Source organism: Actinia tenebrosa, unplaced genomic scaffold (assembly GCF_029948245.1).
Source record: "Actinia tenebrosa isolate PJP-AT-01 unplaced genomic scaffold, QUT_ActTen_1.0 PGA_scaffold6__47_contigs__length_16458017, whole genome shotgun sequence".
Classification (NCBI taxonomy): domain Eukaryota; kingdom Metazoa; phylum Cnidaria; class Anthozoa; order Actiniaria; family Actiniidae; genus Actinia; species Actinia tenebrosa.
In genome coordinates this window covers 7,407,113-7,649,155 of record NW_028292583.1, presented here as the reverse complement: position 1 = coordinate 7,649,155, position 242,043 = coordinate 7,407,113, and the positions used below count along the sequence as shown (strand labels likewise).

At 37.5% G+C, this 242,043-nt stretch overlaps 20 protein-coding genes and 3 long non-coding RNA genes across 32 annotated transcripts; 12 read left to right on the top strand and 11 right to left on the bottom strand.

Moving 5' to 3' along the window:
• Positions 1-980: 980 nt before the first annotated feature.
• Positions 981-14,484, top strand: LOC116296065 (tolloid-like protein 1). 2 transcript variants are annotated; one of them, XM_089039092.1, is made up of 16 exons: positions 981-1,329; positions 3,260-3,388; positions 3,894-4,014; positions 5,045-5,223; positions 5,737-5,806; positions 6,940-7,103; positions 8,257-8,607; positions 9,056-9,168; positions 9,360-9,591; positions 9,817-9,939; positions 10,514-10,680; positions 11,322-11,493; positions 12,231-12,356; positions 12,698-12,837; positions 13,242-13,437; positions 13,631-14,484. In XM_089039092.1, the coding sequence occupies exons 1-16, from the start codon at positions 1,221-1,223 to the stop codon at positions 14,038-14,040; spliced, it is 2,802 nt and encodes a 933-aa protein (XP_088895218.1). In that variant the 5' UTR covers positions 981-1,220; the 3' UTR covers positions 14,041-14,484. The 2 variants fall into 2 exon arrangements, with proteins under 2 accessions (XP_088895218.1, XP_088895217.1); XM_089039091.1 differs by having other exon boundaries at positions 985-1,329; positions 13,233-13,437.
• A 616-nt stretch (positions 14,485-15,100) lies between these two features.
• LOC116296071 (ribosome biogenesis protein NSA2 homolog) lies at positions 15,101-20,095 on the top strand. Its single transcript, XM_031704023.2, has 10 exons — positions 15,101-15,229; positions 15,393-15,460; positions 15,601-15,666; positions 15,756-15,809; positions 17,806-17,956; positions 18,174-18,258; positions 18,577-18,710; positions 19,156-19,257; positions 19,332-19,383; positions 19,975-20,095. The coding sequence occupies exons 1-10, from the start codon at positions 15,227-15,229 to the stop codon at positions 20,040-20,042; spliced, it is 783 nt and encodes a 260-aa protein (XP_031559883.1). The 5' UTR covers positions 15,101-15,226; the 3' UTR covers positions 20,043-20,095.
• LOC116296070 (alpha- and gamma-adaptin-binding protein p34) lies at positions 19,998-24,648 on the bottom strand. Its single transcript, XM_031704022.2, has 9 exons — positions 24,557-24,648; positions 24,196-24,407; positions 23,937-24,051; positions 23,174-23,266; positions 23,004-23,096; positions 22,575-22,721; positions 21,547-21,648; positions 21,046-21,095; positions 19,998-20,771 (listed from the first exon to the last, which is right to left on the bottom strand). Exons 1-9 carry the CDS (start codon positions 24,627-24,629, stop codon positions 20,700-20,702), a joined length of 957 nt encoding a protein of 318 aa, XP_031559882.2. The 5' UTR covers positions 24,630-24,648; the 3' UTR covers positions 19,998-20,699.
• A 1,413-nt stretch (positions 24,649-26,061) lies between these two features.
• On the bottom strand, positions 26,062-26,517 carry LOC148905970 (putative skeletal organic matrix protein 5). The gene is made up of 2 exons (XM_089038946.1): positions 26,452-26,517; positions 26,062-26,385 (listed from the first exon to the last, which is right to left on the bottom strand). The coding sequence occupies exons 1-2, from the start codon at positions 26,515-26,517 to the stop codon at positions 26,062-26,064; spliced, it is 390 nt and encodes a 129-aa protein (XP_088895072.1).
• Positions 26,518-36,762: 10,245 nt separating this feature from the next.
• On the top strand, positions 36,763-41,732 carry LOC116296059 (monocarboxylate transporter 9-like). Its single transcript, XM_031704012.2, has 4 exons — positions 36,763-37,121; positions 39,206-39,792; positions 40,059-40,431; positions 41,466-41,732. The coding sequence occupies exons 1-4, from the start codon at positions 36,881-36,883 to the stop codon at positions 41,663-41,665; spliced, it is 1,401 nt and encodes a 466-aa protein (XP_031559872.2). The 5' UTR covers positions 36,763-36,880; the 3' UTR covers positions 41,666-41,732.
• Positions 41,733-44,543: 2,811 nt separating this feature from the next.
• LOC148905969 (uncharacterized) lies at positions 44,544-45,416 on the bottom strand. The gene has a single exon (XM_089038944.1). The coding sequence runs from the start codon at positions 45,414-45,416 to the stop codon at positions 44,544-44,546; it is 873 nt and encodes a 290-aa protein (XP_088895070.1).
• A 1,365-nt stretch (positions 45,417-46,781) lies between these two features.
• LOC116296073 (uncharacterized) lies at positions 46,782-55,413 on the top strand. Its single transcript, XM_089039242.1, is given in 5 exon segments — positions 46,782-47,040; positions 47,385-47,550; positions 49,620-49,786; positions 50,539-50,648; positions 51,143-55,413. Coding segments are annotated over 5 exon segments (3,243 nt in total). The 5' UTR covers positions 46,782-46,991; the 3' UTR covers positions 53,894-55,413.
• Positions 55,414-56,922: 1,509 nt separating this feature from the next.
• On the top strand, positions 56,923-59,537 carry LOC116296068 (uncharacterized). The gene is made up of 5 exons (XM_031704021.2): positions 56,923-57,033; positions 57,220-57,290; positions 57,634-57,697; positions 58,429-58,755; positions 59,068-59,537. The coding sequence occupies exons 1-5, from the start codon at positions 56,923-56,925 to the stop codon at positions 59,416-59,418; spliced, it is 924 nt and encodes a 307-aa protein (XP_031559881.1). The 3' UTR covers positions 59,419-59,537.
• Positions 59,538-60,058: 521 nt separating this feature from the next.
• LOC116296072 (coronin-7) lies at positions 60,059-84,122 on the top strand. 2 transcript variants are annotated; one of them, XM_031704024.2, is made up of 29 exons: positions 60,059-60,239; positions 60,781-60,880; positions 61,560-61,643; positions 62,205-62,275; positions 62,588-62,662; positions 63,341-63,382; positions 63,966-64,032; positions 64,235-64,311; positions 65,763-65,810; positions 66,019-66,105; positions 66,267-66,349; positions 66,894-66,948; positions 67,423-67,483; positions 68,249-68,394; positions 69,457-69,552; positions 69,927-70,040; positions 70,492-70,797; positions 70,931-71,039; positions 75,988-76,074; positions 76,328-76,470; positions 76,775-76,879; positions 77,818-77,906; positions 79,146-79,284; positions 80,279-80,368; positions 80,518-80,634; positions 80,972-81,107; positions 81,972-82,066; positions 82,949-83,038; positions 83,271-84,122. In XM_031704024.2, the coding sequence occupies exons 1-29, from the start codon at positions 60,180-60,182 to the stop codon at positions 83,277-83,279; spliced, it is 2,781 nt and encodes a 926-aa protein (XP_031559884.2). In that variant the 5' UTR covers positions 60,059-60,179; the 3' UTR covers positions 83,280-84,122. The 2 variants fall into 2 exon arrangements, with proteins under 2 accessions (XP_031559884.2, XP_088895481.1); XM_089039355.1 differs by lacking the exon at positions 60,781-60,880.
• A 1,643-nt stretch (positions 84,123-85,765) lies between these two features.
• Positions 85,766-88,106, bottom strand: LOC116296075 (ubiquitin-fold modifier 1). The gene is made up of 6 exons (XM_031704029.2): positions 87,977-88,106; positions 87,825-87,884; positions 87,661-87,718; positions 87,500-87,539; positions 87,325-87,357; positions 85,766-85,877 (listed from the first exon to the last, which is right to left on the bottom strand). Coding segments are annotated over exons 1-6 (264 nt in total). The 5' UTR covers positions 87,979-88,106; the 3' UTR covers positions 85,766-85,806.
• Positions 88,107-88,800: 694 nt separating this feature from the next.
• Positions 88,801-94,769, top strand: LOC116296067 (adenylate cyclase type 9). Its single transcript, XM_031704020.2, has 2 exons — positions 88,801-92,638; positions 93,931-94,769. The coding sequence occupies exons 1-2, from the start codon at positions 89,120-89,122 to the stop codon at positions 93,988-93,990; spliced, it is 3,579 nt and encodes a 1,192-aa protein (XP_031559880.1). The 5' UTR covers positions 88,801-89,119; the 3' UTR covers positions 93,991-94,769.
• Positions 94,770-105,179: 10,410 nt separating this feature from the next.
• LOC116296060 (histone lysine acetyltransferase CREBBP) lies at positions 105,180-122,430 on the top strand. 2 transcript variants are annotated; one of them, XM_089039360.1, is made up of 28 exons: positions 105,180-105,411; positions 105,541-105,713; positions 105,817-106,595; positions 108,419-108,665; positions 108,992-109,102; positions 109,614-109,700; positions 109,801-109,849; positions 110,221-110,304; positions 110,416-110,539; positions 110,636-110,762; positions 110,927-111,453; positions 111,659-111,863; positions 112,228-112,346; positions 113,121-113,207; positions 113,507-113,590; positions 113,923-113,991; positions 114,217-114,305; positions 114,936-115,016; positions 115,595-115,651; positions 116,053-116,130; positions 116,582-116,649; positions 116,736-116,880; positions 117,385-117,639; positions 117,796-117,961; positions 118,212-118,379; positions 118,649-118,813; positions 118,930-119,199; positions 119,401-122,430. In XM_089039360.1, the coding sequence occupies exons 2-28, from the start codon at positions 105,635-105,637 to the stop codon at positions 121,735-121,737; spliced, it is 6,657 nt and encodes a 2,218-aa protein (XP_088895486.1). In that variant the 5' UTR covers positions 105,180-105,411; positions 105,541-105,634; the 3' UTR covers positions 121,738-122,430. The 2 variants fall into 2 exon arrangements, with proteins under 2 accessions (XP_088895486.1, XP_031559873.2); XM_031704013.2 differs by having other exon boundaries at positions 105,181-105,411; positions 109,611-109,700.
• Positions 116,645-117,897, bottom strand: LOC116296063 (uncharacterized). Its single transcript, XR_004197084.2, has 2 exons — positions 117,760-117,897; positions 116,645-117,209 (listed from the first exon to the last, which is right to left on the bottom strand). It is a non-coding gene; the product is annotated as an uncharacterized LOC116296063 (long non-coding RNA).
• A 1,021-nt stretch (positions 122,431-123,451) lies between the features above and the next one.
• On the bottom strand, positions 123,452-124,304 carry LOC148905968 (uncharacterized). Its single transcript, XR_016121595.1, has 2 exons — positions 124,057-124,304; positions 123,452-123,705 (listed from the first exon to the last, which is right to left on the bottom strand). It is a non-coding gene; the product is annotated as an uncharacterized LOC148905968 (long non-coding RNA).
• Positions 123,690-125,536, top strand: LOC116296062 (uncharacterized). Its single transcript, XR_004197083.1, has 2 exons — positions 123,690-123,895; positions 125,161-125,536. It is a non-coding gene; the product is annotated as an uncharacterized LOC116296062 (long non-coding RNA).
• A 518-nt stretch (positions 125,537-126,054) lies between these two features.
• LOC116296061 (uncharacterized) lies at positions 126,055-130,855 on the bottom strand. 2 transcript variants are annotated; one of them, XM_031704014.1, is made up of 5 exons: positions 130,210-130,855; positions 129,190-129,354; positions 127,898-128,084; positions 127,318-127,459; positions 126,055-127,234 (listed from the first exon to the last, which is right to left on the bottom strand). In XM_031704014.1, exons 1-5 carry the CDS (start codon positions 130,525-130,527, stop codon positions 127,180-127,182), a joined length of 867 nt encoding a protein of 288 aa, XP_031559874.1. In that variant the 5' UTR covers positions 130,528-130,855; the 3' UTR covers positions 126,055-127,179. The 2 variants fall into 2 exon arrangements, with proteins under 2 accessions (XP_031559874.1, XP_031559875.1); XM_031704015.1 differs by having other exon boundaries at positions 127,898-128,081.
• Positions 130,856-131,175: 320 nt separating this feature from the next.
• Positions 131,176-152,869, top strand: LOC116296064 (C-Jun-amino-terminal kinase-interacting protein 4). Its single transcript, XM_031704017.2, has 23 exons — positions 131,176-131,635; positions 137,188-137,308; positions 138,075-138,145; positions 138,831-138,913; positions 139,470-139,675; positions 140,429-140,888; positions 141,189-141,245; positions 141,764-141,859; positions 142,205-142,247; positions 142,817-142,947; positions 143,664-143,723; positions 143,986-144,153; positions 144,266-144,333; positions 145,051-145,196; positions 145,713-146,034; positions 146,433-146,516; positions 147,400-147,583; positions 147,841-147,921; positions 148,012-148,079; positions 148,298-148,446; positions 148,651-148,822; positions 148,936-149,201; positions 149,478-152,869. The coding sequence occupies exons 1-23, from the start codon at positions 131,315-131,317 to the stop codon at positions 149,817-149,819; spliced, it is 3,699 nt and encodes a 1,232-aa protein (XP_031559877.1). The 5' UTR covers positions 131,176-131,314; the 3' UTR covers positions 149,820-152,869.
• Positions 152,870-156,994: 4,125 nt separating this feature from the next.
• Positions 156,995-160,833, top strand: LOC116296074 (uncharacterized). The gene is made up of 4 exons (XM_031704028.2): positions 156,995-157,186; positions 158,372-158,566; positions 159,113-159,229; positions 159,698-160,833. Exons 1-4 carry the CDS (start codon positions 157,135-157,137, stop codon positions 159,799-159,801), a joined length of 468 nt encoding a protein of 155 aa, XP_031559888.1. The 5' UTR covers positions 156,995-157,134; the 3' UTR covers positions 159,802-160,833.
• LOC116288621 (ribose-phosphate pyrophosphokinase 1) lies at positions 160,372-184,893 on the bottom strand. Of its 2 annotated transcripts, none has more exons than XM_089039013.1 (8): positions 184,682-184,893; positions 181,722-181,905; positions 181,192-181,290; positions 180,492-180,616; positions 179,902-179,956; positions 178,893-179,011; positions 178,403-178,562; positions 160,372-160,958 (listed from the first exon to the last, which is right to left on the bottom strand). In XM_089039013.1, exons 1-8 carry the CDS (start codon positions 184,870-184,872, stop codon positions 160,866-160,868), a joined length of 1,026 nt encoding a protein of 341 aa, XP_088895139.1. In that variant the 5' UTR covers positions 184,873-184,893; the 3' UTR covers positions 160,372-160,865. The 2 variants fall into 2 exon arrangements, with proteins under 2 accessions (XP_088895139.1, XP_088895140.1); XM_089039014.1 differs by lacking the exon at positions 184,682-184,893 and adding an exon at positions 182,082-182,256.
• Positions 184,894-186,016: 1,123 nt separating this feature from the next.
• Positions 186,017-205,353, bottom strand: LOC116288619 (uncharacterized). 2 transcript variants are annotated; one of them, XM_031695436.2, is made up of 26 exons: positions 205,014-205,353; positions 203,811-203,926; positions 203,649-203,729; positions 202,977-203,064; positions 201,741-202,016; positions 201,189-201,320; positions 200,488-200,612; positions 199,741-200,267; positions 199,337-199,512; positions 198,814-198,974; positions 197,210-197,383; positions 196,223-196,270; positions 195,313-195,483; positions 194,486-194,601; positions 193,942-194,026; positions 193,277-193,485; positions 192,427-192,641; positions 191,937-191,998; positions 191,288-191,380; positions 190,570-190,725; positions 190,365-190,433; positions 189,657-189,725; positions 189,314-189,365; positions 188,727-188,871; positions 188,224-188,358; positions 186,017-187,627 (listed from the first exon to the last, which is right to left on the bottom strand). In XM_031695436.2, exons 1-26 carry the CDS (start codon positions 205,047-205,049, stop codon positions 187,218-187,220), a joined length of 3,927 nt encoding a protein of 1,308 aa, XP_031551296.2. In that variant the 5' UTR covers positions 205,050-205,353; the 3' UTR covers positions 186,017-187,217. The 2 variants fall into 2 exon arrangements, with proteins under 2 accessions (XP_031551296.2, XP_031551297.2); XM_031695437.2 differs by having other exon boundaries at positions 194,486-194,598.
• A 125-nt stretch (positions 205,354-205,478) lies between these two features.
• Positions 205,479-229,925, bottom strand: LOC116307095 (uncharacterized). 4 transcript variants are annotated; one of them, XM_089039433.1, is made up of 17 exons: positions 228,054-229,925; positions 227,357-227,541; positions 227,180-227,290; positions 226,706-226,796; positions 226,212-226,310; positions 225,184-225,465; positions 224,285-224,758; positions 223,669-223,830; positions 223,100-223,275; positions 220,951-222,616; positions 219,228-220,820; positions 208,025-208,112; positions 207,016-207,463; positions 206,854-206,929; positions 206,499-206,582; positions 205,968-206,057; positions 205,479-205,656 (listed from the first exon to the last, which is right to left on the bottom strand). In XM_089039433.1, the coding sequence occupies exons 1-17, from the start codon at positions 229,356-229,358 to the stop codon at positions 205,588-205,590; spliced, it is 6,999 nt and encodes a 2,332-aa protein (XP_088895559.1). In that variant the 5' UTR covers positions 229,359-229,925; the 3' UTR covers positions 205,479-205,587. The 4 variants fall into 4 exon arrangements, with proteins under 4 accessions (XP_088895559.1, XP_088895561.1, XP_088895560.1 ...); XM_089039435.1 differs by having other exon boundaries at positions 225,190-225,465; XM_089039434.1 differs by having other exon boundaries at positions 225,184-225,462.
• A 777-nt stretch (positions 229,926-230,702) lies between these two features.
• LOC116307094 (glucosamine-6-phosphate deaminase 2) lies at positions 230,703-234,730 on the top strand. The gene is made up of 5 exons (XM_031717240.1): positions 230,703-230,808; positions 231,996-232,150; positions 232,933-233,217; positions 233,557-233,741; positions 234,178-234,730. The coding sequence occupies exons 2-5, from the start codon at positions 232,027-232,029 to the stop codon at positions 234,454-234,456; spliced, it is 873 nt and encodes a 290-aa protein (XP_031573100.1). The 5' UTR covers positions 230,703-230,808; positions 231,996-232,026; the 3' UTR covers positions 234,457-234,730.
• A 584-nt stretch (positions 234,731-235,314) lies between these two features.
• Positions 235,315-239,432, bottom strand: LOC116307093 (uncharacterized). The gene is made up of 6 exons (XM_031717239.2): positions 239,092-239,432; positions 238,111-238,251; positions 237,818-238,018; positions 237,448-237,636; positions 236,549-236,683; positions 235,315-236,092 (listed from the first exon to the last, which is right to left on the bottom strand). Exons 1-6 carry the CDS (start codon positions 239,389-239,391, stop codon positions 235,724-235,726), a joined length of 1,335 nt encoding a protein of 444 aa, XP_031573099.2. The 5' UTR covers positions 239,392-239,432; the 3' UTR covers positions 235,315-235,723.
• Between the last annotated feature and the right edge of the window lie 2,611 nt (positions 239,433-242,043).

Genomic DNA, 242,043 nt, shown 5'->3' with positions numbered 1-242,043 from the left:
TTGTAACATCATCATGATCTTCATCATCACCATCATCATCTACATCAATATTATCATTATCAGTCATCATCTTTTTGTGGTTATTTGGTTCTCATTTTTTCCGGGTCCAAACCGGTACTGTTTTTGGCATTTGCCGTTTATTTTGTATTTACTTTGGATTAGATTTTCTTTTCTTTTCTTTTCTTTTTGAAGGGTTTGGAGGAGAGACTTTTCAATTGACAGACCTGAGTGATGAATTCAGTAACTTTTTCCAGTTTGCCTTATTTGAAAAGATGTTATAATGAATCGAACGGATGAACGTTGCAGAGGTCTTTTTTTTTTTTTTTTTTTTTTGACTTCCGTGCGTTTTGTCTTTAGGTATCCGACAAGCCTGCCGGCCAGCCCTACGAAGGGGAAGACGAAAAACAACCTAACTGCTCACAGGCAGTAATCGCATACACAACGTTCCAAGGTGCATCCGTGAGATGGTATGAAAGAACTGAGTGAGTATGAAATGACAAGAACAGGTCTCCTGTTGCGATCGAATCTCGGATATCCTGAGCTCATTTCCGGTCCATAAGTGTTTTCTCTCCTCCCTGCAAAGCGAATAGACGACAGAATCTGTCATTTTGTTCATCCGATTTATGAATTATTTTCTTCTTGACGAATTTATTTTCGGTGCTGGGTAATTATATGAGTTCTAACGTCACTTCTTGTTGCTCTTTTGCAAGGCTTGAATTTCAATCATTTGTTTCGTTTATGAAAGGACCTGAACTTAGTTAAAGTACTTGGCAAGAGATACTAGAGGTCAAGGGCATAGAATTTCTCTGCATGTCACTTGGCCGAACGCCTTATAGATAACAGACATCAAATGAGTTCATCAACTCATCATTCTTTTGTCAGCCCTTGCAAAATATTCTTCGAGTTTTACTACATTTAAAACCTTTCCTGCAATTTCTAAAGGCATATGCTAATAAGAAATATAAAAAAGGTTATAAAGCTGGAATATTATTTCAAAGGGAGGATTTTCTGTAAACGGAAGCTGAAACCGATTTAGAAGCGTTGTGGCGTGTTGTTTAGGAGTGTTGATGGAAAGCCGTCTTGGAGTCGTGACGTAATAATTTCCCTTGCAATTCTTCCATACGGAACCTTTACACGAAGCGGTCCTCGATCAGCGCTGACTTCGACAAATATCAAACTACTCAACTCTTTGTATATAAATCGATTCTGACTCTAATCGGATGTTTAATAGGAAAGTGACAATGGCTTGGACAGCGATGGTTGTGACTGTGGTATTTCTTGTATGTGTTGTGAACGGCGATAATGAAGATTATGACCCATGCAAAGCAGGTATGTTTATCAAGTTTATTATAGCTCATGTTCTTTCACAGAATGCCATGATATGATTATCATACTTGTATCCTTATTTTCGAGCTCTTTCGTCGATCTTTAAAGATCTTTGACAGTAGAGAAATGTGTGTCCAAGGCGAAGGGAGTTTGACAGCCATGACATCTTGGAATCTCGAAAACAAGAGTTTATAAATCTACGGGAAATCTAAAATGTCAGCGATTCTAGAAGCACCAACAGCATATATATATGCTATAAAGATTCTCACATTCTTCTTGAAATCCCTCATTTATCTCACATCTCTTAAGGGGCTCGACTGAAGAAATTTCTGTACCAAAGATCGTTGATCTACACATGCACACAAAAAAATCCATTTCCGTTCTAGCTCAATTGTTGTCCTCGATATTCAGTTCGTCTCCCTGTTCTTGGTAGCAAAGCCGGACGACGGACTAACTTTACGACCACAACTATTTAATATTTAAGAATAATATATCTAGAGCGCAGTTCGTGGACAAACATTTGAAGGCTGCAACAGCTACTAGAAAGTTCCATGACCTTTTAAGTTCTTGACTGTTTAAAAAAGTTTAAAGCAAAGGTATTATTCTTTAGCTATCGCTAAACACCCATTTTGTTTTTGTTTAGGACCAGATAATATTAGACAAAAGTTGTCACGTCCATTACTTACTGAAGAGTTTTCTATAGTTTCAATATGCAGATTAGAAATTTAATCTGCAGTGTATAATGGCCGACAAAATATTATAAATATTATCTCATCACGCCTACCAGTTTTGCTGTCAAATTTTTCTCACTTCAAACTAATTATATATTGTTAATTGGGGTACTTTGAATGTGAGGAGATCATCGACTATTATTGGTGGTGGGTGCGAATCACTTGTATCAATAGTATGTCTGGACGTCGCACAGAATACCTAGTTATAGTTTTAGTAAAGTTACGTAGATATACACTTATCGTTTACACATCTCGGAAAAAATTCCTAAAATGATTCAATTAAAAATAACCATAATGATTTAATAAACGCAAGCGATATTTTATTCTAGATAACCATTATTATCTGAGATGGTTTATTTGATTTGTATAGAAACAGTTAAGCAAGACACGAACCTGGTGCCTTAATTTGATTAATGGACATTTGAATAAAGGCCTTGACATTATGGTGTCTGGCCAAAGAAAGCTTCTAGAAAACTTCTAGAACTTAGTGTGGAAAACTAATTAGAATAGTCAAGTTACCCAGACAAGGAAAAAAGAAAGAAGCCAGGATTTTAAGGCTAATAGATCCAACAATGATTCATCTTGTCATTAATTGTTTGTTTAATAATGCTGTTGTTCTTTGTTTTTTGTTTTCCGTTTTGTTTTGTTTTGTTGTTGTTTTGTTTCGATTTTTGTTTTCGTTTTGTTTTTGTTTTTTGTTGTTGTTTTGTTGTTGTTTTGTTTTGTTTTGAGGTTGGTTTTTTTTTTGTGTGTTTTGTTTTGAGCGATTTTTTTGTTGTTTTTTCATTGTTTTTTGTTTTTGTTTTGTTTTGTTTTGAGGTTGGTTTTTTTTTTTGTGTTTTGTTTTGAGCGATTTTTTTGTTGTTTTTTCATTGTTTTTTGTTTTTGTTTTTGTTTTGTTTTTGTTTCTGTTTGCTTTTTGTTTTTGTCGTTATTGTTGTTGTTGTTGTTGTTGTTGTTGTTGTTTGGTAAAGAGGGAAAGGAATGGGAGGAACAAGGAAAGGAGGAAAGAAATTAGGAAAATAAGAAAGACGAAAGGAAGAGAAGAAAGATGGAAGGGTGGGAGGAAGGAAGTGTGGGATTGGAGAGAGGAACGGAAGAATGGAAAAATGGGAGAAAGAGAGGAAAGAAATTAACGAAGGAAGGAACAGGAGTAAGAGAAGTATACCTATTTCCTTCATTTTTTCTTGCGATATGGACAGACGGGATTATTCAAGGTGACATAGCAACGAACAGACGACAAATGAGAACAAGACGAGCTGCGACAGCAGACAGGAACAGATTCTGGAAGGATGGAATGATCCCCTATGACATAGAGATCGACTATACAGGTGCGTGAGTGCGTGACACATGCATTGATGCCTGAATATACGATCTATTGTCTTCTACTTTGAGAAGTGCTTTGTCGGTATATAATAATGAAAAATCTACAGTCATTCTTTGCTTATCCAGGTGGTATGGTAGAGTGAAGGCAATTAACCCGTGAAGTAAAAATTATTAGTCAACGTGTAATAGTCAAATAGACACAAAAGAAAACAATGGAATTAGGGTCTACTAAAGTGTAATAGTCTAATATCTATTTACGGGTTTAATGACTTCACTCTAAATGTTGTCTAATATGTTATGTTAGGTCAAGTACATGTTTTCTTTTTTGCACTTATTACATTACCTATTAAGATGGGCATTTTTATTGGTAGTTTTTTTTTTCTTCTTCTTTCATATTCTACATCTGTTGATTTAATATTGATATAACAAACTCTAGCTCGTGGCTAAACAGAAACTGAAACTATTGAGAGAGAATCAAATCTAATTTGATGTGTTGGTTGTCTATTCCAGGGGAACAGAAGGCCACCATTCTACGTGCCATGCGACACTGGGAAAACTTCACGTGTCTGTCATTCATTGAAAAATCCGATCAGGACGATGACTATATATATTTCCACAACGGACGCTGCGGGTACGATAAGACTAACTATTATATATCTATCTTTAGTAGAATTTTAGACTTGAATATTATATAGAGTTTCGCGCGAAGTGATTGGTCGAGGGACCATGCCAGTGATTGTTAGACGATAATCACTGCTCGAGTGGTGATTATGAGGTTTTTCAAAGTTTGCCAGAGCAGAAGTATAAATACTAAAAGGTTTTTTATCCTATATTTCTACTTTTCTCTGATATTTAAGTCAAAATTATAATAAAACAATTATTATTCGCCGAAGGCGAATTGAAGACTAGCAGGCTCGGTAAATATTCACGGATGATCACTCCGCCTTCGGCGAATAATTGTTAAATATGCCAGCCGCCAGGGAGGGATTTATTTACTAAATCATCCAAAGGTTATTATACATGATGCACGTTTACTAGTGTGGTATCAAATCATTTCTTACGTGCCTCCAGTGTAATCGTTAGAAATATTTTGTAATCTTTTATAATCGGATTAAGAGAGCCTTAGGTGGCTTAAACATTTCATTTGCCTAGAGAACGAACACTGTGAAACAGTATTATGGTATTACCGCTATTTAATACTAAATAGTAATACTATCTAGCGCTAAATAAATATCTATAAGAGACGGTGTATTCGCGGCAGGAGGTGTTGAACGGTTTTGCATTGGGGTGTCATGACTGATTTTATTTCTTTCTCACTTCAAGTGACTCTTATTTACAAAATGAAAGTGAGGAGTAGAGATTTTTCCCTGAATAATTTTCAAAATTTTGGAGGGGGTTTCAAAAGTAATAACTTGCTACTTGGGTGATCTTACCAATATTTGATAATAATCTTTATTATTATTAATATATTATCCAATTCTCTCATCCCATTCCAAAAATTAGAACGTGGCCAATGACAAACCAGGTGCGCGCGTATGCAGCGATCCTCAAATCTCGGAGGCATCGTGGAATGATTTTACGGTGCAGTACGCAAAACTGTTCTAGCACAGTCAAACCCTTATAGTTGCCATAGCAGCGGTCATCGTATTCTTTATCTTTAGGTGCTGTTCGTTTGTTGGACGAAAAGGGAATGGGCGCCAAGGGATTTCTATTGGTAAAAATTGCGATAAATTTGGCATCGTGGTGCACGAGATTGGTCATGTGGTAGGGTTTTGGCACGAACACACACGGCCAGACCGACAGGAGTATGTTACGATAATCAATGAGAACATCAAGAAAGGTACCAGAAAATATACCATTTTTTTAGTTCTTAGAAATTTTGCCCTCGGGCTGGTGCTACCAAGAGTGTATACTCTCTCCTTGCTGCACAGTATGACACAGGGTCCCTTTCGAGGGACATTGCACTAATTCCAAGCCCCCTTAAATCCCCATACCCATCCCACGATCAACCCGTCATTATAAGGGCCAGAAACTAGATGGTTACTGCCAGGGTTTTTTACGTCCTCAATGGTTCTTTTACGTCCTTCCAATGCAGGATGAGACAGTTCGAAGAGACGGGAACTTTTAAAAATGGGCATTTCGGCAATTTGTGAATCCCCCACATAGTCGGGACCCAAAACGATTCTAAAAAAGTAACAAATTCCCACCAAATCCCCAGATATCCCGTGGTATCTCACTACCTTTACTATACACTTGATTCTCTTGTAACATGCTGGTTACAGAAATGTAAATGCATATGGTTTTCGAATGAAAATATTACGCACAAATAAAGCTTTATTCGATTAATTCTTAGGCGAAGAACACAACTTTCAAAAGCTTACAAATCGAGATATTGACTCACGGAATGAGGACTACGACTATGGGTATGTACAACAGAACAGCGTATTGAAAAAAAGCCAAAGGTCAAATGCACTCCGCAGATCAATTGTGCAGCTAGCATCAATGAACTACTACTTTATATTTATTGACTTACTTTACTCTTTCAAAGAAATACTGCCATATTTTTTCCCCAGTTTTCGTCCCTTGCCCCTTTAATTTGTTAATAATCTATTGGTTGTAAAGATCTGTCTTAACTTATAGAGCGTTTTCACTCACGTGAGAAGGTATCCATAAACAATAGAAACTTTCTGCACCGTATTTGCATAAAAATAGAGTTCAATTCCCGGAGGATAGAAAATGTATTGTTTTGGTACCCCATAATGGCCGCTGTGACGTCACGTGAAAACGCTCTATAGCTGTCTTACTGCGATGTTGAGATATGGGAATGTTGGGAACGCAGACAACTCAGCTGGTATATGGCCTCTTTCTTCCCTTACGCCAACGGCACCTAAGAAAATACCGTAGGCGAATTTCATTTAAGAATAATACCATTGTATTAACCAAAACAAAGAAATGATACTCTAGTGAATGAACTTTCTGCACCGTATTTGCATAAAAATAGAGTTCAATTCCCGGAGGATAGAAAATGTATTGTTTTGGTACCCCATAATGGCCGCTGTGACGTCACGTGAAAACGCTCTATAGCTGTCTTACTGCGATGTTGAGATATTCTGCGAACTTCGACATTTCAACAGCTCGTTGTTATGTTGTTGCTGTAGCCAGTCAAGAACATAAAAGGTACCAACTCATTACTTTTGATTGATGCCGGCAGCTAAAAAAAACAATTGTGCAACTACGACTACGAAGTTCGCAAAATATCGAAAACAGAATAATAAAATATCTGTTATGGGTCTCGCGTTCCGATTGGTTGGGAAAGCGTGCATTAAGATAGCACACAGCTCGCGAGTGCATTTTCGACTTTGGCATTCGTATCCAAAATAATGCTTACTCTAATTTTTATTTCATTAAAGAAATAAATAAAAACTTTCTTACTGTGCTGTGTGAAGTTATAAAGCACAATGCTTATAGTATATTATATCGTAAGACAGCTTTATGGAACCGGGTCCCTTTGTCGTCCTAATTTTGAACCAACCATCTTTGTGACGTGTTTTCGCAGGTCCATCATGCATTACGGCAAGTATACTTTCTCAACGTCAAAAAACCACGTGACAATACTTCCCAAAAGAAATCCGTTTTCCAGGATGGTACCAATCATTGGTCAACGAGAAAAGCTTAGTAACGGAGACGTACGACAAACTCATAAGATGTATAGATGCCCGGGTAAGGACCAATGATAATTACCAGCTGAGTTTACCTTCACAACAAGTTCAAGGTCAACTAATCAGAATCGATGAATTAACCTCATATTTGGTTAGCATTTTCCATGATTCTGCCAAGAGAACCCATGAAATGTGAATCTTTTAAATTTATTATAAATGCCACTAGTTGGAACTCATGGTGGAATTCTAGCTCATTCAATACGAGAAATATACATCGTACTCAGCCCCTGTTAAGAAAATGCTAACCAAAAATAGTTGACCCATATTCCCCTTTGGGGAACGCAGACAACTCAGCTGGTATATGGCCTCTTTCTTCCCTTACGCCAACGGCACCTAAGAAAATACCGTAGGCGAATTTCATTTAAAGTGTATATGACACGAAAACATTCCATCATTTAAAATGTATAGTTTGTTAGTAATAATAAATATATCGTAACAAAATTTGTTTCAAAAGCTTATTTCTTGAGATATTTGCGAAAGTTAATCCCAATTTGTGACGTCATTTTGTTGACACGTACTCTAGATTCAGTAGTAATGTACTAAATATAAATTGCAATTCATATGAATTAACAACAAAAGACATATTTTAGTCAGCTTCATTTGATAGCTTACGTAGTACTCTTCCAATGTTGGGAAACTGAAAAGTGTACTACTTGAAATTAAGATTCTATATTCAAACATATTTCATGTATTTGCAACAAAATCTGGAGACTTGTAAACAAAATGACGTCACAACTCGTGCTAAAATCTTTTGAATTTCTAGAGAAATACGTTTTTGGAACAAATTTAACCGTGATATTCTTATTAATGCCAATAAACTACACATTCTTAACATTAAAATTTTTTCGTGTCATATACACTTTAAGAATAATACCATTGTGTTAACCAAAACAAAGAAATGATACTCTAGTGAATGACACATTCACAGGTTCTTAACCATAAGGGCACGAAAGATACACAAACGTCACCAACAAACTGTGAGGCAGTCCCCGTGAACCTTGGACAATTGCCGTCGTGTGCAAATAATGATAAACTCAACGTTAACAAAACGTCATTTTTATTGATTAGCTACTCCACTGGAAACTCGCCTTGAACCTGTCGAACCCCGAGTGCTGCATGCATGCGCTAACTGCGTTTGTCTTCCTTTATTCCAGAGTGTGGACGCACGCTGCAAGAACCCAAAGGATCCTTCACATCCCCTGGGTATCCTAAGCCATACTCCCAAAACAAACACTGTGAATGGCGAATCTCGGTTACCCCTGGAGAGAGAATCGTCTTGAATTTCACAAAATTCAACCTGAGAAAAGCCTCTAGTAATCGCGGATGTAAGCACGATTTCCTGGAGATCAGGGACGGCCATGGCCGGAAGTCAAATTTGATTGGTCGATATTGTGGCAAGAAGTTCCCACCAACAATATGGTCAACCGGAAGTAGACTGTGGATTAAATTCAAGTCCGGAAGTTCTGAGATTAAACCCGAATTTGGTTTTGCAGCCAAGTATGAAAGTAAGTACACTTAAGACTTTATTAGACCGCACTCATTAGACCGATGCCGCCAATTACGCAAATCCAGGTAATTAGGCTATTGTTATCGTGGCAGTATAAATATGACCAATCTGACTTTATTCTTCACTTGACTCTGAAGAGGACTTCCGGTCAGGTTGTCGAAACGTCAGTTACATCAAACAGTCCTTCTCAGGACTACATCCACCCGGATGATCATAATACTTCGATTAACATTCATTCACCTGGGTTCAGACCGTTCTATACAATACTTTATATGTTAGTATAGACGTTCTTTGAAAGGGGAATTTTAAAAAACGCCCAATGGCCATTAGACTTCAAGACAAAACATTTCCCCAACAACCCCAGCACGGAGTCTAAAAATAGGTTTACGGGGAATATACTTGGTGTCGGTATTATTTTAAGGTCTTTTAATGACGTCATATTTCAGCACGATGTGGTGGGCCAATCAGAAAAACCCACGGTACCATTCAGTCACCGAATTACCCTAGTTGGTATCCTTCTAAAAAAGAATGTGTTTGGACTATTGAACTCCCATCAAAGGTAACTGGAATTCTTCTTCGTGCATGTATATACAATTTCTCTCGAGTGGTCAAAGACACAGGTAGCCCACATAAACGCTATTTAAAGTGACTTTTTCCTTTTTTTCCTTTTTTTCTTTTTTCCTTTTTTTTTTTTTTTTTTTTTTTTTTCTTTTTTTTGCTAAATTATGCTTTTGTTCTCTTTGATCTCAGAACCTGAACGTTGGTGTTCGGTTTGTAGCATTCGATATTGAAGCCCACGAACAGTGTGATTATGACTATCTGCAGCTTTTCAATGGACCAGACACAAGCTCGCCGTCCCTTGGGAAGTTTTGCGGCAAGACGATCCCTTCAGATATCAAAAGCAACTCCAGCTATCTGACCTTGAAATTCAATTCGGACACGTCAATTAACAAACCAGGATTCTATATAACATTCTTCTCTGGTTAGGATGAGTAGCTAAGTTCCATCCATCCATCCATCCATTCATTCGTTCGTTCGTTCGTTCGTTCGTTCGTTCGTTCGTTCGTTCGTTCGTTCGTTCGTTCGTTCGTTCGTTCGTTCGTTCGTTCGTTCGTTCGTTCGTTCGTTCGTTCGTTCGTACTCTCTCGTTTTCATACTGGTATATTTTACAAAGTTATATTAAGATGTCTATCTTGTTACATTCCAGAACGTAACGAATGTAAGGTTAACAATGGTGGCTGTTCTCAAATCTGTCGTAACACATTAGGACACTACGAGTGTGAATGCTATCCTGGTTTTGAACTTCATTCCAATGGTAAAGACTGTGAAGGTAAGCATTCTAACACCCCACCAACCACACCCCACTGTTAAATGATGGGGAGGAAGGGAAAATAAGCAAAAGGTAGGTAATAAGAGGGAAAGAAGAAGCTGAGAGGAGGGAGACAAAGAAAAGTGGGCTGCATGCGCTGTTATGGTGCTGTCTCTCTCTCTCACACACACACACACGCCGCTGTGTATAGCTCAAGCCAGGGGTCGCGCGTTTGTGTCTCGACCGAACTGCATATATGAGTTGAGTTTGTTTGATGTGCTGTTCTCTTACTTGCCAAAAGGTTTTTTTCTTCGATCCGATTCTCCGGCTTTCCTTCCTTCTTAAAAAAATCAACACGTGAGTTGAGATCGAGCTGCAAGTAAAATGTGAATGTAGTGGTATATTGAGCGCGCAAGCCTCGCGAACGAGCCCCTTACGTGAAGTGATGGTCGTGAAATTGGTATATAGGTTTTTTAAGAGGAGGGAGCCGAAGCGAGAGAAAGGGAGAAAAGGAATGAAGAAACTAATAAAAAGATGGATTAATAGATGATCAAAATGATACTAAATAAGCTTGATATGGTTTTGATGATTTCAGCTGCATGTGGTGGAATCCTGTCGGATCGTAACGGGACGATAATGTCACCCAGTTATCCGGCAAATTACCCAAAGAACAAAGGATGTACATGGCAAATAACAGGACTCAAGGGACAACGTGTCTCGCTGAAATTCAAAGAATTTAAACTGGAAGGGAGCGCAAATGGAGTAAGCCCGAGGACAACGTCGAACTTCACATGAGCCGAACCTAATGACATAAAAGAAGACCGTCTTCTTATCCACTGTTTTCATTGCGTACCGCTCATGTGAAGTTCGACGTTTGGCCTGAGCCTAAGATATCTTAAAATCTATGCCGCGTATGTATTCCACATGGTCAACGGACATGGAAAACCAAGTCCCCCTAGTAAAGACTGTACTTCCTGAAAACCGAATTTGTAGATTTGACACCTGAATATATCAATAGCGTCTGGTGATACCTCCAAGAATCAAACCCCTAGTCAAATCTAGTTTTGTCGTAACTACAGAATAATTTTTGTCCTCATGATTCAGAAGTCTGAAGTTAGTGACCAGCAAAATTATTTGTAAGATGCATGTGTTTTGAGCAGGGGAAAGGGCAGGCATGAACATGCTGAGATTAGTGAAAAATGACCGCACTCAAGGTAGATCCTGCTGTTGGTGACCCCCTTTTTCATCGGCAGTTAATTCGTAAGATGCATGTGTTTTGCGAGGGGGAGGGAGGACAAGAATATGCTGAGATTAGTGAAAATGGTCACTCTCATGGTAGCTAGATCCTGGCCGATACGTCTCCAATTTTAGGGAGATTTCATTTTTGTTGTTGTTGTTAACAGAATTGTAGGTATGACTACGTGGAGATCAGAGATGAAAACAACAAAGTGCTAAAGAAATTATGTGGTTCAAGCATCCCCAAGACAATCACATCACCTTCTAATGTCATGTTTGTGGATTTCCGATCAGACCACACCCAGTCCAGAAAAGGATTCTTAGCTATGTACTATAGTGGTAAGCAATAGGCCATTTCACGGATCCCGTTACTCAACCTCGTCAGCGTGTAATTATTCTTTAGAATTTGACTACAGTCCGCAGTAATGAAAGGAATTTACACATCAGTGAAAAATTGAAACACTTAAAAATTTCACAGGTTGTAGGCAATTTCTAAAGAATATATTACACGCTGACGAGGCTGAGGTTGAGTAATGGGATCCGTGAAATGGTCTATTTAGAGCGTTGATTCCTTTGAGTAAACAGCTGCCGATCCAGGAATCTGATAAATGGGGACTTGTCAGACAAATCTCCCCACTGACTATGCAAAAGGAAAACAGAGGAGGTCTCGGATAAGATCCCAAGAAAATTCTTAAAATATGGTTTCTAGCATTGCTATTTCCTGGAAATATCTTCGTGGGGGAAAAGCAATTCTTCCTAGACTTAAAGGTGGGCCGCAGCCCCGCCCTATGGGGAAAGCATCCAATGGAGGCCTTGCAAACTCACGTGATGGCAGGCATGACAAGAGGCAGGAGAAATTGAATCTGGTCTAGTGTGATTTACACGAGAAAGGATTCGGTTCACTCTGTTGTTATGCCTCCTGTCATGGCCGCCATCACTTGATGGTGCAAAGCCCCTTTTACTACAAAAGTGCGTTTACGACTGTTTGAGAAATCCCATGAAAATAATAGAGATTCGCAAAATAATTTCTAACTCCTAAACCTCGCTCCTGATTCCTGTTGTTTATTTGACGTTAGACGAGGACGAATGTCAAAAACGTAAAGGTGGATGTCAACACATCTGCGTCAATACGATTGGTAGTTACCGCTGTGCATGTAAACCAGGTTTTACTTTACACAGCAACAAACACAGCTGTAAGGAAGGTAGGTCGTATATTTTGTAGTTGTATATAGTTTTCTACTATGAATATTATTTAGCTGGTAAAATTAAATATTACCAGCTCCACGCGCGAATTGAAATTATTCTCTAGGAAGAAATGTAAGAAAGTTGTTCTAAAGTGCAGGGATCAATTCTTGCGGCTATAAGCGCGATAGGTGATTGATTGATGGGGCCCAATGTGCATAAAGTATGAATTTTACCATCCCAGATTCAAAATAAATCAATCCCCCTTGCTTATTCTAACGAGACAATCAGGCCCCGATTGCGTCAACCTAAGTCATAGCTGTTTACCGTGCCGTTCTTACTGTCGTATTGTATTTATTAGCATCAGAGTGCAGCGCCACGTTAACCACCCAGACAGGCTTGATCATGTCACCCAACTACCCAGGTGTGTACCAACACAAGAAAGACTGCACATGGAAGATCGTGGTCAAACCTGGCAGTCACGTGGAACTGAACTTCAGGGTAAGACTCAGGCGTAATCTCATCCCTTGTCATGTTTCTGCCATCCATACAAAGTTTTCTAGCTAGAACTTAACGACTACTGGCGTGATGTTATTGGTTCCGTGCTATCACGTGGTATCTCTACTCCCTGATTGGATAATCAGTTGATTGACTATAAGCTTGTTTTCAGGCAAGGTCGCCGCTCTAAGAATATCTATAAGCAAAATAATAGAACGAGTTGTCAATGAAAACTTTCGTTTGTTTTGGCCAATCACGACAGCTCTTTTTAGCGTGTGCGAAAATGCTGTAGTTTTTTGGCTTGAGGTGCGTTCCACTTCCGTTAACAGAAATCCTGAACTGTAATTAACTTCAAATTATCAGCATGCACTTGAAAACATCTTTGTAATTATTGCCAGTTTTTACAGATTGAAGAAGCCAACGACTGTCGCTATGACTACGTCGAGATCTTTTCAGGGACAGGTGGCCAGGCCGAGAGTATTGGCCGTGTTTGTGGTAACTCGTTACCAAGCCCTGTATTGTCAAAGGCACATAAATTGATGATCAAGTTTCACTCAGACGCTCTGATAGCTAAACGAGGATTCAAGGCGAGATACAACGCTAGTACGTATTCAGTAAATACCTCAGGAATTTTATCTTTAGATATACGAATAAAAATGGAACAGCCGCCAATGTTGGTTGATGTAACGAGAAAAGATATTGAGGAATGCTTTGTTATCATCAACCAACATGGCATCTATGACGTAACATGCATCCCAAGAATATCAAGTCAATGAAACCTTTTTTTCGTTTTCAGTATGTGGTGCTAAATTAAATGCCATCAATACCGCAAGGACATTTTATTCTCATCCCGCGTATGGCGACGACGACTATAGCCCTTCCGTCAAATGCAGATGGACTATCTCCACACGTAACGGCTTCGTCAAGCTCCGCTTCAAGGAATTCGAGGTGGAAAAGGAGAAATACTGCAGCTATGATGGTGTGACGATTCGAGATGGGAGCAACGCCACATCACCTCTTCTTGGGAAAATCTGTGGCAACAGCGCGAAGAATGCCAAACGGGAATTCTTATCCACTAGCAACAAGATGTTTATCGAGTTCGTCTCAGACCTGACCACTCAGAAGAAAGGATTCATCGCTGAATACGTTCGCGTCAAGAGGAAGGGAAGGAACAGGTCTAAAGAATATAAAACAGGAAAAATATAAAGATTGGAATAATTTATAGAAGTAAACATATGCATTTGTCGTATTATGTAGCGCCTGAAAAATCTTGCGTTTTCAGGGCTTTGTTTTCTGCTTCAGTTTTTCTTGGGGAATTTTTGCTTTTTTACTTTCTGTTGATTATATTTGTGGTATTTATTATATCTTTACTTTCTTATGGACAAAAAAAACTGGTAAAAGTTCATTCAAGGTCTTTGAAGTTAAAATAACTGCAAAGGAAAGTCGGGATAAATAAATTTGAAAATAGTGTTTTTTAAGAAGATAGAATAGACATGATACTGAAGCAGTTAAGTGTTATGCCTTGCAGGATGTTTTTTTACGGAAGAAATCGCGCGTTTGTTTTCGTTCGGGGTAATTTTCGCTCTTCATTTTTCAAGGATTTTTAGATCACTTTATGAAACAACTATTGTAATAAAGAAATGGAATCTATTTGGTTTTGATCCTTCTTCACACGAGACTCTCTCTTTCATTTCCCTCCTCTAAATAACTTTCACCACTCCGTTCCTTCCCCCCGGCCACAACCCAACCCCCAACCCCCAACCCCCAACCCCCAACCCCCAACCCCCAACCCTGCAATCTACCCACTTGAGCTAAGGACCACAGCTAACCCAAATTTCGTTTTTAGTGATCAAAAAAACAATAAACGGAAAGAGCACGCGCGCGCAAGTTGATGACGAGCGGGAGTAGGGTAAGGCGAAATTTGAACTGCATCCGGTTGCTAAAGGGGGAGTAAGCGTTGCGTAAATATATTAGAAGTTTCCCTCTCTTATTTATGCTCATTTGAGAATAGTTATATTCGCTAACCCCGAAGCAAACTCGGAAACCCAATTCTAGATACCTCACCCATCATTTTTCGCGCCTTGTCTAAACAGACTCAAGGTCTGAGAAAAAAAACGAAAAAATGTTTTTGGATTAGAAAGTTGAATTCTTTGAAGATGAAGTCGCAAATAATATCAATACGAGAGTCTATTCGAAGATGGGCTTCCTGTGGTTACATGTGATGGTGCAACGAATCAGCTGATTGCAATGCATGGTGGGTAAATCGGTCTTTTTAACATGGCGGACGAAACACGACTGGAACAAGGTTAAAGACTAGACAACAAAACAAGCATTTACAAAACAAGGAAGAGTTATTTAATAGTTACTAACCAAAAGAAATAAAACTGCAATCATGGTTAGTAACTTAGCTTGGTTTTTATTCCAATTACTTTTTTTATTGGCTTACAAATAATGATTATTTGGGAGTGAGTCGTGACCATGTGCTGTCTATAAGTTCAATGCAATTCCAATAGTTAAGCTGAAAATTTTGCTCTATTTTATTTTTATTCATTTAACAGCCACAAAACGAACATATAGAACAATCCAGGAAACGTCATGGATATCGGCTCGATCATTTTGAGCGAAAGTAAGTTAACATTTTGAAGCTGTCCTTTATTTTGTCGACAAAACATTTTTCGTCATTCTTAATTTTCTATTATCGTTTATCCAATGTAATACTAACCCGTTTCTTAAATTTATATAATGAATTTTGACTATTTTTTAAAGGCGAAAAAAGGAAGCTCGTCAACCACACGAACAGGCTGAGCAGGCCAAGAAACTTCACGGTCTAAAGTAAGTAGTATTTTTGTTGTTTCTTTGGCATTAGAATATTTGAAATTGTATTCTTACATAAACTTATTTTAACTTGTTATAATTTTTAGGGCCAAGCTTTACAACAAGAAGAGACATGCTGAGAAAGTTCAGATGAAGAAAACGTATGGCTACAATTGTATCTATAATATTGATGGTTTTCACAGCTGCCATGTTGGATGAATTCAACAAAACATTCGTCATTAGTACCTTTTGCTATATCATCCAACATGGCCGCAGTGTCTTTTGTTATTTCATTCTCTTGGGAACGATTCAAAACCAGCAATTAAAGGTTGCAGGATATTCCCAATGCAGATAAATTCAGAGGAACTATTAGGGGGGTACCCAATGCAGATCAATTCAGAGGCCCTATTAGGGGGTACCCAAGTACTCTGTCTGAATTGAACAACTGCCTATGTTACAATTTCAGAATGTTCTTGTGTCTGTCACAATTTTACCCTAATGTAACATTCGTAATGATTACGAATGTTACACGACACTAGCAAGCACAAAGCTCTTATACCATATAGATTACTTTGTTATTTTATGTGAGGAAACGAAATGCTGATGTTCCATGTGGGATCAGTTCACGGTTAGCACTTGTAGACGCCGTGGGGGCCCACTGTGCATGCGCACACTCGCACATAGTTTTATCTTCGAATTATTCATATTAAAAGAATCAAGGAAAGATGCAAGTTGAAGTAAAATTATACGATTAACACCTGAAATAAAATTTCAATGACTTAGACCTTTTTTTCTAATGTATTTTAAAAAGTAAACAAACACGCTTATTAGGTACAACGTGATTTTTCAGAAGACTCGTAGATCGAGCCGGTTATCGAAAAAAGCTATTTTAATTAGAACTCAAGAAGAGAGTCTGATTTCAAGCTCTGGAGGACTTTATTCTCCATACCGACAGCTCAAAGTCATGGCGGTATTCAGGAATAAAATCTCACAAACTCGATCGAGCGAAGTTTTAATATTACTGATCAACAGTTGTATTTACTAAGTGACTTCTTAAGAAAATAATCAATGTAGATGTACGTAGATCGTAGAAAAATAGTAAAAGACGAAAAAAAGAACAATTCCAATGGAGTTTTGAAGGAAGTTCGGCCAGTTTTGTCATTTAAATAAGCCGTTCTGAATAAAAAGTAGATTGATCGCCACGCATTACAAGATTACAAACAGCCGAAGCAATGCTCAGATTGTATGTTGAAATGTGTGAAGGTCTAACGAGAATTCATTCCAATAAATAATCATTAATTTACCGACTTGGATGAAGACGAAATAAATAGCATTTCTAAATGTATTTCTATAAAATATTTGCTTAGTTCACAGTGTAAATAAATAGTTTCATTTGAAGTAGGAGCCGTGACACCTGAAGGTCAAGATAAACAGTAATGTAAATCAACACGCATAACGCAACGCTTTATGTTGATCGTCCCGATTGTATCATAAACGGTCGATTATCTTGTATATTCAGTTTTGAGCTCGTAGGTCGAATGATTCCTAGAATAAAACACACAGCCCGCCTTTGAAACTGAAAACAGAGAAAGCATTTTCAAATAGATCTTCTTCCAATTGTACTCTATACTTGACTCAGTTGACTCTATCGCGAAGTTGTAGTCGAAGTCGTCTTTCTTATTAATTGAAGTTCAGACAATTTTCAATTCCAAACTCAACAAACTAGCGAAGAACTAGATGCTAAAAGGAAAATAATAAGGACGATTACTCATCTTACTAGATAAATTGAGCATTCAAAATATTAAATCGAGTGAAATATTTGGAATCCGTTTAAGAATGTCAACAAGCATAAAGAGGGCACAGGAAGACCAATCTTCGAAAAGTGCAAAAAGTATCCACGAGTTCGCCAAAGGGCGTTTGATTCCATTTTTCCCCAAAAATATCGGCTCCCCACTAGTTTTTGCCATGTTTCCATTGTATCAGATTTAAATCTCTTATTTTACATGACAAAATACCCTTATCATTTTTGTACAATTTTCACCCAGTATTTCCAAATGTTTATGCCTGTTAATATCAAGTCTAATGTGACTGTCCCTTGAAGTTGTATTAGCATTTTCTGATTACTGTTGTGTTATAACTTCATTTTCTCCTTTTTAGCCTCAAAATGCACCAGGAAAAACGAACCAAAACAAGGAATAATGAGAAAGTACCCGAGGGTGCTGTTCCAGCATATCTACTGGATAGAGAAGGGCAATCAAGAGCTAAAGTGTTGAGTAATATGGTCAAACAGAAGAGAAAAGAAAAAGCTGTAAGTCTTTTTTAGAAAAAGTGTTCATAACTTCTTAATTAAACCAATTAATTTTACTGAAAAACAAGAGCAATTTTAACTTTTTTTATGAGAATCATGACATTTATAATCTGAGGGGAGAGAGGAAATGAATAGAATTAGTCAAAAGACTAATAAAAAAAGGAAATTTATTGTTTATCTTTTCTTAATTTTTTTTTTTTGTTTGTTTTTGAAACAGGGAAAATGGAATGTTCCTCTACCAAAAGTACGAGCTGTTGGTGAAGCTGAAGTTTTCAAGGTTGTTAAAACTGGGAAGACAAGAAGTAAGTACAAGTAGTACCTTACAGTTGTTTTTATTTCACACAGTGCAATGTGTTTTCATTACAAACCATGTATCATTCCCTAGAAAATAAGATTCTTTGTTGTATCCATATTTATGTGTCTTCTCATGCACAACCGTCAAATAAAGAAATGATACAGTACTCTTGGGAATGACACAAGGTCTGTATTAGGAAAACATTAACCAATAGGGTCAATTGTCAGGTAATCTGGAGACATTTCCAGGAGAAAACTCTCAAAGATTCAAATGTGAGAGACCAGTAAGTAACTACAGTACTCTAAAATCTGGTATTGTCTTTCAGAGAAAGGATGGAAGAGAATGGTAACAAAGGCATGTTATGTTGGTGAAGGATTTACCAGAAAACCTCCAAAGTTTGAAAGATTCATTCGACCAATGGGATTGAGATATAACAAAGCACATGTGACTCATCCAGAGGTAATAATAGAGGATAGAATCTTTGAGTTTGCTTCTATTTTCTTTCCTTCTTTACTGTAATAACTCTCCAGGATTAAACATTATCTTGTGTCTAATCATACATGTTGCCAAACACAGGAAATTCAAGATCACTGTCTTTCATAATTTTAATTGTTGGGATTTTTCTTGTAGCTATCAGTGATAGACACTAATGCTAGTCCACTAGTCCACTAGTCTTGGTCTAGTGAAAGTCTTGGTTTGGGTCTAGTGAAAATTAGGATTCACTAGTCCATAATATAGGCTAGTGTTGTTTTTGGATTACCATTTATCTAGGCTAGTAGATTACTCTGCTGGGCTACTAGATTTATTTCTCATAGACTTACATCCCATTGTCTCAATAGTATCTAAGAAAAAAATTAGCGTAGAGCATTCAAATTAATTTATATATATATTTTTTTGTCATTAGCTGAAAGCCACATTTCATTTACCAATCATTGGAGTAAAGAAGAATCCACAGTCTTCACTTTACACTCAACTAGGAGTAATGACTAAAGGAACTGTCATTGAGGTACTGTATGATTAGATTGAACTTTACAGTGATAACTATTATAGTTTCATTAAAATTTGTGCCCCTTTTTCTAGGTAAACGTTAGTGAACTTGGTCTAGTAACACAGGGTGGTAAAGTAGTATGGGGTAAGTACAAACGGATTATAAATCATTTGAATTTTTTATAATTGAGTTCAAATATTAAAGGTTCATTTAAAGTATTGATTGATAGACGTTATTCATCTTGGTGCAATGTTTTCCCGTTACAAAACATGTCATTCCCTAGAGAATAAGAATTTTTTAAACTGTATCCCTATTCATTTTGACAATAAAGCTCTTGCTTGGGGCACACTGTTTTCAGACCATATGTCATTCTCTTGAGGATAAGATTCCTCGTTTGAGTCGTATTCATTCCATTGTGTTCCATCCATGTGTATTGTCATGTGCAACCATTAAGGACTTCCATGGACAAAAAATTCCATCAAATGTTTTTTTAAATTTTGAATGATGAAAGTACATCATACTAGAAGTAAGATGCGCAAATCAAAAATGGGAGTCCCCAACATTGTTTAGCTGTCAAAACACATCTTATAAGCAGACTTATGAACGAGGTTAAGCCTGTGCAAATGAGTCAGCTGTGGCACTTGAAAAACAGTGCTACAGAATACCCAACCCAGACGATTTGCTAATGTATCTCATTTTGTACTCTTTTTAATTGATTATCTTATCTTATTTTAGGTAAATATGCACAAGTTACCAATAATCCAGAAAACGATGGATGTATTAATGCAGTTTTACTTGTCTAGTTATAACTTTTCCAATTCAAATATCTGTAAATAAAACCCGGATTCTCAATTTATATGTGTGTTATTTATTTATAAGGTATTAATGTTTAATGATATCTAATGACATCTATTACATAGGTACTACTATGATACATTTTTTTGGTATCTCCTAAGAGCAAATGCAATAATAGCTGCCATTGACTTTCAGACACAAAAAATAATGTTTAAGAAAATTGGACACCGCCATCAGAAAGAGCAAGCATAAAATGTGTATGTTTGGAAAGTTGTAACGCTGTGAATAGAAATTGTGGTCTTTTTAGATAAGCCGTTATGGCTCTTGGATAAAACAATGAGAAAAGATATGGTTTTAAAAAATTGAATTCCAGTGATTTGGAATCAAAATCACAGAAATTTGTGTGAACAATCAACTGAGGACTGATTAGCCTCATTCTTGTGTTTTCACATTTTTAAATTCTCAAGATGAAGTGGAGGCCATTATTGCATATTTCTGTGTATCATATGGCTTCTCTTTCTTGTACTCACTAAGAAATGTGTAAAATTCCGACTCTTTTCCATGATTATGTCTTAAAGCCTTCCATACAAAACCCTAGTTTAAAATTTCTATTTTTCCTACATATTATTTACAAGTACATCTTGAGATTTACAGTATTACTGTGATTAATCACTATCATCTAATCCAGATATTTCATCTTCTTCTCCTCCCATGGCTTTCCAAAATGCTATTGCAACCTGAAAAAATTCATCAAAATGAATTAAGAACTACAAAATGAATTAATTATAACTCAATTGGGAGTACAAATTGGTGTTTTTGTTTCTTAGTTTGTTGTTATTGTTGTTGTTTTTGTTGTCTTTTCTATTTTTCTCATTTGTCCTGGTGTTTGTTATTTTGTTTTTGATAATCATGGTGTATTTATTCATAATGCACACTACGAGAATTTGTAACCAAAGCAATTATTAGCTTACGATTTTCATGACTTGTTTAAAAATTTTAATCTAATATTACCTGCTCTGCATAAGACTTTCGCTGTTCGTCTGGAAGAGTTGAAGCACGGTCTGAAATAAAAATAAATGCAAATAATTGAATATAGAATCGTATGGTTAAAAGAAAAAATCTCACCCTATAAGCAGATCAGAGTTGATAAAAAAATATGTAATAGTAATTTGTAGGTGGATTGACAGGCCTGTATGTTTGTTCCCACTAGTATTACGCAAACCCTGTACAGCTGTATTTCTGCTTGTTTAACTCGTCCCAAAGTGCTTGAATGTGAGGCTAGCTGGGCAAAAATTTATCATTCCAATCAACATGGTAGACTTACCCCAAGTCAACCTCTCTTGTCTCCTGTAGATTTTTATTCAAGTGAGGTGAGCATTGTTTGAGTGCAGCAAGAGAGCAACAAAGTATAAATACACAGAGGGCAGCTAACTTTCACAATGCCTGCCATGTGAGAAAGGTCAATAGGAATACTTTCTAGAACTCTGAAAGCATAACTCATAAATCACACACCTTTCATGTCTTTAAGCTTTGTAAACAACTCGTCAAATGATTCACCATCTGGATCATCATTGCCTAGTCTCTGAAGAAGATCTGTCTCATCATCAGTTAATCCTGGAAACAAAGGAGGATTTTCTCAATAAACCTCTTTAGCTTGGGGCTAATTAGATCGGCACTGTTAAACTGATAGTCAATTAAATTCAAATCAATAACCGTTGGTAACGCACTATCTAGTAAACACTCCTCTTTTGACTGCTTACTAGAAAGTGCGTTACACACCACAGGCAACCCATAAGAAACAAAACACCAACGGTTATTGATTTGAATTTAATTGGCTATCAGTTTACAGCGCCGATCTGATCGCAGCGCAGATCTGATTACAGCTTTATGTAATAGGAAACCAATCACAACACAGGAAACCCACAAAGAGCAAAGTTACTTTTCTAAAAGAAGCAAAAAAAATATAGCCGGGTTCCCTGTGCTCTAGGGAATGACACATGGTCTGAGATGGGAAAACATTGTGCCTATGCAAGCTAAAGAGGCCTATTTATTGGGTGGAGTTCACAATCAAATTGGGATATATTTCATTTTCTTTTTTTTATGTATTATGCAAGCTATAGAGGTTTTTCACTATCACATGCCCATGTCCATAATACAGCTTGGGCTACCTGTGGTTAGATTGCAGAACAATGAAATCCTTTTGCTCTTGGGAATTGAATTCTTTCTTATGTAAAATTAATGTATTGTTCCTGCCATCTAACATGGCTGCCGTCACGTGATGGTGTAAAACCTCTATTTACCAACAAACAACTTCCTGCCAGCTTACTAGGTGAAATTAACAAATTATTATTGCATGTTGGAATGCATATAAGTGATGATGATGTTTGTTGCATGCAGAAAACAATGATGCAAACATACATATAAAAACTATATTGGGATTCATGCAGCAAACTTGAAATGTATTTAGCAATTCATAACAGTAGCCAGCAGTCTCTACCAATACAGTATATATCTACATGCCATACACTATATATACTTACTTGAGCAGTCCATTAGTTTTCTTGTGCTCTTTTCTTCATCTGTTTTACTGCATGCATGACCATTACCATTGCTACATGTTTTACTGTCTAATGCATTACTTTTTGCATCATCTGTTGATGATCCTGAACTTGAACTCTGATTTTTTCCTGTAGAAGACAACGGTTAAACAGTATATTCAAAAAACGTACCTCATTAAAAAAATAGCTTGAACCCTTAATTTTACCTTTAAGACAATAAATACAACTGGATACTTAAGGAGTGACACATGGCCTAAAATCAGTGGGCTGGAAATTAAAACATTGTGCCCAATTGAATTTGGTCTATTCTCAAGTTTCTTAAACACTCCTTGTAGATAATAGATATAATAAGGTATTAGTTAAGTTGCTAAGTAGTTAACACATCTCTGAATCCTAATTTTTTTTAAAAACCTTTGCTTTCACTTCTCAGTTTAATATTTGGCCATTCTCCACAGTTTAATGCTTGTATCACTCTTGGGAATCCTGTCTGTTCACCAAACTCCCCTTAAAAAAACAAGGAATTGATAAATCAACTTATTGCTTTTAAAATAAATTGTTCAAAAATTCTTGTTATTATTTACCAGCATCTTGCTGGTCTTCCTCATTTGGTTTCAGCTCGACTAACTCAAAGGAGTACTTCAGGCACCATTCTAGGACCTCTTTTTGAGTCAAACCTACAGTAAAACCATACACATGTATGTTAAGATATCAAAATAGTAAAAAAATATTGTGACCACAAAAAAATATAAAGGCATTTTTCTTTGCCATGAAAACAGACGGAAATAGCATGTGCTTTAGGAAAAGGTAACTTCAAATATGGCTGTTGTTGGTAGATGGGAGAAAGAGAACCTGGACTAGATAATAGGGAAGCACAGGTGGCGTAGAGGTGAGAGTTCTAGCCTCTCACCAAGATGACCCAGGTTCCAGTTCCACTGGGCTTGGTGTCATATGTGAGTAGAGTTGCTTGTTGGTTCTCTGCTATATGCTTCAAGGGTTTTCCAGATTCTACGGTTTTCCTCCATAAAAAATCAACTTCTAAATTCCAATTGGAATAATGAAGAAGAGCCACTCTCTGGAATCCACTGTTAATCCCATTCTTTATTATTACTCAGTGTGCCTACCCATCACTTAATTTATAGTATTTACTAAAAGCACTCTTTGATACGATTATAGTATTTATACCACAACATATGAATCTGATAAAGATATCATAACAGCCAAAACATATTATGCCCTCTTCAACCTCTCTAGGCCTATCCTAATAATACAATGACTAATAATAGTAGTTTACAGACGTATAAATATATATATACCATGGTTAAACAGTACCACCCCTCGGCTAACCTTGATCGTTGTTTGCTGCAACATCTTCTTTTCCTGCATTTAACAATAATTGCACTGAAGCATTCTGAGTTTCTATGTAATCCATCCAAGTTGTTGCATCGTTTAGACTTTCCTTCTACAAAAATACATAAAGCATTCAAAAACAATACTTTTGACTGAAAAATATACAGTATAAAGGTCGTCTAAATATATAACGTTCATCTTCAGACCATTATCAAGAAAAATTGCACTAGACATTGAAATTATGACATTTCTTTACCTGTTCTTGATTAAATACTAGAATTATGCTTTCGAAACATAACTCGGAGCTTTGCATGAGTGAGGCTTTGACTGCTGAGAGAGAACTCATTGACTTGCAGTGACAAAGATGAACAACTGTTTTAAAGTACTTGTTACTTATTGTCCAGGGATAACAATCTAAATGTTGTGATAACGAAATGAGATTCGGCAGCCCTTCATTTCCATGGATTTCTGCAGTAAAAAGATATAATTTTTTTTCAACCTAGCTTATGATGTATGTAAAATAAAGGTATATTAGAACTCCAGGTTTAGGATAAGCAGTTTCAAAACTAAACTAATATGCAGCGTCGTTAATCATTGTTATTCTTATTAAATCTTACGTTTTATAGCATCCAAAGACCCTAAATTTGAAGTAAAACTCAGGATCAACACTCGTCCAACTTCGTCCGCCATCTTGAATTGTTTTCTAAAGTGTGGATTTCCGCTGAAACCCTATCCCCGCTGGCTCAAAAAAGAAAAGACACTCGATCTCGTTTGCAGAGCCCTCTAGCTTTCCCGTTCGATATAAAACAGGAGGAATTGTGGTCTAGCTTTGATACAAACGACAAAAAAGAAAAACCGATCGATAAAATCAAGCAAAAAGATGTTCTCAATAACATCTACCTCAAACGACTAAAACTTTGAATAACAAATCCTGTCATGAGGCATTTTTTCCATACGAATGACGTCACGCAACACGTGTTCGAATGAGCAATCCAAAACCTACATCTGGTGGCTCGCATCTCCTGGCCCTACACGCATGTGGTGGACCCTTGACCCGGGGGGGGGGGGGGGGGTACTCGCCTATATTTGCTATACAGGTATGTGCCGCCCTATAGGGTATGGTTTTTCGGCTTTTGGGTCTGGGGTAGGGTATCATTTTTTGACATTTTGTCTGGGATAGGGTATCATTTTAGTCTGGGATAGGGTTAGCGATTTGGTCATTTTTGTCTGGCGAATAGGCTACGCTTTTTGCCGACACAAAAACAATAAAAATGTTAGTAAATATTGATTGCAATCGATTGTAAAACCGTATTTTCCGTCTTTTAGTCTGGGATAGGATGTACAATTCTTAGTTTTAGTCTGGGGTAGGGTATGTAAAATCAAAATTTGAGGTCTGGGATAGGGTCAGGGTTTTGAGGTCCTGGCGGCACACCCCTACCCAAGTTGGGGTGGTAGTACCCCCCCCCCCCCCCCTCCGGGACCCTTGACCATAACTCCGGAACGAAGCATATTATGGTATCGAAACTCGTTAGCATTGATGAGATTTGTGGCGTGAAACATCTGACCACGTGACATGGCGTGACATCACATATCATACACACATACAATTCTCTTTCCCCCCTCCCCCGTCTCTGTAAGAAGAGTCTTGAACCGATTCCTCTAAGCGACACTTTTCCAAGTAAATGATGGTTAACATATTACTGACGAGGAGCGGGTCGTTTCCCTGTGAGAACCTGATGACAACACGTGATCAGCATCATTCATCAGATTTTATTAAGAGTATAAATCGATCACGTGATAGGATTCCTATGGTACTTCATAACGAGGCTTGATTGACCATGGACTTTACATTTCGACAGATCAATATCTGCATGCAATCATTAACCAAGCCGGGTTCTTGTCTACTGAACTAAAATATAACAAATAGCTGGAGACTCCTTATAAAAAGGAAATTCAGCACTTTGCCTGCCGTAACCACAGGAGACGTCCACCTTGTGCCTCTGATGACAGCTGCCCCAGGTTCCAAAACCAAGATATGTTGGGTTATCGTATTGATCATTATAGATAACTCCCAACCTAACCCCAAGCAATACCCTACCACTACCATCACGCCTTGTAACGCTTACACCTTCTTGGGATTTCTAATGTAGAATCCAGGGGATGGTATGAAAGTATCTTTCCATTTGCTAAAACTAAGGAGAGTGTATGGCTCTTTTGGGTACCCTGTGGTTATGACGTCATAAAGTGAGGCAGCGCGCTGTTTTAACTCTAATTTCAACCACTTGATTTCACTGCTTGTCTGCATCTTCATCCCGAGACAGATCTTGGTCAGCGGTGTTGACCAGTACGTTGGTAGTTTAGACTCGTTGTCTTCTAGTCCCAGCCCATTCTCGGTCTTCAATGCTTGCCTGTTTGTCCAATAGGGGGACTTATAGTTAAACGTGTTCTGAAGTATAAATAAACGCGTGTCACGCTGTTGTTGTCATGACTACCTATCCAGTTAATGTCTTACCAGAGATCCATCGATCTTCATGGTCAGCGTCCATCCCCCACCACCGCAGTTGGGTAACTTGTCCATGTGACAATACGTCAAGGTGCTTGAGGTTTGGTTGGTCTTCATATTGTAGAATCCATTCCCTTTTGATCTGATTTAAACCAAGACAATCGATAGGTTCATCTGAATAATGTTCGGCTCCCCCGGCTCACCTTCCTCCTCCCCTGTCCCCTCCCCCTCGCTCCGAAAGCGCCGCTACGATGTATAACTAACCTTCCTTTATCCCACACTTCTTTGCACGACGAAAACTCTTCAACGTCTGAAACATTAAGATTGTAACAAACTATATTTTTCCACATCTTAAATACTTAGTGATTTTTAGACTAGCCGAACATCATTTTTGTTTCGTAAGTCTGTAAGTTACCTTTTTCCTCTGTCGTTTTCTCAAAGCCAACCTGAAAACATCAGTCAGTAAAGAGTGAAGATCAAATGTCCATTAGGACAGAAACAAAATCTCCGGTGAAAAATACCGACAAAGAATTGACTGTACTGTAATTAATTCTCTTAGAAGCGAAAAGAAGACGAAAAGTACGCGGATCGTCATAGAGAAACTCGAGCAATACCTGATTGTGGTCGAATTTGCAAATTAAACAACAAAAATACCTTCATCAGAATGACATTGTCTTGCGATTTCAAAACGCCATTTCTGCCAACACTCTTCATCAACCAACAAACTCCTGACTTGGCGTTAAAACCAATCACCTGACACTGTTTGTTGGTCAGACATTTTTGAGCACAACCTACAGCACTTCTCGCTTTGTGTCTTGCTAGGACTTGATCTTCAGAATCAAGCTGACCAATGGAGGTATTTACAACTGCAGCAAAGGTAAATGACCCCGAGAGATCGTCAGTTGCCATTACATCTTGTGCAGCCACGACGAGAAAAATGTCGGAGACAAGATAAAAAAACATTTTGAAATTCTTTTTCGTCATGCTGACGGACGATTTAAATTAAATAGCTTTTCACACTACATCCAGAGCTATAGTACACTAGTTGACCAGGTCTTAATCATGTCGGAAATTAATTTTTCCGAATTTAATTCCAAGGGCTTTTGCCCGGAATAACCTCGTTCCCAAGCAATATAACTTATCTATATTTCTATATCTTCAGGTCTTAGTCAGTAACATATCATACTGAATCCATCTGCCGGGATATTTGTAACGATTATCAAAACTTGTTATTGCAATCTTTTAAAAACTTTTTAAGTATTAAATTTTCCTCAAGTCTTTATCACTGTATGACAATTAAGCAGAAGTGAATCGTCGGTTATGTAGATTTTAATCATCACAAAACAAACTTTAATAACTGTGTTAAACAGCCTGCCAACCGGATTAAAAAAATACTCGTTGAGGAGAACCACATGAAAACTAATATTATCAACTAGGGGAATGAACAGCTATTGTTTTGAAACTCGTCTGGATATCATCGTTATTCCTTTCGTATCCTTTGGGACACTCATGAATTTTTCGAAGAGTAAAAGAAAATTAATCCTCTGGAGGTTTGTCACGCTGAATATTGGGAAAACATTGTCACACCACGAATATTTAGGTAGAGGCTGTTACCTTCGTGTTTTGTAATGAAAGAGCATGTGTATATAAAATCGGTGTGAGTTCTCTACGTATTGTGAACTAATTGTTAACTACGAAGGGTTGGGCTGCACTACACTATTGTAACTATTCTAAGGTTAGCATAGAAAGCATGGCAGCTTCTTCTGGTGAATCATCCTTTCTACCTGATAAACTTGATATAAGATTATATGCTATATAAATATGAATATATTCAGCTCAGCTATGATAACCAATATTCAAAGTCCATTTGAATTGGTATTTCATGATCTAGGTGATAATAAGGTAATAGAGGAACACGTGTCTCTTCCAATTCACTGACTAGTCAGAAGGGCGTAGCGACCCACCCACCCACCCTCGATGAAGACAGGTTTGATCTCGGAATCAAATCGATCGCGCGTTCGATTCCCCATACCTTAATTACATGTTATGAATATAAACAATACCCAGGGCTGAATATCACACTACTTTGGTCAGTAACACTGAAAAGCTCGACAGTTTCCTTCTTCCCACTGTCACTTCAAGGAACGTGTCCTTCTTACTCTATAACATTGGAACCTCCTTGGATTATGTATTGATCGTATATCACAACGGATCTACTTTTAAAAACCGTCTTACAGAACGAAAAGATTTCGTGGTCAATGGCGGATCCAGGAGAGTTTTAGCCTGCGTTGAATGGCGGAGAAGGAGGCGAAAGACTACAGATTAGAATTTTGGTGACATTAGTATATGTAATAGGACTCCATGCTGTCCAATTAAGAAATAATTGGAAGAGGAAAATTCTGAGGACTGACAAAATTGGATGAGGCCGTAGGCCGAGTCCAATTTGGCAGTAGAGGAATTTTTCGAGTCTAATTATTTTTTGCGGAGAGCATGAAATCCCATTACCTATTAATTATACAGCTGCCTAATTAATCCCATATCAACAAGACCTGTCCAATTAAGAAAATAATTGGATAGTTCCCTATATGGGATTAATGAGAAGCTGTATAATTATATCAAAAATAGACGCTCAATAAACGCACGTGGCTACTGCAAAGTTAGCGAATAGAATAAATGTAAATTTGATGAGAACTAATGACTAGTAAAGATCATTGAGCTACTGGATTAAAGAATACCTTTCTTCTTTATTTGAACAGCTTATCTCTGATTGAAAAAGCAAAGCATGCATCGAAACTTCATCCGGTTGTCCAACCGTTTTAACATTCTATCTTGACCTCTAGCACAACGATGGTTTGGAGATTATTAGTATTGACTGAATTGATGGTTTTCTCGGCGGCCATGTTGGAGGAACTTAACAAAAGAATTGTCAATGATTTCTTTTATTATATCCTTTGATTATGGCCACCGTGTCTTTTGGTTATTTAATTCTCTTGGGAATGGTTGAAAACCATCAATAATATGTACCATATCATGAACCATAATCCTCCGAAGATGCTGGTTTATTCCTTTGTTATACAGGGATTTTAGCTCACCGAAGGGCCGGCTTTATTTATGTCAAAACTAACAGCCGTCTTGAGGAGTAGTATGACATTCCAAGGTTTTGCGAAACCAAATCAGAAAAAGAGGTGAACAATTGATCTATTTAGCAACCTTGCATTTGCAGAAGCATAATAATTATAAATGAGTCAGTGGACCTTTGGCTTTTGCGAGAGGGGAGGGGGTTCACGTGCACCCAAAGCACAACCCCTGCATGGTTACGTCCCTGAATCTCATGAAGACAAGTTGCCTTGTCGCTGCCATACGACGGTTCAGCACTCGATGTTTGGAAGTATGGTCCTAATTTAATAAATTAAGAGTAAAAATCCTCATGTTTTCATAGTAAATTAACCGCAAAAAAGATCAAGCCAGGTGTATTGCAGGGTGGGGGCACACTAAGAACCTTCTTGAGAATCGGTATAATATTCCAAGGATTAGCCTGCAAAGCAGGCGTTCTTGTGGGTTTGGGGAAAAACCGGGGTTTTGAGGGAACTTTTGGAACGAGCGAGTCCCTGTTTTTGCTAGGTCCCATTTTTTTCGGGGGCCCTTGGTCGAAACAGGAACCCCAAAACCCCAATTCTTCCTCTCAAATCCATCAAAAGAACGCCTTCTCTGCAGGCTATCCAAGGATTCGCAGAACTAAAAAAATAAAAAGAAAGATAGAAAAAAGGTGAAGGATGAATGAAAATAAAAGCTAACAATGGGTGAGCGATAGTTAAAATGCTATAATTTGCAGACGTGAAAAAGGATTTAAAAAATCTAACACAACATTTCATTTTTTCAGAAGATTCATGCATATTAATCCTTTAAAATTAGAACTTTGCCAGATGTTTTGTAAAATTCAACTGGTATATAGAATGAATGCATATAATGATAAATCAAATTGCATTTGTGGATGCCTTTCGAATTTTGTTTCGTATGTGCGTCCCTCATTCTTTGTCTATCTCTATCCATTTCTACAACTCGCAACAATTCTAAGTTGGCAGAAATGTATATGTATTTAAGCAATGCTTTGTTCTCGTCAAATACGTACTGAATATTGACCTAATCAACTGTTTTCCTATTTCACACCTCGTGTCATTCCCTTGAGTATCATGTTTTTGTCTAATAGTTACTGACATCAGAATTAAGACACATGTATGAATATGATGGATACCACTCAAATGAAAAATCATTTACGAAATAATAAGTTCGCATTTTTACTTGAATTCAGCAAAAACTAGGGAAAGAGCATAAACCAAAATACCTCGACGATAATTGGATTTCACCGAAAATCGCTAGTTCAAATATTGCCAAATCCATTTACCGATCGAATAACCGGTTTCAAAAAAAGTAAGCTTCCACAAAACCGAGTAAATAATCGACCAAACCAAGAGAGTATAAATAAAACCGCAAAACTCAAATATCCCCCGGCCCTGGGATCGAAGTTCACTGATAACAACCATCTGGAATTAAAATAAATATATTTAGAAAAATAGACTTTGGCCTCTTCAGTTATGGCCGGAATGTAACCTCATGTCCAAGCCGTTTAGATTGTATATTTATTTAACCAAACCGATTGAATCGACAAAACGATACGATGTCAACGAATAAGCGATAACGGTCGGACTAAAGATAACGGTTGATGCGGGACTGCAAGATAAACTATCAAAAGGCAATGTATAAGTGTAAACACGAGACTGAAGCGATATTTTTGCGTGAGGCGTCTGTACTCAGCATCAGTGAAGCTTCAGTAGAAAAGAATCGATTTATAACGTGTTATATTCAGCAATGTGCTGTATATTGTATTTCAGGAAACTCACAAATCCATTGATGTAACTGATATTAATAACAGAGATAATTGATAAAAAATAGTCGTGGTACAACTTCCATTTATTTTATTTTCCTTAAGGGGGTGCATGTGTGTTAGGGGGTGGGGGTGGGGGTGGGGGAGTAATGGTTATCGCTTTTTTCCACACTTTCGGTGTATGTAGGCGCTACATTGTAAAGGAAAAGGGGAGCTACGTAGATTTACAAACAAAAGAAGACATAAACATATACAACAACAACAACAACAACAATAATAACAACAATATTGGACAGTAGTAATGGTAGATTAAGCAGAATGAGACGATATTATAACAAAACAAATAATGCAGAAAGAAAGAATAATAAATAGGATGTCAACAAATAGTACAATAAAATACAAGTTTAATGAAGATCAATCGAATGCTGTTTAAATTTTCGTTTGAGCGAGTAAGTACTCAAATCTTTGACGCGTTTTGTCCTCGATGAATACCATATTTCCTCCGCTTTTAGCAATGAAACGAGTTCTGTGAACCACATTTTTTATTTCATTTTTCGAACAAGAATATGCTGGGGTATGTTTATGCCAAGTAAAAAAAATTCTGACTGCAACTTTATTTCCCACGAACGTCCTTAAGTAGCGTCTTTTTCACTTACTGATAGTGAAAAATGAAGAAAAAGTTATGTGGGAAACTTTAATTGTCGTGTTTATTATTATTTTTACATCGTTTCCTGAAGCATAAAATTTCAACTGACTGATGAAACATACCTCAAAACACCCGCAATATCCCCTCAAAAAAAGGGAAACAAGGATTACGGCGCTGATACGCAGACGGTTATATTTCGCATGCTACACAATGCAACGCCTTTCCACAACTCAGTTCTAGAGTCTAGAACGGCTAATAAAAAACCGTATTTGCGCATGCGTAGAGCCACAAGGGCACCCGCACACCTCTCATATATCATGATATCTAGTCGGGCGATAACCACCATTTAAGGTGGCTGCCTACTTTTGAACGTTCGATTTGTCCCCCCCCCCCCCCCCCCCCCCCCCTTAAAAAACCTCTGAAAAATCTACAAGATTTCATTGAAGAACCATACGCGTTTTGAGCTTCAACGGGGCAAAACCCTCAAATTTTGCACAGGACTCTATTTTTAAATAGCTCATTCGAAAAAACTCCTAAAAATCTAGGTTATATCAATATTTTAGGAAAAGTTTAAATCAGTAACACATGAAAAAATAGATTTTTGTAGGGATTTTTGTTTGACTTTAAGAGATTTTTTAAGAGCACCGAAACTACAAATGACAAATCAATGTATCTCTTTGTCTTTTTGTCGAAATTATCCATGTATTATTGTAGAAGGATTGACTAGCCTTCGTTCGTGCAATCATATAGTCTGCAAATAACTATTATCTTATGAATCTTAATATTTTTTCTAATCAATTCCGGTGGCGCAATTTTTACTCCAAAAGCTCGTGCGTAGGCTCCCATTAAATGCTGATTATCTCGAAAACAAGCTCGGGACACCCTATTTTTCTTTCCAGATTTGGAATCAGCATTAAATTTCAATTCGGAAAATCGAAGTTTTAAGAAAAGCTTAAATCAATTTCCAAAAGTAGGCAGTCACCTTAAGCAATATAATTGGGTTGTTATTAGACCATTTTTTAAAACCTTGTCCCATACTCACTTCTTAGGTCCGGACTCGTACCCAGTCGTCGCTCGAAGGCTTTTTTTCCTTCCCGTAGATACACCGCGAACTCACTAAATCCTTCCCATCAACCACAGCGTGAGAGTAATAAAAGAAGAGAAGCGACTGGGTATGAGTCTGACGTAGGTCCTCACTTAGGGCTACGCCTATTTCACAAAAAGTTGTCGGTCGGAGATCTGAAATCAGTGGGCGATCTTAGACTAAACAGAATTTTTGTACTTTTAATAATACGAAAAATCACATTTCTTACTATACGAAGATCATGCTTCATACTCCAATCTAAAAGGAAACTACGTTGCTCGACCTTAATTGTCGTCATAAATGCGTATCTGAACAACACTGTAACAAAATCTATAAGATTCTGTTTATTTTTGCAGCTCAAAATTTAACTCCCCGGGGGGGGGGGGGTGGGGGTACTGCCCTATATTCGCTATACGGGTACGTGCCGCCAAACAGGGTATGGTTTTCAGCGATTCTACTCTGGAACAGGGTATATAAAATTACGCTCGCTCTTGGACAGGGTATACAAATCACGCTCTCTCCTCTCTGGAACAGGGTATCTATTTTCACAATACAGGAACTGGGTATGGTTTTCAGCGATCTTGCTCTGGAACAGGGTACGAATTTCAGTGATTTTACTCTGGAACAGGGTCAGGGTTCAAGGGGCTCAGCAGCACATCCCTACGGCTAAACGGGCAAGAGTACCCCCCGGGATTTAACCTTGGTTGTTTAAATGTTTTGGTTAGTTTGAAAGAAGTGTGTCAGTCAGAAAATTACCAGTAGGTCTCTATAAAGTTAAAAGAGAATTACAAAATTAATTAAGCTACAAAATTAAGTTAACATACTGTAAGGACAGGGCAGAAAGACGGTTTTTGGCCTTTCGCCATAAGGACAGCTTTACGTATTTAAGCTCAATATTTTGTAAACACGTTCTTTTGGAGCCAAATAGCAAACTTTGGGAGAGGTGATATTTTGATCAGCAGAAAATCTGATGATTTTCTTAAAAACTAGGTCGATTTACTCTTTGAATTCGACAAAATTTCGTCACAAGTTTCGAGCAGCAGTGACACAAATGAAAAGCTTAAAAAACTCAGTTAAATAAAAAAATCGTGAAAGTAGTGGGCTTGTCGTTTTTCTGCCCTGTCTACTGTAAGACTATATGATGCGCGGTACCGACGTCAATGTAAGGGTTCTCTCGCCAGGTTGACTGGAAAGATCTTCCTTTGTCGGAATGGCTGCCAGTAAGAAATCCTTACTCAACCACTGTCCTTACTTAGTTCTGTTCTTTCCAGTCCAGCCTTGCTCACAACTAAGTACAAGATTGAATTCATGCGTAAAAAGAGCTAAATTGCTTGTCATTTTTATATAACAATAGGATATAAACTAAGATTCTATTTCAGTGGCGGATCCAGGGGGGTTCAAAGGGTTCCACGGAACCCCCTTTGAAGGTTTGATCTTTTAGGTAATAGAAATATGTCTTATATAAATTTTGCTTAAAAGTATCCACAAGGATAATGTTGAACACGAAATGATAAATATTTGCTGTTATAATGTTTAATTTACCTTTAAGTTCCGTTACTAGATAGTAAATTAGGTGATTAGAGCCAATTTTTTTGTCAGACATCGACTAAACAAAAGAGAATTATACACAGTTTAAGAAACGGAACCCCCCTTTGAAAAATCCTGGATCCGCCACTGTATTTTTATCACGTATCTGGACCTTGATCAACCTGGAAGTTTAACCTTGATGGTTTGAATGTCATGTTTTAGGTTAATTCGAAAGGGATTATTTGCCAAACGAGATAAGTACGTAGATCTCTAAGTCTAAACAGTCTCGGTTATGACATGTTTGATTTTCCGGCGTAAATTTAACAAAAATATTCTAGCAAATAAATTCTTATTCCTAGTTTAAGTGTTGCATAACACATACCTAGCTTACGAAAACATGACATAAAACAGGAATATTGAACACATTGTTACCCGGGAAGAGTACCTCGGGTCTAGGTACCTATGTAGGTACCCGGCCCCTCCTCCACATAGGATCATTTTAATTGAAATGTTTGATACGGGAACAGGCGGTCCTTGGGATACTGTCTCATGTTCCAACGGAAAATATACACGATGTATCCTAACCTAAGGCCCGAGGGGATAGAGGAAGGCGGGAGGGGCAGGGGAAAAGGAGAGGAGAGGGGAGGGGACGGTAGGAAGGGAGAGAAAACGGCCCTCCCTCCCTTCCTCGATCCCCTCTTCGTTTCCCCCTCCCGTTGAGCCTGAATGTTTCCCTACGTCTCCTGTCTAAATTGGGTGGATTAGATGACAACGGTTTCACTCTTGCTTTAAACAAATCTAAAAAATTCCTAAACTTCTGTTGCATAAAAATATGACACTCTACAGCTGCTTACCAAAACACAACCAGGCATTTTGCATGAGACCATAAAGCCCTTGTCCAGTGTGGCCAGAGTTTTCATCGCATGGAGCTCGATTGGAAGACTGAGAACAAATAGAAATTTATCGATATTCTAGCCTGCGTTGCATCTGGCGATAATCAGGATTGTGTTCCTTCCCAACCCCTCGGCACTATCTCCTCCGAAATCCTCTGCACATCCTTTTTTATTATTTAAGGTGGCTGCCTACTTTTGAATGTTCGATGTACGATGATGTGTGCGCACTCAAACCGTTGAACAAGCTACAAGATTTTATTGAAGAACCATACAGAACCATACGTGTTTTGAGCTTCAACGGGGCAAAACCCTCAAATTTTGCACGGGACTCTATTTCTTAATAGCTCATTCGAAAAAACTCCTAAAAATCTAGGTTATATCAATATTTTAGGAAAAGTTTAAATCAGTAACACATGAAAAAATAGATTTTTGTAGGGATTTTTGTTTGACTTTAAGAGATTTTTTAAGAGCACCGAAACTACAAAATATGACAAATCAATGTATCTCTTTGTCTTTTTGTCGAAATTATCCATGTATTATTGTAGAATGATTGACTAGCCTTCATTCGTGCAATCATAGAGTCTGCAAATAACTATTATCTTATGAATATTAATTTTTTTCTAATCAATTCCGGTGTCGCAATTTTTACTCCAAAAGCTCGTGCGTAGGCTCCCATTAAATGCTGATTATTTTCGAAAACAAGCTCGGGACACCCAATTTACATATTAGAAGGAAAAAAACATATATATATATAGAAAAGGTATAATGGAAAAGAAAGTATATCTACAAAATCAATTAAGCGTTCTTTAGTACTCCATATAAATCTTTTGCCAGTGTTTATCAAATATTGTTGGACACTCAACTGACAGTTTCTGATTTTGCTTAAAAGTTAAATGTGGAGAACCACATAGAAAAAAGTTTACTTTATGGCTTTGAGCCTCGCGCTCTCTCTGGAACAGAGTATCTATTTTCACAATACATGAACAAAGTATGATTTACTGCGATCTTGCTCTGGAACAGGGTCTGAATTTCAGCGATTTTACTCTGGAACAGGGTCAGGGTTCAGTGGGCTCAGCGGCACATCCCTACCCTAAACGGGCAAGAGTACTCCCCGGGGCCTTGAGGCTCTCAAGGTCTCAAGGCCATTTGTGAAATCCATATCGTTTATTTTATCGACAAGTCATTCAAGATGACACCGGGCCGGAGATATCCCGCTGTTCCAAGACGGCTGGATGAGGTCACCGAGTGCTCCCTGGAGTGGCGGCCAGTAGTGGTTCCTTGAGTTGCGGCCAAGCGGCTGTGGGGGAGACTACCATTTAGTTTGTCTGACCTAAACACGAAGATCTTTGATATGGTGATATCTTTTTGTCGATTTAAAATAATCTAAATCAATATCACAGTTTAGTATGGAAAGGAATGTTGATTCTGATCATGAGCAAAAATCGGAAGACAGGATAGATGGCAAAACTACTGTTTACTGTCGTACGAAACTGCTCGATTCTCGAGGCACTCCTGACAGTGTTTGGTCCTTCTTGGTGCTTCTTGCTGGTTTTGTATCAGTTTCAATTGTCAACGGTTGTCTTTACAGCTTTGGTGTTTTGCTACCTGAACTGATGGACGAATTTCAAGAGACTAGAGCCAGAACAGGTATGGTAGCGCGTCAACTGAAACTCGATCGAATTCCTTTCCATGCAGCTTATTGTTTATTACTTCAGCATATTTTTTCAAAGCAAATTTCCTTCAAAAAAAAAAAAAAAAAAAAAAAAATCCCCCGCCCCTCCCCGAACTAAGCCCATCCAAATTAAGTACACTAAGCAAATACAAGCGCTCGGTGATAATTCTCTTAGTGTATAGAACGGTCTGAACCCAGGCGAATGAATGTTTATTGAAGCATATTAACTATGATTGAAGTAACAATCTTTTTAGAGTTTGTCTTTTGGTCGAGCTTGAGGGTAGAGGGTATTATGTCGAGACCGAGGGTATTAAGTCGAGGGTCGGACAGTACTATATTTCGAGGGTACGATTGGGTACGTACAGGCAATTCAAAAAATGTTGTCGTCGACCAACTCAAGCCTACGCGACTGGACCGAAAGGAACTCTGGGTAGTAATCATTGAAGCCGAGTTGACTACATAATTTTATCTGACTAGTTATGCCTGGTTTACAGCACGAACCTTCGTATGCGAGCGGGAAGTGTTGAAGGAGACGTTTTTTTGATGCCTTCATATTTTCGAAATTGTGAACTGAATCATAACTACTTTATTTTTCTTTCCTTAAACCCAAAGACATGCATTTGATGGATCGTTTCTCGCTATTATTATCTTTACTACTAGCGGCAACAATTAATTCAGAATGAATATTTAACCGCTACAGTGATTTTTACCCATATTTCTTTCGGTCCAGTTGCGTAGGCTTGAGCCGGTCGACGACAACGTTTTTTGAATTGAATACGGTTTCAATGTTCGTAACGCTTTCCACTAGACAATTCCAAAGTCTACCGTTCAGAATAAGAATAACGCCCGAGCGAGTTTTGACGATGAAACATGGAAAATACGGAAGTTCCGGGAAGTTTGAGTATTGACAAAATATTTAACACAAGATTGTTCAAGATTGCCTTTAGTATTAAAAGTGAACCGACGAACGCTCGAAGAAGGAGGATTGTAGTTTTGGAGGGGGTGGGTTTAAAATATGATATGATTGAAACCATATACGTGACCTGTCATAACGTGATGACAAGTAACACGGTGCAGGTCAGCGTTTAAGCTACAAAGCTCTCTGCAGTTAGAAATAAATTAACTTTTATTTTACTTTTATCGTTTAAAAGAAAACACTTTTTCTGAATCTTGTGTACAATCGTACCCTCGACATAGTACTGTCCGACCCTCGACTTAGTACCCTCGACACTCGACATTCGACCAAAAGACTGTTTGATGTGACTGACGTTTCGACAACCTGAGCGGAAGTCATCTTCAGAGTGAAGTGAAGAGTATTCTTGGTTTTCACCTACGTCATCATGAATTTCAATAGCGCAAATTCGCATTATAATAAAATAAAAGTTTCATAATCTTGTAAAGCGGTCCAAACTACATATTCTGGCCAAATTTTAAGACTGTAAAGCATTTCGTTTCGGAACTATAGGCGAGTAAACATGACGCAATTGTTGGTTAAAATGTATGGAGCGGCCATCTTGGTGTTCCAACTTGGTACACCATCATGGCGGACGAAACCCCAAAGGCTTAAAATGATGGAATATTTAGTATGTTTGAATATATTTCACTTTAATATACTTTAAATAGATATTTTAAACGTGTCTAAGGGAAAATCCTTCAACTAGAGTAATTCATTTTAATATGTCGCTATTTAGATAGACATGACGGTATTGCGTGACACAAACTCAACCTTCATAACTCGGGAACCAAACATCGAAATGACTCGAGATTTTTTCTTGTGACTTATAACACTGACTTCTAAAACATACTTGAGAAATGCCTTTATACGATCTATAGTTTAGATTTTTATGTTTTGATGACGTCATGTGAAAACGGGCATATTGTGGCAGTATAAATTAGACCAACCTGACTATAGCGCTATGCGACGGATAAATCCTTATCCAGAGGATAAATCAATGCTGTTATCCAATAAATTTATAGCGCTATGATCCATGAACCCTTCGTACAACCGGGCCCAGAGATCACATGTATTACAGCTAATTCATTTCTTTTGATATTTCAGCAACAGTAGGATCAATGGGAACATGTGTTGGATATGCCCTGAGTCCAGTAACTTCACTGTCAAGCGAACGATTTGGCTTTCGCGTCACTTCACTTGTTTTTACCTCATTACTTACTGTAGCACTAGCTGTAAGTTCTATCACACCCAGTCTCGCTCTGCTGTATTTTTCCTATGGTATTGTAGCTGGGACTGGGTATAGTGTTATTCATATCATTTCAGTGGTTGTGGTGATGAAGCACTTTGTCAAATGGAGGTCCTTGTCATCGGGTATCATTCAGTCTTCGTTTGGTGTTGGTATGCTGTTTGTATCTCAGACCACACAGAAACTTATTGATTGGTATGGATGGCGATGGGCTATGGGAGGATGGGCTGTGCTCGCGTTCCTGTTGCTTCTTTGTGGGACTGTCTTCGATGGTCGAGAAAATAGCAATTTAACGAAGAAAAAATGGGATGGAAAGGAAATGTATCGAGTGGAAGTTAACGATGTTCCAACGAAAATATCAGTTCTGAAGAATTGGTCACTTCTTTTGTATTGTTTTTCATTTGCACTCTGTAACATGGTTTTCTATGTTCCAATTGTTTATATGGTAAGTGATAATAACTTAAACTCAATTATTGGATGAGGTTGAACACATTAACTTGACATAATAAATGTATGGTATCTGATTAAAAAACTAGGGACAATACATTTATCATATCGACTTTAATTTACATGGCGTCGTGCACAGAGAATTGGCTGAACGTGAGGAAAACCTTATCTGTGTTTTCTATCCTGTCGCACAATAGATAGATATTATTATCTTTATTATTAATCAGAATATTTTAAACATCTATATTTTTCTTTTCGTTGCAGGTCAAGTTTTCCGAAAAACATTTAAGCATCTCGCGTGACCATTCGGCACAGTTGTACATCTACTTTTCTGTGGTTGTTATATTCAGTCGAAATATTTACTGTACGATTGGAAGTCTAAGCTTCGTCAATCGGTTTTACTTGTACCAGTTTTCTGCTGCGTTCGCTGGACTGTCAGTCTTGCTGCTTCCATTTAGCTCGTCCTATATACACTTGATACTCTTTATGTCATGTTTGGGGCTGCTAGATGGAGGTATATGGGGCTTAGCGCCATTGTTAGTCATCGATGTTGCTGGGATCGAGAACCTGAACTTTTCTTGGGGAGTTTTTAATTCAGTCGTGTCTGTTGCATCCGTTTCGGGGCCTCCTCTGGCAGGTAAAACCTTTCCTCACATATTTATATTATTTTAAAATACTTATATTTTATGTTTAATTTATTGCGTCGGATCCAAGAATATCCCAGTATTCTGTTCAGAAGTACAACATCAAAAATACGAGCGTTATTTCTTACTGCGCATGCTCGTGATTTAGTCGAACATGTGCAGTAAGAAATAAGGGGTCTGGGTACGAAGTTTGTCTACAATTATGGAGCATGCGCAGACGTCCATTACTTAATTGGTTTGGCTAGCAGGACACTAAGGGATGGACTCTTAGATAATTGAGGGGGTGGTTGCAGGAATTTGTTGCACGATATCTTTTGTTGTTGTTGTAACAACCCCTTGGCGTTTGCTCAATATTTCTTTTCTTAAAGGAGATAGGCGAAGTGCTTGCTCGATTTTTTATCGAGAATTTACACAACCCCTCCCCCCAAATTATCTGAGTCCGTCCCTAAGAATTTCATTTTCAGTTTGAAATTGGAATATTAATAGAGACCCTCACCACGACGTTCTTGCTAGCCCCGCACTCAAACTGCTAGCGCGTTGTCTTTCACCGCTGTGAGTCCAACGGGTCGGGTCGCTGGTTTGAGCCCTGATGCGGTCGCCACATGTGAATTGAGTTTGTTTGATGCATCGTTCTCTCCTATGCTATGAGGGTTTTCTCTGGGTTCTCCGGTTTCCTCCCTCCGTAAAAATCGACATGTGAGTTGAGTGTTGCGTGCATAGAATATTGAATGAAGTGGTAGTGTGTGTGAGTGAAAAGTGTCCCCAATTAGTCTGAACGACACTTAAATAAAGATGTTTATCTTTTTTTTTTTCGACGTCGATAAATGTTCGAAGTTGTCGTTGGAAGAGCCGCTATATTGAATTTAATTTATGTTTGAGTACCTCTACGTGTTTAACGGCGTGATTCTACTGAAGGACTCTAATGTTACGCCCTAATGTTACACCCAAATTGAAAGCGTCCAGTTATTTGGAGTTTCCTTCCACAGTTTTGTGCTCCAGGGTTTTAACATTCTTTCTTTTATTAAAGGTTTCATAGCTGACAAGTGTGATTCATACGATCCAGCTTTTTACGCGAGCGGCGTGACGCTCATTGTTGCTTCTTTGTTGATGTTCCTGAGAAAATGGGCTCAGAGACACAATCCGCAAAACTGTAGACAAACATTGGTATCGAGTGAGAAAGACTACGACGAGGTCCTTAAGATATACGAAAGAGAGACGGTGTTGTGATTATGAATCAATGAATCATATTTAGACAAAGAATAATAAGAATATAAAAATAAAAATAGCAAACATATTTCAATGGCCAAGGTGAACTTTAGTGAACTTGACAGGGTAAATGTACAGATAATACAATTGAAATGTAAAGTTCACACGATATCGGGGATTGGCTGGTGCTCTCGGCCAATCACAAGTGACTTTGCGTGACTTGAAATCGTATCAAATCCATGTGTGTTGTTGAAAACGTCATCATAACAATAGACCCTTTCCCAAAATGGCGGCCGAAAATTGAAATGAGTTAATCTTAAAAACCAATACCAGCACTGGAAAGAGCACCTTTACATTAGTAACCTTTTAAAAAATCATTATATCTGGTGTTATATCAGCCGAGAAAACTTTAGATAAACTAAAGTTTTCTCCGCCGAGGATGTTACTGAAAACAAGGAATGGGAATGACCGGGAATGGGGAATTGGGAATGGCAGACTGAGACGAGCGATCAGTGGTATTTTTATTCGTAATCGTATGAAAAATGTTTGATAAAAAGGAGAGTGATAACCCGAGTATTACTTTTAGTATTTAGATTAATGTTCACCTAATTCATGACTGTTCTTGTCGCGACTAGCATTGATTTTCCGTCTGTAAAGTAATAACCTTAAACTCAACAAAAGATTGGAAATAACAGTTTTATTCAGTGTTCATCAACGTTGATAATATTCAATGCACTAAGTAGTTGTATTGAATATCTTAGGCTTGTATCAGTCTCTTTCATATATGACTAAAGAAAAAAACAATTAACATTGTTAACTTTATACACAAGCTAGACTGTTATTATAAGAATCCTTTTTATCGAACATTTTTAGTACGATTACGAACCACTGTCGTGGAATATTTAGCAAATTTTTCATTATAAAAAAAGCTAGATTGCAAGGGCAAACGCCATGACACTTTTTAAGGGTTAATACTGCTGATCGCTCGTCCAAGTCTCCATTCCCCATTCCCCATTCCCTGTCATTCCCCATTCCCTGTCATTCCCATTCCCCATTCCCTGTCATTCCCCATTCCCCATTCCCTGTCATTCCCCATTCCCTGTCATTCCCCATTCCCCATTCCCTGTCATTCCCCATTCCCCATTCCCTGTCATTCCCCATTCCCCATTCCCTGTTTTAGCAACGTCCCTCTAACACCTGACATAATGAATCTTCGTAGGGCTACTAAAATAAAGGTGCTCTTTCCAGTGCTGGTATTGGTTTTTCACTCAGTTTAATTTTAACTCATTCGAATTTGCGGCCGCCATTTTGGCAAAGGGTGTATAATCGTTATTAGAATTAAAGTTCATTAAAAACCTCTTAGAAATTTTTTATTATATAAACGAAAAAACTATGTTGGAGGGATGTAGAGATGTTGGCAATCGACAGTTCGCCATCAGCCTCTTCACTTACTAGTAGCACTCAGGATGTGAGGGATCAACGACTGCTTACAGCAAATGATTATTCAGTACCAAACGTTTTGTTTTACAACAGTTAAATTCTATTAAAAACTCCACACTGCATGAGGAATAGCCTTAACCATTGTTTGGGATTTTCAGAATCTTCTCATCTAGTACTAATGCAGCCTGTGTATAAATTTTGATGCTGGGAAAGTCTATAGGGCAGAAAAAAGTTATGAGCGCCGCTTGAAAAATTCTATCCAAAATGTGAATCATATAAAACATCGCTATGTAGAAACATTACCATTGAATGGATTGCCTGGAAGTTTTAACATGTCTATATCCAAGTATTGCGGATGAGCTTTTTAAAAAATCAGCATCAAATCTTAAAAACCCATCGAACATTTTTTTTTTTACTAATTGTCGTTAGTCGTTGTAAACCTCAAATATAAGAGTTTCACTTTTTCGCCGTTTTCTTTTTAAAAACGGCTTCAAGTTTTTTCTTCAAACTTCCTAGATCAATAGACCAGAGCTTTATCTAGATGGAACTACAGCTCATCCTAGGCCTATCCAAATTTTAGAGGAAACGTTTTTTAAAGTGAGGTGTACCTATAGGTTACTGAGTATACTACAATACAATACAATAACTTTATTTAACGTGGTCAAAAATACACTTAGCTCAATATATAGGATATTTTGCTAATTTGCAGGTAGTGCCACAAAATAAAATATAATAAATCTAGAAAATAAATTAAGTTAAAATTATGATAGAATATGAATAGGATAAAATATATGTACTGTTTGATAAACGAGTAGGAGTGTTTTATCAGGTATAAAAGCACGAGGCGTAGCCGAGTACTTTTATACCTGATAAAACACGATCTACGAGTTTTTTGAACTGCTTAAAACACTCATGAACAATTTATAAGATTTTCAATTGGTTCAACTGGAGCCACCATACACGTCACGAACATGGATTTTTATACTTCGATAGAGATTTGACGTCACGGGCATGCACAACCAGATTCAATAGAAGCCCCCACATGTTGGATATTGCGTGCCAAGGCAAAGACAGGCACGTTAGTCAAAGATCTTTAGGGTTGACTATGACCTTGATGAAGCTCTATGTCTTCATCTAAACTTGGATGCATACTTCATCCCTGATGAAGTCATCCTCATAGTATTCGAGTGGTCTTTATATAAAGATCACATGTGTCTTTATATAAAGACACATGAGTCTTTAAAGACATATGAGTCTTTATATAAAATCACTTGAATACTAATGAAGAGGACTTTATCGGGTATAAAGGTTCATGCACGTGACGTGTATGGTGGCTCCAATTGGACCATAAGCTTATGAATTATTAATGAGTTTTTTAAGTATATATAAATATGCAATATCGTACTAATATAAAATATAAAATGCGATTTATTTACAGTGTCTTATAAAATATTAATAATTATGTCTGTAAGTTATACAAGGTTTCGAGTTCCAATGTTCTTAATTCTTTAAGGAAGCTTTTTATGTTCACTTCTCGTCTCATGCTCTCTGGTAGACTGTTCCATATTTTGGGAGAAATATACCGCCATGATTTAAGGCCCTGCTTTGTAGAATTGATTTTTGGCAGTTTTAGAATGTTCGTTCCTCTTAGATTGTAACTTGTACTTTCGTGTTGCAGCAGTTCCTTTATGGATTCTGGGCTGTTGTCTTTATGAAGGGCCTTGAAGACAGTTAGTATAATCTTCTTGAGTCTTCTCTCGTACAGAGTAGTGGATCCCAGTTTTTTGAGTAGATTAGTATACGAGCTGTTCTTGTCTTGAAAAACGAAACGGATTGCTCGTTCATTTACTTTCTCTAGCTTGTCTGTTGCGTTTTTGCTACAAAATTGCCAAACATCGGAACAGTGATCGAAGTGTGGTGAGATGAACTGTTGGTATATGTCTTTCCTTGTCTGGATAGGTAGTAACTTCTTCATACGCTTTAACACAGCAATCTGTTGAGAAACTTTCCTAGTTATTTTAGCTATTTGCTTGTCATATTTTAGCTTCTCATCAAAAATTACACCAAGGAGGTTTAGCTCTTCTTTAATTGGGATAACTTTATCTTCACAGTAGAATGTTGGCTTTGTTCGAGTATTACCCATGACCATTGCTTGATATTTAGAAGGATTTCGCTTCATTCCGTTTCTTTGGTACCATTCATCAACGCGGATCAAGTCTTCATTAATCATTTCTTGAACGCGGAGTGGATTAGTGTCTGCAGCGAAAAGTTGAGTATCATCTTCGTAGGCGGAGAGATCACAGTTTTTAACTACGTAGGCGAGGTCGTTCATAAAGATATTGAAAAGCAAGGGGCCTAAGATTGAACCTTGAGGGACCCCTGCTTCAATTTGTTGCCAGGTTGAAAATTTATCGCTTAGCTTTACTTTGCTTTACTGTATGAGGAGAAAAAAGCCAAGAACCGAAAATAGCACTGTAGTTTGGTTTTCGGCCGTAATAGGCTACACATTTAAAAAATCTTAGAATAAAATACTGACTGTTAGAATCTAGGACAATCCAAGCACATTGTCCAAAATTCACTCTGAATTAGTTTGGCTATACCTTAACCAATACAAACACATCCCACGTTAAAACCTATAAACAAACATTAAACAAAATCTATGTTTTCTTATGGTTTAGCAGGCAAAAAACTTGTCAGATAATTGAACATCATCCAAAAAACCATATACCGCCAAACCTTGCTAGGTTCTAAGTAGTTTTTCAGAATTTTTTTTGTTTTTCGCATTCTCTTGCTGAAATATTATATTGCCATGCAAGACTGTGCTTATACTGTAACAAAAACAGTTTATTTATTATCGAACATTTTTAAAAAATGGCTAGTAATTCCTAATTAGCTATATCTTAACTTGAAGCTCCATTTACCTAGCAATGTAATTTTACCCCAAAATATTTAATATCAAGTTTCGCTTCTCGTAATAAATCATTTATTTATTTTACACCTATTTTCAAAATTATGCGACCGGCGCTCTCATTAGTCTCCCCCACAGCCGCTTTCAGTGTCAGGAGAGAAAGCGTTGCGTGACGACACTGAAAGCGGCTGTGGGGGAGACTATCGCTCTCCACGATTCGTCTCGTTTTCTGTGTTTTGGTTGCCGTCAATCAAACATGAATTGAAAACGGCTTGCTCTTGCGAAATCCTTGCTTTGTAAATTCTGAAACGAAGCAAACTTGTCTTTCTTTCTGTAATATTCAAACGGTTGAAACCTTAATATCATTTTGGGCTTTTTTTTGAAAGAAAACGAATAATCGTCCGAAGTTTGATTGACGGCAGCCAAAACACAATAAATACCGTTCCTTTCAAGTGCCAACTACACAGGTCGCATAATTTTTAAAATAGGAGGTGTAATATATCACTTTGATTAGGTTTGATTGACGGCAGCGAAAAGCCAAATTTCAGCTGGTTGCAACTCGGAGATACAGAGTTAGTTCGCAGGTTTATGATGTTTTTGCAATAACGTAATATTTCATGGGCTGTAAGTAAACAAGAAATTCTTTCCATTGTCTTGTTCTCTTGGCAACTATTAGTAATGTGTCACAAGTCACAGTAGACGGCTAAACGGTTTTGCTTGGCAGCTGTTTGGCCAATATTAGAATGTGACTGACGGATGGAAATAGCTGTGACAAACGCCAGAAACACGAGCCCTCTGACATGTAGTGCATGTGAGGCTGGGTTTTGAAATACTAGTTGTATATTCACTCATCGAGAGCTGCGCATGCAGAGTTCTACATCCAATGAGCTTCCTTGGACTTTTACTTTCCAACTGTAGATGAACTTTATTGACATAGCTAGAATATATTATAAATTCAAAGTTTGAATATCTTATTAGTATTAAGTATAGAAAGCCAAGATGACTACAGCACAAGCTCTGACCTTCCACGTATCTTTTATTGTCTTTGGTGAGTAATTCATTGTAAAGTTGTTGTGTTTAACATTATAATGTGACTTCGGGAGATTATGTTGGATAAACCTGGGATTCATATTGCAAATTGAAGTCCTAGTTTTTCTTCGATGGCTAAATGTTTGCAAAAAGCCAGTTTGGTTAAAGTGGTTAAACTCCACTATCCTGCTGGCTCAATTAATTTACTTAATTTCATAAGAAGTATTTCACGAAATGTGTCCCCTTTTTTATGTCTAATAAAGTTAACAATATTATGGACTGAAGCACACTATTGATTGTCTTGTGGAATTACTTATCGCGTGTAGCTGCAAACTCATTTTATACATTCTCTATCTTTTACAGTATCAAGTTTCGCCTCTGCTTCCAGAGGTTTAGAAAGAATTTCTGCTGTTGTTGGTCCCTCCAATTCTTCTGGCTTTGGACTTACAAGAATACGAGAACTGTCGGAGCAAGTAACCGAAGCTGGCCATTACGCTTTCGATATAGTCGTCTTGGATGAAAACACGAGGTAAATAAGTTAGATAACGTGAATTTTGACTTATTCCGACCTGCGACAGAGGTCATCCGAGAGAGGAATTTATTCACTACATCATTTCATCTCGCATATAGAAAAAAATACACAAACGTGAAAGCAAAATTTAAACAATTTTCGATGTGACCTAAGGCAGCTGAAGTGAGTAATTTTGAGTTAATATCTGAAATATAGAATTTATTCGAAAACAATATGTTTTAGTGGGTTATTTTGGCAACGTTATTTGTATGAGACGGATGAATAAATACCGCTCACTAAACAATGAGTTTTAGTTGTAGCAACGAACCAATCTGAAGTGTTCTTTCGCACGAAACTGTTATTTTTAAAAGCATTCCTTTTCTGCTTTCAGTTCCTATGTCTAATGCCGTGTTATTTTTAGCAGTTTCACTGTGAAACGTCGAGTGAGAAATAACATTGTTATCGATAATATTGCCCTTGTGTTCTATCATTGAAAGCGAGATGCATGCATTTTAATAGCTTTATTAAACAGCATATCCTGTATTGAGACTTAATAAAGCAGGTGTCATTTATTTTTCTTGACAGTTTTACTTACGTCTGATTTTTGACAGTTTTTACTGAGACCTCTAATGAATCTATGACGTTACCGGAATGCTATGTAGTGGTGGGCAGAAGAATATTGAGAAATCGAATGTTTTTAATTTATTCAACGATTTTTAATATATTCTTCCGATATTTTGTTTATTACTCGTTTTTTCAATGCTGCCTTCAACTTTCATTAATTTTTTTGATAGATGAGCTACGATATTTCATTGTTAGTACTTTAATATTTATCTTTTCTAGTGAGATTTTGGCCAAAAATTATATGATTTATAATCATTTTTCATTGACTCATTATAGCAGTATAGTTCCACATTAATATAGGCATCCCTGACAAGGGACTGTTCGTTTATTATGTCACAGGGGGGCTGGTGTTTTTTGTGGGGGGGTAAATTTTATGAAAATTGTTTTTTTGGGGGGTAGAATTTGATTTTGAAAGTTTATTTAAGGGGGGGGGGGGCATTTTTTAAAATGAGGGGAAAATGTAAATTAGGAAGAACAACAAAGTACGACTGAATAGAAAAGAAATTGAAAACAAAATCGTAAAATCAATATAAAAAAATATATATTCTATGGGTTTGTTTGATCTGGGGCTCCTAAGTTGGATTTGGTGTTCCTGTGTTTGATTTGGGATTCCTGTGGTGCCTAAATCCAATATGGCGGTCAATGTGAATAGTGATGGAATTCAGAATTTCCTCAAACAAGCAGATCTTGAACGTTGAGAGACTGTAAAGAACTTCTAATAAACATTCCCCTTAGAGATTTGTTTCTGACCTCTGATCGTTTTACTTGCCAATTAAGTGATGTTAGCTTCTTTCTTGACTTTTGAATTCGCCATCTTGAAAAAGGGTAACCTGGCGATTCTTCTTTAGGAAGGATACTGGTACTCACGTTTTGCTGTGGGGAGGGGTGGGGGTAAGAATTATGTCTGAGGAGGGAGGGAGGGGGGTAAATTTATAAAGACTTTATTTTTGAGGGGGTAACTTTTTAAAAACAATACTTTCTATGAAAACCACCAGCCCCCCCTGTGACATGATAAACGGACAGTCCCTAACATCATGCAATGGAAATTGCTATGTAACAAATTAACAGCCTGTGCACAAAAACTCCCTAAGGGGCTGGTCATTAATTACAGGGGGGGGGATGAGAATTAGGGGTTGAGAAATGTGGGCGGCGTGAAGCTCACCTTAATGAAATTAGGGGGTGTTGCGAAGTTTTATATTGGAAACTTTCACTATATTTTGCGGCGTCCTGGATTTTTTTTTGTTTCTTAGGGGCTCCCTGAAAAAAAATACTTTTTTGGGGAATTTACCAACCACCGTCCCCCCTCCCGTATTTAATGTTGACCAGTCCCTAACAGGGGAGAGGGTAAGGTATATATACACATGACTCAATAGATATTACCCTGAATTACAGAAGTCTCTTGCTTCTGGGATTTTTAGCTTTGACATTTGCTTTAATGATTTTTATATGTCACTTCATTTTAGTCCAAGTATGCAAGATGATTCTCCACTCAATGGTAGAAGCCGAATTGTTACTGTTCAAGATGAAAATCAGATCATAAAATGGCTATCCAGGAATAAACCAGAGATGATACTTTGTTTTTCACAAGATGTTGGGTTGCCCTATCATATTGTCACAGCCAGGAGAAAAGGTAAATTCAATGAAATAACAATAAGCATACACTTAATTTGAAAACTGTCCTCAGGTTCAAAACTTAGGACAAAGACTGAGCTGAAACGAAAATGGTGTGCATATGTATTAGACCAAATTGTTTACAGTGGCAAATGAATGGCAAAGGCAGAAGCAGTTAAGGGGGTTCAGAGACATGCATCTTTAAAAATGTTCATTTAAAAATGTTGTTTTTGAGACCCTCAGAAGTACAATTTACAGAGTTTTGAGAGGCATTTGTGACATTTTACTGCTGCCTTGATTGCCTCATAATGGCTACAGCCTTGTTATGGGAAGTGCTTCAATGAGATTTAAGTTGTGATGACTGGTGGAATGTTTATGCCAAACTGCTCTTTCAAACCCTTTTTGAATATGCTGTTGGCATTTTATATATGTAGCACAAATGAATAAATCAGAAGATAATTATGCCATTTACCAGAATACTTTTCCATCTCAGTTTCCATATTCCTTGAACCCAACAAGGATTTTAAAGTTGAGTGTAGACTAATGAATCAGATACCAGGAATACAGCATACTCTTGAAATTGCAGATTAAAATAAGTTAGACTAGCATATAATACCACCTCGTGCTGGTGGGGCCACCTCCTCTCCAATCTCTACTGCCCCTGAGACATTCATTTAATGTTGTCCCTGTAATTGACACCATACATGATATCCATTCTCAAAGTATCTCAAGATTAAAACTAATTAAATTTAACACCTACTTTTTCCATAGGAAAGCTTTTTTCAGATGTAAAGATATTATCAGTTTTGGAAGATGTTATGAACTTTCAGCAAAAGGATGAAGGAAGCATGAATAAAATAGCAAATGTCCTTCTGCTCTCTGTAAGTATAAATATTTAATTATTTCGTATTGTATTATATGTTGCATATTAGTGATAGGACCAGGCGCAGATCTAGGAAAGGTTCATTGGGTATGTTCCCACAATCTTCCCATTCATTCCTGTTTAATTTCGTTTTATAAATGTAGTGAAATAAATGTCTATAGATATTGACTTGAAATTTCCAAGGTGAAAAATACACCAAACTAAATATCTTAGTGGTCTGCCTGTCAGAAATAAAATTCAGATATATAGACACTGACAATATGATGTTCTCGCGGGACTCGAACCACTGACCTCTCATTTGCTATAGACGAGATCTCAACCGCTTGGCCACTGAGGCTTTACGATGTAGCATACACTTAACATATAGATCTTTACCGAGTGACAAAAACGCATTTCATAGATATGATGATTATCATCATCAATATTATTATATAGATAATGAATTTTCTTAAATCCTTGGAGAAAGTAATAGTATATCCATATTTGTTTTAGGACCTCATAGTGTTTACCACTGCCAGGGACCAGACGTTCCTCGAAAATGAGCTACATAACCACAAGCTCGACGTTCATAACGGAAGATTACTCAAAAAAGTTCAATCTGCAGTTGTTTTGCAGCATTCGTCCTTAATAAAAGAACTCGTCGTGGCATCAAAACAAATACGTGCTATTGGAGTAGGTACAGACTGGATCAAACATGAACGCATCAGGAGAAATATCCAAATCCAAAATGAACCTGTAAACTCAAATGTCAGCACAACCGTTTCTCCAACAAATGCGACCCAGCCACCAACCTCAAGTGTCAGCACAACCGTTTCTCCAACGACAAATGCGACCCAGCCACCAACCTCAAGTGTCAGCACAACCGTTTCTCCAACGACAAATGCGACCCAGCCACCAACCTCAAGTGTCAGCACAACCGTTTTTCCAGCAAATGCGACCCAGCCACCAACCTCAAATGTTAGTACAACTATTTCTCCAACAAATACGACCCAGCAACCAACCTTGAATGTCAGCACAACCGTTTCTCCAACAAATACGACCCAGCAACCAACCTTGAATGTCAGCACAACCGTTTCTCCAACAAATACGACCCAGCAACCAACTTCAAATGTCAGCACAACCGTTTCTCCAACGACAAATGCGACCCAGCCACCAACCTCAACTGTCAGCACAACCGTTTCTCCAGCAAATACGACCCAGCCACCAACTTCAAATGTCAGCACAACCGTTTCTCCAACAAATACGACCCAGCAACCAACCTTTAATGTCAGCACAACCGTTTCTCCAACAAATACGACCCAGCAACCAACCTTGAATGTCAGCACAACCGTTTCTCCAACAAATACGACCCAGTCACCAACTTCAAATGTCAGCACAACCGTTTCTCCAACAAATACGACCCAGCAACCAACCTTGAATGTCAGTACAACCATTTCTCCAACAAATACGACCCAGCAACCAACCTCAAATGTTAGTACAACCATTTCTCCAACAAATACGACCCAGCAACCAACCTCAAATGTCAGCACAACCGTTTCTCCAACAAATGCGACCCAGCCACCGACCTCAAATGTTAGTACAACAATGTCTCCAACGACAAATGCGACCCAGCTACCAACCTCAAATGTCAGCACAGCCGTTTCTCCAACAAACACGACCCAGCCACCAACCTAAAATGTCAGCACAACCGTTTCTCCAACAAATACGACCCAGCCACCAACCTCAAATGTCAACACAACCGTTTCTCCAACAAACGCGACCCAGCCACAAACCTCAAATGTCAGCACAACCGTTTCTCCAACAAATACGACCCAGCCACCAACCTCAAATATTAGTACAACCGTTTCTCCAACAAATACGACCCAGCCACCGACCTCAAATGTTAGTACAACCGTTTCTCCAACAAACACGACCCAGCCACCAACCTCGAATGTCAGCACAACCGTTTCTCCAACAAATACGACCCAGCCACCAACCTCAAATGTCAGCACAACCGTTTCTCCAACAAACGCGACCCAGCCACCAACCTCAAATATTAGTACAACCATTTCTCCAACAAATACGACCCAGCCACCAACCTCAAATGTCAGCACAACCGTTTCTCCAACAAACGCGACCCAGCCAACAACCTCAAATGTCAGCACAACCGTTTCTCCAACAAATTCGACCCAGCCACCAACCTCAATTGTCAGCACAACCGTTTCTCCAACAAATGCGACCCAGCCACCGACCTCAAATGTCAGTACAACCGTTTCTCCAACAAATGCGACCCAGCCACCAACTACAAATGTCAGCACAACCATTTCTACAAGTGTGACTTCGCCTAGACCAACCACAAGCTCAACAACAGCCTTCCCATTTTCGAAAGATGACGAACGTTACATAATAACGTTGGAAGGAAACTGCAATGAGGTACTTCGTTATAATTCCAGAAAAATTAAATTTAAAAAGAAGTTCAAGAACGTAATCGCAGGTATCATTAATATACCAGTTAGGGACATACATATCGAGGAACTCAAATGTGGCTCTATAAAGGTCACATTTGTCGTGAAGAATGCGACAAACATTAATGCAACTAAAATCCTAGAAAAAGCTGCTTCGGACGGAAAAATTGTAGTGCCTTTTGACGGAAAGAACTACACATCTTCTGGGTTGGTCGTAATTCCTGTACCAACGTCATCACCACCAAAAACCACCCCCACCCCTTCCAAAAAGTTTGCTCTTTACCTTTATATTGCCTTTGGGTCAGTTATGGGACTGGTATTTCTGATTGGCTTAATCGTGTTGATCGTTCGCTGTAGAAGAGACAGAACCAGTGGTACCTTCATTTTGGGTAATGATACGGACGTAGAGCTGAAGCGATTCAGGGGAATTCCTCGAGCGTCGTATTATCGAGTAGAAATGTACGGAGAACCTGTGGAAGTGGACGCAGCTCGCCCTGGAGTATGTGATGATGAATATGATGGGGATATAGTTCCTTACGCACAGACCACCTTTAATTCTAACTCGGCGGGACACTCCTCGTCTAACAACAACCCCAACAAAGACGAGTTCACAATGGGTAACCTACCCGAATGGAATGTACCGAAGCTGAAGACGTCAGACATAGTGGTGAGGTCCTCGGGTGCTGAACAAGACGAAGATGATGAAGAACATGGAGGGAATCACAATGACGAAGCTTTGCACGCCTACGATAACCCAGTAATGACGTTTGGAGATCTGTCGAACAATTCTTCTGAATAGTCAAGAAAATGCAGTAAATATGGTTTGTAATTGTTAATGACGTTTATAGTGAAGATGAAACTTTGAATTACGAGAACTACTTGGTTCGTTATCATTGAGCTCAAGGACTTAATTTTGACTATATAAAACAGTAAGTTGTAGCCGAGTTATTTTAAAGTCCACGTTTTGTTAGTTATCCTCTTTTCTTTATATGTTTGTGCTAATTAACGTTTGGTACATTTATAAAACTCTAAAATCAAATACGAATACGATTGCAAAGTTAGGTTCTTCCAGCTTCTTTGAAGAAGCCGATTGATCCTGTGCTCTATTAGGCTCTTCTTTCCGAGAAAACAAGTCCAGGGATTGTTTTTGTGAGCGAATTTTCGACTTGTTTCCATCAAAGGAATTTGATTTGTGTTTCGCGCCAAAAAATGCCGCCAATGATTTTGACTGATTGAAAAAACCCGTCGGTAAATTTGGCGCGAAGCAGAGATAAAACTGGGTCCTCAGTTCATGTCAGCTGGATAGAGGAATGTTTATAGAACACAGGCTATGTCTTCCAAGTCATTTAATTAGCACAAGTATCGAGAAAACTGGGAAAGGAGATTGGGTGCAGAAAAATTTATCAAGTATTATGCGTCAAAATGCCTTACAGAGAAGATAGATATTACTTTGCATATAAAACTGCTAAATATTTATGATTCTTTGATAGCTGTTTATACTAAAATATATTCAAAGTAAATATATTCCTATTCAAAATTATATTCTATTTCTTATGTTTTAGTTCATAAGTTATTAAGGTGTATAATAATTTCTAAATGTAAGATTTATTGCATTTTGAATTATCACATAAATCCTTCTACCAAACTCCCCGCGTCACTATTGCTTTTTTGGAGAACGATGTGACACCAATAAACAACATCAATAATGCAACAAAATGCAATAAATTGAGGTTTAACATTATATGATATCAAGTATCTAGTGTAAGAGTATGAAACGTCGGACCACAGAGTCAACATGATATCCTACGATAATAATAATTATAATTAATCATATCAAGAGAGCATATTTATTCTCTCTAGATCATATACAGTCAATGTCATTAACGTTGTCCACCGAAAAAAGACATTTACACGTTTACACATTTAGACATTTAGACATTTACACATTTAGACAAAGTGAGCCTGAACTTTAAATGTAAATTTCAACTCGTGAATCGAAAATCCAGAATGCCCCGAACATTTAGTGAGGATTTAAGATGGAGAATGGTATTTCAGCATTTGTTTTATGCCAGAACCTTCGAGAAAATACATGATATTTCTTTTAATCTAAATGTCTAAATGTGTAAATGTCTTTTTTCGGTGACAACAATAATGACATTGACTGTATATGACAAGACGTTTTAAGAGGTATTTGTTAGCATTGTTACAAATGTTGTAATATTTACCAAGGTGCTCTTTATAATATAAAAAAATTGAATTAGAAAGTTTAATATAGATATATATTTGATTATATTTGATGAATAAAATGATTTAAATTTACATGTAACTGCTATACAGCTATGTGGTATTTCTTAAAGTAGCCCCACACACGTACTCAAACTAATAGTCTAATAACGATAATAATAATAATCATCATCATCATCTGAAATTCTTTAGTTCGCGACACAAGTTTCGGTTAAACGAATAGCCAATACGGCGGCCATCTTGAATTACAGTCCTTTGACTAAACGTTGTTGTTGATCGAATCATCCCTACGCGCCTAGACCGAAAAAGATAACGGGTAAATTACCCAGAACTTGCGTCATCCAAACTGCTCACTAGCGTTAAATCTTCGCCGTATGCTCGAGGCATGGTTTTAGCAAATTAAATGGAATTGAAAACAGCGAGCTCAAGACGTGTTAGATAACATATGCGGCAGCTAGTAACTGTCAATTAATTATCCCCATGATCCTGTTCGGTCTAGGCGCGTAGGGATGAAGCCGACATCGGATCAAACGACAACGTTTAGTCAAAGGACTGTATATTGTTTTAGTCAAGACATTATGCGAAGCTGAGTGGGCAACTTTTGCAAAACTTTGTAGACTGCGCAGATGTTTGGGTTTCTATATATAACTTTAAGCTTTTCAATTAGACTGAGCACATCTAAAAAGCTGAATTTGCTGGTAGTTGAAACAATAGCTAAAACCTGTGTATCAGTAACAGACCTAAATGTTTCAGTCTTCATCTAGAGGAGGAACTACCAGTATCCCAAGTGCCCCTGCACGCTTATTATTGTCTTCGTTGGCCTTAACCGGTTTATGATTTTTTGATTTTTTGCTTTATCATTTACTAAAGGCATGTTCGATTAATTTGACAAATAAAAGTAGCCAGTTGTAGGATCTGACTGAACCTGACAGAACGACAGACAGACAGGCAGACACAACTCACTCCGCCATCAGTCCCCCCACTCCAGGCCTGCACAACTCGACCTCAAAAAGAATTTCAATATCTTTAAATCAGTATTCAGTACCTTTAAATCTTCTGAATAATTTATGAATAGATATCGCTTAAAGGTATGAAATACACTCCACTTAAGTACAAATGATTTTTCAATAAAAAATACGACGTTATATCTCCGCTCGCAATACATTCTGGGATACTAGTGGATCCTCATCTGGTGCTCAACAAAATTATTGGACAATAATTTAGTAGTCCGTCAATAGAGACCGGGACTTGTAACCGGAGGGAGGGGGCTCATTAACAGTTACAGGAATTTTCTCTTGTTGGGGCTTAGAGACTGACGAGGGGGGGGGGGGGGGGGGGGGCAGCAATTGTATGATACGCAAGTAAAATCCATCAGTCTTGCTAACAAGCCACAAGTATTATAAACGTTCTTTAAACAATTTCTCGTGTCCAGGTAAGAGTTTTGTTGAGTTTATTGAAGAGAAAAGAGCGTTTCTGTGTCCCCGTTATATTTTAGAGAAAACGGCTTTACCACGCCACAGGATGCCCACTTTCTCTTATTGGAAGTTAGTTCCCAGTCTTTCCCTTTCATTCGACACAAACAATATGGCGGACGAAAGTAGAGTTCCTTCTGGTTCATCGGGATATCAAAGTTCACCTACAGTATGGAAAAGAAAGTATTTAACTCTACAAAAACGATGTGAACAGACAGAACAGGTATCTGTTTTGTCTTAAGCGTCACATATAAACTTAATTTCATTAGTTCCATGGCTTTAACATCATTTATTATATAGTAATGGTCGTATTTTAAATTCTGTTTTTAGACTCATGCAGAGACGGTTCTTGCATGGAATTTTAAGCGAAGGGATTGATAACTCATCGTATATTGTTATTTAACAACAGGAAAGTGAACAAATACTTAATCGGATATACCATGTGAACAAACTACTTCGTAGATATCGACGACAGAGAAGGTAAATTAAAAAATCAAAATAAATACAATAACCTTACCTTTCTTGTTAACTCAAAATATACATTTTGAATTTTCACTATAAAATTATTCAAGATATCAGTAAAACAATAATTTTCTGATTGGACATGTAGAGGAAGCTAAACTTAAAGCAAAATTTTTGAAAGTCTTCGTCTATCAAGTAATGGTTTATCAAAATGTTTTAAAACGTTTAACACGATGATGGTGAAAAAATGGCACTATGTTTAACGGATTCAATTAAAGACGCAGTGCTAGTGCATTTTACATTAAACTACCACTAGATGCCTGTTCATCTTTACACACAATAATTTATAATCAATCTCCAGATGCATTAGAGAAAAACTGGATGAACACAAAGATGACTATCGAAATGCTCAACCTCCATTACAGGTATATTTATAAATACGTCAGGATTTTGTACTGTAGCTCTAATTTATTACATTTATTACATCTACTACTAAAACAAACAGCTAAAGAATAATTGCAGTGTGGTGGTAATATTTTTTACATGCTGTCTTTGTATGTCAATGGGAAGCATGGGTGCTGTGCACTGCAAATGTACTGCCTATCACCAATGCAATAGGCTCAAGTCAATAAATAAGTAAAGTTGCTAGTTGGTACTCTCCTACATTGTATGCTTTGAACAGCGGTTTTTCTCAAGTTTTCTTCCTTCCACTAAAATCAACTCTAACATTTGAATTCAATCTGATCTGGTTTGGGAGATTGAGCAATTATTGCTCCTTGCAGTCATGCTCTGCAAGCAAAATGAATTATACTTACATAACATGGTGGCAGAGTGTACATAGAGTGACCTCTCACCTTTATGACCTTAGCATGTTATATTAATCTTAGAGCCATATATATAATGATGTAAAAAAGAAATTAATTGGCAAATCCTGTATATTCATTAATACCAGGAATATATTTTGTTTGTGGATAATCTTTTGACAAAACATTCTATCAATCATTCTTTAGTGTGGAATAGGAAACTATAATAAATCTCTGCTTTTGCATATATATGATTATAATTGGTTTGTCAAGGATGCCTAAATTAGATCACTTATGACATTTCATCCATTTATCTCAAAATTTTAATATACTGTACTGTCTTCTGTTCAAAGTCTCAGCTAATGGCAGAAATTGTCTCTGAAAGTTCACTAACCTACATGGACTTTGATAATGGTGGACTACCAGTATCACCTGGACAAACAAGTAACACTACAACAACTTCCATTAAAAAGAATAAGAGTCGAAATCCTGCAAAGCAAGAGAAAGAAAAAGACCCAAATGCTCCAAAAAAGCCTGCAAATGCATTCTTCATGTTCTGCCAACAACAGCGTAATGTCATGCAAGACGACCAAAGGGATGCAGCAGCAGCTATGGGTCATCATGAACTTACGAAAACCCTGGCAAAAGAATGGAATAATCTTATTGATAATGATAAAAAAGTAAGTTTGCTATGTTCTTAGTTATATGATGTTTCCTGGTGAACCAATTGTAGTCTAGGGATGATGATGATGATGATGTCTGCGATGATAGTCATGAATAATGGTCTTAATATTAAGTTGGTCGTGACGATGATACTGATCAGATGACAGATGGTGATGATGAAGATGATGATTACAAAAATGTTGATCGTAACATGTTGTATTTGCTTTATATAATATGGGCTTTGATTCCTTCTTGATTTTAATCCCATATTGTTTTTTATTGTATTTAGGAATATTATTTTAATCCAATTTTTTTATATTGGTATTTAGGTATATTATGAGATGTATGAAAAAGAGAAAGAAAGATATGAACGAGAGATGAAAAATTATACCTCCGATAAGGGCAAGTCCAAAAAAGATAAAGACTCCTCGTCATCAAAAAAACAAAAGTCCAAAGCACAAAAAACCAAAGCAACCTTGCCGACAGCTACTGTTACACAACCTTGTCCTGAATCTCGATCTGGTCTTGTGTCTCCAACATTAGATCCACTGACACAGAGTCTTATACCATTTAACCTTCCCCTTATACCGTCACCACCTCTCCTTTCTAATGATAAAGATACATTCCAAGACTTTAGCCAACTATCTTCACCACCCCATGATTCATTCATGCAAACATGATGAAGAATAATTATGAACACTATGATTCTCCATAATCCTGTAAATACTTGTCAATAAAATTCATTTTCAGTGGCCAAGAAAAAAACATCTATTTGTAGCATTGGCCACCACTCTGTTAATATGTTTATACTCTGTATATGTATATATATTTAGTCTAGAACAATAAAAAATGGTTTATTGTTCAAAACATTAGGGGTAAGGTACTTTTAGGAGTACCTTAGCCTGTATAGTGGCACTTCCTCCTCCCCTTCCTCCTCCCCTCCCCCCTCCCTAAGTGCTGCTATGCAGGCTAGGAGTTTTTTGAAAATTTCCATCCAGCATATCCAATACTTTTACCCCAGAGTTCTCCTGGGGGCTAAAACGCCCCACCCTGACCACACTCCTGACGATGCAAGGACAGCTTACTACACCTTTTATTGAGGCAGTTATAGTGACAAAAGGAATTCAAACTGGAAAAAATAACATATTCGTAAGAGTGCGGAAGCATGAAGCAAAGTGTTCTTGGTTGCATTTGAAGGTCTTTATATTATAGCTCGTGGCCCTTCCAAAAGCAGTATCTTCTTTGTGGGTTTCCTGTGTACTTCGAACTCATTTCCGGTGTCCCAGGAATCCTTGCGATGCTAGAGTTCAAGGTTCTTCCGGCAGGAAGGGCAGGAAGCCGAAAAGTGGAGTCAGACACAGGGCGACATCAAGTCAAAAACTAATATAAAACTCCCTTGAATAAATCAACTTAGCTTCGAAGCCGACCAACAAGCTCAAAAATGAATCGGTTCAAGATGTCCAAGTTTCACAACGCTGCACCCAAACCAATCAAGCGAGAGGTAAGCGCATTTGTCGACGAGAACTACTCATTTCGTTCAGTTAGTATGCAGGTCTGCACGTAGACCTAAATAAAACTCCTGCGTAATAAACTTAAACCTTCCAAGAACTTGAGGTTATATAGTTTGTGCCCTTGTACAGAGTATATTTGCACGTGTTCTTGAAGGTATTAGATTCTTTCAATTAGTGTTTACATATATAGTCGTCTTAGGAATACTTAACATGCATAAATAAAAGCAAGTCTTGTGTTTTAATCCACGTGAATCTACTATATCTATGCATGAGTAACGTAATCGCAGCAATTGTTTCTTATTTTTCTCAAGTATTTTCAGTAAAAAATTGCTCTTAATATTCTTAAATTTCTGGCCTGCAATTTCTTACTCCATTTTGTTAAATTTTGAATGCTTTTTTTATGTCCTTGTCAAAGCCCCTCCCTCGAACATCTGTAGAGGTGCCAGTTGTATTTTGCTTTCATTTGCTATCATAAATTAAAATAATTATTTTATCCCTATATACTTTTGTATTTATTTTCTCTCCCAATAGAATTGTTATTTGGACCTCCATATTGGTAATTTGAAAGTGTCTTATGGCAACTTCATCAAAGCAAGCACTTCTCATTTGGCTTTTAATGTTGAACATGGAGGTAAAAGAAAACAAAAATTATATAAATGTAGTTTTACAGCACAAGGCACAAAAGCATGACTGTGTTTAGTGTGTTTGTATGCTTTTGTGTACGAGCTTTGTGCTTTGACCCATAAATGTATGATGATGACGGATGACAAATGAGACGTAGGTGAGTGCTTCTCACACTTCTTGAGTGCTTACAGCACTTTCAAAGTTTATTACCAAATGGAGCATGTAAAAAGCTGTTTTATTATATAGCTACTATTTTTTCTGTATTGAATTAATTTACTCAAAAAGAAATACGGTTGCAGGATCTAGCAGGACTTTGCACAAGCGAACTGTGCTTTTTGTTAATAAAGCACAGTTTTCAACCAATCAGTGCACGCATACTATCCCAACTATATAATTACTGTTGATAATGATGATAGCCCATACATGTTGATGATGATTATGATAATAATGATGAAGGTGACTCATGACTCAAGGGGACTCATTGATGACATTGACCCGACGACAATGACTGATGATCAGTGATTGATAAATATGACGGTAATAATGAGTGATAGTGATAATGATTATGATGATGGACTGTGCTCATATATTGGAGAAAGAAAATCTTTCCAAGCTAAATTTCAATAGTAGTAATTAAGGTTTGTCATTACTGATAATTTTAAATAGTCATTGATTTTGGATTGTAGGAGGAGGAAGTCTTGGAGTGTTGAGTCTTGACCAAATTGGACATAGAGACAACAAACCTCCTCATCTCATGCATTGCCATACAGGTAAATAATGATTAATTGTTTTATGACATGTATATGATATGTCATTATGATACTTGATTTTGAGACTTGATTCTACACTTGTGATCACTACAGTATTTTATATGTAATTTAAGAAACTCATTAATAATTCATGAAGGAAACACAATAGAAATCATGACCATGAAGGAGGTTTTATATTTAAAAAAAAATCTGATATAGATTTGTCTTCATTTGCATAAACTTTAACTGGGATTTTCTCTATCAAACTTGGTTCATTCCGTAAAGAATCCTGTACAATATGAGAACATACATCATGAAGTTTTGAAGCCGTTTAATAAACTCGCAGATTGTTTTTTATCGGGTCTTTTATACCTGATAAAACACTCCTGCTCGTTTATTAATAAGCATTACATTTATACAAAATGAGTGGCCATGTTCAGGATATGATATACCAACTCGCACCATAGGTAACAGTTTTTACATCGTATACAACACAGACACAAATATTGTATATATTATCAAGCATCTACAATCAACAGGTTAGTTATTTTGTGTTTGACAAAAATTTTGCATTTTTTAAAGATTTTGTGACAGACATGGACTTTTCACCATTTGATGAAAAATGCCTTGCTACATGTTCCTATGATTGCACAGTAGGTTGATATTAATATTAGAATTCTAACTAAGCAAGTGAAAAATACTACTCATATTAAAAAGTAAATGGCTTTTGAAATAGTTCTATTTTTATTAGATTTATTGACATTCCAAAATGTTGTAAAATGCGACCTTGAAGTAGACAATTCTACTATTTCCTAAGCGTATTGTTTTGCCCATTTCAGTCCATGTGTCATTCCCTAGAGTATTATATTTTTGTTTTTGTTGCACATGAGAATCTGATGCATGAATTGTGTGCTGCAGATCTATGATTTTAATAATTTATATTTATTAATTATCTATTTATATAGATAAAATTGTGGGAATTACCAGAACATGGTGATGAAGAAAGTCCTTCACCTATTATTGTATTACCCCAACAACCTGTAAGTACAATAGGGTATCCTCAGAAGAGTATGTTGTTTTACAAAGTTTAACATGTTTTCTCAAACCTAGTGGTATGAAACTTATGTGAGTAGCATAGGTGGTGTGTGGAGCTAATAATTTGACCCAGGTTTGACTTCTGGACTCAGTGTTGTATGTCCAAGGGCGTAGTAGGGGGGGGGGGGGGGGCAAGGGGAACATAGCCACCCACTTGGTGTCAACAAAATAGTGACAATTTAGAATTTAGTATGAATCTTGATAAACATTTGATTAAGAAAATGAACACAAAAATTGCTGGACATTTTGATGGTATTCAACATTTAATGATTGTTGAAAATGATGATAGGATGTTTCGAAATGTCCAGAAATTCTGGCATTTATTTCCTTAATCAAATTTAGAATTTACATAGTCAATTTGTTTTCTTAGTTATGCGAAATTAAAAGAACTGCGGGTCTTTTTTGGGGGGATTTGGCATTCGGGGCTCCAAACAAAATGGCGGACTTATAAATTTGGGCTCCACTCCAGAAAATCATGACTACATCCCTGATGTGCATAGGTAGAATTGTTTATTGGTTCTGCTTCTCAATGGTTTCCCCTGGGTTCTCTAGTTTTCTTCTCTCAGTAAAAACCAAGATTAAATTCCAATTTGATCTGTTGCATTTCTTTTGTTTCTTGACAGAATCGTGTTGAGAATGTTCTCTTTCATCCGAGTGCAAGTGATGTAAGTAGCCTATTGGTCTTTGCGTTAGTTAGCACTATGAATTAATCTTGAAGAAAATAAACCATTTAGTTGTTATATCAATGTCATTGAGTGCTCACGATTGACATTACCTTTCTTGTTAAAGTCAATTTGGCTAATACATACTGCACAGCATGTGAGTGGGATTATACAGCAAATTTGTAGCCTTACTGCAGCCCTACTGTATCTTACTGTAGAATGATATAACCGCACACCATTTTTAGTTGATTTACTGTCAGGAAGACAATGGGAAGCCATGTCAATGTTATATTGCATGTTGTACCATGTAGGTGCTGTAAGACATGAACAGTACCATATGAGTCCCACCCATGGAAATATGAAAACTGCTCTATGAGTGGAAATTCTTATTCCACCACCTTTCTCATTGTTTTGCTGTATATAGAAGATCTGCACTAGGCTTAACTATCATTTTGATGATGGCATGGTTATTTTTGGTTATTTTAATAGACCCTTCTTTAAACAACATTATAGGAACACTAAGTAAACATGGACATTTATTGCTGTACAGCTGAGTGCATCAGCTTTCTATCTAATTAATTCATAGGTATTAGCAAGCACTTGTTCAAAGACACTTACTGTGTGGGACCTGGAAAAGGGACAAGAAAAGTACAGTAAGTAGGAAAGGCTTAATTTATAGTCAGGATTTTATAATATGTGTTAGACAGAGAGAAATCTGTCACATTGCAGGTCTGTGAATAAAGAGTAACCCATCCCCTCCCTCATCTAAGAGAATGCCTTCTGTTATGAATTTGCTTCATAAACTAACTGGTACATTTACTATCTAATGAGATGCAAGTAACAATTGTCTTTCAGCAATGAATAACCATGAAGACGTGATTCAGAGTATGTCTTGGAAGGGTGATGGCTCATTGATAGTAACATCTAGCAAGGTATGTCCTCATACTTTACTTAAATAAATTTAAATATAGCTTTAAAAAACTTTCAATTACTTTGGTGTATGCAATATGAAATGTGGAGACCTTTCTATTGGTGGATGCAGTGCCAATTATTGAGAGCTTGCTATTGGTGGATGCAGTGCCAATTGTGAGCTTGCTATTGGTGGATGCAGTGCCAATTGTGAGCTTGCTATTGGTGGATGCAGTGCCAATTGTGAGCTTGCTATTGGTGGATGCAGTGCCAATTGTGAGCTTGCTATTGGTGGATGCAGTGCCAATTATGAGCTTGCTATTGGTGGATGCAGTGCCAACTAAGACCGTCCTATAGGATGGATGGTAATCCAATTGAGATCTTCCTATTGGTAGATGCAGTGTCAGGGACTGTTCATTAAATATTGGGTATTGTTTGGCAACTGCTATCTGGTTGGCTATGTATAAAATTAAAGATTTTGTTTTCCATGGGCTAGCTTTGTGAAAAGTAACTTTATTTTATACAGTACATACTGAGATTTGATTTTCTTATCAAATTTCCCTGTGTGAAAAACAAGTTCACGACTTTTTTAGCCAATCAGAAAAGCGAAACGATTTGTCACACGTGAAAAAAGCGTTTCATCCAATCGCAAACCACTGTCAAAGCGAATCGGGTTTTCCCACCAGAAGAGCTTAATGGGTATGTCAGTGAATTGCAGTACTATCTCAAACGAACAACAGAAAAACATGTCTTTGATTCTGAGTGGAAATACTACAAGTACGTCTATAGAAAAAAGGCCAGTTTACAAAGTGCAGTGGGCACCGAGTGCCCTGAATCTTCATTCATGAAAAGTTCTAGTTTCCCTGCAGCAGGTCCATTCAGTGGAGCAGCTTTTCAATGAGGACAGTTTGACATGACAATAAAAACTTTAAACAAGTCGCCGACTTTCACCGATAACTCATTCAAATCAACAGAGTCAACACATTGCTTCATGACGCATCAAGCGTGTGTTTGAATCGTGGAGACGAAGACAGCCCTCCGCTTTGACAAACTAAGTTTATGAGACTTCATTGACCACTGATTTTGGTTGCTTATTTCGTTATTTTCTTAAGAACAGTTTCATATTTGGTTTAGAATTTAAACGTTTTGCTATTTACTTTGTACCAGATATGTTTTTTGATTTAAATAGTGATATTTTTACATGTAGCAAGCTTTTAGCTTTTCGGAGGAGACATTTTAAAATACAGCAGTTTTGTATTTTTTTAGAGAACCCATTAAAGGTGAATAAATAAAAACAACAAAATCTCAGCATGTATAAAATAAATGAATTACAGCATGGAAAGGGCACGTGTACGGGATTTTCCCACTCGAACGAGTGAGATTTCAGATACTTCACCAACTCCTGCGAAAATCCTGTACGCGTGCGCTTTCTATGAAGTAATCTCTATATATCTAATGGATTTATCGTTTCTAGGACAAAAAGATACGTATATTTGACCCAAGAGCCTCCAAGTGTGCAGGGGTAAGTTAATGATAAGGAAGACAATATTTAAAAAATCTGCTTTAACTGTTTTACTTGGTGCTCTAATGATTTATTTACTACCATATCATATAAAAATACCTATTATTTTACTGATAAAAATGAACATCTTCTTTACTTATGCACTCTGTTTAGTGCAGAAAGGAATGCAAACAAATATGTAATATTCATATTTTCACTTGTACTGTAGGAAGGGAATGGACTTGGTGGTATAAGAGACTCTCGTATTGTATGGTTAGGAAACAGAGACCACATCCTAGGCACTGGATTTACCATGGTAATTGTTTATTGTGTGTCTGATTATCATCATCATTACATCATCCTCATCATAATCATTATAATAATCATCATCATCATCACTGTCCTCCTCCTCCTCCTCCTCATTTCTATTTTTATTTTAGAATTATATTTTTCATTCCAATATTGCTTTTTTTACAGTCAAGAGAACGTCAAATAGCAGTTTGGGATATCCATAATCTGAACACACCATTAGAGAGTGTTGATGTAGATTCTAATACAGGGTAAGTACTGACCATACCTGATCAGGTGATGTATTTCATCAGGGACTGTGTAGAGGGAGGGGTGGGTGGGGGTTAGAGAGTGTTGATGTAGATTCTAATACAGGTAAGTACTGACCATACCTGACCAGGTGATGTACTTCATCAACAGTAGTGCATTATATTTTTAAATCCAAACCTTATTCAATGGTTTCCATGGTCCATGTTCATGCATATTGATATTTCAAATGTTTATATCTCTAAAAAAAGAAGACCACATACAAAAATACTGCAACCATACTACTATACTGTTCACATTATTATGAGTGATGTTGAAAATATAATGTTTTCCTTGATATACACGTCTTTAAACAACACAGCTGATGTCTATGCTTGGGGTTGAAGAAGAGAAACAGTTCAAACATTCATATCAGAAGTATTGTTCCTAACTCAGTGATTTTCTAGCCCTCTTGTTTATTTGGCACTATTGGTCCCTTACCTCTACTCCATTCTAAGAATTCAAAGCTGATTCAATACCCAGGCTGAAGTAATCACATTTCTTTTGCAGAATTCTCATGCCATTTTATGACCCTGATAGTGACATGTTATTGGTGGCTGGCAAGGTAAGAAATCAACAGGGGGGGGGGGGGGGGGGGAGTCAGAGAGCATATATTAGCCAGTTTACCACCCCATTTACATCATATAGTTTACATTTCTAGTTTGCTATATTTGTGTAGCCCTTCCCCTTCATGTTTTAAGTTGCTCTAGCTCTGGGCAAGGGAAGATACAGTTTTTTTAAGATGTAACATTTACATGGTATCTTATTCAATTAAATACCACTAGAAACTCATGGAAAAATGAAGATAAAATTTTTGTTGCTTTTTAAATTGATAGAAGTTTTTAAATTGTGAGCTTTAGTAAACAAAGTGAGAGTTTTCCAGCTATTAAATGTTTTCAATCATAAGTGTTCATATTGTATAGTATAACTTGCTATACCCCAAGTTTTCAACGTACTGTAAGCCACAGTAAATGACAGTCTTTATAAGGAGAATGCCTGGAAGTGAAATCATCATGACTGCATCTTTTTTACCATCAAGGGGGATTCAAGCATATCATTTTATGAAGTCAAAGAGAAGGGTAATCCTTATTTACATCAAGGTAAGGATTATCTTATTGGCAGTGATTGAATGTGAAACACAGCATTTATTTATTATTCATGGATATAAATAACAGTAAATAACTAAATTACATTTGGCTCATAATTAAAGCATTATTAGAATGAAGCACAATAATTTATCTTACATTTTATCATACGCTGAAGCAACTTCTGGGCTGATTAAAGTCAGGGCTTCAACTAACTCGCAGATCAAATTGGAATTTAGCTTGTTAGGTTAAATTGTGAGGGAGGAAAACCAGAGAACCTAGATAAAAAACCTTAAAGTCATGAAAAAGACCTTACAAACTAGATGCTGTGTCAAGTGAGCAAATTTACCTAAGACCCCAGAGATGAGAGGCTAGTGTACTAGTGATAGACCACCCTTCTATCAAGAGAGCATAAATAAGAACGGGAAACTTCTTAATAATGCTCACCCCATGTAAATTACCGGTTGGGCTATTTTTAGAAACCAGATGCAATTTAACTTTCTCCTTACCCTACTTCAATCCTGTACATCATCGACTGACTCGCACGCTTTTTCGGTTTCGCTTTCAGTGATCAAAACAATAAACAGAAAGAGTGGGTCCGTGCGGAATTTATAGATACTTGGGATGTTTTGAAAGTTCTCAAATTCAATTTGCCTTGTTTGTCCAATTTTGTATACTTTCAAAACATCACTTGTATCTATCAATTCTGAATCGTAATAGAGATCATGTGGTTTCCTATACTAATGACACAGATAATGACTACACATATTTTCATTATAGTATCGGGTATAATGACTGAAGGACAGACTAAAGGCATGGCAATGGTACCAAAGGCTGCACTAGATGTGATGTCATGTGAGGTGGCAAGACTGCTTCAAGTCACACAACACAGTATTGTACCAATAAGCTACTTGGTACCAAGAAAGGTTGGTGTGCTTAGTTAACAATATTATTCACTGATAATATATTTCTAAGCCTAAAGGTGAATAATCGTTTTAATATCATTACACACGGGTGATCATTTGAAAGAAAGTAGACAACATTGGTTTATTTCTACAGTTTATATTTTAAAAGCAGCACACGCTCCAGCAAACTGAGCACACACATTCCTATAAAATATGTTCATCTTAGTGATGGTGATTATTAAGAAATAGTGTGAAGTTCTCGACCAATCAGCATTCGGAATTTCCTATAATTACCTGGGGTATCATATAATGATGCTTCTAAGACCCCATCCACACCTAATGCATTTTTGTTTGAAAATGCAGACATTTCGGCCTTCTGTCAACACAAAAACGCTTGAAAACAATGAGCGTATTCATCGATGACACATCGATTTGAAAATGTTGTCCAATGTGGAGCCAAATGAAAATGGATACACATCGTTTTGGTGTGGACGATCGAAAATGGAGCCTTTTGAAAACGATGACGTCAATAGCATCGTGTGATCTCTTATCCAGGCCTCCCTAGTTTCAAAACAAATAATATGGCGGATGAGCTCATTTTTATGTTGTTGACTTGTTTATTCCCTTGTTTGGAACTAAATATTTTATTGTTCAACCTTCGGTTGGGAACACAAAAGAAGAACAGGGCACCAGTATTTTTGAATACTTCACAACGTAAGACTTGGGCAACTAAGCCATATCAAAGGCCGAGAAGATTTTGGATTTGACCATGTCAAACAAGCGTGTGCTGGGACAAGCACCTCAGGCGCTGTTCTACCAGGCATGCACAGATTAATGCATTACATCACAAAGAGACGTGTATGCATTTTTGAGCATTTGGAAAGTGGACAGTCGAAAAACGATATGAAAACGCTAGTGTGGATGCAAAGCAATCGATGCGTTTTCTGCAAGACAAAAATGGAGACTTTTGAAAACACATTTATGTGGATGGGATGTAAGGCATTATTGCCATGTTTATTTGCCTTATGGGTTTCTATTGGGTAGTACTTTGTCATTTTGATATTGAAAATCTTAACTTCAAAGAGTTATGAAGAATTCCATGCTGACCTTTTCCCTGATACCCTTGGTGATGTACCAGCCATGACCTGCCAGCAGTGGTTTGATGGACAAAACTTACAGGTATTCAATGGTTTGATAATCTATTAAATTTATGCCCTATTAAACAATGCATGATTAAAATGTGTTGGTCAGTAAATGGGATGTATATTGACTTAATTATTCTTACTACATTGGTTATCCATCTAGTTTTTTAAATTCTTTTTTAAGTCCATCCATTTGTTCCATTCACTCATCCATGATTATCGCTCCATCCTGTCTCTATTACAGGGGCACCATTTATTCATTCATCTGTCACATCCCATTTATATTGTCCAACCAATTGAACAAACATCCTATCAATTTATTATTCATCCTTTAATCTTTCTTATTACAGCTCCTAATTCCCAATGAACTTCAATTTGTTCTAACTTTAATTAATAATATATTTTTTATAGAGAAAAAAGATAAGTCTCAATCCTTCCAAAAGGACCTCCATCAAGTGCCCAAAAGACCCTAAGACAGGTTTACATCAATGCACAGCTGCTACAAAGCCATCTGTGAATGATAAGGTGAAGAATAGTCACCAGGAAAAAGTTTAATGCAGTTTTCCTCAACTTATACATATCTAACTAACCATATGCAATATAATCATGCCTGGTTTCAATGGCCCAGGTGATGAGCAAGAATTTCTGCAGACTTTTCATACCGAGATGAATTATTGGCTTTTTGAAAATCATTGATTTAGGTACCATTCAATAGCGAATAATCTTAATCATTGTAAGTGATGGGATATATATATCAGTACGTATGTCTTAGCATTAATCTACAAAAGCCACAACGTTAATTACAATTAAAGTATGTATCAGTTTTTTTCAATTATTTCAAATCCAACAATCATTTTTACTGATTGGATATATATCAGTATGTATGTCTTAGCATTAATCTACAAAAGCCATAATGTTAATTTATTACAAAAGTATGCATCAGTTTTCAATTATCCAACAATTATTGTCTCAACAGCCCAAACTCCCAGCGGTCAAACCATCCATTCAAAAGGAACCAAAAGAAACCAAAACCGCTCCATCCAAAGAGCAGGCTGCTCCAGCACAAGAAGAACCTCCTACCTCAACAAAGAAAACATTTACAGGTGTGAGAGTGTCCAAGTTTAGACACATCCATGGAACGCCTTTGCACAAGAAGAACAACATAGAGAACATTCGTAACCTGAGCATGTCAACATTTGGGGAATGTGATGCCCTGTTGGTGAACAAAGAGTTTGTCGCTTGGCTCATTGCTGGACCTGGTGGCCAGGTAGCAGTATATCAGGTGGGTTATAGTAAATACTGTACTTGAAACTACAGAAATTGTTCTCAGTTGTTATCATCTTTTAAGAAATATTTTTCTTATCAGATACTAATTTCCTTTTTAATATTATGTTCATAACTGTGATTTGTTGCAGCTTTCCAATCCTTGCCGACTGCCAGACAGTGGAATGCCAGTCATCCAGTGCGGCAGTACAGTCATGGACTTCACCTTTGATCCATTTAATGACCACAGAATGGCTGTTGGTACGTCTTTCAGTAATTGCATTAATCTTTAATTATTTCTTATTATAACAAGGAAAGGGGGTACTCACTTAGTCCAAATGGTAAGGAGGATAAATTATATTGGTGGTTTATTTCGAAAAGGACCCCTAAAAGATCAGCATCAATTTATTAAAAGCAGCCGCTGGCTTATTCTGAAAGCCCTGAATATATTACTTATTACATTTCTTTCTATTCTCCATAAAACAGGATATGCCATTTTTTCCCCTCCTAGCCTCCCAGGGTTTTCCCTTCATATGTGTCGCGTTTTAGGACCTGGCTTTTGCTTTATTGTTGCCCGTATTGCGATACACCGATACACAACATGCCATAGGGCTACATATCTAAGCAATCCAAAATCCAATGTAGTCCCCCGGTCTCTCAAAGGATCAGCTAATATACACCACACGGCCACACATACAACGATACAGGAGATAAACAACGACACAGCACTACCGCGATACAGACGATACAACGATACAGACGATACAACGACACAGCACTACCGCGATACAGACGATACAACGATACAGTTGTTACAACGATACAGCACTACTGCGATACAACGATACAACGATACAACGATACAGACAATACAGACAATACAGACAATACAGACAATACAGACGATACAGACAATACAGACAATACAGACGATACAACGATACAGGAGATAAACAACGACACAGCACTACGGTGATACAACGATACAGACGATACAACGATACAGACGATACATCGATACAGGAGATAAACAACGACACAGCACTACTGCGATACAGACGATACAGACGATACAACGATACAGACGATACATCGATACAGGCGATAAACAACGACACAGCACTACGGTGATACAACAATACAGACGATACAACGATACAGGAGATAAACAAAGTCACAGCACTACCGCGATACAGACGATACAGACGATACAGACAATACAGGAGATAAACAACGACACAGCACTACTGCGATACAACGATACAGACGATACAACGATACAGGAGATAAACAACGACACAGCACTACTGCGATACAACGATACAGACGATACAACGATACAGCCGATAAACAACGACACAACACTACTGCGATACAACGATACAGACGATACAACGATACAGGAGATAAACAACGACACAGCACTACGGTGATACAACAATACAGACGATACAACGATACAGGCGATAAACGACGACACAACACTACTGCGATACAACGATACAGACGATACAACGATACAGGAGATAAACAACGACACAGCACTACTGCGATACAACGATACAGACGATACAACGATACAGGAGATAAACAACGACACAGCACTACTGCGATACAACGATACAGACGATACAACGATACAGGCGATAAACAACGACACAACACTACGGTGATACAACAATACAGACGATACAACGATACAGGAGATAAACAACGACACAGCACTACGGTGATACAACGATACAGACGATACAACGATACAGGAGATAAACAACGACACTACTGCGATACAACGATACAGACGATACAACGATACAGACGATACAGACGATACAACGATACAGACGATACAACGATACAGACGATACAACAATACAGACGATACAGACGATACAGACGATACAACGATACAGACAATACAGACGATACAACGATACAGACAATACAGACGATACAACGATACAGATGATACAGAGGAGCAAGGAACAAGTATACAGCGCTGGTCCTTGGTTATGATTTGAGTGTATACCAACCTAAGTAGTAATCTATATTTATTTACTCGATCCAGACAAAGAGTTTTATTAACGACAGCTTCAATACTGTAAAGAACTGAACTATAGGACTTACATTTATACACTTTGCATTGACATTGATTTTCGACCTAAAAAAATGCTAGATATTGTATACTTCGAATTGGTTTAGATAATGTAATCTAGCCATGTACTTTCTAAGACGTAGATAATGTACAAATCATTCTGAAAAGCTAAGGATCATAATCTACATTTACTTCCTTGATCAAGACAAAGAAATTTATTAACAACAGCTTCAATACTAAAGAACTGAACTAAAAGGCCCTAGCTTACATTCATAGACTTTGCATCGACTATGATTTTCGTTAGAAAAGACATGAAATGAGCTAAATATTCGGTTTTTCCAAGACGTAGATACTAGAGTAATTGCAACTCGTATGTACAAATCATTCTGAAAAGTTATTGTAAAAAGGCCTATTTTACTTACTCATTATATGAAGTCGCTATGACTGAAAACCTTTCTTGAAAAAGGGTATTTTATGAAATTAAAAAAAAAATCAATTTATGTTTGAAATTGCAAGAACTAAGACTAATTACGGTATGTAGTGCCTCATTATAAAATTTGTTATGGCCCTATTGGCAACTTTTGCAATTGAATTTGGCAGCTTTTGTCTGGATCGAGTAAATAAATATAGATTACTACTTAGGTTGGTATACACTCAAATCATAACCAAGGACCAGCGCTGTATACTTGTTCCTTGCTCCTCTGTATCATCTGTATCGCTGTATCGTCTGTATTGTCTGTATCGTTGTATCGTCTGTATTGTCTGTATCGTTGTATCGTCTGTATCGTCTGTATTGTTGTATCGTCTGTATCGTTGTATCGTCTGTATCGTTGTATCGTCTGTATCGTCTGTATCGTTGTATCGTCTGTATCGTTGTATCGTCTGTATCGTTGTATCGCAGTAGTGCTGTGTCGTTGTTTATCTCCTGTATCGTTGTATCGTCTGTATCGTTGTATCGCAGTAGTGCTGTGTCGTTGTTTATCTCCTGTATTGTCTGTATCGTCTGTATCGTCTGTATCGCGGTAGTGCTGTGACGTTGTTTATCTCCTGTATCGTTGTATCGTCTGTATTGTTGTATCACCGTAGTGCTGTGTCGTTGTTTATCGCCTGTATCGATGTATCGTCTGTATCGTTGTATCGTCTGTATCGTCTGTATCGCAGTAGTGCTGTGTCGTTGTTTATCTCCTGTATCGATGTATCGTCTGTATCGTTGTATCGTCTGTATCGTTGTATCACCGTAGTGCTGTGTCGTTGTTTATCTCCTGTATCGTTGTATCGTCTGTATCATTGTATCACCGTAGTGCTGTGTCGTTGTTTATCTCCTGTATCGTTGTATCGTCTGTATTGTTGTATCACCGTAGTGCTGTGTCGTTGTTTATCTCCTGTATCGTTGTATCGTCTGTATCGTTGTATCACAGTAGTGTTGTGTCGTTGTTTATCGCCTGTATCGTCTGTATCGTTGTATCGCAGTAGTGTTGTGTCGTTGTTTATCGCCTGTATCGTTGTATCGTCTGTATCGTTGTATCGCAGTAGTGCTGTGTCGTTGTTTATCTCCTGTATCGTTGTATCGTCTGTATCGTTGTATCACCGTAGTGCTGTGTCGTTGTTTATCTCCTGTATTGTCTGTATCGTCTGTATCGTCTGTATCGTCTGTATCGTTGTATCGCAGTAGTGCTGTGTCGTTCTATCAACTGTATCGTTGTATCGTCTGTATCGTCTGTATCGCAGTAGTGCTGTGTCGTTGTTTATCTCCTGTATCGTTGTATCGTCTGTATCGTTGTATCACCGTAGTGCTGTGTCGTTGTTTATCGCCTGTATCGTTGTATCGTCTGTATCGTTGTATCGCAGTAGTGTTGTGTCGTTGTTTATCGGCTGTATCGTTGTATCGTCTGTATCGTTGTATCGCAGTAGTGTTGTGTCGTTGTTTATCGCCTGTATCGTTGTATCGTCTGTATCGTTATATCGCAGTAGTGCTGTGTCGTTGTTTATCTCCTGTATCGTTGTATCGTCTGTATCGTTGTATCACCGTAGTGCTGTGTCGTTGTTTATCTCCTGTATCGTTGTATCGTCTGTATCGTTGTATTGCAGTAGTGCTGTGTCGTTGTTTATCGCCTGCATCGTTGTATCGTCTGTATCGTTGTATCGCAGTAGTGTTGTGTCGTTGTTTATCTCCTGTATCGTTGTATCGTCTGTATCGTTGTATCGCAGTAGTGCTGTGTCGTTGTTTATCTCCTGTATTGTCTGTATCGTCTGTATCGTCTGTATCGCGGTAGTGCTGTGACTTTGTTTATCTCCTGTATCGTTGTATCGTCTGTATTGTTGTATCACCGTAGTGCTGTGTCGTTGTTTATCTCCTGTATCGATGTATCGTCTGTATCGTTGTATCGTCTGTATCGCAGTAGTGCTGTGTCGTTGTTTATCTCCTGTATCGATGTATCGTCTGTATCGTTGTATCGTCTGTATCGTTGTATCACCGTAGTGCTGTGTCGTTGTTTATCTCCTGTCTCGTTGTATCGTCTGTATCGTCTGTATTGTCTGTATTGTCTGTATTGTCTGTATCGTCTGTATTGTCTGTATCGTCTGTATTGTCTGTATCGTTGTATCGTTGTATCGTTGTATCGTTGTATCGCAGTAGTGCTGTATCGTTGTAACAACTGTATCGTTGTATCGTCTGTATTGCGGTAGTGCTGTGTCGTTGTTTATCTCCTGTATCGTTGTATGTGTGGCCGTGTGGTGTATATTAGCTGATCCTTTGAGAGACCAGGGGACTACATTGGATTTTGGATTGCTTAGATATGTAGCCCTATGGCATGTTGTGTATCGGTGTATCGCAATACGGGCAACAATACAGCAAAAGTCAGGTCCTAAAACGCGACGGGTATATTTCCCTTCACTCTCAAAAAATGGTTAATATTCAGAATTTTGTATTATTTTACATTTTTACATAGGCTAATCCCCACCCTCTCCCTCAAAATTGTTTTGGTCTTCCATCTCGCCCCTTCCCCCAATATTGCCAATAACTTTTTTGTCTTTACATCTACAATTTCCAGTAATTATAGCTTTTAGGATTTCTTTTCTATGTAACTTACAATCTGGTATATGTATCTATTTAAGCTTGTGATACTGGTGTAATTGGAATATGGGAGATCCCACAAGGTGGACTGACTGAGATCATTGATAAACCTATCACTAGGTTAATAGGTTAGTGCATTGGATGACTTCAATGGTTTAATTCCCATAGGAATGGGAATGAGGGGGAGGGGGAGGAGGAGGGTGTAAAGTGGAAGAGAAAAAAGAAAAAAAGGTGGATAAGAAAAAATGGAAAGAAGTAAAAAAAACCAAGGGAATCAAAAAAACTAAGAACAAAATGTAAAGAATTGGTACCCAAAAAAGTAATAATTTTAACTTTACACAAAGTTTTTAATTAAAAATTTCAACCTCCTTTTGTTACCAGGCCATAAAGACAAACCAACCATAGTACGGTACCATCCCATTGCATCAAATCTTCTTGCTTCGGCTTCTCTTGATTTGTCAATCAAATTGTGGGATTTGAAGACCGAGAAGTATGTTATTACATTACAGGGCCATGAAGAACAGGTAACACAGTGTTGTGTGACAAGTTCTACCATTAAATTGTTACTAGCAACATTTTGCCCTGCAACTTGTTGCATGACATGTTGTACAACTTCGTTGCCAGTATTACTGCACCTTGAGTAAAACATAAAAAAGGTATTTTTTTAATGCAACAAATTTGTTTACATGCTAAGTATCATCCAAAAACCCTTTTGAGGATTTTAAAAAGGATTTTAGGGAAAAAAAGGTTGGCAAAGCATTCGTAGTATGATCGTTAAAAGATGCCATCATGAAAGCATGTTATTTACCTCATAAATACTTTTTGAAGATTTTCAGTTTCTGTTGGAGTTTGGATGGAAAACATCTTGCATCATTAAGCAGAGACAAGAAAATAAGAATTTATGACCCCAGGGCAAATACGACATATACCAAGGTATAGTCCAGTAATATTTATTATATTTTAATTAGTTGGTAATTGTGTACTTTATGACCATCTGACACCAAAAAATAAAAAAGAACAGGGTCCTCCAGTTTTCTTTCCTCCACAAAAATCTAATCCTAAATTCCATGAATTCAACTATTAATCATGGGTTTGTTAGTCATTGGCTAAAAGTGCTACCTTCATCATAATAACAAGGATCCATTTATCCTAAAACAAACTAGTCAAAACCATTATTCAAATACAATTGACAATGACAATGATGATAAGGACCAATATTGATCATGACCATAATAATGGTTCTGGCAGCAATAATGCTGTAAAATGGTATCTATGAATATAACCGACTTATAAACAAGGCTTAGCATGGTACATGTATGCATCAAATGGAAAACTGGCATATTCTTGCTACATTTTCTTTCCCTGCACTATAATACTAAAATGCACAAGGTAATTTGTATAATGCAGTATTATACAAACATACATGGTCATATGGTCATGATTATCTCTGATCAAGATGATATTTTATCTTTGTCATTTATAGGGGGGAAAAATTAACGCTCCTAAACTCGTAAAATGCGGGTGAATTTTGTATTAGTGATGTATAAAAACTTTAATTATTAGCTACGTTTTGAGAGTATGACCACAGTCCAGAAATTGAAGGACTGAAAAGTTTACAACCTGCATCAAGTAAAGCTTGTTATTCACAGCGTCCGATCGCTAGTGGGGAGAGGGGTAAAGGGCGTACCTTCGAGGGCATTAAACATGAGCCCTTGGCTCGGGAGAATTGGGCAACCACTCCCCGTGTTATCGAAGTAAAATAAATTACCTTTACCTTTTTTTAGTGACTTTGAAATCTTTGTATATAGCAAGGTTTAATGCTAGTGGGTTTAAAAGTTAATGTTGTACCCTGATTTATGTATTTTGAATAGATTGGTGATGGTCCAGAGGGTTCCAGAGGGGGTCGTATCACCTGGGCAGGTCATGAAGGACAATACCTTGCCGTTTCAGGATTTCATAGGTAAGTACAGGTATAATAATTATATTTTCAGCTTTCAGTAAATTGATTATTAGGTGCCCAGGCTGGTCTTTGCAGGAGTAGAAAGCATGCATTACTGACTGAGAGCATACAAAGTCATATAGTTTGACTGTAACAAAGTGCACACATTATGACTGACTCTATATTAGCCTCACATTGTTTGAACCTTGTTATTCATCTGATCAAAATGTATCATTTACTGGCCATTACTGACAAGAAAATTCAGTCTGATTGCAATTAAGATTATATAAAATTGATATAATTCATAGTTTTTCCCATTCATACCAAACCTGCGGCTCTTTGATGTAACGTTGGTAGTTTCAAAAATTCAGAAATTCAGCTGCTATCAATGGAAGTCCACAGTGTGCACTTTACCCTGTATCTCCATCAGTGCTCTGTCTTAAGAGTATTCAGCGTTGAAGCTACACAGATTAATAATAACGTGTTAATAATAATAATGTGTGTACATAGCAGTTGTAGAGAGAATTCAAAACAGACATGAAGATCCTTAGGATTGAAATGTGGACCTCTAGTTCCAAAGGCTGTGCATTAAAGTGCTTATAAGCCTTTGCACAATATTTTCAGAATTGATTCTTTAGATAGTGGATAGTTGATTGTGAAAATATTTCGTCATTTGAATGTCGGGTCTTTAAGATATGAAGGTTTTTATTCCCAATAGATTAATGACTATGACGTAACATAAGGGATCATTTAATATACAACACTGCACTAGTTCTGGAATACAGTATTTTAAAAGCATCACCCTTTTACTCGTGACTCACGTAAAGGTTCTTACAAATTTGTTTTCAAAAAATGTCCAGCATTCAATATTAAAAGTTGCCACAAAATAAATCAAATCCCTTACGTTACGTCATAGTCATTAACATATTGGAAATATAAACCTTCATATCTCAAAGACCCGACATTCAAATGATGAATTATTTTCACAATCAACTTTTCACTATTTAAAGACTCAATTCTGAAAATATTGTGTAAAGGCTTATAAGCACTTTAACCAACTGAGCTATACCTGTAAACTGTATTTCAATTTCTAAAATTGGCTCTTCTGGCCCCCTACATGCACTGTAACATTCCAGTATCCTTCCCTAGGAAACATATGATTGGACAGTTTCCTCCAATGAAACTTGTGACCTCCATACTGTCATATGGACCAGCATGCATGCCTTAAAGTTAGCTTGATTTTCTGTACATTTTTGTTAGATCAAGTCACAGGATCCTATGTCTGTATAACGTGAATGACCTATCAGCTGCTGTTCATACCATTACACTGGAGGTTGCTCCATCCATTCTTATACCTTATTATGATGAGGATACTGGTGTTATTCTCCTCTCTGGAAAGGTATGTTTTATATCTGTATTATTATAATCATGAAGCATAATGGAGATTGTGTAGTTCCAGAAACTATCCATCCCCCCCCCCCCCCCCCCCACGTAGAATTTTTATAAAGACCCCTCCCTTCCCCAAAAATTCCAATTTTCCTCCATACAAACTCTGTAATTTTGAACTTTCTCTGACCCCGCCCCACCTCTTGGAAATTCCAAATTCCTACGGGGGAAAAGTGGGGGTAGGGGGGTAAGGGGGGTATGGATAATTTCTGGAACTACACATTACACTGGGAGAAGAATGGATAGCTATGTTAACAATACTCTAGATATTTGGGTATGTTTTTGCAAGTCTGGTCATGTCAAAAGAGTGTTTAAGGATCAGAACTAAATATTCTTAATTTTTATGTTTTGTCACAATCAATGAGGTGTATTTTTGCCCTCTATTTTACCAACCTGCCACTCAGCCGTACAGAGGAAAATAAAAATTGGCCACGTTGGTGGTATTTTTGGCAAATTAAAGTTTTTGTCATGTGACTTGGTTGATTGCTTGCAAACCATTTAGTCATGTGACTTGGTTGAATGCTTGCAAACCATTTAGTCATGTGACTTGGTTGATTGCTTGCAAACCATTTTGTCATGTGACTTGGTTGAATGCTTGCAAACCATTTTGACATGTGACTTGGTTGAATGCTTGCAAACCATTTTGTCATGTGACTTGGTTGAATGCTTGCAAACCATTTTGTCATGTGACTTGGTTGAATGCTTGCAAACCTTTTTGTCATTTGACTTGGTTGAATGCTTGTAAACCATTTTGTCATGTGACTTGGCTGATTGCTTGCAAACCATTTTGTCAGGTGACTCTCTTGGAAATATTGCAAACTATTATTTTTACCAGTGAAATAATAATAGCCTTGAATACATTTGATTTAAAAAATTGCTGTGGTATATAAGCTGTTATACCTATGTTTGATCATATAATGTATAATTCATTGTTCTGTTTATCGTAGGGAGATACTATTATCTATGGCTTTGAAATCAGTACAGATGATCCCCATTTGTTTGAAATTGGCCATTATAGAGCAGCACAACCCTTCCAGGTCAGTCTGGCTCACCTTTTTATTACTCTGGTCCTCTACCTTTGGTCACTATTAATAGTCAATTGATTGGCATTCATTTGCTAGAACAGTATAAACTCTTTTCATTTAAATGTAAATGTTTATCATGTGATTAAATTTTCTCTCAACAGGCTGTTGGTTTCCTTGACAAGAGAGCATGTGATGTGCAGGCAGTAGAAATAGCAAGAGCAGTGAAGCTAAGCACAACAAACATTGAGCAGATCAAGTTCGCTGTACCTCGTGTAAAGGTATTTTTTTTCGTAGAATTTTTAAGTGATCAGAGTTACTGACAAGTTCGCTGTACCTCATGTAAAGGTATTTTTTCCGCGAGAATTTTAAATGATCAGTGTTACTGACAAGTTCGCTGTACCTCAAGTAAAGCTATTTTCATGAGAATTTTAAATGACCAGAGTTACTGACAAGTTTGCTGTACCTCCAGTAAAGCTATTTTTTTCATGAGAATTTTAAGTGATCAGAGTTACTGACAAGTTCGCTGTACCTCGAGGAAAGCTATTTTTTCATGAGAATTTTAATCAGAGTTACTAACAGGTGATATTGAGTAAAGTATATTCTTTCCCATTTTAGCCAGAGTATTTCCAAGATGATATTTTCCCTGAGACCAGAGTCAAGTGGGAAGCAGCACTCAGCTGCCAGGATTGGCTTGCTGGAAAAAATAAAGAACTCAAGAAGATGAGCCTAAGACCACCAGACATGAAACCATGTAATATTAATTATTTTGAGGACTTGATTTAGTGTTAAATATGAGCACAAATCACCATGATTGCATGCTCGCTGATGCTTTACTCTGTAATAAAGTGCTTCCCTATCACAGACACAATGAAGGTTGGAATGGAGGTCAATTGAAATATTGCAAAGATGTCGTTGAAAAAACAAGTTTTCCAGGGTTGTGTTTTCCAGGGCAAATCGCTACAAAATGTCATGGCCTGGAAGTGTCTTGATTGATGTCCACCAAAACCTACTTTGTTGCAACAATGATTCTCTTATTCCACCCCCCCCCCCCCCCCCCTTTTTGCTTCTGTTCCTCCTTACCTCCGGAATTACAGATTATAATCGACATAAATATGACCCAAACTTTTTATTAGCTCGCCTAAAATTTTGGATGAAAAAATTAATACCCCACATTAAGCCCCCTCCACCACCCCCTACCCCCCAACCTATAAATTAGTATTTTTCTGATACTTTCATTGGTATAGGCCGATCTTTATTTACATTAAAAAATTAGCATTTAAAAAATTTCAAGCTACATTTCTTTGTAGTTTATAAAGTTTTAAACAAAATTTTACTCCCAAAATATTGAACATATTACTCTCTAATTTTCGGAAGTTACTAAATAAGACATTCTCTTTCGGTTTTCGGAGTCAGTTTGCTCGTAGCTTGAATTTCTCTATGCTAATGAGGAAAAAACTTAAATAAAGATCGGCCTATATTCAGAGCACCTTTTTACTTTGATGATAAAAGGGTAAATTATACGCTGTGAAAAGATGAAAAAGCGTACTGATGTTTCGGATGCATAGTACTTTTGCATAACTCATGAATCACTGACCTTTTTTTTGCTAATCTACAGTAAGTGAAGTCCCAAAAGAAACTAATGTAGTCAAGAAGTATAACAGTTATAAAGAGCTGGATGATTATAAATCAGATGAACAGAAAAAAGAAGAGGTAATGTGCAATCAAAGCTAATGGCGTTTTTAAACAAATCATTCAGGTATAAAATCAAAACAGAAAAAAGGAAAAAAAGTTAAAAGCATGAAATTAAAGTGCAATGGGGACTTAAGACTGTATCTATCTATTTATCATATTGTATTAATTCATTTATTATTTCATTTTTGTTAGTTGCTGTTGTCGTTGTAGCATATTTATATTATATATGAAACTAAATACGAGATCGTAAATCAAGAAACCAAATTTACACTATGAAAATAAATGAATGTTTGAAAAAAAAAAAAATGGTAAAGCCCTTTATTGTGGATTATTTTAACCGCTGGCAGCCGCAAGGATGATTGTTAATGATGAATGAAGCTTTTAATTAAAGCACCGACCACCCACACGATGAATTATTATTGTGGGATTGAGGTGGTGTCGTTCATGTAGTGTTGTTTGTAGTAGCTGGAACCATGTTTGCCAGTAGCGCCACTTATGAGGGAATTGAGTTGCCACTATTGGGACTATTTATGGTGATTAAGATAGGCTACCAAAAGTAAAAACTTACAGGAGCAACTTGTTAGCACTAGTGATCTTGCAAACTAAGCAAAACTGGCTAACAGCAAACACCTTGTGCGGCCACAAGGACAAACCAAACATGCATGAGGATGCATGTGATGATGTGCTACATGACCACTGACCACCATTCTCTCCCTGTTGATTTTTATTTATTGATATTGACATTATTTTTAATTTTATTAATTATTATACTAATTTAGCCTGACTTGCATTCAATGCAGGTTCTTATAGCAAAGTAACTAAAGATTACGAAACCACTGGTGCAGTCCCCAGTATGTGTGCTGGATCATCTTTTTCTTATCCTTTCTTTTATTTTTGTAGCTCGTGACAGCCATGGTAGACAAACTGGGTAACTATGAAGATGATCCTCTTCCCCAAGATATGATGGAAGGTGTTGATGATGATGAATGGGTAAGACTTAGATAATTGATTATAACAACAGTTGCATGGTTTAAAGATGAAAAATGTTTCTTAGAGACAAGCTAATTTTCCTTGGAAAAGGATTCCAGACAGGATTCAAACCTGTTACAATCTTTTCTAGTCTTTACGCCTCTATTAAACCACTGATGTACTGGAACTCATGTTGCTTTTTTGGTGTATTAAACACTTTAGACTCATTGTTTGTTATCTTTTTATCTTTTAGGATGACTAAGAAGGTGCAAGGTGGTACCAAATATTACAGTTAAATAACTTTTTTAGAAAGGTCAAAAAGTCCCTTTTTGAGTGGAAACGTTTGGGTTATATATATTGGTATTTAAATTGTTTAAATGAAAACCCCCAAAATTCATTCATTCAAAAACTAGGTTCATAAAATAGTGATTAATCAGACCTGGAGCAGGTCTATACGATCACAAGAAATCTTCATTTAAGGTCATACACAAACATGCATAAAACGAAATATGGAGGTGTGCACTGCCAGTCAAAATTTCAAGTTTATATCTGTTATTACAGCCGTTACAAGAGTGCTATAATTTTGAATTAATTCCATACATTCTTGCAGTTACATTGTGTAAGGGCTTCTAGTTAGTACATGCGCTGGTTTAAGAGAACAATGCGAGAGTTACAACTAGGTTAATTAGATATGAATTAGTATATGTAATAGGACTCCATGCTGTCCAATTAAGAAATAATTGGACGAGGAAATTTCCGAGGACTGACAAAATTGGATGAGGCCGTAGACCGAGTCCAATTTGGCAGTCAGAGGAATTTTTTGAGTCTAATTATTTCTTGATTGGGAAGCATGAAATCCCATTACCTATTAGTTATATAGCTGCCTAATTAATCCCATATTAACAAGACCTGTCCAGTTAAGAAAATAATTGGACAGTTACCTATATGGGATTAATGAGAAGCTGTATAATCATTAGATTAATTATATGTAAGTTCTTTGGTAAACTTACTAAAATATATTACTATTTGTAAATTGAAAATTATAGGCATTTTTAAAAACCAGAATACTGAAAGTAAAATGATTCATAATAAAAATTAAAAAATATTGGCTGTTGTTTTAAATCTCACTTTCTGATTTAATAGTTGGGGGTGCATGCTTTGTGAGGAGACCTTTATGAGAGCACACAACATGCATGTGCACTTTCAATTTTATCATTTGTATCAAAGATAAACACCATTCTAATTTACATTTCGTAAAGGACAAAAAAGTCCTTGCTTTGTGCATTGTGTAGTTCCAGAAATTATCCATACCCCCCCCCCCCCCCCATGGAGGAATTTGAAAGAAAAAAAAGACCCCTCGGAAATTCCAATTTTCTTCCATACAAACTCTTTTCTTTCGATGATGCCCCTACCCTCGGAATTAACAAATAGACATCAGTTTTTTGTGTCTGTCCTTTTATTGACGATAAATTGCACCATCACATTGTCAAAGTAGTATGGATCCACGAGGCATAGCTGATCTGCATACTACTTTCACAATGTGGGTATTGATAATTTCTGGAACAAAACATTCATAAAGCATGGAGCATCCCAATCCCTCAGGAATTCCAAATCGCTCTTTGGGCAGGGGAGGGGGGTTGTAGGCATTGATAATTTCTGGAACAAAACATTCATATAGCACGGAGGACATTTATTTATTTCAAAGGCCACCATATACAATTTGTACATTGGAGCATGGCTAAAGAAAATACATTCCCATCCCTCCATCCCATTCCATTTGGGGAGGGGGGTTAATTGGCAAAACACTTGTGCTTCTCATAACACTCGTCTCATGTTCTGCAAATCTCTACATCCAGAGGTCATTTATTCTCACTCTGTGATTTGCTGTTTTGAAGGCACTCATTCATTACAAAATGCAAAATAGACAAGGGCGGATCTAGGATTTTGTTCAGGGAGGGGTGCTGCCCACAAAGTTAGCTCAGGGAGGGGTGCACCCCTTAGGATCAAAGGGAAAAAACAGCATTGCTTACTATCAATCACATGACTTTTTGGAGTTGACTGGGGGGCAAACAAGCGGTTGACTGAGGGGCAACTAGTGGATGCTAAGTCAAAACATATCAAATTAAGTCCTCAAACTATTGTATTTGACTATTTCTACAACATGAAACCAGAAAACAAGAGATCAAAACAACCTTTAATATTCTACAAACCCTTAAAAATGCAGCTATTACCGGAAGTGACGTCTATTGATAGCAACCTATTGGTTGTCTGCAAACTAGGGGCACAAAGTCGAACCAGGGAGGGGTGCGCACCCCCTGCACCCCTCCCCTGGATCCACCCCTGATAGAACCTCTGTGGTTCAGGGTTCATCCTTCGTATAGCACACATGCATTTTCTATTTCTTCAATAGGTCATGTTTTATATTTTAACAAACTTGATTGTGAGTTAGTTGAAAGGTACTTATTCACTCGTGTATAGCAAACACATGGATCACCAAATACATTAATTGAAAATTTTGGAAGAAATGCTACTAAACAATGTTATAATTACATCTATATCTACTGATCCTTTTGAGGTTCAATGCAAATTTGAACATTTCATGAGGAGAACCTCAGTGTTGTGCTAGAAGACCGATGATAGAATCTTTTAAAATTATAAAAAATGTGGCGTTTTGATTATCATTATCTCTTGATGGTTTGAAATTACGAACAAGACACAATTTAAGTTGGAAACAAAAAATACAAGCCATTATCAGGTTCAGCAGTTTTTATTTTTATACACAATAAATATTATTTCCAACAACCAACTCTATCTCTTGGTATTAGTCTGAGTTCAGATCCATGCTTCAAGAATATGTTCCCTGCAAAACATGGAGTAAATGCATTTTACTGTGACTGCAATTTTTATAAATATGCGAACTCTGTGTCTGCGAGCTGCATGCTGAAAATTTGTTTTTCGCTGCTGTCAATCAAAAAATGAAAGGTACCAACTGTCAGATTAGGTTTGATTGATAGGCAGCAAAAAAACAAATTTCAGCAATCAGTAATCCACTCCCCCCAAAAAATATTGTTGGATTAAAAAAACAACAAAAATATAGTATATATAGTTATTAGCCCCCCTTCTTTCCGAAATAAAATCTCTGCTACAACATTTCATTTCTGCTGAATAGAACCTACAATCTGTGCCAAAACTGCTGAGACTCCCCTCATTATTTACTACACTTCTATTGACATTTTGCATACCTTTCAATAAATGGATTCCCACTTATTTTTATCAACCACCTCCCCCTCAGTTCAATGTTCTTTCTGTACAAGGTACACCCCTTACTCAAATAAGAAGCTGATAGGCTCAACATTGTGAAGGGGGAGGGAAAAAGTTATATAGTTTGTGTTGTGTTTGGAAGGAAAGGGGAAGCTGAGTAGTGAGTCTCAACTAGTTTTGGGGCAGATCGATTGTAGCCTGCACAGCCATATAGTCATTCCCCATTCCCCCAGAGCCATGATACACAAGGTAAATGGAACCTTTATATACTCTTATAAAATAATTGAGATATAACGTGCGTGCTGATTGGCTGGCTAACTGTGCTGGCTAACACGCTTGCGTGAAATCATTCAAAAATATTTCGTAAAAGCGATATAAAACGTCCGCTTGTGTCTATGTACTGTGATATAAACACGATGGGAGCTGTAGAGCATTCAAGAAGTCAAAGAAACACTCGGCTACTCCTCCGCGTGTTTTTCTACGACTTCTCTCTTGCCCTACAGCTCCCATCGTGTTTATATCACAGTATACATATATAGACACGCCCGCCATTTTATATTCCTAAATTGATTGATGGCAGTGTTTCGCCCTATTGTCAGTCAGGTCAGTGATATACTGCTACTGATAACATGTAAACCAGTACTACCTGATGCATAGTCGAGCCATCGGCAACTAAACCGGCTCCCCCACTATCCAGTAAGGAGGGTAGATGAGCCTTTTTAAGTCAACGGCCATCCAACATTGTTAATTTCGTAGTATTTCATTATTCATGTGTACATAGACATAGTTTTAATGATTTTGTTTTTGATTTTGTCACAATCAGCGTATAGCAATGAAAACAGTGGTAATGTCAATTAATTGATGCTTCTCCCTTGAATATCATCAACCACAACAAAAACAACAACTTAATCACTACCATATCATCTTAAGTACATTTAAAGCTTACATTTCCATTCATTTATATTTTTATTGCTTGAAAATCCCATGGTTCCCCTTGTATTATTTAAAACTGATTGCCCCTAATAAAATAAATAGTAAACACCAACCTGCACTCTGAGATGGGTTGATTCCAATGCCATCTATGATGGATAAATTTGATTGTTCATAAATACAAATATGAAAATATATCGACGTCCATAATAATGCTTAGAAATATTACTACACACTTTTAAAAAAATACAAACATAATCTTAAACTTTTAAGCTTATTATATTAACTCACCATTCGTAATTATAGCACTTGTAGCAGGAGGTACTTTAAACTGAAACAAGAAAACGAGTCCACGATCAATTGTATGATCGACGGTACTATTTCTTGTCGTATTCAGACCGGCACTAGCTCATTTATAAATATAAGCCTTTAATTTCAGAACGTTTACTTACTTCTTCGGCAGCAAACCTTAATACAGCTGTAAATGGCGTCGCTTCAGGTACACTAAGACTAAATAAGAAATACGTTCTTCAGCTATCAAAAAAAAATATTCCTTATCTTTATTTTTTAAATTAAAATATTTTTTCTGGACTATAAGCTAGCTCATTTCTCTTACATTTTATACGGTAGTTTTGGATCCGATGTTAGCGTAATTTTGAAGGTTACCTTCGACGACCTGAAGGGAAAAAAATTATAGAAAGCCTTTAGTGTCTTTTCCTCATAGATTCTACTAGTTTTCGATCAGTAGTAAGAATATTTTGAGCTCACATTCTTGGTTGTTGATGATTCGATCAAAGTCGATTTCAAAGAGACTGAAAGTCTACGGAAGCACAGCTGTTGAGAGGAGTGGGGACTAAGAACCAATTACGTCACTTCCGCCGAGATCTTCCATTCTCATCTTTCCAGTTCAATTTTTTCTCTTTCTTTGTTCTGTTTCTTTTTTTTAATATTCATCTTTAATTTTTCACGAAGGAGTCTAGCAAGCTGAGAGAGAAGAAGGGAAAGAGAGAGAAAAGAGTCAACTTTCCTGGTTCTCTAAATAAAAAAATTATTTGTTTTTCTATGCTTTTTGAAATTTTCATTCAAGATTAATTTCAATTCATTACATGATTTACTGACCACGTACCTTCATTCCTCTATTTATCTGTGTTAAGTTAATTTTTTTGTAGTCAGACATAGTAAGTTTTTTAAATATCTAAAAAAAGGTTTGTTTGAGAAAACATTTTTAATCATACGTCTCGCTTACTTTTCTGTGTTTATTTCTATACAAAATTATAAATAATGAAATCAAATTGATGCTAATGTGTTACTTAGACGTTCAATAGACCATTATTTTCTTTTTCTTTTGGCGATTAAGTGAAGTTTGACATAGAAAAAACGCGTCTATTAGCGCGGGGCCATGAATCGAAAGATTTCAATAAAACCGCTATTACTTCAGTTCATGGAGCTCTTAACAAAAATAAAACCAAATCTTTTCATTTGCGTCTTGTGGCCTTCAGATTTTGGTTCAATACTTTTCAGGTAATCAATTGCTGTATTTGCTGATTGGCTTAGGGTTTTATTGCACGGGGTCACGTGACCGAGAAAGGCGTTCGAATAATGCGAAAGACCAGCAAAATCAACCATGGCGGTGCAGTCGGTCGGCCATTTACTGTGTCAAATCCCTTGATATAAAATAACAGGGGAAAAATCCCTCTAAATAGCTGCACAAAAAAGAGTCTCGCCGTTTTTTTGGCACTTTTTAGAACGTTATCTAGTTCGTCAACGCGAAGAAAGTCCATTCAAAGTTAGAGACCGAAAACTGAAAGGTAGTGCTTGTTCATTTTCCATCCGCCTGGATCATTCAGGAAGCATAGTTTTGACTCTTTGCTTTTGTATCGAAATACAAGTGAGGCCATTATTTTCGTCGACATGCCAAGTTCAGGAAGAAGTTCACGGACACCCAGTGTCGATCCTGAGTCGATCAGTATGGAAATTAGACCTTCATCTGTGATGAAGAAAGAAAGATCTTTTTCTCAGGTTGACACTCGTCTCAAGAAAGGCTTCATTCCCTTGTTCTTCGAGCGCGCCTCTTCAAAGTGGTGGAATCCAAGATTTGACTCTCACATATTGGAAAAAGAGTTCCAAAGATTCACTTTTAAGAATAACAGGCGTCGTTTAATTCGAGCTTTGATGTACGTACTTGTTGCTGCGGTAACATGGGCGATCTTTTTTGTAATCACCCGCAAAGTCTACACAGACTGGTGGAAAATCCTAGTTGGTTGTTTAGTTTTCGCCTTAGTTATCGTGGCTATTATGTTCTATACCGAATTCAGTGAGTCATATGTAAGATACGCTGCACATGTATCTCTTTTTGCGGCTATTTGTTTACTTGCTGCATCGCTGGCCACACTAAGCTTCAGTACGGAGTTTTCCAACACTGCTCGATTCTGTGTGTGTACGTGCTTCATCATGGTCATTTACACGATGCTCCACACATTAAGGCTGTATATCTGCATTTTCATCACCACAGTTTTCTCGGTTGCTCACGAAGTTCTCAACGAAGTTCTTTCCAACGACGAGCATCGGCTGAAAGGTTTAAGTCACGAAATCGTTAGCATCATTCTTCTGCACGCCTGTATTCATTTGGTTGGAATCTCGATTTTCTTTATGGCTCAGGTGAGAGAACGCAGCACGTTTTGGAAAGTTGGCCAGAGTGTTGTAGCTCGCCGCGATCTTGAGATCGAAAAACAAGTAAAGGAGCGAATGGTGCGCTCAGTCATGCCAGAAAAAGTGGCCGACTCGCTCCTCAGTGTCGACGACGAGGACGAAAATATGAATATGAACATGAACAAAAACAATAAGGACTCTGGAAATGGGAAACGAAAAAACAGGAAAGCGAAATTTGCATTCCGTCCGTTTCAAATGCATCGTATGGAGAATGTTAGTATTCTTTTTGCCGACATTGTGGGCTTTACAAAAATGTCTTCAAACAAGTCTGCTGATCAGTTAGTTCGGCTATTAAATGACTTGTTTGGCAGGTTCGATCGATTAACTGAGATTAATAACTGTGAAAAGATAAGCACCTTAGGGGATTGCTATTATTGTGTAGCAGGCTGTCCAAAAGAAACCAAGAATCATGCAATCAACTGCGTGGAGATGGGACTGGCAATGTTGGAGCAAATTAAAGAGTTTGATAATGATACAAATAATGACGTAGACATGAGAGTGGGGGTCCACACAGGTACTGTCTTGTGTGGAATAGTTGGCACAAAGCGTTTCAAGTTTGATGTATGGTCGAATGATGTCACCTTAGCTAACCGTATGGAAACTGCAGGCCTTCCAGGCAAGGTACACATCACAGCAGATACCCTAAGTTTCTTGAATGATCTGTACGTGGTCGAAGATGGACATGGTGAAGATAGATATCCTGGGCTGAAAGGTATATCTACGTATTTCATAAAAGGACGGAAGAATGGAGTACAGAAACCAGTAGAGCACCTTAACTCACAGTCAAGTAAACCATCACCCAGTATTTGTACAAATAAAAGTACAAATAACAGTGCAAATAACAGTGCAAATAACAGTACAAATAACAGTATAAATGTGACTTCAAGTCCAAGGCCTAAAAAACATGTCAAAATATCTGATGATGTCTCAACTTCTGAACGTGCCTTCAGCTCTGATTCCAATCTCTCCAACCAGGAAGAATCGGTATTTGAGAATGGGCCACGCAAGGGGAATCTTAAGACCCGTGTTGATAAGACCGAGCTAGAATATTTGAGTTCAGACCCTGGTGGGAAGGTCGATGAAGAAAAAGAAATCCGCCACAAGATGGTCGGAAAAGTTTTAGAACGTGGAGCATCTCAACAGCAAATCCTTGGACTGTCTTTTCCTGAAGCTTTTACCAGAGAAACACTGAGAACCTCCAATGATCAGCAGCTTGTTAGCCTAATGAGTGAGCAAAGATTAGGCAATAAGCATGAGTACTTCCATGCTCCAGTTACAAAGTGCACACTGCAGTTTACTAACAAGACCCTGGAAAAACAGTATCAGAATGAAGGACAAGATTCAACACTTTTGAATCCATCAGTCACTACTTTTGCTTCTCCAAAAGTCAATTTCTTCACCGATGTCCTCCTTTCGAATATAGTTTACTTGATAATAAGCCTTTTGTGCTTTTTACTATTTTCACCAATCCCACTGAGCAAGAAGATTTTGACGCCGTTGGCTTTGATAGTTGAAGTTACACTCTTCCTTCTGAACTTTGCCAGAGCATTTCCTCGGAGATTTCCTGAATGGTTCCATCCGTTAGTAATGTACACATCTGGCTGGTGTACGAGTCATCTAGTAGGAGCCCTCTTAATGTGTTTGCCGATAGCCACTGTATTTTCAAATTTTATGGACTGTGATAAACTTATTGACAATAACACGAGGTATTACTTCACATATATTGTTGCTGTTGCTTTACTTCATTTTTGTAACTTCACTCAGCTGACGTCATGGATGAAAACTGGCTTAGCTGGAGTTTTTTCTGCAACTTACATTATTCTTTTACAATTTGACAATTTTTGTGCATTCAAGCCAGTTAATTCTAGTAATAGTACTATGATTGATGTTACTATGAAGGGGCGTCAAATGGCAAACGAAGTGACTGTAGCAGTTATTCTTTTATGGGTGTTGGTAGCACTTCTGAATCGTCAGCTAGAGATAGGTGTACGAAGGAATTTTAGTGGGGATGCTGAAGCGGCAAAAGACAAAAAGAAATCCCAAATCCACAAGCAACAAGTAGATTGGCTTCTTTTCAGTCTTTTCCCAAAGCATGTCACTGAAGCTTTGAAAGTTTCTGACCATTATTCCAGAAATTATGATGAAATTGGAGTGATGTTTGCTTCTATTGTGAATTTTGCGGACTTTTATGAAGAGAACTTTGAAGGTGGAAAGGAGTGTATTAGAGTTCTGAATGAACTGGTAGGGGACTTTGATGAACTTTTAGACAGTATTGAATTTCATGAGGTAGAGAAAATCAAAACTGTAAATGGGTCCACATTCATGGCTGGTTCTGGACTGAATTCAGAAGCCTGCTTGTGTAGAGAGAAAAATCCACATGAGCACCTGAAACAGCTTGTTGAATTTGGGTTAGAGATGATGAATGTAGTTCACAGATTCAATGAACATATGCTGGGATTCCAGTTTGTACTTCGTATTGGCTACAACACGGGACCAGTAACTGCAGGAGTAATCGGAACAACCAAGCTTCTATACGATATCTGGGGGGACACTGTGAACCTAGCCAGTCGCATGGACACGACTGGAGTGCCATTTAAGATCCAGGTCAGTGAGGCCACCAAGGACAAATTGAGTGAGTTCTTCACATTCTCATTTCGTGGAACAATTCCAGTCAAGGGGAAAGGATTTGTCACGACATACTTGCTGGAAGGAAGAAGAGAGGTATGATAATAATTAAAAATAAAAAATTTTTTTTCAACTTTTTAAAATTTTAAGAATTTCCCCCAAAAAGTTTGTTCTTGTTTGTATTAGATATGAAATCTAAACAGCAGCATACCTTGTTCATTTGTGCTAAATGTAATCTACTTTTAGCTATCTAGTCTCTTTGTCTATCTACGAAAGCCAGGAATGTTCAATTATCTTTCTGCAGCATTTTTGTGGGTTTAAAGCCTCTTGAGAGTATAAAGCAAGACTTTTTTACTGCTAAATTCTTTCAATGAAAATAATACTTCTTGAGACCTTGGAATGATTATGAATGAGAAAATATATGTCATCTAGACATTATTTGCATACTGTGTCAGTATCAATCCTCCAATATCGTATTATAGGTACCTTGTTATTCTAAAACCCAAGTGTAATCTTAAGAGGCATTCTTTTGACAATCAATGAAAGCACAACATTTGTTGTACTGTTTATATTTAACAAACTTTTGTGTCAAAAATCATTACCAGGTACTTCAGATATAAGTGGATCCTTAAGTTGATTTTCTTTTATTTTCTTTCTTTCTTTCTTTCTTTTTTTTAATATTCCAAATCTAAAATTTCCTTGCTGCTTGGCTTCATCATACTGTATCATGGAACTTGTTTCTTCAATGTTAAAGCCAGAAAGCTTGGTCATTAAAAATCATTAATGGCTGAAAGTATGAGTTCAATTTTTTAAAATGTGTATTTGTGAGCATACAGTTTGTTCATAAACAATACAAGAATAATACTGGTTGCATGTAAAGAGATTTCAGAGGTCTCATAGGTTGGAATGAAACCTTTAATCTTTGGAGGGAAGACATTGTCTAGAGCTGATGATGTTAATGATAACAAGGGACTTACATTTTTTAAGGCTGCGTCCATAGTGTATGGCAGAGGGGGAGCAGGTGAAATTTAGGGGGGATCGGGAAATTTTTACCAGTAAAATGGGGGGGGGGGGGGGGGGGTTTGAAATTTTTTAAAGAGAATTGGGGGGATGCAAAATCTTTAGAAGAAGCTACGAGAGAAGGGTCTTGAAATATTTCATGAGTCACAGTATAAATTATGGGCTCATTTGGGATTAGGGGGTCCCCCCAAAAAAATGTTATGCTGATTGGAGGTTGGAGGAAAAAAATATCCTTTGTATTTTTTCACGCATACTCCCCTTCTGATAAATGATGAATAATTGTACTTCAAAGCACACACAATAGCAGAAGTTATTGTGGCTTTATTTGGATATCCTTTATCTTTATGTTCTTCTCGTTTCTTTTCCAGGATATAAAGGCCCCTACTTGTGATTTGCATCAGCAAGATTCAGATGGGAAAAGGATTTAGGGGAGGTTACCTATCAGCACGGGTACTTTTCTAGTTTGAATGAAAGGCACACTAGATAAGTAGTTCTACAATACATTATATGACTGTGTGGTAGTGTAATTTGCAAGGATAGTGATTTCCAAGTGCCCCTGGTCAAAGTCCTTGCATTGCACTTAAACTTAATGTACAAAATGAAGGTAAAACGTGTTGTTAGTATACTTACAGAACTTGTTTCAGGAATTAAGAAACAATAGGAAAAAGTTTTTAATTTATTCTACACAGTAAAGATTCAACTGAGATATAATGTTTCTATATGATGGAATGAGTTCTGTACATGACTAGTCTTGTCACTGACGTATAACCCAAAAAAGAGTTTTGTTTTTTTAAGAGTCATATTTTGGATGGTCATTAATCCATTCTTGCAGTTTTTTACATTGGTTTTCCAAATCAATGGTTGTATTCAAGATGTAACGGAATTAAGGCAATGTTAATGGGATTAGCATTTCACTCAAGCACAGTGGTACGAAAAAACAGTACAATAAGATTATGATATTTTGAAAATAATATAAGGAAATTATATGATGATTAAGCACTGAGATAAATAGTAATTATGCATTCCTGTGTACAGTGTTTTAACATTAGATACTGTATCAATTCAAGCAACAAGTTAAGTCCAAATAACAGGAATTACGAAGATGATATTTAGAATTAATTCTCATTAAGTTTTAAAGTTCTTAAAAGCCTTTACACAATATTTTCAGAATTGATTCTTTAGATAGTGGATAGTTGATTGTGAAAATATTTCGTCATTTGAATGTCGGGTCTTTAAGATATGAAGGTTTTTATTCCCAATAGATTAATGACTATGACGTAACATAAGGGATCATTTAATATACAACACTGCACTAGTTCTGGAATACAGTATTTTAAAAGCATCACCCTTTTACTCGTGACTCACGTAAAGGTTCTTACAAATTTGTTTTCAAAAAATGTCCAGCATTCAATATTAAAAGTTGCCACAAAATAAATCAAATCCCTTACGTTACGTCATAGTCATTAACATATTGGAAATATAAACCTTCATATCTCAAAGACCCGACATTCAAATGATGAATTATTTTCACAATCAACTTTTCACTATTTAAAGACTCAATTCTGAAAATATTGTGTAAAGGCTTATAAGCACTTTAAATATGTTGCTCACATGCATATGATTATTTCAGTACTAATGTCAACTTGTTAGCTGTTTTCAGTAATAATAAATAAATCCTTACTATCTTTAAATAATCATTAATTTTATTTTAATATGAATTGGAAATTCTGAAGTACATGAAACTCTGATTAAGTAGTAAAAAATTCAAGTTTACCTGTTAGAAATAAAAAAATTATGTGAGGACTGTCAAATTCTTTAAATTCAATATCATTTAAACATCTAGTCTGTTTGAATTGGTTTTTTTAGAATATAAATTATTAAGCTTAATGATTAAATTATGAGCTTATTTTAAGTTATTTTTTAATATCAAAATAATGTAAGCCTGCCAAAATTTTAATTTTACAAAAGAAATCATTTTAAAAGTGTATAAATGTTTGTGAGTTGCTGTAATTAGTATTCTTTTTGCAAAGAATTAAAGCTATTAAATATTTAAACTCTGTCTTTAATTCAAAAAACAAAATTTAGAACATTGCTTTTTTTACTTAACTATTTGTTATTAATGCATTTTAGGTATTTGAATGGCTAAGAGAAATAATAAATGCTTAAGGCATAACACTATGACACATTTTTATTTTAACCATATTGTTTTGTTGGTTAATTAAGGAAGAAAAAAATAATTATAACAAATGCTAAAGATAAAGCATTTAATTGTTATATATGTTAAGTGTATGCTACATCGAGTGTATAAGCAGATTAAAAAATCTGCCTCAGTTGGGTTCTCGCGGGACTCGAACCACTGACCTCTCGTTTGCTCGTTTGTTTTTTAATTGTTGTTTGAAATTGTCTGACAAAGCTTATACATATACATAATTCATGAAGCAAGAATCCATATAAGTATTAATGTAGATATACTGTAGTCATCATGCAGTGAATGGTTTTATTTTCTTATTATTGTGTCATTAATCTTAGTTTAGACTAAACATTATTAATAAGACTAATAACATTATAGAGTACGTACAAACACTAAAGGAGTGCCATACTTTGCAGTATTTGCATAGGAATGTATTGTTTTAAATGTACTGCACCAACATGGCTGCTGTGACGTCACATGAAAATGCTGTATTAAGTCACTTTCATCAAATGCAAGTAGTATCTAAATTCATTAATACATTCTTCTCAAATGGGGTAGCTTCCTTTTAATAATGCATCTACATAAAATATGCATTCTGAAGTTAAAAAATGGTAATATGCGGCACAATTTTTGCATTGCAATCAACACACAGTAAGAAGTTCCTGTGCATTATACAATTAATTAATTAAACAGATTAAAAAAATATCATGGCCAAACAACCAATCAGAAACAAGTATTTTATGTAGATGTGGTATAAAACACTACCAGCTGAAGGGACAAAATGACCAGCCCTATGCATTTTAGGAGCTAGAAAGAAAAAAGCAAACGTGGTGGTAAAGTGAAATTATTTTTTTTGTCTGCTCTTCCATATTTCTGCTTCTCTTAGGCACGCATATTATATTTTAGCGAAAAGAAAACCAAAAAGTTGAAGGAAATAAGCCTGGGCTGGCGGCAAAACAGCTAAAGACGCTGTGTGATTGACTGAAACAAAATTCACCACTCAGATGGTAAATACCACTAATTCAAAAATAGAAAAACAATATAATTAGCATAATTTAACACTATTTAGTACTACGTAGGTTTTAGTGTTTGTACTCTATAAGAATATGGTGTCATCATTTAAAGTTAACGTGCCCATACCACCTAACTTAATATTTTTTTCAGTATTGATTGTACAAAGTGAATATTTGAATGGTAAAATACTTTTATATGATTTGAGTGATGCATCTTGAAGATCTAATGAGTGGAATGTCATTATAGAAATTTGAGTTTATTTGTCATCATTAATTGTAAATTGAAACATGATTATTATGAGAAAACAAATTTGCAATTTAACCTTTTTATAAACCCAGAGTAAGACGATGATGTTTTATACAGGATGTTTTACTGCCCCAGAAAAGATTTGTGTATTTAATCATGCCTATAATGACATCACACTCATTAGCATATTCAAAATATAAAACTTGATATCTCCAAGATGCAACACTCAAATCATGACATTTTTTTACCATTCAACTACTCACTCCATGTAGAATCAATGCTGACAATATTGTATTAGGTGGTAGAGGCACTTTAATACACTGGAAGACATTGCAGCTTACACCATCTTTAATAACAAACCCCATTTATTTATAATTTATTCAACAGTAATATAAATTTTTTGTGAGGTTTTGGAAAATATTGTCTTTAATTTCCTTTTAAAGTTTCATTCCTTTGCTAAAGAATTGTCAAGGGAATAGTCAAATGTCTTAATAATTTAAGCTTTTAATTGGCAATTACTGTAATTACTGTAATCATTGAACCATATGATATGAAGTCTGGAATTTTAGTTGTCAGCCTACAACCTGTTCAAAAAATAAATCAAGTAAGTGACTGACTGCAATAAACAAATAAATGATTAATTAAAATGATAATCCAATTGTAATGATTCTTTTTGTGTTTATTTTTCAATTAAATTTGTCTTTAAGTTTACGTTTTTTCAATTTGGTCATCCCCAGAGTATTACAAATTCTCTGGAGTTCAATATTTCAAACTTGATCTACTTTTTACTTGATAATAATGCCAGGGATATATTATTAATTATTGAATTTGCAATGTTAAGTACAATAATTTCAGACTAATTTGTTTTTAATAATGCCTTTCTGGAATTCATAAAATACCACATTGTTACTTGATTACAAGCACAGGACAGGTGATAATTGTTTCAATGTGTATCAAAATATCCACAGTAAATAAAAAATGCACAACTCACTCCAACAATACAAACACTTCCATTGCAGTGGCAGATCAGGAACAATTTCAAAGGGGTGTGACTGTTACCCAGTAAGGCATCACATAGCATGCTTTTTATGTCTTACCTCCTTTATTCTTATTATTTTTTAACTCCAAAGGGGGGTGAATATTCACCTAATTCCCCCCACCCCCCTCCAATGCATTCACCCTCGCATGCATGGATGTCATTGGAATACAAATATATAAGTACATACACAAAAATCATTAGATATTAACCTTGAGTAACAGAACATAATTGAATCTTAAAAAGCTGTCTGTATTTTTCTGCTTTGTAACCAAAAGACCAGTAGGGTTTAATTTAATGACTATTAAATACTTTTCTCTCTCTCTCTCTTCTTTGTCCTATACAGTGGCATATCAAGCTGTAATCAAAGACAATAAAATGCTCTACTCATTGAAAAACATGAATTACAGCATGCAATGTTCATTTTCCTGGCAGGCTTTCACAGCTGGTCTAAATTCTTTTGTTGTGCATGAATTATTTAGTAATGTGGTCATATAAAATTGCAAATAGTTTCCTTTTAATTGTTGTTACCCTTTTAATATTATTAATGTTGTGGTAAAAAAGCTGCCAAAAAAGGTATGATAAAGCTTCCCTCACAAGCTTACTTGACACTACACTTCTCGTTCATAAATGAAGCTAATGTCAACAGCAGTTTTATAATTAGCATACCTCTAGTTGGGAGTCGTGTCATTACAGTCTTGTGCGTGATATATCCCTTTCAAAATCATATTGGTTGCAAGGATAAAATGGAAAAACAAAATAATGGCACCATTGTAAATTCAGTTATGAAAAGCAGAGATTTAAATTGATTTTTTGACCTTAGAATTCTCTCAAGGCTAACAGCTGATATCTAATCGAAGTTTTTATTGCATCTTTGTCTTGGATTGGTTGCAATGTTGCATATTCCCGCCACTGGCAGGTTTCATTTTTATTTTTTAAATTTCCCTGGTAGGTGGAGGGATGGGAAATGATACTTGGGATGTTCCAATCATTACGCTGCACTAAATATATATTAGTCATATACTATATAGTGTTAATTAAATGAATTTTTGATTCAAAACATTTCCTGTATTACAGACGACGTCACTTATAGCAAGAGTGTTGACGTCATATCATTATGTCATCAGGAGCTAAACTTTGTATGATGCTTGTAATTTAGGGCATTTAATGATCCAAAAAATGTTCCCTCCAAGTTATACTTTGCTTGCGAAAAAATGGCTACCGTGTTCTGCTACTCTGGGCTGATCGACTGAAGGTCCGCGCACAGATAGCTTATCAGGAACGGATCCAGGATTTTGTTCAGGTAGGGGTGCTGCGCACAATGTTAACCCAGGAAGGGTTGCACCCCTTGAAATCAAAGGCAAAAAACAAAATTGGTTACCTTCGAAGTAGGAGCACAAAGTGTAACAAGGGAGGGGTGCGCACCCCCTGCACCCCTCCCCTGGATCCGCCCCTGCTTATATATTTTACATATCAAACCTGATAAAAACTCTAGGCTGATCACTATAGTCAGGGCACGGATTACTTACAGATCAAAGGCTGAATCAATCGCTAGGGTGATCAGTCAGGGCACGAATTTCTAAGATCGAAACCTGAAACAACCTATAGGCTGATCAAAGTCAGGGCACCTCTAACACACAGATCGAATTCGAATAGCCCATTTCCGTGAACAATTACATCATAGCGTGGCTACGTGGGAAGATATGCTTTGCGGCGCGAAATATAAAAACGTTCTTGAGAAATAAATTTGTCTTTGTTTATAAAATGGCATACACCTATTTCAAAAAACGTTTCCTTCGCGTCATCGCCAAAGGCGATAAGCAATAGGTGATAGGTGAAAAGCAACAGGAGATAGGTTATTGCAAGATCCAAGAATAGCTGGCATGACTTGTGTTTCTGCTTCTTATTCTCGCCAAGGACATGGACCTTAGTTAAGACTAAATTCAATGATCTTTGTATTCGACGAAACCATTTCCATGTCGGAATGTCCAATCGCCTATCGCCCTATTAGCGATGACAAAGTTTATTGAAATAGGTGTATGTTCAGTTGCCTACAAAGACAAAATTTCTTAGAAACGCTTTTATATTTCGCGCCGCCAAGCTTATCTTCGCACGTAGCCTCGCCGTGATGCACTTAGTGAGTAAGAATATTGGAGAATCAAGGTAGTGAACTAACATGTACACATGATGCCAAGAATCTCACCCGAGACCCCAGCTGTGGTTATAGGAGAGTTCACTACCCGGAGCTAGCTACGCCATCTTGCTTGATTTTACCCTTGTGCGTGGAGTTTGCCTAATGGTCGTGGGTCGTGGGTCGTGGGTACGAAGTCGTGGGTCGTGGGTATGAAGTCGTGGGTTCCAATTTTTTTCCAAATTTATCATTTATAAATTTAATTTTATCACTATACTTCCAAAACAAGATCGTGTGGCTTTGTTCCTATAAATTCGGTGTAATTGTGGGTTGTGCAAGGTAGTCTGTGTCCGATTTGCGTGACAGTGTTATAAAAATACACCAAAATTGGTGGCCTGGAAAACCTTTTAGCACTTTCTTACATTTCATTTAAGTATATTGGCCTTGCTGTTTAAACATAAATTTAGCAAAGAAAAAAAAAAAAGAAGAAGAAGAAAGGAAAAACCAAACAAACAAAAACCACTAGTCGTCTACCTTGTTCGCTTAAACGAGGAGTCGTCTTCGATGGACTTTATCTGGATGTTACCTAGAAACTGGAGCGACAAGCCGCTGCAAACGTGTGAAGTCGATGGACAGCAAATTCGCGTTTAGTTCGGCATTACGTTTCTCCTCGTTCTATGTGTTTCGTTGCGAGAAAGCTTGTTTCTGACTATTTCTTAGTAGTTCTCTTTGTGTTAGAATGGAAATCCTGAGTAAATGACTTGAAAGTGCGGGGTTTACCGTTACCTACGACTCCAAGGTTGATGAGGACTGCTTTTATGCAGCGGCAGCGTATCAGTTGGGCTTAAATACCAAGAAGGTCAAAGAAGTTATATTCAGTAACTTAGAGAAGAACCAATTTGATGTAAGTATAATCAAAACGATGTTTTATTCTTGATTTTGCGGGTCCATACCTAAATTATAAGGAAAGTAGAAATTCGAATAGAGTCAGCTCTTTAAAAAATCATGTCCACCAACTACATGGAATGAATAATCGCCGGTTTAGGAGATTGCAACACGTGTCTCCATCTTCATCTTCATCACCAGTCTCAAACCTTATATTCAGTTTTATTGGAACCAAATTTTAATTTTATGTCCTAATGTATACGAGAGATCTAGTATCTTTTCGTATTGGGTGCTACTGGAAAGAGCCTAGCTATGCAATAGATTGAAATATCACTCTGCATGGCTCACGGTGTGTGGACACTACAAAATTTTTTATGAATTTCGAATCATTCTCAACACACTTCTACTTCGATCGCTTTTCGCATAGTCTATTTTTGCTTCTGATTGTTGGTGTAAAGTTTATGGAAATATCTGATAAGATGCTCCTCTCGTTTTCTATTATCACGCCAAAACTCAAAATATTTGCTTTTAACTACCAATGACAAACAGGGAATACTAATTCGTTTCTTTATGTTATATAGAGCTCTAAAGTTGGTCGAGTATGACTATATTCTAATAGACGATAGGCCATTCATAGACGGGTATACTTCTAAACAGATCTGTTTGGACGTCTTCGGTCGGCCTTTTGTTTTGGTTAAAGTGGCAAAAGCTCTTGACAAGCAGCAGTTCAAAACAGCGTCAAGTGTTTGCTTGAACAAATTGAGAGTTGTCAACACCTTTTTGATTAAAGACCTTGTGTCCGAATTGCGTGACGTTGAACAACGTATTAGTGAACTAAATACTTGAAATATACGTTGATTTCAATCCTGCGCATTCTCTATTTAAAGTCAATTAGTCCTTTGTAATACCAAGGCATTGAAAAGCACCCTAAAAGTCGTGCTTTAGTTTCTGCCCATATTTAAAGGCCAAATAGACACAGACTACCTTGCACAACCCACAATTGCACCGAATTTATAGGAACAAATCCACACAATCTCGATTTGGAAGTATAGTGAAGAAATGATAAATTTGGGAAAAAAATTGGAACCCACGATTTCGTACCCACGACCCACGACTTCGTACCCACGACCCACGACTTCGTACCCACAACCCACGACCCACGACCATTAGGCAAACTCTGGTGCGTGGCCGAGGGAGGAAACCATCTAATGTATAGGACAGGAAATAATTGAAAGCCGAACTATACTCACGTACGACAATCGCGCGCAAAGGATGCTGGCTGAATGAAATTCTTTATCAACATTCTTTATTTTCTTATACTAACAAGAGTGTAGACAAAAAACATGGCAATAACTGAGAAATCTAAGTTGTTCATGCTTAATTAGCTAGTACTATTTTGACGTACAATAGAAAACAAAGGGTTTGTTACTATTTATGTTAAGCTGGCGATACGCGCTGCAATTTTTCTGGCGCTGGCAATGCAATCTCAATTTTTCCGTTGCATTGCCAGCGCGAGACACAATTTCAGTGTGTATCATGCCCCGCGACTTTGACGGCAACGATGTCTAGCAACGCAAAAATTGTTGCAGAACATCAAAAAGTTTGAACTTTTCTTTGCAAAATTTCCGGAATTGCACGCCTAAAAATAGCGAAAACTAAAAATTGCAGCGTCTATCACCCATGTTTACTCGCAAAGCAATAATCCTATTCAGACTAGCCAATCAGGATTTTATACTGATTTTACCTTAATTTTAATATGGTAGACGCTGCAATTTTTCGCTGCAAAATGATAACGTTACCAGGAAATGAATTGCGCGAGAAAAAATTGCGGCGTGTATCGGCAGCTTTATAGTTTCCAGTTTACCGTGAAGTGATATCGTATCACTTCACTGCTATGGTTTTTGCACGGCTTTACCACACGATATCGACCCTAAATTTCAGTAATAAAGTAAAGTAACTTATTTCATACTCTCTTGGGCTAGCTTTTTTCTAAAACCCCAATGTCATCCTGATTTTGGGGACTCATCATTAATTTGATTTTACTATATATGACGTGGAGGAAAACTAAATGCGCAAAATGATTACGGGAAGCCAAAAAAGGTGATAAATCACTTTAATTTAAGTGTCTAGTCGTTCTAGCGATTTCGCACTATATAAATTGGGACACTTTTCGCTCACACACACTGCCACTACATTAAATGTTTTATGCACACAAAGCTCAACTCACATGTTGATTTCTAACGTGCCTATCCCTATCACCACAAACGGATCTTCTAACTATACGTCATTGACGTGGGAAAGGGAGAGGAACAGATCAGAGTTAGAAAAAAAAGAAACGCAACGGCTCGCTCTGTTTTATAAACGTCGATTTAATGCATCCATTTTTATATGTGCTACTAGCTCATTTGCTTTTCCTACCATTAAAATGACACCTGTTTATAATTGGTGAGCAACAATGCGTTTTATACTAGTCATTGATACTCCATGTTCCTCCAGGCTAAATTTTAACACTCCGCCGAGCTGACGTGTGTTGCTAGGGATTATGAAGTATACAGGATGAGCTATGACATTGAATGGGTAATAAAATATATGCACATCGCATAACGAAAAAATCTAAATCTGCGACCTTCAATTGCATGCGCTCGAATAGTTTGGACTTGACCAAAAACTGATAACAAAGCCATAACTTGTCCGATCGAGTCTCACCACGAGTTTGCGCGACGTGAAGTATCAAGAGGGTCTTCCATCCTGTAGTAAAGCGCTGCTTTGTTAATAAAGTCCATTGTTTTGCATTTGCTATTAAAGACGGTAGCTGAGCGTAGTCGCGGCATGATCGCCTAATCTGGATACAACTTCCTATACCCCCCTATCTTCGAACATCAAAATACCATGAAAGTCCAGTCATTGAATCATATGAACCATCACGTCTGATTTATGTAACAGTTTCAACTTAAAAAGTCTCCAAAAGTAGCCGATAAGACAAAGTCCAAGTCCAAACAAGATTATCCTGGATACCAAGATGTGAATACCAACTTAACTTTGCGCGCTAAATTTATGGTTCTTCGTACGACGATGAATCAAAAATAATAATACTTTATGTTCAAATTCAAATACATGACTGAAATTAGAATAAAGTGGACCTTGAGGTTATATACCCTATATACAAGTCCCCTGATATTAAAACTACATAAATAACTATATAAATGAGATGAATAACAATTTAAGTAAGACGACGTATAAATTCAGGGAGATATGGCTTACGCATCAATTATTTTGTAGTTGTTTTCCCTCATTGTTACCTTATACTTTAATCCCGAAAAAGGGGCGTTAAGAAAACGTTAGATACGAGAGCCGGCGTCGAAAAAGATCCCATTTTATTGAACAAGAAATTTTATAAAAAAGACTGAAATTGTATAGAATTATTTTAAGCTCATTTAATTTCTGATGGAAAGTGTTTTTTATTTTTTAATATTTATTTTAAATCGTTTTTTAAAGTTGTATTTGCATCGTAATAGTGATTCGTGAGCCAAAGTTTTTGTGACAATCACCGTGTTCGATTAATGCGTTTTTAACAGACCCAACGTATGCATGGACGGAAAGAGCCATTCACCCGTGTACGCACGAAATGATTAAGGTCAAACTCAACGGTAGTTCTAGAATAATTTTCAATTGGTACCTGATAACACGAGAGTATAACAAGTGCATTGACACCAATGCTTTGATGTCAAACGCTTGCTACTTCCTTGAATCATTGAAGAAACGATTTTTCAGTAGCTGAGAAGCCCGCGTGAATAGTATATAGTTACCTCAAACTGAAATGTTTTTCAAAGGCGAAATTACTTTGTAACGTAAATTTACCAGAAAAATCCTCCATTTTTCCATTATTTCGTCTTTTTCTAAAAAAAAAAATTATTATTTTTCTTCTGTATCATCCTCTTTATTACGTAGCAAATTTTACAACTTTTTTTACAACTACAATCACCCATCTGCACAAGAACGAGGCTACAAATGCTCGGGAACGAGGCTTGTCTATTGTTTTTTGATTGACATAAATTAGCATATTAATTGAGCAAAGCCGCAATGCATTGCGAGTTGGGGTTGGGCCCCCCCGCGCTGTCGAGCCGTCGCTAGTTGCGCTTCAAGGCATTGACAGAGCGAACATTTCAGAACCATTTTTACCTCAAGGTTTTTCCTTCTAATTTGAGGTCTAGGAGTGGGTTTAACCAGGGAATTATAAAGAAAGAGCATTTCTTCTTCGTTCGAGATCGCTTGGAGAGACTTCAAGGTCATCCATGTGCCGTTTTGTGTAGTTCGTGTGTCATACTGCCCATCTGAAGACGACAATGGTGAGCGGCCATGATTTTTGTTTTCATCTCTGCTCAAAACTCATCGTACGTGTGGAGATTCACCATTGAAAACCTAACAGACTTACAAATTTTCGAGTTTATAACTCTCTCTACTGGATTTGATTTCAGGTAATATGGCTAGTCTTCTAGTTTTATTGCGATGACTATGTATGATCAACAAGTCGTTTTCCTGTAGTGGGGTTTGTATTGTACCGTAGTAGTAATGGCCGATCAACTGGTGGACGGGCCACCGAATAAACGGCAGAAGTTGACTACGCCGGATACTCCGACCGAAAATGCAGGTAAGTAAAACTTCAAATAAGCAGTAGAAAACGCTATGTGTATTTTCCACCTCCTCTTGCTAATTTCGAAAAGATCTTACTCAAATTTACCTTCCATTTAAAGACATTGGAAAAATTCTCGACGACCTGGAACAAAGTTTACCAGAAGAACTCATGGGTCCGGGCTCGATTAACAGTTTGGATGGACTTGCAAATGGAGAAACAGCTGATATTGCTACGAGCTCTCCGAGTTTACAGCATGTGTTGCAGTCTAATTCGGATGGTCTGACAAGTAGCGCATGTACGACATCGTTTAGTTCCAACAGCATCACTTGCTCGGCTAGCATTTCGAGTCCAAACAGTCCTTCACTGACAACCCTTACTCCCGCTAAATCCCCGGCGATGAACTATGCCATGTCTTCACCACCTTCAATGCCGGTTAGCACATCGGGAACTCCGACTCCAGCAACTCCTCTTACTTCCAGTGAACACTATCTTTCTTCGGGAGCTGTTTCTGCTCCTCCATCGTACTCCGTTACGTTGTCAACAATGAGTTCCGCGATGCAACAAGCAAATATGGCGAACAGCTTTTCCCATGGACAGTATAACATGATGGATATGAATGCTTTATCGAATGAAATGATGGCTTCACTAAACGGTCCAAGCGTTGGAAACAATATGAATTCTATGAACTCAGTTCAACGTAATGGCCCTGGGAGTTATGGCCGCTCTAACTCCAACTCGATGGGCATGAACATGAACGCGTCTAGTACTGCGGCGAACGCTTATTCATTGAATCAAATTCAGACAGAACCACTCTCGATTAAAATGGAACCAAACTTTATGACAGCGCAAGGATTAAATGGCAGCCTTGATTCTGCTAGGAGCTTACAAGGGAATCAGGTAAGCTAGTTTTGAGCTGTCTTTCATTTTTGACTTTTTTGCCGCCATCAACAACCCGCGAGCAGGTTATAATATCGGTCAGTTTACCATTTTTTTCGCCATGAAAATCGTATCAAGTTCACCAAGGTTCAGTATTGGAGAAATTTTCTATTGAGTTTAAATAATTGTTTATTGTCTTGACAAGTTAATGTTTTAAAGGATAAGTTAGCTGTAATTTTGGTTCATCTTCATCACATGTCTTGAAAACTGCTTTGCTGGCTTTCTTGTTTTGATGTGATGCCTTGAGAATCGAAGGTGAACAGTCAGACATTACTTTTGTATGCAAAAGTTGCCTGAATGCTCTAAAAAAATTCAAAGTCAAACCCTGGGGAAACTCCAAAACATCAGTTGAAATTCCGAGATATACGATTGTTTTTGATCTGACATTAATACTGTAGCCTTCGATTCACTTTTTTTTCTATGCGATGGTAAAATTTTACTTTTACACTAATTTAAAGGTACGCATTTTTTTCTTTCGTCCTGTGTTAGCGACTCATAAAACCTATTAAAACCGAATCTTTTACTGTCGTAATAAGTCTTATAAATCTCATTGCTTCACCTAAACTTTCGTAGCATAAATAGCTGTATCCTCGTATGGTTTGTAATAAAGAAAGGGAAAAATTGGCTTATTTTTCTCGTGTGTTGCATAGGAACTTACACGATTCGAAGATTTTTGACAAAGACGGAAGTAGTGTCGTAATCTGTGAATTTTCCCATAAACTCCTGTAAACTCAAGTGAGTCTGCATTGCGGTAGTGTTGATTTTTGGGTTGAATTCTTTATAACAGAGAATTTAATTTTCTTGTTCTTTATTTTGATTTGTAGTAGCTTAGTAATCTTGATCTGTTGTAGTGCTGTATGGAAAGCCTCGTTGATATATATTATAGTGCTTTGTGACAGTGGGTTTGCTGGGATTTGACTTGTGTACTTATTCTGGGTCAACGCTAAAACACTGACAGACTAGGATTTACAGTACTCCACAAAACTTGTGATTATGCTATCAACATTCACATTAAGAAAATTAAACACAAGAAAAAGAAATAGTGATGGTGCTGATCCTGTAATAAAATTTCATGTTTCAGACTAAGAAAATTCTTGTGCATTAATAGGGTTTTTATTCCGTGTAGATTTAACATATTACCAGATCTTATAACAAATGAACTTTTCATTTTCAACCGAAATCTAATATGTTTATCCTCTAAGCAATAAAATATATAAAAGCAATTTGAATTTTTATATTAAAAGAATCAAAAGTAATAGGCAGATGAAAGAATACGTAAATGTTTATGGAGTCCTGTAAATGTTTCTGACTTTTGAGATCTTGGATTCTAAGACTCACTCTGTTAAATTACATACCTATGTTTTGATTGAGAAAAGCTACATTATATCTTGGGCTAAAATAAAGATAATAGGAGAGAAAAAGAAGAAGAGAACCCTAATAAATAAAGAACCTTAGCAGTGAACATGACTTATCTGAGAAAGCAAAAGACTGAGTCTCCCATTTTGTTGTTCATTTTGCAGTAAGTTTGATGTGATTGCTTTGATTTTTCCCCAAAAATATAAGTTACTGTGTTCCTTCCTTGCAAGCAATTTTAACAAATTTATTGTCATATTGTATAAGCAAATGAATCTGTTAGCTGTCATTGTACATACAGTTAAATGTAGTAGTTCCTGGAAAAGGTGTATTAAGATTGAAAGTATACATGTCTTATCTAGTTAATTGACTATTTGTCAATTATGAATGCTTTTTGCTCATTGTAAAAAATATTATTATTATTATAACAGTCTACTGGGCTTCCAAATACTGGAAATGTAGGAAATATGAATTCTTCACAGCCACCCACAGCAGATCCTGAGAAAAGAAGACTAATTCAGCAGCAACTTGTACTTCTTCTACATGCTCACAAATGTCAACGGAGAGAACAACAAGCTGCTAATGGAGAAATGAAGGCATGTAATCTTCCGCACTGCCGAACTATGAAAAATGTGTTGAATCACATGACTACTTGTACAGCAGGGAAAACATGCCAAGGTAAGGAATCCACCTTTTGAATTTTGGATTTAAATAAGCTCCAGTTGTCAGGTCAGATGATACTTTAGGTTATGTTTTTAATTTTGGTTACAACTAATATTAAAAGTAAAATTATTGTTGGTGTATATTTTTTACATCTCGACTCTTATCAGTTACATTATCTATACTCATTAAACTATACAAGTCTAAAATAAAATAAATTATTATGTTTAGGAATTCCTAAGGTTGAAACTTTTTTGAAATTAGTTAGAATAGAAATCATTTCATAAATCAAAAAGAAGGAAAGTGACTTTGTAAAAATGCTGAATTTATTGCATTTGTTGTAGTGGCACATTGTGCATCTTCACGACAAATAATTTCTCATTGGAAAAACTGCTTGCGCCAAGACTGTCCGGTGTGTTTACCCCTCAAGCATGCGTCAGACAGGAGAAACCAAGGTCTGTAAGATTGCTATTCTGAAATTTCTTTATAAAAAAACACTCCAGAATTGCATGAATTTTGATCTTCAAGAAATCTAAGACACAGTTTTAGAGAGTTTGTTTCATTTGGAAGATTAATTAATGACAAGATACTCTTTATTAATGAAAATAGCTAAATTTATTGAATCTGCAAATATGGAAGGATAAGCTGGAAATCTTGACGACTTTTCAAAACTAGACAAATAGCTTTAATATATAAACACACTGCCAATAAGTATAATCTTTATTTGGTTTGTGAGCACTCAAATTTACAAAAAAAATTATTTTCTAAGAAAAATGCTGAATAATTTTCTTTAAAAAATGTTTTCGTATATAAAACCATGATAATGACGTTCAGTTAACGTCGAAACTTCGTGTAATATTATGTTTTTTAGTAAAGTTTTATCTCTTAATTTTATCTTAAAATAAAACCATTATGCTGTAAAATTACATTTCAATTAAGAAGAGACTTTTAACTTTTGTGCAGCAGCAGCAAATGATGGAATGCAGAAAGCATACCAAGCTCTTGGACTGAATTACACTACTGCAAGCAAAGTGGGACACTTCCCACCACTAGGTAATAAACAACCTTCAAATTCTTATAGTAATTATATAAGTATAACGACTGCTTCAAGCATGATTATCAGTTATGTTAACCAGGCTGGTTTTGTGTTTAGGTATTGGAGACAATAAATCATTTGGTGAAACGACTTCTGGAACATCAAGGTAAATAAGAACAACTAATTTAAAGTTTTGTAGTAGTAGTAAGTAGTATGGGTTAAATGTGTAAATGTTATAATGCATGATGTTGCAGCTATCCTTGTAAAGGTTATCTTGAAATTTTACCTCAGTCATACCTTGTTTCTGGCTCAATATTAATTGTCAAAATGACCAGCAAGGTAAAAATTTGACCAGCAAGGTAAAGACTTGACTAGACAAGTTTCAATTCTGGCCGAACATTGCACATTAATCGACAGTTGTTTTTAGCCCTTGTACTGTATTAATTTTTTTGTCATTCTCCTTTTGTTATTATCATTATTATTATTATATAATCAGAACATTATAAATCAATGAGTTATTGTTGTCGTTTTAAACAGCATTGGGTCAGCATCTGACAGAGGACCAAAGGAATGGCACCAACATGTGACACCTGATTTGAGAAATCACCTAGTTCATAAACTGTAAGAAAATATCTTGAAATATATATCTTTTGAAGACTTATGTTCTCAAATTTTTCATTCTGGGTGTGAAAAAAATGCTATGAAAACCTTTTTTTCTTTTTCACATTTCAGGGTTACTGCAATCTTTCCTACTCCTGTTAATGACCCAACTGCATTGAAAGATCGTCGCATGAGCAACTTACTAAATTATGCTCGGAAAGTTGAGGGAGACATGTATGAAACTGCTAACTCCAAGGTAAATATTATCATTCATTAGGATACAGAAGCACATTTAGTTCAACCATTAATAGCTGAATAGGTATATGATAGTTTATATTTTTGATATTCGTAGGAGGAGTATTACCATCTTTTAGCAGAAAAAATCTATAAGATTCAAAAAGAACTTGAAGAAAAGAGACAAAAAAGATTAATCCTGCAAATGAAGACACTACAGCCTGGTACTTCTCAAATCCCTCAAGGTATGTCATTATAAGTAGTTCCATTTGTCACAGGGACCTTGCAATTACAAAAGTTGAAAACATTAAGTCAATCTCAAATAATTCTTTGTTCGAAATTTATTGAATACAAAATTAATTATTCATGAAGTCATTGATTTATTTTTTGTTTTTGTTTCATGTTACAGTACCATTTCATCAGATGAATGGCGACCAAACAAATAGTCAACTAACATCTGCCCAGGCAACGGCGTTGAAAGCTGCACAAATGCATCGCCAGCCACACTTTACAGATCTTCTTAACCAAGCTTCAACACCAGCACAACAATCCCCAGCAACTGCAGCTCTTCAAGCCATGCCAATGGTTTCTCAGTCTCAATCTCCAGGTGCCATGTCCCCACAAGTTCCTGTTCAGGCGCAGGTCCAACCTTCCAAACCACCACTACAACCTCAAAGCCCAGCTCAGACACCAGCACAAAATCAAACTCAAAATCAAAATCAAATGCAAACATCCCAAAGCCAAGGAAAGCCTCCGGCCTCCCCTGCACAGGCAATCAGTCAGGCAAATGATAGTGTTATGTCACACTCGCCTTGTTCTTCTGGGAAGGGAAATGGTCCTTCAAGCCCTTGTAAAACACCATCAAACATGGGAAAGACTGAATCTGCTGATAAGATGATGCCGACTTCACCTAGTATGACCCAGTCACAAAAACCGGTAGGTTTAAGATATATTGAGTTGAAAATGTAGTAATGTTATAAATTCATTTACTTAAATGATTACATTAAATGTTGACAAATATCAAAAAAATAAATACACAATCCATGACCTATGCAATACAAACACTTCTGTGGTTGTTGCTCATTGCTGGAAAGAAGAGAGTAAACAATATTAAACTAGTTATTTGTTGTTTTTTAATTAGATGTCAGAGATGAGTAAATCACCACAGCCTACAACTTCATCTGCATCATCTACTCCTCAGCCAGAGGATGTGAAGCCTCAGGTCTCTTCATTAGCACAAACCACTCAACCAACTGTCACACAGACACAGACACAATCAACACCAACAACAACAAGTCAGGCCTTAGCTCTACCTGGACCATCAGTCAGGTGTCCATTCAAGAAAGGTAGGTTTGCTGTGGCACAGCACTTTATATTTGCATTGCAATCTTTTATAAAAATGTATCTTTCAAGGGTTATACCAGCCTCCAAATCAGAAGAAAAAACACTTGATTCTATGACTAGTCTATACAGTTTTGGAATGAGACAAGGTAGCAGTGACTGAAAAAAAGATTCCAACAAAAGATATAATGAGTATCGATGTTATTTCGATCTTTTAGGTTTAAATAATTGTGATGTGTTTATATCAAGAATAATATTGGCAACTATATTTTCATGTTGCCATTCATGGTAGAGCTTATGTTTCCCATGGATGTTAATCATAATTATTTCTTCTATATTGCTCTTTAACTCTTTTTATTTTTGTTACAGTATTCTTACCAGAAGAGCTTCGACATATGCTTGTTCCAATACTAGAAAAGCTATACAAGCAAGAACCAGAAGCTCTGCCTTTCAGGACCCCTGTAGATCCCAAACTTCTTGGTTGTCTGGTATGTAACACTTTTTGTTTTATCCAGACATTGGAAATTCTTTTATGGCATATTTCACGATTGCTTCAATGTGCTTTAAATTTATGGCAAGCGTAGGACATTACAGGCTGTATATGAAGGTGTATTAGCAGCTTATTCAGCTTACAATCATGAGTGAATTGTTAGGGCCCTTTCCATTAAGGCGAACTGACTTCTGAAATGGTAAGACCTTGGCTAACTAGTTCTAAAGAACTGATGCATACTTTTTGAGAACTGGCTGCTCAGACTGGTAGGTTAAACCTAATGGAAAGTATTCTTAGGAAAGTATTTAGGGAAGCACCGGTGGCGTGCCCTACTAATGCGCCACCTCTCACCAATGCGGCTAGAGTTCCAGTCCTACCGATCTCAATGTCGTATATGAGTAGAGTTGTTTGTTGGTTCTCTCCTGTGCTTTGAGGGTTTTCCAGGTTCTCCGGTTTTCCTCCCTCCACAAAAATCAACTTCTAAACTCTAATTCGATCTTTGGGCTTTCACTTAGTTTGGAACCTAGCTCTGTTGTGATTGTCCCACTCTGTGATACAACAACAAAAAGCTTTGTAGATTTTAGATTCTTAGAATATAAATTGTGTGCCTCCAAAATGGGACAGACTGTTGAAACAGGATTACACGAATAATCACAGCTTCCTTTATGCCCCCTAAGTCCTACATTTTCTCTCTAAAGTCTTTAATTTAATGATGTCAAATCTTATATGTTATGAGCCATAAAAATATCTTGACAAATTGTGTTTTTTTAAGGATTATTTTGATATTGTCAAGCATCCAATGGATCTTTCTACTATAAAAAGAAAACTAGACACAGGACAATACAAGGATCCATGGGAGGTATGTAAAACGTTAATAAAAACTATCAGAGATCATTTTCATATTATTATGAAATACTACTTAAATAATTTCAGACTCACTAACTGGCGTTAACCTCATTTTAGTGCTTAAATATCCATCTAATAGGTAAAGAGAACACAACTTTAACAATCCAAACACTGACATTCTACTTCCATTCCATGTAGTAATATGCAAATATTCTACATAAAATTAATGAAGGCTAACCATAAACAAAGAAACTGTAGAATATTTTTTCCAATTAGGCAAATTTCCAACTATTAAACTTTACTCTTTTTTAGTACTGTGATGATGTGTGGTTGATGTTTGAGAATGCCTGGATGTATAATCGCAAGACTTCTAGAGTTTATAAATACTGTACAAAGGTAAAAAATAGATATACTTTGTGTGCATTTCACCCATGTGGTATCCTGAAAAATACCCCCCCCCCCCTCCCTAGCAAACCTAATATCTTTTGTTCTCCCTACCTCCTTAAATTTTTGATGAAAGAATTAGTGCCCCCTCCCTCAAAATCTACACAGCCCTCCCTGCAGCCCATAAATAACAGTTCCTAAAATAATCCCATGGATTTGTTTCTGTACTTGCCTATTTTATGTGCTGCAGTTCACAATTTGTTAATATAATATTTCAGAGGTATCATGTATATTGCATAAATAAATCTGAATGAATGAATTTTGAATTTTTATTTTGTTCATAGTTGTCTGAAGTGTTCGAACAAGAAATTGACCCTGTGATGAAATCCATGGGATATTGTTGTGGTAGAAAGGTAAAAATATAGATCTACATGTTTTTGTTTTGTAATTAACAAATTTATTGTAGATTTGCATTGACTGTCCTCTTATTGATCATAGATGACGTCTCAAAATGATCAAGTGGAATCATGAGCGCAGCGAGCCAATCAGATTGCGAGAATTTGCTGTGTTATTGTAAAAAGTAATCTTGAATGCTGGAGATTCATATTTGCTAAATCTCCATATTTTTATTTTCACAGTATGTCTTCCAACCTCAAGTTTTGTGCTGCTTTGGAAAGCAGTTGTGCACAATATCAAGAGATACAATATATTTTACTTACCAAAATCGGTAAGACCTTATAATATGGAAATACTGACCAGAACCATTGGCACATCATTAAACTATTAAAAGTAATTTATACTAATCTTACAGTGAAGACACTCAAAAATTGTAAACTTAGAATTTTTTTTCGATTTAAAAAAAATGCATACTGTTAATCATGCCTTGAGTCAATACATTGAAAATTATATTTATTTTGTTAAACTCAATATTTCATTTATAGAGGGTTTGAAACAGAAAATAATAACCCTGAAAAAAGAGTTCATGATTCGAGTGAACTCAAATTCCTCAATGGAATGTCTGCAGAATTGAGCAAAAATCCTGAAAACTGATTATGAGTAAGATCTGGGCCTGGTTGTACAAAGGATTGTACAAAGGTGCCCTATCCAGTAGATAATTGTATCCAGTGGATGATGATGCTGTTATCCACTAGATAAGATTTATACAATGGATAATGCTATCCAACCTTCTTATGACCAGGCCCAGACAGGTAAAAGTGGGCGATCCTAAAATAGAATTGAGGCTGAGTAATTTTTATAGCTTTATTCTTCGTACCTTAGAAAGAGTATGATCTAAGTCATTTTCTAAACTTACCTATTAATAGATATAACTTTATTATTTGATTCATTTACTTTCAAGGTTTCACTACTGTGAGCGGTGCTTTAGTGAAATTGAAGGGGACACTGTCAACCTTGGTGAAGACCCTACGCTACAGCAAAGGTAATTATGAATAATTTATAATCATCTTAAATAGGATGATGATAATGGCGACTTTATTTCAAGAGAGATGAGACGTATTAACTTATATGAATTATCTTACATACAGCCTTTGGGGGGGAAATTAAATTAAATCAAAATCGTGTACAGATAAATGAACGACTAATTAATACAACTAGGAAGAAATCTACGATAATTATAAGCAATCACAGCTCGGGATTATATTATATTGACCTAAGAAGCAAGCAGTTACTTCAGCTTTACAGCGGTCCAAACCTCTGGGGCCATGAAAACAACCTTGCCTCCAATCTATCATGGAAGCTCAGAAGAGTACAACACATCAAACAATATAGGTCTATTCATCGTAATTCATGCAGGGATTAAATCAGTGGCTCAACCCTGTGGGCCAGAGAAAACATCCTTGCCTCCCATTCCAGTAGAATGCTGGAATGTGAAACAGTTTGACCATAGCATGACTTGTCTATTCCATAACGTTTTATTCTTCCTGACATTTTCTATGGAATATTCGTTATAATAATTCAAATGATCGCAACAATAATCTTGCACTTTTCTTTTCAAAGTACCATTCCAAAGTCTCAGTTTCAAAAGCTGAAGAATGATCATTTGGATATGGAACCGTAAGTAACTGTTTCTTAATAAGAAACTTTTATTTGAGACTGAAATTATTATTATTATATGAGAATACAAAGTATAAAAACAATTCCTTGCCTTGTTTTGGAAAATTGTTACTTGTTAAAGTTTGGTAAGCAATTTTATGTGATATTCAATGGCATCATTGAAGTCTACACTCTTCATTAGAACTTATTCATATTTGTTCTGTATCTGAATATTTCATGACGGGCCACAAAACACAATTTCAGTAAAATTGAAAAGCCAGTTTTAATCATATTTGAAGAGGAGGAGTGCAATAATTTTTTTTGAATTCATATCAAAAGAATTTCATGGCCCGTCATGTACCTTAAATTCTGGATGCAATCTTGAGAAAACAGTCAATTAAAATAATATTCCATTCTTGTAGGTTTATTGAATGTATTGACTGCGGTCGCAAAGTGCACCAGTTGTGTGTACTACACAATGACTATATCTGGTCTACAGGGTGAGTAATAATACTCTTTATTTAGTTTGTCTCCATCTTAGTTACACCCAACAGACTAAGACCTGGAAAACCCAAGCCTTACATACTTGAGTAGTTTGTAAATAGATCCCTTGCAGTACGTCAGAATGCAGCTCAATTTGGAGGACATAACAATAGGTTTCCAATTCTCATAAGATTGAAATTTTTTTGTTTTGTCATCCAAATTGAGCTGCATTCCAACATATTGCAAAGGGTCTATTAGAAAAACTGTGTAAAAACTGTGTAAACACAGGGGAGGGGGTATGCAGGGGTACCCTGTGACCTCTCCTTAAATCTGACTTGTACTGCTGGATAAATTGATTGACCAAAGCTAAGAACCCAGAGGTCTCAAGTCATAGATAGTTTTCTGGGTCATGTAATTAAAGGTATTTTCAATATTAGCCAGGATTCTAATATCTATTCCTAAAACTAGGTATCAGTGTGATTCTTGTCTTGAGAGAAGAGGTATAAAGAGAAAAGATAACAAGTATACGGCAAAGAGTAAGTTGCTTTTATTTTCTTACTTTAGTTTAATCATCACCTTTGTGATTTTAATCCCAATTTTGTATCTGTTTTCAACAATGAAGGGCTACCACAAACAAAACTTGGAGATTTGATTGAAAGAAGAGTTACAGGTTTCCTACGAAAACAGAACTGCAATGCTGAAGTTACGATACGTGTTGTTTCAAGTGTTGACAAGGTTGGAGAACTAAAGCCTGGAATAAAGACAAGGTATTAAAATATCATGATTTTATGTGTTATTTAGTAAAACACAGAAGGTTTAAACTCAGTAGCAGATCCAGGGGTTGTTTCGTGGTTGCCATGGAACCCCCATTTTGTTAGATCTTACAAAGCCAATCATGTTTTTATGCTCAGTAATATAAAATTGGAACCCCCTTTGTTAAGCCAATGTTACCTGCTTTTTCTAGATGGCAGCCATTTTGGAACCCCCCTTTTAAATTCCTTGATCCACCACTCCCTCTTCCAGTTCTGGTCCTCTCTTTAATTCTTGCACCCACCATAACAGTGCTTTCCTTCAAAATTCTCTAGTTTTCGTGCCTCTGCAGAAATATAGATTTGGTCATGAAAATTAACCTAGCTGTGAAATCAAAGCAGTTTATCTATTTTATTTATCATAGCAGCAAAGAAATCTGGTTTATGGATGTGTGTCTATTGCCACTTTGATTTAGTTTTGATTCTCAGACGAACTATAATGTTATTTTCATTGTGTATTAGGTATGATGGACAGCTGCCAGATAGTTTTCCATACAAAGCAAAAGCCCTGTTTGCTTTTGAGGAAATAGATGGCGTGGATGTTTGTTTCTTTGGCATGCATGTCCAGGAGTATGGATCTGATTGTCAGCAGCCCAATACGAGGCGTGTGTATGTTTCATACTTGGACAGTGTCCACTTTTTCCAACCAAAGAGTCTCAGAACCGCTGTTTACCATGAAGTACTGATTGGTTATCTGGAGTATGTTGGCCAGACGGGGTAAGTGAAAGGGACTATTATCCTAGTGGTTTAAATATCAAAAAGCATGAGAAAAAAAATAGTTCAAATGATTTTCCCAGAAATAATAAAAGATTTTGAAATCATAATGATATAACATACCTAATGCATGCTATTTTTCTTTTCTGTGTCTTTTAGTTATCAAATGGCTCACATCTGGGCCTGTCCTCCCAGCGAAGGAGATGACTACATATTCCATTGCCATCCTACTGAGCAGAAGATTCCTAAGCATAAACGACTTGTTGAATGGTATAAGAAGATGTTGGACAAAGCTATCATGGATCGAGTGGTCATTGAATACAAGGTTAGAATTATGTATTAAAACGAATATTTATCTCTTAAAAAGATAGGTATAATGAATATAATTGGGTTTTAGTTCCTTTTTCGAAGTAAAAAAGCAAATCAATACTATCGGGTGTATTGTTATGTCTTCATATTTTAAAGCCTTCAATCTGTTCCTGATCACCTTACCTTTTTATAATCTCCCAACTGTAATTGTGTTACCTTGTCTTCAAATGTTAGTGGTTAATTGAATATTGTTTGTGCATTGATAGGACATCCTAAAGCAAGCAAGTGATGATGGTCTTACATGTGCAAGTGAGCTTCCCTACTTTGATGGAGACTTCTGGCCTAATGCTCTAGAAGATAGCATCAGAGAGCTTGACCAGGAGGAAGAAGAAAGGAAGGCCAATGCCGCTGCTGCTGAGGCATCTGGGAAAGAGGTGAGAACCAGCTGGCGCAGTACTGCTGGGACCCCTGCGGGGAGAGATGAAATGAGTTGCTCACTTCATAAGGTGGCAACATTACTGGGTTGGTTTTGTTTTACTTGCAACCCTTGACTTGAAACATCACATGCAGTTCTTTGTAACATTGATACAAAATTTAAGTTCAAAAAGGTTTTTGAAAGCTACTGATACAAAATATGCTTTTCCAGTTAATGTTTTTATATTACCAATCCCTTCTTACTTGGCAAATATCCCTGTATTTTCAGACGCAAGGCAGCAAAAACAAAGGTAACAGCAAGCGAAGCAACAATAAGAAAGGTTCAAAGAACAAAGCCAGTAACCGAAAGACCAGCAAGAAGATTAATGGGCCATCATCAGACCTGTGCGACCTTTCACAAAGACTTTATATTACCATGGAAAAACATAGAGAGGTAAGTATTGTTCTTGTAATGTAAACTTTTTACCATGGAATACTGGAATACCAAAGCCATCTATACTCAGTACTTATTTCTACTTCCAACTTACAATATGCAACCTTTTTTTGTAGGTTTTCTTTGTGATCAGATTGAATGGCCGCAAGACCCCAGAAACTGCTGATCCAGATCCATTGATGACTTGTGACTTGATGGATGGCCGTGATGCTTTCCTTACTCTAGCAAGAGAAAAGCACTATGAATTCTCATCTCTGCGGCGGGCAAAGTTTTCTACAATGGCCATGTTGGTAGAGCTTCATAATCAAGGACAGGACCGATTTGTTTATACTTGTAACCTTTGTAAACGACACATTGAGACAAGATACCATTGCGTTGAATGCGAGGTAAATTAGTTTGCAATTCATTAGTTTACTATTCTAATTCTGCAAATAAAGGAGAAATGTGCCCTGCATTTTAATTAAACTGTGTCCAGAAAAATAGCGCACTCAAACGGAACTGAAATTCCCTTTAAGAAAAGTCCTGATGATTAATTTATAGGGAATATAACCTGATATGTAATCATCACCTATAATTTTGTCGTGTAGGACTACGATCTGTGCGTTCCTTGCTATGATGAGAAGGGCCATGAACACAAAATGGAGCGGCTTGGTTTTGATCTTGATGTTGACCAGCAAAATCAACCAGACAAGGATGGAAAACCCAAAGGTCAACAACTCAGTGCTCAAGAAGAGAGGAGAATTAAGATTCAGAGGTGTATCCAGAGTCTTGTTCATGCAACACATTGTCGTGAAACTAATTGTACTGTGATGAGCTGTGCCAAGATGAAGAAGGTTGTTGAACACACCAAGTCCTGCAAAAGAAAGACTAGTGGAGGATGTCGTATTTGTCAAGAACTTATTCACCTTTGCTGCTATCACGCCAAGCACTGCGTGGAGCGTGAATGTGTCGTGCCATTCTGTAGACATATTAAAACCAAATTACGCCAACAACAGATGCAACAGCGATTTAACCAAGCACAGACTCTTCGAAGACGTGTTGCACAGATGCAGAGGAATACCATGCAACCACCTGGTCAGATGCCTGGTCAACAGGTACCCAACGTTCCACCTGCATTACCACAGCCTCCACATTCAGGTGTGCATCAGCAGAAACACCTTCCACCACAACAGCCTCCACCTTACCCGCAGCCACAAGTTGCTGCTCAGAAGCCCGTGGCAAGTGGTCCTCCCCCAGGAGCTGTTGCTGCTGTACAGCAAATCAAAATAGATGCCATCAAACAAGCAACACAAGGTAGACAGCCTATGACACCACAACCACAGATGCCTATGGGACAGCAGACATATTCTCCACACCCGCAGCAACAACAGCAACAACAACAACAGCCTCTTCCACCTCCTCCTGTCACCATGGGTTCCCCTACCACGTCGATGCCTGGGATGATAATGCAACAACCTCCTGCATTCATGCAACAACAAAACATGCAGGCAGCTCAAGGAGTTCCCCCAGGTCAGATGCAGAGGCCAGGAATGAGGCCAACCCTAGAACGTTGGCAGTCCATGTATCAAAATCAACAACCACAACGTCAGCCAAGTCCAGGAACTCCCAACCAAAACATGCCTGGTGGGCAACCATTCCCTCCCATGAACCCCCAAACAATGGGTAATCAGCAAAATCATATGCGACAACCAAGCATTCCACCTGCTCTACAGCAACTACTTCATACTTTAAAATCGCCCAGTAATCAACAACAACAAGCTCAAGTAATGCAAATTCTCAAGCAGAATCCTCAGTTAATACAGGCATTTGTGAAACAGCGTCAACAGCAAGTTATACAGCAACAGCAACAGCAGGCACAAGGTATGCAGCAAGGTATGCAGGGACAAGCAATGCCACAAGGTATGCAACATCAAATGCATCAAGGAATGCAACAAGGAATGCAGGGTATGCAACAGGGAATGTCACAAGGGATACCTCAAGCTATGCAACCTGGCATGCAACAGGGTATGCAGCAAGGTATGCAACCTGGTATGCAGCAGGGTATGCAACCTGGTATTCAGCAGGGTATGCAACCTGGTATGCAGCAGGGTATGCAATCTGGTATGCAGAAGGGTATGCAACCTGGTATGCAGCAGGGAATGCAATCTGGTATGCAACCTGGTATGCAGATGGGTATGCAACAAGGAATACCTCAAAATATGCCTCAGGGTATGCAACAAGGAATGCAGCAGGGGATGCAACAAGGGATGCAAACTCCAATGCAACAAATGCCTAACACAAGTCAGACAGGCATGATTAGTCAACAACAACAACAACAGTTAAATTGGTTAAGATTTCAACAAATGCAGTTACAACAGCAGCAGCAACAGCAGCAGCAGCAGCAGCAACAGAATGTCTTCCAACAGCCACAAATGGCCCCATTTTCGCAACTAAGTGCAGCAAGAAGAGCACAGCTACAGAATATGACAAACTCCCAAGCAAATATGATGCATCCAAATGGACAGGCCCAACCATCTTCATCTCAACATTATCAATCAAAGCAGAATCAAATGCCGGTTCATATGATGTCTCCACAGCCACCACCAATGTCTCCCCAACAGGGAGTACTACCTTCTCAATCTCCTCGTCCTGTAATGTCTCCACAGCCCTATCAAAATATTGTCTCCCCAAGACAACAAACAGTGTCTCCTCATCCACAGCAGTCCCTCACGTCCCCTCATCCAGCAGCATCACCTCATCAGCATCTCGACCAATCACAGCACACAGAGAAGTCGCTCTTCGTTCAACCACTGAATACACGCATGAATCTCCCTCCTCTCCAAACACCCACTGAACAAGAACTTTCATTAGGCCAGGAGGATCCTGAGACTGTTCCTCCACTTACTCCGCAAGATCAACTAACTAAATTTGTTGAGAATTTATAGTGTACATTTTAAAATGAAAGTCAACAGAGACCGTAGAGTAAGAGAGAATTTGTACTTTATACTTTGTATGTAGTTTTATGTCGGCGGTGAAGAAGGTATCAAGGACAAAGAAAATTTTCTACCATTTATAACATGATATATAATTAATTTGTATAGCAGCTCAGACTGAGGTCTGTGCAACAGACTGCGCTGCAAGGACTGAGCGGTGCAATTTTAGTTTTAGAAGAATAATTTACAGCATCCTTGGTCGCTAAGACCCTGTACAAAGCGCACGTTCTTACTGATATATATTATTGCCTAATTGACGTGCATGCGTTCTAATAAAACGTATTGGCACTTTTCAGGACGCTTGATAAAGTATGTGTTCACCTGTACATGGTACGCTATATATAGTATTCATACACTTATTTGTGGTCAGTCCTTTTTGCTCGATAAAATAACAGTACAATTGGAGGACTAAACTACCACGTCAAGATCGTGCTTACGCTCAGACATTTCACTGGCGTTATATTTTTGTTAATAATCAAGAAAGGAAGAAGTCAAAATGAAATGGATGTACCATTATGACTTGAGTCACATGTTTGGTTTTAACCAGTAGAAACGATAAAGTATTTGAAATCATGGAATTTTTTATCATCAAAATTTGAAACCGTCATACATGTGATTAGAGACATTAAACAGTTCTATACGTGATTACTTGTTATGTTGTTTAATTATGTTGTGATTTTACCCGAATAAGGCATCCGAGGTTAAGGAAAAGAAATAGTCGAGTCTGCAATGCATTGTGGGACGGTTCTAGTAGACATGGACGCCATCTTGGAAATATGTTCACTAAAACAGCCCCACAATGCACTGCAATGCCATCTATACACGGTCTTTTCCTTAACCTCGGAACCGCCAGTAGAATGCCGATGAATCACCGTTAGTTTTACGGCAAGGTATTGGAGGATGTGGGTTATAGTACAATTACAGAACTCTTGGTGATTGTATAGTGTTATTTTATTACAGCATTCAGCTCGACAAAAAAGTTGCTTGGGCTCTGTCGCTGGTAAAAGCTCAGGAAATTTATCAAACTAGTGAGATTGGACGAAGTACGGGAGGAAGGTACTGCAGGCTTGCGGCCCCTTATTTAATTTGCATAAATAAGCGTATTGCAAAATTTTACGCTTGGATCGTGCTTAGAGGACTCTGGTTCGCCTGTGAATCTAAAAAAAATCCAAATACCTTTGTTTAAAATCTGGGATGGCACAAGAGAAGTTAGAAAAGCTTTTTTGGCGGATTCCTTTGCGCACTCTTTTCAAAAGAAAGGTTGAACTTCGAATTGATTACGATCTCATAAAATTAAAGCTATAAATGATAAAACGATCTCAGAAGGTACTTAGCATGGAACTTGTTGAATGTATACCGGGCTCAGTTTTGTACTTTATAGGTAAAATTAGTGATTCATTAAACTGGAGGGGCGGGCATTTGACCACTTCGCGGGGCCTGAACGGTGGAGCATTTGATCATTTAATTTTCTTGGCCCGCATCGGGTAGGGAATTTTTTTTCAAAAAGTCAAATGCCCGGGGGGGGGGGGGGGGGTGGGAACCTTTGGAATTGACTCATACATAACGTTTAATTTCAAATACATAAATTTTAGTTGGTCACTCTTCTAAACCGTTTATATAGATAAGTCCGGTTATTTGTGACCCCACGTCCCCATCATCCTAATAGTAATAATAATAATACTTTATTCAATCAATAAACAACATAGCGCAGCTATTTTCGCTCAACAATGCTCAGCAATGAAAAAAAAACAATGCAAAAGCAGTAGAAAACCATATCCTAACGACTGTTATGGACGCTTGCGCCTTGGCTTCCTGATTTGTCGTCACTCTTCTACATTCCATCGATCGTCCGCTGCAAACTCTCTCGCGGGCTCAAAATGGACTTCCGCTGACCTCAAAGTTGGCAGACTCTGACATTTTCTGAAGTAGACAGACCAGCATTGAAGTCGTGTTAAATATTTTAGGATTTGCTTGTAAAACATGTTTCAGATTCCTGGGTCAGCTCAATCACCTAGCAAAGCTAGTATAGAAGAAGAAAAGAAGGTCGCGAAGAAAGCCGTATGGACGACTGTTGAAGTGTTTGTGGCATATGTAGCTATTCTACGAATTGGTAAGCTGCTTTCCACGTGATCTGATAAACTTTTAGATAAAATCAAGTTTAACTTCATAGTTACACAAAACTTGATCAAAGACTGAGTGATTAATATCATGTTTTGCAGCATTAATAATGCCTAAGTATACGCACCTGCAGTACAGATTCTGCAAACTTACTTTGTGGAGGATGTGACGTCATAGCCGCCATCTTGATTCACAACCACAGGCTAACCAGTCTGATAAAAGAAAAAAACATGAATATTTGTTTGGTTCTATCACTAAAAAAGCTCTATCTCGTCTTTTGCTACATGCAGAATGTAGTTTAAAATCTACCAGTTTTGTCTGTAATCACAGAGTGGGACAATCACGAACGGAACCCTCAGATCCATGCTAGGTGAAAGCCCAAGATCGAATTGGAATTTTAGAAGTTGATTTTTGCGGAGGGAGGAAAACCGGAGTACCCGGAGAAAATCCCTCGAAGCACAGGAGAGAACCAACAAACAACTCTACTCACATGCAAAACCGAGCACGGCGGCGCTCGAACTGGGGTCGCATTGGTGAGAGGCGGCACATTAGCAGCGCACGCCACCTGTGCTTCCCATAAATAACAAAAGAATTTGGTTGCCAACCATTTTTCAAAAAGGTCTTCACAGTTCCTTTGTTTTACCAGGCATTTCTGGTTGGTGCATGTATGGCAATCGGCGATTGCTTAATGTATCACATGAAGTGTCGTTCCCTTCTGGCAGAGGCTAGCATTTTCTTCCAGCAAAAGAAAGAGAAAAGGAGACTCTGTCAGCAGAGAAATCATCCTCTGAGTCTGGAAGCATTTTCAAGAAAACCAAAATAATGTTTATTTTATGAAACTTGGCAAATTTACCAATATTGATATAGAAGAATTGATTATGATCTCCATTTTTTGCAAAGCAATTTTCCAAAACACTTCACCAGTATAAAATTAATAAGATCAATTATTGATTGATAAGGGGCTGGCTGACAATAAAGTATGTGTGATTGGCAAAATTACAAACTGCAAGCAGTCCCACTTTTCCCTTATACTGACTCTGACAGTAAAGACGGGTGTTTTAGGATTCCTGTGGACGTGTGCAGAAATTGGAGCCAAGTAAGCAGCTGAGTAAGCGGAGTAGGGAGAGGATCCAATCTCAGTATATGTCCACAGAATCCTGAAACGCTTGTCTTTATTGAGTCTGGAGAGAAAAGGGTGACTGCTTTCAGTCTAGCAAAATGACTCATAATAATTATTTTATTTTATTTTCTATTCAGCACCATATGTTTATGATATGATAGCATAAGGAATACTTGATTTGTCTGTGCTCGATGGCAACATGCTGTACTCCCTAAGATGATACTTTACTGTACATACATGGATGGATATATCTACTGTTTATAAATGGACATTGTGATGTGCTTATATATGGCTTGTGGAATAAGCTTTTCTGCATTTTTCTTTACCTGGTTTTGACTTGGTTCTGTCAAACATTTATACTAGTAAATGATAGAAAGTTCTTGATTTATATTAATATTATCTTGAATGTACTGTGCATTTCTTTCTATGTATTCTTCTATATGGTCTTCTATATTCTGGATGTTAATCAGGCTCGAAGGAAATAATTTCATTAAAAAATGATACTAAGCATCAGTTCAAATTAATTTTCAAGCATATTTAAACAAGGTCTAACTTCTAACACATCAGTGTATTACAGCTGTTTTAAGTTGGTGAAAGTTTTGTTACATATTGGATATATTTTTTACAACCACTACTCCCTGTGTGGGGCCTTTTCCTGTTCCCCTCACATTCACTACCATTACGTTACTTATTTACAGCATACAACGCTCAACTTACATGTTGATTTTCATAGAGGGAGGACACTGGAGAACCCAGAGAAACCCCATGTGGAAAGTGAAAGAACAACACATTGATAAAGGTAGCACACTACAAGTAAAAGCCAGCAGCTTGTAAATTGATGGCTTTCATTCCATGATTTAAAAGGAATTCAGAAGTGGTTTTTCCTCTTTGAGTAGGTAGGAAAATCCACCAATGCCTGCCGTGAGACCCCTTACTGATGTGTACAGGGGAGGGGAAGGGAGCTAGATTGATGAAGATGGAAGGCAAATTAATACAGACAATTATCCACAGAGAGCTGTGCTTGCATCTAGTTTTGTTTGGTACAACTGTTTTTAATATCTTTGAGAGAGGTGTGCTATGATATTACACAACCTGGTAATGATATATATTTACAATACACTAAATTTACTGTGTGATGGTTTTGGCTCGTTAGTAATCTCACTATTTTGAAGATTTTTCATTACAGCAAGCCACTACTCAGCATGCAATATTTGGTATTCGTAATAAAACATTTCAAAAGCAGATGCATGTAAATAAACTCAGACTATGCTGAGGCTTTGCACCATCTTGTGATGGCAGCCATGACACGAGGCACAATGTTCAACAGTCCTGTTCCCCTGAGAAACTGAATTATTTCTTATGTAAATCAGATTTGACCAGAATCAATTGTTTCTGCTTCCTGTCATGGCTGCCACACAATGATAATGTAGCCCCTATTAGCCATGTTTTAAAAAGCACATTTTTTTAATGCGAAAAAAAAAGAACATTTCTTGTTTAATCTTTTTCTCATTTTTCTCCTATAAACTAAAATCAGGGTTCGTGCTACTCCTTGAAATCCTTGAAAAGTCCTTGCTTGAAAAATTAGGGAAAAACGCCAAGACTCCTGGAATACTCCTTGAATTTAATGCAAACTTAATGCTATTTCTAACTTTCCTTTTGAAATAACAATTAAAATTGATTGAAGAATTTTCGTATATTTTGTAAATAGCCTAGCTGAATATCTGGGTACTTCTGGTAAGAATGCGTAAATTAAAGATCTATTTATCTGTAACATTGAATCAATGTTTAAACTATTTTCTAATACAAAAAACTTTGTCCTTGAAAATCGAATTTTTGTGCTCGAGAAGTGCTTAAAAAGTCCTTGAATTTTGTAACGAAAATATAGCACGAACCCTGTAAAATATAAGACATCTAACAGTGGCAAATGCAGCTCATGTTCAATCACTTAGGGACTTCAGGTTTATGAGTACATCTATTTTGTATTGATTGTTTTTGGCAAAAGCAGAGAATGTCTCTGCATAAAGTATATCTGTCAGGCATAAACTAAAGATATTCCTCAGACGTTCTTGGCTTCACAAAACACTTCACTTGTCAACTACATGATCCAACAAATCCAACTTGCCTGGTAATTCAAAACATGTTAGTTAATCCATGGTTTATGTTTCCTCTGACTGTAAGAACGCGACCTTTGCTTCATCGTCATATTCACTCCTGAAGAAAGAATAACAGTTTTACAATTTAAAAAATAACAGTTGGCAATTTTAAAAAATAAGAAAATAGCTACATTTACTCACTCCTTGTTGAATGACATGGAAACATGCTTTTTGATTCCACCAGCTTTCTTTGCAAGGCAATACACAGTACAGGTTATAATAATAGTTAGAAAAGCAGACATGCCAACTACCAGTCCAATCCAATGCTGCTCTGCCAATTTTCCTAAGTGAAGAAAGGAAAACATTCACATTTTGATATAACACATATGTAGGGGCCCAGTGCATGATTTTATTTTATCCTTTTATTTATTTATTAGCTTTACAACTAGTAATTATTTAAAAATAAACTATTAAAAACACTAATGGAGTGAAAGAACAACAGGGCAAGAGCCCCATATAAGGTTCCTCCAAAATAACACCTTGCAAACACTTAATACTAATATAAAAAACATTAAAAACAGAAAAATACTGACATATCTATATCAAAAACTAAGAGCAGTAAGTGATGTTGTATTAGCGGCATTTATAACATTATGTCTTCCAAGTTCTAGTTCTGTCAACGTCAAATGTGTAGTTTGGAAAAGTAGTGTCTGTAAAGAAGACGTTTGGAATTAAGTTTTTGTAGAAGAGCAATTACGAATTGAGGACAAAGCTACCTCACCTGCATATTTCACAAAGTTCCTTCCTCCCTTGTTTCTGTTTGAAGAATTCACCTCGAAGAAACTAACATTGGTAGCTTTCAGAAATACATCATCCATCCCATTTTTAATTGCATGTAATATATGTTTCCATTTCTTGTTTGGGTGAGCGTCATTACCAAAGGAACCAAAAATAAACATGGATCCCTTCTAAAAAGAGCAAAATGAAATTAATTTACATCCAAACTAGTCATATTTTATTTGATCTTTATCCATCATTTTGATTTCTATGATCAGAAACATAACATTAAAGTGCAAATACCAGTAAGTGACAGAGGTATATATGTGTTTGGCTACATTGATATGATGCTACATCGACTGCCACAAATAATTAGCAGTATCACCTAGAACTGATCTTTTAGTCTGTGGACTGGAGAATTAGAATTTCCATGGGGGTGGGAGGAAGGGCCCAATTCAAAGAATGATATATAAATATTCCAGGGCCGTAACTAGGGGGAGCACAGGGTGCACGTGCACCCCCCAACAGCCCAACAGTAGCGTAGTGAGGGGTGGGCACAGGGTGCACGTGCACCCCCCAACAGCCCAACAGTAGCGTAGTGAGGGGTGGGCACAGGGGGCACGTGCCCCCCCCCCCTCCAATTTTTAAACAACTTTTTTGAAAAAAACAAAAAACGAAAACAAAACATATTAAACCAAAACAAAAGAGGAAAATAAATTATTGCAACCTAGAAAAGTGTGCTGTATAAATCAGTTTATACGAATATGAATTTGTTTCTCTTTTGTTTGCCCATTTATTCGTTTATCTGTCTTATGGGGGGAGGAGTTTTTTTTGGGGGGGTCAGTGCCCCCCCAGCTCCTAGGTCTTCACTTCACCCCTGCCCCCCAATAAAAGCTTAAGGTCCGCTCATCTATCTACTTTTTTTTCGGTTCTGGTTTTTTTTTCGGTTCTGCAAATCAATGTCTGTACACCTCCCTGCAAGATCCCTGGTTCAACACTGAGTTGGTAATAAAAACTGATCAATGGTCCGATTTTATTCGATGTGCACCCTCCTTGTAAAAGTTCTGGTTACGGCCCTGTATTCTGATGCTACATCGACTTTGTTTATATACTTACTTTAATTGACTCTATACCCAATAATATAACATAATATCCTTACTTTAATTGACTCTATACCCAATAATTATAGCAATGCATTAACATAGCGCAGTTCTCTATCAACCAATCAGAGCATCGAAGGGAACTATATTATAATAAGGGCGAGGCATGGTAAAGGTCTGGAACTTTGAATCTAACCTTTATTATGACATCTTCTTTGTTTTTGGTATCCAATTTCCGCCATACAATTGCTGTGAGCATTTTGTTCTTGCTGTCGTACATTGTTTTGATCAGGTTCTTTGGTAAATGATAATTCTGTATCTTGTCTTTTCGAAGTGTTCCTTTTTGAAAAGTATTGCAATCCTTGAAAATTAGATAAAATATAGCATTAAATTTTGTTCCAAGACATTAATCACATTCCTTGAAAAATACCGGTAAAATACAGCATTACTACCATTATCATTGAAGTTTGACCCACAAAATTTGATATCAATCTCGTTCGCCAACTAGGATTCCACCAACGGTCGTTAAAAGGTTAGTTGGCAAATGAAACATCTAACTTTGCTGGTTGCACTTCAATGAAGGGGGGAATTTGATATTGAATTTTGCCTATTGTGTCAGTTCGTGACAATAATTCAAGACATTATTCCCCTATTCACAAGGGGAATTGAAAAGAAATGGGAGAATATGCTAGCTCACAGGGATGGTAGAAGACTTTACAAAGTGTGTGTTTGTGTGCTGGTGGAGGGAGGGGAGGGTGGGCTGGTTAATCTCTGTTTTTCTTCTTCTTAATGGAACTCAAACTAAAAGAAAATAAAGTGGCATAATTTCTAGAGTGCCCCCAGCCTCCCCCCTTCCCTGTCTCATTAAAAAAAAATTTTTTTTCTTGGTTACTGATAAGTTTACCCTAACCTTTGTGCACCCTTATTTAAGTAACTGGTCCATCTGACCTCTTTTCGTTAATGCTTCATCCTCCCAACACCATCTTTTTATGATGGTACTTTATCACTTTGCATAAAAGTCCGACAAACGCTCCAATATTCGATCCAACATGTATATTACGCCAACATTTTGTTGGGTGAAATGTTGGATCCGTTTGTATGTCAGGGCCTTAAAAAACCAAATCTTTAAATTTACCTAATTATGGATTAATTTTTTAACAAGTCGATCAATACACTTATAATATTATTATATAATTATTAGAAAATAGGTTCTTACTGTAACATTCCAGGTATATGTTTTATTGTTTCCACTGTTTACTATTTGCCTCCAGACGACGAAAGCATCTGCACTGGTTTCTTTGACAGCTTTAGGTGCATTGCGTTTTTGAGGTTCAAATCCAATAAGAAACCAGCCGGTTTCGCCGATAACAGTCTTGACCTTGAATCTGATAGTCTCTTTTCCTGGGTGTATCGTCCAACTGATATTAAGGTTTTTATCGAGGTTCAAGACGCCTTGATTTTGCTGGTGATCACGACAAGTACAAAGAGAAAACAACAATGATGCTGCAAACATCCACAATATGGCATTTTCCATGTTGCAATTTAAAAATTGTGCAATTCTTTTCAAGAGGACAGCTGTGGATACAGCGAAAAAATTAGAAGAATAGAAGAGCTGCAGCTCTAAATAAGATTCAAGGAACAATTCAAGATGTCCAGTATAATCTTTGAGCTTTATCTTTTGTGATATTATTTCTTGCGATGTTAGAAACCCGTTAAAAAGTCTGAAGCACTAAAGTGGTTTTCTCTCCAAGGTGAATTAGAAAAAAAACCCCTAAACTTGGCTTCTCTTCTCTTCTTTTCTATATTCTCCTGCTCTCCAAACAGCTCGAAGTTAAAGACGTACGTATCTCTTTTATGCAAATTATCAGTTAATCCCTTCAAATGAAATTGCATATTTTATTCAAATGACCAATTTTCTTTCAGCTCAGAATCAGCTGATGAGCGCTAACATCAGAAAATAATAATGCAACATACGTTGATATATCGCTAATAATCATAGGGTATTTTTGTTTCTTTATTATCTGAAGATTTAAATATGGTATCTGATTTTTTATAAAGATATTAGTACGATTAATATAAATATTACAAATGTAGCTTAATTAAATAATTTTTGTAATGTTTTTTTCTATTGGTCAAATTTCTCCTTCAGCTCGTCCTAGTCTCTCTCATCGGATCAGGTGCCTTGGTCAGGTACAGCGTAAGGCGTCTACACGCCGGTATAAGCCAAATAATAAGGCAAAAAATGTAAATTGTTCTCATAATTCCGGGAGCATTTCTGGTCAAAAAGTATCTATCGTTGCTTTAGAAGCTAGACGTTCAAAATGAGTGACATGGAAGCAGAAGAAGACAACAATGATGTCGTGTACTCGAGCGGTGAAGAAGGTGGCCAAACGGTCATGTCGGAACGGGTATCGAATATGGCCAACAATATCTACGGAGAATTCGAGAGAATGATACAGAAATATGACCAAGATGTAGTCTCTGGTCTTATGCCATTGATGGTGTCTGTCTTAGAACAACTGGACAGTGCTTATAGTGACAATAATGAGCAACTCTTGGAGCTAGAAATGTTGAGCGACGACAACGAGCAGCTTATCACTCAGTACGAGAGAGAGAAACAGTTGCGAAAGCTAGCGGAAAAGGTATCTCGATTTTAACTCATTTTAAAAATATTTGTGAACCTGGTAGTATTATAAAACCAAACAATGATTTTGATTTAAGAACATTTTTTTATTTTAACCTTTAAGACAAGGAAAACCATCATATTTGTGCTCGAAAACTGTCAAACTTAAATTTTACACTCACCATACCGGACCTCTGTCAAAATCTCACTGAAAATAAATTTTAAAGCAAAATATTGGAAAGTAAGGCGTCAGCCAATTTATTCCTTCAGTGTGGGAGGATCTTTATGTTAGCAAAAATTGTAGGTGTTGGCTGGCAAACTCGTGTTTTTCTTTCTGTCTTCCTTCATATCGTTTGTAATGCTTTCAGTATCCGGTGATAATGATGGTGATGGTTTAGAAAATCATTGTTGCTCACTACACGAGTTTGCCAGACAATAAGCCAAGTCAAGGAAGCGATTCATATTTATGCAATCCTATATGGTTAATGGCAACAATATTTTCAGAAAATGAGCTAGTGTGGCAAAGAATTTTTATGATATAGTTTGTTTACATGGCTTTACAATAAGCGTGTATCGCTATCTTATTGCATCTGGTTATGTAGTAAGAATGTGAAAGACAGTTGGTAGAGCACGCGATGTGTACCGAGATTACTCGTGGTGTCTCACCATGAAGTCTTCTTAAACTCAATAAGACAGATATTTTAACGAATGTATTTCTAGGCTGCATCTCGGTATTGTGAAATGTTTGTGTACAATTAAACAATCAGCTTTTAATCTCAGATTGTTTAAAATGGTAGCCTCTCATCAGTTAATTCACCTAAATTTCCCTTACATTACACTGCATATATATACTTCTAACGAAATGATTTTGATTTTCCCTTTTTTTAATACTCTCTAGGTTGCATCTCTAAAATTGCTCTGTAATTTTTGATATGACTTATATAATATTTGCATTCCAGTCATAATCCATTTATATCACAGCTATTGTCTCTTTTGTGTGGTAATGAATTGAGCCAGAAATAATAAGCAGTTTCATAGAATTTTAAACTGTTTTAGGTGACTTCACACAGCTAGGTTTAATTTCAAAGAGCTCTTTTTCCTTTTAAAGAAGTCTACCATTGTAGTAGAATGATTACTGAAATTTGCATGTTCAGAGGCAAAGTAAAAGGTATTCAATAGGAAGCAAGCATATCACTGATGTCACTGTCTGGTACTGTAGTTATCAGTAATTTATGCTTGATTCCTATGGAATACTTCTGATGTTACCCCTGACAAGATGTACTTTTTACTAACAAAACGTTCTGTCATGCCAAACTCAATCTATACTAAACATGTAGTTGTTTGGACCAGAGCACTAGTGTCTGGTTTATCAAAGATTTCTACGAGATTTAGATTGATGTTGAAGCAGAGAGGGATATAGGCTAAGGCCCTCTCTATCTACATTTATAGATTCTCCATTTATTATGTATATACATATATATATATATTAGTACTTGATAAGCTGTTGATTTGAATGGGATGGGATATTACACTAGAATAATTGGTTTTTAAAATGAAAATAAACCACTAATGTGTTTCCATGGTGATATTAAGTAGGACAATAAGAAATAAATATAACTTATTGCTTTGTAATAAGCCATATTTCAATGCAATGCTATGAAATAAATAACTTCTATATGAAAAACTTACTACTTCAACCATATATTCTTTAATAAAAAGATATAACTAGCTAAAAACTAGTGTGAGCTGTGTCGGTGTTTCTAATGAAACAGTAATGATGAAAAGGTAAATTATACACCGTGAAAAGATGAAAAAACTTACTGACGTTTCGGACGCTAGTCCTTCGTCGGAGTAAAAGAGAAAGAAGTGGTAGAAAGGAGTGTATATATGATAGAATAAGACAAAAGAAACCAATGAGAGCAAGGTAGGCAAGGAAACAAGAACAAACAATCAAAAGACAAAAGAAAAGGTTAGTTGAAAATAAAGCGTTCATTAATCCCGTTGGGACTAAGAGTGCCCAATAGGTGAATAAGCCGCATTTCTTTGGTCCTGACATTGTTATTAAGCCCGCTGACAAAGGCGGTGCAGTTGTTGTCTGGCATTCTGACCTGTATAAACAGGAAGCTTTACGTCAACTCTCTGATACTAATTTTTATTGTGAAGTGGATAAGGATCTTACCCCTGACAATCAAAAATTAGTTAAAGACACTGTTAACTCTTTCATTTCTGATGGCTCTTTACCTTCCACTGCTAAAAACCTCTTTGTTATTACTCCTCGTACTTCTCACGTCTATTTTCTTCCTAAGATTCACAAAGCTAACAACCCTGGTCGTCCTATTGTTTCTGCTTGTAGTTGTCCCACCGAACTCATCTCTAGCTATCTAGATTCTCTCATGTTGCCTATTGTTCAGTCTTTACCTACTTATATTAAGGATACTAATCACGCTCTTAGTATTTTTAATGATTTTCGCTTTCCTGATAACTCTTCTAAGCTTTTGTTTACTATGGATGTCAAATCTTTGTATACTGTTATTCCTAATGATGAGGGCCTTCGTGCTCTTCAGCATTTTTTCGATCTTCGTCCTGTCCTCGAGCCCAGCACTCCCACTTTGTTACGCTTAGCTGAACTTGTTCTTACTCTCAATTGTTTTTCTTTCGGTGATCGGTATTATCGGCAGGTAAACGGTGTTGCTATGGGTACTAAGATGGGCCCTAGTTATGCCAATTTGTTTGTTGGTTATATCGAAAACCTTGTTTTTCAACAATATACTGGACCTAAACCTGAGTTTTTTGGACGGTATATTGATGATTGTATTGGTGCTACTTCTTGTTCGCGTAATGACTTAGATTCTTTCATCTCTTTTGTTAACTCTTTTCACCCTGCCTTAGACTTTACGTGGGAGGTTAGTGAAACATCAGTCACTTTCCTTGACATCTTGCTTAGTGTTAATGACGACCGTCTTAGCACTAGTGTCCATTACAAACCTACTGACTCTCATTCTTATTTACTCTACTCGTCTTCTCATCCTAAGCACACTCTTAACGCTATTCCGTTCTCGCAATTTCTTCGTCTTCGTCGTTTGTGTAGTGATGATCTTGATTTTTCTGTTAAATGTTCTGAGATGCGTTCCTTCTTCCTTAAGCGTAATTATCCTGCTCATGTTATTGATCGCGCCATTCGTAAAGTTTCTACTATTGATCGTACCACCGCTCTCACTCCTCACACTCGTCCCTCTAATGACCGCATTCCTTTCACTCTTACGTATCATCCTATTAACATTTCCATTAAACCCATTGTTAACCGCAACTTTTCTCTGCTTGACTCTGATACTCGCACTTCTGCTATTTTCAACAACCGCCCTCTCTTTTCCTATAAACGTGATCGTAACCTCCGTTCTTTCTTGGTCAAGGGAGTTCTTCCCTCTAACAAAGAACCTGGTACTTTTCGCTGTTCTCGTAAACGTTGTTATACTTGTCCTCACATAGCCTCTCACACTTCTGTTGTCGGTCCTAAATCTACTGTTAAAATCACTGACCATTTTGTTTGTACCACTTCTAATGTTGTATATTGTATTAAATGTACCCGCTGTAATCTTTTGTATGTGGGCGAGACTGGCCGCCGTCTTGGTGATCGCATTTGCAATCATCTTTATGATATTCGCAATAACGATCCCACCAAACCAGTTTCCCGCCATTTTAATCTAGCTAACCATTCTCTTTCTGACTTCATTGTTTTCAGTCTTTCTTTGCTTAACGGCAACAATGATTGTCGCAAGACCAAAGAAATGCGGCTTATTCACCTATTGGGCACTCTTAGTCCCAACGGGATTAATGAACGCTTTATTTTCAACTAACCTTTTCTTTTGTCTTTTGATTGTTTGTTTTTGTTTCCTTTCCTACCTTGCTCTCATTGGTTTCTTTTGTCTTATTCTATCATATATACACTCCTTTCTACCACTTCTTTCTCTTTTACTCCGACGAAGGACTAGCGTCCGAAACGTCAGTAAGTTTTTTCATCTTTTCATGGTGTATAATTTACCTTTTCATCATTACCATATATTCTTTAATATTTTGGACTAAATATTATAAAGTAGTCATCATCACCAAATATTTAAATGGCATACTATATCAGAGAGGTAGTTGGTTTTAACATTTGGACATTTTGATAAGACATAGTCAAAGAAGCAAGTCTTTCCACAATCATATGACACGACCTACAAATATTCTGATTTGATGTTGAACTACTAAAATATAGTTTAAACCTAAAAGTTGTGATTCAATAATAATAATGGAAACTTTATTTTAACTTTAAATTTTTCTTTATTTACAATTGTAAACCTCATTGGTTTCAGGTAGTTTATAATTGTCTACTTGATTCATATGACTTTAACGAAAAAAGATATAAATGACTTTGATAAGACTACAAGAGTAAATGGTTTGAACCCATGTACTACATGTAGTACCAACTACCATCAATGCCTTACACTTGAAAGCTGGTTATACAAACTTAGAACAAAAACCGCTTAACCCAAGTCAACAATTACCAGCACCTTACAAAATACTCATTCATGACCTCACAGAAAAAACTGTGACTCGTGACAACACCAACACATCTACACCACAATACCGACTAATTACTGTTACATTACAACCGAACCAGAAGTATGAATACCATCTACTGTCTCTCATTTTCTCACTGGACTCTGAAGATGACTTCCGCTCAGGTTGTCGAAACGTCAGTCACCACCAACAACAGTTTTTCTTAAGACTTATACTCACCCGGATGATCACACTTTACCACAATAATAACTACAGTTACAGACCTCCTTTAACTGGAGAAAAACAGGTTCAGGCAATATTTTTTCATAATTCAAGGGTAGATCCCAATGCTTGAATACTGTATGATAATTTTAGACTCAAGTGAAAGACTTTCATTATCACACCCAAGTCCTCTCAGAGAATACATGACAGGAGAGAATAAGCTAATAAATCCACTGACTAACATGAGGCCAAGTTAGTGAAGGAGTGTGCTTACAAGCCTACAAAATCCTTTTCTTATGATTTTTTCATTATTAAAGCATGTAGTCTAGCCACTGATGGTTTTTAACCATCCCCAAGAGAATTAAATAACGAAAGACATGGCAGCCATGTTGGAGGATATAACAAAAGAATTCATTGACAATTCTTTTAAGTTCCTCCAACATTGCCGCCGTGAAAACCATCAATATCTAAGGAATATAAGATGTGAGCACATGTCCATACATGTTCTGTGTTATAAACATGCTGGGCGTGCTGTAGAGCATGAGAGAAGCAAGATTAGGAAAACAAGGCATAGCTGAGTTTTCTCTTTCTTTTCGAGTTCTCTACAGCTTCCAGCATGTTTATATCACAGCACTGTTATAAAAGCTTCCATTTTATATTGCTCTTATAAAATATTTTTGAACAATTTTGTGTTAGCGTGTCTCTGTCTTCTGATATAAACATGTTAGGCAACCTTGAATCAGCGCACACATCATAAATCTCAAATATTAATTATTATTATTATTTCTTCAATGTGTTTTATGTTTGCAGAGATATTTAGAAATTGAAGATCAAATTGAAGCGGAAAAGAGAAACACAGAAAATGATATTGAACTTCTGACCCATGATAACAAAGGCCTTGAGAACAGAGTGAAAAGTTACCAAGATCATGGTATGCAATATTCCTTTAATATATTTAGCATAAGGTCACTAGATATAACCAAATAAGCAGATTTTTAGTCAGCATAAATATTGTAATTATTACATACACCTGACTGAGTAAACCCCTCATATCAAGGGAGAGACCTAACAAAGTCTACTAAGGAAATAGTAGTCACAAAGTAAGGGGGGGGTTGGGGTAAAAACAGGGATTGGTCACACTATTTTTGAACTTTTTAAAAGAGGTGGGCTGTTTATAAGACTGTACATTATGGGTAGGTCATTTTTTATTTCCTGTTTGGAAACCTAAGGTGGCCATCATTTTTTCAACCTCGTTTTATACTGGGCCAGCAAAACGAGGAGCTCCTCCAAATCGGATTCTACAACTCTGCCCCACCCCCATCCCCCTCCCTCCTTAATTTATGACCATTCCCTTACATGCAGTGCAGAGTTTTGGGAATGATTCTTGATTGCATCATCTGGCATGTGTGCATGTTGTCAGTAGTTTTCAGGCAGAAATCAGTAGGGTGGCAGCAGGTTACCAGTATGTAGTCCGTAGAATATTGGTAGGTTAACAGCATGCTGTTGGCTGGCCAATTTGACACCAATTTGGGGTTGTATTCTTTACTATTGCATATACTTCCTTTAGCACTTTGGATGACTTACCTGAGTCCCATTTGTCCTATTTTTTTCTAAAATTGGTTTGAAGATACATTTATCTCTCCTCCGCATTTATTACCATCCTTTTAATTGGGTTTCATATATTGTAAATATTCCAGTTGAAAGACTTGAAGAAAGAATATCTGATATGAAGCGTCAGTATGATACCCTCCACGCAAGACACACTGAGGTACATTATTTTATAAAGTTCTAAAAATTAAATCATTGAACTCTGTTAACACCAAAGACTCTTATGATCTTAATTTTTGACGTGAATTTATAGCTCAAGGCAGAACAGTTAACTGGAGAACCTATACCTTTAGTGCTGTTTTCAATATTCAAACGTTTCAATGGTTTGTTGTGAAATTGCTTTTTTACTGCTGCCAGTCTTGACCAGTCACATCGATTGGTGGCTTGACATCATGACATATTAGCGGCCATTAGGCAGGAGGAGTGTACAGGGTTTTGTCAAACGCATTAATAATTCATGAGGAAAACACAACAGAAATCACGACTGTGAAGAGTGTCATAAATCTGATACAAAATTGTGCTCATTTGCATAAACTTTGTTGGATTTTTTTGGCCAGATTCACTTTAATTTTGAAAATTTTAGTGAAACACAAAGGAACTAACCTAGACGTTTGACAAGCAATCTACAGTATTCGTCTCCGTGTTGTATCCGATATACCTGATACAACACGGCTACTCATACTGTATATATCACTTAACCACTATGACAACTTTAAGTCTGGTGTATAATCTCCGTAAGGTCCAATAAGGTGTGGTTTAAAAATCCAAATCCACTCCAAATCCACTCTTGATTTAGAAATAATTGTGTTATTAGTTAACCAATATAACAATGCTGTTATTATCAGATGGTCCACCATTATATGGAAAAGATTGAAAAAGCAGAGAGGAAATCTGTATCAGGGGAAACACCACAAAAACCAATCATCAGGTGTGTGTTACTACCTGTGTAAATATGTCCAGAACACCCAAGAATCTTTATGCAGTGCCTAAATATAGAACAGAACACCCAAGAGTCTTTATGCAGTACCTAAATATGTCCAGAACACACAAGAACCTAACAATTTCAGATGGAGTGGGTCATAAAATTGGGCTACCTGTGTCCTAAGTAAAATTCCATAGAAAAAATCACCCATAGGGGGGAGAGAAAGGGATAAAAGGGCTTTCCTACTCCCTAAATCTTCCCTGGATTAACTATGAAAGCACATGTATGGACAACACTGCAACATGTCAATAGTCCCTTTCACAGTTCCCTGTGTCATCTTGAAAGGTAGCCTTGCCTTTGCACCAAAGCGAGATGAAGGGTAAGCTTGCAATGATAGAGACCTTGAACAATTATTCACGTCTCTATCATTGCAAGCTCTCAGTTTGTCTCACTTTGATGCAAAGGCATGACTACCTTTCAAGACGGCGCAGGGAATTATGAAAGGGACTATTCGCAAAGTAAAAAAATGTCAAAATATTCCCTTTTCTGTTTTATAACATAGACCTAGAACATCATCTGGTAATGCTGCCAGGTCTCCATTGGGTCCTTCTGCTGATTCAATGCCAGAATTACTAGATGACACAGCTGGTACTAGCCCACTATCTATACCAAAGAGTCCACATGTTGAGATGATATCATCCTTTGAAAAGTCTGGGGAAAGCAATGATGTATCACTCAGAGATGAGTCTCTTGCTGAAAGCTTAAAAGGTATAAAATCTCTCTAGAATGAAAAAATATCATTGAGAAAATACTACAATTTGAAGCTGTAGTCATGGCTACTGTAGATAGTATTTGTTTATCAAGTATTTTTCCCAAGAAAATGTTTTCTTTTGCTTCAGAGTATAATAATTTAGAAAATCAAATCAAAAGCAACTCCCAAAAAATGGGATGGGATTTGAACCCTTGGGCTCCGCCCTCTAGTCTGAAACTCTAACCATTTAGCTACTGGAGACTGTGTTGGTGAGCAAGGGAACATAGGAACTGTGTCATGCTGTGTCATTAAGCTATTAATGTGTTCTGTATGTTTGTGGAATGTGGATCCTATGTCAATCCCACAGATAACCCTTGCTCATCAGAGTCTGCAGTATCTCAGTGGTTAAGTCATCAGACTAGAGTGAGAGCCATGGTCATAGGTTCAAATCTCATCTGGAGCACAGATCATTTCTGGGGGGGGGATGTTCTCAAAAGAATTGTTGCTTTGTTTTTTTCTTAGTCACTGTTGCTATATCTCAAAAGCTCACAATTTAGCTCAAATATCTTGAGATTTAAAATTTGAATCACAGGAATGTTATCCTTATAATTTATTCTTGTTTTTACTGTCCCATGAAAGTACACTTAAAACATCATAAACAATTTCTGTAGACCTTGTTGTTCCTTTGAAAGTAGTGTATTTGGGAAATTGCTGCTCTTTTCATTGATTGAAAGATCACCCATGATGGAAGGATATTTTTATCATTGTAGGTGATGAATCCATTCAGAATATTTCCAATGGACAAACACCTGAAGCTGCTGGAGCTCAACAACCCAGTGACAAAGCAGATGCTAGTAGTGGCACATGCAGCATCTCCGATGTTGATAACTTACCAATCATGAATGCCGCAGATGCTGCTAACATGCTGACCCCAACCTCCATGCCTAAGCTTAGCAAGGAAGCCATGGAAGTCTTGCAAACAACACCTGAACTTGCCAATAACCCCAGTGAGGTCATACGGCGTGAGAATAAGAAAAGCTCAGCTAACCGCCCAATCTCTCTGGACTTAGAAAACCTACCTGAGGGTGTCACTGCCAGCTCATTGTTTGCTGAGATAGCAAGTCATGAACCAGATGTGATAGGAGAGATGGATACAGGTGCTGATATCACGGCTATGGGCAAAGAATTAGAAAGTGTTATGCATGAAAATAAGGAATTGGTTGCTACCAAGTGAGTATCGTTTCTCTATCTCCAACTTTCCTTTTACAGTGAGTATGTAATGTTCCAATCATAGCGTTTGCAACCGGGGTTCGAGTTCGAGTCCTGTCAGGCTTGTAATCATATGAGGTTCTCTAGCCCCCCCCCCCCCCCTCCCCTGCAAAAATCAAATTTTAAATTCAAAACTGCCACTGTTACATGTAAATCCTACTTTACAATCGGTACTTTCTTGTTCAGTGTTCTTTTGTTTGCTTGGATTCTCTGCTGATGTTAGTCATCCTGAAAGTTTTCTTATGTTTGTCTTTTTTTTAGAAACAAGTTATCTATGCAGAAAAATGATCTTCTGAAAAGAGTTGAAGAGCTATCAAAGTATGTATATTTATTAATTTGGGAAGCATGGGTGGTGTAGCGGTGAGAGTGCTCACCTCTCACCAATGCGACCCAGGTTCAAGTCCCTACGAGCTCAGTGTTGTACTAGTATGTGAGTTGAGTTGTTTGTTGGTTCTCTCCTGTGCTTCGAGGGTTTTCCGGGTTCTCCGGTTTTCCTCCCTCCACAAAAACCAACTTCTAAATTCCAATTCAATCTTGGGCTTTCACCTAGCATGGATCTGAGGGTTCCGTTCGTGATTGTCCCACTCTGTGATTACAGAGGAAACTGATAGATTAATTTTGTTATTACATTTACACACACACTGTAAGTGTTCTAGCATTTTATCATCTTATTGCTGCATAAAAAGTCTAGTCAACAAGGCATCATACTAGCAAATACTACAAAACTTGAAAAATTGGCTCCAAGGCCATTGCAAAAAAAGGAGATGTGGGGTGAGCACTCTTTAGTAGTAATGTTAGTGTAGCTTTAATGCATCTTTAATATTAACTATTATTAGTGATAAGGAAGTAATCAAAGAAGAGTTGGAATCAATGAAAGACTTGAAGAAGAGAATGCTTTTGAGACTCTCTGAAAGTGAACAAGAATTAAAAAGGTAACGTGTGCAGGCTTATGCGATATCTAGAATTAAGTTATTGCTGCTCTTTTAGTAATTTTGAATTGGTGGCATTGATTTATAATATTATGCATATGACGTATTAAGCGCATAGTTTTTGTATTTTAAAGAATTGAGGCCTAAGCACAAGGCTGCGCATTTTAAGCAGCTTGGTTCAGGTACTGCAGAACCAACAGATTTGGTACCCTCTTGTATATAACATGACAGATCTGCACTCCCCCCTCCTTCTCCTCCCAAAATCACACAGCTTTTGTGGTTCCTGGAATAGTACCAGCATCTGAAATTAAAGTATCTCTTGTTCGTTTTAACCCCAATTGTATACAGGACAAAGCATGAAGCAGAAAAGGCTAGTGTTGCTTTGAAAGAGGTAAAAATAGAGTGTTCTTTTATTTCCTCATTTCATTAGTCATTTGATTGGTATCTGACATTATTATAATCTATTCATCAATATTTCCTTATAAACCATATGGTACATTAGCATATACCAACTTGTGTACAGCTTCCTAAGAATGTGCATGCTCATTGGTTAATTGGAGGTGAATATTGTACGATATTTACCTCTGAATCTCAGAATATTGAGTCAGCAACAAAATGGCATTTGCTAGCAATCGTTTTGCTACGATTCCCGATGAGGAAATTGAGAAAATGAAAGTAAATGCCATTCCTATCAATACTAAAAACGCAACGAAGTATGGCCTAAAAGTTTTGCTAAAAGTTTTGCATGAATTTGTCACGTGAATTAAAAGTTTCTGTTTGTTTGTTTTTATTGAATTATTGTATATGAAAAGAAGTTACTCTGTACACAAGTTGGTATATGCTACATTAATTATTCACCTCAGGCTCAGTGAATATGGAGAATATTTAACTCGCCGCTTGGAGAATCACGTCTTGGCAAATTTGGCGAATAATAATAATTGCTAAATATTATGATTGTAGGCAAGTGTTTCAGCAGCTCACAGAAAGCGATTCACAAGGGTAGAGATGGCTAGAGTATTAATGGAGAGAAACCAATATAAAGAAAGATTAATGGAGCTACAAGAAGCAGTGAGATGGACAGAGATGATCAGGTCAGCCTCTATCTTTATCATACTATAATTCAATAGATTTTTTTTAATGTGTGGCCAATATCAAATCTTATCCACCAAAAATATCCTGTCATCTCATGGCTAAAACTAATGGCTGGTCATTGAACAATGTCATGCTAGAATTGGAATTTTTCTGGTCAAATCTTTGCTAGCTGGTTATCTTACAGGTAACATTGAGTCATAAACGAGAATTTTGATTTGTCATTATTAGGTTTCTCTATATTTTTAATTAATTTGTCTATCTTGTGTTATTTTAATTTTAATTTGTATTAGGTTGTACAGACCTTGAGACTTGTAATGGGCTATACGAGAATTAAAGTTGTTATCATCATCATCATCATCATCATCATCATCCTCAACCTCATCATCATCATCATCATCATTATTATTATTATTATTATTATTATGACCAAGCTAAAACTATTTTGGTTAGTCTGCAACTTTTATTTCAATCCCTGCCATCTGTTTTTATCAGGGGCGTGCGGATCCTGGCACCCCACCCCATTTTGCTCTCAGGTACATGATCCTTATTAAGCCACCCCTTTTCCTCACATTCCTGGTAAAACCTTTATTACAGTCACCCCCCCTTCTATGATTCCTGGATCTGCCACTGTATATATCTCTTTCTTCTTGAGATTCTAAACAAGTACATGTATATTTGTAATGTTCAAAATTTTATTTAATATCATTATCTTCAGAGCTTCAAAGGAAAAGAACCTGGAGATGCAGCAGAAAAGAAAGTCCTCCATCTGGAAGTTGTAAGTGCAATTATCTCATGCGTCTTCATTTACTGAAAGACATGTATTTTATTAAAAACTCCAAACTACATGCCATTGGATTACACAATACAGTATTCTTAGTTTGCAATAGACGTCATAGCTGCCATGTTGGAAGAATTTGACAAAAGATTTTTCAATGAATTCTTTTGTTATATCTTCCAACATGGCAGACATCCCTTTTGTTATTGTGCTCTCTTGGGATTGATTGCAAACCAAGAATAACATGATTTCTTGTTCTTAGTTTCAGCAACCTCTTTGGCCCAACACCAAAGAGACCCCATCCTTCTGCAGTTAGTATTCGATATAACACCCCTGGAGAGGAATCACCTCATATGCAACGTCGCCACAATTCTTTGGGATCACTAAATACTGGCTCATCTAACATGTCTGGTGGTTTTGGCAGTGAAAAGTAAGCTGGTTACATATTATCTTTTGTAACCTTAAAAACTGTCTTATCAAAGGTTTTTATTGCTGATTTAAATATTTAAGCTTTTTAAAAGGTATACTTTTTATTATTCTAGCTTTGACAGGCAAAGAGTGAATGAAAGGAGAGAACGTTATAAACAAGTCCGTGCATATCTCAACACAGGTATATGTATTGCCCATATTCAAATTTTCCTAGCATTAGAGGATTTAGACGAAGAGAAGGGCCAAAACATGTAAATATTAATGCAACCAAAAGCATTCCTTTGATTTTTTCCATAAAAATTTAAAATGTTGTGCAAAATAATATAGCATTTTTTAAAACCGAATTTGCATGTTTTGTTTTTGATTCAGGGATAAAAATAATTTGCCAGTCATTATTTTTATTGAGTTTTTTTTTTTGGTTATACCTCGTTTTCTGGCATAACATTACTGGTCAAAATGACCAGCCAGAGAAAGATAAGATTGGAGGAGTTGCAAAAATGACAGACATTATCTTATGACTTGCTGTTATTTTCCTGTGATTGTGTTGTTCTTGTATTCTTACCATTTAATATGGCATTCCTCATGTGGTCATTTAAAACGTTTAAAATGCAACTATTTCAAAAAATGTTGGTGAAGGTTTTGTTGCATGTTGAATGCCAGGCATGTATCGTATTGCACGTTTGATCAAGCATCACTGAATTGCAGTGTCACAACAGTATGAAATTTTTGTTTGCATATTTTCCGGCATAATTTCTTTTGTGTTGATACGTATGAATATAGTACATTTCAAATGTTAGAAAGCAACATGCAAGATTCACTGTCCAACATTAAAAAAAAAACCTTCACCAACCTATTTTGAATGAGCTGTATACTAAGTATTGTTGCCTTCTAATGGTAGATCTGTCAGAGGGAAGGATGCAGGCATATGGATGGAGTTTACCTGCTAAATACTCCACTGAGGTAGCTGAGGGAGGCAAGAGTCTTGTGTCAGTACCTGTGCCAGTATACTGTAGACCGCTGAACCTCAATGATCCAGGGATGAAAGTAAGTATGGTTTTACATGAAAAGAGGCAAATGTTGATGACACCTGGCACATGTCAACGTTTGTGTATTATGTGAAGAGTAGAGCACCCTTCAATGTATAGATTAGAAAATATACTAGACTAATATGTATAAGAGTAAATTAGGGGGTGAGACTTTAGTGGATACGTGTGGGAGCTACAGTGACCCCGACCTTTCCCACTCTTTCCCAGCAGGCTATGCTTTTAAAATTGCTTTCCAAAATTCTCTAAATACATGCGATAGTGTGACAAATGAGTAATCAAATTGAAGTAGCAAAATAATATGGACAAATCCACTGGGGGTGAATGAGCATGCCCATTTGACTCAAAAATATGACAAGAAACAAGTTTTCGATGTCAAATTTTGAAAATGACAATGAATAAAAGAGTCTAAAGTCTAAAAATCTAAAGTCTAAAATCACTCTCACTGAGGCACTTCGTAAACCCTGAGTAAGTTTTGAAAAGCAATGGCAATAGCAACACTTATTTTGATTACCAGATATGGTGTGCTGCTGGAGTAGACCTATCAGGGGGAGTGACCCAAGATGGGGGTGCTGCTGTAGGTGCAAGTGTTTTCTATGCCGAGCCCCCCAAAGAAGGTGATGATCAAGAATCCAAGGAAACCAAGCCATCAATGGTGTGGATTGGTAGCAGTACTCACTCCTGTAGTAAGGTCACTATTATAGATGCTAACTACCCACAGAACATACTGGATTGCTTTGTGGTTTGTACGTCACATTTGCTGTGTATCACCGCAGTGCCTGGTGCCAAACCCAGTGATTATGACTTGCAGGCTTCTAGTGAGAGCAGTATTAACACGGGTAAGTTAGAAGGAAGTACAAAGCATAGTTTTTTGCTGTGATAGTCATAATGTCGTGATGATGATACATGTTGGTGTTAATTGCCCTGTTTCATAATGACGTCACGGTTTGCTTACATCGGCTAAAATGATACAAATTTAGGCTAAATTTAAGCTTAATTCTCTTCTTTTGAGATATTTAGCATAATATTTAGTTGTTCTTGCCTTCACCAGCTCATAAACCAAATTTCATTGTGATTTAAGATGTATTGTTGTCATCCAATCCCCCCTCAGCGACCATGATCCCTAGCTTTAAAACAATAGTTTGTTTTGATGTGACATCATTATGAAATAGGGCAATTGATATAATATTATAAATATTGTTCATGGTATTGATGCAAGTGTTTCTGAATACACCAGATAGCAGAGGAAGTCAGTCAACCATTGGTGCTAGCAAAGAGTCTGTCCTTTCTTCTGATAGTGGAGATTTCTCTGATCCTCTTGGTGAGTTAGTTACCCTACCCTTATATATTTTATTTTGTTCCTTAGACTACAACCATATATTTTAATGTCATATATTAACAATAATATTTTAATGTTAGTGTTATTAAAAGTTATAGAATGATGTATTACTAAATATTTGTTGTTATCAAAGTATTTTAAGTAATTGCTAAAGAAAGTAGCTCATAATTTTAGCAATACTCTTGCGGTGCCCTTGTACTAATGTGTAATACGAAGCATTCTATTATATTAGGTTTTCCATTTATTATATATTATTATTTTGATGAGGTCCTTTTTGAAAATCATGATTATGAAAAAGTTATCTCAATAAAGATTATTATTATTATTATTATTATTATTATTATTATTATTATATTCTTTGGTTAATATTAATATTGATAATAATTGTTAGTATAATTTTAGACCTGAATATAGAGTTTCTCAAGCTGTGATTGGTCGAGCGACCGGTGATTCTGAGATGATAATCACTGCTGGAGCGGGGATTATGAGGTTTTCCAGAGTTTTCCAGATCAGAAGTAATACTAAAACGTTTTTTTATCCTGAATTTCGACTTTTCTCTGATATTCAAGTCTAAAATTATACTAAAACAATTATTCCCCTCAGGCTCAGTGATTATGGTGAATATTTACCTCACAGCTTGAAGACTCACTACTTGGTGAATATCCCGCCGATAATCACGTGGCCTTGGTGGAATAATTGTTAAATATAAAATTCTAATAATAATAGTAGTAAAGTACTGATACTTTATCTAATCTTCTGCAACATAATTCAACATAAGGTTCTTTTTGAATGCCGAGATGGCCTTCATAGATTTAAGAGTCGACTTATTATTGATATTTTGACTTATTGATCTTCTGACTAACAGGTGCAAAGATGTCTTCCAAGACAGACATGACAGATGATGCAAGCAGTCAAGTATCAGAAGCACCCACCATAACTGATGTATCAGCTGGTGAAAATGAACACTCTGAACCCAGGCTTGATGATAATGGAGTGGCAAAGATGAGTAGTGTGTTGCCTACCATGTGGTTTGGAGCTCAGTCCGGCAGGTACATAATATACCAATACACTGATTTGTATGATATTGCTAATATACAGACTAGTACTCAGGGCTAACCTCAATTCAACATCAAAATATTCACAAATACCAATGGTAAAGTAAAGAATGCACAACTCGGACAAGAAAGGGAGTGTCAATTGCAAAGGGATGAGTGTCAAAAGTAAAAAGCATGGATGCGACAATGATTGACAATGTAATAGTATGGTTGTTATGGTCTTATCTATTGATAAATGATTTCTATTTTAGTGTCTATGTCCATTCTGCAATCTCTCACTGGAAAACCTGTATTCATTCGATACGACTCAAGGATTCAGTGCTCAGTATCGTGTAAGTATCAAGTATTACAATTGTGAATGAAGGATAAAAACATACTAGTGGACAGATACTTCATCATGATTGTTTTTATTTCATACATAGACATGTCACAGGTCGTGTATTGGTAGCACTAGCAGATGGAACAGTAGCTATATTCCACAGATCCTCAGGTAATAATGATACTAAATACATTCTAGCATATGAGCTATGTCATGCTTAGCCATCTTGGGGTAACGATGTCTTTCTACTTGCTCTGCCCCACGTTTTAGCTTTTTGGAAGTGTTTGTGAGATGTTATTATTTGACATCCATCTTCAAAACCAACCTCCCTGCATCACATATGTAAATATTTGTTGTATATTAATAATATCCTGTTTTACATGGTTTAGGTGGACAATGGAACTTCAATAATTATCACCTACTTGACCTCGGCCGTCCCCATCATTCTATTCGCTGCATGACTATGGTTCATGAAAAAGTGTGGTGTGGGTACAGGAACAAGATACAGGTCATCCACCCTAGGACCATGAGAGTTGAGGTAAGGATAATGGGGTACCAGCTATAGTAAGATGTGGTGTGGGTACAAGACCATGAGAGTTGAGGTAACGATAATGGGGTACCGGCTAGAGTAAGGTGTGGTGTGGGTACAAGGTAAGAACAGTGAGCTACCTCGTACAAAAGTAAGGTGTATCGAGCGTGTACAAGCAAGTAATCTCTCATCCACTTTAATCTCTGTTACCAGAAAACCTTTGATGCCCATCCTCGTCGTGAGAGTCAAGTTCGTCAGTTAGCATGGATTGGTGATGGTGTGTGGGTATCCATTAGACTGGACAGTACCTTACGGCTGTACAACGCCCATACGTATCATCATCTGCAAGACATTGATATCGAACCTTACGTCAGTAAAATGCTAGGTAAGAGGGTTTTATGTGGAACGATAATTTCTATATTTATTTGGGATTATTAATTTATAAGGATATTTAGGTTTTATTTGGTTTGACGGTTTTTCCCGTTTTGTTCTGAACAGGTACGAGTAAACTAGGATTCTCTTTCGTACGAATAACATCCTTGCTTCTGACCAACGATCGTCTGTGGGTGGGAACCGGAAACGGCGTCATCTTATCTGTTCCACTCGTAGCTGCACGACCTGCAAGGGATGATGGAGATCAAGCTGCTATTGTGAGTCCTGGTTCGGGTGGACCAGGAGGACCTGTCAGAGTTTATAGTAACGAGGGTGTTGATGGGGAACGAACACCATCAGGAACTGGTAGCTTCATGCCTTATTGCTCTATGGTAGGTATATATGTATGACGCTCTTGATTTGCTGAAAAATGATTTGCTGCTCGTGCTGTTGCAGTTGTTGCTGCTTTCGTTGGCGTTGCTGCTACTGCTGCGGTTGCTGTTGCTCTCGTTACTGTTGCATTTATTAGTGCTGTTACTGCTGGTTTTGAACTGATTACTTGATAAGGCAGCCTAAAAATAGGGAGACAAATGACCAGCAGTTGAAAAGATTCACCCCTTTAATGTTGGCAGATATAGTTATATGCATTTTATCATATTGTTTTCCAGGTTAATGCCCAGCTCTCCTTCCATGGACACCGTGACTCGGTCAAGTTCTTTGTTGCGGTCCAAGGTTCCATGAAGCGCGCGTCAGTGAGCTCTTCTGTTTCCACCCAAACCCAAACCGGAAGTAAACCAGGCAGTCCCGCTCAGTCCCAGACCCCAAGCCCCGAGAAAAAGATGATCGAAATGACGTTGGTTCTAAGTGGAGGGGAAGGTTACGTAGACTTCCGGTTAGGCGACGGAGAGGAAGCTGCTATGGAAGACCAAGCAGGAGATTTGATATCAGTGACAATCAAAGGGCATTCGACCAATGAGCGTAGTCATATCATGGTCTGGCAAGTTGCATAATAAGGGAACAATCCGTGAACTTCATTGGTGGATCCCAGGCAAAGTATTGAACATCAAATGTGTTTAATCCTGACAGGACGCGCCAGAGAAAAAGGGTGGTGGTATAGCTTCAAAAAAAATTAATTAAATTATAATGAAAATGTGTGAAAAATATTGTTAGGATGCCAACAAATAAATCCCAAAAGTGCTTGATTTAAATAGTGCATGTTCACTAAATCTAGATCACTAGATCGTTTAGCTGTGAAGCCGTCCTTTTTTGGGTGCTGTCCAAGTGACCTTTATTTTCATCAATATATTGAAAGACTTTATTTATGTATGTAGGAGATAGCAAGAATAATAATCATATTGCTTAATTCCTTCATATACTAAAGTTCAACCACCAGGAACTGATATTTACGTACGATATAGGTTGTCTTCTCCCACCCTCTCTTATCGCGGTTGGAGGCTACAGACAGTTTACTTAAAAGTTTTTTTATTAGAATTTTTTTTACAGAATAAATTACTCATCTTGCCAATTCTGAATATGTTTGCTTTGAGCGATTATGCGTAAAATCAGAATAAATAATTTCTATGCTGATAGATTTGACCATAGTAAGACTAACCCATGGACGAGTATCACGAGTATTGCTTATGGACAGAGATGTCTTTTCTATACTAATTGTACTAATATTAGTAGAAGTATAATCAATAATACTGATCCTTTAGAGTGGTTTAATGCAATTTTGATCATTTTATTCCCGAAAGCAAAAACAATTTATAATTTATGCGGTAATTTTCAACTTTGTTTTTCTTTTTTCGCTGGCCTGGTTATATGGCCACCAAGGGTATAATTCAAAGGATTATTAAGTTCATTTTACTTCCATAACCATTTAATTACTCTCCCTATAATATTTACGGGGAAAATTCGATAGTTCATTTCAGTCCCTTGTAAATAGGAAAAAAATACGAGAAAAAAATATTTTTGCTTGCCAAATATCCTTGTTTTAAAGGTTTTGCGTCGCTTTAAAAATGCTTGTTTTAAAAGGAGTAATTTAAGAAATATTCACTTTCTTTAAGAGATTTTTTTTTGGACAATACTATACAGGGATTGTCCGTTTTCTCAAGGTTGCGTGAGCATCCAAATTTAAGGAACTTGACGTGCCACGATACCAGAACACGAGTAATATCATGCATTGCTATGAAATTTTTTACGATAAGAATTCATAAAATATATTATTCTCCTCTTTAAATTTATAACTGTCTTCTCAATTTTACTGAATTTGCGTTTTTCAGTTTTGTGGCCCATCAAGTTGGATGCGCACGCTACTTTGAGAAAACGTTCTAACGAGAGCTCTTTCTTTGCCCTCGTCATTTTGTCCTTTTCCTTTTTTCTCTTAATTTTAAACATTCTTGACTATTCTAGACATCCTTGTTCGAAAATATGAATAATATATAAAGTATTAGAATAATTGTAAAAATGCAAGCAAAACAGGTTAGTTTCAGGGTAGTTTAGCCTCGATCGAAAAATCCGGATGTGACGCAGGCTAGGGTAGTTTTACTTGGCTAAACACAAGGAGAACGTTCTGTGATCTTTTTTTGGATGTGATTAATTTATTAAATTATAGTTCTAGTCGTATGGGTGTTGGAAGTAATTTTAAACACATCTACAAAAATGAGGTTAAAACTAATGATAAAAAATATATAAAAACTGCAAATAAGATATCGATTAGGAAATCGATATACTACTGAAAAAGATGGTTGGTGTGCTGTATTAATACAATGTACATCACTGTACAGTTACACTGATTCGTACTGTTGGTATACAGCTTTATACTGTAATTATAATTAACCCATATGTGTTACGAAAATAGTGGAAAACCTTTTTAGTGTATCGCATGTGATCTTGCATGTGCACAAAGCCAAGGGAAGCCATTTCAGTGCTGTAGCGTGTTATACTATATTTGTCTTGCTTCAGTTACAAGGGGGATTCATCTTAATGGCATAGCATTGTATTGTTTTTTAGTGTTTACATAGCTAAGGGAAGCCATTTCAGTGCTGTTACATGTTGTAATGGATCTGTTTTGTGCACATAGGAAGCCATTTCAGTGCTAATGCATATTGTAATAATGTATGTCAGTCTTGTGAGAAAGGGAGGCCAACTCTGTGTCACAGTTGCTGTATACCAATAACCAAAGAATATACTTACGACTAAAAAACCTTCGTTTTACTAATATGGTCTTCTTTCTCTTTCCATCCAATCTTTTTCAGTACAATCGCTTCAGATACGATACTAAATTAGCAAAGAATAGAATATCAAAAAATGTGTCCTCGGTATTTAAATTATTTTTCCTAAGGTCTCCCAAGACCGCCGGCCATTTCTATGGACATTAATCAAATGTATTTTTAATTTAAAAAACTAGAATTTAATTATCAATTGTAAGCAAATATGTGGTGAGTCCTCTTATTTTTGCCGATATCGTTGGGCACCTTTCTGTTCAAAAAAGTAAATAAAAACCCAGTTGCATCAGCCTTCACTCGTCGTTTTGATGACCAAACTCTAGTGGGTTTACGTCTCAAAATTAAAAGAAAGTGTTGGTTTGCATCATTTTGGTTGACTCGCATATCATGTAAACTTTGTTAAATTGTGATCACTTGATCACTCCCTTACCTTATATTGGATTGCAAATACATAGTTATTCTCGTTCACACTCTAGTTCGTGACCAATAGACCTCTTTAGCTTGGGCGTTTGTTTTGCCCATTTCAGACCACGTGTCAAAGTCTTCTTTGTTTTATTTGCATCCGGATCCAAACAAAGAAATGATACTCAAGAGAATGGAACATGTTTTTAAATGGGCAAAACATTACGCCCAATCTAAATTAAGAGGTCTATATCCCAAGCCACACAGTAGTCTAGTGAGTGAAATAGTGCATGTGAGATTGTCGTGTCTTTATTCATAGTGTATGAATAAAACGTCTACTCCAGTATAACTTGCAGGTCTAAATAGTTCTTCAGTTCTGTAAATGTCAAAGTATCAATGAAATAAATCAGTGACAAACTAAAAAGTGACAACCAATAGTCTCGTATCTTTCCCTCTATCACACACGCACTAGCCCACAGTACGGCACCTATAGCTAACTACAGGAATATGGTTCAAGAGAAGTTACAAACCCAACAGCCCAACAAACCCAACAAACCCAACAGCCCAACAGCCCAACAGCCCAACAGCCCAACAGCCCAACAGCCCAACAGCCCAACAGCCCAACAGCCCAACAGCCCAACAGCCCAACAGCCCAACAGCCCAACAGCCCAACAAGCCCAACAGCCCAACAGCCCAACAGCCCAACAGCCCAACAGCCCAACAGCCCAACAGCCCAACAGCCCAACAGCCCAACAAACCCAACAGCCCAACAAACCCAACAGCCCAACAGCCCTGGTTGGACAGTTGCGTTTTACCACTTTTATATTCCAGAAACCTTACATAATTGTCAGTATCACGACTGATATCTACAATCCGGTGTAACTTATTAAATTACGGAATACTGAATATAGTTATGGCCTAACGATAGTTTTGCATGGACTCTGGGTGGCGCCGGGTTAACTATCGATATGGGAGAAAATTATCATACAACAGCGCAGGTTGCAGAGCATCAGGAATGAGGTGGTTACAAGTTAAGAAAGGAAAAGATGGTTTTAGCCAAAATAAGGGAAGAGGAAACATGAAAATATAAAAGCATCCTGGTGTGTATTAAACGCAGGAGGTGAGAGTATGGTGCAAAAATTAAAGGTCACGTGACCTATGATAAAACAATAGATGCGCACAAGCGAAAGCACCTATTCCTTAATAGGCACAAAACTGTGATCAGAAGTAAGCTCATATCTCTTATATTGATGTTTCCCGTGTTGAGTCGTTGGGTCCAACGACAAACCCAACGCAAAACTCGGATCCCTAAATCGCGACTGGTATATTCCTTCAGACGTACACGTGTCTGACGAAACATCCGGTTTCACATTCCCACGGTCAATACGTAGACTTGCTATTTCCATTCTTGTGTTATTTTTCCGGCTCTGGAGTACTAGTAAGGATTTTTCGGTTCTGATGTCACTGACCAATGACTGGTGGGGTCACGTAACTATGGTAACGGAGGACGCTTGCCGTACAATGACATGAGTTGGAGAAGAAAATAGCACAATACAATAATTCTTTTAAAGTAGGGTTTCATCCAAAAATATCTTTAAAATGGTGACTGAAAATACAATGGAAATGAAATCTCAAAAGTATCGTGGATGCTAGGCGTTGCGTGACGACCGACACTAAAAACGAGTATAAATTGGCTAAAGAAATCTTTAGCTTAGTATTATTCTTGAAATCACTGCGTCTCTTATCCCACTTCATAATCTGTATATTTTAAAACATGATCAATTGAAAAGTGCGGTTTCATATCAAAGTACCATTCTAAACTAGAACAGGAAAGTCCACTTATTCAGTCTCGCCATAATCAAAGCATTCCTACTTGTTCTTCTTCACAGAATAACGTGTAACCACCTAAACCTGGCTTCCTAACGGATGATCCACTTAAGCCGTCTCGCCATTTTACAAGGTAGCTTCCTTGAATGACCTACTAATGGCGTCAGTCTTGGGACAGATAATCCACTTGTAGTATGTCATCAAGTAGTTGGCGCCGGCGTATTATGCCTCCCTAGTTAGCACAATGGGAAAGTTTCCGTATTGTAAAAAAAAAAAATTATTCCTATACAAAAGTTGAATAAATGAGACGAGAGATATATTATGGTCATCTTCGATCTAGTTTAAATCCCTGCAGACGTTTACTTTGTTAGAAAGAGATCAAAAACCAAAGCTAGCTTGTAGAATTAAGCATGAAGTCTGTAACACCAATAATATTAAGGAACAAAAAAGTCGAATCCTAAAAACACTGGCATATGGTCAAATGGGGCACATTCCCCAACATCTTTCTTCCAGAGAGAAAACAAAAACGTTTTTTGCCATTAAAAGGACATCCCTACATTAAGAAGTGACAGCCTTATTGTGTAATATATCAGTACAGAAATGTCAATGTGGGGACATCAAATCACACTGCAGGAATATCATTGAACATCACGCGTAGGGTATAGCATCGTATAGAATCATGGAAATGTTTTATATCCAACAAGTAAAGCTTTTGACACAAACTGTAGCAGTTGACGATGCTCAAAGGAGGTTTACAAGTTATCAAGCGGTTGAAACATGTAAAATGTATATACCCATAATCCTTGTCGGTCTCAGCTTTGTAGCTTTTCAGGTGACTAACTTTATTGAAATAAGTGTATCTGTCCCTCGCCTGATTATCTAAAGGATGGACAGTTTTGGGAATAATTTCTGGCGGCGTCAATACACCAACGCTAACTTAATTACAAATGTGTAAGTCTTACCTTCTTTATTCAGCACCCACGACAAAGGGCATTAACTATGTTGTCATTATTTATAGTTAGATAAACGCTCGCCTTTTACCAATTCCAGTCCTGCCGGACACTGTGTCGTATGTGAGTAGAATGTACGAATTGCTTAGTGTTGCTTTTGTCATTTGTTTCGTGAGTTTCTCTCTGGATTATCCCTGTTTCTCTCTTCGCAAAAATCGACTTCTAAATTCCAATTGGAATTTCAGCGGATAAAGAGCCACGGCTGTGTGTAACCTCAGTTCAGTTAAAAACTCGTTACATTGAATTTATTTTATGTCCTTGACTGATAGCATAATAACAAATAACGGTAACGGTTTCTACAAAACAAAATAAATACAAACTGTTGAAGCACTAAATAAGACTACAAAATAGCAGAAAATATAAAAGGTTGCCTAGAAATATACTTACGGAACAAAATGAGGCACAGAAAATAAATATGGTCTTGTCCGATACACATCCAACTGAGAACTGAACATTATTGAAAAAAGACTAAGCAAAAGTACTATAAATTTGAATAACGAAACAAAGAAACTAAAAAACTAAGGCGACAAAACTAGATGCGAGACCGTAACGAAAACTTGAACAAAGACTATAGAATATATAACTGACATTTCTTCGTGCGACACTAACACCGTGGAAAAGCCATTGCTAAATCCTAATTATTTATTATTTTAGTTTTAGTTTTATATAAAAATTTAAAGAAATAAAGACTGCTACTGACTCTCAGTTAGCACTAAAATTCGCTACACACACACCCTCTGTTTTTATGGCAAGCCTCGTTTTTTGCCTCCTAGACTCCGTAGCCTCATTAGTGCCCGTAGGAGCCGGGACTACGCTTACTTTTGATAAAGAAAATGCTGGAAGTTTTCCAAAGAAATTTTAAAACCTTTTTTTATTTAATGTGGTATTAAGTTCGCTTGTACAGTGTACTAATCGCCAGAGAATTGGATTCGATCCAACCAAGTACAGTATATATACTTCAGTATCCAAACAGCACTGTGTTATGAATACCAAAAACATGACAGTTTCATATTGTACAATGAGTTTTTGAGGTCACTTTGTAAACCACACTCAACCAATGAATTCGAAGGTAAAACTTGACTAAACAATATACTCATTTTTCTTTTATCTTTATTATTCTCTATCGGAATCTTGAGCACTGTATACGGATTTGATATTTTGACGTGTATTTCTGACGTCTTCACGGAAGGAAAGCGGAAGCCACGCTCTAAAAATACTTAACAATATTATGTCGTGGGGTAATCTATCTCTTTTTCATCTTTCATGGACTCACTCTCCTGTAGCTCAGGCGGGGGGTCATGTTATTGGCTGTTAGGAGTATCCACTGGCATAATTTCTTTTGGTTCTTCAATCACTACAATAAAAGAAAAATTGTCTTCACTGAAAACTTTCTTAGACTAGGGGTTTCTTACTTTAAAAAGAAGCCGGTCAATCTTGATCAGAGAGCCAGCTTGTACATAGTAAGGTTTATTTTACCGCACGAGCCAATGTTAGTAACTTCTTTTTGAACTTCACAGGTTTTCATCTGTGGAATGTTTTAGAGGTAATTAATACCTCCATCCCACATGCCTTTGTACAGATGTCCTAATGACACACTCTCTCCTCCACCCTGTGTCTTTCATCTTGTACAAATAATACGTTCAAACAATGCCTATTTAAAGGACATTTGTGGTACCGTCGAGTCTCTGTTTGACAGCTTGTTGTGGGAAATAATACTGGGTCTAAGCCAGGGCCATTAACCTTCGCTTATATAAGACCAGAATCATAATGAATATCAGTAGAAACACTTTACAGCATCTAGTGATCGTCAAGGATATAATATCCTGAAGAACGCGCACAGAACTACAATAAAACTGACAATGAAGACTTCCTTGTTCATCGCAGCTTTCTTCGTCACTCTAGTGTCCATGGGTAAGTAAATAGCTACTATTTATATATTTCTTTTTTGCTTTTGCATGGAAATACTTTTTAGGAGTATTGACTTTATTTTTGAGAGGCAAGTATCAAGTACAATGGATAAAGCCATAATCAGGAACTATCGGTTTGATTAAGCTGATAATATACAATTCAATATGTCTTAGCTAGTAAGATTTAAACTAAGGCCGGGGAAAAAGGAGTAGCGTTCTTATTAATTGCTGGATAGATACTCTCTTACAGAAGGATATACTGAAAAAGCCGGTTTAAGATTTATGCTAATATTTCTGAAAAATGTAAAAAAAAAATCGTACAACTTCTTTTCCAAACATTTTAAAATAGTTTCTAGTTAGATAAAGGTTTTTAAACAATTTTAAGGTCTTCATTCTCTCCAAATACAATCTGAGGGTTTTGGTAATAGTGTCATAACCGGATCTCCGCCCAACTCATGGCAATGCATGACATCACGATATCTATTTCTTCAGCCAATGACTCCAAGCTATTATCGCTCTCTTGACTCGATGAATGCGAACATTCTCGGAAAAACCGATGAGCCTATAATCATAGTGTTCATGCAAATTTTTACCCTAAAAAATATTAGTTACTCAGCTCTGATTGATTTTCTTTAATGCAACTTTTCCTTGGCATGGGTTGTAAATGTAAACATGTAATCATGATTTTACACCGGATTAAACTGATTGAAATTTTGGAGTAAATTTTTAAGACTGAGAAAAAATGGAAAACTCGGATAAAGGCCCTCAAAAACAGGAGAGAACCAAAACAACAATTCTATTCCGGGTCGCATTGGTGATGCAGCGCATTACTAGCCACCACCCGTGCTTCCCAAATTCCCAATGACGTTTTCTCATAGTTTTCTTATTATTCCTTTATCTAATACTTTAGCTCTTAACAAGAGTTGTCTTTTTTCCATATTTATAACTAATATATTGATAACTACAACGGACTAATACCCAACGCATGCACGTAGCCGTTCAACGAACTCTTCTCTACAGCATCTTGGATGCGAGACTAACAAGGAAATACAAAAGGAAATCACACTTTTTCTCGATGGAATTTATGGCATTTCTTTTGTATTTTCATGTTAGACTCTTATTCACGGCAATCTTAAAAAGGGTCCATTTGTGTTCTATATCTCACCGAAAATGTTCCCTTTCCTTCCAGTGACGTGGACGGAAGCGAGGTATTCCTATCATGGTAAAACGATCAAATGTCTGCCGTACAATACTAAATGCACAAATACCTACAAAGGTTGTAGTGTCTACAAGGGTGTGTGCCGGTGTAGTAGAGCTGTGTTCTGTTGTCAAAATCCCTTCCAGTACAAGAAACTGTCCAGTTGCCTGACTCACAATAAACCAAGTAAGTACCTAACTTAATGCAAGAATGGTTTGTTATGTAGAAGGCCCTCAAAGAACACTAAATAACCCAAACAAGGAATTATATTCTACCCACATACAACCCCGAGCCTGGCATCTATCCCTGGTCTCATTGGTGAGAGATGAGCCCTTTACGCCATAAGTGCTTCTTGCGCAGTGCGGTGATTGGTTGAGAGGATCGTCAATTCCGTACAGGGTGATGTTGTGTACCGTGCGGTTTAACATACCAATACACTCTAAGTCTTTAAGAGCATCTTGATAACTCTGCCGGATTGGTTAAAGACGGTGCTCCCTCAGAAGGGACGTAGCACGGTACTGAATTTATCTTACTGTTTGGAAAAGGGTTTCAAAAATACAACATAAAACAATACATCACTACGCACGCACGTGTTAAAAGCGTGAAACAACTGCAAGAGAAGGAGAAGCGCGGGCACGACACATGGATACCAACTACTTTGCGCACAGTTAGTACTTCCTTCCTGTTTTCTGTCTATTTGCCTTAACATATCATGGCTGTGTATTGTTTCAGAGGATCCTTGTAAACCTAATCCATGTCAGAATGGTGGCTACTGTGCGCAGCTCAACGAGACCCAATACCGCTGTATGTGTCGCGGAACTGGTTTCTTTGGAACGAGATGTGATCGAAGTAAGTCCTATACTTTACTCTCTTTGCGCGTGCCTTTTACAGTGATATAGATTGCCAAACAAGTTATAACCACTAATTGTAACCAGTTTATAGTGCAATGCGCATACATTTTCATATTGGTCTCGCTCAGCCGGGCACTAACTAGCCTGTGTACAGGCGCTTTCCACCCCTCCCCCATAAGTTTTTTCTCCTCAGGGGATGGCTAACTCAAACACCAAGCTTTTAAACTTGAGTGTAATGTTCAACAACTCAAACGAAATAATGTATTCTCAACGTATCAGAATGACGAGTGCTATGACATGGGAAACCCTAACAACCCCCCCCCCCTCCCCCCAAGCTAGAGGTTACATGGTTTTCGGAGGAAAACCAGAGAAAGCCCCTCGATTCTAGGGAGAGACCCAAAAAAATCCTACAGTATAGATTTAACGTGTTTACGTGTTTTTCTTGTCGTGGTTTTTTCCCATGCAGAGTGTCACTGGCAGCAAGGTAGCTTCTTCAGAGTCATGAAAGCAATTTGGCAACAGAAGAACAGAACGAAGATGCGACAGATATTTGCATGCCTTAGTTTTTAAGTAATCTATTCAGCTGGGTACGAAAGCGGTTTCTTAGAACAGGGAAGATGGCAGGGAAGTTTACAGTTTATCGTCATTTACTCGCTTCCCTCCAGGCTTCATTCAGGAGAGTAAGGAATATTTGTGTATCGCATTTATAAACTTAGGATTGTCACAAAAGGTGCTAAATCGGAAAACTCTAATACGGGATATATTTTATCTCAACTAGCAGTCAATGTAAACCCGAATAGAGGCAAACTCGTTCCAAAGGCCTTCTCTTCTCGCTTTTTTCAAGGTGGCGAACGATGTTGGAATAGAGGCTTTGCCCCATCACGTGGTGGCAGCGATGACAGGAGGCACAACAACTAAGTCTTTTTCCTCCCGAGAAACTGAATACTTTCTCATGTAAATCAGATCAGATTAGAATATATGTATTATTACTGCCTCCTGTCATGGCTGCCATCACGTGCTGGTGCAAAGCATTTAATGGCGGCTAAAAATCGCAATAATTATTAGATATTAGTTTCACCGATTCTTTCTCATCGAATTTGGCCTAAACATTTATCTGTTATGGGAAAAAAGAAAAAAAGGTTCAAAGAAAAAACATTTATTGTTGCAAAGATTAGATGTGATATCAATGCTATACACGGAACAATATATTTTATCATATTAAATAAAGAAAACACAGAAGAGAGCACACCAATTCAAGTAGCTGGTACTATGTAAACATGACCACATATTTATAGCAAAGATACATGCACTCCACTCGATTGTTATACATGCTCGACCAAATACAATACTTCGAGCATGCCTAATGTCAAGAGTTAGTGCACACAGGCTAGCAGCTCAGCAGTCATAGGAAAAAGCCAAATAAAAGCTTTTAAATTAATTAAATAATATGACTAATATAATGATATGTTAGGTTAATATTATGTTTTGTTTTTATAAAGTTCTTTATGGAGTGCGCTGTAGCACGGCTGTGGTTCCCTGCTACACAGGAATCCCATTTTGTATTAAACTAACTAGCTCTTTGTGAAGCTAAACTTTGCGGAACCATCAGTGTGTGGTTGAGGTTTTTACGAGCGTCAAAGTGGAACATGATTGAATAAATAGGAGACAGATTCTCCATTATGAGTTCTGCGGATGGCTTCAGCAAGTATCATTGAAACGTCAATCAACTGAAAGTTAATGGACAATCGTTAAGAGGAATATATAATGAAATGCACTTCTAAATGACCTACCCTTATATACAGCAGCAGTAAGGGGGACTCGCGACTGCTGTTCGGAATACGCCGGGGATTACCTGCCCCCACGTAACGGCGCCGGCAGCGGGAATTATTTGAGCCAACTCTACGGACTTTTAGGCGAATATCCGATTTGACCACTTTACCCGTACCAAACCCGTAGGCAGTAAGGGGGACTCGCGATCGATGTCGTATATTCACGGGTTTTACCCGCGTTATTCCGAAGGCGCCGGCAGCGGGAAATACCCGCGCGACAAGTCCTTACTGCTGCTACCGTAAACGGAGGTAAAAAATATCTTATAAATATACGATGCACGAATGTAAGAAGTTCGTTAACGACTTTTGCATAATTTGTCTAAGACCTAAAGTTAGCGTACCTAAGCCAGAACCCTTTTGGTGTTGTGGTAAAAAAATGCAAATAGAAGACGACACGTCAGCACAGTGTTACGAGTGTGGTAAGAATATTCGTAATGCCGTACCAAATGCTACCAAAGAGCAATATTACGCCAATGGAGGTCGTACGAAAACACCTTATAAAAGAATAAAATACTTTAGGGACTGGATGAGTCATATCCAAGGTCTTCGGCCGGTATATTTAGACACCGAAGTAAAGAAGAAAATCATAGACCACTTAGAAGAGCCAACCCCGCAAAGTCTACGGAAGACATTGAAAAAATTAAAACTAGGGAAATATTACAGAGCTATTCCCTATCTTTTGTCTGAAATTACCGGTAAGTCTATTCCTGAGGTTTCTGATATGAGCAGAGCCGAGTGGATGTTTTGTCGGCTGGATAAGGATATTCCTTATTATCCTGACGTAATTTACGAAATATTTTACAAAATTGACTCCAACCACCCCCTATTAGGATGGATTCCGAGAAGATGAAATGTGCAGTCGAAATCCCCCTACGTTCTTTTCAAAGCAGATGTCTACTGAGCGAGTTTTCTTTGGAGCTCCTCCTTTGCCTCCTGGTAGATCTTTTTGCGAGATTCCTCGGAAAGATCTTTCACGATGGTTTTTTTATTACCCGACTTTAATTCGCCGTATTTCTTTTCCTCCGCGAGGATCAAAGAGAACTCCGTGTCGTCTATGCGGCGGTCCCGCAAAGCCTTGGAGACCAAGTCGGCGATGGTGTTAGCCTTTGCTCTTGCTAGGGCTATGTGTATCGTGCTTGGATATCTTACAGGACAATTGCTTTATAATGCTTGTCGTAACAGCGGAAACGATGCCGCAGACGGCTCCAACGCTGGCCAAGGGAACGCCAACGACTATTCCAGGTCCGGTGAGTGAGGTAGCAACGCCGGTGCCTGTTAACGCCACGGACATGGAGCCGGAAGTTATCGCGATTTTATGTAGCGTGCTTCGGGCTCTAGCATACTTTTTCCTAACCTCCTCATAGTGTTTCGTTTGCCCTTCTAAGTAAGCCAGGATTAAGTTCGCTTTATTAAGCCTGAAATTCTCCGCGTTTAGTTCGTTAGGACCTGTATCCTTAGTGGTAGTGTGATAATTGGGAACATCTGGGTACAACTGAGGTGCTGATGGTATAACATCCATTATATACTAATGTACGACGCTTTTGGGAATGATATTGAGGAGCAGCCACATCATGACAACCGGGATTACTGGAATTGGAGAGCATTTAGGAAGATGTTTCCGCATGCAGACCCTAGTAAGTTCGAAAGAAGGCCCGATGGTATTTACTATAACGGCTCTAGGATGTACAGCAATGAGGATTTGAAACCTACGCTGGTCGATCAGATAGACTCTCAGCTGAAGCATCCCACGGTAACGCAAGGTTGGTCAAAGGAATTATTGCTTGGTACCAGTACTTATCCAATACCCGCGGTTTCATTTGATAAGCACCCAAGCTTGGACCTAACGTTGAACATGCGGATCTCTAACAACCATTCCTTTCCGTTAAAGGTGCGAGATATCTTCAAAAACGTGCCCATTGTTCATACTACCGCTAAGGAATCTCATGAATGGCTAAGTGGTCCTAACATGCGTTATTGGCCGCAGCAGTTGAACTTTGCGGTTTGGTGCGCCACCAGTGGCTGTGGGGTAAGCGCGAACTTGATGAAGAATTCAATATTCATGTTTCACTTCCACTTTACCGTCCGAAGAATACTACATGAAATGGGTGTTATTGCGCTGCCAGGAGATGCCACGTTTTATCCAAGAGATAATAAATACAGCGTGCCGGCTTATAACAGACTTTGTAAGGAGTTTGGTGCTGAAGGGAAGGATTTCCGATGCACTACGGGCGCTAACAATGGTCTGGGACATATTTGGGCTTATTGGGGGATTGGTGGGCACGAGCTAAGCGATAAGGAAGTTCATGCATTGCAGCTGCGATGGAACACCGGGTATCACAAAGAAACTCACGACAGTAGCACCTTCTTCGAGCCAAATGCCAAAACCACTAAGGAAGTCCGCGATGGACCTCTGTTCAAAGACGAGGGCGGTAAGTATGCAGGGGCTAACCCGCTGATTATCAAGATTACCAACGACGAGCAAACGAAGCAATATCTTAATTTCATACCCCCAGAAGGCAAAGGACTAACCAAAGCCGGCCTTGCCCGTTTGAACCGCAGCATAGAAGCTTACGTGTATTCTATCCTTGGAGCCCAAGTAAATACCCGATCAAGTATAATTGGAAATACGGGCGCCGCAGAAGAGACGCGAGCCGAAGCCTTGATCTTATTCGAAAGTTCAATCTTGGAGGGCGACATTAGCAAGGGCGTACAGCGTTACCAACTAGCTATACAAAATTCTAAGGCCCGACTGGACTATGCAGTAGCCCCGGGTTGTTGGTTAATGCCCAGTAATTTATCTATAAATACGGGCTCCGTAGTAGGATACAACAACAAACTTCAACGAGCAACCAAGGATATGAAGTTTGGGGTGAATGACGTGAACTCTGACACTATTAGAAGGCACTTTGTTGAACAGCCTAAAAAAGTGCACCATACGCGACCACCTAAGAAAGTGCAGCCAGTATACCGAGCGCCTAAAAAAGAAGAGGAATATGACCATAACTTATTAAAAGCCGGCTTAGCAGCTGTAAGCATTGGTCTGAGTTATTATATATGGCGATGAACAACCCCTACGTAGCTGGAGTAGATTGTGTTTATACGACTTACACAGGCGAGAAAAAATACACCCAGGCATCTTGGGTTGATGTCACGGGCATGTCCGTGGATCTGAACTACTCGGGAAAGAAGTTAATTCTTTGCAGCATTTGCATTGGCGCGTATAGTCACGCCAACGTTGGCTTTAGGTTCTTAGATGAGAATGGCATACTGCAGCCTATGCGTACGAAAACGAACAACAGGGAGCCTGCGCATTTTTCCGTAGAGCCCAACCCCAGCAGCCTTGAAAATCATTCCGTTTGGACTTTCCACATGGTTGCCGATTGCCACGGAAAGGTAAAGCTGCAGATAAGAGTAGACGATACGGGAAAGGTCACGGTAAATAGCATAGAGGATCAAAGAGATTACGTTTATAATCACAAGAGCATCAGCACTCTTACGGTGCTTAGTCTCTAGAAGCAAACTATGTTTGCTGAAGTATATGAATCCACATGCGAAGGAAGATTGGTTCCTTTATTACTTGGAGGAGAAGGACTACGTGAATGATAAATGGTTTGATACCGGGCTGTGGGTAAAGGTTGGAGGCCTGGGATTAATCATGTGTACTATTAGTATTTCAACGGGGTGGTCATGTAATGTTGGGTTTAGGATCGTTGATGAGAGTAACCGACCATTACAGCCTTACAGAAAAAAAGACAACAATAGGAACCCAGTTCATTTCTCATTTGAGGCCAACGTAAGTACCCCAGAAGATTTGACGCCCGTAACTTTTCACATGATAGCTAATTGTCAATATGCGAAGTTACAGATTCGCCCCAGCGATAAGATTACGTCGGGCGCCAATGCCGGTAAGCTGGGTCGCGTTCAGATAAATGCCGCCCCGTCAAAAAATCCCCCGACTGATGCCACTTGGAATCATAAGCCCATTAGCACCATGAGTGTGCTGCCGCTAGTTCCACATTATCAAGGCGGTGCGAATACTATCTTTACTAATCCCCAGTCGAGGACGCCTCGGGCGCCCGACGACGATAAGCCAACAGTAATACACAAGGATAAGATCAGCCCCTCATCTTCTTCAGGAGGACAACCCCAATAGCTACGACTAATATCCAAATGTTATTCCCCACACACTTTAGCAGTTCTCCGCCGGCCCTAAGTGCCAGGCCAAGAACGCTACCCAGCAGCCCAGGAAGACCGGCTGCCATCTTTTTTCCCAAGTCCGTCAGCCCATTGCCTAATTTCTTTACGCCCGCGCCTGTAGCCTTAAGCGCGTTAAGGATTACCCCTACTACGCTCGAAATAGCAACCGCAAATGCCAGTGGAACGCCATACTTCAAAAGGGCTCTTTTTACCTTTTCCTTGGTGGTAAGTCCCAATTCTCTTTCCAGGTTGTCCTTTTGCGCTTGTAATTCCGCGACTCTTTCCTGAAGGGCTTCTAATTCCCTTTGTGCTGCCTCCCTTTCTTCTTCAGGGCGAGTTAGGTCCGCAATTATTTCTTGCTGCCGCTCTATTTGCCCCTCCAGGTCTTCGATAGCCTGATCTCTTTGCCGGATTTGTTCCTCCTTAGTGTTGATTTCGGCAACCAACTACCGCCGTTTCTCTAAAGAGCCAGCTATGGTGGTACGTAAGTTCTTAGCTTCTTCCTTGCTTATGTCTAGGTCTTGCAGGGCGAGCTCGAAGGCTTTTTGGGCTTGGTTCCTATCGCGCAGGGCTTTGTCTGTTTGTTCTCTCATTTCTATCATTCTTTGGTTTTTGTCGTCAAGTTCTCTCTTTTGAGCATCGAGGAGCAGTAGGTTTTGTCTCATGTAATCTGCATCCCTTTCCTCCATTGTTTCCTTTAGTCCTTCGACTTCCCTTATCGCTTCAAAGCCTTTTTGTTGTCGCTGCATTAGGGCTTTGACCCTTTCAACGGCTTCGTTAAGGTTTTCGTCGTTTTCTTTTAGCCTTTCCATTAAATTAGGTTTCCCTAATGCGTCTTGGATTTCTTTTGGGAGATTACTGGCGAGCTTGTTGGAGTCTGTCCTTTGGTAAAGATTATACCACGTATCCCTTCCTTGATGCTGGATTTGAATTTGCCCCTTATCTCCGGTTTGGAAATTAAGGCGGGCCAAGTCCACATTTGGAAATTTCTCCCTTACGTCCTCTAAAAGCCCCCTTAGCATTCCGGTTCTTAGGTCCGTGGAATCCAAGTTTTGCAATTCCAAATATTCTGGAATAGGTCGCCCTGGGTTCCTTGATTGCCACTTATCCTCTAAGGAACGCCAGGCCTCGCGGGCCCTGCTGCCATATTTGCGTCTTAGCTTATCGAAGAGACCTCGGGAGTCTACGTTGTCATTAGGAAGTAAAGACTCGTATTCTTCGTCGTTAATGTCTACTTGGCCTTCTTCGGTAAGGGGGTCAAAATCCGTTCCTTCTACTTCCATTATATATGATAAGCTCAAAGTTAAATCCCAACGTATTACCTAAGCAGGTTGGCGGGCTGAAAGCAGAACGCACCTTTCACCGGGTCACATTCACACCTTCTAGCGCAAAGCCAGGGGAGACGCTGTACGTAGGCGTGCCCCGCCTAACGGATAACCTAGTATTGGTTCCTGGCACCTTGGCTTTAAGGTTTGACCTAGCAATACAACCAAGCACCAAGGACAAGCGCTATACCGTCAATAACGTGGGTAGGAACCTCGTTTCTAAGATGAGAATCAAGTTCGCAGGGGAATCCCTCTTGGATTTGAATAGGTACGATTTGTACACCACGTATAAGGATCTGTGGCTAACAGCCTTTGACCGTGCACAAAAGATAGAGCAGGGAATTGGAAGCGTTATTCTTCGTAAGCTTCGCAGCGATACTAACCCCGCGCCTACGGACTCCAGTGGAGCAACCGCAGTAGCAGACGCAACAAGGGTAAAGACCGCCTATGGTAGCAAGTACGTTATCCCTTTGGATTTCGAAGTAATTACGAGTCATGGTGTGTACTACCCCAGGCAGTTATCCGAGTTACAGTTTGAAGTAACCTTGGCGGACACCACGAACGTCATAGGAGGAATGGACAGCGCAATTAGCGGGGCTGTTGATCCTTATTCTATCACCAACTTAGAGCTGCAGTATGAGACCGTGTACAGCGAAGAGCTGGCCCGTAGCGCTGGCATGGAGTACAGCTCTGGCAAGGCATTCCTTTACGACCACGTAGTGATGTATAAGACATTTAGCTTCTTGGATAAGACGGATGAGGTTATCAACCAAAGCATTAACCTCCCCCGAAGAAGTCTCACGGGGTTAATGTTGGTGTTTGCTAAGCCCTACGAGGCCGGTAAGCGCGACTCCGAGGCCTTTCACAACCCCAACATTACTAACGTGGGGGTAAATGTCAACGGCGTTCCAAACAAGGTTTACTCCCAGGGAATAAAGCCCGCAGACGTTTACAGGGAGGCAAAGCGTAAGTTTGGCGACCAAATTAGCCCCGAGGAATTCTTTAAGGATAAGTACACGCTGTGGATTGATATGCGCACCATTAACGACGAAGACCTGCATGGTCAGGGTTTACGTCTAGTAAATACGCAGGATGGCATAACATTGGAGATCAAGCGCACCAAAAACGCCAGTGCCGGCGACGGTGATAAGATAAACTGCTACGTTTTCGTCGTGTCTGACGCGCAACTGAGCGTAGAAATGAATCAGCTAAAGAGCGTTGCCTATTGATCCACTCGCTCATCCTTTTGATAAAAAAATATCGTTGGTATATAATGCTTCGCGTATTCGAAAACAACGAAACCAAACTGCAATGCATAGTGCAAGGCGATAAACTATACTTCAAAGCAAAGGAAGTGGCGGCTGCGTTGGGTTACGAACGCCCAAAAGATGCAATTAAGGTGCATGTTCGTGAAAAGTATAAGGTAAAGCTTAGCGAACTTAGAGTGGAGGTGAATCGCCTCCCCTCGTATTCACAGCCTAATTCCCTGTACGTAACCGAATCTGGGTTGTATCAACTAATATTTAGCTCTAAGATGCCAACGGCAGAGACATTCCAGGATTGGGTCCTCGAGGACGTTCTTCCCGCATTGAGAAAGACAGGTAAGTATGAAATAGAAAGGCGGTTCGATAGTCCTAACAAGTTAGTCTTCAAAATGGAAAATGAGTTTGACCTGCATAAGAAAGTCGTGGACTACATACGCCGCTTCTACCCACAGATGCTCATAGCGCCCGGCTTAGGGGAATTGCAGGATTCTGACAGCAAACGCATAAAATGCTGGCAGAAGGGTTATCAAAGGGGTCAACCCGACCTCTTAATACTGAACGCGCATTTAAGGTATGAAGGGCTTTGCATCGAATTAAAGACGCCGAAAGGAAATGGCATACTCTCCGCAGACCAACGCAAGATAATTTCGCAGTATGACGCGAATGGTTACCTGACCATGGTTAGCAACGATTATGACGTCATCTGTCGTGCCCTTAGCAACTACGCGGAAGGCATCCGTATTCCCTGTCGGTGGTGCTGCAAACGCTTCAAGACTACGGAGACAAGGGCAACGCATTTAAGAATATTTCATAGATATAATGATCGTCAACCAAATACACTGGCGTGACCTGATTTGCGGTAAAGCATACGAAATAAAAAATTACGTCGTCTTCGAAGACATCGACCGTTTACGGTTAGTCCTCAAAGACTTAGAAGGCAAGGAATATTCCCTTTGGGCGCCGGATTGCGTGCGGTACGTAATTCAGGGCGAGGAATTCACCCACTTACGCAGCTATGGTAAGGTAAATGGCCGATGGAAGTTTGACATTGAAAGAAGAGTCACTCCATCTCCTCTTTGTAGTTAAGCGCGTCTGCTAAAGTCCGCTGCGCTTTAGGATCCGCGGAACACCAATGCCCCACAAAGGATCCTTCGGAGAATACCCTGTCGCAATGAAGGCAGGTGTATTTTTTACGCGGTTTGGGTATCGGTGGCTTACGAGGGGTAATGCAGTCGGCAGGTAGTTCGCAAGTAATACAGTCCATATATTGAAAGGGTAATTAGAATGCCTCCCAGAAAGGCAGCTGCGTAGCCTAGTATATATCCTACGACCTTCCTTAAAAGGGGTTCCTATTATTCTTGTTGTTTTGTTAAATGTTGATGATACTTAACAAACAACAAGAAAAATAAGTTCAGGATTTGAGACTCTTTGCACAAACCCTGCTTTACTATTAAAGGCCCCCGGAAACTATTTCAAAGAGTGTCTCAGAATGTTGACGTTTAGGTTAAATCTTTGTTAAGACACCCCGGAAACTATTTCAAAGAGTGTCTCAGAATGTTGACGTTTAGGTTAAATCTTTGTTAAGACACCCCGGAAACTATTTCAAAAGTGTCTCAGAATGTTGACGTTTAGGTTAAATCTTTGTTAAGACACCCCGGAAACTATTTCAAAAGTGTCTCAGAATGTTGACGTTTAGGTTAAATCTTTGTTAAGACAGTTGAAGATATGTTCCTCTTCTCTAACACAACCACAACGATCGCACTCCTGCCTCCAATACTCCCTTTTAGTCCACGGAACGCCTTCGGCGCGTTCAAAAGAGGGGAAAGTACGGACTATCTTCTTATGGTAATCTATGCGATTCCTTAAGTAATCCTCTTTATGCGGGCAGCGACACATCAAATCCGCACATTGGTAGCAATCCACGCCTTCCAAGTCGTAAGCGCGGGAGAGAAACCTATAATTCACTTCATGCGTTCTCCGGTGCGTCTGTAAACGTTGACGACTACTAAGTATCTTATTACAGAAACTACACTGTCTGGTTCGATTACAGACGCCCCTTTTCAGATGCTGCTGCATTTCGAAGGGGTTGTGGAATTCCTTATTACAGTCCTTACAAAGCCCACAAATGCGTTTATCCTGATGTTGTTGCATCTTTTGAACGGTGCTGAATTCCTTACCGCAATCCTTACAAGCGCGGCTAAGGGGTTTCTTCGTACAAACGCCGCGACGAACGTGGTATTGAAGTCTTTGTTTGGTGCTGAACACCTTTTTACACATTGAACAGTCCATATATACTTAACTGTATCTTAGCCTCCATTTAACATCCTTAACAAAGATTTAACCTTATTGTCAACATTCTAAGGCACTTTTTAAATAGCATATACTTAACAAAGATTTAACCTTATTGTTAACATTCTAAGACACTTTTTAAATAGTTTCTGTGGTGTCTTAACAAAGATTTAACCTTATTGTCAACATTCTAAGACGCTTTTTAAATAGTTTCTGTGGTGTCTTAACAAAGATTTAACCTTATTGTCAACATTCTAAGACACTCTTTGAAATAGTTTCCAGGCATCCTTAACAAAGATTTAACCTTATTGTTAACATTCTACAGGGGATATCGCATGAAGTCCTTAACGGACTCCTTAGCCCACGTTGCCATAGTTATCAGCGCACCAAACCGTTCTGCGCGCTTCAGACCGCACATTTCATCGTACAATTCCTGCACGCGCTCTTTCAGCCGATCGATCTCCTCCCTTTGCATTTCTATGGTGTCTCTTTTATCTTTTGCGTCGGTGGCAATCCTTCTTACTGCGTCCACTGGGTCCATCGTATATATAATGGATCCGAACCATATTCCCTGCAATGCTCTGATAGTAGGACCCACCGGCTGCGGAAAGACCCAGTTCGTGGTAGAGCAGCTATTAGGACCCTTTAGATACCGCTTCGACTACATCGTGCTATTATGCCCCACCTACGTGAATAACCGCACCTGGACGGGCATAGGCGTAAAAGATGACGACTTCTTCGTAGATATCTTAGACCCCAACGAGTTATCTGGACATCTTAAGTTCTGGCACAAACAATTCCCTAAAGATACGCAAACCCTCCTCATATTGGATGACATTGCCTGTGGGGACGACGTAAAGAGACGCACTTCCGAGCTCGTTAAACTCGCCTTTAGCGGCAGACACGACAATATCAGCGTTTGGTTGCTCTCGCAGCAGCTTACCAGCGTCTCTAAGCCTTTTAGGGAAAACATAGGCTCACTTGTCGTATTTTATACTCCGAGCAAGTCTGACCTGGAAACCATCTTAAGCGACTACGGCGGTGAGATATCCAAGGAACAGTTGCATGAATACATGCGGCATTTAAAGACGCACCAACATTCCAAGATGATCTTCTCTTTGAGGTTTCCCTACACGGTTGGAATCTATGATTCCTAATGTATATGGACATTGAGCAGCTCTTAGATGAAGTCCCCACGCAGTTAGATGAAAGTAACCTCAAGGAACAACTTAACATCCTTGTGTCTTCTGGGAAGTGTAAAGAAATGATAGGCAAGGAACTTACCCATGAGCAGGTTAACAAGTTGTCAGAAGAGGAAGTCAAAAAGTTCCATAAGAGGTATGAGGCTGCCCTTGCAAGTAAGACCACGGACGCCGTAGCAGACTCCGCTATCCGACTTGCGACTAAATTGCTTGGACTTGCGCTGCCCATAGACGACTTGGAGCAACTACGGAAGGACATTAGCGAGGACTATGTCATCGCCCAAGAACTTAAGATAACCTGTGGGTGGTTGTCTTTGAAGTGCGGTAAGTTAATGGCAGTCGCCTCTGCGGCACTTCACGTAGCTCAGCACGTCGACTTGAAGGAACTTGCGGGCACCTTTGGTGCCTCTTGGAAGGACTTCAAGAAGGACAGAGAAGTCGAAAAGGTCTTCCAGGCAGCACTTGCTGAGGTACCTGATCAAGTCGCCTCAAGTACTTAGTCAAGTCGTTGTCAAGTCACCTCAAGTACTTAGTCAAGTCGTTGTCAAGTCACCTCAAGTACTTAGTCAAGTCGTTGTCAAGTCATTGCCAAGTCATTGTCAAGTCGTCATCAAGTTACTTGTCAAGTCCTTCAAGTCCCTTAATATAAGATGAGTGGCACCGAAGAACAACCACCCGTAGAAGATACCAAGATTACCAAGGCTAAATCTCCGGGCAGAGTCGCTGCCGGAAAGAAGCTCGCGGAGATGAATAAAAAGAACAAAGCCAAAAAAGAAGAAAAGGTGGAGGAAAAAGAAGAGGAATCCTTTATTAATCCGGGATACGTCATTGGCGCGTTAGGAGTCGCTATAGCAGCAGGCAGCCTCTAATTACAATGGCGGGCTACGAAGCCAAAAGTAAAGTGGGAGGCCGCAACATATCACGCACCTGTGGAACCGGCTGTTAGAAAAAGTAAGATCCCTGAAATGGAGTAGATTTATCACCCGCGGCGACCTAGATTTTCCTTCTCGCTTTGTAATATAATGTCGACCGCGTTGTTGAAAACTGTTGAAGAAGCAGCTATTATTACTTCCATCGTTGCGGGTATTGGTTGGGTAGGTAAGAAAGTGCTCAAAGAAGACTTTACTGAAGACCCAAGCAAGAGCTTCGCTAATTTTGCTAAGATGACCGCTGCCGTGGGTGGGGCTATCATGGTAAAGGATTACCTACGGAAGGAAAAGTACCTACCTACGACGTAACTCGTGAAAATCCCTGTGATTTTCTAATATATAATGGCTAGTTTAATCGCAGGTGGAGTTATTGCAGCTTTAGCATTCACTGGAGCTAATTATGGTGGTCAGTATTTGGATAGATTAGTCAGAGGCGACAAAAGCGGAGATTTAGCCGCTGAGAGGAAAAGGCATGATTTAGCGCTGGAGAAATATCAAAGGGACGTTGCAGCTTGGAATGAAAAAAGACAAGCTTACAGGGATTGGTTGGATAAGAACTACCAAGACAAAATGCAGGCGGATAAGAACTTCGAAAACACAGACTACGCCTTTAAGCTCTATGCGCAAGCACACCCCGACTTTAGGTTAAGAAAGCCTCAGTTTAAGAATTACTACCAGCCTTCTAAGAAACAAAAAGACAATGAATTGGTCTTCGTAGGAGTCGCAGGGCTGGCGGGAGGCGTAGCCTTGGCGTATCTAATATAATGATCGTCTTTTTGGAAAGCGACAAGAATGACTTTACCACTTATCTGAATCCCCCCATCAAAGCCCGTAAGGTTCGGTTGGTTAGTTGCTCTTTGTACAATTCTTGGTATAATTTGATTGGCGGCTTTGTCGTTGTGAATGCCAACAAACCAAAGTTGCCAGATTCCCATTACACCCCCATAACACTGGCTAAGGAGCTAGCAAAGCATGGATATACTCTTACCACAGGATTACCCCATGAAATGAAATTCAAGAAAAATAGTGGAAGCGCCAATCTAAAGGACAGTTCATTGGTAGAACTCCTGGGCCTTACTAGTACCACGATCAATGGTCAACTTGACGTGAAATGGAAAGTCGCATCCTCTTACGAAGTCTATTGCGACTTGGTCCATAGTTACAACAATGGAGAAAAGTCTTCTCTTATGTCCAAGTTTCCACCTCAGGGTAATCCATTCGATCTGGTAGAATACACTCCCATTTCTTTAAGCTATGACTTGTCTAATTTGGTAGAAAGCATAAACATCACCATTAAAGTGGACGGAAAGACGGTGGACTTCAACGGACGTAAGATCAATCTTGTCCTATCCTTCGCTTGAATCAAGCGAAGCGCGATTCTATTCATATAATGGGCCGCGTAGAGGACAAACTCAAGAGGATTTACTATGGGCCTGAAGGCTATTGGAAAGGAGCGTCGGCTATTAAGAAACTTGCGACCGCGGCCAGGGTATCAGAAGAAACGGCTAAGAATTGGTTAAAAAAGCAAACCCTCTGGCAGGTTTATCTTCCCGTGCCTAAGTACATTCCCAGGCCCAGCTTTACCGTAAATGTCCCCAATGAAGTTCATCAGGCGGATTTGCTTTTCTTACCGCACGACAAGGTGAGAAAAAAGACCTACAGATACGCTTTGACCGTAGTCGATATCGCAAGCAGATACAAGGACGCCGAACCCATAACCAGCAAGGATTCTGGGGAAGTCGCAGAAGCCCTAGGTAGGATTTATAAGCGCGTTTTGAAATGGCCCAAGCTGCTGCAAGTGGATGCGGGGACAGAGTTCATGGGCGTGGTTACTAAGACCCTGAAAGACCACGACACTAAGATTAGGAGAGCCGAAGCTGAGTACCACAGGGGTCAGAGCATTGTCGAAAGATTCAATAAGACCCTGGCCGAGCGTCTCTTTGGATACCAGTATTGGAAAGAGCTGGAAGATCCCTCCAAGCGCAACAGGGAATGGACTCAGAGGCTCCCCCAGGTCGTCGCGGCTTTGAACAACGAGGCGGCCAGGGCTACGGGAATAAAACCCAAGGATGCCATAAAAAAGAAACACGTGGAACACAAGTCCTACGTCAGAAGTTCAAGGGCGGTCGGACTGAAGGAAAAAAAGCTCCCCCGCAACATAGTGGTCAGATACCTCTATCAGCCGGGGGAACTCGAAGGTGGCAGTAAGAGAGCCACGGATCCTAACTGGTCTTTGGAAACGTATGAGATTTCGAAGTCCGTCACCAAGGAAGGGCAACCCGTGTTGTATTACCTAGATGGCCCAAGTCGTGGATTTGTCAAGGAAGAGCTGCTCATAGTCCCCAAAGACTCAGAGTAGCGCAGCACCGCGCGCCCGATTGCACTCTAGACATGTCAGTCTTACGTTGCCTCTGCAATGCCCGTGTTTGTTATTTATGCGATCCACGGAGAACTGCTGATCGTCATTTGGGTCAAACCTCCATAGTAGAGGTATGTTACATTTGGCACACCGTGCCCCTTTCTTATAGACGTCGTCCACACATAGGTCGAACGTCATATTTTTTTCTTCGTCGTGGCGCTTGTAGCGAAGGAGTTTCTTAGCAATGTTTTCTTCGGCTATTTTTTCCGGTGTCTTATCGTAACGCATTTGCGGCCCCCAGGCTCTTTTTAACTGTTTGGCATATTCTACGCGGCTTACGGCGGTGTAGATAAGGTTGCTCCAACACAGCCGCTGGTCTATGATCCATAAGGTCTCTTTTATGGTAAGTCCCTGCGCGCTGTGGACTGTCATGCAATAACCCAAGCGCCAGTCTGGGTGGGAGGTAATTCTTTCCACCTTTTCTATGGGCACCCAGGCTTTATCGTGCGTTACAGCGTTCTGCAGTTGAACGTCGGTACCCGGCACCCAGACATCTCTTCTTTGCATGCGGGTATCGTGGGGTTTGTAGCAAACAGGCACCAAATGACTAGGAAAGCGCTCCTGGTGTATTTCGAACAGGTCTTTCTGTATGCGGGCCTGTGCTGCGCGCTTGCTGCTTAGCACCAAATCCTTTGGATGCCATGTGTAAAGAAAGTCCTCGTATTTCTTCGCTCGTATGTGCTTACGTAGTATCTTGTTTTGTTCCGCGTCGCTAAGGCCCCTTAATTCCGCCTTTAATTTACGTACTTGGTCTTTGCTGCGGTAGTCGGTGTTGATTTCCTCTGCATGGTCTACCATTCCTTTTAACCATTCGTGGGGCATTTCTCCGGCTATTGGAGGAGGTTGGCATGGATCCCCAGCAAATATCACCTGGCATTTCCCTTTTAGGAAGTCTACGAACTCCTGCAGTATTTCCAAGGGAACGGTGCAAATCTCGTCCCAAACTATTACCGGAGGTATGTCGTGTACTGCCTCCGGTACCCACTTTTGGCCATTCCAGCGAAAGAAGCTGTGGTAGGTTTGCGCGTCGTAACCCATCTCCGTTAATTCCCTTTCCAAACGATGCGTAGGAGTTAACACCTTTATTTTTGGAAAGAGTTCCAAAACCCTGGTGGTCTTACCACTACCACCCGTTCCGTAAAGGTAAGAGAAGCGTTGGTAGGAAATGGGGTCCGTAACTAACGGTAATGGCTCTTCTGTGGGGGTAATGGCGCCTTTTGTGTGTCCACCATGATATTCCACACGTTCTCTCTAGGCTTTTATCTCTTCGTCTTTAACGCGCCATTGACCACTTTCCGCTAACTCGTCTTCGGTGTAGAACTCCTGCATCTTTTCTAACACTTCGGGCTTTACGTACAGGGAATCCGTGGCTACACGTGGTATGTCCTCTTTGTCGAACCGCAGTAACATCGCAAGAAGGTTAATGTGTGCATAGGCTAACATGCTGGCACGCAGATGATAATACTGCGGTCTGTGATCTTGGTAGTAACACAAAGCGTTCCATTTGTGTAGTTTATCATCTACGACGTAGTCCCATTTCTCTACGGATACCATTGTTCCTTCATCATGTGCGCGCTTTATAAGGAAGCTTAGTTCGCCTTCGTCCGTTATTAGGCGCCGCTGCATATGTTTTTCGCCTTCTTTTGCGCCCTGCGTGAATTTACCTATGACCACCCGCGCTGTGGGGTTGTGCTCTGGGAGCCATTGCGTAAAGGCGCTGTGACAAAGTATGGCTTCATGCGCTGTGTATTTTAAAAGTTTGCGCTCTTCAAAGAACTTCAATAGGGGTATGGGAATCCATTCCTTCTCCTGTAAATGTTTACCATACCACGCATAGATTATTGGATGTAAGTTTTTCGTAAATTTCCAGCTGGTTAACCTTACGAACCCCGTTGCTGGGGCGTCGTAGTGACCATCCAACGCGACACGAAAGAACTGCGAATCTGGATGTCCGTAACGGTCGTAATACTCCTTACAATCTCCTAGACCTTTGAAGCTTGCGGGGTAACAATGTTTCATATCCAGCGACACGTATTCGTCTTCGTCGTACTCCATGTTCCAAAGACCACCGTGACCGTGCTCCACGCAAGCTTTAGCTATGTCGGCGAATTCCTTAGGCGTGGACTTCCATCCGTTCCTCTTCTTTGCGGCTAAGAAGTCCAAACTGCGACTGCTAAGCACTTCGTCGGAGAAGTCTTCTCCTAAAGTCTCACAGGCGCTTCGAATGCGCAGCTGTTCCACTTCAGGACGATACAAAGTGCCGTCTTGCGTCATAAATTGACTTCCCTCCGCATCCATTAACCAAATAGAATTCTCGTGCATTAGTTCTGCAAGCGGCGACTCCTTGTAAACGCGCGTCTCCTTCTTCTTTGGGAACCTCAACTCCCTCCACGCATGTGCGTTATGCTGGTAGATGACTATAGGCGCACCGCGGCCCCCATATTTGTGTGTTCCGGAGTAAATAAAGCCGTCGGTGATATCTTTCACGTGTATGCGCCTCTCCAGCGCCGTTTCTAACTTCTTGATGTTGTCTATCGACCCTCCGGTCCTATTAGTATCTTTTTCCCATTTCCTGATGGCTTCTCTTCTCTTTAAAGTCAGTTTACCGCCCCGAGAGGAGTCTTCAAAGAACTCTCTTACTAACTTCCCTACGCAGTTACCGGGATGTCGCATCGGTTTCAACTTCTTAACGTCTGGCGTCTTTATCTCGTACGCACCGTAAATGACTACGGTAACCGGGTAAGCAACCTCGTAGAACAGCATGTCTATTCCTACCAATGCTCCCGGGCGTGTGTTTTCGTTTAAGACGAACAGGTCCTTCTTACCAGACGCCCTGATAGGATTGCGCCCCTTTTCTATCATCCACTCGCCGTCTAAATACTTTATGAACGTTAGCTCCAACCGGTAGTTACCTTCGGGTATTAAGTTAATTATTCTTTCAGCCCTTTCTTCTGTCATCGTCTCGTCTGTATCTCCCTCCATAAATGTCGTGAAGGCAAAGTCCGCATCCAGGCGATCCAACACCTGAGTTCGCAGTCGGCGCACAGTTTTGTTACGAATGCTCGTGATGGTGTCCATCTATATGTAAGGAATATCTTAACCTCCGTTTACGGTACCCACCACAGCAGCAGTAAGGACTTGTCGCGCGGGTATTTCCCGCTGCCGGCGCCTTCGGAATAACGCGGGTAAAACCCGTGAATATACGACATCGATCGCGAGTCCCCCTTACTGCCTACGGGTTTGGTACGGGTAAAGTGGTCAAATCGGATATTCGCCTAAAAGTCCGTAGAGTTGGCTCAAATAATTCCCGCTGCTGGCGCCGTTACGTGGGGGCAGGTAATCCCCGGCGTATTCCGAACAGCAGTCGCGAGTCCCCCTTACTGCTGCTTATACAAGTCATTCTCCTGTGCACACACTGTCATACCCCCTGCTCCATTCAATTATTTCTTATATTCACTACATAAAAAACTTCTCCTGTACACACTGCTCCACTCCAATCTACCTTAGACCCACGGTACTACACACTGATCCAATCCACTCTTCCTTAGACCCACTGTACTACACACTGCTCCACTCCAATCTTCTTTAGACCCACTGTACTACACACTGATCCAATCCACTCTTCTTTAGACCCACTATACTACTCTTTCTCCTGTACACACTACTCTAACAATTTCCCCTTGCATATCCACTCACCCACAGAAAACCATGTTTACCTTTAATTTACTGCAGGCCTGCATTTTTTCTCCTTGTGGGATGGTGTTGGTAACAGCCACAGCTTCAATGCTGCTTGCTTCCAACCTTTTCATTGCTGGTCCAGAAAATATACCATGTGTACAAATAGCAAACACTTTAGATGCTCCAGCCTCTTGTAACCTAAACATCAAGAATATCAATGAGTCATCATTAAGCTTGCTCGTTATAAAACATAGAGTGATTGTTTCACATGTGCAAATAGATAACACCATTGGTAAAAATTCTTAGGAATGGCATTAATTGGTTAAAATCCAACAAAACTGGATTCATCGATAATAATATCATGCATACATTAAACAGAATATTACATGGCAGCTTAGAGATACAGATTTTACCTGCTCGTGTTGAGAATATCTGCACTCACTTGTAAGATATCACTTCAACGCTCAAAGATAAAATCTGTATCTCTGCACGGACATGTAATATTATCTGTGTTATCATTGGACTTACTTTGTAGCTGCTAAAGTTAGGGTTCCACAGGTATCAGCCATGTCATCTACAAGAATAGCTGTTCTACCAGTCACATCACCAACCAAAACCATGCCTGCTACTTCGTTAGCTATTTTACGCTGTAATTACAACATACATGGACATCAATAGCCCGAATGGCAATATGTGGCCCCACCATCTAATTATCATAGAGAAAAACTTATATTTTACAACCACCACTCCCCATATGGGGCTCTTCTGTGAGGTTCCCTCCACACGCACTACCACTACATTCTATATTTACAACATACAACAACACTCAACTCAACATGTTGCTTTCTATGGAGGGAGGAAACTGGAGATCCCAGAGAAAATCCTTGTGGCAAGGGAGGGAAATTTTTTTCAATAATGAGCAATAATGGCAAAAAGTGCCAAAAACTAGACTTTTGTGTGAGTTTTCATCCCAATTTTCGTTTTGGGTTAACACTCAAAACCTTTTTTACACAGTTAGAAACTGGTGTACTATGATAAAATACCTGTTAGAAGAGGTATTTTCAATTGTACAAAGTTATTTTGTTGCATTTGTATGCATAGAATGTTGCTTTGTCAGGCTTTTTTATAGAAAATACATGGGAAACAAGCAAATGAAGACCTAAACCTCATTTTCGAATAAAGTTTTTGCTTTGGGTTAACACCTTGATTCCACTTTCATCGGTCATCTCCACTTCCAAACAAGTTAAACTTTCTGAATAACAAGATTTTAGCATTGTACAATAGCCTTTCTTCAAGAAAATAGTTTTTGGCGCTCACTGCTTAAATACGAAAAGAATTCTCTCTTAATTTGTAAATAATGTCAGCATAAGAAAAATCAAACTTTTCAAAAATACCAATGTTTGCTTATTCTTTCTGATGATATTTTTGAAATTAGTTATTATTCATACCTACAGCCATATTCACATGGAGTCAGTAATAGATCTATGATAAATGAATAGATAAAAGTAATAGGTAATAGTGGATTCTTCAATCTTACCTCTTTATGGATTAAAGCAAAGCCACAGTTCAAATGATCAGCAATTGATGTTACTCTGCAATTAATTATGATTCATTCATTAATATTAATAAAACCTTTAGGAGATATTTGATTCAATTCAATATTGTAGAATGTTGTGGTTTGAATATATATGCAGAATTACTCATTCTTTTTTTCTAGTCTTCCTCAACATGGGATCAAACATTCTGGACTTATTTTATTTTATTGTAAAATACAAAGAAATAAATGAAGGAACACCAGATGTATCTTACTTTGAAAGCCAATAATAATACTTAATTATACAGCTTCTCATTAATCCCATATAGGTAACTGTCCAATTATTTTCTTAATTGGACAGGTCTTGTTGATATGGGATTAATTAGGCAGCTATATAATTAATAAGTAATGGGAATTCATGCTCCCCAATCAAGAAATAATTAGACTCGAAAAATTCCTCTGATTTCTTAATTGGACAGCATGGAGTCCTATTACATATACAAACTGTTTAACTGTTTCTTTCAAAGTATGGTTTCTAGATTTACAGCTGGCTGTTATAGGAACAAAACTGTATAAAGTTCAGTTTGCCATACCTCTTTGCACCGCCAGCATCTGGTGATACGATAACTGAATTCTGCCAGTCACTCACATTCTCTTTTATCCATTTCAACACAGCCGGTTCGGCATAAAGATTATCGACAGGGATGTCAAAAAACCCCTGAAAACATACACAAACAGTCAATGAAAGGATGTTTTGGAAATAAATGATAGCAGAATTTCTTAGAGAGTGTTTTGGGGGACAGAGCAGAAAAACAACAAGGCTGCTACTTTAGCAATTTTTTTCTTAATCTCTCATTCATGCTAAAAAAAACGTTTAGTGTTCCATTCGTGTCTCTTGTGCTTTAAACTGTTCGCAACATTCTGCTAACCTCAAGCAATTCTACTTTGAGGAATTAGGGAAAATATTGGTTTTTGTGCTGATCAAAATATCATCTCTCCCAATGTTCAGGGCGTTATATCTCAAATACGCATTCCTTAAATTTCCCCAAATTTTGGTATTTTGTTAATCAGCCCCAAAAGAGCCTGTTTATGAAATGTAAAGGTCAAAGGTAGAACCCGTTTTTCTGCCCTGTCGTTTTGGGTTGAGTATGTGTAATGGTTCTGTGTGTGATGTATGTCTAAAATGAATTGACCACTGTTTTACGGATAAGGTGTGAACCCTTATTTTAATTTTTTTTCCTACTCTTAATCTCATAGCTGTATGATCTAATTGATTGTAACATTCAGATATACCTGTATCTGTGAAGCATGGAGGTCCATTGTTATGATATGATCAGCACCAGCAACTGACAACATGTTTGCTACCAGCTTAGCAGATATAGGTGCACGACTCTAGACAAAATAATCATTACAATACGTTAATTTTTGGTGAATGAAATCCCAAAATAACAGCATTACTTTTCAAGAATGTTTTGATGTTTAGAATAAGCTAATCTGTCACAATTATTGTAAGGTACAAAACTGCTGGTAAATAATTGTTCTTTGTAATAACATAATGCTGACAGACAATATCGTCTAGAATTATTACCCCCATTTAATTAACGTATTGTGTATTGCACGCAATTGCACAGACATTAGCATATGGATAACTTAAAACTATCTTGCTGGTAAAAGTTTACAACAAAATGTATACATAATGTCAGCAAGAAAGCAGGCAAAAATAACTTCACTATTTTATAGATGGTCAGAGCAAAATGCTAGTTGAATAGATTCAGTGTTGTGTATAATTAATATAACGTACTTAATGGCAGTTTTATGGTTACCTTATCTTTCTTGTCTTGTCTTGCATAAGGAAAGCATGGGATAACAGCAGTTACTCTCTGTGCAGAGGCAATTTTACAAGCATTTATCATGATCAGAAGTTCCATCAAGTTATCATTAATATCACCACAGCCACTTTGGATGATATATACATCTTCACCACGCACTGATTCGGCTATTTCAACACTGTTAATCAGATAAATTAGCAACTTAGAATATATATGATATATATATTGATACATAAATTCAAACTGATGTCTTGTTTTAAGGAGTTGAGAGCAATAAATGTGTTTAAAAAATCAGGCCAGCTAGCTAAATATTGACTAAATCTCAAAGCTTCTTTTCTCAAGCTTAGTCATTACCAAGACTCTGCGTTAGTAAACTTTTTAACAGAACATTTCCCAGGTTTCAAGTTAAGCCTCTCCATAATAAGTTCAGAGATTTCAGGGTTAGAGTTACCAGAAAAGATTTTGATATTTCGCATTTCAAAAGAAAGAATTCAGGGGAGTAAAGGTATGTGATTCAATACTGTAGTCCAAAAGATACAGTAGTCTGAGATAGTTGATTACGAAATGAATGAGTAGTTATGTAAATATTATGAAAGCGATGAAGTGATAAATATTAGTCAAGCATGGCTTGAATTAATTTAAATCATTAGAAAGAAACTTGAAAATGGCTTCAGTTCCATGTGTGCTATGGAGTTTAGTAAAGCATTTATAAGTAACAAACATTTATAAGTAACATTTATAATTTTCAAGCCACCATATTTATCAGTAAAGCATTTGAGCTACACAGGACCTGGTTGAATAATTAAGCTCTCTTAAGATAAGAACACTTGTAAGTATTGCTGTAGTGTAAAAGTCTATTGTTTTAGAACCTGCTTATGGGTGCTCTTACCATAATTAATAGAGGTTCGTGCAACCTGCCCATAAACAATAAATGAATCAACAAGTCAGGCTAATCTAACATATATATACACAGCCATTTGCAAAAATTATGGCCGTTTCAAATATACATATACATATATATATACGTATATCAAAAGTATATCAGACATGATGGGATATCTTTCCTGGTATTTTTTTCAGAAAGCCCTAGGGATAGACAACTCGAAGAAAATATCACGGATGATATCCCACAATTTTTTATATGGTTTTGATATACTTGTATATATGTTGGAAATGGCCATAATTTTTGCAAATGGCTGTGTATACATATATATACACTGTAGTTTGCATAAACTTTGACCCTTTTTACATATATACAAGAAAATCAAAAGTATACCAAAAATCATGGGATGTCATCCGTGATATTTTTTTCAGAAAGCCCTAGTAATAGACAACTCGACAAGAATATCAGGGATGGTATCCCATAATTTTTGATATACTTTTGATATACTTGTATATACTTGTATATACCTATTTCAATAAAGTTAGTCACCAAAAAACCTGGAAAGCCGAGATCACTGAGAATCATGGGAAACTTTTAATATCAAACAAGTAAAGCTTTTGATACAATTTGCAGCTTGAGGATGCTCAGAAGAGGTGAGACTGTAACTGGTAAAAGATCTAAAATCCATCAACAGTTATTCAAGCGGTTGAAACATGTAAAATGTAACTACCCATAATCCTTGTTGGTCTCAGCTTTGTAGCTTTTCAGGCGACTAACTTTATTGAAATAAGTGTATATATGTACAAAATGGTCAAAGTTTGCAAACTGCAGTGTATATTTATATATAACAAAAATGAAAAAATAATAAATAATAACAACAACAACAATAACAACAACAATAATAATAACAATCATTACTGAAAAATATTCACTGAGAAGTGAGTCTCCAATATTTAATGAGCCTGAGGCAAATAATTGTTTTAGTATTTTTAACACAAGTGAATTTAATAAATACGACTGGGAGAGAGTTTTTTGGTTCAGATTCTATTTATCTCTACAAGCAGCAGGAATCGACAAACGAGCATGTGCTTCTCCACGTTACATCCACCTATGGGTGAATATTTAACAATTATTTGCCCAAGGGGAAATGATTACCGGGGAATATTTACCGAGACTCAAGTCTTCGAGCGGCGAGGTAAATATTCCCCAATAAGGCAAACAATTGTTTTAGTATAAATACACAGGTTATTCTTTCAAAAAAAGGAAAAAAAGAAGATAAACGGCATTTTTTCCGGCAACAGCAACAAAGTGGCTGGACGCCATTTTGGATTTTCGCTCTGAGGTGATTATCGTGTGATAGTGTGAGTTTCTTGACCAATCAGCGTGCAAGATTCTCTATGATCACCTGCATATTTTTACTAAAGAAGCATAAGACGTAAATCGTGGCCAATGAACACACCTGATTTATTATATTCACTTTTGTAATAATACTAATAATGAACAATAATTTTTAAAATACTCCTATTTACAGTTCCTTTCATTGACCACAAATAATACTTCCAAGTCAAGGTTTTTGCCGCATATTACTAGTAAACTATAACTTTATTTTGCGCAAAAAGACTATTATTCGTGGTCAATGAAGTATAAAAAGGTGTATTGTGAGCCCTGTAAACCACGTGGCCCTTCCAGTTGAACGACTATTAAATATCTGTGTTGCTATACATGGTATACAGAACATTACCTCTAAGATATTGACAGCACAACTGTTTATCGAGGAACAAGCTAAGCTCAGCAGGGAACAACGTTTAGATCTCTAACGGGAATATATTTGTAAACATACTACTACAAACCCGCTAAAATCTTAACGCACTAAACTGGCTGCTGTCAAATAAAAAGAACTTAAGCTTATTTGGATAAAATTGAGCTCAAAACTATTTTTAGATTTATAGCAATTAAAACACCCTTCTAAAGAGGTTATTACAACTTAGATACTTGGTAGTTTTAGCGTTAAAGTCAAACTTGAAGAGGGGGAGAGAGAGAGAAACAGGGGTAAACGTGCTTCCAGACTCACCATGTTTCCTTGTTAGAAAACTTCTTCATGATGCTTTTTCCAAGATCAAAACCAAGCTTGTCGACGACTAGACGGGCAAAATGTGGGTGAGAAGAGCCACCAAAGATCTTAATGTTAGGCATGATGGGCAATGAAGGGGTTTTTAGGTCAGAAGCGCCGATCAAATCCTCGTTTTGTTTCTTATCTTGCATGTACACCACGAGGAACGAACCAGGCTTACTCGGTTACAGCATGCATGTTGATCGTTATTTATAATGCACTAGTCAATTGAAACCCCCACCCCTCGACCCCTGCGAATTACCGGGAAATTTAACATTTGTGTGGTGTTAAAATCAGACATCAAAAAACACATTTCACGCTAACTCCAAATTCTCTCCAAATTCTATTCCATGCACTAATATTCAATGCTCAATATTTAGACGTATAATTTAAACGTTTAGGTTTACGTCTAGTCGGCTGAGAGTTTAATGGTATTAGATCGAAAATGAACAATGCTTGTAAATATTGCGAAGCAGTAGTTTTAATAGATAAATCATGATCTGATTCTACATTCGAACTGACCGAAACGACTGAACAAAACCCGCGTATAAGAACCTGGGTTTAAAGAACCTGTTAGGCTAAAATTCTCACTTTAAGACCCCTCCACATAAGAACCTATTAAGGCTACAATTTTAAGAAACTAAAGGTTCTTATCAGTGGAGTTCAGTGTAAAAGTGTATAGGTAGAAACTGCTATAAGTTTGTTTGAGCATGTGTTTTGTGTAGAACATACTCCTCTGTACTAGGTTACGGGCTGCCTGTGCTTGGAACCACGCCTTCTTGGTATTTTTCAAGATGGCCGAGATCTTGTTTCCAGGCCCTTACATATTCAAACGAGCGTTAAAATCCCCGCACGATTCCCCGCTGAGAAAACCATTCGTTAAATCCCCGAACCCCCGGTGCAATCATGCTCTTAAAAGCACATAAAAAACGCGTCACGTCCCCGTTCAGTGCCCCGCTAGCCGCGGGGGTCGGGGGTTTCAATTGACTAGTGCATAAAGGGAAACTAAGAATGGACAGTGTGGACTTCGGATCTCGGATTCCGAATAAGCCTGAAGCGAGATGACGTTTTACCCCCGTCTCTAGACCATAATCCTTTTCACACTGCTTTTGTTCTTTAATTATGACTATTGTTCCTGTATCCTCTAAGGAATCAAAAAAATTAATATGAAAGAATTTTAAAAACTATTATGGTACAGGGTCGGGGGTAAAACGTCATCTCACTTCAGGCTTATTCAATGAGAAAATTAGGAATCTGGAATCCTTTTGGTGAAACAAACACTGATTGTAAAATAAATTCAAATTCATAATATCTTTAATATGGATGAATTTATATGATAATCATTGACAATTTTCTTTTTTTATATTAGATATTTCAAATATTTCATTCTCATTGATATTACAGGGATTGGAAAATATGCAAATTTATTGTATAGTGATTTTTACTTACTTAAATAATATACTCTAGCCTCTACTAATCTACTATCTATTTCATATGCGTAATAATGTAGATAAATGATGGAAAGAATCTGGTCTTTCCTCCCCACACTCATTGACAAATGGCAGGAAATGGGGGAGGGGTGGGTGGATGGGTACCTATGCATAGGGTATGAGATATTGTGACAGACACTAAGGACGGCTGCATAGGAGGCTAGTGGATCGAGGGCATTAACAATCCACATTAATAAGGTATTAAATTATGTTCAAACCAGAAAAACTAATTTCCCAATACTTTCCCTAAATAATTCATGACTAGACCCTCAGTTAAAGTTGAACCAAATTTCCAATTCACTTTCACACACTCAGTACACCTTTGTGATCATGATATCATTACCAGAAAGGAGTATTGCAAAATCATTGTCATGCTCACAGCATAGAACATCAGATGATAATTAGGTATTTCACACAATACCTTTTGGTCTTACTTTGCACAGGTGTGAGAATTGAACCTTAAATGATTTTGCAATTGAGTGTATTTACAAATACTTGTATGGTAATATCCGTTCTCTACAATATTAACTGCAAAAGACTGGCACTTGAAGTATGACACTTAGGAGGTATCTGGTTTGACTTTGAAATCCTTTTGAAATGATGGTGTCTGTGACATGAAAAATTAATATCCAGGAAGGAGGAAATATCCAGTCTCCTTTTATAATGCCATGTAAAAACGTTAATTTTATAAAAGTGGAATTTCAATATGTATTTTATCTTTGTATTTCCCTAACCCTCGAGTTGAGGACCTTGGAAAAGTTTTGGGATATGTAATATATATATATAATGAAATAGAAAACAGTGGTTGGTCCAGGATATTAATAAGGGTGGTTCCAATATGGCTGCCATGCAGAAAGAGCTCTCTTGATCATCTTCACAAAGGAGGGTTACAATTTCATTCTATTTGAGCGTAAAGGACATGATTGGCTTTACCAGATCTCACAAAAGGGGGCCTTCATGGAACCCACGGAACCACTCACAAAAATCCCAACAAAACCACTTTATTTTTATCTTTTTGGGGGTTTGGGGGACTTGGATCGACTACGTGAAGATGCAGAAGAAGATGGCCTCATTGGATACTGAGCTAAAGTCACGTGCCGCTCCTTATCACGTGATCTGCCCTTTTTATTCTCAGTCTTCTTGGTTGCAGATTTAGCCGAGGAAGGTCTGAGTAAGTCCTGTATCTCTTCATTATCTTTCCCTGCATTAGCTACTAGTGAGAGACATTTAGCAAGATTTGTTGCCTCAAGGTCTTTCTTGGAAAGTAGTTGCATAATGTCTTGGCCATCATTAAGTGGGTTTAACCATGTTGATTTACGCACATCTGATAGCTTCATTCCCGTGCCTCGTGGAACGTAGATTTGGAACAGAATCTCCACTGCCTCTGCTTTGGTTAGACTTCGGCCTTGCGCTGGCACTGATAGAAAATAAATCATGTTTTAGTACAGGCAATCGCGAAACAGACGGTTAATTGTTTGTGATCATGAAAAAAGAAACAGCGCAACCGGCTCTTCAAAACTTAAACTTTTTCGCGCCAAAAATTCAAGCGATACTTCCGATTCTCCTAGAACAAGACAGGCTTAAAGATTCTCCTTTTTGGTGGTGTAAAAAGAACAATAAAACTTAAAAAACACCTTAGCTCACACCTTAGTTCGTAAAGGAAACGTAATAAGTCGATATGCCATTTTTGGTAACCTAGGTCCAAGGCAAAGGAGTCCTTTGTTCAAGGCTTTGGCTAATCTTGAAGTTGAATGAATGCCTGGACGCTCGGCTTGCAAGCCTCAGGGGCTGCGGCCGCTCCCCCCTCTTTTTCCCATACTAGTTTCATATATTTTCTTATCCCCCCACACACTTTACAGGGTGCTCCGCGGCCATTGAGCCTTGGAAAGAAACTTGACCAAGTAATCGGCGTTTCTTACAAGCGAATTGAAGTTTGTACTCGCAGATGATATTCAAAAGAAGAGCGGGTTGCAAAACTGCATCGATTTGCCTACACTCTTGCACCAAACTTACTTTTAGTAACGATTTCGATGGCTTCGTCAATCTCTTTCTGTGACGGCACGTGACCAACAGCCTTGAAATACTCCTTGATATCATTGTAGCTGAGCACACCATTGACGGCGAACTTCTCGAAAGCTATTTCATACTCTGAAAATGACCAAAGATATTTTAATCGTACATCAATATTCGACTGAAGCAAGTAGACACCAAGGACCTTGAGAAATGTTTCAACAGAATTGCGCAACCTTGTAAGTAGTATTACTGAACGATGGTACACCCCGGCTTGCTAACCCCAGTCACAGGCGGCCTGCGTAGCGGCCCTCAATAATCCCCACTCCACGATTACTGGGGGCCGCTGCGCAGGCAAAGTCACAGTGCGTTAGACTACTCGGTTTATACAACAAAAACAGTTTTTGGACACGGCACACAACGAAATCTGCTTTTACGGGCAAACATCTAGGACTATATTTTCAATTACATTTATCCGGGAATCGTTAATTAAATTGATCACTTACTGTTCAATCGTTCGACATATTCCATCAGCTCGTTAAACTGTAGGTCAGTTGATGGATCCTTGACACCGTATCTCTTCTGTATTCTGTAGAGAAGGCTTTGATAGTCTTTGATGAATTTGTTGAACGATAGAGTGCGCTTGAGAGCCTGGGAAAGTACGGGTAGACAGAAATCAGTTATAGAATCACAGGTTAATATTAACGAATAACTATTTTATAGAGCGGTTTTCGTTGTAAACGATACTGTAAATCCGTGATCGTACTGTAGTCATACCGCATCTTACCGTAAGCGAGACTACGCGTCTTGATTGAATGAATGAATTACGAGACGACAATGAGAAGCCATTTCAATGTTACATCATTTCGTACCGTGTAAGTGCTGTAGGTACCGTATGTTTTCCACTCATACGAAATTCAATATTCTTAAGGGAAGCCATTTCAATGTTACGGCATGTTGTACCGTGTACCTCGGTGCTGTCAGTTATTACCGTATAATTCCCACTCATACGATACAAGCCATTTCAATGTTAAATAAAGACAGTTTGAGGACAGTTAGGAATTTATATCGCATTAAACCAATACACAAATACCTTTGCTTTGACTTTCTGGTACATTTTTCTCACAAACCAACCACGGAAATATCTGCAGACAGACGAAATAGTAAACTTAATATCAGTATGATCAAGTAAAGTAAGAACGTCCAATCATTGCAAGGCGTTACCAGTCATAACAAGGCACCAATAGATAACCTTTCGATTACAGTGTTAACCGCGGTCATTCTTTCGCCTTCAGGATCAAGTCACGTTGAGGTCTTTTGCTCAGGGACGCGCGGAGAGAGTTGAAAATGTGAACACTAAACAGTATATCTCATGGCGTCACCGGAATTACGCCTATGTCCTCCTTCCCATACGACGAAAAAGTTACTGTCTTTACCTTTGTATTGTGATAGCTGCGGCTTTCATCTCAGCTTTGGTCGGTCCTTCTTTAACTGGATGATAAATACTAATACAGATGAAATTATTAGTTTGCGCATGTATTGAACTAATGAAACAGCTGAGCAACAAGTTCAAGGGCGCGGCTTACACAGTAAACACAAAGGGGTCCTTCTGATTCCAAGGGGTCATTCAACGTTTCCAAAGAAGCCATATTTTGACACCTTTTGGAATCATTTTGATACCAAAAGTCATGACCTTGCCAATGAGTCAAAACAGCACCTTGGTTGTGTTGTTTAGCTTTTCCATATTGGCCAGCAATTAATACTTCTAGGAGTTAAACTACTCTTAGAGAAACACTGAAAGAGCGAATTTGACTCCATGTAGAATCTAAATACTACTTCTTCAAATGCGGATCCAAAACGACTTCAAAATGGCTCGGTAAAAACAAGAGTAAAAACGACTTTCGTGAAGGTGTCAAAGTGTGACTGCTTTAAAGAAATCCTAAATAAATTTCTTAGTTAGAATAGTTTATTTAGCGCTGCCAGATTAACGAATTCAACCCCTCTACAGAAACGGGGGACGGGGCGGGAGGTGGAGGGGGGTGGGTGAGGGAGTTGTGGTATGGGACGAGTAGTGGCTGTAATACCCTTTGTTAAAACCACAAAAAGATCATCATCTAATAAGAGAAAAGAAAGTTTGGACTCACTCGAAGATATGTTGGTGCGCTTTCACCTGCTTGATGCTTTCATCAAGTTTTTCAGCTTCTTTGTTCAACCTGTAATAAATACACAATATCTTTTTCAATTTTCATAGCACAAATTTTTAGGTTATTGGCGCCGGTTTCGAACCTATGAATTCGCACATTCGACTTATGGACTTATGTAACTTTGTTAACATAAATCAACTCTTACTTGATGAGTGTAAAGTTTTTCTTGTTCATTCGCGCAGCTTCGCGTTGTTTCAATTCTTCCTTGTATTTACGCGCCCATTCCTTGGTTCGAGTGGTCGGCGTGTAATCCTTCATTTTGTTTTCCATCCGTTTACGAGTCAGGAAACCGCGCAAATGACTATAAAAGAATACGAATGAACACATGATAATAGATAAAATAGAGAATTATTGGTGGTAATTCAATTAAACCACCACCCAGTTATTATCATTATTATTATTATTATCATCATTATTAATATCATTATTATTATTATTAATATTAATATTATTAATTGAAGTTTTATTTTTGTTTATCATTATCTTAAAATATTAAGCTTTGGAACTTTAGTTGCTTTGGAGCGATTATTATTAATATTAATATTATTATTAAAATTAATATTATTAATTGAATTTTATTTTTGTTTATCATTGTCTTAAAATATTAAGCTTTGGAACTTTAGTTGCTTTGGAGCGATTATTATTAATATTAATATTATTATTATTATTATTATCTTCGTTTATTTAAACTTTCAGTATGGGTAATACTTTACAAGAATAAAGCGGAACTTTTATAGTTCTAGGCTATATCCTTAGTGTGTCACTAACAAATGTCTATTCAAAGGTGTTATTATTATTATTATTATTATTATTATTATTATTATTATTATTATTATTGCCGGAGCTGTTCAGTATCTTCGTACCTTTGTAACGTAAGGGCAGCCCTTCGTCGTCGCTCTCTTTCAGCATCACGTAAGTCAAGATAATACTGACGTGCCATGTACCCTCGAAATATTCTGTTCAAAGCAAAAATTATTCATATAAATGAATATTTTTTTTTAAAATTTATATTTTTTCAGATATGTACCAAGAGCGGATGAACATGCGCTGTTCCAAGGGGTGATAATTTCAAAGTTTTTCCAGGAAACAAAAGATAGAATCTTGGAAAACGGAAAAATGGGTAACCTAGAAACAAAGGCACGACTGCATTTGGTAGAGGTACCGTATTTACTCGTTTAAGCCCCGCTCCGATTAAACGTCCCCTCAAATAAGCGCCGCATCTAAGACCAAAATTATCAATAAGCGCCGTCCCGAATGAGTGCCGCCCCTGAATTAACGCCGCAAATAAAACCCAAAAAATTCCGACGAGTAAATACAGTATTTTGTATTTTTTCGAATTAAAGTTAAAAGCATAGTTTCTCTTTACTTGTAATTACACATTTATCAAGTATGCGCAGACGTACTTGCACGCGTGTTCAAGAAGAGCTGCTCTGAATATGCGCATGTTGTTGATGCTTGCGCGCGTTGCAAGTGCGGGTCATAACTGAACTAAACCCCTAAATACGACGTTACCTTTGTATATTGACTGCCGCCCAGACCTCTCTCTGCCTGATGTAGTCATCAGAAAGAACAGCCTGTAAAGAATTATCAGAGCTTTATTTATGAAGGATTGATGATACAACAACTCGATGGAACTGCAAAGGCGCTGCTCTTATATGAAAATTCGCGCCAAAAGTATCGACAGAAGTACGACAAGTTTGACAATTCATGTACAACCAGAGCGATCTATAGCTGCATGTAATTTTAACGATATAGAATGCATTTTTGAAGTAATGTTATAATAAAATAAATAAACAATAAATGGGATTTAGCAGTGGCATTTCTACAGAGTAGCTATTCATCCACTGTAATTCCAATTGGAATTTAGGAGTTGATTTTATGGTTTTAAGTACTTTATGAAACACTGGTAATCTAAATAAATTGTATTAAGCCTTCCATAACTGTATGTTGGCTGATTTTGATTCAATTTGCTTTACTAACACTATATATTTAGCAGACGTACCTCATCAGGCCAGCAGAAATGTTTGAACTGTTTAACAGAGAAGCTGTATGTTTTTTCAGACCTGTCACTGCGTGCTGAACATGGCCTAGACGCCGTACCAAAACCTTTTCCTGTAGGTATCGATATGTGATGATGTTCACAGCTGGAGGCAGATAATGGTCGCTTCGGTCTCGGTGAGGTAGGACGTAATGACGCCCTGGCTGGCTTGGCTAATTCTGTTCGATAAACGAAACGCAAAACAAAATATTAAGAATCAGACATCACCTTCCTCCCTTCATTCTCCTTCACAGTCACTCATCCTTGCTAGCACAGCCTGCCTTCGGTTGTTTTTCGCAAAGACGCAAAGAATCCTAAAGATCCATCCTAATGCGGATTGGCAAATACGATAAGCCACACCAAGGAAAGCGCAGGTAAAGTGCGCTGCTAGTGCGCTACCTCTGAGCTAGTGCTTTCGATACCCCGAACCGTCATCCTGTGCCTGTGTGAGTGAAGGGGCAAGACGGAGTGGGTGTCCTCGCAAAGATAACTGTCTTATAATACTCTAATGGCTTTAAACGCCATTAAAGCACGGGTGGCATGCGATATGAGATGCTAATGCGCCTTTTACCAATGCGACCTGGGTTCGAGTCCTTGGGCTTGGTGTCGAGGTGAGTTGTTTGTTATTTCTCTCCTGTGTTTCGAAGGTTTTTCCTCTGAGGTTAAACGGTTTTCCTCCCTCCAAAAAATCAACTTCTAAATTCCGTTTCGATCTTAAGAAATATTCTCGATAGGGTTGACCTCTTATATCTCCTTCCGCAATATAATGCGAATAAATTGGTTATTTTATTATTAATTTTATCATTTTACAGACCTTTGTTGTCCTTATGGCTCTTTACTGTGTTTTCAGATGCCTCTATTTCTTTCTTCGGTTCTTTATTTTTCTTTTCATTTTCTTCATTTGCTGTTGGTTTTTCCATCGGCTTCGATTCTTGTTGGTCGGCATCCCCACCGATATGTCGGCCTTCGATCATCAACGATCTGTCCTGTGCGATACGTACGTCTTTCTTGTGAATCTCCTCGCTGCAAAATCAATAAATATAACATACCCGTGCATATGTCAATCATGGTTGCTATAGACCTCTTTACCTTGGACGTGAAGTTTTCCCATTTCAGACCACGTGTCATTCTCTTGAGAATAAGTTTCTTTGTCTAAGTCGTATCCATATTCATGTCTCTTCTCATGCGCAACCGTTAAACAAAGAAATGGTACTCTAGGGAATGACACGAGATCTGAGATGGGAAAAATTTACGCCCAAGGTAGAGACGTCTATTAACACGAGGCTAGGATGACCCTACTGCTAGCTACAGTAACGTTTTCTGTTTTCGGACAGATACGAAATGAATTTTTTTGAGGCTTAGAACTAATCTTGGTCACAACTGTTTTGAACTGTCAGTTTCAGTGCTAACCTTAAAAGAAAAAAAATATCACCCAAGAGAGTGACATTCAGTTTAAGATGAAAGCCTTAAGCATCCTACCTGTCGTACCGCATACTGTGTTCTTTGTACAAACCATGATCTCCTTGTAAATACCAGGCTACTGTAGATGGTCTGTCTGTCTCTCCTGTAGCCAAAGATAAAGAAAGTTACCGCCTGTTATCTCTTTTAACCCGCCCCAGTGTTGCTCAGGGGTTAACCTCGATTTGTTTTGCAGAATAACCATGTGAATGAAACTTAGTTCCGCGGAATCTTTGAGAATATCGTTGGAGTTGATGTGCATTATATACTTAATTGGTATTTGTGAACATTTTTAATGCGAAAATGTGGCTAGCCCTGAGTAAACGAGTCAGTAATCGAGGAACAAATTAGGCCACATTCTACGAACTCAAAAACAGATTTTTATAACAAGAAGCGAGAAGAGTTTTCAATGGATAAGAGAATGTAGGTCAACACTTCGAGTAACGTTTCGTAGCCTCCAGTTTAAGGGATTGTTGAGTCAAGACAAATAAACAGTATACAGCTACTTCAAATGATTATGGAGACCACACAACAACCATGATTTATCAACCAACAAACCACTCACCTAGTCTTGGCCCCACGAGCTGGCAGAATGACATGTATTCTAGTTTATAATTGTAGTCTACATGATCTGGTGGGGGAGCTGTGGCTGACCTTTCTGTACAACCTCCAAATCGACTGCTGTATGGATTTAGAACGACAATTTAGCTCAGAGAAAAAGAAAGTCAATGAGCTTAGTAGGATTAGGATATGGATTTAGGGAAGTGGAGGATGAGTAGAAAGATGGTAAGGGACGAAATTAGAGTAAAAAAAGAAAAAAGGAGAGGAAAAGAGAAAAATATGAGAAATTTTGGAGTGAAAAGAGATGAGGAAAAAGAAAAGTTAGATGAAAAAGATGAAATGGGATGAAAAAGGGAACAAAATATAGACAGAGAAAAATAAAGGAAATAGTAAAGAGGAGTACGAAGAAAAGAGAAAAAATAAATGTATATCGTTCCCTCTCTCCTTTCCGCTTTGTCCCGTATCAAAAAATTAAGCAACATTCATATTCTTAGGAAACATGTTACGTCATAGCCCGGCGCCATCTTGGTTGACGATAACACAAGCATTCCTTATAAGCTTCTCATTAGCTTCTCTTCTCTTGTCATTGTTATTTATATCCCAAGGGAATTTGAGTCATGTGGTTGCAAGGGAGATTAAGGTTCCCGTTTTTCCTTCCCGCGAACGGCAAACTCGACCAAGTTTTCATCGTTTCCTTACATTTCACTTTACCTTTTGCAAACCTTCTCGACAAAGACAAGTATTCTTTTGATTATCTACTACTTGGAGATTTTTGCGATTCCCTTTCAATAATTTTAAAGCATTTAAACTCTTAATTCCAGTCATTCTTACCCATCCCTACGATCTGATTCTCCTAACTGCTTGACTAACATTAATGATGCCAATGTTCTCTTATCAAGAGACCGAGAACTCGATGGTAAAGTCACGTGTTCTGGAGGCGATTGCTTGGAAGTCTGGCCTACATTGGGTTTCTTCTTCGGAGATCGAGGAGAGATTGGTGACCTGGTAATCAAATGAATGGTTAGAATCCATAAATACACTGTTGGTTGTATACAGTCAATTCAAAAAACGTTGTCGTCGACCGGCTCAAGCCTACGCGACTGGACCGGAAGGAATATGGGTAAGAATCACTGAAGTGCTTAAATATTCGTTTTGAATTAATTGTTCCCGCTAGTAATAAGATAATAATGGCGAGAAACAATCCATCAAATGCATGTCTTTGGGTTTAGGGAAGGAAAAACAAAGTTATGATTCAGTTCACGATTTCGAAAATTTGAAGGCATTAAAAAAACGTCTCCTTCAACACTTCCCGCTCGCCTACGAAGGTTCGTGCTGTGAACCAGGCATGACTGTACACTTATTTCAAAAAGCGTTGTCAGTCCCTATGAGATCCGTATCTGAAATCTGACACCGAGTAAGACGCTGCAAAATCTAATATATTCGCAGCGGAACAACGTAGTTTGGAATATGAAGCAAGGCCTATTTGAGTTAGAAAAGTGATTTTTTGTATTTTAGCCACACAACATAAAAGCACCCAAATTCCGTTCAGTCTCAGATCGCCCATAACATGTCTCGGACCGACGTCAACGTTTATTTTGAAGTAGAGGTATTATGAGCAGATATTCTAAATGCGAACTGGGAAAGAAACAGTGCAAAGGGAAATATTTTTCTTAGAAAATGCACAATGGGCGGACGTTCGCAATCGGGAAAAAGATATCAGCATGTAAGACGTACTACTTACTTTAACTTTTTCATGTATGTCATACTACCAAATCCATCGTCTGTCCACCTGAAGGGCAATGGGAATATGAAAAGATTATTTAAAAATGAGAGCGGACAGACAGACACTAGAATATGTAGATAGCTATGGCAATGATAGACACAATAGGAAGGGCATTTGAGGGCAATAGGAAGATACGTAAAAACGAGAGCGGACAGACAGACACTAGAATATGTAGATAACTATGGCAATAATAGACGCAATAGGAAGGGCATTTGAGGGCAATAGGAAGATACGTGAAAACGAGAGCGGACAGACAGACACTATGGAATATGTAGATAGCTATGACGATGATAGACACAAGAAATGGCAACAGCAGCTACACGGAAAGACAGACACAAAAACATATCTAGAACTGACATACACACAAACTGACATACACACAAACTGACATACACACAAACTGACATACACACAAACTGACAGACACATACATAGGAAAAATAGACAGACAGAGACACCACAAAGAATCGACAGGAGACGGACGACACACACAGCTATAGAAGACCTCATATCCGACAGAGAGGCACATGCTTCAGTAGAAAAGACAGAACAAGGGCACTACAAGGAAGACACATACTTAGGATACACAGCTAGGCAGCTCTCTGTCTGTCTGCGCAGACCGAAAGAGAGGCTTGAACAGGGTAGTATAACGCCATGACACAGTTTTAATCCTGGGCCCGGTTTTACGAAGCCTGGATAGCGCTATCCAACGGATAAATCTTATCCAGTGGATAAATTTATTGGATAACAGCATCGACTTATCCACTGGATAAGGATTTATCCGCCGGATAGCGCTATCCAGGCTTCGTACGACCGGGCCCTGATGTTGAAAGGCAATCAATTTAGCGGATTTTAATGAAACACTGAGATATGTTGAGCGACCAAGAACTCATCCAACATGATCAATATGACTAGAACAAACACAAACTAGTGTCATGAACATACTGATATCTAATGGAGTCTGGACAAACAGGTCCCGATGTTTTGAAGTTCTTGTTCGCATCTGACGGCGATTTGTCCTGGTGGAAATGGACCTTGTAATCACGATCTGTTCTCTCTCTGTTTAACTCTGGTTCCTTGTTCTTCAGTTCGAGAGGGGTTGGTGTAGAGAGTGACGACCTGTAGAGGTAAACGAGGGGTTTCTTGGAAGATCCATTACGAGACATATTAATTACGGGATGATGAGGCTAGGCAAACAACAGAGAACCCGTGCTTAACCTTAACATCAAAGAAAGATTCCCTCTCTCCGCCACGAACATTTATATCACCCCCAATTTGTACAAATACCAAACTAGATGAAATACATGTGTTAGGGACTTACTTGTAAGGCATTGTGAAAACACACGGGGATTACTGACGACATAGGATGAGAATAGAAAAATATTGTATTCGAATTATGCAAATAATCTTTAAGCACACTCTCTGGCTACCATGGAATGCTGTTCTCTTTTGATCGGTGCCAATTTGAACTCAAACAACAGAGCTCTACATGAGCAATCACATTCTGCATACACGTTATTAAAGCCCAATGATAGCGATCAATCAATGATGACACAAGAGATATGATCTCTGAGGCAAGCTTTTAGTATACCAAAATACGGAAATCAAGTTTTGAAGAATGGTTTTTTTGTGACAATGATTAAAACAATGTAATCTATGTGAATAAATGGACACTTGATTGCGAATTTAATAGACTTCGATAATTACTGTTAGGTTACGCTACAACGATGACTAATTATCTAATTATGTAACTACAATGTAATTGACGTAAAAGGCTACTCAATTATAAGCCATTTTGAAAAGAAGGACTTGAAGACCAGACCTACGATTTTCATTAAAAAAAACTCTTAAATCATTAAGTTATTAGACTCAAAAATGACCGGAAGGATTTCAAGCTGAGTTGAATGGATGGACATATTTTGTCAAGACATGACATGGTACACAAAGTAAAAAACTGACTTCAAAAAAGGATATCAAGAGGAGTTGGATGTATGGATGTTAATAATTTGACAAGACATGACATGACATGGTGCACAAGATGTGCCGCGGAAATGACAAAGAACTTGACAACGCAATTCTCGTCGGTGAAAAAAGTATATAGTTTTGCAATCTTATTAATAAAAAAATGACTTCAAAAAAGGATTTCAAGAGAAAATAGATGGATGTACACATTAATTAGACAAGACATGACATATATGGGCAAATTATGTACCGAGGAAATGACAAATAACTTGACAACGCATTTTATGTTGCCGAAAAACGCAAAATGTTTGCAAAAAAAAAATAATAGAAACTTCATTATTTTATATTGCGGAGATGACGGCTAAAATGTTTTCAAACAGTATTTTTTTGGTTCGTAAATTGAAGTTCATTTACTCCCGCAGTTGCACCAAATAATATTTGACAAGGGAAAAAATGTGCAAAAACAAGAGGCTTTTTAATTTTAATTTTCTATTTTTAATTTTTTAATTTTATGCAGTGAAACGCACTAAAATTATTTTCCACAGACATATTTTCATGTGAATACTTTTCAAGGGGTACACTCTTACCTGGGAGAGTCCATGTCTAGGATTGAGCTGCATACAGACGATGACTGACTGACTGTTGAAGTTTCTCTGTGTATCTGTTGATCAGGAGTTCTATCTAGTGTCACGTGTTGAGGTATTGGAGTGGATGGTTGTTTCATTCCAGGAGAAACATACCCATTCGCCTGCAACATAAGACTAAACGTCTTCACTAATGTACTTCACTTTAGTCTGAAAATTCTGCGCGCTGTATTACCTTTCATTTTTGCACTTTAGCCCTCGACTGCCGAGTCTTACCCTCTCTTGACTTATCCATTTCACCATTCTCTCATTTCCTTTTTACTTTCTTCTTCATATTTTTCCGATAATTTTCTTATCCCTCCTTTTCCAACTGAACTTTTCACAAACTTCCTTTTACTGCTTTCCTCACTCCCTGTCTTCCCAGATTCTTTCAGCATCCACTTCCCATATCCCTAGCCTTTCTTTCACTGTATTTCCTATTTATTTCCTCAATACTTTCACTGTTTGTAGTAATAACACCACTAACCCTTTCTCTATCACACTCCATCTGCATGCCGATAGGAGTCACCATGCTCAACACTGCATTCACGTGAACCTCGTCTGGTCTGTTATATGGGACAGTAGTGTGTCTAAGATGTCTAGCGGGACTGAATCCCGACTGCACGTTTGGACTGCCTGCTGATTTGCTGCGAGAATGGGCTTCTAGTAACAGAGAAAAAAATACTTTTAAATATTGGTGGCGTTCACTGAGTCTTTGAATATTGCTGATGCTTGTGTTGTAGACTCAGTTGTGCATTGCTCACTAACAGCAAGTTGTCTTTCCTTACATCTGTTAGAGAAGAAGAGCTGTACCGAGTCTGTGAATGTTGCTGATGCTAAAACTTGTGTTGCAGAATCGGTGTTCTATACATTTCACAAAATATAACCCACCTTTTGGCTTGGAAAAGGTTCTGTTGTAGCTGGGAATGGTATCTGGGTAAGACAGATCGTATGTTCCAACAGTCGAAGGATGAACAAGTTGCCCATGTTGTCCACCATTCATATTCAAAGCAACATGGCCATCCATCATCTCTACTTTAGCTTTTCTTTCCTTCTCCATGGCGGCACATTCCCTGGCGTACCTATCGTACTCGTGTAAAAGTTTCGTTTGTAGTAGGTTGTGCTGTTCTTCTAGCAAACCTTCTTCGCGTTTCTGATTCTTCAAAATGTGTTCAAGTTGTGACGAAGTGGGGTTTTCAGGAATGGGCTGCGATGTTTGTAGTTTGGAAGGCAATTCTGGGTATTCTCTCTCCTCTTTTTGGTCTTCTTTATCAACATTTTTATCTTGTCTACATGACGTTTTCAATCTGTTGTCATTCTTGTCATCTTTCTCCTTTGGCATTCGAACACTGAGTTTGACAGCTGGTTCTTTGGCTGGTTGAGGTGAGAAGTCAACAGACAGCTGAGGTGACTTACATCTAGATAGAATTAGAAATAAGGAATACAGAATGGCAAGGTAAATAGCGTACCTCTCACTCAACAAGATAAGAAAGAAAGCGTCTTGGCAAAAAAAAGTTGGTACGCACAGTTTGAACTACAATTTAAAGAAATCTGAGAAAACACTATAATATTCGACACTCTTATTTGTTCTTGATTTCATTCACTATTTCAAACAAGCGTAATTACGATGATCATTACCTGAATGGAACAGGAGAATCTCTTGGCGATGCCAAGGGAGAGTTGATTGGTGATGACATTGGTACAGGAGTGCTATATGGCTTAAGGATGAACGACTTCACACTGTCATTGTCTTGAAATTTGACCTGAACAGAAATATTTCAAACATTTACTCGCTGTAAAAACAATGCACTAGTAGAATGCATAATGGCGACCTTAATTGAAAAACTGCAAAAATCCCGATAAGGTGGATTTTTGAAGTCTAGTTACATCATTATTTGTTTTGCTATTTTCTTTGATATCTCTATTATTTTGGGTGGGGTGGGGGTGGATAGCCACCTGATCCACGCTTTCCTTTTAGCTGCCTTTGGCTTGGCAAGCAAATCTTTTGCGTATGCCTTTTCTGAGTTTGATAAACAGGATACAAGGTGGTCTAGCTTTGTGCGAACAACACCATACTATATAGGCATGATTAACGAAAGATGTTTGTACCAATAGATCACAATGCATCCTGTTTATCAAACTCAGAAAAGGCCTATTGACGACTCTTAAAACTCCAGTGTATGCAAGCTTAGCCTCACATCTGAGGTTGGTAAACAAAAGCAGAAATTAGAATAACAAAAAAAGCAACTCCTGGATTCGAGGCTAAGCCCGCATATGCTGGATTTAAGAGTTTTTGATGGAGTGACAGTTGATAGATAGCAGATCAACAGCCAGATTACCTGTGCAGTGTAAGGTGGAGCAGTACCAGGTCGATTTACATAGAAAGATGGGTGATAACTTTGATCAGTTTGTGAGCCATCTTTACTTTGGTTGCCGATCTGACTAATCTTGAGGGCTTTACCAAGATATTCCTGAAAATAACATCCAAAACAATGAATTTCCTGCTGAACACACAGTCAACTAGTTTTTAAAAAGTGAAGCATACCCCTTCCTTACTCCAAAAGGGATAACCTAATTGAATAGATGACATTTTGAAAAGCAAACATTTTACCAAACATGTTCCAGCAATTGAATACACCAGTTTCAAAATCTCTGTTGTACAGGGTAGCCTCGATTTCATAGGGAATTACTTTGAATATTCATTCAAGTGAATGTCTGCAGAATTTCAATGTGTTTGTATTTAAAGTTTTGCATTCTTTACTTTACCATTGGTTTTCGTAACCCTGTATAATTGAGTCTATAAGATGGTCTATTGTCATGATCAGTAGCAAAGGTAAAAAAGAGATGAAATACCCACATTATGTACCCATGGCAAAATGATGTTCACTTACCCTTGCAAAGTGTTCCTTGTTTTGGTACCTGAACACTGCTTTCCCAGAACCAGGTCTTTTAATGGCTCCATTTCTGCCCTGTGCTTCATTCCATGTTACATATCGCACACCCTTCTTTGATTCTATTGGTGGAGCTGTTTTGGGTCTCATGTGAAGTTTGGGAACTTCTTTGAATTTCACTTTTTCTCCTAGTTCATCTTCATCTCCATGTTCATCATCTGGTAGTTTGGAAGAGCTGTCATCTTTTTGCTTTGGTGGTTCAGGAATAGGAACAACCTGAAGAAAAAATGTTCTGGTTACAATGAGCACAAAGCAAAGCTCCAATGCGTGACCACTCTTTCCATATTCTTGTGCTATTGCCGCCATTTGCATTGCTACCAAACATACATTATTCACGTTAAATTTCAACACCTGGGTTCAAACCATTTACTCTTATACATTATTTAGTATGAAAAATTATTTTCCGTGACTGAATTTAAGGGAATTTGATAATTTCATACTAAAATGTGAGTATTTGGTTGGTTGCAGTATTGACAATAAACAAAAAAAATTTTAAATGGATGAAAGTTTGTAATAGGGAAACACTAGGGCCTTGCAGTGTAAATTCAGTTGTCTGGTTTCAAACAGCTGATAAAAGACTTTGAATCTCATTATCTGCTCTATTGAAAACTTGTGTTTCAGCTGATGAAAAATGTTGTGCAAGACTGAAAATGATTTTATGTGATATTAGGTGGTAAGGAACTGGTCATTATTTATGGAGAGGGGGTGTGGGGCTGGTGCAATATTAAATATGCTATGCTTGATTTTTACTGACTCCCCCCCCCCCCCCCCCTTCTCCTTTAAGCATGATTTTTGCTTAACCCCATGCATAAAAAATGCTGACCCACCCCCTATTTGCACCAGACCTCCCCCCCCCCCCTCTCAATAATCAATCTAAAAATCTAAAAAAAATCTACAAAGCTTTCGCTGTGTTATCACAGCGTTGGACAATCACAACAGAGCTAGGCTCCAAACTAAGTGAAAGCCCAAAGATCGAATTAGAATTTAGAAGTTGATTTTTGAGGAGGGAGGAAAACCGGAAAAACCAGAGAACCCAGAGAAAAACCCTTGAAGCACAGGAGAGAACCAACAAACAACTCTACTCACATATGACACCGAACCCGGCAGGACTCGAACTGGGGCCGCATTGGTGAGAGGCAGAGTATTAGCGGAAGGATATCTAGTGCTCTTACTTACAGGGGGTGAAGAGATCAGCTTTTTGTTTGCATTATACCATTTGTAAATCTTCTTCAGATCTTCATATTGTTTCTCATGAAAGTGGGACCTGTGGATGTGAAAGTCTATTAGGTTGTCTCATGTCATGTGAAATGAACAGAACATCCAAGAAATGGATGGAATGAATGGAAGAGGATGGTTTGATTAAGAAATGAGAGGATGGATGGATGGATGGATATATGGAAGCAAAGAAGAAGAAAGTAAGAAATAGAGGGAAAGAGGATGGATGGATGAATGAACAAACTAGTAAATAAAGGAAGATCAATTTAGAATGGATGGAGGAAGATGGTTGGTTGGATAGATGGATGGATGGAAGATGGTTGGTTGGATTGATGGATGGATGGAAGATGGTTGGATTGATTGATGAATGGATAAATGGGTGAATGGATGGATGGATGGATGGATGGTGGAAGATGGTTGGTTGGATAGATGGATGGATGGACGGTGGTTGGATTGATTGATTGATGGATTGATGGGTGAATGTATGGATGGATGGATGGAAGAAATTAATGATCCATCACCTTAAATGAACTTGAAAACACATATCCAGTATACATGTATGTGGCACCTTGCCATTCCAAAACTAAAAAATTACATATAATAACAGTAACTTATAATATTCTCATGACTTACGTGGCAACTTCATATAACATCTTTAGTAAAGTGTTGTAAAATGGCTTTTCATATGAGTCTCCTTCGTCATACAAGTAGGGCCTGAATCAAATCAGTTGAAGTATTTTTTAATGCATTCATCATAATGTAGTCTTAATAAATAGTTAAACAACTTGATTTTACCTCAGGTCCAGTTCTTTGTCATTCTCTTTTCTACATGTCATAAAGGCAACCTTGACATCCTTATGGTGCCTCTCGAGAGCTGTTGTCATGTTACGGAACTCTGAATAGTTCATCAACTGCAATAAATACTCAAGATTTCAATTGCTAGTCTTAACATAAATAAATTATTAATAAATTATAAATTATTGTGAAACAGCATTAATCAGTACTAAAATTAATATAAATAAGAATTAAAAAACAGACGTAGCCCGATTTTGTATTATTTGGTGCAAAATAAGTTTAAGACCATTTCAGAGATTGTGTGCGAGCACTCTATAAAATAATAATCATTTCTACTGCAAGAAAAAGCAAATATATACTAGACAAACATTCTAGGTACAAAACAATAATTTCTTGTAATTCAAGTAAAAGAATAATAATGCAATAAGAGGAGCGTTGGAGCATAGCTTTGTGATTTTCATGGTGCTAATTTTTTACAATAAAATCATTAAAATGATTATTTCAAATTAAAAGGAAAAAATTCAGTGACAGACAAAGCCAATTGATGTCCATCCAAGCTGATCACATTCAACGTGACAACCACTTTGGTTGTCAAGGTTAAGGAATGAAGTTCTTTGAATACAGTATTAAAATTCACTCTTAATGACCAGATCGGTAATCGAGAACTTCGCACTTATCGATTACCATGTTGATAATAAAGGAAATACAACTATTTTGCTTACTTGCTAATAAGTACACAAACTGAACAAGAATTAAAATACATAAACAGAACGAATGCTTAATTTTACTAACTTTTTTCGCTTTCATTACGAGAAAAATACTTGCACAAACTTTTTTTTTGGATGCAAAAAGATTGAATGCTTAGATGTTGTCACTTGTTTTGATTTATTGCTGTTTGAGTGAGCAAAAAAGGAATAGATTTTTTACAAGTATACGAAAGCCAGTTTAGTGTCATACCAACGTGTCAACGTGTTTACACGAGATTTGACACTTAAAGGGTGTTCGGGAAAACAAACTAATCAAGAGATCATTTTTGAATGTATAAAAACCTGAATAGCAAACCAATATAAAATAATATACCTTTAAAAACAAGAATTCAAAAAGCTGCACTGACATTATAATGCCACTCGAATACCTTGCTCGTTACACGATCCAAGGTAGTTACTTAAAGAGATACATTTCAAAATTAAAACTCAGACTTACCCGAGATCGTCGAAGCGTTTTCAGATCTCTCTCCATGATTTATGTATCCTAGATTTCAGTTCCTTAGTAACTTCTCTAATCTATCTCTTCCTTAAAGTTGTTAGTGCACAAGACGGGGTCAAGAAGCATAATACAGTACACTGCATGATGCTCTACACTCTACACAGACATATATATGGTTATACTGGTCAAGCAAATGAACATTCAGGAGTCGAAATCATCCATAAACGACCTTGGCGTACCAAAGAATCTCTAGTTATATAATAAGAGTAATAATCACAAAGATATAGAAGCTCTAAAGCAAATGTTTTGACTGCATTCCATCATCGCGTTGTTTTGAAATTCGCAAACGGGACTATGAGCCTGCATCGTGAAATGTACAGCGGTTTACGCTAGTTAGTTATAAACTTTTTAAATATTTGAATTGGAATTTGAAATGATAAAGTTTAAAGTCAAAGTCAACGGTTTGAAATAATTTCTTATAGATTTTATTCACAATTTCAATATCAAATTCATCAGCAACAAAACCATTTTTAAAAAACTAAATATATTTATATGTGGCGATTTTTCATCATTATCTCTTTTTTCTTGTGGGCTTTCTTCGTTGTCGTGGTTTCTGGCCAGCCGTTGTGAACGTGATACACTGAGTGAAAAAAGGCCCAAAAGTACAACTATTAGAAGAGAACTATTTTATCCTTTTGATATCAAAACGGAGCATCGATTTCCTATGGAATAGTGGGGTGGGGTCAAGAGTGGTTGAGCCCCAAAACCTTGCCCACTAGGGGTATGGCCTTCATATATACTAACTAAATGCCACGATCATGATTATAGTGTTTAGCGCCGTTCACCCGAAGGTAAGATGGACCTATACTTGTTTGGTGTCCCCTAAAGAAAGAAAACAAGAGACTTGTCGCTATCACTAAGGTCATGCTTTAAAGAAAATACGTTCTTTACCTGGGTATCGAGGAAATCTATCAGCTGTCCCAATCGACATTTTATCCCACTAGACTTGACCAGTTCGTGCAAAGCCATTAAATCAATGGGCTGAAAAGGTAACAGGTAACATGAGAGGTACTGAGTATTGGTAACTGTGTCATGTATGAAATAAAAAAAAACTTAAAAACAAATCAAAAACAACAACAAAAACAATAACTTACAGGAAAAAATGCGAAATGAACACCAATAAAAAGTAACAACGACAAGATTTGGAACACTATTACGACAACTGCTAACAAAACAACTACTCCAAAACTTTATAACAGAACAGAACAAGATTAAACTTAGCCTCCTCCGCAGGGATCTCCGTGGCTCTTTTAACACAGGGATCTCAACAGAGAATATATTGGGTATAGCCTACGGAAGAGGCTAGATTAAACTGTCAAAACAAAACGATAGACAAAGTTTAGGAGAGAACGAGTTCTAAGCCACAGTGAAAAACAACTTCAAGCACTGCTATAAAGACAGAGCAGTAGAATCAGTACTGACCCGGTAAGTTAGCACTTTTAGATATACATCAGGATGGCTCTCAATGAAGGAAAGTAACTTGTTTTCTAAATTGTCGCCAGTGGTCTGAAATAACAAGAAAAAGTATGAACGACTTTGTCCATAAAATTATCAGAGAAATGAATTATTGAATGAATTGATGAATGAATGGCTGGATGGATGAATAAACGAATGAATGATTGAATGAAAGAAAGAAATAATGAATGGATGGAAGGATGAATGAATGAATGAGAAAATGAATAAAAAATAAATAGACGAAAGAACGAACGAATGAATGAAATAACAAATGGATAGAAGAATAAATGACTTTTTGAATAACTTTTTTAACTTCTCGTACCTGTTGTGATGCAGTGTCTGTCTCCTTGTCAATCAATATGGACGCCTCCCCAAACTCTTCTTCATCTTCGTTGTTACTAAAAAACAACAATAAACAAATGCAAGAATAAAATACTATTTACCAAGTATCCCTATCTTTAGATTAACGAAATGAAAGCAGTACCTTTCACCGCTGCCACGCCCAGTACCCCTATCCTCTTCGGACAAAGAGCTTGTACTCTCAATTCTGCCATTCCCCAAACGTCTTGATGCAGGGAAACCTGTCTGAGAGGAATAAGAAGTGCTAGAGCTTCCATCTTCTATGCTACCAGCAAATTTCCCCTGGGGATCTTTAACTGTGCTGTAGCTTGAAGGCTTGAGGGGTGCAGAAGGCTGTGATGATGCGGGACGCACGGATGAATATCCATCGTCATCTGAGTCTGAACTGTCTCGTATCTGACTGGCAGGAATGTTTTTCTTCTTTTTCGAGGGTTGTCTTGTTGGCTGCGATGAAGAGACTAATGTTTTCAAGGCAGGTTTTGCAGTACGTTGTGGAGCCTTTGCTTGCTTTAATGAAGGACCTTTTGTGGTCTTTGAAGTATTATCTTGGGGTTGTTTTTGTGCTGCAGCACCTGTGGAACAGGTAAGAAAAATAAGTTATAAACCACTGATGTTACATTACTGGATGACCCCAGGTGCTAATCTGATTTTTTTTTTATGACTATGTCAGCAATGACTGTCTATTTAGACACGGGTTTAGTGAATTCATCACGACAACCGGGGCACGACAGTACAGTCAGTTCCCGGTGTTTCACACGCATACGACCACCATTCTTATGGGAAGCCATTTCAATGGTACGGCATGTTGTATCGTGTACGGACTGTAATTCAGTACTGTGTGTTTCAAACGCATACGATAACTATTCTTATGGGAAGCCATTCCAATGTTACCGCATGTCGTATCGTGTACGGACTGTAAGTCAGTACCGTGTGTCTCACACGCATACGATAACCATTTATGGGAAGCCATTTCAATGGTACGGCATGTCGTATCGTGTACGGACTGTAACTCAGTACCGTGTCTTTCACACCCATACGATAACTATTCTTATGGGAAGCCATTTCAATGGTACGGCATGTCTTACCGTGTACTCGCTGTAAGTCACCTTTCTATAAGTATTATTCACTATTACCTGGATGTGTATAGTTGTATATCTCAATCAGTTTGGCTCTCATCTTCTTCTTGGGAAGAGCACGCACACCAAACCTGTTAACCTCATCCTGAATAAAAGTGAAATTATACAGTAGATATATCAAAGAAAGGTGTAATAAAAGTAAAATTATACAATAGATATATCAAAGAAAGGTGTAATAAAAGTGAAATTATACAATAGATATATCAAAGAAAGGTGTAATAAAAGTGAAATTATACAATAGATATATCAAAGAAAGGTGTAATAAAAGTAAAATTATACAATAGATATATCAAAGAAAGGTGTAATAAAAGTGAAATTATACAATAGATATATCAAAGAAAGGTGTAATAAAAGTGAAATTATACAATAGATATATCAAAGAAAGGTGTAATAAAAGTGAAATTATACAATAGATATATCAAAGAAAGGTGTAATAAAAGTGAAATTATACAATAGATATATCAAAGAAAGGTGTAATAAAAGTGAAATTATACAATAGATATATCAAAGAAAGGTGTAATAAAAGTGAAATTATACAATAGATATATCAAAGAAAGGTGTAATAAAAGTGAAATTATACAATAGATATATCAAAGAAAGGTGTAATAAAAGTGAAATTATACAATAGATATATCAAAGAAAGGTGTAATAAAAGTGAAATTATACAATAGATATATCAAAGAAAGGCGTAATAAAAGAGAAATTATACAATAGATATATCAAAGAAAGGTGTAATAAAAGAGAAATTATACAATAGATATATCAAAGAAAGGTGTAATAAAAGTAAATTATACAATAGATATATCAAAGAAAGGTGTAATAAAAGTGAAATTATACAATAGATATATCAAAGAAAGGTGTAATAAAAGTGAAATTATACAATAGATATATCAAAGAAAGGTGTAATAAAAGTGAAATTATACAATAGATATATCAAAGAAAGGTGTAATAAAAGTGAAATTATACAATAGATATATCAAAGAAAGGTGTAATAAAAGTGAAATTATACAATAGATATATCAAAGAAAGGTGTAATAAAAGATGAAATTATACAATAGATATATCAAAGAAAGGTGTAATAAAAGTGAAATTATACAATAGATATATCAAAGAAAGGTGTAATAAAAGTGAAATTATACAATAGATATATCAAAGAAAGGTGTAATAAAAGTGAAATTATACAATAGATATATCAAAGAAAGGTGTAATAAAAGTGAAATTATACAATAGATATATCAAAGAAAGGTGTAATAAAGATGAAATTATACAATAGATATATCAAAGAAAGGTGTAATAAAAGTGAAATTATACAATAGATATATCAAAGAAAGGTGTAATAAAAGTGAAATTATACAATAGATATATCAAAGAAAGGTGTAATAAAAGTGAAATTATACAATAGATATATCAAAGAAAGGTGTAATAAAAGTGAAATTATACAATAGATATATCAAAGAAAGGTGTAATAAAAGAGAAATTATACAATAGATATATCAAAGAAAGGTGTAATAAAAGTGAAATTATACAATAGATATATCAAAGAAAGGTGTAATAAAAGTGAAATTATACAATAGATATATCAAAGAAAGGGTGTAATAAAAGTGAAATTATACAATAGATATATTAAAGAAAGTGTAATAAAAGTGAAATTATACAATAGATATATCAAAGAAAGGTATAATAAAAGTGAAATTATACAATAGATATATCAAAGAAAGGTGTGTAATAAAGTGAAATTATACAATAGATATATTAAAGAAAGGTGTAATAAAAGTGAAATTATACAATAGATATATCAAAGAAAGGTGTAACAAAAGAGAAATTATACAATAGATATATCAAAGAAAGGTGTAATAAAAGAGAAATTATACAATAGATATATCAAAAGAAAGGTGTAATAAAAGTAAATTATACAATAGATAAGATATATTAAAGAAAGGTGTAATAAAAGTAAAATTATACAATAGATATATTAAAGAAAGGTGTAATAAAAGTGAAATTATACAATAGATATATTAAAGAAAGGTGTAATAAAAGTGAAATTATACAATAGATATATTAAAGAAAGGTGTAATAAAAGTGAAATTATACAATAGATATATTAAAGAAAGGTGTAATAAAAGTGAAATTATACAATAGATATATTAAAGAAAGGTGTAATAAAAGTGAAATTATACAATAGATATATTAAAGAAAGGTGTAATAAAAGTGAAATTATACAATAGATATATTAAAGAAAGGTGTAATAAAAGTGAAATTATACAATAGATATATTAAAGAAAGGTGTAATAAAAGTGAAATTATACAATAGATATATCAAAGAAAGGTGTAATAAAAGTGAAATTATACAATAGATATATCAAAGAAAGGTGTAATAAAAGTGAAATTATACAATAGATATGTCAAAGAAAGGTGTAATAAAAGTGAAATTATACAATAGATATATCAAAGAAAGGTGTAATAAAAGTGAAATTATACAATAGATATATCAAAGAAAGGTGTAATAAAAGAGAAATTATACAATAGATATATCAAAGAAAGGTGTAATAAAAGTGAAATTATACAATAGATATATCAAAGAAAGGTGTAATAAAAGTGAAATTATACAATAGATATATTAAAGAAAGGTGTAATAAAAGTAAAATTATACAATAGATATATTAAAGAAAGGTGTAATAAAAGTGAAATTATACAATAGATATATTAAAGAAAGGTGTAATAAAAGTGAAATTATACAATAGATATATTAAAGAAAGGTGTAATAAAAGTGAAATTATACGATATATTAAAGAACGGTGTAATAAAAGTGAAATTATACAATAGATATATCAAAGAAAGGTGTAATAAAAGAGAAATTATACAATAAATATATCAAAGAAAGGTGTAATAAAAGTGAAATTATACAATAGATATATCAAAGAAAGGCGTAATAAAAGTAAAATTATACAATAGATATATCAAAGAAAGGTGTAATAAAAGAGAAATTATACAATAGATATATCAAAGAAAGGTGTAATAAAAGTGAAATTATACAATAGATATATTAAAGAAAGGTGTAATAAAAGTAAAATTATACAATAGATATATCAAAGAAAGGTGTAATAAAAGAGAAATTATACAATAGATATATCAAAGAAAGGTGTAATAAAAGTGAAATTATACAATAGATATATCAAAGAAAGGTGTAATAAAAGTGAAATTATACAATAGATATATCAAAGAAAGGTGTAATAAAAGTGAAATTATACAATAGATATATCAAAGAAAGGTGTAATAAAAGAGAAATTATACAATAGATATATCAAAGAAAGGCGTAATAAAAGTGAAAATATACAATAGATATATCAAAGAAAGGTGTAATAAAAGAGAAATTATACAATAGATATATCAAAGAAAGGTGTAATAAAAGTGAAATTATACAATAGATATATCAAAGAAAGGTGTAATAAAAGAGAAATTATACAATAGATATATCAAAGAAAGGCGTAATAAAAGTGAAATTATACAATAGATATATCAAAGAAAGGTGTAATAAAAGAGAAATTATACAATAGATATATCAAAGAAAGGTGTAATAAAAGTGAAATTATACAATAGATATATCAAAGAAAGGTGTAATAAAAGAGAAATTATACAATAGATATGTACTGATAATAGTGATTAATGTACCAAACATTAACAAAAACACTCTTTAGTAATTACTACTTGTTGGGTTACCTGTGTAAGTGCCTGCCTTAGGTCAGCGGAATCTCACGTTTTGTAACGACGGCCATGTTTGTGTAAGCACATGGTTTACTTGAATAAAGCCTACTTTCACGGCTTAATCGTGTATATTCTTCACTACAATTTATTCAAGTAACCAAAAATGGATAAAGTTTTACGTCCTGAACGTTTCGGCGTCGATCCAAGTGATACTGGAGCATCCAAAGCGTGGATACACTGGAAACGAACTTTCGAGAATTTTCTCTTAGTGCTGCCCGATGAAGGTCTCAATAAATTCGGAGTGTTAACCAATTTCGTTTCACCTGCAGTCTTTGAGTACATCGAAGGATATCCAAGCTACGAATCCGCTATGCAATCGCTTCAAAATGTTTACGTTAGACCAACTAACGAAATTTACGCGAGACACGTTCTTGCAACTCGACGACAACAGCCTGGAGAGACACTGGACCAGTATTTACAAGCTCTAAAGGTGCTCAGCAAGGAATGTAATTTCCAATCTGTTACGGCTGCTAAATACTGTGAAGAGAACGTCCGGGATGCCTTCATTACTGGGTTGCAATCAAATCAAATTCGTCAGCGGCTTTTGGAGAATAAAACTCTTGATCTAAAGACAATGTTCGATCAAGCTAGAGCTCTTGATTCTGCCATGCGAAGTTCTGAAAGCTACGCAGTTTCTCAGCCATTCAATGCTGCAGCCGTAGGTGTGTCACCTGAAACCACATCGCCAGCGTCATCTCAACCTGACCCCAATCTCTTAGCTTCAACACTGACGACCGGTGGTCCCAAATGTTTCTTCTGTGGAAATACTAAGCATCCCCGTGCCAAATGCCCAGCTCGTGATGCTGTGTGCCATAAATGTCAGAAGAAGGGGCATTTTGCACAAGTCTGTCGAGGGAAACCGTCAAAGCCTGGTGACGTCTCTGCGGCCCTCTGGCCACCATCACTTGCCTCAGTTGGGACCCCGCAAGCTCTTAAGGCCTCATCTGCTACTGTCATAGTCAATTCAGGATGGAATGTGAAGGCGCTCTTTGATAGTGGTAGCAGCGAAAGCTATATTCACCCAAGTTTAGTAGAAGCAGCTGCTATTCCTGTTAATCCTTCTTCTAGTACAGTGTCCATGGCGGCATCAGCATTATGTACAAAAACCGAGGGATTCTGCACCGTCAACCTTAACTACCAAGGACACAGCTATGAGGAATTTCGCCTGTCAATAATGCCCGGCCTATGCTCTGATCTCATTTTGGGACTTGACTTCCAGTCTCAACATGACCACGTCACGTTTGAGTATGGTGGAACAAAGCCACCCCTATCTGTCTGCGGCCTAACTACGTTAAACATCGACCCGCCCTCACCCTTTGCAAACCTTACATCAGATTGTCATCCAGTTGCTGCTAAATCCAGACGCTACAGTGCAGAAGATCTCACATTCATCAGTGGAGAAGTGGATCGATTGCAAAAGGAAGGCATCATTGAACCCAGTCAGTCTCCGTGGCGAGCCCAAGTAGTTGTAACTAAAGACGAGAACCACAAGAAACGTCTGGCTATAGATTACTCACAGACCATCAACCGATTCACACAGCTTGATGCATTCCCATTGCCAAGAATCAGTGACACTATCAACGAAATCGCTCAGTTTAGAGTTTTCAGTACCCTTGACCTGCAAAGTGCCTACCACCAGATACCGTTGAAAAACGAAGACAAGCCTTACACTGCCTTTGAAGCTAAGGGCAGACTCTATCAGTTTACCCGGTTACCTTTTGGAGTAACCAACGGGGTAGCATGCTTCCAAAGAGAAATGATGAGACTAGTCGAAGACCATAATCTGAAAGGAGTATTTCCCTACCTGGATAACATAACTATCTGTGGAAAGGATCAGTCTGATCATGACATCAAATTGAAATCCTTCATGGATGCTGCACGAAATGCCAATCTTAAGTTCAACGATAGCAAGAGTGTCTTCTCCACGCGCCGTCTTCCTTTACTTGGTTACGTCATTGAAGAAGGTACCATTAGTCCTGATCCTGAAAGGTTACGGCCCTTGAAAGAGCTTCCTCTGCCACACAATTCAAGATCCCTCAACAGATGTCTTGGACTTTTCTCCTATTACTCGCAATGGGTACCAAATTTCTCTGATCGAATAAAGCCCATCACAAGCTGTAAATCCTTTCCATTGCCTCAGGAAGCCAAAGAGGCATTTCAAGGAATAAAGAAGATCATCGCAGAAGCCATTGTTTCAGCCATAGATGAAAGTATCCCCTTTGAAGTTGAGACAGATGCTTCGGAAGTAGCACTGGCAGCCACTCTCAACCAGAATGGGAGACCAGTGGCCTTCTTTTCGCGTACTTTGCAAGGAAGTGAGCTAAAGCACTCTGCTGTCGAGAAGGAGGCTCAAGCTATCGTTGAATCTGTAAGACACTGGAGACATTTTCTCACCGGTCGCCACTTCACTCTAAAAACTGACCAACAATCAGTTTCTTACATGTTTAACCAACGACAGAAAGGGAAGATCAAGAATGACAAGATAATGCGTTGGAGAATCGAGCTCAGTTGTTACAGCTTTGACATAGTCTACAGACCCGGTAAAGAGAATATGGCACCAGACACCTTGTCCCGAGCCAGCTGTGCTACGACTACTCACGATTCCCTCTACAAGCTTCATGAATCACTATGTCATCCAGGCGTTACCAGACTCTGGCATTATGTTCGAACGAAAAACTTACCGTTTTCACTAGAAGAAGTCAAGAAAACAGTAAGCGCCTGCCCTGTCTGCTGTGAGTGTAAGCCCAAGTTCTACCGGCCAGAAGAAGCTCATCTCATTAAGGCTACCCAGCCATTTGAAAGAATAAACATTGACTTTAAAGGCCCTCTACCCTCCAACAACAAGAACAGGTACTTTCTAAACATCATTGATGAGTATTCTCGTTTTCCGTTTGTCTTCCCATGTCCTGATGTATCCACTCCCACCGTTGTGAGGTGTCTTACCACGCTGTTTTCTCTTTTTGGCATGCCGGCCTATGTGCATTCAGACAGGGGAGCATCATTCATGAGTCGAGAGCTACGAGAGTTCCTGACTAGCAAAGGTATTGCGATGAGCCGCACTACAAGTTACAACCCCGCCGGGAATGGACAGGTGGAGAAATACAATGGCACTGTCTGGCAGGCTGTTACAGCTTGCCTGAAGTCCAAAACCCTCCCAGCAGAGTACTGGCAAGATGTCCTCCCTGATGTCTTACACTCAATCCGTTCTCTGCTGTGTACTGCAACGAACGAGACGCCTCATGAGTGTTTTCTGGGCTTCTCTCGTCGGTCCTCTACTGGCAGCTCCATCCCTACTTGGCTGTCTGTACCTGGTCCTGTATACATCAAGCGTAACGTTCGAAACAGCAAAATGGACCCCCTCGTCGATGAGGTTGACCTGCTCCAGGCGAACCCACATTATGCTCATGTTCGCTACCCTGATGGGCGGGAGACAACAGTGTCTACGAGAAGTCTCGCTCCCCGAGGTCAGCCGATAAGTGAAGTCTCACCTGTGCAACCAACACCAGCTGAAGCACAATCTGCCACACCCCAACCGGCTGAAGTCCAACCTGCAACAACGCCGCCCGCTGAAGCACTCTTACCTGACAATGGTGCCAATCACGGAACTACCCATGAAAGTAAACAGGCCCCCATAGTACTGAGACGCTCTCAACGGGGAAGTCATCCCATTGATAGGCTTAATCTTTAGGAAGGGGTGAATGTACTGATAATAGTGATTAATGTACCAAACATTAAGAAAAACACTCTTTAGTAATTACTACTTGTTGGGTTACCTGTGTAAGTGCCTGCCTTAGGTCAGCGGAATCTCACGTTTTGTAACGACGGCCATGTTTGTGTAAGCACATGGTTTACTTGAATAAAGCCTACTTTCACGGCTTAATCGTGTATATTCTTCACTACAAGATATATCAAAGAAAGGTGTAATAAAAGAGAAATTATACAATAGATATATCAAAGAAAGGCGTAATAAAAGTGAAAATATACAATAGATATATCAAAGAAAGGTGTAATAAAAGAGAAATTATACAATAGATATATCAAAGAAAGGTGTAATAAAAGTGAAATTATACAATAGATATATCAAAGAAAGGTGTAATAAAAGAGAAATTATACAATAGATATATCAAAGAAAGGTGTAATAAAAGTGAAATTATACAATAGATATATCAAAGAAAGGTGTAATAAAAGAGAAAATTATACAATAGATATATCAAAGAAAGGTGTAATAAAAGTAAAATTATACAATAGATATATCAAAGAAAGGTGTAATAAAAGTGAAATTATACAATAGATATATCAAAGAAAGGTGTAATAAAAGGTGAAATTATACAATAGATATATCAAGAAAGGTGTAATAAAAGTGAAATTATACAATAGATATATCAAAGAAAGGTGTATAAAAGTAAAATTATACAATAGATATATCAAAGAAGAGGTGTAATAAAAGTGAAATTATACAATAGATATATCAAAGAAAGGTGTAATAAAGAGTGAAATTATACAATAGATATATCAAAAGAAAGGTGTAATAAAAGTGAAATTATACAATAGATATATCAAAGAAAGGTGTATAAAAGAGAAATTATACAATAGATATATCAAAGAAAGGTGTAATAAAAGTGAAATTATACAATAGATATATCAAAGAAAGGTGTAATAAAAGAGAAATTATACAATAGATATATCAAGAAAGGTGTAATAAAAGAGAAATTATACAATAGATATATCAAAGAAAGGTGTAATAAAAGTGAAATTATACAATAGATATATCAAAGAAAGGTGTAATAAAAGTGAAATTATACAATAGATATATCAAAGAAAGGTGTAATAAAAGAGAAATTATACAATAGATATATCAAAGAAAGGTGTAATAAAAGTAGAAATTATACAATAGATATATCAAAGAAAGGTGTAATAAAAGTGAAATTATACAATAGATATATCAAAGAAAGGTGTAATAAAAGTGAAATTATACAATAGATATATCAAAGAAAGGTGGTAATAAAAGTGAAATTATACAATAGATATATCAAAGAAAGGTGTAATAAAGTGAAATTATACAATAGATATATCAAAGAAAGGTGTAATAAAAGTAGAAATTATACAATAGATATATCAAAGAAAGGTGTAATAAAAGTGAAATTATACAATAGATATATCAAAGAAAGGTGTAATAAAAGATGAAATTATACAATAGATATATCAAAGAAAGGTGTAATAAAAGTGAAATTATACAATAGATATATCAAAGAAAGGCGTAATAAAAGAGAAATTATACAATAGATATATTAAAGAAAGGTGTAATAAAAGTGAAATTATACAATAGATATATCAAAGAAAGGTGTAATAAAAGTAAAATTATACAATAGATATATCAAAGAAAGGTGTAATAAAAGAGAAATTATACAATAGATATATCAAAGAAAGGTGTAATAAAAGAGAAATTATACAATAGATATATTCAAAGAAAGGTGTAATAAAAGTGAAATTATACAATAGATATATCAAAGAAAGGTGTAATAAAAGTGAAATTATACAATAGATATATCAAAGAAAGGTGTAATAAAGTGAAATTATACAATAGATATATCAAAGAAAGGTGTAATAAAGTGAAATTATACAATAGATATATCAAAGAAAGGTGTAATAAAAGTAAAATTATACAATAGATATATCAAAGAAAGGTGTAATAAAAGAGAAATTATACAATAGATATATCAAAGAAAGGTGTAATAAAAGAGAAATTATACAATAGATATATCAAAGAAAGGTGTAATAAAAGAGAAATTATACAATAGATATATCAAAGAAAGGTGTAATAAAAGAGAAATTATACAATAGATATATCAAAGAAAGGTGTAATAAAAGTGAAATTATACAATAGATATATCAAGAAAGGTGTAATAAAAGAGAAATTATACAATAGATATATCAAAGAAAGGTGTAATAAAAGTGAAATTATACAATAGATATATCAAAGAAGGTGTAATAAAAGAGAAATTATACAATAGATATATCAAAGAAAGGTGTAATAAAAGTGAAATTATACAATAGATATATCAAAGAAAGGTGTAATAAAAGTGAAATTATACAATAGATATATCAAAGAAAGGTGTAATAAAAGTGAAATTATACAATAGATATATCAAAGAAAGGTCGTAATAAAAGTGAAATTATACAATAGATATATCAAAGAAAGGTGTAATAAAAGTGAAATTATACAATAGATATATCAAAGAAAGGTGTAATAAAAGTGAAATTATACAATAGATATATCAAAGAAAGGTGTAATAAAAGAGAAATTATACAATAGATATATCAAAGAAAGGCGTAATAAAAGTGAAAATATACAATAGATATATCAAAGAAAGGTGTAATAAAAGAGAAATTATACAATAGATATATCAAAGAAAGGTGTAATAAAAGTGAAATTATACAATAGATATATCAAAGAAAGGTGTAATAAAAGAGAAATTATACAATAGATATATCAAAGAAAGGCGTAATAAAAGTGAAAATATACAATAGATATATCAAAGAAAGGTGTAATAAAAGAGAAATTATACAATAGATATATTAAAGAAAGGTGTAATAAAAGTGAAATTATACAATAGATATATCAAAGAAAGGTGTAATAAAAGAGAAATTATACAATAGATATATCAAAGAAAGGTGTAATAAAAGTGAAATTATACAATAGATATATCAAAGAAAGGTGTAATAAAAGTGAAATTATACAATAGATATATCAAAGAAAGGTGTAATAAAAGAGAAATTATACAATAGATATATCAAAGAAAGGTGTAATAAAAGTGAAATTATACAATAGATATATCAAAGAAAGGTGTAATAAAAGTGAAATTATACAATAGATATATCAAAGAAAGGTGTAATAAAAGTGAAATTATACAATAGATATATCAAAGAAAGGTGTAATAAAAGTGAAATTATACAATAGATATATCAAAGAAAGGTGTAATAAAAGTGAAATTATACAATAGATATATCAAAGAAAGGTGTAATAAAAGTGAAATTATACAATAGATATATCAAAGAAAGGCGTAATAAAAGTGAAAATATACAATAGATATATTTCTATATTTTTATATATTTTTTATTTTCTTTAAAAAGAGAGGCGTAATAAAATTAAGTGAAATTATACAATAGATACATTAAAGGAAGGTGTAATAAAAATCTGGGCCCGGTTATACGAAGGGTGGATAGCGCTATTCGACGGATAAATTTTAATTCAGTGGGTAAATTTTTGGTTAACAGCATCGACTTATTCAGTGGATAAGGGATTTATCCTGACGGAGAGCGCTATCCACCCTTCGCACAACCAGGCCCTGCCGGATAACTTCTCCCGTTATCCTTATCTATTGACTCGCTTACAATTTCTGGCATGCATCGTGTTTCATATTTCTAACACATAGATTACCTTTAGATCTGGCGTGGTCATATTATCGTAATCCGGCATTGGAGTAATGGGTGAATCAGCAGAAGTATCTTGAGCTCTACTGTTCCTTGGTGTTACCGCTACTAACCTCTGGATATGTGCAGGCGTACGAGGCTTACCTTGTCCTACTTGATAATCAGGTTTTTCATGTATGACCAGTTTATCTTGTTTTTCGTTTAGTTCTATCTGTTCAGCAGCATGGGCCATAAAGCTATCATCACCGTCTAAACAGGTTCCAAAGTCATCTACATCGCAGTTGAACCCCCCATCATCGTAAAAGTCATTCTGATCTGGGATAGGAGGAGTAGAGGTTAATTGTTGGCATTTTGTCTGACTATTCCCCGGGTGTCGTCTTGGAGTATCATCTAAACCACTAACATCACTCTCAACATCGCTTGACACTTCTGTGTCATTGCTTTCAAGTCCGTATTTAGCAGCTCCTAGTTGTTTAAACAAACTGGTTTTTGTATTAATGGCCCCAGTTACACCTGTAAATGATGTCTTGCAACCCGTCCTATTCGTATCCTTATCGGCTTCCACGACTTTATTTGTTTTATTTTCTCCGACTTCAGTCTCACCACCGTTATATGCTGTTGGCACAGGCAGTAATGCAACAACATCGCTGTTTTCACTATCCTGGTCACTATCAATGGCTTCTTGATGAAAGTGCGAGTCCCTAGATACCCGTCTCTCCCTCGTGCTTTCCTCTGCTTGCAAATCCTTAGGACCTCTCTCCCCATGCAGATCCGTAGAAAGTCGCCGAACAGGGGTTGTGGCTACAGAAGAATGATTGACATCTATGTATGAAGTCGATTCTACAACACCAACATCTAAATGAACAGGAGAGACAGCTGGCGACGGCACCTCATGGTCAAAATCTGAGTAACATGGTGAAGGAACTCGTGGTGAAAGCATCCTCGGTGGTGAGAGAGATGAACAAGATTCTGTCTCGTCGTTGTCGGATCCTCTGTTATCTCTTCCTGAAGTATTTCCTTCGAAATCATCATCTTCATCTTCTATGACGTGGCTTGAAGCACTTTCATGTATTAAATCCTCAAATTCATTGTCAATTGATAAATCAACTACACGAGTGTCATTTTTTGATTTAGCCACTTTTGGCGAACGGGAGCTCATGGAATGCTTTGAAGTACTGGAACATTCTAACTCCTTACGCGTGTCTGTTGTATCTTTATTTGTTGAACGATTTTTAGATAGCTTCTCCTTTTCTTGTCGTTGCTCTTTTCCTTTGCGTTTCTTTTTGTCTTTTCCAGCATTTTTAGCTTTAGCATCTATTGTAGATTTTAGTTTCCCTAGGAATGCCTCTTCATCTTTACTCACATGGTCCTTTTCATTGTCATTCTCACCTTCGTTTACATTATCATTTTCATTCATATCGTCTTGTTCATCCTCATTGGACAAGTCACAAGAGGTATAATTGGGTCGTGGTGAATGGGAGAAGGAAGGATCTGATTGGTGTTTGGATGCTTGCAAGGAACGCTTGTGATTCTGATTGTCTTCTGGTGATCGCTGTCTTTTCTTTTGGTGAGGCGTCTCTGGGATAACCAAGGCGTGGTCCTAATAACAAAGAGTAAAAGGAGTGAGAAACAAGACGTTGTCTTGATAACAAAGAGTAAAAAGAATGAGAAACATTGACAACTACAAATAGGATTTCATTAGACATGAATTATAGATAATATACACTTACAAGTACTTTTTCTGAGGATTCGCAATCATTGTCATCACTTAACAAGCTGATAGACTGGTTGAGTATTGCAATATCACCATCACCATATTCTTCTTCTTCGCTCTCTTCTTCAATACTCCTGTACTTGTCATGCTCATCGCATTCCTCGTCAATGCTTTTGCATTTATCACCTTCTGGTCGCTTGACAGTTTGATCCGTTACCCGTGCGGTTTCTCTTCCTTTATCATCATCATCATCATCATCATCCTCGTCAATACTTTCGTGTTCATCATCTTCTGGTCGACTGAAAGTTTGATCCCTTAACCGTGTCGTTTCTCTTCCTCCATCTTCATGCTCATCGTCATCATCTTCAGTCAAATCAACTTTAAATTTCACACTGGTTTGATTCGTGTCATTTTCATGTCTTGATCCATTGTTTTGATCATCATCATCGTCACCTCCGCCATGCTTATCATTGTCATCATCTTCAGTCAAATCAACTTTACTGCCCCCACCACGATGATCCAAGTTACTTACATGGCTTGGGCTTAGTCCATGACATTGATCATCATCATCATCGTCACCTCCACCATGGTTATCATTGTCATCATCTTCAGTCAAATCAACTTTACTGCCCCCACCATGGCTTGGGCTTAGTCCATGACATTGATCATCATTGTCGTCGTCACCTCCACCATGCTTATCATTGTCATCATACACATCATAGCTTATGATGTCAGTTATTTGAATGTCACTCGCGGGGCTTTTCTGTTTCTGATTTAGCTTGTCGCATTCTTCTGACTGTAGTTTAGATTGATCACTGCAACTTAAGTCACGCTCTTGACCATCACAACTGACACGATTTCCAAAGTCACGCTCTCGATCATGAGTGTCACACTTTCCAAAGTCATGGTTTTGATCATTATAAGTGTCACCCTTTCCAAAGTCACGCTCTCGTTTATCATAAGTGTCACGCTTTCCAAAGTCATGCTCTTGAACATCATAGCTGCCATCACGTCTATTATCATCACAAACACCTTTGCTGTATACATAAACAACTTCGTCTTTCTCATGTTTGCGCTTTTTTGCTACCCAATTTTCACTTTCTTTTTCTTCTAAACAACTTCTCAATTCTGCTGTCTTCAAATTAATCACTTCCCCATCCAATGCTTTTGTTGCTTTGGGTACTTTTATCTCTTCTTTACATTCTTCAACAAAGTTCGTTTGATTTTGTTCTGAATCTCGTCCTTCACTGATTCGATCATTAACTTCCATTACCAGCGACTTGCCATCTGAATTAACACCCTCAGTTAAAGTAAGATTCAAAGTTTCCACGACTTCAGTTTCCAATTCTTCGTTTTTGTCATCCAAATTATGAATTCCTTCTTGAAGAGTGTCTTCACTACAAGTTCTCTTACGAACAGCTTGTGTTTGGAATATTCTCACCTCTTCAATATCCTCATCATCAAACCCTTTACTCCATTCTTCTTGACTCTCGTCCTGATTGTTTTGTTTGGCTTCCATATCTGCTGTCTTGTCTTGCCATATGGCATCCAAAAGTTCTTCTGCCGATAAAGAACATCTGACAGCGTCTTCCTCTTCATCTTCACTTCCATATTTTTCTTTCTGGTCTTGGTGGATGGTTCTGGAATCCTGGCAAGCCTTTACCAGCTCAAAAAGCTCCAATCTAAAATTCAGAAACAACATTGTTTATCTATAATGTCATGTCAACCCCTTGGACCAATTGCCATTATTTTTAAATTTAATTTGAAAGATAGATTGAATTACACTTTTATTCTCCTGAGAATCCAGGACTGATCAATCTTTTTAAGGAAGATAAATGACACGTAATCAGAAACAATCAATAAATGAATAGATGGATGGATGGATGGATGGATGGATGAATGAATGGATGGGTGGTTGGATGGATAGATGGAGGATAGATGGATGATGAATGGATGGATGGATGAATAAATAAATGAATGAATGAATGAAAGAAAGAAAGAAAGAAAGAAAGAAAGAAAGAAAGAAAGAAAGAAAGAATGAATGAATGAATAAATGAGTGGATGGATGGTTGGATGGATGGATGAATGGATGGAAGAAACTAATGATCCATCGCCTTTAATGAACTTGATAACACTTGATGAATTTGAGTAAAGTAAAGTCTTACCTATCAGCTACACCAATGACATCGTCTATACAGGACTGAGGTACATTAACTGATGCTGTGTAGATATACAGTAATATGCAACGCATTTCGTCTGCTTCTACATCACTGAATGATAAATGTACAGGTTTATCTGTTGATTGCTGTCCATCAGCAACGAGCCGGGCTTCATTTATCATCTGGAATACAGAGACAACGATATGGGATAATGGTTTTATGTAGAGGCGATTCAGTTTGATTCAACTGCTAGTATAAACGCGCTGTGTTTTGTGGTTACAATACGTATCATTATACTTTCCCCTCCTCTCTCAAGTTAACAGCCTAATCAGTTTAATCAAGGAATAAATAGATGGGTGGTTGTCGAAAGGATTGACGGCCCGCGAACCAACAGACTGAAGAATTTAGGGATTAAATAAATGAATGAAAAACCAGATAATCATTTAAAATCAAGGAATAAATAGAAGGGTGGTTGCCAAAATGATTGATGGACCGACAGACGAGTGATTGAACACATAGACAGATATAAAGTGAATGAATAAAATAAACATAATCATTTAAATCTAGATACTCACATTTGCCAATACCTCTGATCTTGCAGCTAACATGAATGAATGACCTGGAATACTTTGGTTGCCCTTGGTTATGATCATAACGTCACTGAGCATCTCATTGCCCACCATCTTAGACATGTCTTGAAGAAACACTGATAAAGACGAGGGAACACTGTGGTCTGCCTGTAATTAAGAAGTCAAGAGTAACAACTTATTAGACCCTCTTTGTTTGATCGCAATGTTTTCCCATTTCAGACCATGTGTCATTCTTTTGAAGATAAAATTCTTTGTTCGCGTTGTAACTATATTTATGTGTTTTCTCGTGCCCAACAGTTCATTAAACAAATAAATCATACTTAAGGGAATGACAGGTGGACTGAAATGGGAAAACATTACTCCCAAGATAAGAGTCAATAAACTGAAAGCAAGAAAATATAGCAACAAAGTACACAAGATTTTAAGAAAATAAGAATAATTTCGAGAAATAAAGACATTCAATAAACAACTGACTGTCACTCACTCATGTCAGACATGATATCCTCAGTGTCATGGCACACAACATGCATCATGCCATTTTATCTTAGTATTTCTTAGTGGCATGGAATGGCAGTGGCATCTAAATGCATTAAATATTTACCTTATCTGTCTGATTATTTGGGCCAACTGGTAGACAAAACCCACTTGAAGGGAAGACCTCATCATCATCTTGATCATGATCAACAGAGCTCTTTCTTGGTGGCTCTTGAGATTCATCACAATCATCATCATCACCATCACTGTTAACTAACTCCAGTAAGATATCCAAATTAGCAGCTTGTGATGCTGACGTTAGTTCAGATTCTGACATCGTTTTATTATTTTTGCCCAAGGTCCCTTCATCCTTATCTTCACACATGTCCTCACTTATCTTTGCGGCATTTCTAACCAGCCCTTCATGTGTCTCTTCACGTACAGACTCTTTCTGTTGGCTGGTATTGGAGGATTTTCTGGGTGTTTTCTTGGGTCGTTTTGGTGATGGCACTGGTAACAGCCCTGGCACATAGAAATCATTGATAGAGGATTCTTTATTTTCTAAAGATGCCATGGACCACAGAGAAGCAGAGCCACCAACCTAATAAATAGCACAACATTTTATGTTTAGATTATCTGGAAATCTAGTAGCACAAACTTGTGACATATGATTTTATATAGCCCTCTTTTCCATATGAATATGATGACTTATAAATGAGAGGTGGTTAGTATAAGGTGTAGGCACTGAGGGTGGTCACTGCCAGTCCTCAGTGGTTCTTTTACATCCCTCCAATATTGGTTAATAATGATGAAGTGTGGAGAGATGGGACAACCATTAAAAGTGGTCATCCAAGCCACTTGAAAGTCTACCATCTGTAGATGTAATAACAAAGGTAGTACTTTCTCCTAAGTTATTTTAAGACCCTGAGCGTTGGTCCAGCCACAAAGGCTTGAACCCACGGTATGATGCTCAATCAACTGAGCCAACCGGGTGGCAAGCCATTACACTATAATTAAGAGGTTTACCATTACATTTGTGGCTGGCAGCTCTGTCTTTATTTCTGTTGTTGAAGCTTCTTCATCAGAAACATCAAGGAAACTTAGAAAAGATCTGCACATATCTGGACTGGCTAACATGTCAGAGAGCAATATGACAGTTGTGTCTCCAAATCTGGTGGAGTCTAGTTTGTTTGATGTGTCAGAGTCCCCTTCTACTGCTAGCTCTTCTTTATCTTGATTAGGATTCTCTGTAAGAGCACCTTTAGTTTCTTCTGTCGCCTTGTCATTTGGGGTTTTGTTGACAATCTGCTAATAGGAGTAGAAACATGATTTGGGTTTGGACAGCAGCAAACTTAAATAAATTTTTCAAAGTTTCAAGATTTCAAGTTTCTGCAACCTAACTGACTCCAGACATTTGGAGCCGTTTGGCATTTTGGCTACCACCAATCAAATTTACCATGGGCTGAGTGCATTCTGGGTGATTTTTCAAGGTTTCAAGATTTCAAGTTTCTGCGACCTAACAGTCTACAAACATTTGTTTGGCATTTTGGCTACCGCCAATTAAATTTACCATGGGCTGATTGCATTCTGGATGATGAGCAATAAATATCCCTGGGCCACAACAACCATTTTCTCATGAGAAAATATTTATGGCTCATCATCGGAATGCTCGACTGGTCAACATTGAGATATTCAGTGTTGTTTGTAATTGATGAAATCATTTAAACACCTTGATTATTTATGTTTATGATCACAATTTGGGCTGTGCAATCGCCAGTCACCGATCACCATTCACTATTTGCCCTTTGAATTGTTTTTGGAAATTATAGCTGTATACATGTATAATGAAAGCAGATACAATCATGTACATGTACTCTCTAAAAAGGGCTAAAATCCACCTTCTTTGAACTGTAATCCTCTAACTGATCATTAAATAGGGTTGTCTTTTATATTTTTTCTTCATAATATACAATAATAATATACAGCACATATAATAATTATTAATTATTATGATATACATGTATAATGATTATAGTGTACATATATACATATACCTTGGCATTGGCTTGTTCTACTTTGAGGAACTGTTCAGCCAAGGAACTGGGTGCAAGTGCTGGAGTGCAAGATATGCTCTCTTCATCAGAATCATAATCCTTCACAAAATATTAGAAAAATGAAGTTAATGCTCATTGCCAGGTTTCATATTGAGTAAAAGAACTAGGGAGACTCGACAACTGTTGACTAGGGTGGATAAAATATTACAGTATACATACAGTAGCTATATAAAACCATTGAGCTCAACGAATGCAGCCCAGTTTTGACCATATAATTAAAAATCACTGTGAAATGGAGATATTCATGTTGTTGTTTTCACAATTGTTTGGTTTCAACCCAAAAATTGAAAATACTGCTTGCAATCAGTTTATAAATTCAAATTCAAACTTTGGGCTTTTTCCTAGATTGCAGAGGACTCTGCTTTTGTCATTGTCACACACTTTGGTGATACAGAAACAAAGGTTATTTTTTTAATTTTTAAGAAAAAAGTAACCTTGGTGCAAACTACTTGAGCTGCTCTTGCTGCAATGACATTCTGTGTTTCTTCTTTACTCCTCAACAACAGAGCTGGAATCACTTCATTACTAAAATGAAAAATAAAGATAAATGAAAAAGAAAAGTATGATGTGACAAAGGATGCACAAGAATTCCCTTTTTTTCCTATCTTATTTCTTTCTGTTCGGGTATCCTGAGAATCATGCATTCTGATTGGCTGCATGAGTGGGCAAAATTTTTTATATATCTCTGACTGTGGCCTGTATCTTGGGATGACAGATTTCTAAACAACAAAATTGCAACCAGATAAAAAGTAAATAAGTTATTTACCTATCCTAAAGTGGGTCAAGATAAGGAAAGACATATTTGCCTTGAAAACTAGCCTCTATTGTATATTCAAGACCTCATGCATACAGTCTTTCCTTATCCAGACCTTCACATGGCTGGTAAATAACCTCTATCTCCTTCTTACTCCTTTTTTCTTTTTCTTTTTGGTTTTCTCTCATCATTTCCTGGAGGAGGTGGTGGTGGTGCCATGGATGCAGACAAGGCCATGGCAAACTGTGTTTCTTCATCAACATCCCTATAAAAAAATAACCATAAATTTAAAGATTGCCCTGTACATGTAAATTGTTTAAACAGAGCATACCTTAAATCTTGACCATCTTTACGTTTCTTTCTTGTCTGGCCGGTTTTCTTTTTTTGATCTTCACTTGGCCTAGCTTCTGTTCTTCCCTCTTGCTGGTGCTGATCCTGTTGCTTTACAATCTCAAGCAGTTGATTTACTGGAACATTATATTTTTGTGCACACTTCTTCAGGTGGGGCTGCCAAGACTTTAAACAAAAAAAAACACAGTGATTTTTATGTTTATTTTAAACAAGTATGGGGCATTTGAAGAACTTGTGGTGGAAATTAATGTGAAAATGAGGATAGTTACCTTAGACTTAAAAAAACAATGCAATAGGTGTGGGAACAAAAATAAATTCTAGAGCATTAAGGTGATATGTTCTTTATGCTGCTTGGATAGTTATTAAAGATGTGATTTATGTTTCTTTAAAAGCATATATATTTCTCAGAAAAATATCACTAGTAAACTGAAGTCCCAGGTTCAAATTCTGCCTTGATTTTTTCTGACAAAATATGCTAGAAGAAACATAAATGACATCTTTAAATTCTAGAGTAGTTGGATAAAGTACATAATAAAATACAAGTTACTGGTATTTTCAATCAATTGATACCCCCAAGAAAGCAAAAAAGGTATATCACTGGGTAACCATGTGAGCACACATATATATTTCCTTCTAAATTCCCAAAGAATTAATAAGTTGGACAATTAATATCTCACCTTTCTAGATTTGAATTCCTGAGTACAGAATGGACAGGTTAATGTATTTTTTTTGACATCATCTTTTCTCTCTTCTTGCACTTTTTCCCCTTCTGTTTCTTTTTCCATTTGATCACAGCACTTATTTATATGTTGCTGTCTGCGCTGTGAGTTCATCTTGGATAAGTCTTTCTGGCATATCTGGCAAAAGAAAAGCCCATTCTCCCCACCAATTTCATCTTCACATCCCTCGACTTCCTTTCTCTGGTATTCAAAAGCTACCAACTGGTCTTGTAGAATGCTCAGAGAGCTTTTGGGGTTATTTTCTGGAATTTTAGTTTCTGTTGTAGAAGTATCTTTGCTATCAAGGCAGCTATTGACATGCTCATTGAGTTCTTGTTCCATAAACTCATAAAATACTTTACTACATACTGGACACTTAATTAGAGATTTCGAATAATCTCCTACTGTATTTTCTTTTCTGATTTGTTCAGATTCTATTTCAAGTCTTTCAGATTCATTTTCAAGTCTTGTTACCCTTTTATTATGATGCTCAGTGCTGTGAATGTCATCTTTTTTATCATAATCATCTTCACGGTCATCATCTCTCTCATCATCACCATCAACATCATCTAGAGATGATGAATACTTCTTCTGATCAACAGTGCCTGACTCACTAGCACTGTTATCGACATTACTTTCTTCACTATGTTGATCATCTTTTCCAGCATTTCTTTTATTCTTTTTTAAATTCAATAAGGCTTTTTTGCTCTTCCCTTGAGTCGTGGTTGAGGTCAATTTAACAAGTTGAATATCAGTTACAAGCAAGCGTGTAGACTTTTTAACGGGCTGATCAAAGTCTTCTTCATCACTAGATGTGCTGGATTTAGTTTTCCTTCCTTTCCTTTTCTTTCCATTTTTCTTTTGTTTTTCATCTGATTTCTTAATAAGATTTAAAGCCTGTTGTGACCTCTTATACCTGCTAGTGACTAAACTTGTCAACTCCTCATCCTTGCTAGACCCTCTTTTTCTTTTAACTCCTAAATGTGTTTCTATATCTTTAGCAGTATCTTCATCAGTATTGTAATCAAAGGCTGATGTTTGGCTTTGGTCATCATTACTAGACCAAGCTGCCGCACTATGTGTCCTTTTTACATAACGTGTTTTGCAATAACACTTTGACTTTGGGCTTACAGCAGGTCTAGTAACCTCTACTGCATCATTCCCAAATCTAGCATTCCATTCACTGTCATCTTGGCCAGTACCTTGATCTTGTACCTTTCTTCTTGATAAAGGTGCTTTGGATTTGGTAAGTTTTCGCTTCATCTACTTGGAGTTTTATGCATAGCTAGTGTTCCACAGTTTATGTACAGCAATTATCAGCACCGCATTTATAAGCCAAACTTGAATGACGGTATAAAAACTTTACTCCCTTAAAAAAATTACTCATTTACGACACAGACTAGACCTACAGGATATGAGAATCAAGAACTTGGTACAAGATAAGACTTTCTAATATTTTATAGCTTTAAATAACCATTCACGATGGTCTTTTCTGTATTATAACGACAATAAACACCCAAGCGTTCCAAGCAGTTCCCAACAACAAACAAAAGCTAACACGAGCTACTTCTCAGACTTTCTTTCTTCAATGCTATTTTTCATCTTGAGTTGAAAATCTTTAGTTTGCTGTTGGCTCTTGTCCAAGCGATGTAGCTGTTCTTCGGGCTTCGTTACAAATCGGTGTCTGTTGTAAAAAGCAAGAGTTATAAGAGCTAAAGCACCACCAAATACAACAGGGAATGTAGCAGCACGGATACCCATTTGTCTGCTGTTTGTAAAACGTGTTTTGAACTTTTACTTTGGCGCGAATGGCGCTCAAATTGACTCTAATTGGGGTATCCCGCTGAACATCACAACAGGGATCCCATTCACTAAAAAAAACCACTAAATATGTTTTTATGTAAAGAAAAAAATAATAAGAGATAAAAAAAAAAGGACATAGTCTTCGCATGTGGCCTAATTTCATTGTATCTTAAGTTTTATTTTCTTTACTAGAAAATTTGTTATAAGTACTAGTACGAAATCATGTATTTACACACAGGGATCCCAAACTACAAAAAATCCCTAACATATTAGACTGTTAATCTTATCTGTTAAGGTTAGTAAGTTATAGTAATAAAAGTAGAGATCAAAGAGACCAAAGCGTTTAATTTACCGGTAACGTATGTTATGAATTCGAGGTTTTCCTTTTTTTTAAAAATAAATGTTCTCACACATACAGGGATCCCACGCTACCAAACACTTCTACTATTTTCATTCCTTGCTTTAACTTTGGTTTTTAATAAGTGATTAAAAAGGCGCAGGAAAGGTTTAAAGCTTTTGTTATGTCATGATACGTATTTAGCCTATGTAAATGAATATTAAAAGTTTTTTAGTGTAAATCATGCATCATGTGTTCAAACAAAGGGATCCCCTATTACCAAAAACTACAGAAATCGCTTCCATTTTCTAAATTAAAGTGAGTATTTTTTGAAAGTGTTGTGAAAAGAAAAGTAGAGATCGACAGAACCCTGTATTATTTTTTAATCGCAAACCATACTTCCTGGTGGTCGTGACGTATTTATATGTAAACTATAAAGTGAAACTAGCCAATCAAAAGGCTCCAAAGTCACGAGCAACAGTAACTCAGCTCATGTGAGAAGAACTGTTGTTTTAACAGTAATTTTTTGTCAGCCTTGAACGCTAAATCATAGTTAGAAAACTTTCTTTTGAGGTTGGTATAATACTTTGTTTTGCTTATATTTGGTCCATTTAAGATTTAGCTAAGGGAAAACTTGGAAATCGTCCGTCATATCTTCATGTTTGAGCTTCGTATGTACATGCCGGGCATGTGTTGTCTAGCTATAGGGGCCTCTCGCTACTCTCTGTTGAACATCTGAGAGACGGTTTTTCGTGTCCCTCATGTGATTTTCGGAAATTATTTGATGTAATGAGTATTCCACATCAGAAAGACACTTTATCTGTCTGGGATTTGCTCTTGGTCGAAAATACAACTGACTATATCGTATGTCCATTTGACAAATTATAAGGCTTACTCAACAGAGATATAAATTCCTCATAGCATGTGGCCTTTTGACGATATTCTACACTGTATATAGAAACGTTTTACCTATACTAGGAATGTAGAGTAGATTTTTCCATAATGTACTGTAGGAACATAATGTGAGATGTTCAGTTTCTTGAAATTGTTTCTTGAGGTGGGGGGGGGGGGGGGGGGGGGGGGGAATTCTTGTGACCCAATTCCATCTGGACTCCAAGTCATGTATGTCTCCACAAATAACCTAATAAAAGTACATGTACAAGTTCCTAATATGACTACAAGGACAAACTCCTTCTATTACTTTTGCTATAATTGAGGTATCAAAAATGAATAAAAGACTATGACTCTAATCAAGATTTTTTTTGATAACCATAAATATATAGTTTTTTAAAGAAATATAAACCGATATGGGAGTTTAGTATTTTTACACAAGTGAATAAAATAAATCTGGAGTGCTCATTGGTCACAATTTACGTCTTATGCTTTCATATTCACCTAGAGGTGAATATAACACACAAGCGCATACTCATTTGTGAAATTGTGCTGCTTGCAGGGATAAATAACATTTGAAAAAAAACTCTCTCTCTCTGCTGTTTATTAAATTCACTTGTGTTAGAATTACTAAAATAATTATCTGCCTCAGGCTCAGTGAATATCAGGAAATGTTTACCTCACCTGTCCAAAAACTCGCATCTTGGTAAATATTCCCCTATTTTCTCTGAGCCTGAGGTAAATAATTGTTAAATATATATTAGAACAGACTTGTATAAGCGCTATATAAGCCATATATATTATTATTATTATTATGTTCGTTATACACACTCTCATATATTATGCTTGTCTTGTTTTATACACAACAGCCTAGCAGATATATATTCATATTCAAGCATCATGAGGTTAGTTATCTTGGACCATGCAAATGATGTAAGTGAATGGGCTGCCAAATTTGTCAGAAACAGAATCCTACAGAAAAAGCCTGGACCAGATAACTATTTTGTTCTTGGCCTTCCAACAGGTATATGTGAACAGCCTACCCCTTGCCTCCCATGGAGGAATATATATATGTCAGTCAATCTTTGCGCGAGATACCCAGATGCATACATGTATTTATATGTTTTTGATATTCATAATCCTTGGTCATTGGTCATTGGTAACCCAAAAAATAAAAATAATATACTGTTGGTCTTAGTATTTTGCTGCTTATTTCCCATTGATCTTATGGGGAAAATCCAAGATAGTAACCAGTACGTGAAGTGAGTACCTTGCTAGGAACTCTGGGAAGCAAAGGGTAATCAATTATTAATGATTGTATTATACAACTTTTTATATACTAAAAGTAAAGCAGTGATCCAGCTCAATGGTAGTGCATCAACTGCAAGCATGTAAACAAGCTAGGTTCCTTTTGCAACTTCTTTACATACCATACAGGTGTTACATTATTACTAAGTATCAGACTTGAAAGAGTAACCACAAGAAAGAGGGAGATCATAAAAAAAGATAGCACTTTGGGGGGGGGGGGGGGGGTTTCAGGTAATTTTTATGATGTTGCAACAAAAATCCTTGAACCTTAGCTCACTTAGACAATAAATATTCACCAGTCCCTTAATTTGAATTTATTTATATTGAGTCAAAAAGAGAAAGTGCAGTCTAAATCCTAAGAATCTAAGAAAGAGAACCATGCAACTCATGCAAATCAACCAGCATTGTGTCTGTAATTATAAATACTACATATTGATTACTTTTATTGACATGAAGACAAGGAAGTAAAACCTATTTCTCTCTCATTCAATATTATAGGTGGTACTCCAAAGGGCATGTACAAGAAACTTGTTGAATTTTACAAGAAGGGTGAGGTGTCATTTAAATATGTGAAAACGTTCAACATGGATGAATATGTTGGATTGCCTAGAGATCATCCAGAGAGTTATCACTCCTACATGTGGGAAAACCTCTTCAAACATATTGATATTGATCCAGAAAACGTTAATATCTTGGATGGAAATGCCAAGGACCTCGTTAAAGAGTGTAACGATTATGAAGCAAAGATTAAGGCAGCTGGGGGAGTTGACCTGTTCGTTGGTGGTAAGTAGAATCAATTCATAACTTTATCACAGGGCTGAGAGAAGGAACATTGACCAGTGTTTGCATATAAGACCTTCTGCACATATTAGACCATTTTTTTAGCCCTGGCCCCACTGAGCTGAGGTCAGTAAGTCCCCTGGTCAGTACATTAGGCTCTCGATAAGTATAGTTACCCCCACCCCCAAATCAGTACAATAATTCCCCTCTCAATAGCACTACAATTAGCACCTCCAATCAGTACAGTTTTACTGGTTAACCTCCCATTCAGTGTAGTTAAGCACCAATGGAAACCCTAATCCACAGTCGCATTTAAAAAAATGTTTGTTATTGTGTGGGTAGGGATTGGACCAGATGGCCACATTGCATTCAATGAACCAGGCTCTTCCATGAAGTCCAGAACTCGTGTCAAAAGTCTTGCTAAAGAAACTATAGTAGCTAATGCACGTTTCTTTGGCGATGACATCAGTAAAGTTCCAACTATGGCCCTTACGGTTGGTGTTCAGACAGTAATGGATGCTAATGAGGTACAGTATGTCTTATTATTTCTCAATTGGCACGGTTTTCTTTGTTATTCACATAGCTTTATTTTTGTTATAGCCCTCATTATAAATGGGAGGTCAATATATAGTTATTAACCCGGTTAATAACTATATATAGACCGTTCGCATTTATAATGAGCAACATTTGATAGAAAGTCTTCTCAATTGATAAATAAAATACTTAATTACCTCTAATGTCGGCAATAAGCCCATACATCCCTCGGGCTACCTATATCGTATATAGGCTTATTGCCGACGTTCGAGGTAATTAACTCTAACTTTCATGAGAGTGTGAAGCATATTATCTTATATATTCCTTTTGGTGCAGTTGCATATGCTGAGCCAAACAATAAAGACCAAGGGCCACATTATCAAAATGCGACTTTACCTTTTCATGTCCATTCTATTTCTCTTTCTTTAGGTGATGATTCTAATCACAGGGGTTAACAAAGCTTATGCACTCCATAGCAGCATAGAAGGAGGTGTCAATCATATGTTCACTGTCTCAGCATTCCAGCTTCATCCCCATACCATTTTCGTGTGCGATGAAGATGCCACTATGGAGCTTAAAGTCAGGACCGTGAAGTATTTCAAGGGTCTTATGGATGTACATAACAAATTAGTTGAATTTCCAGAAGATCCCACTGCACCTCCATCTGCAAAACGTTTGAAATCACTGGACGAATCGAAATTGACCTGAAAATGCAGTTTAAAATGACTGTGCTGAAGGGAACTAAGCTGAAAAAGTATAGATTCTTGATTATCTTTTCACATGTATCAAAACGAAATGCAAAAAGTCCTCTTTTAGTGTGGAGAGATGCAAGAAACAGGTGTGCTATATCTACGAAACATCTTTATTATATCTTTATTTGTTGTTGTTTTTTCTTAGTTTATTCCTCTGCAATACCAAGAAATAGATTCAATCTTATATAAGTAAAAAATATTAATTGTCAAATAATAAAATTATTTTTAACGAATATAAATCGCTTTTTTTTTTTTTTTTTTTGCCTTTTTTAAAAATCTCTTAAAAGATACTTTTGGTCTGTGCTTACACAGAGATTACACAGATACTATCATAGTTTTGGTTTTAAAAAATGATGCAGCAGTTAAACATCGTAAGCAATCCGGCCCAAACTCAAATATCGATGAAAACCGTGTCTAGGAGTCGTGTTTGATGTTCGAGATTTTTAGTGCTTCGCCTAAGAACATTTGACTAAAATCCATATTGCACTGTAGTATTGGTATACTGTATCTACTTTAATGATGTTTTGTTCCAAACTTTTTTTTTTAAGTGTTTGTGTTGTCTTGTGGGTCACGCATGGGAATAGCATAGGTGTAGCAAGTGTATAAACAGAATTTCTTCATTCACTCCTCGTTTCTAAAACTATCATTTTACCATTAGTACTTGTTTGGAAATTTCGCGGCTTGTACACTCTGAGTTGCATAAAAGGAATGCTTCCTGGAGTAGCATTATTTCTCGTATTATAGCTTGTTACAGTGCAAAAATATCCTTTCCCATCTTAATTCAACAGCACACAATGCAACTGATTACTGTATATTGATTTGACATCACTTTATTCATCAAGGTTTTGAATACACTGTTACAGCATCAAATGAAAATGCAAAAGAACTATTTTAACTAAAACGAAGACAAAAAGATTTACAGTATAAGGCAAAAATAGGAAAAAGAATTTGTTCAACAAAAAGAAACTAATGAACGTAAAGAATGTTCAGGTGAGACATTCAATTTTCAGATCACTTTTTATCTTTTCAAAGCAATTATTGTGAAATACAGAGGATTTCGCATAAGTGGGAAGTCATGATAAGCCAACTTCGTGGCTGTACCGTAACTGCGCGCGCGTCGTGATTGGATGAATCACACGAAACGTTTCCCACTCATATGAAAACCGCAAAGACGGACATCATTCAGCTATTCAATACGTTATTACATGTTCTTCAATTTCTTTTTAGTGATATGGCCTGATAAGCTTTCTTAGTTTTCCCCACGGACTTCCAGTTTGTCCAAAGCGGCTTCCCATTCCTCTGTTTCCCCACTGTCTTCCAGTTTGTCCAAAGCTACCCATTCCTCTGTTTCCCCACTGTCTTCCAGTTTGTCCAAAGCTACCCATTCCTCTGTTTCCCCACTGTCTTCCAGTTTGTCCAAAGCTACCCATTCCTCTGTTTCCCCACTGTCTTCCATTTTGTCCAAAGCTACCCATTCCTCTGTTTCCCCACTGCCTTCCAGTTTGTCCAAAGCGGCTTCCCATTTCTTTGTTTCGCTGGCCGCCAAAGTTTTGATAGTACGGGTTTTTGATTCTGGTTATTGACATGACCGTCTATAAAAAAAATGATTTACCTAATGATTAAATTACCTTAACAGGGACCGGGATCCAGGAATCTGAGAAATACTTAGCCGGACAAATTTCGCGGTAGACGATCGAATTTCAACTCTGACTATGCAAAAAGAAACCAGAGTAGGAGTATGCTCCTCAAATAAAGGCTCCTCAAGCCTAAAATATGGTCTCGAAAAAAATGCTTTTTCCTGTGTTCCGGGTATGTTTTGGACAAAAAGGGTAAAAAAGAATCCCAAAACTGAAAGGAAGCCTTATAAATCCGCCCATATGTTATGACTACAGCTTTTGCGGAACATAACAATTTTTTTCATTAATCCTGGTCGTTTTGTTGCCGTCCTTCAGCCTACACTAAAGCTGCGCCAAGAAATACAAACAGGAAAGCAGTTTCATGATTATTACAATAAGGAAAAGCGCCCTTAAAAGGAGTTTTCAACTTACCATCTTGTTCTTGTAACCATAGGGACGTCTATGGTGAGACTTGAAGCACATCTTCATTCGCCAAAAGCACCTCAACTTCAATGGACAGCTGGATGCATTTTCAGTGCATCCTTTAAATTCTTTTTTACACTTGGCCTGTAAAGTTTCAACAAAAAAAAAAAAATTCAGACTCCAAACGATAATTAGCTTTTCCAAGGTTTAGTAGAAGACTGGGGCGAGTTGGGTTTGCAGTGCATTGTGAGGATGTTTTGGGGGACGAAATAGACGCCATATTGGATTTATGTCCTCTAAACAGTACCACAATGCACTGCAATGCCAACTCCGCCCAGTCTTTTCCTCAACCTTGCAATGGTTAATAGATCTATTACCATTAGTAGGCTTTCGTATTTGGATGTGATAATAATCTTCAATAATTCTTATGAAGGCTATCACAAGAATAGCTGAAACATCTTGCCTTATATAATTTGTGCGTTCAAGCCGAAATACTTACTATTACCATCATCGGAAACTTTCGCGCCAAAACGCGAGCGTTAGTATAATTTCTCTTTGTCAATGAATTTGATCCTGCGTTTCGCGCAATGCATCTATGGATTGCCAGGGGGCAAACAAAGCAAGTCGTCACAAGAGATGTATAGGAACATATTTTCCACTAAAAGCCGTGATTTGGTGGTGATTAATATTGCACTTTATTTCTCTAATCTTATCGGATATGAAGTCGAGGAATGTGTATTCATCGAATACGTAAGTTTTTTGTTTCAATAGTGTGATATTACAGTCGGAAAACTCGATTTTCTTGCGTAACAATGGAGTGAGGCAAGCGGTCTTGTAACACATGCCAGCTATTACAAATTATTAAATATCATTAAGTTTTCAAATATAAGTAATATTGAAAAACGAACCACGAGTTTTGGGTTCCATCGGGAATTTTCGTTCATGTTCTCTTCATCTTCATCAGGGTGCATTGTTGGAGGTGGACCGGTAGGATGAGAACGATTCATGCAGTCATGGAAGTCGTACATGCATTGAAGTCTTTCGCTGCAGTTGCTGGCTTTCCTGAAACACCCTATCCATTGCATCTTGCACTTAAACTACAAGGAGAAGACAAATAAGTAAATGTCGGCACAAAATATGGCAGTCCCCCTCCCCCTTTCCAAAAAATTTTTTAAAATTAAGTGTCATAGAATCATGGATTTAAGCAAAAAAAAGAAATGTGAGAATGGTTCCTGTTTTATCACAGAGATAATGTACTTGAAGATAATGAATATTTACCATTTCTGGATTCATGGTTAGAAATCGATGATGGTGATGTGGACAGTGATGATGGCGATGTTTGCCGTGATGTCGCGAGGGTTTTCGGTGTCCATGTTTTCGTTTACGGTAGCAAAAGCCTTTCTTTCTGTAGCACATGTATTTCTTAAAGCAATCGTTTCCTGCACGTTCCATGCACTCATTGAACATAGTTTTACAAATCTGCAAAATCAAACAACTTTTGTATTAGCAATATATCAAATTGATCAATTACAATAAGTGCTTCATGGATATAAACCGTCTGAAATTAATACCATTTTTGGTGGTGGTCTTGTCATGGAAGGATTCTGCTTTTTTTTCTCAGCTTGAATACATGTGGTCTTCTCTTCGTAGCAGGCGAGATATTCTCCACATTCAGTAGCATTCACGAAGCACGTTTTTGCCTTCAGCATACACTGTTGGAAAAGAAAAAGATTATCAGAAAAAATTCAATTAAATTGCAAGTTGAAATCCAAAATGCTCATAAGCAATACGAGTCAAAAACAAAATTAACACCACCAATGGTGAGGTCAACGACTCGGACTTAAATCAATGGCTATTAAAAGGTCGATGACGTGTTTTGATTGTTAAAGCCTTCAAGTCAGCTGACGACGAACAGAGCTGCCGGGGCGATCGTTGCATGGCACGAAAAATTTCTCAGCTTTTCTTTCTTTGTCTCGCACCCAAAAGTCAAGTTATCCAAGCCTGATTCAATCTCTAGGCTCAAACCAAGTCGCAGGGCTCGAAAATCTCACATATTGAATTGGAATGTATACCCTGCTGGGTTTGAGTGGGTTTGAGTGGACGGAAAACGTTTTATTATATTTTTTCAATACATAAATAGCTGTTTCTAAAAATGGGCTACTAATACGATAACAAAATAAAGATATTTTGGCTTTTCGAAGTAGATTTTTCCATGTTTGAATGATTCAAGTGGGAAAAAGTTGAAAAAAGAAAACAAGCAGTTATCTTTTTAATGTCTTTCGAAGATAGAACACCTGACTGAGCAATTCGTAAATGCTGAATTTGACAGAACAGACAGAACAGGTCAGTTCATCTGGCGAATTTATACACGGTAATAGCTCTTACCGCGACGTTTAAATTTGGATTCACTGTATTTGTTTTGATCAACAGATATTTGGTAAGAGATTGAAAACAGTCGCGGACTTCAAGGATATTGGGGATAGTGCGGGAAACTACCGTCAGAAATAAAGATACGCGAATAAAACCTTTTCCATTTACAAAAAGGATTGTACCTCATAACCGGGCCAGCGCCTATTTGTAGGCCAGTAGCCGCTCGTAGGACGGGTTTCGTCTTCGTCTTCGTCTTCGTCTTCGTATTCGTCCTCGTCCTCGTCCTCGTAATTTTCACCATTATTTTTATCATCATCGTCGTCGTTGTCCTCGGCAGATCCTTCTAGAGGTTCAACAGATATCTGAGAGTCAGCAACTTCAAACTCATCGAAACCTCCATTAATTTTGTTGATGTCTTCTGGCTGAGCACGCCGGACGAGAGCCACCAAGAAGATAAGTACAATAAAGAGCAACAACTTCATTGTTATTCGCAGAAACCACCTCAAACTGAACTAGCAAGCGATCCAACTCTCTATTTATTTATTTATTCTCGATGAAATACGATATTTGAGTGATGATTGATGTGGCAAGCCAAGGACCGTGTCCGGATATATATTAATCCGCCTAAGACAAAAATGCAAGCTGCGCTAATTTATTACTATGGCCAGTACTTGCAATTTGGTATCATTCCAATGCAAACGCTGAAGGTGAAATTATTTTGTTTTTTTATACTTTCCATGCAATTTTCCTTCTATTGAAAAGTTTTAAAAGTAATAATACTTGATAATAATTTGATCTATCGCGACTTTGGCTACCAGTGATGTGATGATAACCTCCTAGAAAGAAGAACAATAGTAATCTATCCTATTTACCTTGAGCTATGAACTAGCAAGTCTCTCTGAACTTGACTATAGAACCATCAAACGAGGCCTAATAATACATGAATAAATTACGTGAATTAAAAGCAAAAGCAAGAAAGACGCACAGTTTTATGAATTAAAAATGTTTGTCTCCTCAAGTATCGGGAAAAACTGCGATGTCGTCACAAAAAGTTGGATACATCAACAAGTCGGACACTCGGGAGGTAAAAGGAGACTGTTCGTGGGGTAAACTTGGCAGTGACCCAGCCCAACCTATGGTAATGCTGAGTCATTTTTTCTTTGCATGGTTGCTATTAATAGGCATCATCATTTCCGTTCTCATGTGGTTTTTATTACCATTGAGCAAACTCTCAAGTTTTGTTTTGATTGTGATTGGGACAAAAACAAACTTGTTGGACTGGTTTCGTTATCTCTTCCTTTTGACCCACGTTCATGTCACTAGCTGGAAAGGGGTTTTCGTATAAAATGATCCCCCCCTTTTTTTAATTTTCGTGATCTGTGGTGAGGGAAAATTAATTATTTTCCATGATTCGTGATTCTAAAATTCTAGAATCGTGGACGCTAATGTATATTACTTTCCGTGAATCGTGATCGTCCTTGTTGTTTACTAGTCTATGAGGACATCCTCCTTACAGTGTCCTCAGTACCGTTAATCCTTGGCTTTCACTTTTGTAACGTCATCAAAATAAGAAAAGCCTTAGCAACTTTTTTGTATTATCGATGTTTGGTTTTCGATTCCGGAAAGCATTTAATAGATATAGGGAAATTCGATTGAAATAATATTCAAATTAGTAGGCGACTGATAAATTCATTTTGATGATTATTGTTATTGAGAAACTAAAGTGATTGCAATACAAACATGATTTTCAACTTTCGTGAATTGGCCGCCAACAGTTTGTGCCCCTCAATGAGACACCAAGATGGCGGTCCCGTAGGTTTCAACTAAATTATGAGTATAATTATACAACTTCTCATTAATCCCATATAGGTAACTGTCCAATTATTTTCTTAATCATATCCTTTTTGTAATCACTACCAAATCCTGCAATCTGATTGGTTCAAAGGAGTGCGATTAATTCCCAAATCGCATCCTTAGGAGCTATTAATCGCATCCTCAAAATAATTTTTGTTAAACAATAAAATAAAATAAAATAAAACAAAAAAATCAACAAAAAAAATTTTTTTAGATGTTTTTTTTTTGTTCGCATTTAGTTCTTCTACTACATTAAATTGATTATTCTGCACTCTTTATTATGTCTTTTTCTTGTGTATGATTACAAAAAGGATATGATTAAGTGGTAATTGAACTTCGTGTCGTGCAATTTTGGTCTGAAATCAAACTTGCAATTACAAATCGCACTCCCGCTACGCGGTCGTGCGATTTTGTAATCGCTCGTTTGATTTCAGACCAAATTGCACTACACTCAGTTCAATTACCATCATTAATTGGACAGGTCTTGTTGATATGGGATTAATTAGGCAGCTATATAATTAATAGGTAATGGGATTTTATGCTCCCCAATCAAGAAATAATTAGACTAGAAAAATTCCTCTGACTGCCAAATTGGACTCGGCCTACGGCCTCATCCAATTTTGGAAGTCCTCGGAATTTTCCTTGTCCAATTATTTCTTAATTGGACAGCATGGAGTCATATTACATATACTAATCCATCGCTCGTATCTTCGTGTCTAACTTCTTTTTACTAGAACTTTGGCTTAGACGTAAAGTTTTGGCTACTTTTTCGCCAAATAAACAAAAATAAATTGTAAACAAACAAACAAACAGTTTGTTCCGATATTTGTGGAGACAAACCGAGGCAAATTAAATTCATAAAACGGTTTATATATATATATATATATGTTTTTGTTATTATTGTTCTTTTGTTTGTTTGTTTTTTGTTTTGTTTGGGAATTTGTTTGGCTCGTATCTATTCATTTTTGGTTAAGGCCTAACTTGGCAGTGACCCAGTCCAACCCATGGTCATGCTGAGTCATTGTTTTTATATTGTTGCTATCGATAGATGATCAAGGATTCGATTTCAGGACGACTCTCAAGAGCACACGTACCTTGCGAGCAGAGTCTCCTTTTAGAGGAGTTAGCTAGTGTAAACAAGATTACCTTTTAAAACCTGCTAAAAACCTAAACATTTTGCAAGGAATGGTATTATCTTTATTTGACTACTGGTTACAGCCATTATATCTGTCATATTCAGAGGCCGTTATTTGTCATATTTTGAGGTCACAGTGTAGCAC

What these genes read in the sequence shown, in the direction of transcription:
- LOC116296065 (XM_089039091.1), top strand. Translation starts at nt 1,221, where the DNA reads ATGTTTAATAGGAAAGTGACAATGGCTTGGACAGCGATGGTTGTGACT. An exon ending in TTCCACAACGGACGCTGCGG is followed by an intron (nt 4,015 to 5,044) that starts GTACGATAAGAC and finishes CTTTATCTTTAG; the next exon opens with GTGCTGTTCGTTTGTTGGAC. An exon ending in TGGAAGGGAGCGCAAATGGA is followed by an intron (nt 10,681 to 11,321) that starts GTAAGCCCGAGG and finishes TGTTGTTAACAG; the next exon opens with AATTGTAGGTATGACTACGT.
- LOC116296071 (XM_031704023.2), top strand. An exon ending in AAAGTTCAGATGAAGAAAAC is followed by an intron (nt 15,810 to 17,805) that starts GTATGGCTACAA and finishes TCTCCTTTTTAG; the next exon opens with CCTCAAAATGCACCAGGAAA. An exon ending in CACATGTGACTCATCCAGAG is followed by an intron (nt 18,711 to 19,155) that starts GTAATAATAGAG and finishes TTTTGTCATTAG; the next exon opens with CTGAAAGCCACATTTCATTT.
- LOC116296070 (XM_031704022.2), bottom strand. Translation starts at nt 24,629, where the DNA reads ATGGCGGACGAAGTTGGACGAGTGTTGATCCTGAGTTTTACTTCAAAT. An exon ending in TGCAGCAAACAACGATCAAG is followed by an intron (nt 23,267 to 23,936) that starts GTTAGCCGAGGG and finishes GTTTTACTGTAG; the next exon opens with GTTTGACTCAAAAAGAGGTC. An exon ending in AAAGCTTAAAGACATGAAAG is followed by an intron (nt 21,096 to 21,546) that starts GTGTGTGATTTA and finishes TTTTTATTTCAG; the next exon opens with ACCGTGCTTCAACTCTTCCA.
- LOC148905970 (XM_089038946.1), bottom strand. Translation starts at nt 26,517, where the DNA reads ATGGACAAGTTACCCAACTGCGGTGGTGGGGGATGGACGCTGACCATG. An exon ending in TGAAGATCGATGGATCTCTG is followed by an intron (nt 26,386 to 26,451) that starts GTAAGACATTAA and finishes TTTATACTTCAG; the next exon opens with AACACGTTTAACTATAAGTC.
- LOC116296059 (XM_031704012.2), top strand. Translation starts at nt 36,881, where the DNA reads ATGGAAAGGAATGTTGATTCTGATCATGAGCAAAAATCGGAAGACAGG. An exon ending in AGAGACTAGAGCCAGAACAG is followed by an intron (nt 37,122 to 39,205) that starts GTATGGTAGCGC and finishes TTGATATTTCAG; the next exon opens with CAACAGTAGGATCAATGGGA. An exon ending in ATGTTCCAATTGTTTATATG is followed by an intron (nt 39,793 to 40,058) that starts GTAAGTGATAAT and finishes TTTTCGTTGCAG; the next exon opens with GTCAAGTTTTCCGAAAAACA.
- LOC148905969 (XM_089038944.1), bottom strand. Translation starts at nt 45,416, where the DNA reads ATGAACGACCTCGCCTACGTAGTTAAAAACTGTGATCTCTCCGCCTAC.
- LOC116296068 (XM_031704021.2), top strand. Translation starts at nt 56,923, where the DNA reads ATGGCGGACGAAAGTAGAGTTCCTTCTGGTTCATCGGGATATCAAAGT. An exon ending in GATGTGAACAGACAGAACAG is followed by an intron (nt 57,034 to 57,219) that starts GTATCTGTTTTG and finishes ATTTAACAACAG; the next exon opens with GAAAGTGAACAAATACTTAA. An exon ending in ATGCTCAACCTCCATTACAG is followed by an intron (nt 57,698 to 58,428) that starts GTATATTTATAA and finishes TTCTGTTCAAAG; the next exon opens with TCTCAGCTAATGGCAGAAAT.
- LOC116296072 (XM_031704024.2), top strand. Translation starts at nt 60,180, where the DNA reads ATGAATCGGTTCAAGATGTCCAAGTTTCACAACGCTGCACCCAAACCA. An exon ending in AAAGGGACAAGAAAAGTACA is followed by an intron (nt 64,033 to 64,234) that starts GTAAGTAGGAAA and finishes ATTGTCTTTCAG; the next exon opens with CAATGAATAACCATGAAGAC. An exon ending in AGCCATCTGTGAATGATAAG is followed by an intron (nt 70,041 to 70,491) that starts GTGAAGAATAGT and finishes TTGTCTCAACAG; the next exon opens with CCCAAACTCCCAGCGGTCAA.
- LOC116296075 (XM_031704029.2), bottom strand. An exon ending in CCAAAACTACCGTATAAAAT is followed by an intron (nt 87,719 to 87,824) that starts GTAAGAGAAATG and finishes TTTCTTATTTAG; the next exon opens with TCTTAGTGTACCTGAAGCGA. An exon ending in CAACCCATCTCAGAGTGCAG is followed by an intron (nt 85,878 to 87,324) that starts GTTGGTGTTTAC and finishes CATGTTTTGCAG; the next exon opens with GGAACATATTCTTGAAGCAT.
- LOC116296067 (XM_031704020.2), top strand. Translation starts at nt 89,120, where the DNA reads ATGCCAAGTTCAGGAAGAAGTTCACGGACACCCAGTGTCGATCCTGAG. An exon ending in TGCTGGAAGGAAGAAGAGAG is followed by an intron (nt 92,639 to 93,930) that starts GTATGATAATAA and finishes TTTCTTTTCCAG; the next exon opens with GATATAAAGGCCCCTACTTG.
- LOC116296060 (XM_031704013.2), top strand. Translation starts at nt 105,635, where the DNA reads ATGGCCGATCAACTGGTGGACGGGCCACCGAATAAACGGCAGAAGTTG. An exon ending in ACGACTTCTGGAACATCAAG is followed by an intron (nt 109,850 to 110,220) that starts GTAAATAAGAAC and finishes CGTTTTAAACAG; the next exon opens with CATTGGGTCAGCATCTGACA. An exon ending in AAGCCTGGAATAAAGACAAG is followed by an intron (nt 116,881 to 117,384) that starts GTATTAAAATAT and finishes ATTGTGTATTAG; the next exon opens with GTATGATGGACAGCTGCCAG.
- LOC116296061 (XM_031704014.1), bottom strand. Translation starts at nt 130,527, where the DNA reads ATGGAAAATGCCATATTGTGGATGTTTGCAGCATCATTGTTGTTTTCT. An exon ending in GAACTTTGTGAAATATGCAG is followed by an intron (nt 127,460 to 127,897) that starts GTGAGGTAGCTT and finishes TTCTTCACTTAG; the next exon opens with GAAAATTGGCAGAGCAGCAT. An exon ending in TCCATGTCATTCAACAAGGA is followed by an intron (nt 127,235 to 127,317) that starts GTGAGTAAATGT and finishes TTCTTTCTTCAG; the next exon opens with GAGTGAATATGACGATGAAG.
- LOC116296064 (XM_031704017.2), top strand. Translation starts at nt 131,315, where the DNA reads ATGAGTGACATGGAAGCAGAAGAAGACAACAATGATGTCGTGTACTCG. An exon ending in AGATGGACAGAGATGATCAG is followed by an intron (nt 142,948 to 143,663) that starts GTCAGCCTCTAT and finishes CATTATCTTCAG; the next exon opens with AGCTTCAAAGGAAAAGAACC. An exon ending in TGAGAGCAGTATTAACACGG is followed by an intron (nt 146,035 to 146,432) that starts GTAAGTTAGAAG and finishes TGAATACACCAG; the next exon opens with ATAGCAGAGGAAGTCAGTCA.
- LOC116296074 (XM_031704028.2), top strand. Translation starts at nt 157,135, where the DNA reads ATGAAGACTTCCTTGTTCATCGCAGCTTTCTTCGTCACTCTAGTGTCC. An exon ending in CGTCACTCTAGTGTCCATGG is followed by an intron (nt 157,187 to 158,371) that starts GTAAGTAAATAG and finishes CTTTCCTTCCAG; the next exon opens with TGACGTGGACGGAAGCGAGG. An exon ending in CCTGACTCACAATAAACCAA is followed by an intron (nt 158,567 to 159,112) that starts GTAAGTACCTAA and finishes GTATTGTTTCAG; the next exon opens with AGGATCCTTGTAAACCTAAT.
- LOC116288621 (XM_089039013.1), bottom strand. Translation starts at nt 184,872, where the DNA reads ATGCAAGATAAGAAACAAAACGAGGATTTGATCGGCGCTTCTGACCTA. An exon ending in TCCATGCTTCACAGATACAG is followed by an intron (nt 180,617 to 181,191) that starts GTATATCTGAAT and finishes GTATGTTTTCAG; the next exon opens with GGGTTTTTTGACATCCCTGT. An exon ending in AGGCCTGCAGTAAATTAAAG is followed by an intron (nt 160,959 to 178,402) that starts GTAAACATGGTT and finishes ATTAACTTTCAG; the next exon opens with TTGATTGACGTTTCAATGAT.
- LOC116288619 (XM_031695436.2), bottom strand. Translation starts at nt 205,049, where the DNA reads ATGGAGAGAGATCTGAAAACGCTTCGACGATCTCGG. An exon ending in AGCTGATCTCTTCACCCCCT is followed by an intron (nt 202,017 to 202,976) that starts GTAAGTAAGAGC and finishes TTTTTTCTTCAG; the next exon opens with GTTGTTCCTATTCCTGAACC. An exon ending in GCTGCCCTTACGTTACAAAG is followed by an intron (nt 190,726 to 191,287) that starts GTACGAAGATAC and finishes ATTCTTTTATAG; the next exon opens with TCATTTGCGCGGTTTCCTGA.
- LOC116307095 (XM_089039433.1), bottom strand. Translation starts at nt 229,358, where the DNA reads ATGAAGCGAAAACTTACCAAATCCAAAGCACCTTTATCAAGAAGAAAG. An exon ending in AATCCTCAGAAAAAGTACTT is followed by an intron (nt 220,821 to 220,950) that starts GTAAGTGTATAT and finishes CTTTGTTATTAG; the next exon opens with GACCACGCCTTGGTTATCCC. An exon ending in GGGCGTGGCAGCGGTGAAAG is followed by an intron (nt 206,930 to 207,015) that starts GTACTGCTTTCA and finishes GTTGTTTTTTAG; the next exon opens with TAACAACGAAGATGAAGAAG.
- LOC116307094 (XM_031717240.1), top strand. Translation starts at nt 232,027, where the DNA reads ATGAGGTTAGTTATCTTGGACCATGCAAATGATGTAAGTGAATGGGCT. An exon ending in TGTTCTTGGCCTTCCAACAG is followed by an intron (nt 232,151 to 232,932) that starts GTATATGTGAAC and finishes TCAATATTATAG; the next exon opens with GTGGTACTCCAAAGGGCATG. An exon ending in AGTTGACCTGTTCGTTGGTG is followed by an intron (nt 233,218 to 233,556) that starts GTAAGTAGAATC and finishes TTGTGTGGGTAG; the next exon opens with GGATTGGACCAGATGGCCAC.
- LOC116307093 (XM_031717239.2), bottom strand. Translation starts at nt 239,391, where the DNA reads ATGAAGTTGTTGCTCTTTATTGTACTTATCTTCTTGGTGGCTCTCGTC. An exon ending in GGCGCTGGCCCGGTTATGAG is followed by an intron (nt 238,252 to 239,091) that starts GTACAATCCTTT and finishes CTTTTCCAACAG; the next exon opens with TGTATGCTGAAGGCAAAAAC. An exon ending in ATGGTTACAAGAACAAGATG is followed by an intron (nt 236,093 to 236,548) that starts GTAAGTTGAAAA and finishes TTTTTTTTATAG; the next exon opens with ACGGTCATGTCAATAACCAG.